Source organism: Drosophila grimshawi, unplaced genomic scaffold, assembly GCF_018153295.1.
Source record: "Drosophila grimshawi isolate 15287-2541.00 unplaced genomic scaffold, ASM1815329v1 contig_311, whole genome shotgun sequence".
Taxonomy (NCBI): domain Eukaryota; kingdom Metazoa; phylum Arthropoda; class Insecta; order Diptera; family Drosophilidae; genus Drosophila; species Drosophila grimshawi.
This window is the reverse complement of record NW_025063098.1, coordinates 30760635-31048992: the sequence shown is the minus strand read 5'-3', so window position 1 is coordinate 31048992 and position 288358 is coordinate 30760635. Positions and strand designations below refer to the sequence as shown.

The 288358-nt window shown below is 36.8% G+C and overlaps 17 protein-coding genes and 1 long non-coding RNA gene across 32 annotated transcripts; 11 read left to right on the top strand and 7 right to left on the bottom strand.

Moving 5' to 3' along the window:
* The first annotated feature begins 54719 nt into the window (after nt 1-54719).
* Nucleotides 54720-55348, top strand: LOC122322508. The gene is made up of 3 exons (XR_006246660.1): nt 54720-54905; nt 54978-55090; nt 55229-55348. It is a non-coding gene; the product is annotated as an uncharacterized LOC122322508 (long non-coding RNA).
* A 13442-nt stretch (nt 55349-68790) lies between these two features.
* On the bottom strand, nt 68791-69339 carry LOC122322482 (secreted RxLR effector protein 161-like). Its single transcript, XM_043214793.1, has one exon. It carries the CDS (start codon nt 69337-69339, stop codon nt 68791-68793), a length of 549 nt encoding a protein of 182 aa, XP_043070728.1.
* Nucleotides 69340-86243: 16904 nt separating this feature from the next.
* LOC6569785 (putative polypeptide N-acetylgalactosaminyltransferase 13) lies at nt 86244-89183 on the top strand. The gene is made up of 7 exons (XM_001995793.2): nt 86244-86372; nt 86428-86573; nt 86642-86817; nt 86906-87369; nt 87523-87692; nt 87868-88056; nt 88332-89183. Exons 1-7 carry the CDS (start codon nt 86244-86246, stop codon nt 88741-88743), a joined length of 1686 nt encoding a protein of 561 aa, XP_001995829.2. The 3' UTR covers nt 88744-89183.
* A 2461-nt stretch (nt 89184-91644) lies between these two features.
* On the top strand, nt 91645-99415 carry LOC6569726 (allatostatin-A receptor). The gene is given in 5 exon segments (XM_001995794.3): nt 91645-92676; nt 92679-93059; nt 95756-96034; nt 96095-96253; nt 98926-99415. Coding segments are annotated over 5 exon segments (1113 nt in total). The 5' UTR covers nt 91645-92478; the 3' UTR covers nt 99022-99415.
* Nucleotides 99416-101992: 2577 nt separating this feature from the next.
* LOC6569724 lies at nt 101993-148353 on the bottom strand. The gene is made up of 29 exons (XM_032741648.1): nt 148219-148353; nt 147561-147818; nt 147272-147488; nt 146500-146629; nt 142225-142881; nt 141259-141840; nt 137152-137487; nt 136161-137095; nt 134198-134932; nt 132590-133123; nt 132329-132512; nt 120371-120657; nt 119458-119988; nt 119133-119290; nt 118099-118717; nt 115589-116302; nt 115033-115200; nt 114658-114947; nt 114365-114446; nt 113401-114273; nt 113126-113313; nt 110635-110883; nt 109512-109875; nt 109250-109387; nt 108902-109164; nt 107926-108100; nt 106129-106384; nt 103408-103676; nt 101993-102597 (listed from the first exon to the last, which is right to left on the bottom strand). Exons 1-29 carry the CDS (start codon nt 148284-148286, stop codon nt 102217-102219), a joined length of 10641 nt encoding a protein of 3546 aa, XP_032597539.1. The 5' UTR covers nt 148287-148353; the 3' UTR covers nt 101993-102216.
* Nucleotides 148354-148742: 389 nt separating this feature from the next.
* LOC6569725 (ABC transporter G family member 23) lies at nt 148743-171435 on the bottom strand. 6 transcript variants are annotated; one of them, XM_043214828.1, is made up of 12 exons: nt 162408-163050; nt 157627-157766; nt 157521-157572; nt 154495-154701; nt 152013-152529; nt 151807-151955; nt 151461-151566; nt 151115-151396; nt 150420-150868; nt 150296-150356; nt 149721-150052; nt 148743-149657 (listed from the first exon to the last, which is right to left on the bottom strand). In XM_043214828.1, the coding sequence occupies exons 3-12, from the start codon at nt 157532-157534 to the stop codon at nt 149483-149485; spliced, it is 2292 nt and encodes a 763-aa protein (XP_043070763.1). In that variant the 5' UTR covers nt 157535-157572; nt 157627-157766; nt 162408-163050; the 3' UTR covers nt 148743-149482. The 6 variants fall into 6 exon arrangements, with proteins under 6 accessions (XP_043070763.1, XP_043070762.1, XP_032597383.1 ...); XM_043214827.1 differs by having other exon boundaries at nt 151461-151602; nt 157521-157766; nt 162408-163052; XM_032741492.2 differs by having other exon boundaries at nt 157521-157766.
* Nucleotides 171436-174392: 2957 nt separating this feature from the next.
* On the top strand, nt 174393-175686 carry LOC6569801 (transcription factor A, mitochondrial). 2 transcript variants are annotated; one of them, XM_001995797.2, is made up of 3 exons: nt 174393-174600; nt 174682-175260; nt 175358-175686. In XM_001995797.2, exons 1-3 carry the CDS (start codon nt 174536-174538, stop codon nt 175482-175484), a joined length of 771 nt encoding a protein of 256 aa, XP_001995833.2. In that variant the 5' UTR covers nt 174393-174535; the 3' UTR covers nt 175485-175686. The 2 variants fall into 2 exon arrangements, with proteins under 2 accessions (XP_001995833.2, XP_032597400.1); XM_032741509.1 differs by having other exon boundaries at nt 174413-175260.
* Nucleotides 175687-177845: 2159 nt separating this feature from the next.
* Nucleotides 177846-188347, bottom strand: LOC6569821 (fatty-acid amide hydrolase 2). 2 transcript variants are annotated; one of them, XM_001995798.2, is made up of 5 exons: nt 188258-188347; nt 188093-188150; nt 183008-183188; nt 179756-179803; nt 177846-179681 (listed from the first exon to the last, which is right to left on the bottom strand). In XM_001995798.2, coding segments are annotated over exons 1-5 (1662 nt in total). In that variant the 5' UTR covers nt 188259-188347; the 3' UTR covers nt 177846-178307. The 2 variants fall into 2 exon arrangements, with proteins under 2 accessions (XP_001995834.2, XP_032597362.1); XM_032741471.2 differs by lacking the exons at nt 183008-183188; nt 188258-188347 and having other exon boundaries at nt 177876-179681; nt 188093-188111.
* LOC6569822 (succinate--hydroxymethylglutarate CoA-transferase) lies at nt 185948-187675 on the top strand. Its single transcript, XM_001995799.2, has 2 exons — nt 185948-186013; nt 186071-187675. Exon 2 carries the CDS (start codon nt 186087-186089, stop codon nt 187419-187421), a length of 1335 nt encoding a protein of 444 aa, XP_001995835.1. The 5' UTR covers nt 185948-186013; nt 186071-186086; the 3' UTR covers nt 187422-187675.
* Nucleotides 188348-189451: 1104 nt separating the features above from the next.
* Nucleotides 189452-189858, top strand: LOC6569823. Its single transcript, XM_001995800.3, has 2 exons — nt 189452-189642; nt 189706-189858. Exons 1-2 carry the CDS (start codon nt 189487-189489, stop codon nt 189790-189792), a joined length of 243 nt encoding a protein of 80 aa, XP_001995836.1. The 5' UTR covers nt 189452-189486; the 3' UTR covers nt 189793-189858.
* A 42-nt stretch (nt 189859-189900) lies between these two features.
* On the bottom strand, nt 189901-191607 carry LOC6569824. The gene is made up of 2 exons (XM_001995801.3): nt 190717-191607; nt 189901-190359 (listed from the first exon to the last, which is right to left on the bottom strand). The coding sequence occupies exons 1-2, from the start codon at nt 191512-191514 to the stop codon at nt 190024-190026; spliced, it is 1134 nt and encodes a 377-aa protein (XP_001995837.1). The 5' UTR covers nt 191515-191607; the 3' UTR covers nt 189901-190023.
* A 119-nt stretch (nt 191608-191726) lies between these two features.
* LOC6569825 (mitochondrial coenzyme A transporter SLC25A42) lies at nt 191727-196181 on the top strand. 3 transcript variants are annotated; one of them, XM_043215172.1, is made up of 6 exons: nt 191727-191759; nt 193950-194166; nt 194699-195002; nt 195078-195343; nt 195396-195582; nt 195640-196181. In XM_043215172.1, the coding sequence occupies exons 2-6, from the start codon at nt 193956-193958 to the stop codon at nt 195791-195793; spliced, it is 1122 nt and encodes a 373-aa protein (XP_043071107.1). In that variant the 5' UTR covers nt 191727-191759; nt 193950-193955; the 3' UTR covers nt 195794-196181. The 3 variants fall into 3 exon arrangements, with proteins under 3 accessions (XP_043071107.1, XP_001995838.1, XP_032597363.1); XM_001995802.3 differs by lacking the exon at nt 191727-191759 and adding an exon at nt 191839-191969; XM_032741472.1 differs by lacking the exon at nt 191727-191759 and adding an exon at nt 193372-193457.
* Nucleotides 196182-197977: 1796 nt separating this feature from the next.
* Nucleotides 197978-219819, top strand: LOC6569826 (signal transducer and transcription activator). Of its 6 annotated transcripts, none has more exons than XM_032741477.2 (8): nt 198124-198237; nt 212397-213424; nt 214629-215114; nt 215176-215445; nt 215516-215716; nt 215917-216055; nt 216617-216922; nt 217920-217982. In XM_032741477.2, the coding sequence occupies exons 2-7, from the start codon at nt 212629-212631 to the stop codon at nt 216825-216827; spliced, it is 2103 nt and encodes a 700-aa protein (XP_032597368.1). In that variant the 5' UTR covers nt 198124-198237; nt 212397-212628; the 3' UTR covers nt 216828-216922; nt 217920-217982. The 6 variants fall into 6 exon arrangements, with proteins under 6 accessions (XP_032597370.1, XP_032597368.1, XP_032597369.1 ...); XM_032741478.2 differs by lacking the exon at nt 198124-198237 and adding an exon at nt 199170-199293; XM_032741474.2 differs by lacking the exon at nt 198124-198237 and adding an exon at nt 211816-212081.
* Nucleotides 219820-220230: 411 nt separating this feature from the next.
* Nucleotides 220231-220597, bottom strand: LOC6569827 (metallothionein-4). Its single transcript, XM_001995804.3, has 2 exons — nt 220498-220597; nt 220231-220436 (listed from the first exon to the last, which is right to left on the bottom strand). Exons 1-2 carry the CDS (start codon nt 220520-220522, stop codon nt 220327-220329), a joined length of 135 nt encoding a protein of 44 aa, XP_001995840.1. The 5' UTR covers nt 220523-220597; the 3' UTR covers nt 220231-220326.
* Nucleotides 220598-225541: 4944 nt separating this feature from the next.
* Nucleotides 225542-226675, bottom strand: LOC6569565. Its single transcript, XM_001995805.2, has 2 exons — nt 226509-226675; nt 225542-226449 (listed from the first exon to the last, which is right to left on the bottom strand). The coding sequence occupies exon 2, from the start codon at nt 226420-226422 to the stop codon at nt 225739-225741; it is 684 nt and encodes a 227-aa protein (XP_001995841.1). The 5' UTR covers nt 226423-226449; nt 226509-226675; the 3' UTR covers nt 225542-225738.
* A 21689-nt stretch (nt 226676-248364) lies between these two features.
* Nucleotides 248365-254225, top strand: LOC6569566 (sialin). The gene is made up of 6 exons (XM_001995806.2): nt 248365-248480; nt 250491-250603; nt 251369-251672; nt 252055-252598; nt 253336-253612; nt 253679-254225. The coding sequence occupies exons 2-6, from the start codon at nt 250542-250544 to the stop codon at nt 254007-254009; spliced, it is 1518 nt and encodes a 505-aa protein (XP_001995842.1). The 5' UTR covers nt 248365-248480; nt 250491-250541; the 3' UTR covers nt 254010-254225.
* Nucleotides 254226-257092: 2867 nt separating this feature from the next.
* Nucleotides 257093-257637, top strand: LOC116805982. Its single transcript, XM_032741480.1, has 3 exons — nt 257093-257192; nt 257243-257445; nt 257500-257637. The coding sequence occupies exons 1-3, from the start codon at nt 257123-257125 to the stop codon at nt 257536-257538; spliced, it is 312 nt and encodes a 103-aa protein (XP_032597371.1). The 5' UTR covers nt 257093-257122; the 3' UTR covers nt 257539-257637.
* A 225-nt stretch (nt 257638-257862) lies between these two features.
* LOC116806004 (mitochondrial dicarboxylate carrier) lies at nt 257863-258866 on the top strand. The gene is made up of 2 exons (XM_032741649.1): nt 257863-257916; nt 258037-258866. The coding sequence occupies exons 1-2, from the start codon at nt 257863-257865 to the stop codon at nt 258424-258426; spliced, it is 444 nt and encodes a 147-aa protein (XP_032597540.1). The 3' UTR covers nt 258427-258866.
* The last annotated feature ends 29492 nt before the right edge of the window (nt 258867-288358 follow it).

Sequence of the window (288358 nt, the reverse complement as noted above, 5' to 3'; positions counted from 1 at the left end):
GTCTTCTTCCTGAGGAAAAAAGACGCAAATGGCCAGCACTTTGTCAAAAGTGGCCCGATTTTGTTGAAATTTGTATTTTTAGTTAGGGTTTGACCTCTAGAATCAAACTGATATTAAATCTGAAACCGCAGACTTCCAAAAAGGAAAAAATACCGAAAAAAATTACCAAAAATTAAAAAAAAAAAGACGCAAATGGCCAGAACTTCGTCAAAAGTGGCCCGATTTTGTTGAAATTTGTATTTATAGTTGTGGTTTCACCTCTAGAATCAAACTGCACTTAAATTTGAAACCGCAGACTTCCAAAACGAAAAAAAAACCGAAAAGAAAAAAAAAAAAAGAAAAAAAAAAAGACGCAAATGGCCAGAACTTTGTCAAAAGTGGCCCGATTTTGTTGAAATTTGTATTTTTAGTTATGGTTTGACCTCTAGAATCAAACTGCATTTAAATCTGAAACTGTCATCTGGACCCCCTAACTAATGTTAAAATTTGTCTTCTTCCTGAGGAAAAAAGACGCAAATGGCCAGCACTTTGTCAAAAGTGGCCCGATTTTGTTGAAATTTGTATTTTTAGTTAGGGTTTGACCTCTAGAATCAAACTGATATTAAATCTGAAACCGCAGACTTCCAAAAAGGAAAAAATACCGAAAAAAAATACCAAAAATTAAAAAAAAAAGACGCAAATGGCCAGAACTTCGTCAAAAGTGGCCCGATTTTGTTGAAATTTGTATTTATAGTTGTGGTTTCACCTCTAGAATCAAACTGCACTTAAATTTGAAACCGCAGACTTCCAAAACGAAAAAAAAACCGAAAAGAAAAAAAAAAAGACGCAAATGGCCAGAACTTTGTCAAAAGTGGCCCGATTTTGTTGAAATTTGTATTTTTAGTTATGGTTTGACCTCTAGAATCAAACTGCATTTAAATCTGAAACTGTCATCTGGACCCCTAACTAATGTTAAAATTTTCTTCTTCCTGAGGAAAAAAGACGCAAATGGCCAGCACTTTGTCAAAAGTGGCCCGATTTTGTTGAAATTTGTATTTTTAGTTAGGGTTTGACCTCTAGAATCAAACTGATATTAAATCTGAAACCGCAGACTTCCAAAAAGGAAAAAATACCGAAAAAAATACCAAAAATTAAAAAAGAAAAAAAACGCAAATGGCCAGAACTTCGTCAAAAGTGGCCCGATTTTGTTGAAATTTGTATTTATAGTTGTGGTTTCACCTCTAGAATCAAACTGCACTTAAATTTGAAACCGCAGACTTCCAAAACGAAAAAAAAACCGAAAAGAAAAAAAAAAAGACGCAAATGGCCAGAACTTTGTCAAAAGTGGCCCGATTTTGTTGAAATTTGTATTTTTAGTTATGGTTTGACCTCTAGAATCAAACTGCATTTAAATCTGAAACTGTCATCTGGACCCCCTAACTAATGTTAAAATTTTCTTCTTCCTGAGGAAAAAAGACGCAAATGGCCAGCACTTTGTCAAAAGTGGCCCGATTTTGTTGAAATTTGTATTTTTAGTTAGGGTTTGACCTCTAGAATCAAACTGATATTAAATCTGAAACCGCAGACTTCCAAAAAGGAAAAAATACCGAAAAAAAATACCAAAAATTAAAAAAAAAAAGACGCAAATGGCCAGAACTTCGTCAAAAGTGGCCCGATTTTGTTGAAATTTGTATTTATAGTTGTGGTTTCACCTCTAGAATCAAACTGCACTTAAATTTGAAACCGCAGACTTCCAAAACGAAAAAAACCGAAAAAAAAAAAAAAAAAAAAAAAAAAGACGCAAATGGCCAGAACTTTGTCAAAAGTGGCCCGATTTTGTTGAAATTTGTATTTTTAGTTATGGTTTGACCTCTAGAATCAAACTGCATTTAAATCTGAAACTGTCATCTGGACCCCCTAACTAATGTTAAAATTTTCTTCTTCCTGAGGAAAAAAGACGCAAATGGCCAGCACTTTGTCAAAAGTGGCCCGATTTTGTTGAAATTTGTATTTTTAGTTAGGGTTTGACCTCTAGAATCAAACTGATATTAAATCTGAAACCGCAGACTTCCAAAAAGGAAAAAATACCGAAAAAAAATACCAAAAATTAAAAAAAAAAAGACGCAAATGGCCAGAACTTCGTCAAAAGTGGCCCGATTTTGTTGAAATTTGTATTTATAGTTGTGGTTTCACCTCTAGAATCAAACTGCACTTAAATTTGAAACCGCAGACTTCCAAAACGAAAAAAAACCGAAAAGAAAAAAAAAAAAAAAAAAAAAAAAGACGCAAATGGCCAGAACTTTGTCAAAAGTGGCCCGATTTTGTTGAAATTTGTATTTTTAGTTATGGTTTGACCTCTAGAATCAAACTGCATTTAAATCTGAAACTGTCATCTGGACCCCCTAACTAATGTTAAAATTTTCTTCTTCCTGAGGAAAAAAGACGCAAATGGCCAGCACTTTGTCAAAAGTGGCCCGATTTTGTTGAAATTTGTATTTTTAGTTAGGGTTTGACCTCTAGAATCAAACTGATATTAAATCTGAAACCGCAGACTTCCAAAAAGGAAAAAATACCGAAAAAAAATACCAAAAATTAAAAAAAAAAGACGCAAATGGCCAGAACTTCGTCAAAAGTGGCCCGATTTTGTTGAATTGTATTTATAGTTGTGGTTTCACCTCTAAATCCAACTGCACTTAATTTGAAACCCGCAGACTTCCCAAACGAAAAAAAACCGAAAAGAAAAAAAAAAAAAGAAAAAAAAAAAGACGCAAATGGCCAGAACTTTGTCAAAAGTGGCCCGATTTTGTTGAAATTTGTATTTTTAGTTATGGTTTGACCTCTAGAATCAAACTGCATTTAAATCTGAAACTGTCATCTGGACCCCCTAACTAATGTTAAAATTTTCTTCTTCCTGAGGAAAAAAGACGCAAATGGCCAGCACTTTGTCAAAAGTGGCCCGATTTTGTTGAAATTTGTATTTTTAGTTAGGGTTTGACCTCTAGAATCAAACTGATATTAAATCTGAAACCGCAGACTTCCAAAAAGGAAAAAATACCGAAAAAAAATACCAAAAATTAAAAAAAAAAAGACGCAAATGGCCAGAACTTCGTCAAAAGTGGCCCGATTTTGTTGAAATTTGTATTTATAGTTGTGGTTTCACCTCTAGAATCAAACTGCACTTAAATTTGAAACCGCAGACTTCCAAAACGAAAAAAAACCGAAAAGAAAAAAAAAAAAAAAAAAAAAAGACGCAAATGGCCAGAACTTTGTCAAAAGTGGCCCGATTTTGTTGAAATTTGTATTTTTAGTTATGGTTTGACCTCTAGAATCAAACTGCATTTAAATCTGAAACTGTCATCTGGACCCCCCAACTAATGTTAAAATTTTCTTCTTCCTGAGGGAAAAAAGACGCAAATGGCCAGCACTTTGTCAAAAGTGGCCCGATTTTGTTGAAATTTGTATTTTTAGTTAGGGTTTGACCTCTAGAATCAAACTGATATTAAATCTGAAACCGCAGACTTCCAAAAAGGAAAAAATACCGAAAAAAAATACCAAAAATTAAAAAAAAAAAGACGCAAATGGCCAGAACTTCGTCAAAAGTGGCCCGATTTTGTTGAAATTTGTATTTATAGTTGTGGTTTCACCTCTAGAATCAAACTGCACTTAAATTTGAAACCGCAGACTTCCAAAACGAAAAAAAATCCCGAAAAGAAAAAAAAAAAAAAAAAATAAAAAGACGCAAATGGCCAGAACTTTGTCAAAAGTGGCCCGATTTTGTTGAAATTTGTATTTTTAGTTATGGTTTGACCTCTAGAATCAAACTGCATTTAAATCTGAAACTGTCATCTGGACCCCCTAACTAATGTTAAAATTTTCTTTTTCCTGAGGAAAAAAAGACGCAAATGGCCAGCACTTTGTCAAAAGTAGCCCGATTTTGTTGAAATTTGTATTTTTAGTTAGGGTTTCACCTCTAGAATCAAACTGATATTAAATCTGAAACCGCAGACTTCCAAAAAGGAAAAAATACCGAAAAAAATACCAAAAATTAAAAAAAAAAGACGCAAATGGCCAGAACTTCGTCAAAAGTGGCCCGATTTTGTTGAAATTTGTATTTATAGTTGTGGTTTCACCTCTAGAATCAAACTGCACTTAAATTTGAAACCGCAGACTTCCAAAACGAAAAAAAAACCGAAAAGAAAAAAAAAAAAAGAAAAAAAAAAAGACGCAAATGGCCAGAACTTTGTCAAAAGTGGCCCGATTTTGTTGAAATTTGTATTTTTAGTTATGGTTTGACCTCTAGAATCAAACTGCATTTAAATCTGAAACTGTCATCTGGACCCCCTAACTAATGTTAAAATTTTCTTCTTCCTGAGGAAAGAAAGACGCAAATGGCCAGCACTTTGTCAAAAGTGGCCCGATTTTGTTGAAATTTGTATTTTTAGTTAGGGTTTGACCTCTAGAATCAAACTGATATTAAATCTGAAACCGCAGACTTCCAAAAAGGAAAAAATACCGAAAAAAATACCAAAAATTAAAAAAAAAAGACGCAAATGGCCAGAACTTCGTCAAAAGTGGCCCGATTTTGTTGAAATTTGTATTTATAGTTGTGGTTTCACCTCTAGAATCAAACTGCACTTAAATTTGAAACCGCAGACTTCCAAAACGAAAAAAAACCGAAAAGAAAAAAAAAAAAAAAAAAAAAAAAGACGCAAATGGCCAGAACTTTGTCAAAAGTGGCCCGATTTTGTTGAAATTTGTATTTTTAGTTATGGTTTGACCTCTAGAATCAAACTGCATTTAAATCTGAAACTGTCATCTGGACCCCCTAACTAATGTTAAAATTTGTCTTCTTCCTGAGGAAAAAAAGACGCAAATGGCCAGCACTTTGTCAAAAGTGGCCCGATTTTGTTGAAATTTGTATTTTTAGTTAGGGTTTGACCTCTAGAATCAAACTGATATTAAATCTGAAACCGCAGACTTCCAAAAAGGAAAAAATACCGAAAAAAAATACCAAAAATTAAAAAAAAAAGACGCAAATGGCCAGAACTTCGTCAAAAGTGGCCCGATTTTGTTGAAATTTGTATTTATAGTTGTGGTTTCACCTCTAGAATCAAACTGCACTTAAATTTGAAACCGCAGACTTCCAAAACGAAAAAAAAACCGAAAAGAAAAAAAAAAAAAGAAAAAAAAAAGACGCAAATGGCCAGAACTTTGTCAAAAGTGGCCCGATTTTGTTGAAATTTGTATTTTTAGTTATGGTTTGACCTCTAGAATCAAACTGCATTTAAATCTGAAACTGTCATCTGGACCCCCTAACTAATGTTAAAATTTGTCTTCTTCCTGAGGAAAAAAGACGCAAATGGCCAGCACTTTGTCAAAAGTGGCCCGATTTTGTTGAAATTTGTATTTTTAGTTAGGGTTTGACCTCTAGAATCAAACTGATATTAAATCTGAAACCGCAGACTTCCAAAAAGGAAAAAATACCGAAAAAAATACCAAAATTAAAAAAAAAAAGACGCAAATGGCCAGAACTTCGTCAAAAGTCGCCCGATTTTGTTGAAATTTGTATTTATAGTTGTGGTTTCACCTCTAGAATCAAACTGCACTTAAATTTGAAACCGCAGACTTCCAAAACGAAAAAAAACCGAAAAGAAAAAAAAAAAAAAAAAAAAAAAGACGCAAATGGCCAGAACTTTGTCAAAAGTGGCCCGATTTTGTTGAAATTTGTATTTTTAGTTATGGTTTGACCTCTAGAATCAAACTGCATTTAAATCTGAAACTGTCATCTGGACCCCTAACTAATGTTAAAATTTTCTTCTTCCTGAGGAAAAAAGACGCAAATGGCCAGCACTTTGTCAAAAGTGGCCCGATTTTGTTGAAATTTGTATTTTTAGTTAGGGTTTGACCTCTAGAATCAAACTGATATTAAATCTGAAACCGCAGACTTCCAAAAAGGAAAAAATACCGAAAAAAATACCAAAAATTAAAAAAAAAAAGACGCAAATGGCCAGAACTTCGTCAAAAGTGGCCCGATTTTGTTGAAATTTGTATTTATAGTTGTGGTTTCACCTCTAGAATCAAACTGCACTTAAATTTGAAACCGCAGACTTCCAAAACGAAAAAAAACCGAAAAGAAAAAAAAAAAAAAAAAAAAAAGACGCAAATGGCCAGAACTTTGTCAAAAGTGGCCCGATTTTGTTGAAATTTGTATTTTTAGTTATGGTTTGACCTCTAGAATCAAACTGCATTTAAATCTGAAACTGTCATCTGGACCCCCTAACTAATGTTAAAATTTTCTTCTTCCTGAGGAAAAAAGACGCAAATGGCCAGCACTTTGTCAAAAGTGGCCCGATTTTGTTGAAATTTGTATTTTTAGTTAGGGTTTGACCTCTAGAATCAAACTGATATTAAATCTGAAACCGCAGACTTCCAAAAAGGAAAAAATACCGAAAAAAAATACCAAAAATTAAAAAAAAAAAGACGCAAATGGCCAGAACTTCGTCAAAAGTGGCCCGATTTTGTTGAAATTTGTATTTATAGTTGTGGTTTCACCTCTAGAATCAAACTGCACTTAAATTTGAAACCGCAGACTTCCAAAACGAAAAAAAAACCGAAAAGAAAAAAAAAAAAAAAAAAAAAAAGACGCAAATGGCCAGAACTTTGTCAAAAGTGGCCCGATTTTGTTGAAATTTGTATTTTTAGTTATGGTTTGACCTCTAGAATCAAACTGCATTTAAATCTGAAACTGTCATCTGGACCCCCTAACTAATGTTAAAATTTGTCTTCTTCCTGAGGAAAAAAGACGCAAATGGCCAGCACTTTGTCAAAAGTGGCCCGATTTTGTTGAAATTTGTATTTTTAGTTAGGGTTTGACCTCTAGAATCAAACTGATATTAAATCTGAAACCGCAGACTTCCAAAAAGGAAAAAATACCGAAAAAAAATACCAAAAATTAAAAAAAAAAAGACGCAAATGGCCAGAACTTCGTCAAAAGTGGCCCGATTTTGTTGAAATTTGTATTTATAGTTGTGGTTTCACCTCTAGAATCAAACTGCACTTAAATTTGAAACCGCAGACTTCCAAAACGAAAAAAAACCGAAAAGAAAAAAAAAAAAAAAAAAAAAAAAGACGCAAATGGCCAGAACTTTGTCAAAAGTGGCCCGATTTTGTTGAAATTTGTATTTTTAGTTATGGTTTGACCTCTAGAATCAAACTGCATTTAAATCTGAAACTGTCATCTGGACCCCTAACTAATGTTAAAATTTGTCTTCTTCCTGAGGAAAAAAGACGCAAATGGCCAGCACTTTGTCAAAAGTGGCCCGATTTTGTTGAAATTTGTATTTTTAGTTAGGGTTTGACCTCTAGAATCAAACTGATATTAAATCTGAAACCGCAGACTTCCAAAAAGGAAAAAATACCGAAAAAAATACCAAAAATTAAAAAAAAAAAGACGCAAATGGCCAGAACTTCGTCAAAAGTGGCCCGATTTTGTTGAAATTTGTATTTATAGTTGTGGTTTCACCTCTAGAATCAAACTGCACTTAAATTTGAAACCGCAGACTTCCAAAACGAAAAAAAACCGAAAAGAAAAAAAAAAAAAAAAAAAAAAGACGCAAATGGCCAGAACTTTGTCAAAAGTGGCCCGATTTTGTTGAAATTTGTATTTTTAGTTATGGTTTGACCTCTAGAATCAAACTGCATTTAAATCTGAAACTGTCATCTGGACCCCTAACTAATGTTAAAATTTGTCTTCTTCCTGAGGAAAAAAGACGCAAATGGCCAGCACTTTGTCAAAAGTGGCCCGATTTTGTTGAAATTTGTATTTTTAGTTAGGGTTTGACCTCTAGAATCAAACTGATATTAAATCTGAAACCGCAGACTTCCAAAAAGGAAAAAATACCGAAAAAAAATACCAAAAATTAAAAAAAAAAAAGACGCAAATGGCCAGAACTTCGTCAAAAGTGGCCCGATTTTGTTGAAATTTGTATTTATAGTTGTGGTTTCACCTCTAGAATCAAACTGCACTTAAATTTGAAACCGCAGACTTCCAAAACGAAAAAAAACCGAAAAGAAAAAAAAAAAAAAAAAAAAAAAGACGCAAATGGCCAGAACTTTGTCAAAAGTGGCCCGATTTTGTTGAAATTTGTATTTTTAGTTATGGTTTGACCTCTAGAATCAAACTGCATTTAAATCTGAAACTGTCATCTGGACCCCTAACTAATGTTAAAATTTGTCTTCTTCCTGAGGAAAAAAAGACGCAAATGGCCAGCACTTTGTCAAAAGTGGCCCGATTTTGTTGAAATTTGTATTTTTAGTTAGGGTTTGACCTCTAGAATCAAACTGATATTAAATCTGAAACCGCAGACTTCCAAAAAGGAAAAAATACCGAAAAAAAATACCAAAAATTAAAAAAAAAAAGACGCAAATGGCCAGAACTTCGTCAAAAGTGGCCCGATTTTGTTGAAATTTGTATTTATAGTTGTGGTTTCACCTCTAGAATCAAACTGCACTTAAATTTGAAACCGCAGACTTCCAAAACGAAAAAAAACCGAAAAGAAAAAAAAAAAAAAAAAAGACGCAAATGGCCAGAACTTTGTCAAAAGTGGCCCGATTTTGTTGAAATTTGTATTTTTAGTTATGGTTTGACCTCTAGAATCAAACTGCATTTAAATCTGAAACTGTCATCTGGACCCCCTAACTAATGTTAAAATTTGTCTTCTTCCTGAGGAAAAAAGACGCAAATGGCCAGCACTTTGTCAAAAGTGGCCCGATTTTGTTGAAATTTGTATTTTTAGTTAGGGTTTGACCTCTAGAATCAAACTGATATTAAATCTGAAACCGCAGACTTCCAAAAAGGAAAAAATACCGAAAAAAAATACCAAAAATTAAAAAAAAAAAAGACGCAAATGGCCAGAACTTCGTCAAAAGTGGCCCGATTTTGTTGAAATTTGTATTTATAGTTGTGGTTTCACCTCTAGAATCAAACTGCACTTAAATTTGAAACCGCAGACTTCCAAAACGAAAAAAAAACCGAAAAGAAAAAAAAAAAAAAAAAAAAAAGACGCAAATGGCCAGAACTTTGTCAAAAGTGGCCCGATTTTGTTGAAATTTGTATTTTTAGTTATGGTTTGACCTCTAGAATCAAACTGCATTTAAATCTGAAACTGTCATCTGGACCCCCTAACTAATGTTAAAATTTGTCTTCTTCCTGAGGAAAAAAAGACGCAAATGGCCAGCACTTTGTCAAAAGTGGCCCGATTTTGTTGAAATTTGTATTTTTAGTTAGGGTTTGACCTCTAGAATCAAACTGATATTAAATCTGAAACCGCAGACTTCCAAAAAGGAAAAAATACCGAAAAAAAATACCAAAAATTAAAAAAAAAAAGACGCAAATGGCCAGAACTTCGTCAAAAGTGGCCCGATTTTGTTGAAATTTGTATTTATAGTTGTGGTTTCACCTCTAGAATCAAACTGCACTTAAATTTGAAACCGCAGACTTCCAAAACGAAAAAAAAAACCGAAAAGAAAAAAAAAAAAAAAAAAAAAAAGACGCAAATGGCCAGAACTTTGTCAAAAGTGGCCCGATTTTGTTGAAATTTGTATTTTTAGTTATGGTTTGACCTCTAGAATCAAACTGCATTTAAATCTGAAACTGTCATCTGGACCCCCTAACTAATGTTAAAATTTGTCTTCTTCCTGAGGAAAAAAGACGCAAATGGCCAGCACTTTGTCAAAAGTGGCCCGATTTTGTTGAAATTTGTATTTTTAGTTAGGGTTTGACCTCTAGAATCAAACTGATATTAAATCTGAAACCGCAGACTTCCAAAAAGGAAAAAATACCGAAAAAAAATACCAAAAATTAAAAAAAAAAGACGCAAATGGCCAGAACTTCGTCAAAAGTGGCCCGATTTTGTTGAAATTTGTATTTATAGTTGTGGTTTCACCTCTAGAATCAAACTGCACTTAAATTTGAAACCGCAGACTTCCAAAACGAAAAAAAAACCGAAAAGAAAAAAAAAAAAAGAAAAAAAAAAAGACGCAAATGGCCAGAACTTTGTCAAAAGTGGCCCGATTTTGTTGAAATTTGTATTTTTAGTTATGGTTTGACCTCTAGAATCAAACTGCATTTAAATCTGAAACTGTCATCTGGACCCCTAACTAATGTTAAAATTTGTCTTCTTCCTGAGGAAAAAAAGACGCAAATGGCCAGCACTTTGTCAAAAGTGGCCCGATTTTGTTGAAATTTGTATTTTTAGTTAGGGTTTGACCTCTAGAATCAAACTGATATTAAATCTGAAACCGCAGACTTCCAAAAAGGAAAAAATACCGAAAAAAAAATACCAAAAATTAAAAAAAAAAGACGCAAATGGCCAGAACTTCGTCAAAAGTGGCCCGATTTTGTTGAAATTTGTATTTATAGTTGTGGTTTCACCTCTAGAATCAAACTGCACTTAAATTTGAAACCGCAGACTTCCAAAACGAAAAAAACAAAAAGAAAAAAAAAAAAAAAAAAAAAAAAGACGCAAATGGCCAGAACTTTGTCAAAAGTGGCCCGATTTTGTTGAAATTTGTATTTTTAGTTATGGTTTGACCTCTAGAATCAAACTGCATTTAAATCTGAAACTGTCATCTGGACCCCCTAACTAATGTTAAAATTTGTCTTCTTCCTGAGGAAAAAAGACGCAAATGGCCAGCACTTTGTCAAAAGTGGCCCGATTTTGTTGAAATTTGTATTTTTAGTTAGGGTTTGACCTCTAGAATCAAACTGATATTAAATCTGAAACCGCAGACTTCCAAAAAGGAAAAAATACCGAAAAAAAATACCAAAAATTAAAAAAAAAAGACGCAAATGGCCAGAACTTCGTCAAAAGTGGCCCGATTTTGTTGAAATTTGTATTTATAGTTGTGGTTTCACCTCTAGAATCAAACTGCACTTAAATTTGAAACCGCAGACTTCCAAAACGAAAAAAAAACCGAAAAGAAAAAAAAAAAAAAAAAAAAAAGACGCAAATGGCCAGAACTTTGTCAAAAGTGGCCCGATTTTGTTGAAATTTGTATTTTTAGTTATGGTTTGACCTCTAGAATCAAACTGCATTTAAATCTGAAACTGTCATCTGGACCCCTAACTAATGTTAAAATTTGTCTTCTTCCTGAGGAAAAAAGACGCAAATGGCCAGCACTTTGTCAAAAGTGGCCCGATTTTGTTGAAATTTGTATTTTTAGTTAGGGTTTGACCTCTAGAATCAAACTGATATTAAATCTGAAACCGCAGACTTCCAAAAAGGAAAAAATACCGAAAAAAAATACCAAAAATTAAAAAAAAAGACGCAAATGGCCAGAACTTCGTCAAAAGTGGCCCGATTTTGTTGAAATTTGTATTTATAGTTGTGGTTTCACCTCTAGAATCAAACTGCACTTAAATTTGAAACCGCAGACTTCCAAAACGAAAAAAAAACCGAAAAGAAAAAAAAAAAGACGCAAATGGCCAGAACTTTGTCAAAAGTGGCCCGATTTTGTTGAAATTTGTATTTTTAGTTATGGTTTGACCTCTAGAATCAAACTGCATTTAAATCTGAAACTGTCATCTGGACCCCTAACTAATGTTAAAATTTGTCTTCTTCCTGAGGAAAAAAGACGCAAATGGCCAGCACTTTGTCAAAAGTGGCCCGATTTTGTTGAAATTTGTATTTTTAGTTAGGGTTTGACCTCTAGAATCAAACTGATATTAAATCTGAAACCGCAGACTTCCAAAAAGGAAAAAATACCGAAAAAAATACCAAAAATTAAAAAAAAAAAGACGCAAATGGCCAGAACTTCGTCAAAAGTGGCCCGATTTTGTTGAAATTTGTATTTATAGTTGTGGTTTCACCTCTAGAATCAAACTGCACTTAAATTTGAAACCGCAGACTTCCAAAACGAAAAAAAAACCGAAAAGAAAAAAAAAAAAAAAAAAAAAAAGACGCAAATGGCCAGAACTTTGTCAAAAGTGGCCCGATTTTGTTGAAATTTGTATTTTTAGTTATGGTTTGACCTCTAGAATCAAACTGCATTTAAATCTGAAACTGTCATCTGGACCCCTAACTAATGTTAAAATTTGTCTTCTTCCTGAGGAAAAAAGACGCAAATGGCCAGCACTTTGTCAAAAGTGGCCCGATTTTGTTGAAATTTGTATTTTTAGTTAGGGTTTGACCTCTAGAATCAAACTGATATTAAATCTGAAACCGCAGACTTCCAAAAAGGAAAAAATACCGAAAAAAAATACCAAAAATTAAAAAAAAAAAGACGCAAATGGCCAGAACTTCGTCAAAAGTGGCCCGATTTTGTTGAAATTTGTATTTATAGTTGTGGTTTCACCTCTAGAATCAAACTGCACTTAAATTTGAAACCGCAGACTTCCAAAACGAAAAAAAACCGAAAAGAAAAAAAAAAAAAAAAAAAAAAAGACGCAAATGGCCAGAACTTTGTCAAAAGTGGCCCGATTTTGTTGAAATTTGTATTTTTAGTTATGGTTTGACCTCTAGAATCAAACTGCATTTAAATCTGAAACTGTCATCTGGACCCCCTAACTAATGTTAAAATTTGTCTTCTTCCTGAGGAAAAAAGACGCAAATGGCCAGCACTTTGTCAAAAGTGGCCCGATTTTGTTGAAATTTGTATTTTTAGTTAGGGTTTGACCTCTAGAATCAAACTGATATTAAATCTGAAACCGCAGACTTCCAAAAAGGAAAAAATACCGAAAAAAATACCAAAAATTAAAAAAAAAAAGACGCAAATGGCCAGAACTTCGTCAAAAGTGGCCCGATTTTGTTGAAATTTGTATTTATAGTTGTGGTTTCACCTCTAGAATCAAACTGCACTTAAATTTGAAACCGCAGACTTCCAAAACGAAAAAAAACCGAAAAGAAAAAAAAAAAAAAAAAAAAAAAGACGCAAATGGCCAGAACTTTGTCAAAAGTGGCCCGATTTTGTTGAAATTTGTATTTTTAGTTATGGTTTGACCTCTAGAATCAAACTGCATTTAAATCTGAAACTGTCATCTGGACCCCCTAACTAATGTTAAAATTTGTCTTCTTCCTGAGGAAAAAAAGACGCAAATGGCCAGCACTTTGTCAAAAGTGGCCCGATTTTGTTGAAATTTGTATTTTTAGTTAGGGTTTGACCTCTAGAATCAAACTGATATTAAATCTGAAACCGCAGACTTCCAAAAAGGAAAAAATACCGAAAAAAAATACCAAAAATTAAAAAAAAAAAGACGCAAATGGCCAGAACTTCGTCAAAAGTGGCCCGATTTTGTTGAAATTTGTATTTATAGTTGTGGTTTCACCTCTAGAATCAAACTGCACTTAAATTTGAAACCGCAGACTTCCAAAACGAAAAAAAACCGAAAAGAAAAAAAAAAAAAAAAAAAAGACGCAAATGGCCAGAACTTTGTCAAAAGTGGCCCGATTTTGTTGAAATTTGTATTTTTAGTTATGGTTTGACCTCTAGAATCAAACTGCATTTAAATCTGAAACTGTCATCTGGACCCCTAACTAATGTTAAAATTTGTCTTCTTCCTGAGGAAAAAAGACGCAAATGGCCAGCACTTTGTCAAAAGTGGCCCGATTTTGTTGAAATTTGTATTTTTAGTTAGGGTTTGACCTCTAGAATCAAACTGATATTAAATCTGAAACCGCAGACTTCCAAAAAGGAAAAAATACCGAAAAAAAATACCAAAAATTAAAAAAAAAGACGCAAATGGCCAGAACTTCGTCAAAAGTGGCCCGATTTTGTTGAAATTTGTATTTATAGTTGTGGTTTCACCTCTAGAATCAAACTGCACTTAAATTTGAAACCGCAGACTTCCAAAACGAAAAAAAACCGAAAAGAAAAAAAAAAAAAAAAAAAAAGACGCAAATGGCCAGAACTTTGTCAAAAGTGGCCCGATTTTGTTGAAATTTGTATTTTTAGTTATGGTTTGACCTCTAGAATCAAACTGCATTTAAATCTGAAACTGTCATCTGGACCCCTAACTAATGTTAAAATTTGTCTTCTTCCTGAGGAAAAAAGACGCAAATGGCCAGCACTTTGTCAAAAGTGGCCCGATTTTGTTGAAATTTGTATTTTTAGTTAGGGTTTGACCTCTAGAATCAAACTGATATTAAATCTGAAACCGCAGACTTCCAAAAAGGAAAAAATACCGAAAAAAAATACCAAAAATTAAAAAAAAAAGACGCAAATGGCCAGAACTTCGTCAAAAGTGGCCCGATTTTGTTGAAATTTGTATTTATAGTTGTGGTTTCACCTCTAGAATCAAACTGCACTTAAATTTGAAACCGCAGACTTCCAAAACGAAAAAAAACCGAAAAGAAAAAAAAAAAAAAAAAAAAAAAGACGCAAATGGCCAGAACTTTGTCAAAAGTGGCCCGATTTTGTTGAAATTTGTATTTTTAGTTATGGTTTGACCTCTAGAATCAAACTGCATTTAAATCTGAAACTGTCATCTGGACCCCCTAACTAATGTTAAAATTTGTCTTCTTCCTGAGGAAAAAAGACGCAAATGGCCAGCACTTTGTCAAAAGTGGCCCGATTTTGTTGAAATTTGTATTTTTAGTTAGGGTTTGACCTCTAGAATCAAACTGATATTAAATCTGAAACCGCAGACTTCCAAAAAGGAAAAAATACCGAAAAAAAATACCAAAAATTAAAAAAAAAAAAGACGCAAATGGCCAGAACTTCGTCAAAAGTGGCCCGATTTTGTTGAAATTTGTATTTATAGTTGTGGTTTCACCTCTAGAATCAAACTGCACTTAAATTTGAAACCGCAGACTTCCAAAACGAAAAAAAACCGAAAAGAAAAAAAAAAAAAAAAAAAAAAAGACGCAAATGGCCAGAACTTTGTCAAAAGTGGCCCGATTTTGTTGAAATTTGTATTTTTAGTTATGGTTTGACCTCTAGAATCAAACTGCATTTAAATCTGAAACTGTCATCTGGACCCCCTAACTAATGTTAAAATTTGTCTTCTTCCTGAGGAAAAAAGACGCAAATGGCCAGCACTTTGTCAAAAGTGGCCCGATTTTGTTGAAATTTGTATTTTTAGTTAGGGTTTGACCTCTAGAATCAAACTGATATTAAATCTGAAACCGCAGACTTCCAAAAAGGAAAAAATACCGAAAAAAAATACCAAAAATTAAAAAAAAAAAAGACGCAAATGGCCAGAACTTCGTCAAAAGTGGCCCGATTTTGTTGAAATTTGTATTTATAGTTGTGGTTTCACCTCTAGAATCAAACTGCACTTAAATTTGAAACCGCAGACTTCCAAAACGAAAAAAAAACCGAAAAGAAAAAAAAAAAAAAAAAAAAAAAGACGCAAATGGCCAGAACTTTGTCAAAAGTGGCCCGATTTTGTTGAAATTTGTATTTTTAGTTATGGTTTGACCTCTAGAATCAAACTGCATTTAAATCTGAAACTGTCATCTGGACCCCCTAACTAATGTTAAAATTTGTCTTCTTCCTGAGGAAAAAAGACGCAAATGGCCAGCACTTTGTCAAAAGTGGCCCGATTTTGTTGAAATTTGTATTTTTAGTTAGGGTTTGACCTCTAGAATCAAACTGATATTAAATCTGAAACCGCAGACTTCCAAAAAGGAAAAAATACCGAAAAAAAATACCAAAAATTAAAAAAAAAAAGACGCAAATGGCCAGAACTTCGTCAAAAGTGGCCCGATTTTGTTGAAATTTGTATTTATAGTTGTGGTTTCACCTCTAGAATCAAACTGCACTTAAATTTGAAACCGCAGACTTCCAAAACGAAAAAAAAACCGAAAAGAAAAAAAAAAAAAAAAAAAAAAGACGCAAATGGCCAGAACTTTGTCAAAAGTGGCCCGATTTTGTTGAAATTTGTATTTTTAGTTATGGTTTGACCTCTAGAATCAAACTGCATTTAAATCTGAAACTGTCATCTGGACCCCTAACTAATGTTAAAATTTGTCTTCTTCCTGAGGAAAAAAGACGCAAATGGCCAGCACTTTGTCAAAAGTGGCCCGATTTTGTTGAAATTTGTATTTTTAGTTAGGGTTTGACCTCTAGAATCAAACTGATATTAAATCTGAAACCGCAGACTTCCAAAAAGGAAAAAATACCGAAAAAAATACCAAAAATTAAAAAAAAAAAGACGCAAATGGCCAGAACTTCGTCAAAAGTGGCCCGATTTTGTTGAAATTTGTATTTATAGTTGTGGTTTCACCTCTAGAATCAAACTGCACTTAAATTTGAAACCGCAGACTTCCAAAACGAAAAAAAAACCGAAAAGAAAAAAAAAAAAAAAAAAAAAAAGACGCAAATGGCCAGAACTTTGTCAAAAGTGGCCCGATTTTGTTGAAATTTGTATTTTTAGTTATGGTTTGACCTCTAGAATCAAACTGCATTTAAATCTGAAACTGTCATCTGGACCCCTAACTAATGTTAAAATTTGTCTTCTTCCTGAGGAAAAAAAGACGCAAATGGCCAGCACTTTGTCAAAAGTGGCCCGATTTTGTTGAAATTTGTATTTTTAGTTAGGGTTTGACCTCTAGAATCAAACTGATATTAAATCTGAAACCGCAGACTTCCAAAAAGGAAAAAATACCGAAAAAAAATACCAAAAATTAAAAAAAAAAGACGCAAATGGCCAGAACTTCGTCAAAAGTGGCCCGATTTTGTTGAAATTTGTATTTATAGTTGTGGTTTCACCTCTAGAATCAAACTGCACTTAAATTTGAAACCGCAGACTTCCAAAACGAAAAAAAAACCGAAAAGAAAAAAAAAAAAAAAAAAAAAAAAAAAAAAGACGCAAATGGCCAGAACTTTGTCAAAAGTGGCCCGATTTTGTTGAAATTTGTATTTTTAGTTATGGTTTGACCTCTAGAATCAAACTGCATTTAAATCTGAAACTGTCATCTGGACCCCTAACTAATGTTAAAATTTGTCTTCTTCCTGAGGAAAAAAGACGCAAATGGCCAGCACTTTGTCAAAAGTGGCCCGATTTTGTTGAAATTTGTATTTTTAGTTAGGGTTTGACCTCTAGAATCAAACTGATATTAAATCTGAAACCGCAGACTTCCAAAAAGGAAAAAATACCGAAAAAAATACCAAAAATTAAAAAAAAAGACGCAAATGGCCAGAACTTCGTCAAAAGTGGCCCGATTTTGTTGAAATTTGTATTTATAGTTGTGGTTTCACCTCTAGAATCAAACTGCACTTAAATTTGAAACCGCAGACTTCCAAAACGAAAAAAAAACCGAAAAGAAAAAAAAAAAAAAAAAAAAAAGACGCAAATGGCCAGAACTTTGTCAAAAGTGGCCCGATTTTGTTGAAATTTGTATTTTTAGTTATGGTTTGACCTCTAGAATCAAACTGCATTTAAATCTGAAACTGTCATCTGGACCCCTAACTAATGTTAAAATTTGTCTTCTTCCTGAGGAAAAAAGACGCAAATGGCCAGCACTTTGTCAAAAGTGGCCCGATTTTGTTGAAATTTGTATTTTTAGTTAGGGTTTGACCTCTAGAATCAAACTGATATTAAATCTGAAACCGCAGACTTCCAAAAAGGAAAAAATACCGAAAAAAAATACCAAAAATTAAAAAAAAAAAGACGCAAATGGCCAGAACTTCGTCAAAAGTGGCCCGATTTTGTTGAAATTTGTATTTATAGTTGTGGTTTCACCTCTAGAATCAAACTGCACTTAAATTTGAAACCGCAGACTTCCAAAACGAAAAAAAACCGAAAAGAAAAAAAAAAAAAAAAAAAAAAAGACGCAAATGGCCAGAACTTTGTCAAAAGTGGCCCGATTTTGTTGAAATTTGTATTTTTAGTTATGGTTTGACCTCTAGAATCAAACTGCATTTAAATCTGAAACTGTCATCTGGACCCCTAACTAATGTTAAAATTTGTCTTCTTCCTGAGGAAAAAAAGACGCAAATGGCCAGCACTTTGTCAAAAGTGGCCCGATTTTGTTGAAATTTGTATTTTTAGTTAGGGTTTGACCTCTAGAATCAAACTGATATTAAATCTGAAACCGCAGACTTCCAAAAAGGAAAAAAATACCGAAAAAAATACCAAAAATTAAAAAAAAAAGACGCAAATGGCCAGAACTTCGTCAAAAGTGGCCCGATTTTGTTGAAATTTGTATTTATAGTTGTGGTTTCACCTCTAGAATCAAACTGCACTTAAATTTGAAACCGCAGACTTCCAAAACGAAAAAAAACCGAAAAGAAAAAAAAAAAAAAAAAAAAAAGACGCAAATGGCCAGAACTTTGTCAAAAGTGGCCCGATTTTGTTGAAATTTGTATTTTTAGTTATGGTTTGACCTCTAGAATCAAACTGCATTTAAATCTGAAACTGTCATCTGGACCCCCTAACTAATGTTAAAATTTGTCTTCTTCCTGAGGAAAAAAGACGCAAATGGCCAGCACTTTGTCAAAAGTGGCCCGATTTTGTTGAAATTTGTATTTTTAGTTAGGGTTTGACCTCTAGAATCAAACTGATATTAAATCTGAAACCGCAGACTTCCAAAAAGGAAAAAATACCGAAAAAAATACCAAAAATTAAAAAAAAAAAAGACGCAAATGGCCAGAACTTCGTCAAAAGTGGCCCGATTTTGTTGAAATTTGTATTTATAGTTGTGGTTTCACCTCTAGAATCAAACTGCACTTAAATTTGAAACCGCAGACTTCCAAAACGAAAAAAACCGAAAAGAAAAAAAAAAAAAAAAAAAAAAGACGCAAATGGCCAGAACTTTGTCAAAAGTGGCCCGATTTTGTTGAAATTTGTATTTTTAGTTATGGTTTGACCTCTAGAATCAAACTGCATTTAAATCTGAAACTGTCATCTGGACCCCCTAACTAATGTTAAAATTTGTCTTCTTCCTGAGGAAAAAAGACGCAAATGGCCAGCACTTTGTCAAAAGTGGCCCGATTTTGTTGAAATTTGTATTTTTAGTTAGGGTTTGACCTCTAGAATCAAACTGATATTAAATCTGAAACCGCAGACTTCCAAAAAGGAAAAAATACCGAAAAAAAATACCAAAAATTAAAAAAAAAAAAAGACGCAAATGGCCAGAACTTCGTCAAAAGTGGCCCGATTTTGTTGAAATTTGTATTTATAGTTGTGGTTTCACCTCTAGAATCAAACTGCACTTAAATTTGAAACCGCAGACTTCCAAAACGAAAAAAAACCGAAAAGAAAAAAAAAAAAAAAAAAAAAAAGACGCAAATGGCCAGAACTTTGTCAAAAGTGGCCCGATTTTGTTGAAATTTGTATTTTTAGTTATGGTTTGACCTCTAGAATCAAACTGCATTTAAATCTGAAACTGTCATCTGGACCCCCTAACTAATGTTAAAATTTGTCTTCTTCCTGAGGAAAAAAGACGCAAATGGCCAGCACTTTGTCAAAAGTGGCCCGATTTTGTTGAAATTTGTATTTTTAGTTAGGGTTTGACCTCTAGAATCAAACTGATATTAAATCTGAAACCGCAGACTTCCAAAAAGGAAAAAATACCGAAAAAAATACCAAAAATTAAAAAAAAAAAAGACGCAAATGGCCAGAACTTCGTCAAAAGTGGCCCGATTTTGTTGAAATTTGTATTTATAGTTGTGGTTTCACCTCTAGAATCAAACTGCACTTAAATTTGAAACCGCAGACTTCCAAAACGAAAAAAAACCGAAAAGAAAAAAAAAAAAAAAAAAAAAAAGACGCAAATGGCCAGAACTTTGTCAAAAGTGGCCCGATTTTGTTGAAATTTGTATTTTTAGTTATGGTTTGACCTCTAGAATCAAACTGCATTTAAATCTGAAACTGTCATCTGGACCCCCTAACTAATGTTAAAATTTGTCTTCTTCCTGAGGAAAAAAGACGCAAATGGCCAGCACTTTGTCAAAAGTGGCCCGATTTTGTTGAAATTTGTATTTTTAGTTAGGGTTTGACCTCTAGAATCAAACTGATATTAAATCTGAAACCGCAGACTTCCAAAAAGGAAAAAATACCGAAAAAAATACCAAAAATTAAAAAAAAAAGACGCAAATGGCCAGAACTTCGTCAAAAGTGGCCCGATTTTGTTGAAATTTGTATTTATAGTTGTGGTTTCACCTCTAGAATCAAACTGCACTTAAATTTGAAACCGCAGACTTCCAAAACGAAAAAAAAACCGAAAAGAAAAAAAAAAAAAGACGCAAATGGCCAGAACTTTGTCAAAAGTGGCCCGATTTTGTTGAAATTTGTATTTTTAGTTATGGTTTGACCTCTAGAATCAAACTGCATTTAAATCTGAAACTGTCATCTGGACCCCCTAACTAATGTTAAAATTTGTCTTCTTCCTGAGGAAAAAAAGACGCAAATGGCCAGCACTTTGTCAAAAGTGGCCCGATTTTGTTGAAATTTGTATTTTTAGTTAGGGTTTGACCTCTAGAATCAAACTGATATTAAATCTGAAACCGCAGACTTCCAAAAAGGAAAAAATACCGAAAAAAATACCAAAAATTAAAAAAAAAAAGACGCAAATGGCCAGAACTTCGTCAAAAGTGGCCCGATTTTGTTGAAATTTGTATTTATAGTTGTGGTTTCACCTCTAGAATCAAACTGCACTTAAATTTGAAACCGCAGACTTCCAAAACGAAAAAAAAAACCGAAAAGAAAAAAAAAAAAAAAAAAAAAAAAGACGCAAATGGCCAGAACTTTGTCAAAAGTGGCCCGATTTTGTTGAAATTTGTATTTTTAGTTATGGTTTGACCTCTAGAATCAAACTGCATTTAAATCTGAAACTGTCATCTGGACCCCTAACTAATGTTAAAATTTGTCTTCTTCCTGAGGAAAAAAGACGCAAATGGCCAGCACTTTGTCAAAAGTGGCCCGATTTTGTTGAAATTTGTATTTTTAGTTAGGGTTTGACCTCTAGAATCAAACTGATATTAAATCTGAAACCGCAGACTTCCAAAAAGGAAAAAATACCGAAAAAAAATACCAAAAATTAAAAAAAAAAAGACGCAAATGGCCAGAACTTCGTCAAAAGTGGCCCGATTTTGTTGAAATTTGTATTTAAAGTTGGGGTTTCACCTCTAGAATCAAACTGCACTTAAATTTGAAACCGCAGACTTCCAAAACGAAAAAAAAACCGAAAAGAAAAAAAAAAAAGAAAAAAAAAAAAGACGCAAATGGCCAGAACTTTGTCAAAAGTGGCCCGATTTTGTTGAAATTTGTATTTTTAGTTATGGTTTGACCTCTAGAATCAAACTGGATTTAAATTTGAAACTGTCATCTGGACCCCCTAACTAATGTTAAAATTTGTTTTCTTCCTGAGGAAAAAAAGACGCAAATGGCCAGCACTTTGTCAAAAGTGGCCCGATTTTGTTGAAATTTGTATTTTTAGTTAGGGTTTGACCTCTAGAATCAAACTGATATTAAATTTGAAACCGTAGACTTCCAAAAAGGAAAAAATACCGAAAAAAAATACCAAAAATTACAAAAAAAAAAGACGCAAATGGCCAGAACTTCGTCAAAAGTGGCCCGATTTTGTTGAAATTTGTATTTATAGTTGTGGTTTCACCTCTAGAATCAAACTGCACTTAAATTTGAAACCGCAGACTTCCAAAACGAAAAAAAACCGAAAAGAAAAAAAAAAAAAAAAAAAAAAGACGCAAATGGCCAGAACTTTGTCAAAAGTGGCCCGATTTTGTTGAAATTTGTATTTTTAGTTATGGTTTGACCTCTAGAATCAAACTGCATTTAAATCTGAAACTGTCATCTGGACCCCCTAACTAATGTTAAAATTTGTCTTCTTCCTGAGGAAAAAAGACGCAAATGGCCAGCACTTTGTCAAAAGTGGCCCGATTTTGTTGAAATTTGTATTTTTAGTTAGGGTTTGACCTCTAGAATCAAACTGATATTAAATCTGAAACCGCAGACTTCCAAAAAGGAAAAAATACCGAAAAAAAATACCAAAAATTAAAAAAAAAAAGACGCAAATGGCCAGAACTTCGTCAAAAGTGGCCCGATTTTGTTGAAATTTGTATTTATAGTTGTGGTTTCACCTCTAGAATCAAACTGCACTTAAATTTGAAACCGCAGACTTCCAAAACGAAAAAAAAACCGAAAAGAAAAAAAAAAAAAAGAAAAAAAAAAGACGCAAATGGCCAGAACTTTGTCAAAAGTGGCCCGATTTTGTTGAAATTTGTATTTTTAGTTATGGTTTGACCTCTAGAATCAAACTGCATTTAAATCTGAAACTGTCATCTGGACCCCCTAACTAATGTTAAAATTTGTCTTCTTCCTGAGGAAAAAAGACGCAAATGGCCAGCACTTTGTCAAAAGTGGCCCGATTTTGTTGAAATTTGTATTTTTAGTTAGGGTTTGACCTCTAGAATCAAACTGATATTAAATCTGAAACCGCAGACTTCCAAAAAGGAAAAAATACCGAAAAAAAATACCAAAAATTAAAAAAAAAGACGCAAATGGCCAGAACTTCGTCAAAAGTGGCCCGATTTTGTTGAAATTTGTATTTATAGTTGTGGTTTCACCTCTAGAATCAAACTGCACTTAAATTTGAAACCGCAGACTTCCAAAACGAAAAAAAAACCGAAAAGAAAAAAAAAAAAAAAAAAAAAAAAGACGCAAATGGCCAGAACTTTGTCAAAAGTGGCCCGATTTTGTTGAAATTTGTATTTTTAGTTATGGTTTGACCTCTAGAATCAAACTGCATTTAAATCTGAAACTGTCATCTGGACCCCCTAACTAATGTTAAAATTTGTCTTCTTCCTGAGGAAAAAAGACGCAAATGGCCAGCACTTTGTCAAAAGTGGCCCGATTTTGTTGAAATTTGTATTTTTAGTTAGGGTTTGACCTCTAGAATCAAACTGATATTAAATCTGAAACCGCAGACTTCCAAAAAGGAAAAAATACCGAAAAAAATACCAAAAATTAAAAAAAAAAGACGCAAATGGCCAGAACTTCGTCAAAAGTGGCCCGATTTTGTTGAAATTTGTATTTATAGTTGTGGTTTCACCTCTAGAATCAAACTGCACTTAAATTTGAAACCGCAGACTTCCAAAACGAAAAAAAACCGAAAAGAAAAAAAAAAAAAAAAAAAAAAGACGCAAATGGCCAGAACTTTGTCAAAAGTGGCCCGATTTTGTTGAAATTTGTATTTTTAGTTATGGTTTGACCTCTAGAATCAAACTGCATTTAAATCTGAAACTGTCATCTGGACCCCCTAACTAATGTTAAAATTTGTCTTCTTCCTGAGGAAAAAAAGACGCAAATGGCCAGCACTTTGTCAAAAGTGGCCCGATTTTGTTGAAATTTGTATTTTTAGTTAGGGTTTGACCTCTAGAATCAAACTGATATTAAATCTGAAACCGCAGACTTCCAAAAAGGAAAAAATACCGAAAAAAAATACCAAAAATTAAAAAAAAAAAGACGCAAATGGCCAGAACTTCGTCAAAAGTGGCCCGATTTTGTTGAAATTTGTATTTATAGTTGTGGTTTCACCTCTAGAATCAAACTGCACTTAAATTTGAAACCGCAGACTTCCAAAACGAAAAAAAACCGAAAAGAAAAAAAAAAAAAAAAAAAAAGACGCAAATGGCCAGAACTTTGTCAAAAGTGGCCCGATTTTGTTGAAATTTGTATTTTTAGTTATGGTTTGACCTCTAGAATCAAACTGCATTTAAATCTGAAACTGTCATCTGGACCCCCTAACTAATGTTAAAATTTGTCTTCTTCCTGAGGAAAAAAGACGCAAATGGCCAGCACTTTGTCAAAAGTGGCCCGATTTTGTTGAAATTTGTATTTTTAGTTAGGGTTTGACCTCTAGAATCAAACTGATATTAAATCTGAAACCGCAGACTTCCAAAAAGGAAAAAATACCGAAAAAAAATACCAAAAATTAAAAAAAAAAAGACGCAAATGGCCAGAACTTCGTCAAAAGTGGCCCGATTTTGTTGAAATTTGTATTTATAGTTGTGGTTTCACCTCTAGAATCAAACTGCACTTAAATTTGAAACCGCAGACTTCCAAAACGAAAAAAAAACCGAAAAGAAAAAAAAAAAAAAAAAAAAAAAGACGCAAATGGCCAGAACTTTGTCAAAAGTGGCCCGATTTTGTTGAAATTTGTATTTTTAGTTATGGTTTGACCTCTAGAATCAAACTGCATTTAAATCTGAAACTGTCATCTGGACCCCCTAACTAATGTTAAAATTTGTCTTCTTCCTGAGGAAAAAAGACGCAAATGGCCAGCACTTTGTCAAAAGTGGCCCGATTTTGTTGAAATTTGTATTTTTAGTTAGGGTTTGACCTCTAGAATCAAACTGATATTAAATCTGAAACCGCAGACTTCCAAAAAGGAAAAAATACCGAAAAAAAATACCAAAAATTAAAAAAAAAAGACGCAAATGGCCAGAACTTCGTCAAAAGTGGCCCGATTTTGTTGAAATTTGTATTTATAGTTGTGGTTTCACCTCTAGAATCAAACTGCACTTAAATTTGAAACCGCAGACTTCCAAAACGAAAAAAAACCGAAAAGAAAAAAAAAAAAAAAAAAAAAAAGACGCAAATGGCCAGAACTTTGTCAAAAGTGGCCCGATTTTGTTGAAATTTGTATTTTTAGTTATGGTTTGACCTCTAGAATCAAACTGCATTTAAATCTGAAACTGTCATCTGGACCCCCTAACTAATGTTAAAATTTGTCTTCTTCCTGAGGAAAAAAGACGCAAATGGCCAGCACTTTGTCAAAAGTGGCCCGATTTTGTTGAAATTTGTATTTTTAGTTAGGGTTTGACCTCTAGAATCAAACTGATATTAAATCTGAAACCGCAGACTTCCAAAAAGGAAAAAAATACCGAAAAAAATACCAAAAATTAAAAAAAAAAAGACGCAAATGGCCAGAACTTCGTCAAAAGTGGCCCGATTTTGTTGAAATTTGTATTTATAGTTGTGGTTTCACCTCTAGAATCAAACTGCACTTAAATTTGAAACCGCAGACTTCCAAAACGAAAAAAAACCGAAAAGAAAAAAAAAAAAAAAAAAAAAAAGACGCAAATGGCCAGAACTTTGTCAAAAGTGGCCCGATTTTGTTGAAATTTGTATTTTTAGTTATGGTTTGACCTCTAGAATCAAACTGCATTTAAATCTGAAACTGTCATCTGGACCCCTAACTAATGTTAAAATTTGTCTTCTTCCTGAGGAAAAAAGACGCAAATGGCCAGCACTTTGTCAAAAGTGGCCCGATTTTGTTGAAATTTGTATTTTTAGTTAGGGTTTGACCTCTAGAATCAAACTGATATTAAATCTGAAACCGCAGACTTCCAAAAAGGAAAAAATACCGAAAAAAAATACCAAAAATTAAAAAAAAAAGACGCAAATGGCCAGAACTTCGTCAAAAGTGGCCCGATTTTGTTGAAATTTGTATTTATAGTTGTGGTTTCACCTCTAGAATCAAACTGCACTTAAATTTGAAACCGCAGACTTCCAAAACGAAAAAAAAACCGAAAAGAAAAAAAAAAAAAAAAAAAAAAGACGCAAATGGCCAGAACTTTGTCAAAAGTGGCCCGATTTTGTTGAAATTTGTATTTTTAGTTATGGTTTGACCTCTAGAATCAAACTGCATTTAAATCTGAAACTGTCATCTGGACCCCTAACTAATGTTAAAATTTGTCTTCTTCCTGAGGAAAAAAAGACGCAAATGGCCAGCACTTTGTCAAAAGTGGCCCGATTTTGTTGAAATTTGTATTTTTAGTTAGGGTTTGACCTCTAGAATCAAACTGATATTAAATCTGAAACCGCAGACTTCCAAAAAGGAAAAAATACCGAAAAAAATACCAAAAAATTAAAAAAAAAAGACGCAAATGGCCAGAACTTCGTCAAAAGTGGCCCGATTTTGTTGAAATTTGTATTTATAGTTGTGGTTTCACCTCTAGAATCAAACTGCACTTAAATTTGAAACCGCAGACTTCCAAAACGAAAAAAAACCGAAAAGAAAAAAAAAAAAAAAAAAAAAAAGACGCAAATGGCCAGAACTTTGTCAAAAGTGGCCCGATTTTGTTGAAATTTGTATTTTTAGTTATGGTTTGACCTCTAGAATCAAACTGCATTTAAATCTGAAACTGTCATCTGGACCCCCTAACTAATGTTAAAATTTGTCTTCTTCCTGAGGAAAAAAGACGCAAATGGCCAGCACTTTGTCAAAAGTGGCCCGATTTTGTTGAAATTTGTATTTTTAGTTAGGGTTTGACCTCTAGAATCAAACTGATATTAAATCTGAAACCGCAGACTTCCAAAAAGGAAAAAATACCGAAAAAAAATACCAAAAATTAAAAAAAAAAAGACGCAAATGGCCAGAACTTCGTCAAAAGTGGCCCGATTTTGTTGAAATTTGTATTTATAGTTGTGGTTTCACCTCTAGAATCAAACTGCACTTAAATTTGAAACCGCAGACTTCCAAAACGAAAAAAAACCGAAAAGAAAAAAAAAAAAAAAAAAAAAAGACGCAAATGGCCAGAACTTTGTCAAAAGTGGCCCGATTTTGTTGAAATTTGTATTTTTAGTTATGGTTTGACCTCTAGAATCAAACTGCATTTAAATCTGAAACTGTCATCTGGACCCCCTAACTAATGTTAAAATTTGTCTTCTTCCTGAGGAAAAAAGACGCAAATGGCCAGCACTTTGTCAAAAGTGGCCCGATTTTGTTGAAATTTGTATTTTTAGTTAGGGTTTGACCTCTAGAATCAAACTGATATTAAATCTGAAACCGCAGACTTCCAAAAAGGAAAAAATACCGAAAAAAAATACCAAAAATTAAAAAAAAAAAAAGACGCAAATGGCCAGAACTTCGTCAAAAGTGGCCCGATTTTGTTGAAATTTGTATTTATAGTTGTGGTTTCACCTCTAGAATCAAACTGCACTTAAATTTGAAACCGCAGACTTCCAAAACGAAAAAAAACCGAAAAGAAAAAAAAAAAAAAAAAAAAAAGACGCAAATGGCCAGAACTTTGTCAAAAGTGGCCCGATTTTGTTGAAATTTGTATTTTTAGTTATGGTTTGACCTCTAGAATCAAACTGCATTTAAATCTGAAACTGTCATCTGGACCCCCTAACTAATGTTAAAATTTGTCTTCTTCCTGAGGAAAAAAGACGCAAATGGCCAGCACTTTGTCAAAAGTGGCCCGATTTTGTTGAAATTTGTATTTTTAGTTAGGGTTTGACCTCTAGAATCAAACTGATATTAAATCTGAAACCGCAGACTTCCAAAAAGGAAAAAATACCGAAAAAAAATACCAAAAATTAAAAAAAAAAGACGCAAATGGCCAGAACTTCGTCAAAAGTGGCCCGATTTTGTTGAAATTTGTATTTATAGTTGTGGTTTCACCTCTAGAATCAAACTGCACTTAAATTTGAAACCGCAGACTTCCAAAACGAAAAAAAACCGAAAAGAAAAAAAAAAAAAAAAAAAAGACGCAAATGGCCAGAACTTTGTCAAAAGTGGCCCGATTTTGTTGAAATTTGTATTTTTAGTTATGGTTTGACCTCTAGAATCAAACTGCATTTAAATCTGAAACTGTCATCTGGACCCCCTAACTAATGTTAAAATTTGTCTTCTTCCTGAGGAAAAAAAGACGCAAATGGCCAGCACTTTGTCAAAAGTGGCCCGATTTTGTTGAAATTTGTATTTTTAGTTAGGGTTTGACCTCTAGAATCAAACTGATATTAAATCTGAAACCGCAGACTTCCAAAAAGGAAAAAATACCGAAAAAAAATACCAAAAATTAAAAAAAAAAAGACGCAAATGGCCAGAACTTCGTCAAAAGTGGCCCGATTTTGTTGAAATTTGTATTTATAGTTGTGGTTTCACCTCTAGAATCAAACTGCACTTAAATTTGAAACCGCAGACTTCCAAAACGAAAAAAAAACCGAAAAGAAAAAAAAAAAAAGACGCAAATGGCCAGAACTTCGTCAAAAGTGGCCCGATTTTGTTGAAATTTGTATTTATAGTTGTGGTTTCACCTCTAGAATCAAACTGCATTTAAATCTGAAACTGTCATCTGGACCCCCTAACTAATGTTAAAATTTGTCTTCTTCCTGAGGAAAAAAAGACGCAAATGGCCAGCACTTTGTCAAAAGTGGCCCGATTTTGTTGAAATTTGTATTTTTAGTTAGGGTTTGACCTCTAGAATCAAACTGATATTAAATCTGAAACCGCAGACTTCCAAAAAGGAAAAAATACCGAAAAAAAATACCAAAAATTAAAAAAAAAAAGACGCAAATGGCCAGAACTTCGTCAAAAGTGGCCCGATTTTGTTGAAATTTGTATTTATAGTTGTGGTTTCACCTCTAGAATCAAACTGCACTTAAATTTGAAACCGCAGACTTCCAAAAGAAAAAAAATCCCGAAAAGAAAAAAAAAAGAAAAAAAAAAAGACGCAAATGGCCAGAACTTTGTCAAAAGTGGCCCGATTTTGTTGAAATTTGTATTTTTAGTTATGGTTTGACCTCTAGAATCAAACTGCATTTAAATCTGAAACTGTCATCTGGACCCCCTAACTAATGTTAAAATTTGTCTTCTTCCTGAGGAAAAAAAGACGCAAATGGCCAGCACTTTGTCAAAAGTGGCCCGATTTTGTTGAAATTTGTATTTTTAGTTAGGGTTTGACCTCTAGAATCAAACTGATATTAAATCTGAAACCGCAGACTTCCAAAAAGGAAAAAATACCGAAAAAAAATACCAAAAATTAAAAAAAAAAGACGCAAATGGCCAGAACTTCGTCAAAAGTGGCCCGATTTTGTTGAAATTTGTATTTATAGTTGTGGTTTCACCTCTAGAATCAAACTGCACTTAAATTTGAAACCGCAGACTTCCAAAACGAAAAAAAAACCGAAAAGAAAAAAAAAAAAAAAAAAAAAAAGACGCAAATGGCCAGAACTTTGTCAAAAGTGGCCCGATTTTGTTGAAATTTGTATTTTTAGTTATGGTTTGACCTCTAGAATCAAACTGCATTTAAATCTGAAACTGTCATCTGGACCCCCTAACTAATGTTAAAATTTGTCTTCTTCCTGAGGAAAAAAGACGCAAATGGCCAGCACTTTGTCAAAAGTGGCCCGATTTTGTTGAAATTTGTATTTTTAGTTAGGGTTTGACCTCTAGAATCAAACTGATATTAAATCTGAAACCGCAGACTTCCAAAAAGGAAAAAATACCGAAAAAAAATACCAAAAATTAAAAAAAAAAAGACGCAAATGGCCAGAACTTCGTCAAAAGTGGCCCGATTTTGTTGAAATTTGTATTTATAGTTGTGGTTTCACCTCTAGAATCAAACTGCACTTAAATTTGAAACCGCAGACTTCCAAAACGAAAAAAAACCGAAAAGAAAAAAAAAAAAAAAAAAAAAGACGCAAATGGCCAGAACTTTGTCAAAAGTGGCCCGATTTTGTTGAAATTTGTATTTTTAGTTATGGTTTGACCTCTAGAATCAAACTGCATTTAAATCTGAACTGTCATCTGGACCCCCTAACTAATGTTAAAATTTGTCTTCTTCCTGAGGAAAAAAGACGCAAATGGCCAGCACTTTGTCAAAAGTGGCCCGATTTTGTTGAAATTTGTATTTTTAGTTAGGGTTTGACCTCTAGAATCAAACTGATATTAAATCTGAAACCGCAGACTTCCAAAAAGGAAAAAATACCGAAAAAAATACCAAAAATTAAAAAAAAAGACGCAAATGGCCAGAACTTCGTCAAAAGTGGCCCGATTTTGTTGAAATTTGTATTTATAGTTGTGGTTTCACCTCTAGAATCAAACTGCACTTAAATTTGAAACCGCAGACTTCCAAAACGAAAAAAAAACCGAAAAGAAAAATTTTGTTGAAATTTGTATTTTTAGTTATGGTTTGACCTCTAGAATCAAACTGCATTTAAATCTGAAACTGTCATCTGGACCCCTAACTAATGTTAAAATTTGTCTTCTTCCTGAGGAAAAAAGACGCAAATGGCCAGCACTTTGTCAAAAGTGGCCCGATTTTGTTGAAATTTGTATTTTTAGTTAGGGTTTGACCTCTAGAATCAAACTGATATTAAATCTGAAACCGCAGACTTCCAAAAAGGAAAAAATACCGAAAAAAAATACCAAAAATTAAAAAAAAAAAGACGCAAATGGCCAGAACTTCGTCAAAAGTGGCCCGATTTTGTTGAAATTTGTATTTATAGTTGTGGTTTCACCTCTAGAATCAAACTGCACTTAAATTTGAAACCGCAGACTTCCAAAACGAAAAAAAACCGAAAAGAAAAAAAAAAAAAAAAAAAAAAGACGCAAATGGCCAGAACTTTGTCAAAAGTGGCCCGATTTTGTTGAAATTTGTATTTTTAGTTATGGTTTGACCTCTAGAATCAAACTGCATTTAAATCTGAAACTGTCATCTGGACCCCCTAACTAATGTTAAAATTTGTCTTCTTCCTGAGGAAAAAAGACGCAAATGGCCAGCACTTTGTCAAAAGTGGCCCGATTTTGTTGAAATTTGTATTTTTAGTTAGGGTTTGACCTCTAGAATCAAACTGATATTAAATCTGAAACCGCAGACTTCCAAAAAGGAAAAAATACCGAAAAAAATACCAAAAATTAAAAAAAAAAAAGACGCAAATGGCCAGAACTTCGTCAAAAGTGGCCCGATTTTGTTGAAATTTGTATTTATAGTTGTGGTTTCACCTCTAGAATCAAACTGCACTTAAATTTGAAACCGCAGACTTCCAAAACGAAAAAAAAACCGAAAAGAAAAAAAAAAAAAAAAAAAAAGACGCAAATGGCCAGAACTTTGTCAAAAGTGGCCCGATTTTGTTGAAATTTGTATTTTTAGTTATGGTTTGACCTCTAGAATCAAACTGCATTTAAATCTGAAACTGTCATCTGGACCCCTAACTAATGTTAAAATTTGTCTTCTTCCTGAGGAAAAAAGACGCAAATGGCCAGCACTTTGTCAAAAGTGGCCCGATTTTGTTGAAATTTGTATTTTTAGTTAGGGTTTGACCTCTAGAATCAAACTGATATTAAATCTGAAACCGCAGACTTCCAAAAAGGAAAAAATACCGAAAAAAAATACCAAAAATTAAAAAAAAAGACGCAAATGGCCAGAACTTCGTCAAAAGTGGCCCGATTTTGTTGAAATTTGTATTTATAGTTGTGGTTTCACCTCTAGAATCAAACTGCACTTAAATTTGAAACCGCAGACTTCCAAAACGAAAAAAAAACCGAAAAGAAAAAAAAAAAAAGAAAAAAAAAAAGACGCAAATGGCCAGAACTTTGTCAAAAGTGGCCCGATTTTGTTGAAATTTGTATTTTTAGTTATGGTTTGACCTCTAGAATCAAACTGCATTTAAATCTGAAACTGTCATCTGGACCCCCTAACTAATGTTAAAATTTGTCTTCTTCCTGAGGAAAAAAAGACGCAAATGGCCAGCACTTTGTCAAAAGTGGCCCGATTTTGTTGAAATTTGTATTTTTAGTTAGGGTTTGACCTCTAGAATCAAACTGATATTAAATCTGAAACCGCAGACTTCCAAAAAGGAAAAAATACCGAAAAAAAATACCAAAAATTAAAAAAAAAAAGACGCAAATGGCCAGAACTTCGTCAAAAGTGGCCCGATTTTGTTGAAATTTGTATTTATAGTTGTGGTTTCACCTCTAGAATCAAACTGCACTTAAATTTGAAACCGCAGACTTCCAAAACGAAAAAAAAACCGAAAAGAAAAAAAAAAAGACGCAAATGGCCAGAACTTTGTCAAAAGTGGCCCGATTTTGTTGAAATTTGTATTTTTAGTTATGGTTTGACCTCTAGAATCAAACTGCATTTAAATCTGAAACTGTCATCTGGACCCCCTAACTAATGTTAAAATTTGTCTTCTTCCTGAGGAAAAGACGCAAATGGCCAGCACTTTGTCAAAGTGGCCCGATTTTGTTGAAATTTGTATTTTTAGTTAGGGTTTGACCTCTAGAATCAAACTGATATTAAATCTGAAACCGCAGACTTCCAAAAAGGAAAAAATACCGAAAAAAATACCAAAAATTAAAAAAAAAAAGACGCAAATGGCCAGAACTTCGTCAAAAGTGGCCCGATTTTGTTGAAATTTGTATTTATAGTTGTGGTTTCACCTCTAGAATCAAACTGCACTTAAATTTGAAACCGCAGACTTCCAAAACGAAAAAAAAACCGAAAAGAAAAAAAAAAGACGCAAATGGCCAGAACTTTGTCAAAAGTGGCCCGATTTTGTTGAAATTTGTATTTTTAGTTATGGTTTGACCTCTAGAATCAAACTGCATTTAAATCTGAAACTGTCATCTGGACCCCCTAACTAATGTTAAAATTTGTCTTCTTCCTGAGGAAAAAAAGACGCAAATGGCCAGCACTTTGTCAAAAGTGGCCCGATTTTGTTGAAATTTGTATTTTTAGTTAGGGTTTGACCTCTAGAATCAAACTGATATTAAATCTGAAACCGCAGACTTCCAAAAAGGAAAAAATACCGAAAAAAAATACCAAAAATTAAAAAAAAAAAGACGCAAATGGCCAGAACTTCGTCAAAAGTGGCCCGATTTTGTTGAAATTTGTATTTATAGTTGTGGTTTCACCTCTAGAATCAAACTGCACTTAAATTTGAAACCGCAGACTTCCAAAACGAAAAAAAACCGAAAAGAAAAAAAAAAAAAAAAAAAAAAGACGCAAATGGCCAGAACTTTGTCAAAAGTGGCCCGATTTTGTTGAAATTTGTATTTTTAGTTATGGTTTGACCTCTAGAATCAAACTGCATTTAAATCTGAAACTGTCATCTGGACCCCTAACTAATGTTAAAATTTGTCTTCTTCCTGAGGAAAAAAAGACGCAAATGGCCAGCACTTTGTCAAAAGTGGCCCGATTTTGTTGAAATTTGTATTTTTAGTTAGGGTTTGACCTCTAGAATCAAACTGATATTAAATCTGAAACCGCAGACTTCCAAAAAGGAAAAAATACCGAAAAAAAATACCAAAAATTAAAAAAAAAAGACGCAAATGGCCAGAACTTCGTCAAAAGTGGCCCGATTTTGTTGAAATTTGTATTTATAGTTGTGGTTTCACCTCTAGAATCAAACTGCACTTAAATTTGAAACCGCAGACTTCCAAAACGAAAAAAAACCGAAAAGAAAAAAAAAAAAAAAAAAAAAGACGCAAATGGCCAGAACTTTGTCAAAAGTGGCCCGATTTTGTTGAAATTTGTATTTTTAGTTATGGTTTGACCTCTAGAATCAAACTGCATTTAAATCTGAAACTGTCATCTGGACCCCCTAACTAATGTTAAAATTTGTCTTCTTCCTGAGGAAAAAAGACGCAAATGGCCAGCACTTTGTCAAAAGTGGCCCGATTTTGTTGAAATTTGTATTTTTAGTTAGGGTTTGACCTCTAGAATCAAACTGATATTAAATCTGAAACCGCAGACTTCCAAAAAGGAAAAAATACCGAAAAAAATACCAAAAATTAAAAAAAAAAACGCAAATGGCCAGAACTTCGTCAAAAGTGGCCCGATTTTGTTGAAATTTGTATTTATAGTTGTGGTTTCACCTCTAGAATCAAACTGCACTTAAATTTGAAACCGCAGACTTCCAAAACGAAAAAAAAACCGAAAAGAAAAAAAAAAAAAGAAAAAAAAAAAGACGCAAATGGCCAGAACTTTGTCAAAAGTGGCCCGATTTTGTTGAAATTTGTATTTTTAGTTATGGTTTGACCTCTAGAATCAAACTGCATTTAAATCTGAAACTGTCATCTGGACCCCCTAACTAATGTTAAAATTTGTCTTCTTCCTGAGGAAAAAAGACGCAAATGGCCAGCACTTTGTCAAAAGTGGCCCGATTTTGTTGAAATTTGTATTTTTAGTTAGGGTTTGACCTCTAGAATCAAACTGATATTAAATCTGAAACCGCAGACTTCCAAAAAGGAAAAAATACCGAAAAAAAATACCAAAAATTAAAAAAAAAAGACGCAAATGGCCAGAACTTCGTCAAAAGTGGCCCGATTTTGTTGAAATTTGTATTTATAGTTGTGGTTTCACCTCTAGAATCAAACTGCACTTAAATTTGAAACCGCAGACTTCCAAAACGAAAAAAAAACCGAAAAGAAAAAAAAAAAAAGAAAAAAAAAAAGACGCAAATGGCCAGAACTTTGTCAAAAGTGGCCCGATTTTGTTGAAATTTGTATTTTTAGTTATGGTTTGACCTCTAGAATCAAACTGCATTTAAATCTGAAACTGTCATCTGGACCCCCTAACTAATGTTAAAATTTGTCTTCTTCCTGAGGAAAAAAAGACGCAAATGGCCAGCACTTTGTCAAAAGTGGCCCGATTTTGTTGAAATTTGTATTTTTAGTTAGGGTTTGACCTCTAGAATCAAACTGATATTAAATCTGAAACCGCAGACTTCCAAAAAGGAAAAAAATACCGAAAAAAAATACCAAAAATTAAAAAAAAAGACGCAAATGGCCAGAACTTCGTCAAAAGTGGCCCGATTTTGTTGAAATTTGTATTTATAGTTGTGGTTTCACCTCTAGAATCAAACTGCACTTAAATTTGAAACCGCAGACTTCCAAAACGAAAAAAAAACCGAAAAGAAAAAAAAAAAAAAAAAAAGAAAAAAAAAAAGACGCAAATGGCCAGAACTTTGTCAAAAGTGGCCCGATTTTGTTGAAATTTGTATTTTTAGTTATGGTTTGACCTCTAGAATCAAACTGCATTTAAATCTGAAACTGTCATCTGGACCCCCTAACTAATGTTAAAATTTGTCTTCTTCCTGAGGAAAAAAAGACGCAAATGGCCAGCACTTTGTCAAAAGTGGCCCGATTTTGTTGAAATTTGTATTTTTAGTTAGGGTTTGACCTCTAGAATCAAACTGATATTAAATCTGAAACCGCAGACTTCCAAAAAGGAAAAAATACCGAAAAAAAATACCAAAAATTAAAAAAAAAAAGACGCAAATGGCCAGAACTTCGTCAAAAGTGGCCCGATTTTGTTGAAATTTGTATTTATAGTTGTGGTTTCACCTCTAGAATCAAACTGCACTTAAATTTGAAACCGCAGACTTCCAAAACGAAAAAAAAACCGAAAAGAAAAAAAAAAAAGAAAAAAAAAAAGACGCAAATGGCCAGAACTTTGTCAAAAGTGGCCCGATTTTGTTGAAATTTGTATTTTTAGTTATGGTTTGACCTCTAGAATCAAACTGCATTTAAATCTGAAACTGTCATCTGGACCCCCTAACTAATGTTAAAATTTTCTTCTTCCTGAGGAAAAAAAGACGCAAATGGCCAGCACTTTGTCAAAAGTGGCCCGATTTTGTTGAAATTTGTATTTTTAGTTAGGGTTTGACCTCTAGAATCAAACTGATATTAAATCTGAAACCGCAGACTTCCAAAAAGGAAAAAATACCGAAAAAAAATACCAAAAATTAAAAAAAAAAAGACGCAAATGGCCAGAACTTCGTCAAAAGTGGCCCGATTTTGTTGAAATTTGTATTTATAGTTGTGGTTTCACCTCTAGAATCAAACTGCACTTAAATTTGAAACCGCAGACTTCCAAAACGAAAAAAAAACCGAAAAGAAAAAAAAAAAGAAAAAAAAAAAAGACGCAAATGGCCAGAACTTTGTCAAAAGTGGCCCGATTTTGTTGAAATTTGTATTTTTAGTTATGGTTTGACCTCTAGAATCAAACTGCATTTAAATCTGAAACTGTCATCTGGACCCCCTAACTAATGTTAAAATTTTCTTCTTCCTGAGGAAAAAAAAGACGCAAATGGCCAGCACTTTGTCAAAAGTGGCCCGATTTTGTTGAAATTTGTATTTTTAGTTAGGGTTTGACCTCTAGAATCAAACTGCATATTAAATCTGAAACCGTCATCGACCTCCAAAAAGGAAAAATATCCGAAAAAATACCAAAAATTAAAAAAAAAAGACGCAAATGGCCAGAACTTCGTCAAAAGTGGCCCGATTTTGTTGAAATTTGTATTTATAGTTGTGGTTTCACCTCTAGAATCAAACTGCACTTAAATTTGAAACCGCAGACTTCCAAAACGAAAAAAAAAACCGAAAAGAAAAAAAAAAAAAAAAAAAAAGACGCAAATGGCCAGAACTTTGTCAAAAGTGGCCCGATTTTGTTGAAATTTGTATTTTTAGTTATGGTTTGACCTCTAGAATCAAACTGCATTTAAATCTGAAACTGTCATCTGGACCCCCTAACTAATGTTAAAATTTGTCTTCTTCCTGAGGAAAAAAGACGCAAATGGCCAGCACTTTGTCAAAAGTGGCCCGATTTTGTTGAAATTTGTATTTTTAGTTAGGGTTTGACCTCTAGAATCAAACTGATATTAAATCTGAAACCGCAGACATCCAAAAAGGAAAAAATACCGAAAAAAAATACCAAAAATTAAAAAAAAAAAAAGACGCAAATGGCCAGAACTTCGTCAAAAGTGGCCCGATTTGTTGAAATTTGTATTTATAGTTGTGGTTTCACCTCTAGAATCAAACTGCACTTAAATTTGAAACCGCAGACTTCCAAAACGAAAAAAAAACCGAAAAGAAAAAAAAAAAGAAAAAAAAAAAAAGACGCAAATGGCCAGAACTTTGTCAAAAGTGGCCCGATTTTGTTGAAATTTGTATTTTTAGTTATGGTTTGACCTCTAGAATCAAACTGCATTTAAATCTGAAACTGTCATCTGGACCCCCTAACTAATGTTAAAATTTGTCTTCTTCCTGAGGAAAAAAGACGCAAATGGCCAGCACTTTGTCAAAAGTGGCCCGATTTTGTTGAAATTTGTATTTTTAGTTAGGGTTTGACCTCTAGAATCAAACTGATATTAAATCTGAAACCGCAGACTTCCAAAAAGGAAAAAATACCGAAAAAAAATACCAAAAATTAAAAAAAAAAAGACGCAAATGGCCAGAACTTCGTCAAAAGTGGCCCGATTTTGTTGAAATTTGTATTTATAGTTGTGGTTTCACCTCTAGAATCAAACTGCACTTAAATTTGAAACCGCAGACTTCCAAAACGAAAAAAAAACCGAAAAGAAAAAAAAAAAAAAAAAAAAAAGACGCAAATGGCCAGAACTTTGTCAAAAGTGGCCCGATTTTGTTGAAATTTGTATTTTTAGTTATGGTTTGACCTCTAGAATCAAACTGCATTTAAATCTGAAACTGTCATCTGGACCCCCTAACTAATGTTAAAATTTGTCTTCTTCCTGAGGAAAAAAAAGACGCAAATGGCCAGACTTGTCAAAGCCGATTTTGTGAAATTTGTATTTTAGTTAGGTTTGCCTAGAATAACGATTAATCGAACCAACCAAAAGAAATAATTGACGCAAATGGCCAGAACTTCGTCAAAAGTGGCCCGATTTTGTTGAAATTTGTATTTATAGTTGTGGTTTCACCTCTAGAATCAAACTGCACTTAAATTTGAAACCGCAGACTTCCAAAACGAAAAAAAAACCGAAAAGAAAAAAAAAAAAAAAAAAAAAGACGCAAATGGCCAGAACTTTGTCAAAAGTGGCCCGATTTTGTTGAAATTTGTATTTTTAGTTATGGTTTGACCTCTAGAATCAAACTGCATTTAAATCTGAAACTGTCATCTGGACCCCCTAACTAATGTTAAAATTTGTCTTCTTCCTAAGGAAAAAAAGACGCAAATGGCCAGCACTTTGTCAAAAGTGGCCCGATTTTGTTGAAATTTGTATTTTTAGTTAGGGTTTGACCTCTAGAATCAAACTGATATTAAATCTGAAACCGCAGACTTCCAAAAAGGAAAAAATACCGAAAAAAAATACCAAAAATTAAAAAAAAAAGACGCAAATGGCCAGAACTTCGTCAAAAGTGGCCCGATTTTGTTGAAATTTGTATTTATAGTTGTGGTTTCACCTCTAGAATCAAACTGCACTTAAATTTGAAACCGCAGACTTCCAAAACGAAAAAAAACCGAAAAGAAAAAAAAAAAAGAAAAAAAAAAAGACGCAAATGGCCAGAACTTTGTCAAAAGTGGCCCGATTTTGTTGAAATTTGTATTTTTAGTTATGGTTTGACCTCTAGAATCAAACTGCATTTAAATCTGAAACTGTCATCTGGACCCCCTAACTAATTTTAAAATTTCTTCTTCCTGAGGAAAAAAAGACGCAAATGGCCAGCACTTTGTCAAAAGTGGCCCGATTTTGTTGAAATTTGTATTTTTAGTTAGGGTTTGACCTCTAGAATCAAACTGATATTAAATCTGAAACCGCAGACTTCCAAAAAGGAAAAAATACCGAAAAAAAATACCAAAAATTAAAAAAAAAAAGACGCAAATGGCCAGAACTTCGTCAAAAGTGGCCCGATTTTGTTGAAATTTGTATTTATAGTTGTGGTTTCACCTCTAGAATCAAACTGCACTTAAATTTGAAACCGCAGACTTCCAAAACGAAAAAAAAAAAAAAGAAAAAAAAAAAGACGCAAATGGCCAGAACTTTGTCAAAAGTGGCCCGATTTTGTTGAAATTTGTATTTTTAGTTATGGTTTGACCTCTAGAATCAAACTGCATTTAAATCTGAAACTGTCATCTGGACCCCCTAACTAATGTTAAAATTTGTCTTCTTCCTAAGGAAAAAAGACGCAAATGGCCAGCACTTTGTCAAAAGTGGCCCGATTTTGTTGAAATTTGTATTTTTAGTTAGGGTTTGACCTCTAGAATCAAACTGATATTAAATCTGAAACCGCAGACTTCCAAAAAGGAAAAAATACCGAAAAAAAATACCAAAAATTAAAAAAAAAAAGACGCAAATGGCCAGAACTTCGTCAAAAGTGGCCCGATTTTGTTGAAATTTGTATTTATAGTTGTGGTTTCACCTCTAGAATCAAACTGCACTTAAATTTGAAACCGCAGACTTCCAAAACGAAAAAAAAACCGAAAAGAAAAAAAAAAAAGGAAAAAAAAAAAGACGCAAATGGCCAGAACTTTGTCAAAAGTGGCCCGATTTTGTTGAAATTTGTATTTTTAGTTATGGTTTGACCTCTAGAATCAAACTGCATTTAAATCTGAAACTGTCATCTGGACCCCCTAACTAATGTTAAAATTTGTCTTCTTCCTGAGGAAAAAAGACGCAAATGGCCAGCACTTTGTCAAAAGTGGCCCGATTTTGTTGAAATTTGTATTTTTAGTTAGGGTTTGACCTCTAGAATCAAACTGATATTAAATCTGAAACCGCAGACATCCAAAAAGGAAAAAATACCGAAAAAAAATACCAAAAATTAAAAAAAAAAAGACGCAAATGGCCAGAACTTCGTCAAAAGTGGCCCGATTTTGTTGAAATTTGTATTTATAGTTGTGGTTTCACCTCTAGAATCAAACTGCACTTAAATTTGAAACCGCAGACTTCCAAAACGAAAAAAAAACCGAAAAGAAAAAAAAAAAAAAGAAAAAAAAAAGACGCAAATGGCCAGAACTTTGTCAAAAGTGGCCCGATTTTGTTGAAATTTGTATTTTTAGTTATGGTTTGACCTCTAGAATCAAACTGCATTTAAATCTGAAACTGTCATCTGGACCCCCTAACTAATGTTAAAATTTGTCTTCTTCCTGAGGAAAAAAAGACGCAAATGGCCAGCACTTTGTCAAAAGTGGCCCGATTTTGTTGAAATTTGTATTTTTAGTTAGGGTTTGACCTCTAGAATCAAACTGATATTAAATCTGAAACCGCAGACTTCCAAAAAGGAAAAAATACCGAAAAAAAATACCAAAAATTAAAAAAAAAAAGACGCAAATGGCCAGAACTTCGTCAAAAGTGGCCCGATTTTGTTGAAATTTGTATTTATAGTTGTGGTTTCACCTCTAGAATCAAACTGCACTTAAATTTGAAACCGCAGACTTCCAAAACGAAAAAAAAACCGAAAAGAAAAAAAAAAAAGAAAAAAAAAAAAAAAAAAAAGACGCAAATGGCCAGAACTTTGTCAAAAGTGGCCCGATTTTGTTGAATTTTGTATTTTTAGTTATGGTTTGACCTCTAGAATCAAACTGCATTTAAATCTGAAACTGTCATCTGGACCCCCTAACTAATGTTAAAATTTTCTTCTTCCTGAGGAAAAAAAGACGCAAATGGCCAGCACTTTGTCATAAGTGGACCGATTTTGTTGAAATTTGTATTTTTAGTTAGGGTTTGACATCTAGAATCAAACTGATATTAAATCTGAAACCGCAGACTTCCAAAAAGGAAAAAATACCGAAAAAAAATACCAAAAATTAAAAAAAAAAAGACGCAAATGGCCAGAACTTCGTCAAAAGTGGCCCGATTTTGTTGAAATTTGTATTTATAGTTGTGGTTTCACCTCTAGAATCAAACTGCACTTAAATTTGAAACCGCAGAATTCCAAAACGAAAAAAAAACCGAAAAGAAAAAAAAAAAAAGAAAAAAAAAAAGACGCAAATGGCCAGAACTTTGTCAAAAGTGGCCCGATTTTGTTGAAATTTGTATTTTTAGTTATGGTTTGACCTCTAGAATCAAACTGCATTTAAATCTGAAACTGTCATCTGGACCCCCTAACTAATGTTAAAATTTTCTTCTTCCTGAGGAAAAAAAGACGCAAATGGCCAGCACTTTGTCAAAAGTGTCCCGATTTTGTTGAAATTTGTATTTTTAGTTAGGGTTTGACCTCTAGAATCAAACTGATATTAAATCTGAAACCGCAGACTTCCAAAATGAAAAAAATACCGAAAAAAATTACCAAAAATTAAAAAAAAAAAGGCGCAAATGGCCAGAACTTCGTCAAAAGTGGCCCGATTTTGTTGAAATTTGTATTTTTAGTTGTGGTTTCACCTCTAGAATCAAACTGCACTTAAATTTGAAACCGCAGACTTCCAAAACGAAAAAAAAACCGAAAAGAAAAAAAAATAAGAAAAAGAAAAAAGACGCAAATGGCCAGCACTTTGTCAAAAGTGGCCCGATTTTGTTGAAATTTATATTTTTAGTTATGGTTTGACCTCTAGAATCAAACTGCATTTAAATCTGAAACTGTCATCTGGACCCCCTAACTAATGTTAAAATTTTCTTTTTCCTGAGGAAAAAAAGACGCAAATGGCCAGCACTTTGTCAAAAGTGGCCCGATTTTGTTGAAATTTGTATTTTTAGTTAGGGTTTGACCTCTAGAATCAAACTGCATTTAAATCTGAAACTGTCATCTGGACCCCCTAACTAATGTTAAAATTTGTCTTCTTCCTGAGGAAAAAAAGACGCAAATGGCCAGAACTTCGTCAAAAGTGGCCCGATTTTGTTGAAATTTGTATTTATAGTTGTGGTTTCACCTCTAGAATCAAACTGCACTTAAATTTGAAACCGCAGACTTCCAAAAAGGAAAAAATACCGAAAAGAAAAAAAAAAAAGAAAAAAAAAAAGACGCAAATGGCCAGAACTTTGTCAAAAGTGGCCCGATTTTGTTGAAATTTGTATTTTTAGTTATGGTTTGACCTCTAGAATCAAACTGCATTTAAATCTGAAACTGTCATCTGGACCCCCTAACTAATGTTAAAATTTGTCTTCTTCCTGAGGAAAAAAAGACGCAAATGGCCAGCACTTTGTCAAAAGTGGCCCGATTTTGTTGAAATTTGTATTTTTAGTTAGGGTTTGACCTCTAGAATCAAACTGATATTAAATCTGAAACCGCAGACATCCAAAAAGGAAAAAATACCGAAAAAAAATACCAAAAATTAAAAAAAAAAAGACGCAAATGGCCAGAACTTCGTCAAAAGTGGCCCGATTTTGTTGAAATTTGTATTTATAGTTGTGGTTTCACCTCTAGAATCAAACTGCACTTAAATTTGAAACCGCAGACTTCCAAAACGAAAAAAAACACCGAAAAGAAAAAAAAAAAAAAAAAAAAAAAAAGACGCAAATGGCCAGAACTTTGTCAAAAGTGGCCCGATTTTGTTGAAATTTGTATTTTTAGTTATGGTTTGACCTCTAGAATCAAACTGCATTTAAATCTGAAACTGTCATCTGGACCCCCTAACTAATGTTAAAATTTGTCTTCTTCCTGAGGAAAAAAAGACGCAAATGGCCAGCACTTTGTCAAAAGTGGCCCGATTTTGTTGAAATTTGTATTTTTAGTTAGGGTTTGACCTCTAGAATCAAACTGATATTAAATCTGAAACCGCAGACTTCCAAAAAGGAAAAAATACCGAAAAAAAATACCAAAAATTAAAAAAAAAAAGACGCAAATGGCCAGAACTTCGTCAAAAGTGGCCCGATTTTGTTGAAATTTGTATTTATAGTTGTGGTTTCACCTCTAGAATCAAACTGCACTTAAATTTGAAACCGCAGACTTCCAAAACGAAAAAAAAAACCGAAAAGAAAAAAAAAAAAAAAAAAAAAAAGACGCAAATGGCCAGAACTTTGTCAAAAGTGGCCCGATTTTGTTGAAATTTGTATTTTTAGTTATGGTTTGACCTCTAGAATCAAACTGCATTTAAATCTGAAACTGTCATCTGGACCCCCTAACTAATGTTAAAATTTGTCTTCTTCCTAAGGAAAAAAAGACGCAAATGGCCAGCACTTTGTCAAAAGTGGCCCGATTTTGTTGAAATTTGTATTTTTAGTTAGGGTTTGACCTCTAGAATCAAACTGATATTAAATCTGAAACCGCAGACTTCCAAAAAGGAAAAAATACCGAAAAAAAATACCAAAAATTAAAAAAAAAAGACGCAAATGGCCAGAACTTCGTCAAAAGTGGCCCGATTTTGTTGAAATTTGTATTTATAGTTGTGGTTTCACCTCTAGAATCAAACTGCACTTAAATTTGAAACCGCAGACTTCCAAAACGAAAAAAAAAACCGAAAAGAAAAAAAAAAAAAGAAAAAAAAAAGACGCAAATGGCCAGAACTTTGTCAAAAGTGGCCCGATTTTGTTGAAATTTGTATTTTTAGTTATGGTTTGACCTCTAGAATCAAACTGCATTTAAATCTGAAACTGTCATCTGGACCCCCTAACTAATGTTAAAATTTGTCTTCTTCCTGAGGAAAAGACGCAAATGGCCAGCACTTTGTCAAAGTGGCCCGATTTTGTTGAAATTTGTATTTTTAGTTAGGGTTTGACCTCTAGAATCAAACTGATATTAAATCTGAAACCGCAGACATCCAAAAAGGAAAAAATACCGAAAAAAAATACCAAAAATTAAAAAAAAAAAGACGCAAATGGCCAGAACTTCGTCAAAAGTGGCCCGATTTTGTTGAAATTTGTATTTATAGTTGTGGTTTCACCTCTAGAATCAAACTGCACTTAAATTTGAAACCGCAGACTTCCAAAACGAAAAAAAAACCGAAAAGAAAAAAAAAAAAAGAAAAAAAAAAAGACGCAAATGGCCAGAACTTTGTCAAAAGTGGCCCGATTTTGTTGAAATTTGTATTTTTAGTTATGGTTTGACCTCTAGAATCAAACTGCATTTAAATCTGAAACTGTCATCTGGACCCCCTAACTAATGTTAAAATTTGTCTTCTTCCTGAGGAAAAAAAGACGCAAATGGCCAGCACTTTGTCAAAAGTGGCCCGATTTTGTTGAAATTTGTATTTTTAGTTAGGGTTTGACCTCTAGAATCAAACTGATATTAAATCTGAAACCTCAGACTTCCAAAAAGGAAAAAATACCGAAAAAAAATACCAAAAATTAAAAAAAAAAGACGCAAATGGCCAGAACTTCGTCAAAAGTGGCCCGATTTTGTTGAAATTTGTATTTATAGTTGTGGTTTCACCTCTAGAATCAAACTGCACTTAAATTTGAAACCGCAGACTTCCAAAACGAAAAAAAACCGAAAAGAAAAAAAAAAAAGAGAAAAAAAAAAAAAAAAAAAAGACGCAAATGGCCAGAACTTTGTCAAAAGTGGCCCGATTTTGTTGAATTTTGTATTTTTAGTTATGGTTTGACCTCTAGAATCAAACTGCATTTAAATCTGAAACTGTCATCTGGACCCCCTAACTAATGTTAAAATTTTCTTCTTCCTGAGGAAAAAAAGACGCAAATGGCCAGCACTTTGTCATAAGTGGACCGATTTTGTTGAAATTTGTATTTTTAGTTAGGGTTTGACATCTAGAATCAAACTGATATTAAATCTGAAACCGCAGACTTCCAAAAAGGAAAAAATACCGAAAAAAAATACCAAAAATTAAAAAAAAAAAGACGCAAATGGCCAGAACTTCGTCAAAAGTGGCCCGATTTTGTTGAAATTTGTATTTATAGTTGTGGTTTCACCTCTAGAATCAAACTGCACTTAAATTTGAAACCGCAGAATTCCAAAACGAAAAAAAACCGAAAAGAAAAAAAAAAAAGAAAAAAAAAAAGACGCAAATGGCCAGAACTTTGTCAAAAGTGGCCCGATTTTGTTGAAATTTGTATTTTTAGTTATGGTTTGACCTCTAGAATCAAACTGCATTTAAATCTGAAACTGTCATCTGGACCCCCTAACTAATGTTAAAATTTTCTTCTTCCTGAGGAAAAAAAGACGCAAATGGCCAGCACTTTGTCAAAAGTGTCCCGATTTTGTTGAAATTTGTATTTTTAGTTAGGGTTTGACATCTAGAATCAAACTGATATTAAATCTGAAACCGCAGACTTCCAAAAAGGAAAAAATACCGAAAAAAAATACCAAAAATTAAAAAAAAAAAGGCGCAAATGGCCAGAACTTCGTCAAAAGTGGCCCGATTTTGTTGAAATTTGTATTTTTAGTTGTGGTTTCACCTCTAGAATCAAACTGCACTTAAATTTGAAACCGCAGACTTCCAAAACGAAAAAAAAACCGAAAAGAAAAAAAAAAAAGAAAAAAAAAAAAGACGCAAATGGCCAGAACTTTGTCAAAAGTGGCCCGATTTTGTTGAAATTTGTATTTTTAGTTATGGTTTGACCTCTAGAATCAAACTGCATTTAAATCTGAAACTGTCATCTGGACCCCCTAACTAATGTTAAAATTTTCTTCTTCCTGAGGAAAAAAAGACGCAAATGGCCAGCACTTTGTCAAAAGTGGCCCGATTTTGTTGAAATCTGTATTTTTAGTTAGGGTTTGACCTCTAGAATCAAACTGCACTTAAATTTGAAACCGCAGACTTCCAAAACGAAAAAAAAACCGAAAAGAAAAAAAAAAAAGGCGCAAATGGCCAGAACTTCGTCAAAAGTTGCCCGATTTTGTTGAAATTTGTATTTTTAGTTATGGTTCGACCTCTAGAATAAATCTGCATTTAAATCTGAAACTGTCATCTGGACCCCCTAACTAATGTTAACACTTTATCTATTTTTTGAGGGAAAAAAGACGCAAATGGCCATAACTTTGTCAAAAGTGGCCCGATTTTGTCGAAGTTTGTATTTTTAGTTATGGTATGACTGAGATGTGGCCACCGACTTAGAAAACAGAATGTGCGAGCAAACCAAAAAAAAAAAGGTCGTCAGTTTGAAGAATAGTATCGGAAGGGGGCCGGGGACTGACAAAATCGGGCCGCCGACTTCCAAAATGAAATAAAAACCCAAAAAAAAGGTCGTCGAAGACCATTTGGTACCTTAAGTGAGCCGGCAGCCAACTAAAATGAGTTTAGGCAAACAATGCTATTGTTTTTTGAAGGTGAAAAAACTGAAAATTCGAAAATTGTATTTTTAGTTATGGTTTCACCTCATGAAACCTGCCCATTAAACCTGAAAATATCAAATATCAAAGAAATATAGCAAAACCTGTGAAAGAAAGAATTTATTTACCGTGGAGGGAAACCTAGTAAAGAATATCATAGTCGTGTACCTTTTGGTGGATCAATAAGTGGATTTATCTACCGTGATGCGAAACCTAGATAATATTATCATAGTCACTCACCTTTCTAAAAGGTGGGAAATTGGGAAACAAATAGTGAACTTATCTACAGTGATGCGAAACCTAGATAATATTATCATAGTCACTCATCTTTCGAAAAGGTCGGAAACTAGGAAGCAAATAGTGAATTTATTTACCGGGGAGTGAGACCGGGATAATATTATCATAGTCACTCACCGTTGGAAAAGGGGTGAAACTGGCAAGCAAATAGTGTGCCTCCACCCATATAACATTTAATGGAAAGTCGAAAGACACACAGGCTGCGTGCGTCACTATTTTGTAAACATGTCAACAGTATTTTCAATTATCCCTTGCTACAATCCTCAGTTCCTGCCAATGTTCCATTTTCAACACTACTGAAATATTTTAGCCTGGGAAGAATACAGCTGACGTCGGCGCCTACCGACCCATCAGGCTCCTGTGCGGACTCTCAAAGATGTTTAAAAAACTTTTCCTGGCCCGGCTCTTTGAACTTGAGGAATTTGTCAAAGCCGTGCTTAATTAATAGTTTGGGTTCAGGCGTAAACATATCACAAAACAGCAACTTTCCCGAATATCACAATTCATTCTGAGAGGCTTCGAGAAGCGCCAGCACTGCTCAGCCGTCTTCATCGACATTGAAGCCTTTGACCGAGTTTGGCACAGTGGCAAATTACCACCGACGAATTTCTACAATATACCTCAGACTTACCTGCATGAGCGTAGCTTTGTAGTAAAGTGCAGCGACGGTATTCAATTACAGCTGGAGTATTCTAAGGCAGAAGACTGGGGCCAATCCTGTACAAAATCTTCTCATCCAACATGCCGCTGACCTCAATGAATACAGTCAGTTCAACGAAAACCACATGATGATCTCTACGTATGCTGATGATACGGTAATAATGTGTGGGAAATCCAGATATACATTAATCACTTCGAAAAATTAGTTAAAAAGAGACAATACCATGCAGCACATCCCAAACTTACCTGGGCATTAGCTTCAAAACAGAATGTGTGGTCGGTCATCAGTGAGAATTTGCTTGGGGAAGTGGGCCGCCGACTTCGAAACCAGAATGTGTAAGCAAAAAAAAAAAAAAAATGTCACCACTTTGAATTTGCGTGGGGAACTTGTGGTCATCACTTTGAATTTGTGTGGGGAAGTGGGCCGCTAGTCATATAAAATGGACCGACTGAGTTTGAGGACTAAAAAAAAAAAAAAAGTCGTCGAAGACCTTTTGGTACCTTAAGTGAGCCGGCAGCCAACTAAAATGAGTTTAGGCAAACAATGCTATTGTTTTTTTAAGGTAAAAAAACTGAAAATTCGAAAATTGTATTTTTAGTTTTGGTTTGACCTCATTAAACCTGAAAATATCAGATATCAAACAAATATATGCAAAACCTGTGAAAGAAAGAATTTATTTACCGTGGAGGGAAACCTAGTAAAGAATATCATAGTCGCGTACCTTTTGGTGGAGCAATTAGTGGATTTATCTACCGTGATGCGAAACAGTGGATTTATCTACCGTGATGCGAAACCTAGATAATATTATCATAGTCACTCACCTTTCGAACAGGTGGGAAACTGGAAAGCAAATAGTGAATTTATTTACCATTTATTTACCGTGATGCGAAACCTAGATAATATTTTCATAGTCACTCACTTTTCGAAAAGGTGGGAAACTGGGAAGCAAATAGTGAACTTATTTACCGTGGAGTGAAACCTGGTAAAGAATATCATAGTCGCGTACCTTTTGGTGGAGCAATTCCTGAATTTATCTACCGTGATGCGAAACCTGGATAATATTATCATAATCACTTACCTTTTTTTTGAAGGTGAAAAAACTGAAAATGCCATATCTTTGTCAAAAGTGGCCCGATTTTGTCCAAGTTTGTATTTTTAGTTATGGTATGACTGAGATGTGGCCGCCGACTTAGAAAACAGAATGTGCGAGCAAAACAAAAAAAAAAGATCGTCAGTGTGAAGAAGAGTATCGAAAGAGGGCCAGGGACTGACAAAATCGGGCCGCCGACTTCCAAAATGATATAAAAACCAAAAAAAAAATGTCGTCGAAGACCATTTGGTACCTTAAGTGAGCCGGCAGCCAACTACAATGAGTGTAGGCAAACAATGCTATTGTTTTTTGAAGGTGAAAAAACTGAAGATTCGAAATTTGTATATTTAGTTATGGTTTGACCTCATTAAACCTGCCCATTAAACCTGCCCATTAAACCTGAAAATATCAAATATCAAACAAATATATGCAAAACCTGTGAAAGAAAGAATTTATTTACCGTGGAGGGAACCCTAGTAAAGAATATCATAGTCGCGTACCTTTTGGTGGAGCAATTGGTGGATTTATCTACCGTGATGCGAAACCTGGATAATATTATCATAATCACTTACCTTTTTATTGCAGGTGAAAAAACTGAAAACGCCATTTCTTTGTCAAAAGTGGCCCGATTTTGTCGAAATTTGTGTTTTTAGTTATGGTTTGACCTCTAGAAGAAAACTGCATTTAAATCTGAACATGTTATCTGGACCCCCTAACTTATGCTAATTTATTTTTTTTTTTTGAAGGTGAGAAAACGAAAAATGCCATAACTTTGTCAAAAGTGGCCGCCGACTTAGTAAACAGAATGTGCGAGCAAAAAAAAAAAATAATATAATAAAGTAAATATGAGTAAAAGGTCATCAGTTTGGATTTGCGAAAAGAAGTGGGCGACGGACTGACAAACTAGAATGTGTGGTCGGTCATCAGTGAGAATTTGCTTGGGAAAGTGGGCCGCCGACTTCGAAACCAGAATGTGTAAGCAAAAAAAAAAAACAAAAAGGTCATCACTTTGGATTTGCGTGGGGAACTTGTGGTCATATCACTTTGAATTTGTGTGGGGAAGTGGGCCGCTAGTCATATAAAATGGACCGACTGAGTTTGAGGACTAAAAAAAAAAAAAAGGTCGTCGAAGACCATTTGGTACCTTAAGTGAGCCGGCAGCCAACTAAAATGAGTTTAAGCAAACAATGCTATTGTTTTTTGAAGGTGAAAAAACTGAAAATTCGAAATTTGTATTTTTAGTTATGGTTTCACCTCATTAAACCTGCCCATTAAACCTGAAAATATCAAATATCAAAGAAATATAGCAAAACCTGTGAAAGAAAGAATTTATTTACCGTGGAGGGAAACCTAGTAAAGAATATCATAGTCGCGTACCTTTTGGTGGAGCAATAAGTGGATTTATCTACCGTGATGCGAAACCTAGATAATATTATCATAGTCACTCACCTTTCTAAAAGGTGGGAAACTGGGAACCAAATAGTGAATTTATTTACCGTGATGCGAAACCTAGATAATATTATCATAGTCACTCACCTTTCGAAAAGGTCGGAAACTGGGAAGCAAATAGTGAATTTATTTACCGTGATGCGAAACCTAGATAATATTATCATAGTCACTCACTTTTTGAAAAGGTGGGAAACTCGGCAACAAATAGTGAATTTAATTACCGTGGAGTGAAACCGGGATATTATCATAGTCACTCATCTTTTGAAAAGGGATGAAACTTGGAAGCAAATAGTGAATTTATTTACCGTGGAGTGAAACCTGGTAAAGAATATCATAGTCGCGTACCTTTTGGTGGAGCAATTAGTGGATTTGTCTACCGTGATGCGAAACCTAGATAATATTATCATATTCACTCACCTTTCGAAAATGTGGGAAATTGGGAAGCAAATAGTGAATTTATTTACCGTGGAGTGAAACCGGGATATTATCACAGTCACTCATCTTTTGAAAAGGTGGGAAATTGGGAAACAAATAGTGAACTTATCTACAGTGATGCGAAACCTAGATAATATTATCATAGTCACTCACTTTTCGAAAAGGTGGGAAACTGGGAATCAAATGAATTTATTTACCGTGGAGTGAAATCTGGTAAAGAATATCATAGTCGCGTACCTTTTGGTGGAGCAATTAGTGGATTTGTCTACCGTGATGCGAAACCTGGATAATATTATCGCAGTCACTCATCTTTTGAAAAGGTGGGAAATTGGGAAACAAATAGTGAACTTATCTACAGTGATGCGAAACCTAGATAATATTATCATAGCCACTCACCTTTTGAAAAGGTGGGAAACTGGGAAGCAAATAGTGAATTTATTTACCGTGATGCGAAACCTAGATAATATTATCATAGCCACTCACCTTTTGAAAAGGTGGGAAACTGGGAAGCAAATAGTGAATTTATTTACCGTGATGCGAAACCTAGATAATATTATCATATTCACTCACTTTTCGAAAAGGTGGGAAACTGGGAAGCAAATAGTGAGTTTATTTACCGTGGAGTGAAACCGGGATATTATCATAGTCACTCACTTTTCGAAAAGGTGGGAAACTGGGAACCAAATAGTGAATTTATTTACCGTGATGCGAAACCTAGATAATATTATCATAGCCACTCACCTTTCGAAAAGGTGGGAAACTGGGAAGCAAATAGTGAATTTATTTACCGTGATGCGAAACCTAGATAATATTATCATAGCCACTCACCTTTTGAAAAGGTGGGAAACTGGGAAGCAAATAGTGAATTTATTTACCGTGGAGTGAAACCGGGATAATATTATCATAGTCACTCACCGTTGGAAAAGGGGTGAAACTGGCAAGGAAATAGTGAATTTATTTACCGTGGAGTGAAACCTGGTAAAGAATATCATAGTCGCGTACCTTTTGGTGGAGCAATTAGTGGATTTGTCTACCGTGATGCGAAGCCTGGATAATATTATCATATTCACTCATCTTTCGAAAATGTGGGAAATTGGGAAGCAAATAGTGAATTTATTTTCCGTGGAGTGAAACCGGGATATTATCACAGTCACTCATCTTTTGAAAAGGTGGGAAATTGGGAAACAAATAGTGAACTTATCTACAGTGATGCGAAACCTAGATAATATTATCATAGTCACTCACTTTTCGAAAAGGTGGGAAACTGGGAAGCAAATAGTGAATTTATCTACCGTGATGCGAAACCTAGATAATATTATCATAGCCACTCACCTTTTGAAAAGGTGGGAAACTGGGAAGCAAATAGTGAATTTATTTACCGTGGAGTGAAACCGGGATAATATTATCATAGTCACTCACCGTTGGAAAAGGGGTGAAACTGGCAAGGAAATAGTGAATTTATTTACCGTTGAGTGAAACCTGGTAAAGAATATCATAGTCGCGTACCTTTTTGTGGAGCAATTGGTGAATTTATCTACCGTGATGTGAAACCTGGATAATTTTATCATAATCACTTACCTTTTTTTTGAAGGTGAGAAAACTGAAAATGCCATATATTTGTCAAAAGTTGCCCGATTTTGTTGAAATTTGTATTTTTAGTTATGGTTTGACCTCTAGAATAAATCTGCATTTAAATCTGAAACTGTCATCTGGACCCCCTAACTAATGTTAAAACTTTATCTATTTTTTGAGGGAAAAAAGACGCAAATGGCCATAACTTTGTCAAAAGTGGCCCGATTTTGTCGAAGTTTGTATTTTTAGTTATGGTATGACTGAGATGTGGCCGCCGACTTAGAAAACAGAATGTGCGAGCAAAACAAAAAAAAAAGATCGTCAGTGTGAAAAAGAGTATCGAAAGGGGGCCGGGGACTGACAAAATCGGGCCGCCGACTTCCAAAATGATATAAAAACCAAAAAAAAAATGTCGTCGAAGACCATTTGGTACCTTAAGTGAGCCGGCAGCCAACTAAAATGAGTTTAGGCAAACAATGCTGTTGTTTTTTGAAGGTGAAAAAACTGAAAATTCGAAATTTGTATTTTTAGTTTTGGTTTCACCTCATTAAACCTGCCCATTAAACCTAAAAATATCAAATATCAAAGAAATATAGCAAAACCTGTGAAAGAAAGAATTTATTTACCGTGGAGGGAAACCTAGTAAAGAATATCATAGTCGCGTACCTTTTGGTGGATCAATAAGTGGATTTATCTACCGTGATGCGAAACCTAGATAATATTATCATAGTCACTCACCTTTCGAAAAGGTGGGAAACTGGGAAGCAAATAGTGAATTTATTTACCGTGGAGTGAAACCGGGATAATATTATCATAGTCACTCACCGTTGGAAAAGGGGTGAAACTGGCAAGGAAATAGTGAATTTATTTACCGTTGAGTGAAACCTGGTAAAGAATATCATAGTCGCGTACCTTTTTGTGGAGCAATTGGTGAATTTATCTACCGTGATGTGAAACCTGGATAATTTTATCATAATCACTTACCTTTTTTTTGAAGGTGAGAAAACTGAAAATGCCATATATTTGTCAAAAGTTGCCCGATTTTGTTGAAATTTGTATTTTTAGTTATGGTTTGACCTCTAGAATAAATCTGCATTTAAATCTGAAACTGTCATCTGGACCCCCTAACTAATGTTAAAACTTTATCTATTTTTTGAGGGAAAAAAGACGTAAATGGCCATAACTTTGTCAAAAGTGGCCCGATTTTGTCGAAGTTTGTATTTTTAGTTATGGTATGACTGAGATGTGGCCGCCGACTTAGAAAACAGAATGTGCGAGCAAAACAAAAAAAAAGATCGTCAGTGTGAAAAAGAGTATCGAAAGGGGGCCGGGGACTGACAAAATCGGGCCGCCGACTTCCAAAATGATATAAAAACCAAAAAAAAAATGTCGTCGAAGACCATTTGGTACCTTAAGTGAGCCGGCAGCCAACTAAAATGAGTTTAGGCAAACAATGCTGTTGTTTTTTGAAGGTGAAAAAACTGAAAATTCGAAATTTGTATTTTTAGTTTTGGTTTCACCTCATTAAACCTGCCCATTAAACCTAAAAATATCAAATATCAAAGAAATATAGCAAAACCTGTGAAAGAAAGAATTTATTTACCGTGGAGGGAAACCTAGTAAAGAATATCATAGTCGCGTACCTTTTGGTGGATCAATAAGTGGATTTATCTACCGTGATGCGAAACCTAGATAATATTATCATAGTCACTCACCTTTCGAAAAGGTGGGAAACTGGGAAGCAAATAGTGAATTTATTTACCGTGGAGTGAAACCGGGATAATATTATCATAGTCACTCACCGTTGGAAAAGGGGTGAAACTGGCAAGGAAATAGTGAATTTATTTACCGTTGAGTGAAACCTGGTAAAGAATATCATAGTCGCGTACCTTTTTGTGGAGCAATTGGTGAATTTATCTACCGTGATGTGAAACCTGGATAATTTTATCATAATCACTTACCTTTTTTTTGAAGGTGAGAAAACTGAAAATGCCATATATTTGTCAAAAGTTGCCCGATTTTGTTGAAATTTGTATTTTTAGTTATGGTTTGACCTCTAGAATAAATCTGCATTTAAATCTGAAACTGTCATCTGGACCCCCTAACTAATGTTAAAACTTTATCTATTTTTTGAGGGAAAAAAGACGCAAATGGCCATAACTTTGTCAAAAGTGGCCCGATTTTGTCGAAGTTTGTATTTTTAGTTATGGTATGACTGAGATGTGGCCGCCGACTTAGAAAACAGAATGTGCGAGCAAAACAAAAAAAAAAAAGATCGTCAGTGTGAAGAAGAGTATCGAAAGGGGGCCGGGGACTGACAAAATCGGGCCGCCTACTTCCAAAATGATATAAAAACCAAAAAAAAAATGTCGTCGAAGACCATTTGGTACCTTAAGTGAGCCGGCAGCCAACTACAATGAGTGTAGGCAAACAATGCTATTGTTTTTTGAAGGTGCAAAAACTGAAGATTCGAAATTTGTATTTTTAGTTATGGTTTGACCTCATTAAACCTGCCCATTAAACCTGAAAATATCAAATATCAAACAAATATATGCAAAACCTGTGAAAGAAAAAATTGATTTACCGTGGAGGGAACCCTAGTAAAGAATATCATAGTCGCGTACCTTTTGGTGGAGCAATTAGTGAATTTATTTACCGTGATGCGAAACCTAGATAATATTATCATAGTCACTCACCTTTCGAACAGGTGGGAAACTGGAAAGCAAATAGTGAATTTATTTACCATTTATTTACTGTGATGCGAAACCTAGATAATATTATCATAGTCACTCACTTTTCGAAAAGGTGGGAAACTGGGAAGCAAATGAATTTATTTACCGTGGAGTGAAACCGGGATTTTATCATAGTCACTCATCTTTTGAAAAGGGGTGAAACTGGGAAGCAAATAGTGAATTTATTTACCGTGGAGTGAAATCTGGTAAAGAATATCATAGTCGCGTACCTTTTGGTGGAGCAATAAGTGGATTTATCTACCGTGATGCGAAACCTAGATAATATTATCATAGTCACTCACCTTTCTAAAAGGTGGGAAACTGGGAACCAAATAGTGAATTTATTTACCGTGATGCGAAACCTAGATAATATTATCATAGTCACTCACCTTTCGAAAAGGTCGGAAACTGGGAAGCAAATAGTGAATTTATTTACCGTGATGCGAAACCTAGATAATATTATCATAGTCACTCACTTTTCGAAAAGGTGGGAAACTGGGAAGCAAATGAATTTATTTACCGTGGAGTGAAACCGGGATTTTATCATAGTCACTCATCTTTTGAAAAGGGGTGAAACTGGGAAGCAATTTTTTTTTTGTTATTGAACTTTTCATTTGTTGTTTTTTTTTTATTTTTTGATTTGATTTGATTCGATGGTTTTCAACTGGTCCTTTTTTCATTTGATTTTGGATTTAATGCTTTTGATGCTTTGCTTATTTGACAAACCTAACCTATTTGACAAATAGGTTAAAATACAATTTTTGTGAAAAGCGAAAAAAAAAAACAATATTTGCAATAGCGTGTACCACTGTACCAGTGTTTGATACCGGCTGCGCACAGCAAACAGGTGTTTGCAGACCAGTCTGGCAACGCTGTTGCAGCTGGCCGGTGTTTACAATAATGTTTTCATAAGAATGAGACATTTTTTCAATTCGGATGGATAAAAACTACAACTAAAACACCCTATCATCTATTGCAGATTCCATCGGACGACCGGGATAGCGTCGGAGCAGGACACCAAAGAAGATAGCCCTCGATGGCGCGCCAGACTCCGTACAGAGGCGCATCACATGTCAGCCATACATGTAGAGGTGAGTGCGTGATGCATATGATGGAAAGGAACAAAAGGCTAATAATAAGCATTTTGTTTCATACCTTTTTAGCGGGTGCACGCAGGCGCGCATAATGCAACGCAGAGGCAGAGCTCACAGGTCGTCTTCATAGCGGCAGTGTGACCTGTGAAATATAAGAACAAAGGATTATGTGTTCCAGTCAGGTAGCCGTGCCAGAGCCTTGGGATGAACGCCTTGGATAGTTTTGCCGTGTTGTACTGTTTGGCAGTCAGGGTTGAGCCGTGAAGCATGGCTTGTCTGTATACAGAATAATAACGTGTTCATTTATTTTATTTCAGCAGAAGGTAGCGCAGAGGCCATAACAAGTGACAGGGCAGACATCCCTATCAGCTTCTTCACGCGTGCGCTATGCTGACGTCGAGCAATAGAAAGCCAGAACCACTAGAATTTGTTTAAGTAGTTGGTACTGCCAAAGCTCAATAAAGTTGAAGTTGCAAAAGATCTGCTGCTTTGCAAATACAGGCCTTTGCCAGAGTTGAGTACGATGTCAAGTTTGTTTATCAGTTGTATCAGCAGCAGCAGCTACAAAAAGATGAATTACCGTCTCATCAATTGAACCAAAAAAGCGGGCATTATGGCAAAGCTGCTCAACAAATCGAAAACCCTGCTGAGACGCTTGCTGAGGTTCCGCGAAAATCTGCGTTCTGACCAACATTATCACAGTATTAATACTATAATCCCTCTCTGCTTCAGACGCTATAAAACTACACCAGTTTGCGTTTCTTTCATACGCTCAAGTATGATATCGATACAGCAATTACACGGCTGATGTGGATACTTATTGTCTACATTATCAAAATTTAATACAAAGATAGCGATCCTGACCGTTCACATACATCGCATCCGATACTACTGATAAACAAACTTGACATCGTACTCAACTCTGGCCAAGGCCTGTATTTGCAATCATAACGCAACAGATCTTTCGCAATTTCAACTTCATTGAGCTTTCGCAGTACCAACTACATTAATAAAATCTACATGTGGTTCTGGCTTTCTACCGCTCGACGTCAGCACAGCGCACGCCAGAAGAAGTTGATAGAGATGTCTGCCCTGTCACTTGTAATGGCCTCTGCGCTACCTCCGTCTGCTGAAATAAAATAAATGAACACGTCATGATGCTGTACACAGAAAAGCCACACTGCACGGCTCACCCCTGACTGCCAAACAGTACAACACGGCAAAACTATCCAAGGCGTTCATCCCAAGGCTCTGGCACGGCTACCTGACTGGAACACATAATCCTTTGTTCTTATATTTCACAGGTCACACTGCCGCTATGAAGACGACCTGTGAGCTCTGCCTCTGCGTTGCATTATGCGCGCCTGGGTGCACCCGCTAAAAAGGTATGAAACAAAATGCTTATTATTAGCCTTTTGTTCCTTTCCATCATATGGATCACACATGTATGGCTGACATGTGATGCGCCTCTGTACGGAGTCTGGCGCGCCATCGAGGGCTATCTTCTTTGGTGTCCTGCTCCGACGCTATCCCGGTCGTCCGATGGAATCTGCAATAGATGATAGGGTGTTTTATTTGTAGTTTTTATCCATCTAAATTGAAAAAAATGTCTCATTGTTATGAAAAAATTATTGTCAACACCGACCAGCTGCAACAGCGTTGCCAGACTGGTCTGCAAACAGTTGTTTGTTGTGCTCAGCCGGTGTTAAACACTGTTACAGTGGTACACGCTATTGCAAATATTGTTTTTTTTTCGCTTTTTTACAAAAATTGTATTTTAACCTATTTGTCAAATAAGCAAGTATATACAAATAAAGCAAGGCAAGTAAGGCAACTTCCAGTTTCTTGCTGGCCCCTAATATGCGAGCACTGCGAGCATCGAATCAAAAAACAAGGGCAGTCATGTTGCAAGTTACAAGGGCTGCCCTTCATATAAGTCAGCTCGGAGTAAGCTCTTAATTGCACGGGCTAATGCAGACAGTATGCAAGCTAAACCTCCGCAGCAGCAGGCGTCACTCTGTAACTTTGCAACAGCAGCATCAACACCAACGCAGCCAGCAGTTGACGCTGCCGGTGAAGCGACACCCAAGCCCATTAATGGACAAACATCTGAACATAGTACAGGAGAAGCAGCCACCCTCAACACAAAGACTACAGATGTCATACAGCCAGGTGGTACAGGGGAATAATACTACAACACGTACACACAACACGGCGGGGAGGCATCTGGAGAAGTTCCAGGAGAGGCTTCGAGTCGAGCAGAAGGAGAAACAGCTCCGCAGCCCTCAGCCGTAGATACAGGAGGAACAAAATACACCTTTGCCCTGGACCCCTGAGGCCACATCCATACTGGAAATTATTCAGCAACGCACAATTTTAGTCACAGATCTAGGCCGGAAGATGGACACTTTTTAACAATGATGATGTCACTTATGGAAACACTCACCAAAAGTCACGCCTTACCATTCAATACAATTTGTATTGGTTATAGTGCAATATTCCTGACTTAGCAATATGACCACTTCTCCTCTTTTCTTTTACGGAGTGACTTTCCTTTTTAGCACTACTGAATGCAATTTTGTCGCTGGTGTTATTGTAGCCTTTCTTGCTGCGATTTATTTACTGCTTCCTGATGTCGATGTTTTTGGCTTGGTTGCTCAAGTTGTTTGATCTCATGTTGGAGCTTCTGTTGCAAGCGTTGAGTACAGGTTACATACTCCAGGAGTGTCTTGTTTTTGCCGCAGTGGTCAATTAGAATTTAGGTGTAGGTCATTTTACTGGTGACGCTGCTGATTGTTTTAGTGGTGGCGGGGCAATTCTTGACGTTGTTTTGCCAATATTATTGCAACCCAGTACTTCTAGTACTGTAATATAGCACTAAGCAGACAATAGAAAAAAGAATTGTAGTAGATTTGAAATAGATTGAATTAGATTTCCTTTCCATAAGTTTAACTTTGGATCAGCATTCTGATTGTTTTGCGACTATTTTACTGTTTATTAACGCATATTTGAAGAAATAATGCGAAAGAATATACTTTCATAATTGTTAAGGCGAAATTGGCATTTGAAGATTGTAAAGGTCAAGTTCTTAAGGCTGACGAAATCACTTCTGCTTGGCTTCAGTCAAAAATGTCTTTTATTCCGAAAGCTGGCAAGCCATCACATACCAGAGCAAAGGACTTTAAACCGATCAGTCTATCCTCCTTCATGTTAAAAACTCACAAGTCCACACCCAAATAGTTGTATAGACCCAAACCGTATCTCTGTGTCCCAACATGCCTACAGGAAAAGAAAGGAAAGCAGATCTACTGATACTGCCCTCCATTCTGGACATCGAAACTGGAGCCCTGCTGAACCTGAAAGTTTACGTCGGTTTAGTGTGACTGATCAATCAATTGCTCACTTGCAGGATTGTGAAGTATGCCATTGGCCTGCCTGAAGGACTGAGTGTGCCAAGTCGAAAGACACCGAGGCAATGTGCGATAATTGTCAGGGTAAGCATGTTGCCACCTACAAAGAATGATGTGTCACATCAACAGCAGCAGTTGGCGCTGCCGATGAAGCGTCACCCAAGCCCTTCGAAGGAGCAGCAGCCCAACAAGATGCAAAAGTGGCAGCCAACTCCAACACAGAATGTATAAAAAAAAAGACATACAGACAGGTGGTGCAGGCAAAGAACACTACGGACACTATACGTACCAGCAACACAGCGGAAAGGCATCTGGAGAAGTTCCAGGAGAGGCTTCGCGTTGAGCAGAAGGAGAAACAGCTCCGCAGCCCTCAGCCGATGATACAGGAAGAAAATCAGAAGACACCTTTGCCCTGTACCGCTGAGGCCACAACTATGCTTGATATAGTACAACAACACACTGTATTGGTTACGGAGCTTGGCAGGAAGATGGACGCCTTCCTGTCAGTCATGATGACATTCATGGAAACACTTACAAGAAGTCACGCCTTACAAATGTCAACAATTTATTGAGTACAGCCAGTCCAAGATGTCCAAATTAACACGTGAAGTTCGCTCAGTCTGAAGAACACAGTCAAGAAGCAAACATATACCAGAAGTCACGCTACGCTGCCGTCACCACGCAGTCAAGTCCATTTAAGATGTCCAAGAAGCCCGTGCAATATGCCAAGATTCTACAAGAAACACACCAGACACACAATTCTGAATAATTTTTCAGAATTGTTTTTACACATTTTTTTTAAACTGTCAACACTATTTTCGAAAGTTGTTTTGATCGTAGTAATGTGAAAATAAACAAGGGCTAGCTGGCGATTGTTTTATGTAATCGTCAGTTACTCCCTATGTTTATTCGTGAATAGAACAGTAAAAAAGAACGAACAAGAAGTCCAGTCAGTCCGAGTTATACTGTCAAGTTTTTCCAAGAAGTCCAGTCAATCCCTAAAGTCCAGTCCGTCCTTGATGTCCAAGAAGTCAGTGGAAGTTACCTAAGAAGAAACACCAGACACACAATTCTGAATTTTTGTCAGAATTGTTTTTACATATTTTGTTAAACTGTCAACACTATTTTCAAATATTGCTAAGATCAAAAGTAATGGAAAAATATATAAAGGTAGCTGACGATTGTTTTTAATAATCGTCAGTTGACTCCAATGTTCCATTGTGAACACAACTGAAAAGAAAATACCTGAAAAACAAATATATTTGAGCACTTACCTAGGGACGGTGGGGAGGGGCAAACGGTCGTTCAGTAGTAACCGCCAAAATAGAAAATAACATTACTTACCATTTTATATATTTTCAGCGCAATCGCTTATGTTAGAAAGTGGAAGTTTTCTACTGCCGAAGAAAGAATGCAATGCGATAAGAACCAGGAAAATGCCTTTTAAATCTTTACAGCTCTTTTCAATCTATGCCTATAGTAAACGATGACTAAATATATTATTTGATTCTTATTAGTGTTAAGGTAAATACATCAATAAATTGCAAGCTAAAAAATTAAACATAATCGAAAGAAAATAATTTCACAATATCTTATCCTTATAAACTTATTTCGCTGTTAATGCTTTTCACTTTTCTGCTTTGCTTTGCTTAACTTGTGTAATATTTCACCGATGGTAACTGGCAGTTGTGCTGCTATTTACTATTGGGGCCTTGTGTCCTTGCAATTTCCCTCTAGCTCGACTTTTGTATCAGCCACGGAGCAAATGGAGCCGTGCAAATTGCGTATTATCGGCAGCAGCCGACGTCTCGCATGCCGCTGGACAAGTGGTAATTTCCGCTGCTCCTTGGCCATTATGGGCTCACTTTGTCGGCGCTAATTAAGCTCTGCGCTGCTCTTGATTTAAACTCAATTAACACACTGCAGTAGCATTTGCATATCATTAGCTGTGACTGATATAGTTGCTCGTATAGTTTAGCAGGTGCAAATACTTAAAGACTTCAGGTAAAAGCTAAAAAGATTGAAACTAAATTGTTTGCAATGACAATGTTATTAGCATTTACGGAATGACCACAGCCTAAACTTCAATTGAAACCATGTCAAACTTTTTAAACCATAAATGATTAGGGAGCGTGCTCCCTTTGTACACTTGACATTGAATCGTGCTAAACTTTAACGAAGCTTGAGCCTATAATGGTAATACCAAATGTCCACCAAAATGTATTTTGGGTTTCCATTTTGTTGTGAGTATCGAAGACAGGTGCGGTGTGCGAGGCATTCATAATTTTGGTGGAGCGCACCGATTTCAATGTGGGTTTGAATGCAGACATTCTTACCACTCCCCGTAAAAAAGCGTGTGGGCTTAAACATTTTATATGCCTTAAGTGGAGAACTTTTATTTAATACCCAGAGCAGTGACTACCGCCTCTTTTCAATTGTTTGTGTTGCTTATTTTCTGCTCCCGATCCGATTGCCTTCTGTCGGTTCGAAAGCATGTTGGCTGACACAGTGTAAACAAGTAACAATTGTAGTCGAGTAAGCTTGGGTGTTTCTTATCCAAACTTGATGAAATTTGTCAAGTTGATCAGTAATATCAGTAAGCAAACAATACTATAGAGGCGAGAAAATTATTGGCTTGCGACCAACGCATATATGCATGCAATTATATACATTCATACGTACAGGTAATCGTAGGTAACGAGGTTTATCATGTCATCCCTTTCTCACACATGTGCACATTTATGTATACAGAAAATGCTTGCGACTGCTGACAAAAATGAGATCAATATGATAACATATTTTCGACTATATCTTGGATGTTTCTTAACCGATCTTTATGAAATATATTCTGGTGATCAATAATATTCATATCCATATAATGTTTTAATTAGAAGCCCCTGCCTTTAATTAATTTATTTATTTATTTATTGCTATCGGAAATCTAAATATATTAATATTCTGGAGACACCTAGATTCCGAATTTGAAGTCTTTAGCTCTTATAGTCTCTGAGATCCGTGTGTTCATATAGACGGATGAACAGACGGGCATGACTAAATTATTGCTTCCTTCTTCATGTTACATAAATCTGCACAAAACTATTATACCATTTTACGTTTTCAATGGGTTCAGGGTAAGAAACTCAGTCTTCTCGGGCTTCTTCTGATTTGGCCCACCCTTGTGAATGGCTGCATTTAATTTGCGACGCAGTAACACATCTCGCAATGCAATGTATCATAACATATAACAAGAAGAATTTACTCCATACGTCATTCTTTGTGGCGTTTGGTTCAACTTTTTACTCCTTTAATTCAATTGGCTGCATGAACATTCAATGGTTCTCACTACACAGTTAAATGCCGAGACCGCTCAGATTTTGTTTTCCCAGCCATTGGTTATAATCACTTCAATAGAAAACAAGTCAGGACATTACAGCCGTACATTACCGACAGCGGAATACTAGTGGACGTGGCACCCCAGGTACCCCAGATACATACATTCGCAGTTTCAAGTCTACAGCTTTAGGGGTGTCAAAAAAAAGTTGCGTTCATGCAGACAGATAGACAGTGTGAAGGGCGTAGCTCAAAGCTAATATACTATTGGGTATTGGAGTATAGATTCCCATTGGTCGTTGCAGACTGCCCAATATTCTAATACTTTTTAATAATTATTGAGGTTATCAAGGTCAATATATAACTATACTATTCAACTAAAACAATACAAATTACTTTTACCAAGAGAATTTTTAAAGGAGATGGGCAGTATTCATGTAATTTCTTTCATATATCAGACACGTCACTTTTTCAATACAGTAGTAGAAAATCTATCAATCAAAAGTGTATATGTCATCAGATTAGCTCCGGACTACAAGGGTACGCAAACTTGGGCGGTGTATAAGATAATCAATAGGTTAAAATTCAAACAGTTTGAAACAATTTTTCAGCGCGGGAGCCGCAATTTCGCCGCTGTTTTTTAAATTGGCTTTTGATCCTGTATAAATTGCCAAAATAAATATCAATTTGATTCTCATACTATCACCGTTTGCAATCACTTTCTGTATACAATCACATACAGGTACGAGCATATGTGAAAAAGGATAGCATTAGCTGATAGCTGACTCGACTATAGCATGCGTTGCTATTTTTTTAACATTGGGTTTTAAATCTTTTGTTTCAGTAAACCATCATTCAAAGAACAACCAGCCAAGTAAATCTAATATTTGTAGTTCTCTAACAACCACTGGATGACAATGGCTGGTAACATGACTCAGGACTCGCATCTGCTAAAATGTACAGCCAGTAAGCGTACATAACAGAGCTGGCCTGTGCATAGCATGCTGTTAGCAAGGGTTTCAACAGAGGGAATTTTCGAAAAGGGGAAACTGAGGCGGGGTTTGATTTGATGACTAACAGTAACAGCCCAGTTAGTGTAATACGATCCCATGTTATGGTTACCTGCGACTGATAACATTGTGTACAGGCCGTAAGTGTAAACATAAAAGGTATTAAGGTGCCACAATACCACTGTATTTTAATTTAATATGTGTTATGAGTGAGTATTATTAATTTAGTAGTCGCTTATTTGACAACGTCGAAAGGACAAGTGAAAATTTATTCGGTCACTGATCGCTGGTGTGAGTTGTTCGTAAGTAAAGGTCATAAATTGAATTTACAAAGTAAATTACCCATAGAACCCGGGCCTACTACTGCAGCCACCCAATCCTTGGGGCAAGGAGTTACATGCACAACCGTGGCTGACCGTATTTGTGTCAAATTATAAATTATTTCGATATTTGCAATAAAAGAAACGATGCAGCCTCAGGTCAGGGTGTCGAGAGCAATAATTTAATAATTATAGAGGTTACCAAGGTCAATATATACATATGCTATTCAACTAAAACAATACAAATTATTTTTACCAAGAGAGAAACTTCGGCGTGTATTAGATACCCAATATGTTAAAATTCAAACTGTTTGAAGCAATTTTTCAGCGCGGGAGCCGCTTTTAAAACTAGACAATTTTGGCGCAGCTTTTCAAATCGGCTGTTGATCCTGTATAAATTGCCAAAATAAATATCAATTTGATTCTCATACTATCACCGTTTGCAATCACTTTCTGTATACAATCACATACAGGTACGAGCATATGTGAAAAAGGATAGCATTAGCTGATAGCTGACTCGACTATAGCATGCGTTGCTATTTTTTTAACATTGGGTTTTAAATCTTTTGTTTCAGTAAACCATCATTCAAAGAACAACCAGCCAAGTAAATCTAATATTTGTAGTTCTCTAACAACCACTGGATGACAATGGCTGGTAACATGACTCAGGACTCGCATCTGCTAAAATGTACAGCCAGTAAGCGAACATAACAGAGTTGGCGTGTGCATAGCATGCTGCAAGGTTTTCGACAAGGAGGGGAATTTTCGAAAAGGGGAAACTGAGGCGGGGTTTGATTTGATGACTAACAGTAACAGCCCACTTAGTGTAATATGATCTCATGTTATGGTTACCTGCGACTGATAACATTGTATACAGGTCGTAAGTGTAAACATAAAAGGTCTTAAGGTATCACAATATCACTGTATTTTAATTTCATGGGTATTATGTTGGAGTATTATCAATTTAGTAGTCGCTTATTTGACAATGTCGACAGGTCAAGTGAAAGTTTATTCGGTCACTGATCGCTGGTGTGAGTTGTTCGTAAGCAAAATTCATAAATTGGATTTACAAAGTAAATTACCCATAGAACCACGGCCTACTACTGCAGCCAACCAATCCTTGGGGCAAGGAGTTACATGCACAACCGTGGCTGAGCGGATTTGTGTCGAGGGCGGTGCTGGTTAAGCAGGTGCCCTGCCTGCAATTAATTTTGTGCAACGCCAATTGAATGCTGAGAGTGCACTCGAGCACCAACCCTACGGTCAAAGAGCATAATTTAAATTCCTAATTAACAGTCAAATAAATTGTGCCCGCTACCAGCGTCGTCTAAGCAATTTAACCGTTCTACCCGATTTTATATCCAAAATGTCCATTAATTTAATGACAATTGCTTGCCAGAGACATTAAGGTGTAGCAAAAGAGTGAAAGAGAAAGTGAGCTAAGTAGTATGTTGAACTCATATCAGTTAAAAAAAAAAAGTCATGGCGTTTACCTATTATATATTAAACAAATGTATATAAATGTTGTTCAATTTATGTTATTGCTTAAATCAGTATCACCCTTGCGGGACCACTACTCTAGTGCAGTAAGTTTTCTGATACTTAAGGTACGAGAACTTATAACGTCGCTTTATCATCGCCATTAGATAATTTAAATTTAATGAAATAAAATTAGCTAGATGTACTGTATAACATAAGTGCAGAGAAGCTATTCTGCAAACCACTAATGTGATTCTTTTGAAACTTTTGAATCATTTAAGTAGTAACACTAAGCATAAAATACATGTATTATCTATTTGTATTTATGTCAAACTAAATAATAATTCGAAATGTTTCGGACATAATGCGAAGCTGTAATCCGTATCCATAAATCGAATTGTTAAATTCTTATCACTTGACGCATTCGATTTTTCGCCGCTCACGGTTTCGGTTACTTCGCTGTCACGAGCAATGTGGTAACGCCATCTGCCGGCCTGGCAGCTGCTGTGCTGCTTGGACAAAAAAACATTCAATTAGTTTGATTTACACATCTGAAGTTATGCACTCTATCTTTTGTCTCTCTCTATCTTTGTCTGTTTCTCGCTCTCTTGCGTTCGTTCGCTTTGTCCCTTTGTGAAACTGTTGGCATTTCCGTTTCCTCTGTTTAACAAGGAACTTTTGGCATCAAGAGAAACAACAACAGCAACAGATGAAGCAGCCGTTGCCAGAAACTTGTTCGCCTCTGCGTGCCAAAAAATGCAGCGCTTGAAGCCGCTTAAGGCGATCAAAATAAGGCACAAGCGGTTGTGCCTCTACATTTGCCACCCCTGCTGCTGTTGCTGCTGCTGCGACTCGACTGATGCTGCTGATGGTGACGCCTGCCGGAAACAGTTTGCTGCACGCTGTCTCAATATTAGTTTGGGCGGTAGCAAAACGCTTCCGGCAGCGAAATGGCAACGTTGCCGGTTGTTGATTTCGTTTGCCGTTACTGTGATGCCGCTCCAGTCGTCTGATGATTTTTCAATTTGCATTTGACATAGAGGCAAAATGTCAAAAACTAAATTGAAATGGCAAGGCTGCGAAAGCGAAAGCCAGGCTAGCATTGAAACTTCGAATTGTATGCAGTGCACAGCCTTGGCAGACCAGAACGAAAACTGATATGATAGCATCTTAGACTAGATTTTCAATTAGGTAATTGACAGGCAAACGTTTGAGTCTAGCTTAAAGTCATGTTTCTTTGCATGTTGTGAGGTGGAACGTGGCTTAAATGTAATCGTCATGTGATATGTAACAGACTAATGATATAAAATATAAACGAAATAGCACAAAAACTGACATCAAGCAAATTGGCCCGGTACCCTTTTATCTTAAGTACTGTAAGCCTCACTGACACTTCCGAAACCCACGCGTACAAAAGTAATGCGAAAAACGAACCGATGAGGCAAACATACCACGCAAGCATATAAGTTTAATTTTATTATTTTTAAACAATCCAATAACTGATATCAACACTCCCTTCAACAAACCACAATAGTCCATATACCAACATATACATATGCGTTCACCGTTATATACATCTATAATTCTTGTACTTGCACCTATTTTTCCCACTGACCGGCTGAACCGATTTTTGTGAAATGAACCACGTACGTAATGAAATCTCGGGAAATTTTTGTTTGTTTCACTTATTTGACGGGATGAAACTATTAAGGTCTCAAACTCAATGCTAAATGCCATTTTACGTAGCAGTCAGATTTTGGCTACTTCAACGATTCATGTAAGTTCGGGGCCTCAAAATGGGAATTTTAAGCCAAATTCATTGAATGTTGTAAGTGAATGTAATTAATAGTTTTAGTAGTCATTGAATTGGCTACAAAAAATTAGTTCATTTTGTCGTTGCTTATTGCGTATAATGAGAATTTGTATACCCTGAACCCATTAAAAATGGGTATAATGGTTTTGTGCAAATGTATGTAACAGGCAGAAAGAAGCATCTCCGACCCCATAAAGTATATATATTCTTGATCAGGGTCAATAGTCGAGTCGATATAGCCATGTCCGTCTGTACGTCCGTCCGTCTGTATGAACACGCACATCTCAGAGACTAAAAGACCTAGAGATTTCAAATTGGGAATATTGATTCTCGTATACCAGGCGCAGATCAAGTTGCTTTATTTTATCGATAAGTGCCTCCGTTTCTCGATTATCGGCAGAGCGCGCTTGCAGACCTGCTCACATTTTGGTGCAAAACTTTTAAATGGAAATTTTGCAATAAAACTGAAAATATTCAACAACTGGGTTCAGGGTAAATCGTAGTTCAAAAGTTCACTTCCAAACGCCCAGAAAAAGGCAGCCGAATGCAATACACAGTGCAATATACAGTTACTGTATTCAGGCTCTTTCTACTTTATTCGGAAGGGACTCAAAATTCAAGCCGACCATCAACGACTGGTGCAATGTGAAGACCACTCTACTACAGACAAGCAGAATCAAAACTGAAACAACTGTGCTAACAGTGCTGTGATCTATCAGCCACTGTTTGTGCCCCTCTGTGATGCTGTTGACCCCCCATTTCGACTACCGCCGCACAGTGGCGCCTTCTGACATTCTTCTTTTTAAAAATCATATCTCCTGAAGTAATTAAGATATTTTCAAATGGATTTAACATAAAATCTCTTAAACTTCAAAAAGTTGTCAAACAGGTGCTTTACCATAGACCAAACTTAAATTTTGTAAATTGTACAAGAATGTCAGCATGTTATATAGATCCTCATTATAAATTCAAGCTGACAATCGGTTTGAAATATAGATAGCTTCTTGTGCTTCGATTGCCAATCGAAAAAAAAAATACCTTTTGATAGCGACTAAGAAGAAAAGCGATGAGTGCAATAGTTTACTTGAAAATCAACCTCTATTATGTTTTTGTTTCGAAAAATGTGTTCTTTTTTTGCAAAAGGTAAACTTTTTCTCATCTGTTGCACACAGATTGCCAATCCAATTCAAACTCAATTCTCTATTAAATTACACAACGTTCCCATACAAATGCAGATTTTTGAGAAGCTTCAGCATCAGGCGCCCTTGTGCGTCGAGTGCATTTCACCTAATTTTCATGCTCATGATTGGGTTGTCGTTTCTATTCGTCCTGGTCATCGTGGTTGTCGTTGTCTTCGTCGTGCTAAACGTCAACTCTTGACATTTTGTCTAAGCTGCAATATACAAATTTCATTTATGATGAAGTCACTTATCTTTTTTCCTTCGGTTTAGTGCTGGCCACGCAGATTTTATACAGTTACAATTATAATTAACAAGTAGATTTGCGAAAGTCGTATTTTATTTTGCGACACGTTGAAAAAAATCAAACCTAAATATTTTGCTTAGATGTACAATATCCAGTTATTTCATTTCTTTTGCTGGCAGCCCCTTATGTACATTCGGTTTTTATAAACTTATGGAGATTATTATAATTATTTACCATTTTAAAGAGAATTAAGTTTTCGTGATGTGTAACACATTGAAGGAAATGTCTCCGACCCCATGAAGGATATGTAGGCTCCATCACGGAGTCGATATAGCCATATCTGTCAGTCTGCCCATATCTTCCACAGCTTTTGAGTTATAGTCATCAAATTAGGAAAAAAAATTACAAGCAACCGCCTTCATTTATCGAAAAAAAATGTCTTGTTTTGTTTTTCAGCTAGGGTCACCAAATTTTGAATGTATATTACAAGGAACTCCCTTTAAATATCAATAAATAATCTTATGGACACGCCCGCTCTTGCCGCCAAAACCGATATACCTAAAGGTGCAAGCAAACATCTTACACAATTTTAATGCTAGTCATATTGCTGATAGCACCCTTCTAAATTATTGGCAACGCCCACCAAGCAGAAAAAATGTTCACGGCACACCCCTCCACTGACGCCCTTCCCCACCTCAATAAGAAGGTTCTTTATCACCCGTAATCAATTGATATATCGCTTGTATCTGTTGGATTTGTTAGATCCAAGCGCACAGTTTTACAGCGTATACAAACAAGATAACGATATGCAGGAATCACACTTTTATTAGTCTAATAACTATTGTGAAATTAATATTTGAGTACATGCGAACGAACGGACAATGCAAAACTTAGGATAAGCTAAACGAGGGTTGCCAGAATGTTACATTGAAAACATTTGAGTCACATTTGCAACACGCCCTCTCAAAGTAACAATTCTGTTAACCTTAAATACTAGTGACGCCCAATGAAGAGAGAGGCACTGCTTAGACCCTTCGTTAGGCCATCTGCTGGCATTTACTCCGTCTGCATGTAGCCAACCTGGATGTCGCCATTCTAGTGCTTCTGCTGGATGAAATGGTGGCGCACATCGATGTGTTTTGTGCGTGGATGAAAACCAAAGCCTTTAACCAATTTTTGAGCGCTTTGGTTGTCGTTTAGGAGCAGAACCGAATCACATCTTCTGCCAATCCTGTTGAGTATGACCTTCAAGTATAAGGCCTCCTTTGTTGCTTCGCTCATGGCCAAGTATTCGGACTCTGTGTTTGACAAAGCGACGGTGCGTTGTTTTCGTGCCTCCCAACTTATAGCAGCACCTGCTAATATAAACGCCTGTCCAGAATATGACCGTCTGTCGGTCAAATTTGCGCCCCAGTCAGCGTCTACGACTCCGTACAGATCTTCGCCTGTTCGCTTGAATAACAGGCCGAGTTGTTTGGTACCGCTTAGGTACCGAAGGATGCGCTTCGCCGTTTTCCAGTGTTCAGCCTTATAACATGACTGAAACTGACTCATGAAATTTACGGTGTACGCAATATCTGGACGGGTTGTAACTGAAAGAAACATAAGAGAGCCAATTAAGTTCTGATAGGGGTACTTCCTCATTTCGGCTTCATCGGCTGCTTCTGTTCGCTTCAAAGTACATTTCGCTTCTATGGGTGTTAATGCCGGCTTGCATTCAGTCACCCCGAATCTTTTCAATATAGCGTCGATGTACTTTTCCTGTGCAAGGAATATGCGATGCTCTTTGAGATCCTGCTTGACTTCTATGCATAGACAAGTTGTCACTGGGCCGAGATTTTTCATCTCAAATGCGTCTCCAAGGATTTCTTTGGTCTGATGCAAGCAATCCGAATGATGAAATCATTGAAGCTCTCTGGCACCTCCATATAAACGCTCTCTTCGAGCTCGCCGTTTAGGTAGCCTGTGACCATGTCCATTTGATGTATCTCCATATCAAGTTCCGCTGCCATGGTCACCAAAAGTCAGACTGATGTTAATCGAGCTACAAGTGAATACGTTTCATGAAAATCCTCTCCAGGCCTTTGTGCATATCCTTTAGCGACCAATCGAACTTTCTTTTTTCCTGAAACAGTACCAATGTCTTTTGTCCGAAACACCATTTTGCAACCTATAATCTTTCGATCCTTAGGGCGTTTCACTATCTCCCATGTTCCGTTGTGTACCTGTGCCAGAAACTCATCTTCAATTGCCCTTGTCCAACTGACGCTGTCCTTGTGGCTTTTCGCCTCTTTCAGTGTAGTTGGATCATCTGTCGCAGCCATGTATGCAATTTCGCATTCCTCGAATGTCTCGCTTGAACTGCTCTGCTTATCGTTGCTGATCACCTGAGATTGTGGTTGATATATTTTCCGTGGCCTACCACGCTGGCCTGTCTTCTCGATCTTGGGACGCCCTCTGCCACGGTGCTGCTCAACTAGCTTCTGCTTGGGTCGCTCAACTGAACTGTTATCGTCGCTGGTAGACCCATCACAAGGTTTACTCGTGATATTGATGTCGAAACCTACGTTTGAGTTTTGATCACGTTCGTAGAACTCAGCGTACTCACTTTTGAACCCTGGAACATTCAAGAACTTGACATCTTTGCTTACTATTACCTTACGCTTCTCAGGTAAAAATAATCGACATGCCTTCGACCACTATGTATTCTTCCGATCTTGATTCAAATTTACCCTTATTTGAACCCTTTATTAATGCATATACCTTCGTACCAAATAAACGTAAATGAGACACTGTAGGAATTGTCTTCGTCCAGTGTGGGGAATCTCGCCGGTTTTCTGCGGTAGCTTTATATACTTTAAAAGCTTCTAATAACTCTGATTTCGGTTTAAAAAAGTGAACTTCACAATAGCGCGAATAGTCTATAAAAGTAGCGAAGTATTTACATCCTCCCAGGAATAGCGTTCTCATTGGGCCGCATATATCGCTGTGAACTATTTCCAGTAGTGCTGTCGTACGTTTTTCGTTTCCACTTTTATAAATGCTTGCAGTTTGCTTTTCGCTTATGCAGATTTCGCATTTCGACAATTTTCCATTCTCGCACATTTTCATGCCGTAGGCTTTACCACTTTTAGCCATATTTTTCAAATCGCATTCATTCAAATGTCCCATTCTATAATGTCATAGATCAAGGTCGAATTGGCCAACATACATTACACTATTCACTTGATGCTCTTCGCCATTCAAGTATTACAAGTTACCGTATCTTTGCGCACGGAGCCAAACTTCGTTATTTTTCATAACAAGTGCTTCATTTTTCCGAAAATGAACTTCAAAACCATTGTCTGTGATTTTGGAAACCGACATCAAATTTTGGTGCAAATCCGATACGTAGAAACCATCTTTCAACGTTAAGTCAACTCGTTGCTGTTGTTCTTCACGATTCTCTTTATTTTCACGCGTTTCTGACTCTTCAAGAATTTTGATGCGAAGCACATCGGGATGGGGCAAGTCATCTCGTGCTTCCATCGCACATCTGAACATTTCATAACAACAACATACTAACAAATCATTTCCAATCGAGATACCTATTTCTTTCAATTTTTGTCACTGCGTCGATAAATTCATTTACATACGCGCGCGCACTAGCGCCCTCGATCATTCGAGACAATGCCACTCGTTTCAGCATTGCTTGCTTTTCGCACTGGCCCCTTTGATTGAAATGTCTCCTGCAATTTCAACCAGTATTCTTTTGCCGAATTACAATCTTCAATTATAGCCAATTCCGATGGGCTAATCGATAATAATATGTCCGCGCGCGCCTTCTCATCGTATGTTTTCCATACTGCTCGATCTGCCACATTTTCTGGGCAAATTTTCATTCCATCAACATATTGCCTAATATACACAACACTAATATAACATCTGCAGTTTCCACGTGTCATAGTTCTCCGCACACAGTGGCTCAATCTTAATTAATGTGCCAGCCATTTTTCACAGCTAAACTATTTATTGTCAACGTTATCTTATTTATTTATCACTGGGCCCATAACCTGTGGGATTTGTTAGATCCAAGCGCACAGTTTTACAGCGTATACGAGATAACGATATGCAGGAATCACACTTTTATTAGTCTAATGACGCAGTCAAAAACGGAATGGGTACAGAACTATTGTGAAATTAATATTTGAGTACATGCGAACGAACGGACAATGCAAAACTTAGGATAAGCTAGACGAGGGTCGCCAGATTGTTACATTGCAAAAATTTGAGTCACATTTGCAACGGTATCCGAGTATTCTGCAGTCGGTTACGCCCAACTACAATGTTCTTACTAGTTTTATGATGAAGTTTTTATTCGTACAGGTATTTCGGTTTATTTATACAGTCATGTATTCCATTGCACACATTTATGCCTGTTGACCATTTATTTCATTAATTTTATAATTTATTTTCCTCTCCTGACCAGACAGGTACACGAAGTACAAAATACAACGTTAATATTGAACCGTGTCCTAAAAGCCATTCACTGACTATATTTGGAGCTCCTATTGCACAATAAATTAATTTGTTTAGTTGAGCCGCGTTGGTTTTGAACGCCATTCATGACGGCCATATATCCAGATGAAGGTACTAGGCAACAACTGCGAAATCCATCGCAAATGTCGTATTCACATTTTAATTAATTTAACATTTTGTTGATATACCTAGGTGAATGTGGCACCAACTCTGCTTTCAATGATGACGTGCAGAGTAATGGCAAGAACTTCACGCTTACTTCAGCCCCGTACACAATATGATATTAAACCAGAGAGAACGTTGCAGTCAGGGTAACCGACTGTGAAATACTGTGATACTATACGCAATAAAAGCTGATAACAAGTAGCAAAGAATAGGGTGGGTGTAGCCAAGAAATATTTTCCAAGTTGCGGCTGAGTTTGGCGTGGCACATATCGATATTTGAAGAACATAGCTAACAGCCTACCCACCAAATTTTGTGACTTTTGCCTTAAAATTGGGAGAGATATGTAGCTTTATCGATTTTCTAGTCCCCTAGTGGACATAGCACTATGATATTAAACCAGAGAGAACGTTGCAGTCAGGGTAACCGACTGTGAAATACTGTGATACTATACGCAATAAAAGCTGATAACAAGTAGCAAAGAATAGGGTGGGTGTAGCCAAGAAATATTTTCCAAGTTGCGGCTGAGTTTGGCGTGGCACATGTCGATATTTGAAGAACATAGCTAACAGCCTACCCACCAAATTTTGTGACTTTTGCCTCAAAATTGGGAGAGATATGTAGCTTTATCGATTTGCAAATATCGATTTTATCGATTTCCTAGTCCCCTAGTGGACATAGCACTCCAATTTTTACACTTTATCTGACGCGGGCACACAGCAATTTATGTTCCAAGTGTCAAGGGTATCGACAATAGTTGCGTTCACACAGACGGACAGACAGCATGACGGACATTGCACAAAACCAATATACTATGATACCTTCGGTATCAAAGTATAAATATATATGTATGTTTCGGTGAGTCTTTTAGATGTGCAGCAGACCATAAAGCATACATACAAATGTATTTAAATCGGCCAAACAAAATTGAAAAGTTCTGAGCTACATACTGTTGGAATATAGTAATATTTATAGAGCACGTTTTTACTTAAAGCTACACGTATTGTTAATTATTGCATATTTAAGTTTATTCCGCAGTCGGATACGTCCGACTGCAACTTTCTCACTTGTAACATTTAAGTGTGCAAAACTGGTGTTTTAATTGATTAACTATATTGAACAGCCTTTTTCAGGGCCGTTCTCCTAGTCGAGACCTCTGGGCTAGAGCTTTCTTAGTTTGTATTTGTTGTATGTGTGCACTTGTTTAAAAGTATACAAGATATTTTATACTACTTATACATAAATCGATTAAGAATTTATCAAATTTGGGAAAATAAGATATAATTTATTTCTTGCCTTGCCGACGGCTTCTGACATTGAAAAATAATAGGAACAGCAGCACCAACAATAACTGCATTAGCTTGGCTCAGTTTGGTGGGAAATCCAATGTTTGTTTTTAGATTTTTTTACCACTTTCACTACACCGAAATCACCTGACCATGAGGCGAGACTTTGTAGTATGTGTATAAGCTTTGTCAGTTTTAGCAATTTGAAGTTTACAGGGTCACTGGGGAGCTCAGCAGCACATATGGCAAGAAAACTGCAAAAAAAAAAAACTTAAGGACAACTCTGAATACTACAAAAACCTAATCTGCTCAACAACTTACATTCGTTAGCACTGGGGACTTGGACCGTGGGCTTGGAGGAGGTGTGGTGGTGTATGTGCGTATGTTTGCTTGTTGAGTATTGTCCTGGGCAACGCTGACTAGCTTCGATTGGAAAACGACAGCCGACAAGTTTGCCAATAAAACCAATGCAGCCGACACACTTAAGTATGAACAAATAACAAACTAAATAAAACGGCAAAGATAGCAGCTTGGGGTGCAGTTCAGTGGGCGTAGCTCAGCACAACAGCATCAGCAACAACAACAACCACAACACCAATAACGATTAGAGTGGAATCTGGCTATATGAAAATCAACTTTTGCTTGGCAAGCCAAAATTTTTACTTAATTTTTGTTCCCTTCTTATTTTTTTAGCATACCGCATAAAAGTTTTTGCTACTTGAAAATGTGAAGGAGATAAAAATAATGGAAAAGTTTGGTTCTCTTTTTGTTTACATCCAATGAGGATTGCAGGCGGCCAGGGGGCCCCAAACAAATACGAATACGAAGACTAGTATTATGCTTTTGTTTGCTGTGGCCTTCGCTGCAAAATGTATCAGTTGCAGCAACTTAAGGTACTAACTGCTGAAAGTTTGGCAATTTTTTAAGCTTCTCCTGTTGTATATTTGTATGCAGAACATTGAGTACGGGGGGAGCTGCAACCAGACACGCCTTAATAACAAATCACAAATTCTTGATACTTAGTATTGTCTCTCAATTCCCAGCCTTCTATACTCTTACTTTTACAAGGTGTTCAACTTATTAACGATAACAATATATTATATTTAACCGTATATTGATTTTATAGACACGTGTTTGTTCCAAAAAAGTGCTTGTGATGCTTTAGTTATTTGTAAGCCTTAAAAACATGCCAACACTTTAGTGGGCAGAACCTTTTAAGGACAAATGTGGCAAAAAACCTACCAGTTTGCATATTCATCATGCTCACTGAAGGATTTTTAGTTGTTTTATGATTGTTATAACACATTTTTAGCGTATATAAGAATTCAGGATCATGTAAAGTAAATACAGAATTAGTCTGGAAGACTGCAGCTCGGATCAAGTAGTTAATCGGACTCTATACAATGCTGACTGACTGTATATTCCGACAAATTCATTTAACGTTAATTCCTTGGAGTTCGTGCATAAGAACAGACAACGCAGTGCAATTCAGTGCCATAAAAATCAGGCTTTTTGGCTGACAATTGAAATGCAATACTAGCAAAACTGTAAGTACAGATACTTGTGATATATTGTGTGTGTGAGTGCGCATCGAATAGCGTTTACAAATTCGCACACGAGTTGCTAATACTGCTGTGTTGACTACGGATACGTCTGCGGCACCGAGTTCGTTGTCTTCTTCTTTTGGGAGTTACACTAAAGCAGCACCCCTACGCCAATCTGCCCCGTCTAGTCGTTGTGTTAGTGGTGATTTATTTACCGTTGAAATTATCTTGTTTTGCGGTTTGATGCATCACATTGCCGAAGTAACTTTATTTTGCTCTCCAAACATTTTGCGCTCTGCACCGTTCAGCTATAAAAAAAAATTACGTTTCGCCAGGTCGTTTTTATGTTTTTTTTTTTTTAGTTTTTTTGGAATTGCTAACTTTTTAGCAGACGCCGACTTGAGTGAAATTTGCTCAACGTTGTGTGAGCTGTGATGTAGTTGGGCGGTTATAGGCGTGTGGTTGAGTTTTGAAGTAGGCGTTCTTTCCTTGCTGTGCGTCAACGTTTTTTTATACCCTGAACCTGAACCATTAAAAACGTGTAAAAAGGGTATAATGGTTTTATGTGAATGTCCACGCAGAAGGAAGCATTTCCGACCCCATAAAGTATATATATTCTTGATCAGGGTCAACAGTGCTTGTGATGCTTTAGTCGATATAGCCATGTCCGTCTGTCCGTCCGGCTGTCTGTATGAACACGCAGATCTCAGAGATTATAAGAGCTTAAGACTTTAAATTTGGAATATACGTTCTCGTATACGAAGTGCAGATCAAGTTTGCTTTATTTGATCGATAACTGCATCCGTTTATCGAATATCGATACATTTATATTTCCGATAGCAATAAATGCGACAATTTTAAATGTAGAATCTTCTAATTAATACATAATATATGTACATATTCATATTTCATCAAGATCGGATAAGAAAGACCCAAGTTATAGGCGAAATTATATCCTCATATTGATCTCATTTCCATCAGCAGCCGCAAGCATTTTCTGTATGCATAAATGTGCAAGCTTACGTATGAGAAAGGTATGGCATGATTTAAATTTGTAAATTTGTTTTTATGTGTATTCTGCAGAGCCCTGTTAACTACAATTGCGTATACGTATATATGTATGTATGTATGAATATGTACGGGTTTGTCGGCAGAGCGCACTTGCATACCTGCCTGGTGCAAAACTTTTTTTCCAAAAAAACTAGAATATATTTAACAACCGAGTTTAGGGCAAATCGTAGTCGAGCTCACTCGACTACAGCACTCTTACTTGTTTTGTTATACAATCAATATTTGCGCCTTTGTGGGCTGGAGAGTGGAGGCATCAGCAACTTAGCTAACTGTTTATCTATCTAGTTACAGTTTTGAAGTTTGTGTGCAGGCTTTGCAAGCTAAGGATCGAGCTTTAGATGAGCGCTAAGTACCACATTTTAGCTTAATTGGCAACCGCGCGAATTGTGTACATTTTTAAGTAAGAGTTAATATTGAGGAGTAGCAGCAACTGTTTCAACTTTTCTGGCTCAAGTTTTTAGCAATTTTTACACAAAGTTTTAAGTTTGCCTGTCAGCTGCCCAACAGTCTGATTTCAATCCACCTGAGTGCTAGATAAATAGATATGTGGCCACTAAAGCTTTTCGGCTTCTGTTTGTGTTGTACGTGGCGTGGCTGCAAGTTGGGCTACTGGGCAATGCCACATACATAGAAAACCAATCTCAAAGCCAACCACATGTCACAGTCAAAGCACTTTTATACATCAGCAAACATAATGAAACAGATACAACCGCCAATGCATTTATACTGTAAAGTGTTGGAGACCAATGCCAGCACTGTTTAATTTTATGATTTGACAGCTAATAAATAGTTCACAAACTATGTATGTGTGTGTGTGTGTGTGTGTATGGTTAAACGCTTAACATGTTTTCATACAAATCACAATTTTATTCAGGGAACACATTGTTTTGCCTGCCAAATGCCGACTTTAATAAAGCTAAAACTGAGTGTATGTTCATTGTTCAGTTTATTCGTTTGTGTTAGAGCGAAGTTTCCCCGCGTCAGCCCAATCGGCATCAGCAAAACCCTCCTTGATATATTGCGTATGGCCCAGAGTGATCTCTCCAAGTTCACCCTCACGTTGAATTTCCATGTTAAGAAACAGTTCTAATGGCCTCTTGTCAACGCATTCAAATGACTTCATAAAATCAGATTTAATTCTGACTAAGTGCGATTTTGATTGACAGGCTATAAAGAGATCATTAACGTTAACTAGGATTAATGCCAAATTATCTTCCTTTCGCTTATAAAGGCATGGCTCATTGTCGCATGCAATGAAGTCAATTTACCGCAAAACGCTGTCGAGCTTAGAGTTCCACTCCCTTCCAGATTGCTTCAATCCAAATATCGCCTTTTTTAGCAGCAACACTTTGTCCGTCTGATTTCCTTCAGCATATCCTTGTGGTTGCTTCATATAAACAATATCTCTTAAATCGCTGTTCAGGTACGCAGTACAAACGTCCAGTTAATGTAAGTACAACTACAACTCGGCCACTAACGCCAATATAAATCGCACGCTCTCCAGCCTGCAAACCGGTGAAAACGTTTCGGCGTAGTTAACACCATACTGCTGTGCGCATACTTTTGCTACCAGTCATGCCTTGAACCGTTGTGAGCCGTGAGCATCTCGCTTCAAACTGTAGACCCACTAGCAGCCAATTGCACGATGATCTTTCGGTAAATCTGCCAGCTGCCAGGTTTGATTCGTAATCAATGCCTCATACTCCCTTTGCCAAAACGAAACATGCGAACCGCACGTTGCGCCCTCGTAGGTTGTTGGAATGGGTACATCACTTGTAACCATTGCACTGAGTAATTAAATTGCTTCTGTGGACGACCAGGTCTGCCCGTCCTTAGCAATTTCGGTCTTCCAGGTCCAATTCCTGGGATCTGCTCTTCCTCCAGCTTTTTGTCATCCGCACTACTTTGATCAGTAACATCTGAGCGAGATGTGATGTCTTCCCCATCATCATCCTCTTCGTCAGCTTGCTCAACTCGTATACAACTCGATGTATATAAAAAAAATTCTGGGCTAGAGAAGGGGATAAGTGCAACTTTCACTGTCACCTAATTAAAGCGAATAAAGAACAGACACAAGCTGGCTTATTCGTTTGGAATAAATGTAATTTATAATGTATATATTTGATTGTGTCTCTGAACGAAGTCAGTTAATTTTAATTAAAATTACAGACCTTGCCAGTTATTGTTAGTATCCTTGGAACATTTTAAGACTCCTTAATATTAATTAAAACATAATACATTTATAAATATATAAATTTGATCCAACAACAAAAATTTAAAAACTATGTGGTTCAACAACTGATCCTGATCAAGAATGTATATATGATGCTTCCTTCTGCCTGTTACATATATTTGCCATAACTTTATACGCTTTTTACCGATTGCGGCGTCTTCTCACTAGGCGAGACGATTAAAACTCGAACAACGAATACAAGTCAAACAAAACCAAGCTACAGCACAATAGCGATGAGAATAACGGAAACAACGTTAACAATATGTCCAGAAATTCCATTAAAGCGACGTTTCATGGATAAAACATTTACATATTTTGATTGGACACGCCCAGTTCAGTTTAAGGCAAGTGGGCGAGCAAAGAATAAGGCATTTAATGCCGAAGCCAAAGCAGAAGCCGATGCCATATCTGGCACGATATCCGAACCAAAAGCCTGAAGTTAGTCACTCACCTTGTACACCGCAAACTGACCAGTTGACTGGCTGGACGGCGTGCCCATCACTACACTTTGCAAATTGTTGTGCTTCTGACAATTGTCGATGCCTTACACCTTACGAATATACCTAGTGTTTTGCGGAGTAGAACTACAAACTTGAAATCCCTTTAGCTTATATTAGTAAGAGCTGGTTGGTTGGTCATATATAAAAATGATTTATATCTAATGTAAAATCAAATAAATTTGTTAAATTGTTAAACATTTATTGTACATTATGTTCGAAGATGTGCGTTATTAAAAACCATACATTTTGAATTTAAATTTACCGCAAATAACACAAGAGAGAACGTTGCCAAATACTTTGATATCATACGTTATAAAAGCTGATAACAAGTAGCAAAGAACCGAGTGAGCTTAGTCAAGAAATACTGTCAAAGTTTGCGTTTCAAATTGCATTAGATATAAGCTAGTAACGTTTCTTCGAAGTTTAGTAACTGTAGCTCTTAAATTATGGGAGATATGAGATTTTAAACGTGTTGGGCAGTGAGTGGGCGTGGCTCAGAAAACTATAAGAGAAGGTTCCTAGTAATCCTCCTTCCAAGTTTGGTAACTGTAGCTGCTAAATTGCGGACGATATAGGCCTTTATCGTTTTTAGGGGCGGGAGTGAACGTGCTCCAAAAATGTGTCCCTCTCTTGGGGGAGTTACCAGTAACATACTTTTAAAACTTTGAGACTCTAGTTTATCGATTTAAACTTTCCGAAATATCGACTTTGGCGTGGCCATACAAATTTGCTATCGGGTTTTGAAGGCGGCTACCTGTAATATAAACTGCGGAAGATATAGTCATTTAAAATTTTAAGAGCAGTGGGTCTGGGTGCGGCGGAAGTGGCGTACCATATGCCGATCTTTGAAGGACTTCGCCAACAATCTACCAACCAAATTTGGTGATTTGAGCCTTAAAATTTTAGGAGATGTGTGGCTTTATCGATTTGCAAATATCGATTTTATCGATTTCCTAGCCCCCTAGTGGACGTAGCACTCCAACTCCGCGGGCACACACCAGTATATGTTCCAAATGTATATGTATATGTTCCAATGTCTCAAAAGTCCCAATCTTTGAGGCTGTCGAAAAAGTTGCGTTCATACCGACGGACGGCAGCATGACGGACATTGCACTAAACTAATATACTATGCCAATTTCGGTATCAAAGTATAAAAAGAAAAATTAAAAGTGGAGTGCTTGTGGTATTGGCTTTTTCAATCACTGGTTTAGGGTATAGCAAAAACACTTTAATTAAACTTCTATGCGACATTCCGAATATGAATTACCTGTTACTATAACATTTAAAGTTTATAGCATATCTCTAGCCAGGTGACTTTTAAATTGTTGAAATTGCACAACGAGTACTCACGACAGCGCACGAGCATAAATTGCATTGTGAGAAGTTTTCAATACATTCGCCAAAAAGCTTTTGCCAATTTTCGTATTGTGAGCAGTACGTTTATTAAATTAAAATACGTCATACCACTGCATGGCGATTCAAAAATTGCATATGTAGCTCAAACATGTCGCTCTATTTGATTGTGTATGCAACTGTGACGTGCATGACAAAATATTCCGTTTGCTTGCAACTAATTTAGTTAATTCATAAAGGAGATGTCACAGTTTACAAAGTTTTTAAAAATATTAACCAAAATTAGCGTGACTACCATTAACTTCCTTTCTATATTTCAAGATTTGAAGTGAAAAGAAATAATTATTAAAGCCAATCTAAATAAAAAATAAACAATGCAAAAATAGATTGAATCACTTTATAAATCAAATCAATAATTCAAACTATTTAAAACGGCATATATAAATTTTCATATTTATAGAGTCATTTACGGTGGAATATATCCTATATGCTATATGCACATCGTAGCTCACATACACGACGCATTCGTACTATTTCGTTAGCTGTCTTTTTTAACGGATGCTGATTATTAAATAATGTTATTTATAGTTGCATACATACCAAGCAATTATTTGATTTGACCTCATTTAGCTGTGAGAAGAGCAAATAGTTGTTGCAGGATCGTAAACACATGTAAATTATACTTTTAATTGGCCAATAAGTAAGTTGGCAATTATTCATATTTGGTTTGGTTTTTGTATCGAACTTCATATACAATATTTGTGTGTTTAATATTTATTGAAACGGCTAATCCGATCTCTCAGTAATAATATGTCACGGTAGACTTAACCTTTATAATTGGGCATTATTGTTAAGGAAAATTTATTTGTATACATTTTTGGGAAATGGGGGAGCTATAAATAAAATTAAATAAGCTATGGTATACGAGAACTTATACTCTGTAGGTTCTGAGACCGATGTGTTCATTTATATGGGCAAAGGTTCGACGGAAATGGCAATATCAATTTTAATGCTTATCACTAATATACATACTTTATGGCGTTGTATGTGTTTTATTCTGTCTGCGCTTCATTATACCCATTTTACCCATAATTAATTGGTTCAGCGTATAAAAAGACAATGCAGTAGAGTCAATATCAATTGTGCTTATGTACCCAAGCCTTTACTTATATGGCTGGAGAACAAAACCAACAAGAACAACAGCAACATCGTTAACAAACCATGTACGAAAAAAACAGCAGAAGTATTTATAAAAAGAATCGAATTCTTGAGAAATAAATAAAGTGAAGAGTTGCATGTGAGCTGCAGCGCAAGACAGACTGTTGAAGCAGAAAATCGAAAATATATACAAATAAAACATTGAGAGAATGAGACGGAGAAATGGAGAGAGATGGTGTACCGGCAGTTTTCTGCTAAGAGAATTCCAGTAACAGCGTAGGAAACGCGTTTACAAATTGTGCAGTAGTAACAAAAGGAGCAGCACGTTTCTTTTGGCAACATATAAGTGAGAGCGGGTGTCAAGGTTTACCATAGCGAAATTTGCATTTATTTTTTCAGGGCATGCTCAAATGTGCAACGAACTGTGTTTGCGACTAGAACAACGCTCAACGGGGCCAGTGACAGTGGCTGGGCAAGACGGCAGCGGGCCAGACTTAGTCGAGTGATGCAATCAAAGAAGATGGCAATTCCTGTAGCCGTTAGGGCTCATTGCCGTGCGTTTGCTCTCTCTGTGGGTTCATACTCAAATAGCTTAAGACAATAGCACAAGCATGTCGGTATGTTCTACGCCACACTTATACATACAAGACACAGTACCCACAGAAAACTGATCCGGAAGCAAAAGCTGTAATTGAATTGAGCATGCTGCATGATTTTACTATTGTTAACATTTTAAGCAATTTTTCTTTTTCTTCTTTCAAAAAACTTCCGCAATGTATGTGAAAATAAAAATGAACACAAATGCTCTCGAGCTACTAATGAGCTGTAAGGCTGCCAAAGCAGTCCTGCAGTACTGACATGTTTTTCCGTCGCTAGTACGGCGTATGAGTGACATTTAATTTGCTATCGTGTATAGTTTGTCAGTGCATATGTGTATGAACTTATGAAATACTATAACTTAAAATGAACATAGCACATTTCACAGAAGAATTAATTGCATTTGTGATTCATTTACAGCGCCAATTAATCGCATTTACATACAAATTTTATGTTCAATTTGAATTTTAATATTAACATTTTATAGATCTTTAAATCAGTATTTTTATGTAAATGACCTCAGCCTTGGGTACCAATTAAGTTTACACATCTTTCGGCAGAAAAAGAAGGAAAAATCTGCTAGTTTATTTAATTATGATAAGCAATATATTATATTGTTCTAGTAATAAGAGATTCGTGTAGTGTAAAACGCAGAGTTAGAAATATATGTTTTTTTTTATTTAAATTAGTTCTAATTAAAATTCGTAGTATTCTTAGCTGTGAAATTACAGTTGAGAAAGAAATAAGTAAGTATTTGATGGGCAGGGTGGTTTCATTTTATATCATGTGAATAGATTCATTGACTGTCTCTTGGTCAACAAAAAATTTTGCAATCGACGGCAGTGACGATGAAGATAAAGAAAAGCTTTTGTATTGTAGGGATAATGTCATCAACTAAAGTACTCCACCAGTAATATGATGCCGGCAAACAGAAATAGAATGGCACGTGAAAACCGTGTAAGCATATTAAAAACGGGTTTTCTTTATCCCAATTACAAATGAAAAATGATTAAAATTATAATTTTTCAAGTTTTATTTATTTTGTGTTTTCTCCAATTGCAAATGAAAAATCATTAAAATTATAATTTTTCCAGTTTCAAGTTGTTTTGTTTTTGTGTTTTCTTCGCGTGTTCTGGGTTATTTAAGTTATTTAAGTTACTAGCACACTGCCTGAGCTGTTGCATGCGAAATACTTTAATGAATGAATTAGACATGAGATTGCAGTTTATAATAAATAATGGGTACATCAGGTACATTTAAAACTGTTGTAAATGGCGTGGAAAAATGAAGGGTTAAACGCAGTTTCTGATTATGGATTATATTTATTATGCGCGAGTGCGTCTTTACTTGTTGAAGAATTGAGAGCAACTTCTTAACTGAGGAAAAATACAACGCCGAAAAAAGAAAGACAATTCATGTGTGACCATATATTCGATACTAATCGATATAGCGATACTTAAGTATTAATCGTTGTTGCGACATTCAAACATATTTCAACAAAAACAAAGCCCAAAGTTCACATTTGCGCTCACCAAATGTGACAAAAGCATCGCAATAAAATTATCAAAGGAAAATGCGGCAGGCCGAAAAGTTGCCATTGTGTCAAAAAAAAGCGTATTTGTATATGTGTGCACGATCTTTACATATATACATATATATGCGAGTGGGTGTGTGTATAAATTCTTACGATAATACAAATCAATTTCAAAATGAGCGTGTCCTACTGAGCCAGGACTTTCCGAATGTTGAGGCTTGAGTGCCAAGAAAGCAATTTCCCCAATATTCTTTACGGCCAAAGGAGAGAGTTTGAAAAAGGTAAACAAGAGTAAAATAAAAAGCAAGAGGAGGGACAACACTTTCTTTGCTGTGCAAAGTTCTATAAGTCTACTTCTAGCAAAAATAGGGAAGTTCGGCTATTAACATTATCATAACATTTAGAGAGGCATGCATGTGTAAGTAGCAAAAAAATAATAATCAAAGCAACAGACACACAAATGCTCACTTACTCATACATTTACAGACGCTCACATTTACATGACCATACGGGGCTACCGGCTGTTTCAAGCTTTGACTAGCTTAAGCTTAGGCATTGTGTATACGGAAGGTTATTCGTGGGTCTTATAATTCATTTATTGGTGTAATTTCGTTTTACTTTTATTCATGGAATTTCCAAATACCTTAGATGCGAATCTGGCTCGTCTTTGCAAAATTAAAAACATATTGAACATTGAATTCGCCTCCATTTACTAGTCTATTTAATATGTAGCTATGCACGCGACGGCGCATACAATTAGACGTTGATGCTGCTGCATTCTTTATTAAGCACTTTAATCAATGGAACATAAGCACAAGCATGGATCACGCATTTCGACTAATAAATTTAAATGTAGAGTGAACATGGAAAGACACAAAAGAATCAAAAATTGCAAAGGGAAATACATGAATTCGATTCTTTGGCGCTCGTGTTGGGCCATGTGGCTATGCTGCTTGGCTAACCTGTGGATAAGACGAAAAGTAAGACTGGACCGACTGGTCTAGGGAGCTATCTGGTATTGCTGTGCAATTGGTACGTGACTGGGGAAATGCATTTCCGCTGCACGTAAAGCCTGGACAACAAATTTACAACGACAAACTGAAAACTAAAACGAGGCACACTTAAGTCAATCTGCAATTGGACAGCGCCAAGAGCAACTACAAAAGCAGCAACGACACGAAGTAATACTCCAATTTAGCAGCTCGCAGAGTGTGTCTGAACATAGCATCTGATCTTGTTGGTAAGTGAATGAGTTACTTCCGGTTTGGTTAATAGTTTTAACTAATAATACATCAGTGAGCAGTGGCCAACCGGAAGATGCAGGGTTTCGTTTACCCTAAGATACTATATATTTGGAAATAGGGTTTCGCATACCATATGCAGATGAATTTTATTTAATTATTTCGATGACTGCCCCTGCTTCAGTCAGAAAAAAAGACACAAATGTAAAGATAATGTAAATGTAATAATGATACATTTTAGAAATTTGTTGTGAATTCACAAAAAAAAAAAAAGAAGAAGAGTTATTGCAGTTAAAATGTATTTTCATATAAGACTATCTAATATCAGCAAGTTTGTCGCAAACACTGGATTTTAGTTTCGGGCTTGTACATATAATTTTGCCATTCTATCTAAGAGTTATTGCAGTTAAAATGTATTTTCATATAAGACTATCTAATATCAGCAAGTTTGTCGCAAACACTGGATTTTAGTTTCGGGCTTGTACATATAATTTTGCCATTTTATCTAATTCTGCAAATATCGACGCAAATAGACCCATTACCGATGGCAATAAAATCCGAAGTTTTAAGAGTGAAGCCTTCCAATTTCATAATTCATAATGGACAACTGCAAAAATTTCATTTAGATTGGATAGGAAATACCTATGTTAGAGCACAAAACGCATTGACTTGCTTGCAGTACATCTATATAAATCTATACGTAAAACATCGACAGTTGAATTTTTGCGGTCAATATTGCATTTTAATCACTATTTTGATTTTTTTGTGATTATTCTGTAATTGGGTACAATACATAGAGGCGTCAAGTCGTCTAAAAAATCAACCTTATTAGCTATCATATATATTTGCAAATTAATTAGACAATGTAGACTAGAAAATAACTGCATAAGCTAATAGCTTCGGAGTCTTTCTATCCATACTTAACCAGATAAAAACAAATGTCAAGCCTTTTACATAATTTAAAAAAACAAACTGTGACTGCTCTTTGTGAATACGAATCAGACACATACATATCTGTTTTCACACTTATTAAGCTCTCTATATACCAACCCAAACAATAGGCAGACCATGAAAAGTAATATATAGATTTCGTGTGTTGCAATTAACACCTTGCGAGCTGCACACAAATATTTGCCAAACTTATCGATCGTTTATCGGCAACTAGTTTGACTGTAGATAATGAAGGAAAGAGAAGAGCAGAAAGAGGCGGCTTTCAATATGCATGACATAATCATAGGTGTCGGTTAAAAAAATGCGAACACAACGCATTATTTTTAGTTACGCTATGGACTTTTTTTTTTTGGTAACAGTTTTACAGAGACAACAGAAACATGCAGCTAGTACGTTGCGATGTTTGTCAGATTACACAGTCAACTCCGCTGTTGCCTAGTCGTTGTTTTAATCTTTTTGACCTTACAATTTGCAGTTATTATATTCCAGCAGCGTCATAGAGTCTTTAATGAATCCGCGGCCGCTGGAGTGAGTGAATAGAATTCCTATGATGATATGTATAATTTTACAGAGTGATTTGCAGTTGTTTTTTCATCAAGAGCAGTTGAACTTGTGCAATAAATTTATTGAGCGTACGCCCGATCGACCCGATTCATTCTTCCAATACAATCGTCAGCTGAGTGACAAAATTAATGCAGTGCGTGAGCTACCAATAACGCGTCATGAGAGGTCTGTGTAGTATCGTTGCATCGATGAGTTTAATTAATTGATTAGATTTGATTTTGCTTTCTGCACAGTTGTAACACTCGTAGATATTCACTGCCTCACTACTCGCGCGCCAAGTTGAGCGTTGTTATAAGTTTCTATAATGAGGCACGTTCGATGCTACTGCGCACGATCTTAACGCTGATCAACCGTACTTCAGAGGATTATCTACACGAGCTCATCATCATAGACGACTGCAGTGAAGATGGTAAGACATTCGAAAGGTTTGAAGCCTTTTAACTATCTAGAATATGAAGCCTTTTAACTTTCCAGAATATGGTGTTCATATTTTGCAGTTGGTCTGCTGGACAATCTAAAACAATTAATGCGAAATTTATTCACAACAAAAAGTCGACTCACTCTTATCCTCAAACGCAACCAACATCGCAAAGGTCTGATTTGGTCGCGAAATGAGGGCGTCCGTGTGGCCAGCGGCAATTATTTGTTATTTCTCGATAGTCACTGTGAGGTCAACAAAGGCTGGCTAGAACCCCTGCTGGAGAGGCTGGCACTGAATTCAAGCCTTGCGGTGAGCCCGCTGCTTGATCCCATTGAACCAGAGACCTTCAGCTATCGAACCGGTAATGTGCTGTTAAAAGGCGGTTTCGATTGGAGTCTGCATTTCCATTGGCTGCCCCGAGTTCTGGCTGAGCTGGAGTCACCGGAAATGCAGTATACCAGTCCTGCTTTTGCAGGTGGTATTTTGATGATCTCACGCGAGTGGTTTCTTAAGCTGCGCGGCTTCAATCCAGAACTGCAGGTAAACACTGATAATTAACTTGTGCATGTGACTGGTGCGCTAATTAATTATGTCAAGCAATGACACACAGCGCTGAGCCATTTGACGACAGGCAAATCTGTGGCAAAGAGAAAAGAAAACAGAAATATCTCATTCCGTTTTTCGCGTCTGTAGATTTGGGGCGGTGAGTCCATTGAGCTAGCTATTAAATTGTGGCTTTGCGGTGGACAAATTGAGATCGTGCCCTGCAGTCGAATTGGACATCTTTTCCGCCCGCGTCATGCCTTTGAGTTTCCTCCTCAATTTGACCAGAAGCTGGACAGTGCTCAGGCGACATACTTGCGGTAAGTTAAAGTGGCAGTATAACATTTTCTAGCTAAGGGGTGAGCGGTTACGAAATGCGCGCTGGCATTTGGTATTTTTCAATTTATTCCAGTTAGTCGATTGCGTTAGCACTCCACCTTTTAATATAAACGTTCCCCGCACACAATTCATGCAACCCTCTCTTCTATCCTACAGCAACTCAAAAATCATAGCCGAGTCCTGGCTGGACGAGTACAAATATTTGTTCTATGCTCTTAAGCCGGCAGCCAAGCAAATTCCTTTGAATATCCACGAAGCTCAGCTATACGACCCTATCCTGATAAAAGATGGACATCAGTGCCATCGATTTGATTGGTATTTGCGGCATGTGAGCCCGGAACTAAAGTAAGTGATTCAACGTATGTTGAATTATAATAAACAAATTTAAATACTGTGCTTGCACTATAAACACTTCCCTTTCATTTGCGAAAAATTATAGTACCTGAGATTAGTGATAATATGTACTATATTTCGAATTTAATGTTCAACAAAAATATGATTATTGCATCACAAATCAAATTTTTTTTTAATTTCTGATATAATTTATTTATATTATATAGTATATATATATATTGTGATCCATCCGATAGTCTGTTAAATATTTGGCACTTTGTTTTCAGATTGCAGCACTGGAGTTTCAGCGCATTGGGTACTTTACGCAATAAGGGTCGCTGTCTACATGTGGAAAGTACTTTTCCCAAACTGGAGCTGTTGCTAACAAGTTGCTTCCGCTTGAAAGTTTCGCAGTGGCATCTGCATCCCGAAACTGGACAGCTGAGCACAGAGTCGAAGCGGTGTCTGGGTGTTCGGAATATGAAGTCACCAGAGCGGCCGCAGCTAATGCTGGAACCTTGTGTGACTGGTCAGGTTCCCTCGCAGCGTTGGCAGCGACGTGACACACAGCTGCTACATGCTGAGACGCATCTTTGCCTAGATAATCCCCTCAAGAATCAGCTAGAGCTGAGCAGCTGCCGGCCGCATGCTGCTTCCCAATCATTTCAATTTGCATTGGAAGTGGGAGCACAAGCATAAGCATTTCAAGTCATAGTCTTAATTCAATTGTGCCTCTATGGGAAGTTTGGCCTGCTGGCAACAAATCAAAATTCTCACATTCTGTGCTAATCTCTCTGAAATGTTTCCGTTTCTGCAGTCGCCATGTTTATTAGTAAACGAAGTAGTAAATAATAACAATACACGGATAAGAACGGTATAGTGAATGCCCTGACTGTTATGGCCTCTATTTTTTTAGTCTCCACGCTTTATTGTCACGCGCGACAACATACAACGGAGCTGCAGTAAGTCCAAACTGCCAAACTGTAAATGCTATTTTTGATGGCAAATATACAAACAATTTATATAGTGCTAGATTTCTATTTGTCCTACAAATCGTAATCTGTTTATCTAAAAATCACCTTACTCATTCAAAGTAAAAAAATATAATAAGCAAGGCAGTTAATTACATAAATATTATTAAGCTGATTTTTTATTAATAATTTAAAGGCTGAGTAGAAACATTTTTATTAATAATTTTCAATCGTGTTTTAATAATTTTATTATTTACGCTTATTAATTGATATAAATATATATTTCAATAAGTAAATACAATGTATATAATTAATATATAAATAAAATTCAGAAATAAAATATACATACTTATTCTCTGAGTTTATAGTAATATTGCATACTTTCTACCGTGCTGAAGCACGTTTTATTTAAGTGAAGTTTTTTTTTTATATTAGTTTCTGTTGAGTTAGACAAGGCATTTTATTTACCTATTGTTACTTCTTTTGGATTATTAATAAAAACTCATGGTGGCAGTAATTAAATACATTGTAGCACTTGGGATAATGGTCTTGGTCAACTAATTGTTGTCAAGAATAAACCTTGCTTATGGTCAGACATCATAAGAATAAACTGTGGACAACACCAAAGGGGCGTCTATTCAAAACTTGATTAACATTGAAAGACTCATTCTATTATCTGTATAAATCTTTTGCAAAATCTACTGCCAACTTTCTGTTTACTTTACATAAAGCAATCCGGAAATAAGAAGCTAAAATCTATGACTCAGCGGCGGACCGCATTTAAAATATTTTGATAAGAAAAACTAAAGATAGGAGATGGAAAAACGCTGTGTAGAATGTTTAACGAAACTGTAACTCTGCGCAAAACAAAAGGTAAATTTGCAGAAAAAAGGAAAAGAAACCTAAAAGCTACTATCGGAAAACAAGGTCGCGCAAAGAGTATATTAAAAATAAACAACCAGTAGGTAAAAAAATGCAATTTAAATTATTAAATAGCAAAAGCGAGTTTAATTTTAATCCTTTTCTCATGAGTATTGTGGGTTAAATGTCTATATATTTAGTACCGTATTGCTTTATGAATTCTTTGGGCCATAAACTTTTCCAGCTGGTGACTTAAAATAAAATAAAATATTGCGCCACCTGCACGGAAAAGGAATATTCAATATTTTTTGGAATCAATGATCGAATGATAAGAAAAGTGGCCAACTTAACAATTTACAGTATCATTAAATTTGCAAACTTTTATTTCCGAACTAAAATCTTGCAACAACCACAGGCTTAACTTCACGCAAATTTCACTTTATCCTACACACTAAAACGTGACTGAATACGTCATAGTTTACATGCTACATCTATCAACTTAGAGTTGGGATAGTCACACAGGGAAGTTCACAGAACCCATGTTTTCTATGCTCCCAGCCTTTAAGTAGGATGCAATATAAATTTATTTAAATTCACAATTTGGCATCAGAAATTGTTGGCTGCTCAAAGTATGCATCACAACATTAAAAAAGTTATGTTATAAGATAGTCAAACGATTTATAGGCATTAGTGATTCAAGAGATTAAAATTGCTGCTTATTTAATATATATGATTATAGCATTTTTGAGCCTTTGCATTCCGCTTATATATTGTGTATATAGTACATAAATATTCTTCAGTGTGTTTTTATGCGGTTCTTAATTTGTGTAATCTCGTCAAATTATTTTTGGTGATACTGGCGTTGTCCGGGGCGCACTGAGGCGTGGCTGCTTTCATCGACAAGCGCTGTGGGACAATTGAGCCGTAGCTGCGACGCCGACGTCGGTGATGACGTTATGTGAACCGTCAACCACTAAGTGACAGGTGAATGCCCAAGCATTGCCAATGATAGACATGTAAATGGGTTATCACTGTTGGTAGGCTTAACCAAGACAACAGCTGTTCGACTCCAAACTGCGGTTGCGTAATGTTGTGACTGTGTGCCAAAAAGTGTGCGATAAGACCGTTGAGATAAGCGACTCTAAACAATAAATGTATGCATGCGTGTGGGGCTGAGTGTGGAAAAGCGGATGAAACGAGGAGTGGGGATCGAAACGCGTGCCACACTTCAAGTGAATTTGTGTTTGTTGCTTTGGCGTTTGCGGATTTTCACAAAAAGTTCATCGGAAAAATGAAGCACCAAAACAGCGCCAGGCAGCAACAGAATCCAACTGTGAAACACAGCACTATGGCCAGTACTGGCAGCGGGATCTGAATTTGTGCCCCTAGTTATCACACAACTATATAAAAACAAAAAAGTGGCAAAAGTTACCGTTCATTTGGCATGTTATTGTGGTTGTTGACATCTATTATTGCCAACTGCTAAAGCGGCAGAGCGCTGAAAAGGCATCGCCTGTCGTTGCTGATGGTGATGAGTGAGTGGCGGACGAAGGCGGAGGCGCTGGTGCTGGCAACCAACGCGCCTAATACACACACACATACACACACACATCCACAGCTGTTTCTGTTGCTTTTGTTGTTGTTATTGTTGCTGCCGCTGTCGACGTCGAATACAGCGAATCTTCTGGGGCACAGGCCAGACAGTCAGTTGCGCGCTGGTATCGAACGCGTACAGTTTGTATTTTGGATTTGTCAAAATAAAAAAGACAAGAAGTTATAAGCAAAATTATCTGATTCTAGTCAATGACGGAGTTAGCTAAAAGTGAAGGCAATAACCAAAATTTCCGAAATTTCTTTGCGATGCTTACGCCTGTGTTTGCGTCATATCCAAACCCTTGCTGGTGCAATGAACATATTTAATTCGTCGGTTTTGTCCGTATAATGGAACGAGCTGCACAAAAAAAAAAATATCATAAGTAATTCGAAGTGCGGGTGCAGTTGTCAGAAAGGGATACAAATAAGAATAGTGAATAGCCAGGACGTGACCCGGCTCACCTGCGTCAGCGTCACCGTTAGCGCCGTTGACGAAATACATAGCTTAACCCATTAGTGGGGGCAATGTAATACATTCTGAAACTGCACGCGGCAGTGTGTTCTTGTAAACGATTTTACTGTTTTACCCTGTTACTGTGCTGGTGTGCATGTGCGTGTGTGTGTGCATGCATGTGTATTTTTGCATTGGTGTAACCCCGAATTGTCATTTACGTATTAGAGCTCTGCATTGCGCTTGGTTTGATCTCATGTCTCGGACATTGAAGTTGATTTTACGCCCCTAGTTTATAACGCTTGATAATTGAAAAAAATCTCTCAGTTTCGCGAGGTTTTCTTTCGGGCTTTTTTGGGTCCTTGACGAAAATTGTTTAATTGAGAATATGTTAAAACAAATTATTCAACCATTTAAAATTGAATGAGAAGCCTTTCGCAACAGAGGCTCTGCAAAAATTGCAAAATTGTTCTGCCAAATATTGTGTGGCAATAAAAGAAAAATGTAATGAGCAAGGCTAGTACAAATTAATAGAGAGTGAATTCAAAAAGTCACAGCATGAACCAAAGCTACATCATGGAAAACAATACACCGTCTATGAGCAACAGCAGCTGGCTGGAATTGAAGCTGACCACAAACAACAGCACCGGCAACAGCAGCCTCAGTTTGGATGCTGAGGAGGAGGAGGCAATACGGCAGACGGTGCGCTGGTTGGTGCCTTTATTTTTCGGCATTATTGCCATCTCGGGATTCTTTGGTTTGGTAACCTGTTGGTCATACTGGTTGTGCTACTGAACAAAAACATGCACTCTACTACAAATCTGTTAATTGTCAATTTGGCGGCTGCCGACCTGCTGTTTGTCATCTTTTGTGTACCCTTCACAGCCGTTGACTATGTGGCGGATCATTGGCCCTTTGGCACAATCTGGTGCCGCATTGTGCAATATTTGATTGTTGTCACCGCCTACGCTTCAATCTACACACTCGTCCTTATGTCTATCGATCGCTTCTTAGCCGTTGTGCATCCCATACGCTCGCGCATGCTGCGCACCGAGCATATAACAAAAATTGCAATTTTTACACTGTGGACAGTCGTGCTAACCGTATCGATGCCGGTCACTTTTACGCATGATCTGGTGGTAAGTTTGTGTATGTGTTTGTGTATGTGTGTGTGTGTGTGTATGTGTGTGTGTGTGTATGTGTATGTGTGTGTGTGTGTGTGTGTACGTGTTCGTGCATGCGATTAATAGAGCCCAGCCTTATGGCTGGCTGATGGTAGCCTGCTGTGCGCGAATGTGCTTCGAATAACGCAGGGCAGCTAAATTTATTGCTACACATCACCGCCACCTCGTTAGAAGTCTCGAGCCGTTTCTCAACGTCAGTGGATCTGGCTTTGGCCATAGGTGCCCACGTTTTAATTTGTTTTGTTTTCTTTCGATTTTATTTAAGTTTATTCTTTTTTGCTTGTTTATGTTGAGAGGCACCGGTTTTGTTTTTGTTACTAATTTGCTATTTTAAATGCACAAATTTTAATTATAGAGCTGATATAGCGCACCCGTTCGAGTGGGGTCATATGGCCAATGCCAATTTCGTCAGCCTTTTCCGTCTCCAGCTTCCATGCATTTCATCCATTTACATTTTTCGAAATCTTACTACCAATTCAGTTGCTCCCAACACAAATAGATCCTTGATCAAAGGTAGGCAGGCAGGCAGTGAGATCAACATTTTCAATTTCGACATGGCCTTGAAATTAAGTACACAGCGTATTTACGTTTCACCTCACCATAACCACCGGTTTCATCCATTTGCCATTAAGGTGTTAATGTTTTTATGATCAATGCGCTGGGTGCGAAGGACAAGTTAATTGTTTAATAAACGCTGCTAAGCTTGTTGTGCAAAACAACAAATTATAATAAAAGTTGCAGCATCTCTCTGTGTGGGCTATTAAATTAAATAGAAAGTATGTGAACGCTATGAACTATTTGTTTAATCATTATTTATGAAAGATTATTTAATAATACAAAAACGGGGTGAAGCAAGATGAAAAAAGAAGGAACGGATATTTTTGTCACGCCGAAAATTACATATTATTGTAGACCGGAGTTAATTTTCTGATATCAAATTTTTTATCCGGAATATATTATCATTGTTTTTGTATACTTGCGAACTAAGTATTCCACATTTGTGTAGTTATATTATATCAGAAAGCGTGATATGTGCATCTATGGATATTTCGATGACACATTTAATATCGATTATTCCTACGCGATTGATATGCTGGTCCCATAATGATAACACAACATGAGTCGGTGATGTCTCCCCCAATAATGAAATTGGGTTTTCCGAATAAATTAGTCTGTCTCTTCAACTATACGAAGTATGTTTTAAATAACACATTTCTGATGTTTAATATTTTAGCCTTATGTCATTTGTTCGTACGCGACCTTTGAGCCAAAAAAAAAACTGGCTACACTCTTGTTCATACCTATATATTTATCGGCACTGCGAATAACCCATCAAATATCACATTCACTTAGGCATTGTCTAATATCGCTCTGATCTTTTGATAGCATAGCCTAATCCTTTTCCGAATTCCATTAACGATATCGAAAATAATTCCTTGACCAACTATCAATATACATGCATGCCATGTACCCAACTCAAGCTCATGTACCCAACTCAAGCTCAATACCCCAGCGAGAGTATAAATGACTGTGCGAGAGTAGAGGGGGTGTGTTAGTGTTTATCATACGCAAGGCTGTAGTTGACGCCTACTGATAATCGAATAGTGGCCCGTAATTAAATATATCTTATCGCCTTTGCCGACTTTATCAATGAAATGGACCGTTTGCGAGTAGTCATTGTTGTTGTTGTTCTTGCTGTTATTGTGTTGTTATTGTAACCTTATATTTTATTAAATGGTATTTCACAACAAGGCTTTAGCTGTGTTGCTTTGCTATGTGCTTGTTATTTTTCTTTGTTTTGCATTGCCTTAAAATTAAGCTATCAAAATAGAACCCAATTTGAATATTTATTTGTTTGCGCCTTATCGGCACTCTCGCTCACCTATACTCATAGGAATGCAAACAAGGCGTGCAAAGTAAAGCGTGCAATAAAAATGCATAATTAACTCATGTTTGATTAATATGTTCATTAACAATTGCGTATTAATTATATTCAGACTATATATAGTTATCAATTATCTACAAGAAAATAAACAAGTAAAAAATAGCAAATGCGAACAGCTTATCGTCTATTTAGTTGCCAGATTTCTTATTGGAATTATAATATATTCTTAATCATAGGCATGTCAATTACTTTTGCCTTATGCTATACCCTCTTAAATACAACTAATTAAATAATCAATTAACCCATATATATATACGGATTAACTATCTACTGCATTGGTTAAGCTCGAGGGCAATCTCAATTTGGTGTGCCTACAATATTTTGCGGCATTGTTTGTTCTGCTTGTATCAAAAACAAAAGAGGCCATAAATAAGCGCGTTCTTGGTATGCAGTTCTGTAGTTTTTAATAGTATTTTATATTAACAACATGCTGCGACTGAGTTTGTAAACAAAAGTGTAAACAAAAAAGCTGATGAATATTTTTACGATATACGAGCTAGTTTATGACCCGAGAGAATAAACAGCTTTGACAGGGTCAGGGGGCGCTGTTTGGTTGAGTGCGTCATGTGAAGAGGCAAACATGTTGCCTGCCTCTCAGAGACAGTTATGCTATTTAGTTTATTTATGAATATCAAAGCCATAAAACTGCCCGACAGAGTGACGTATGCGCTAACTAATTTGATTTTTATTGATTTTCTTTGCTTAGGTCCACCACAATTACAAGACGAACAGCACCTACGCTAAGTGCCACTTTATTGAAAACGATTTGCTCGATTGGCTCACCTTCCAGGTGAGCTTCTTCATTAGCTCCTATCTGCTGCCACTGATGGTCATCAGTGGATTGTACGTGCGCATGATCATGCGCCTCTGGCGGCAGGGAAGCGGCGTACGCATGTCTAAAGAATCACAACGGGGTCGCAAGCGAGTGACCCGCTTGGTCGTCGTAGTAGTTATAGCTTTTGCCTCACTCTGGCTGCCCGTGCAGGTGAGTAATCGATTGAAGTGCGTTGGGCTCCAATCGTCTCTAACCCTTGATGTTTTACAGCTAATATTACTCCTCAAGGCGCTGAATATATATGTAGCAAACAGCATGTTGAGTGTCATTTTGCAAATAGTGGCACAAACTATGGCATACACCAGCTCTAGCATCAACCCGCTTCTTTACGCCTTTCTCTCTGATAATTTCCGCAAGGCCTTTCACAAGGTGAGTAAGCTGCCCAGCTGAATACGGAAAGGATTTCCCAGGTCTAGTATTACTACTAAAAAGTAGAATTGAAACATCACCCACCCTTCCGTCCTCGACCCATCCGCCCAGCCTTTCAGCCCTTATGCTAACATACCTACATCTTTCAGAGTTTTCGAGCTAAGGTCATTAAATTTGAAAAATAAGGCCAGTGTCATATTTCGATTTATGTGTCAATAAAAAAATGTTATGCGATGCCCAATATATCTCAAAATGCAATTTCAAAGCTAGTGTCACCAAAGTTGGAACGCTGATTGCTGGTGGCGTCCTTAGAAGATCAACTTACAAATTTTCGGACGAAATTGTTGGACTTTTAGTTACCAAAGTTAAATGCAACAATAATGATTATTTAAATTAATCAATTATTCAAGATTCATGGGTTTTTTTGTGGTTAACACAGGTATAACAATTTGTTTGTCAATACATATTGATTTATGTTGCGTACTGAGTCCGCTTCGTGTGTGATTTTCCAAGTTGGTGTAATAGCCATATATATTCTTTTATTCTTTTAATTCTTTCATAGATAATTCAATTAAATTCTGAATGCTGACAGCAGGCAGAGAAATATTAAACAAATACATAAAATAATATTAGAAAAACGTGTGCAATGCCTAAACAATTGCTAGCAATTGACGGGCCATAATGATTTAGGTGCGAAAAACACACATACGTTGCGTGGGACGCTCACAACAACAAAAGTTTACAACATAAGTTTTAGAAAACCAGCACAGTCCCAGAGAACAGGCAATAAAATTAATTTAAATATGAGCAGATCAACCAAATGTGTTTATTTTGGGCAGGAGGATGTGTGATGTGAGAGAGCTTTTAGAGAGAGTTTTTTATAATATGTCCAATAATGTTAGGACAATTGCATTAGGGATAATTCTTGCTCAGATTTTTATCTAGTGTGTACTGAGCACTTGTTAAATTAATGTATTTCATACAGCTATTAAATCTTTTAATGCAAATTCAGTGGGTTTGCTTACATTTAAAAAATGACCATTTGGTTTGGCGGAGACTTAGTACGCGCCAATTCAATGTAGAAAATCAACTTAGTCCAAATTAACTCACTTGCTGCGCAGATTTATTCGTTTGCCAGTGGCCATTTGCATAAGTACACAAAGTAAAGAAAATTCAAAACAATACCAAAATCGTGGCGTCCTGTGCGCCCAGTTTGTGCATCTATTGCTATACTTACATTTAATTACTTTAGGGACAAAGAATGTGAGCTACAGACCCATTGACTGGAGTGGGCGTTTGCACTAAGTTATACAGTCTACAGTCCGCCTCGACGGTGCCATCGATGGCAAACTCGTCGTGATCTCTGCAACATTTCCTTTCAATCATTTTGTGGCCTAATTTTAATATTTTAATTTGTTTTGTCACTGCTGGTGGCGCACTTTCTCCATTTAGGCCCAAAGTCATAGGTACTTTGCATATAAATTGCGCGCCACACTGAACCTCGTCATTGCCGTTGCCTTTGCTATTTGCCTGGCGCTAATTGATGTGTTTGTCAAGTCATTATATTAGATTAATTACATTAATTAAATGGCTGCGTTGACGCTAACTTTGGTTTTTGTTAATTGTAGTAGGCGCATGCGCCAATATTTGTTGATGTGTTTATTTCTATAACCTGAACCTATTAAAAATGATATAATAAAGTTGATCAGAATTAACCGCATAGTCGATTTAGCTATGACCGTCTGTCTGTCTATCAGCGATTTCGGATACTATGAAAGCTAAGGACTTCAAACTTGGAATATACGTTCTCTGATATCTCGTGCAGATCAAGATTATTTTATAAAACTATACAAATCAATTTCCGATAGCCACATTTTTAAAGGTTACCTCTTGATATATAATATACCTTAATATATTTTTGATGAACTGTGAGAATTTCACCAAAATCGGTTAACTCCGGTCTACAAGGGTATTTATTCTTTTTTCGTGTTTTAAAATCACTCGATACATACAAATAAGTTTGGTGGGTTCGGCGCACGAATATTTAAAAAGTGTGTTCTAAATTGAACGATGTGTGTAAATTATCCATAAGGAAGAACCACAAAAAGTAACACAGGTACACAAACACAAACATATACATATTTATATATATAGGCATGCACGCACTTACAATGCAAATGGAGCAAAGTCGATGGGGCTCAAAAACCATAACTCATTTCCCTTGAGCGATTGCATGGGAATGCCAGACTATGCGATTGTTGTTGTTTCTATGACAGCGCAATAATCAAGAATTTTGGCCGGTTCAATCACAAATTCATAAATCATTTATAAATATATGCAAACGGTCAGCGGAATGAAATGGTTTGGTCAGATGAGGGCCACAGTTTATCTCTGGGCATTTCAACACCTCAAACCAGTTTAATAATTAAATATTGAATCAAATCTAATCATTCAAATGCGAAGCAACACCCTGCACAGCCTGATTTGGTTGAGTTTGATTGGGGAATTGCCAAAACATCAGCTGAATGTTTCATTGGAGCTCCCGTGTATCCAAACACATCATTAATCAACCATTTTGCGCTTTCCCTGTCCCAGTTTACTGTAGTTATATTATTTATTTTTAGCATTAACTTTTGCCCGCTATTTCTCTTTCGTCTTCCATCTCTCTGAAGGCCATTAACTGTTCGAATCGCTACCAGGATTACACATCTGATTTGCCTCCGCCGCGCAAGACGTCCTGCGGCCGTACCTCAACAACGGGCCTCTAAACGCCAGCTCGACGATATCAAAAAGAGGCGACGACAGCCGCAATAGAAACAGTCTCAAAAATATGTCTGTATCAAAAGCAAGCAAAAGTGATTGACGACGATGAAGAAAGTGATAGCAGATTGATTACCATGTGGATACTTAGGGTCCGTGGGACGTTGCCAACCGGCTAAAAGTGGACAATTATGGAGCTGAGCATGTTCCGACAATTAACGTCCACTGCGCAAATCGATTGATCAACAGACCAATGATATCAAAATAAAACAACAAAGTAAAACACTGATACCAATAAAAAAAAAAAGAAGGGAACAGCGTGCGCGTCTCAAATCGATGTCAATGATATTTCGGGAATTTTCTAGAGCTAGATATATTTGAGTATTTTTTGTAATTGTATATTTATGATAATGATAAATGATAAAAAAAAATTTTCTTAACTTCTTTTAAGTGAAAATCTGTAAATACCAATACCATTAAAAAAGTGTGTCGAAAATCTTGCCTGCTGTCAGTCAGGCTACAAAATAATCCACAGATACAAGAAGACAAAACTCAGTTCGAATCGATACAACCTGAAAGCTATGCATTTACTTCTGCAAATCAATAAATGGATTTTATCCAACTTTCACTCTGAGATATAGACAGCTGCAGCGGTTGCTTTAGGTTGCGCGTAGTCGACACTTGACTTGTCTATGTTTAAGCCTGCGTTTAGTGTAACTTCAAGTTTCAACCTGATTGTTGCTCAAATAGTGGTGGATTCGATTTGTGTTCCATGTATTGGTCTCGGACAAAGAGGACATCGAGCTGTTCACAGTTTTGCCTAATTTATTCAGATTTAATAAGTGTGCGCGGGTCCAGCGAACGGCAATTTGTGGCGATGATTTTTACACGTCGCAATTGTCTGGCGCTGACAGGCGTCACTTCATCGCCGTGGCAATGTAATTAAAATTTCAAATTAGTTACTCGAAGCTGTAGCAGTCGACGGAAAATGCAGGTGTTGTTCATTAGATAATATTATGGAACCTTTGACTGAGGGCACATAAGCCTGCCACCTATCAATGTGTGTGAGTGTGTGCTTGGGTGAGTTTACACGCGACTGTTAAATGTAGAAAAACTATTGGCGCCATAAAAGGGCACGCTTCAGTCGACAGACTGTTAGTGGGGCTGGAACTTGTTGGAAGTTATTGGAGCGCCCAAGCAAATAGCTAAACAACAGCGGCAACCAACACCAACAAACAGCAAACAACAAGAGCAAAAATGTTATCATCATAACAATAATAATAATTATAACTGAGAGTGTAACAGTAACAGTTGTTGCAGCTTGCGTGTGAGACGCTAAGCATTACGAAATTGTAGCATACATTTCTGCTACATGTCTGCTGAATACAAAGCATCTAAAACGACAAGGAATAAAATATTCGCACTACTGACCTAGTCATAACAGTAAGAGCACAAGCGAAATACAGAGAGAGCGAGAGTAGAGCAAAAAAGAGAGAATACATACGCGATTTAAGAGCGCCGCTTCTTAGAGAGTACAACTCCGAAAAGTGGTGAGTTTCCCTAGTTGAAGTTAACAGCGTTATAAAGAGCACTGCATCTGCGGAACACTAGTATTGGCATTTGGAACAGGACTAACAGCAAAACGCAGATGGCAAGTGCCAGTTGAGAGACACGCGCAGGTCATGGTGTCGGGCAGACCTGCCTCAGTGCAATGGGGCGTGTTGCTCGGTCAGTTGGCGAGACGCCAGCGACAATCTGTGTCCCGGGCTCGCTATGGTTATTTTGTCAAATGAAGCGTAACCAAATGCTCATATTGAAAATGTTTTAGTTTATGGTGACACACACACACACACATACAGCGAATGCAAACAGTTGACCTGTCAATATTAGGTAACAAATACACATAAGAGGCTGCTCCTTTTAACATATGAAGCACTTTTTGTGTGCTCTTCTATAAGTCACAAAATAATTGTAAGCCTTCTACTTAGCTTTAGTCATGCCATGTACCTATTTCTGGGCGTATCTGCTTCAAATATATGAGCAGAAATTAAACTAAATCAATTCGATACGTCATACTTTGCGTTTGGCATGAAGTGAGTAACGCATTACTAGACTAGACTAGCGTCCATATCAGTTTACCAATATTACTTGTCTCTATGTGAACTAGTCCCTCAGGAACCAGGAATATATTCGCTATTTCGCTGGAGGCTGTTCAGATTTGGAAGTCAGCCAGATTGGCCGAACGATGAGTTTCTGTATAAAAAACTTTCTCCTCGACCTTTGAAGTATAGATGCTGTTCTGCTGAGAGCTGTCGTAAAGCAGCCTACATACTTTTGAAAAGCATTTTGTCAATTTATAGGTAATTAGCTGCAACTCAAAATCGAGCAAATTTTTGTTAAATCAGAGAAGGATAAAGAATCATCAGCAGTCAAAGGTAAAAGTGCTGAAGCTACAAATAGATTGAATAATAGATTAAGTGATAAGAAAACAAGAGTCGTTCACCGGTGTCTGACAATTGCGACTGAAGAAAAAGTTTATCAGACCCCAAAAAAAAATTGTTTTAATTATAAAGGTTAGATTAGATAATTATGCATTTGTTGATGCACAGCTTACTAAAAACACATTTTAACTTTACTTTAAGCTTTTTTTTTTATTTAATATTACTGAAGCTTTTAAACAATAACATTTAATTACAATTGAAATTTAATATTGATTGCTAGATATACGATTGGGTACGTTTTAATTAAGGAGAATACAATTTTTAATTAAATTAACTAGTAATTGATTAAGCCGCATACATCCGCTTCTCGTTCAATTTTACAAGCCTCAAACTTACATTAATAAGGGTTAAACTTTACAAAAAAAAAAAACATAAAAACACAATTTTCTAAAAGGAGGTAAAAAGCGTTTCGTGAATTAATTGCGGGTCGTTGAAGTTTCCGGCAGAGATATTAAGGGAGAGTAAGTTGCGGCAACAATTTAAATTGCACTTACATATAATATAAACCATAAATTAATTTTGAATTCACAATCTTTCAAAGAAATTTTGTCGAGAACGAGAAGAACGCCATCCAGCGTCGGGGTCAGCGGTGCAGAACAGAGCAATTAGTTATTCACGCTTGCGCTTGTCCGAAGCGCAAGTTTTCTGGCCAAATCCGTTGCGACTGCCACATTCTTTCTTCCAATTCGGTCGTCTTATCTATCAGAGGCTCTGCAACATCGAGGCATACACTTGACTTTTGTCGTAGTTCCTGAAGGCCTCGCGAAAGCGCAGCATCTGGTCGGCACTCAATTTCGCATGGAAATCTTGTGCAGCTGTCACGAACAATGCAATTTCGTGTTGACCCAGTTTTCGCGATGCTGCTGAAGCTGGAGTCGAGACGCCTTCATTGGATGCCGCACCAATGCCGAGCACCAGCGGAAATAGTTTAATCAAATGCAAATTTATGGACGCGGATAAAAAGATGATGCTCAGACCCCAGACACTTTGCTGCTCAGGTTGGGCCAAAAACGTTGGCAGCGTGCAGATCAGCCAGTCCTGCAGCATTTGTAGGAACGATGAGTCAATAGCCGAGCGAAACACCTTGCGAAATCACGTAGACAAAAAGAAACAAAGAAGAAAAATAAGTACACCAGTTTTAGTGAAAACTGAAAATAAGCAAACACAATTTTTGATTACCCAGAAAAAATGGGTGTGCAGATTGTGCTGTGGCAAAGCTTGGGTAATGAAATTCCTCTTGGCCTTCAGGTTCGGTTCAGGTTAGTTAACTTTCCCAAATGACAGTGCAATTAGTGATTTAAGCTGATACCTTAGCCCATAATAAGGCAAGTTCCAGCCTTCTTTGTTATTCATTTCCATGCAGGTACACACGCACATAGTGGGGTAAGTACAACACTGACACACGTCCACTGAGCAACCTTGAACCTAATGAAAAAAATGGTATGGCACGACAGTGGATGACTCGAAGTGACCCACATAGTTGCGTACGATTTTGGCCGGTCAGAGGCCAAGCTGTAGCCAATTCCATTAATTTTCAAGCTGCCAACGAATTCCGCACACATACATGCACACTACAAGCTGACATCTGACAACTGGATGAAAGTAATTCACCCTTCTGGAAGCTGTTCCAGCCAGATATTAGCGGTGCATTTGGTTCTCACTAGTCTCACATGCCAGAGAAGCAAACGCCCATGAAACTACCAGGGCAACCAAAGGCGGACCTCAAGGTCATACAGCACCTCACACAGCATCACACACACAAAGATATGCACGCATGATTGGCTGGTAGAGGAAAAGAGGAGGTAAGATGCTGCGATGTCTTTGCTTTTGCTAGCTAAGCTGAGCAGAACGAGCAGCTGAGAAGTTTGCTGAGCAGATTTGGCTGTTACTCACCTGATACACAATCGTGGCAATAACATCGCAATGCGGCTGATTTATTGCCAAGAACTCCTTTATGACCTTCGTTAATATTTCATTCGGTGGCACTAAATCACGTATAATTTGGCACAGCACTTGTCCATAAGTCCAGGCGGCGTTTCGACTTGATGATTTTATACAATGCAGAAGTATATCGACTTTATCGCTTTGCAATGCGATTATCTCCGGATCATCCTGCACAATGCCATTCGACTGCTCTGTACTTTCCAGCTGAGCGGCGGAGCCTACAAAGCAGAAGGATACGATAACATAATAATATATAATAATTATAACAATAATAATAATATACATATGTATAAATGACATAAGAACAACAAAACGTATGACGCTAAGAACTGTACAATGAACAAGCTTTCGGGAAGCCAAATACTTTTGGCCATTATTCTAATGCTCGCGACGCTTCAACACACCAAACTGCAAACGCGAACATCAGCGTCGGCGTCAGCATCAGCGTCATTGCATAAACTTCCTTCAGAATATACAAAAATTATCAATTAAATTTAATGGAATTTTCATATGTTCCAGTTGTCTGCTCTTGAAAGCCCCTTCCTCTCCTGACTGGTCTGCCTCGCAATATATATTTTGCATATCTATGTATGTGTATCAAAGTGCGATTCAAATCTAATATGTAATCGCTACTGTTCAGCAAAGTTCAGTTGTTTGTTTGCGAGCTGGACAAGAAAAGAGTTAATCTCAATGTATGACAAATAATTAGTTTCACCATGTATACAGATTGTCTAGTTAAGAATGCTCCACTATAAACAATTAAGAGTTCCCTAGTTGAAAGAGTTTAACTCTTAGATAACTTGCACCCAAATCTCTTCAACTATCGTAAATCGGACAATTCGTAGATAGTCAAGCCCAAACGAGCACATATTGAATTATAGTGGTCCTCAAGCCACCTTCAAATTGCGCTGTATATATCATATTCTATGAATGTCACCCATATGTACAACAAAGTTTCAAAGACTCATTGATAGTTGATATATTTCTTTAAAATTGTCAATTCAAACACTTTTCAGTGAAGCTAAGGCAAATAGATTCAAAATATTTTGTCTGGTTCCCATTGAAAGCTTTTCATGTATTTCGCAACATTTGGCTGTAGCATTCGCGAATTATTTACAATGCGTGGTCTTTGGCAGCAATATAGCTGTTGCCAATTTAGGTACACAATTATGAACGCCACAATTGCCGCAAGCAAATGGGACAAGAACTGCAAAAATATTGCATAGTTTGAAGCGTTATCCTGTCCCCTTTAGCGGACAATATAGCAACAAATATTTATTATTGCAAACGGTTAGGAAAATGCCAACATTTTTTTTGCAGTTCTGTGAGCATTTTGTGACGTCTTGTGCCTGACACATTTGTTAATTTTTTTTTGCGCAGCCAGACACTTTATTAAACTAGACTAAACAAACGAGCAAAAAGTGCGCCACGCAATGGCCAACTTCCACTTAGCTACACTTCGCCCTGACTGGCTGCGAGAGCCTAAATATCACCCATGCTGCTGCCAAACTGCCACATAAGGGGGTGTGGTCAGCCGTCAGCGCAAACATTGACCATTTTCAAAGGGTTTGCATGCTGTGCGCATTTGCCAAGAGCTGGAGAGCGAATTGCACATCGTGCACGTACAACGTGCAAGAAAAATACATGTAGACGCGTAGTGGTTCGCGCCCTGACTATCGCGTTGTTTGCCACCCACATTTACACATATAGCTGCCATCGTTTTAGCCAAAAGCTGCACCAAGCTGCTGCACACATTTACTCACTTTGCCCAAAAATCTAAGCCACAAGTTTAAAATTGAATATTGTGCGAGAAAGCGAAAGACAGAAAATCAAAGTACTATGACAAAAAAATCAAAATACACGAAGTTAAACGGCTTACAGCTAAGCCAATTACCCAGAGAAATAGGCTTTCAAATAACAACTGCGAGATAATAAAGCCAAAATTACCAAAATGGCGAAATAGCCAAAATATTTTGTCTATGCAGATTGAGTAAAAAATTTTGCTGTTATAGAGTTAAGTGCTCACTTTTACGCTAAATGGGCAGCACACAATAAAAGAAAATAAAACTCTAGTTACAAAATATTTCAGTATTTAATAAAGAAAACATTTTGTCAGAAGAGTTAAACTGAGTATGCTGTGAGTGTGAAGTACTTTTGAGCGTAATAAGTGACACACAATTGCGTTAATAACTGAAAACAGAGGGAATAATTGTTGGCGTGTCAGCTAGCCAACTTGAAAAATTGATAGCAAATGAAAACATTCGGTATTTAGCAAAAATCAACAGTAATTACCAACGCATGTTCTTATACAGACAGTAAAACACAAACTCACAAATAAACGCAGTCATGCCCACAATGGGCAGAAAAAGGCAATTGTAAAAAATTTGCTAGTGGGAGCATTGACTTTTCTATTGTAGAACAATTAACCAGTTGGCATCAGTGAAAACTTAACATAAACTAATACTAGAGTGAATGCAAGAGATATTATCCAATTGACTGTTCTCTAGCTTCACACTCTGGCTTAAGGAGCCTTTATATAAGCCACAATTGGGTAAGATATTTTCTCTCTTCATCGATAAACATCTACAAAAATCTGTTTGTTATTTTGGTTGTCTGGATATTGTTGTTGTGTATATTTTACTTATTTCTTCTTTCCTTTATCTTACTTACCCACATACATGCAAGACAAAAGCAATTTCAATGCTGGAATTGAAAATTTCTCATTTTCCATCTTCAGCAGTTCGAGCGCAAGTTTTTCAATTTTATGTCGCAAGTGCGGTGTAACCACAGTTCCGCCCTCACTACCTCCACCAGCTGTGCCCAATGCCGTTCCTATTGCAGCACGTCCAGCAGTCCTTCCGATGGCTTCAGTTGAGGTAGGCGTTGCATTCGCACAGCTACTATTCACCACAGTACGCTCTAGACCCTGGGAAAGGCAGAATTTTATAACGAAGGGAAAAAATCAAAATTAATTGACAGTAGATAAGTAGAATACATAATATATATATAGAGAAGCATTTTGTGGCGATTCGATTTCTTAAGTCGATTTTATCTGTAGTATTGAGTGGTAAAATGTTATTGTTATTTACCGCTGTTGTCGCCGCACGCTGTTGCGCTGGCCCACTTTCACCCACTATCACCACTCGCTACCATTTCAATATGATAGCTCGAAAAGCAAAAAAAAATAAAAATTAAACAAAAAAAAAATTAAAAAACATTTGAAAAACCAAAAAGACTAATTGAATGTCCAATGTCATCTAAAACAATTAATGCTAAAAAAAAACCTTCGGCAAAAAATTATCTTACATGCAAACATCTGCAATTTTACGAGCTGGACTGGATAAAAATGATACGGCATCTAAAATGCTATTTGATTCATGGTTACAAATATGAAAGAATCGTGTTAAACTAATTTCTCATTCTATTGTTTTGGAAGAAAATGAGAAAAGTATTAACGAAGGCACACCACATAGCCAGATTAAATGAACAGATGGCCTGGAGCCAGGAGTGGCAAAATGTTGTATTTTCTGATGACATACATTTTTTATTTATGCATACATAAAATGCTGGCGGCTGCTGATAGAAATGAGATCAATATGAGAATATATTTTCGACTATAACTTGGGTGTATCTCATCCGACCTTGATGAAATCTGCAAATTATGTATTAATTAGATTCTGCTTTTAAAATTGTTGCATTTATTCCTATCGGAAATATAAATGTATAGATATTCGCAAAACGGAGGCAGTTATTGATAAAATAAAGCAAACTTGATCTGCAACAGGTATACGATATATCGATTCGGCCATTATACCTTTTTTACTAATTTTTAATGGGTTCAGGGTATATATATGTAACTAATACTCAGATGCACATATATTTGTCAAGAACTGTTGTCAGCGGTGCCCCCAATTAGGTTATCTAGTCGCATGCTGTAAAGGCTGTTAGAATCGCAATTTATCGATTATTAAATGGGAAAATTATGAGCACTGGCTAAAGAATTTATTATTGATGTTGCCATGCTGTCAAATAAACGATGTGTACACAATGTTTAAGCAACAATTTCATACATTGGACTTTGAGCTGTGAGCCATTACCAAAACGTCAACTCTTGTGCATACATACACACGGACAAATACAAAATAGTATGAGGCGACTTGTTTGTAATTTGTGCTTTTCTGACGCTCTGTTTTGGCCAATAATCATTTCCTGTTGGCTTCGCATTTTTTTCTGTGTCTGCCTGTTATGAGAACATAAAATTTGTTTGTACATGTCGTAGTTGGCTGGCTGGTGGGCCTCTTGCATATTGTCAATCAAAATACCAATTAAGCGCGACGTGGTGGCTGTCTGAGTTGAAGTCGGCCACCCGATTGTTTAGGGAAATAGCTGAGCGTTTAGGGCCATCAATGGAAACGTTTGTCAACTTGAAAGGCGCATCAATGTGTGTCTTTGACAAGGTATACTTACATGTAGCACGCACAGATAGAGCTCCTCGTTGTGGGTATTTTTCAGAATATTACTAGCAGCAATTATTGTGTTCGATAGCAAATGGCATTGCGGTACGAATTTCGATGTCCACTCGATCAGGCTAAAATTTAGCGTCCAAACTAATTTAGAATGAGTATCACTGAACTGCAGCGGACTGAAAATTAAGTAAAATGTCAAATTAAATTCAGTTACACATTTTTAAGCGATGTAAGCGACGCAGAAATCAATGCAAAAAACTTTGAAACGTTGAAACGCTATCCGTTGGTATTACGCGATATGCCGCAACATTTTCAGGGTTGTGAAATGTTCGAAAGCAAAGCAACTGAAGTGCTGAAATATGAACTTTCATCAATAGCCACAGCAAGCATTAAGCGAAAACTTACATGAAAGCAGTCTACCAGCCTCGGCTGCAATGTCAATAACTACAATTTGACTAGGAGCAGCAGCGGTAGCCGTAGTCCAGACAGTGCCATCGATCAGGCATTTCGCTTGAGTGGGTAAAATCTATCGACAGCCGCAACAACAACCATTATGGCCATGGAACCTACATCGAGTTATTATTTTGACTTTTGGTATCGCGAGAAAGTAAAGCGCAGCATGTGTCGCAGTCGCAGTCCTTAAAAAGCTTTTATAACGCCACAAAAGGCAGTTAGGTAGATCACAATGCACGTAATGCAAAACATGAACTTTCACCATTATTTGATCAGGCGACCAGGCGTTGATAACGGTCCACAAGCAATACACCCAGTACACAGAGTTTTGTTGTTTGTGGTGTTAGCCAAGATGTGGCAATGAGTTTTCATGATATAACTGATGCCTAATCACAGGTTGCCTAGCAGCATTAATTGCTGCCGAGAACTTGAGATTTACGCAATGTGCAAACAGACCCCAAAGTTTAACTACTAAAACTACACATATATGACTACATGGGTTTGTGTCTGTGTGTTTGAATTACCTCTCGTCAATGATACCATGCCGATTGATATAGCCAACAATTAAGTCACGCAGCAATGTGAGCTCATCGCTTAGCTTGCCTATTGCCGTATTAGTCCTGCTGCAGCATTCCAACAGACAGAGTAAGCCCTGAAGGGCCGCAATGCGTATGAAACAGTGTGAGCTCTTCAAATAGACGTTGCCAATCAGCGCCACCAAGTGCTGCAACTCGCTGTGGCTGGGTATCAGCAGTGCCTGTGTGCGGCACAGCAAGTAGATTATGTGCTGCAATAAAAAGAAATAAAAATAGAAGAATATGCAATGAAAGATGTAGCTAATGCTATTTTGAAGTGGGAAGTTTTTAACTTGCCTCATGCGATATGGTATCGTCCATGGGAATTAGCTCCTGAAGGCGAAGCGTGCGCTCTTTAATCCACTTGATTTGATCACGACTCTCGCAGATTTCACAGAACTTGACCAGATTTGGCAGCACCAATATGTGATTTTGCTAGAACAATTGAATTTCCAATTAGTCTGATTTGGCTTGTAATATCCGCCCACGGCTATGCTGCATTGACGGTGCATGTGACTGACCCTCATGCAGTTAATTCATCAGTCGCTTTCAAACTTACCTCTATCATCTGCTGCAGAACGTCAAACACAAGCTGCGTGCTACTACGAAAATCAATGCCCGTCAGCTGTGCAAAATGCCTATAGTTACGCCAGGCGGTGTCACTCATGCTGCCGGATTGACTCTGCCTGTCCAGTTCGCAGCCTGCGCCAAACGCCTCATCCAGGCCAGTTGTCCCGCCGTCGTAGGGTAACATGTGTGCATATGCTTCCATTAGAGCCCAGCTAAAATCGAGATCGCATTGATTGACCGTAAAGTTACATGTACCAATCACATTGTCCTCCCTCGGCTGGCGCTCCAGATTGGCCAGATAGAATACGTTGCATGTATCGACAAGCAGTTGTACTTTGTGCAGTTTTTTTAAGCTATAAATGGAAAATTCGAGAAATAAAACTTAACGAAAATGTATCTATAAAATTAAGTTAACTTTAGCTGTGCTTGATATATCGATAAAAGTACGTTAACTTTATCTGTGCGTAGTATACGGTAACTAATATTCTCAATTTAAGTTTAAAGCTTGCACACTACATCCATGTTTTTCATTGTTTCAAGTTGCTTTTGCATATTTAAATTCAAACAGTAAGCGTCCACCACACCACTTCAAATATAATGATATAAAAATATTAGATCGAAGTTGCAAACTATTAGACAATTATTAAAATTTATATAGCATGTCAAAAATATTGGAACTTCTTTCTCTATAATTAACAAGGAATTGCATGATTTTATTGCTCGACATAGTGATGATATATACTCATACATATACTTTTGTATCTGCTAGAGATGCATGTATACAAAAAGGCTGGTGCTCTGGGAAAGTATCTAAAAAGCTGTTGTACAAATTATTTTAGGCGTTTGATGTTACAAACTAGTTGTGCTTTTAAGTTATTGAGCTTTGTTAATTAAAAAAAAAAAAAAATAACAAGGGTTGCGGTGGTTTCCGAGACGAGTGAGGTATGATTCGGGAGCAGCACGTAGCATGTAAGCAAAAACTTTAGATCATTTCATCTACTTTATGCTTTTTTATTTACGCATTAAAAAGTATTGTGTCCACTTGCTAAATATTAATTTGAATTTTCATCATTTCTAATTTTTCATAATTCTCAATTTTTGCTGACACTCACCTAATGCTGTCACAATTGATGCGTTGCCAGCGAGTCGTATGATAAAACTGACTATTTCCATGGCCGAGGAAGGGAAAAGTTGTATACGTTGTTAGCAGCTCCATGATGGCCTGCAAGCAGAGCTGCTTGATCTGGAATTGCTCCTGCTGATCGACCATGTGCTCATCGTACAGCTTATTGATTAACAGCAGAAATGTCATAAAGTACTCCTCGAACTGCTGACGTGTTGTGTAACCAAAGATAGAGAGCCTGTGGCAAGGAGTAAGAATATGAATGTGTGTGTTTGTTGAATAATAAATAAATTGCAACAGCCATTTAAATTTTGCTCAGGCAAATTTAGTTAACAAAGACCGTATAAATTTAATTCAATTAGTTTAAGTTCTTTAAATATTTAAAAGCCAAAAATCTTAATTTGCCATTGATTAGTCTTATGACGCTCCAAGCAACTAAATTTCTACTTCGCAACTGTATGTATGCACTTAAATATTTGCATGTAATATCTCTGTTGTGTGGCACGGTCACCCAGCATTGTAATTGCCTTTTGACAAAAGTTATGTGAAATTGTTTTTGTCTGAGCTCAGCGGTTTGGGCGCAATTACCCCAAACCAGCGAACTGACACCCCATATCGCTGGGTGAGCTCTGATTGCCTACCCTCTCTCAGTCACTATCTGATACGCACACATGCATTTATCTCACTTTGCTGCCAATAATTTGTTTATATCCCTGCGTGGCTTCTCCTGCTGCTACTGTTATGGGTTTCACTTCAGGACATCAACTCGCTAGCCAGCGTCTAAAGTGCTAATTTATACTCCTATGCCAACCTCTGGCTGTCACAATGTCATCCTCATAGTCGTCGACGTCGGCACAGCTTCATCTAATAGAGCTGTTGATGTTCTGCTCAGTCAGCCCTTTGGGGGATTTTTTCGTTTCCGCGAGTTGGGTGCTGGTTGTCTGGCTACTGTCATAATCTGTGTGTGGTGTTGTTGCTGATGACACTGATGTGGTTTTGATGTTTGCGCTTTTGCAATGCTAAGAAAAATGGGTTACACGAGTGCCACTTTAAAGTCAAACATTGAATGTTCGGCTGGTCACAGAGTGACGTGCATAATAAACACACATACACTCAGTCATATTGTTATACACCAAATTCCATGCTGTTGATAACTAAAGAGTTGGCAGCGTAATGATGACGGCTGGTAATGAAACAATAACAAAAATATAGCTAGTGGTAGCAACTGCAAAAGCATCAGTAGCGCTGTGGAAACTGTCAAGCGAGAAGGACGAGCCAATCAACCGCTCTGTCATGGACCAAACGACACCGGACAACCGACAAAGGCACTGTGATGACAATGACAACTTACAAGTCAGCACACACAAACACATATGCAAAATACATATAACACTGTTGTTTTCATATACGGCTTAGCCAATATTGTTCTTAACCGTTTCTGACATGTCTGACGGAGAATTGTCAGCAACAATATTCTCATCTTGTAAATACAATAATGCCAATGATAGTGATGTGAAGTCAAGCTGATCACCTGAATGCAGCATCTAACAACAGCATCCGTAACTGGAAATGCTTTAGTCAAGTATTCCCGAATAAAAACGTAGCACCAAAGCTTGAACTCTTTGTTTGGTTTGGAAATAGATGAGTATATATAGTCTACATTTCATGTTTTTAGCTCAAAAGGGATCGAAGAAAATTGCGCGCACACAAGCGGAAAGACTGACATAAAGCATGAAGGACATTGCACAATCTCTATATACGCTCATACCGATACAACTAGGAGATTCCAAAACACAGCTGATATGCTATATTCTATTTTTATCCATATTCGCCAGACGGTATGAGGTATCAGTAAAATTATTTAATATAATATTATAATAATAAATAGACTTGAAGTGATATACGAAATCTTATATTCCAAATTTGGAGTCACTAGTTCTTACAGTCTCAGAAATTTGCGTTTCACACAGGCGGCCATGGCTAGATAGACCATTTGTTAATCCTGATCAAGAATATATAAACTAACAGAGGCTTCCTTTTGGTTCTTACGTACATTAGCACTTTTTACTCATTTCTAATGGGTTCAGGAAAGTGTTGGAAATAACTGTATTTGCCTATGTACACCGCAGATTGTCTTGCATTCCCGTTTTATAGTCTTAATCTGTTGTTGCCTGCGAGCAACGGTAATTGTAAGTTCCTTATGATGAAGACCTTCTTCAATGCTATGTTTAAGCTATTTTCATGAAGTAAGAGTCAGTCGCTTTTGGTCGCTTGAATCGCGTAGTATAAGTCGCATGAAGCGGACATATATTCTGTATTAAATACTAAGCTCTGAATAAATATAAACCCCAAGTTATAATAGAAAGAAATGGCAATTGCTAAAAAAATATAAATTAATTTTTTTCGATATTCGAAAATCAAATCTACGAAAACTAATATATTTTCAGAGTTGATTGACAGTATCATCTACAATTACTCACCTCTTGACAAACTGACGTAGCACATCCACATCACTCAGGCTATCCACAGGTATGGGGGGCAGCTTGCCATCGCCGGTGGCAGTGGTTGCCTGTTGCTGCTGCTGTTGAATTAGCTCATAGGGTGTCACTGCGTAAGCATACAACTGATGTGTGCGCAGTAGCGAGGTGCCAATGGATGCAATAAGAGTCTTGAAGAATTGAGATAGACAAATGGATAGACAAAAAGTTAGAAGTATTTGCAGGTTGATAATTGTCCAATTTTGAATGTCTCTCACCAGGGGCACTTGAACCGGCGCCAACTCATGACCGGCAAACTGCAAGCGACTAAATTCGTTGACTGTCAGCACTTTGCCGTTATGCAAGGACTCGATATCAATTTGCGTTTCAATCAATTTGGCAAGGAAAATAGCCTGGGATGCCGGCTCTGTACTTTGCAGACGATGTCGATGGTAGAAAATTGTATCCTGCAGCATGTGGCGTGCAGCAAGCACCGGCACTTCGAGCAACTCTACACGCAAGGCATCTGTACTGGAATTGATTGCCCCCCAGATACGTGGCTGCTGCAACATTGCATCCAAACAGCCCAGCAGCACACCCAGCCCATCCTGGCCAACATCTGCACTGAATCCAGCTTTTAAGAGTTGCACTGCAGCGCTGGTCAACCAGCGCATATATGAGAGTAGTGTGGGCAGCTGCTCCGGGCGCAGCAAATGCTCAGCCACAAACTTCTCGATGTGTTTCGCGTCGATGTAAATGAGCGCCGTTTGCTCGAGGCGCCCTATGGACACAAGCAACGTAGTAAGCGCACGTGCCACATCCAACTTCTCAAAATCGCCGCCCACCTTCTTCTCCATATCCTGATTTTTAGCCAACCGCGACATGAGCGACGTACAGGCCACACGCGCCAGCGGCGGCAACTGCATGTAGTTAATGTGGGGCGCATGTTGGATGCACTTCTGCCTAAAGGCAGCCACCATAGATGTAAGCGAGCCGTCGAGTGCGTGACGCAGCAGACGCGCCTCTTGCACTGGACCCAAGCTGCGAAACAGATGCTGAAGCTTGGCCTCCGATGGTATTTCCAGCAGCAGCCACATCAATTGCTGTTGCTGCTGCGACGCGTCCGCATGCTGTGTGGCAAATTTAATAACCTGTGGCAAACGAATTAAAAAACAAATAAGCAAAAGCAAAGCAAGGCGCAAAAGCGTGTCATCGCTAAGTTGAGTGGGCCAACTCATTTACCTGCGTAAACAACCAGTCCTCATCAATAATACGCGGAGGCGCAGCAGTGCCATTGTCATTTGGCCATTCGAGGTCCTTTAGCCTTCAATGAAATATAAATACAAACTAATGTTAATTGGAAAATTTTGTTGAGTAAATCGCTTAAAGTGAATTAGTTATTGCCTAAATTGCAAGCAATCAAAAAAGCTGTCAGAGAGAGGCATATGCGACTGCGGTGATCACTTCTGGAAAAATTGATTTAAATATTTGCCAAGAGTGACAGATTTCAGAGCATAATTGTGCACATTACTTACAGCATGGTGCGCAATTCGTCTTGGTCCTCATCGCCGGCCAGTTCGCCATGCATCAATCTATCGTAGATGTCGCTCCTAGTGGTCGGAGTACTTTGGGCGAACAGTCGTCGTGCGAGCCGCTCCATAGGTAGCTGCATTGCCCGTTGCCCGTCATGCAGCTGATGAAGTCGACTAAGCAGCTGTAGCGATTGCAAAGTACAAGTTGCATAGTTGTTAGAGTCACCAGCTGAGTGCTCAACCTGGGTCTCACAGATGCGGTAAAGCAGTCGTAAGACTCTGCGAATCGAGTGCTGCAAAGAAAATAATGGATGTGAACAAAGCACCGCATTGGCGCAGGACGTTTCATTATAATGCAAAATACCGATTCCAACTTACTTTTTTCAAGTAAGGAGCGTTTCTCAGCAGCGCCGCCTGCAGTAATGAGCCGCATTCGGGACGTACTTGACAGAGCTCGCAAAGGAATTCCAAGTGGTCGGCAATTAGGAAATTCAAATATTTGCGGGCGCACAGGCGGCGCACTTGTTGCGGACTCAAATCCACTACCTGAAATTAGTTGGTTATGAATCGGATTCAGAAGATGGTGTAGCCCAGCCTCCCACTGCCGCTGGGCTAAGCTATTGGCCGACAAGTGCCGCATATTCAAGTGGCAATCAATTAAAATTATGCGTAGCTTTAAATCAGACAATGTCCCAGTCAAAAACAGTTTAAATAACCATGCTCAGAGCCAAAGAGCAGACGAGTGACGAAGAACCTAAAACCGGAAACCAAAATCCAAACCTGATGCGGTGAACCACAAAATTACGAGCACGAAAACTGTCTGGTGGCCAGTCTCTTACTGTTAGTGTTGTGGAGCAGTCAGTTGCCAAATCAGCTTCCAAATTCAAATTAAACTAATGTGTATCCCCTACCCATTCCTGCCCTTTATACTTACCGCATTTCCATGGCAAACTTCGTGCAGCATTGCACGGTGCAGGCCCAATTTCAGCGGCAGCTCCGACGCCTGCGCCAACAGCACCGTTGGATCCATCAAACGCATGGACAGCAGGAGCTGCAGGCAGGCAAGCAGCACAGGTTCCAGGGTTTCGCTGCCGGCAACGCCCTCAACATCGGCAGTCATCAAGAGTAAATTGTAATATTTACAGAGAAATTCAGATTCAGCCAAAACCAAACGAAAAACTGATTGCAGCGAATCCTTGTGCCGTGAGCGACAGCAAACATTGTGCAGTGCGTTAACGAAGCGCCTGGCCAGTTGGCAGTAGGCGTGACTGGCCGTGGATGAGCCCAAATTGCAGCCAGCACCTAGTGCGAGTAGCGCATCGAGACAGTCAAGAAGCTTCTCGCTTAAAACTTTAGCAAAGTAGTTAATTTCGCTTATGATGAGCGGCGAGGCGTTTTTTTTGAAGGCGGACGCTCTGGCGGCAGCAGCTGCCGAAGACGTTGAAGGTGCTTCATCTTGCAATTGCAAAGTGGTTGTTGCTTTTGTTGCTGCTTCGGCTGTGGCGGTGGCCCGAAGACGCCGCTCGGCCGTTGGATTATTTTTCAAATAGAGTTTTATGTGATTCACCAGATAAATTTCTTCGGTCTTAAGAATTACGTTTTCCAGAGTAATCATTGCCAGTGCTAAATCACTGAAGTTGCCAACGTCCTGCAAGAAATAGAAAGTGCATGAGCGTTAGATTTGACGATGACTCGCATTTTAAGTCGACAGTGCGGCAAAGTGTAAAACTTTTTCGAATCAACATCAACATATTTTCCGGCAGTAATTAGAAAGTATATCCCAAACACTCACACTCACACACACACATATTCATTCTGTGCATTCATGCAATTAAATTTGTCACACGCTGGCAGCGTTTAATTTACATATAAGAATTTTTCTGGATCTCTTGCAGCATTTTTAATTTTTACCCGCAAAATGTTATTTAAGTTGTGGTGCATTTTCAATTTCAATTAAAATGTTGATAGCATAAGTTAAGCCAACCTCCTAAACACACTCAGAGATGCATTATGTACATCCTTTGGTTAACGATAAGAGGATTTAAGGTGAAAGGATGTGATGGTAAGGCTGTTTGCAAGCCGTGTGTTGACTTATGCGCTCATTGCTCGACATAATTAATGAGGCTCACCTGAACGGCAAAAAATGCGCTATGATCAACACGACAAGCACAGAAGGTTTTAAAGAATTGTTCGCTGTAATGAGCAGCATCTTATATTTACTTTTCATACCTAAATTTCGTTTTCCATTATAAATTTGAATATTAATTAAATTTTACTTGATAAAATTGTAAGCTGTGTTTTGTGATCACAAGTTAAATAACACCAAACACCCATCACAAAATATAAACGAAAATATTTTTAAGTAGCCTTGCGACTTCCGAAGCAACGATAACTTAAATTACCAGTTTTTGCTTAGACAAGTGATGCATCCGATCGTATCAAAGGATATGATGCTGGGTGAGCTCAGTTAAGCGCTGCATATGCGGCACATATGTAAGTAGATATAACACTTGTTGACTAATTAAGTTGGTTTTCGAATAGCACTACGGTCTGGGTGGCAGTCACGTTGCTTTGGCTGCAACTCTGTGATGGCCATGGTGTGGCTGGTCTAATAGCTCGGTAGGTCGACAGTTAATGCATGTGTAGCTTAAATGCGCATTAATAGTTGAAAATGTGCGACATTGAAGCGTATGTATTAAAAATGTCACGTATGCGACATGTGCCACATTAACTACGGTGCCACAAAAAACAACAACAAGAACACGTGCAAAAAAAACAACTCTCTCTTTATATATATAAATATATATATATATATATGTATATGTGTGTGGCTTGCAACAGAAGAAATGTGCACCTGCATGTACATGTGGACAAGCGAAAAGGGAGAAATGACCAATCATTACCCCTCATAAGAGCCACTGATGCATGAGTGTTAAATGAACCATTTGCCAACTTTACAAGCGACACTGCGTGACAAATAAGTACAAACAAATTTAAGAAAAAGAGAAACATAAGAGAAATATGTTCTATCATTATACAGATATTTTTATGAATCTCCTGTTCGTATTTATTAAAATGGTATATGGAATATTCGAATATTTTACAACAAAATGATCCTTTTCGTTATGTTATCTTCGAACTAAATTTTATAAAATATAAAAGATGATAATATTTATTTGATACCTTATGAAGTTGTATAAGTGAAAATGTGTTTGTATGTCATTATTATGTATTTCATTAAATCAGTACACTGGATTGAATATTACAAAAGCATTTGAGTGCATTGAAAAGTTGCAACTTATTAAAAGGAACTTCATTAAAGAATATATATGGTGCTGAGGCTGAGGAATTAAATTAGTTAAGGAGAGGTTAGACAATTCTTGCATTGCTCAATGTTCGGTGGCTGTGTAAGTTACCGCGTGAACTTTGGTAGCTTTAACTTACCTGCTCAATAAAGAGTTGCAGCAATTGCAGAAATCCTTTAATGTCGGCCAACACATAGTTGCCATTGTTACGAAAGCAGCTTTCCAGCAGCCGCAGATCACCGAATGTGTGCACTCGCAGCTGTCCAGTGGCGAGCGAGCGACAAACTAGGTCATATATGACATTCGCATCCTGGGAGCTGAGGTATGTGGGCGCATCAAGTTGCTGCAGGCTTCGCTCGTAGAGCAGCACCAGTGCCAACAACTGCTGAACGGTGCGTGCGCCAATGAACTTTTCTAGCATGCCCAGTACAACTTCCTTTTGTGTGTCCAGTTCGCGCCGCTGCGCCAGTAGCACTTGCTTTGTCTCCTGCGTCGGCACAGCAGTCAACGGACTCTGGCAGCTGGCACGCTGTTGTGCGGCATTCAAATTGAGTGCCTCGTCGATCGGGTTGTGCATGAAAAACAACTCATAGCTAAGCGTCTTAAGCGCCAGAAGCGCCCCATTCCGAACAGCACCATTTGCCAACAAATTGTTGGTTATGCTTATAATCTTCGGTATGGTAATGAGCTGACGATCGCTTTTGTGTGTCAACTGCATGAGAAACTTGACCATTGCTGGCACTATTATGGGTGCATTTCTGGGACGGAAAATTCAGATTAAAAAATAAGAAATATTTAAAATTCAATACCTTTAGAGAAAAATATTATAATCTCTTATAAGTTGTTGGATTTTTAAAAAAATATCAATTCCTCTATAAAAAGCTGCGAGCCTCTCATAACGTTAAAAAAAAATTAAAAGATTTTAATCTCGAGCCCATTTTGGTCATGGCTTTACATGAAGGTCAAATACTTAAAATATATATATATATAGAAACGGAAACAGTTATTCTGCTATGAAGTAGTTTTAAGTTGACATTACGATTGGTATATTATTTTTGAGCTTTAGGCATATATGTATAATAATATAATATTTTGTACATAATGTGAATTTAGAATTTTAAAACAGACTATACTTGCTAATGCGGTCATTTATTGACCCCAAAATGTATTTACCTATCTATTCCACTTTCAATTAGATCCAAATTGTTGAGTATTTGCTCGAATATAACGCTTTTGGAGTCCAGTATGCTGTAAGTAACGTTCAGATCCAGCAGCTGCGATAATAACATCAATATGGGCGCCTGTATTAGCGCATTGGACTTCATAAAGAGCTGAGAGTGGTGCAACATGAATGGAAATGTATAAATACAAGTAGCAGGCAAATGTTTATCATAAATTGAATATGAAGAGTGCACATTGCTGCACGTGTGGCATGAGCTTTGTGTCTGCGCAGTTGTAATTGGTAACTAGTGAAATTAATTAGCAATTGGCGACTCACCGTCAAACAGTAGATGACAAGCGGCTCGAATAATTTTATAAGCCGAACGCAGTCACTTGCCGGTGGCACTTCCGCCTGCATTCCCTGCACAAAAAGCGATCCCAGAGTGGGAGGCTCTTCAATTGTTGTTGTTGTTGGTGTTGCCGTTGTAGTTGTCGTTGTCACACCCAAGCTCACGGAAGCTGCTGGCAACAATGTAGAGGCGCCTCCAGCACGCTTTGCCTCAAAATACTGGCGCACAAATGAGTCATGGTTAACAGCGACTTCTCTTTGCACTTGGCCGGCAAAATTTTGGCCAAATAAATATTTTAACAGTTGCCGCAGACATGCAACGCACTCGCCGGGAGCATAATTTATTAGTTTGGTCAAATACTGTAGTATTTCTTCAATTAATTTCAGAGCTGGTGCATTTGAAGCTCCAAGCACTCCGGTCACTGGAGGTGCTGATGCCTCCAGACACAGACTCAACGCATTGAGGCAGCTCTTCAGCAGGGAAATTAATAAGCCGCCTGAATCGTGATTTATGGTTATCTGCAAGCAGAGACAAAAGACAAGAGCGATAAAAAAATCGCAGATACGCTAGTCATGCACAACGGGATGCAGCGTACACATTAAGTCACAACGCGCAGCCAAACCAAAAAGTTGCAAGCATTTCGTCGCTTAGTGCATTTTTACAACTAATTGCAAGGAGGCGTTGTCCAAAAGTATATTGCATATAAAAAGGCGGATTGCATCGTACGTGCGCTGCAATTCAAGCTGTGATTGCAAACTGGATAGGATTGGAAAATCTCAGGCCACGTACCCGAAGAACTTTTACCATTTGCTAGCGCCAACGCCAGCGACAGCTTCAGTTCCGACTTGATGGCGGTTTTCCCCGACTTCACTGCCGTGTATACCTGAGGCTTTGACTTACCTTGTAGCTGTCATTAGCACCTCTTAAAATGTTGTAAAGTTTCATGTAAACGTAATCGCTGGCAAAGTAACCCATCGCCGTCAATACCGTATGCTCCCCGCTCCCGCTGCTGTTCAGCGTGAAAAGCTCACTTTTCCCCGCCTTGTACGTTTTACTAGTGCTGCTTGACTGCACAGGACGCTGATTGCCCACCAGATGATAGTAAATGTTAAGCAACTTGACGCAGTGACGCAGCAGAAAGTCCAGCTGGGCAGTAGCCAGCACATCGCCAGAGCTGAGCTTGCTACCTGCAGGGAGATAGAGAAAAGAGGCAAATGTAGAATATGGAAAGTATTCTCAGCATTTTAATGACAAAGGTAGCAATGTACGCTACACAAGCAATTGTGTTAAAATGACAACACGCGCTTCAAATTGTATAACCCCGAGTAATTGCAGATCGGAAAATTAATAATTAATTTAAAATATTTGCAATGGTAAAATATAAACTATCCCACTATAGAAACATCAAAAGAAAACAATTAATGAGAAATTAAAGCAAAATTTGCATTGGTATCCAGCGGAAAACGCCACAAAGTATGCCATGATGTACACAAATCCACTTTTTTAAATGTGTGCTTGGATCTGCTCGCGTGTATTCAGGCATGCAGCATTTCAATTTATATGTCAACAATGCAATGCAATAGTAAATAAATGTATATTTGTGCTCGTAAATAAAATGCCAGCACGAAAAATGATTATGAAAATTAATATTTTTCCGCAAACAAATTATATTGTAGATGTATAAATATTTATAAAAAAAAAAATTAAGTGTTCGGGGAGTCATTATAACAACCCTCAGAGCCGCAAACTGAGCGACGTCAGGTAAGGGTGCTGGGGATCTGAAGTTTGCATAACATTAACTAATTAATTGAAAATTGCATATAATGGACCGATGCTTCACCTCCGCTGCGAGTTTATATTTATGTAGTCGCATTTTCATAACATTCGAAGCGAGCAGCATGCAACAAAGTAAAATTATATTGGAAAACAATCGCGACTTTAAAATACTTAAAAATCAAGAATTTTTTTTTATTTTTTGCCCGTCACGAATACTCAAATTTACTGAAAAAATGTGTGTAAGAGTTTGCACAATAATCGATATAGAATAATCGATCATAGCATAAATCACCTACCCTTCAGGAATCAAAATATATAAATAGTTTGAAACGCGATTCTAGCTCGAAGTTCATGCTCAAATAACACCCTCGAAAATGGCCTGTAGAGACGGATCAAAAATTCCCAGAGCAATAACCTTGTCCAAACTGAACTAAAAATCCAGGGCTTTTTAATCATGGTATTACTTCGAGATAAATACTGCGTTTATAGTTGAAAACGTAGTTCTGGCTCAATATTGACTTTAAAAATCATGCTCCTAAAATCCTGATCCACAACTTCGCCAAAAGTCAACCGAATTTTTAAAATTAAAGTATTAAATTGTGGTCGACCATAATTGCTGAAAGTAATATTTTAGCGAAACAAAATTTTATTGACTATTTGACTATGAAATATATATATATATATATATTTTTTTTTTTGTAGCATTTATATTTTAAACATTAATCAACCTATTCAAAGGCTATAAAACATTGATTTGCAACAGAATGAATAATAACAGTGAATTACAATCTATAACATAAACATGAGACAGGTTTTAGCAGTTAATAAATAACATCAAAAATTACATTTGTGGCACATTTATTTAACGCCCTACAGTCCAGAGGTCGCTGGTGTGGAGGCGCTTCAACCTCCTGCGTGTTGTATTCGACCAAGATTTTGCAGCTGTGCTCCAGAATGGTATTCCATATGTCCATGTAGGCAAGATGATGCTCCTGTACACCAGCAGCTTGTTGCTCAAGCTGAGTTTGCTTGATGGATTCAGCAACCAGTTGAGTTTGGTTTTTTTGGATCTACTGCAGTGATATGGATGTGTTTGCGCCAGGTAAGTTTCCTGTCAAAGAACATACCCAGGTAGCGAACATGGTTTTCCTGAGGTATGACCGTGTTATTGAGTCGGACAGTTGGACAATTACCATTCCTGAGCGCGAGCGTGCAGTGCTGAGACTTGCTCCCGTTGACGCAGATGTTCCACCGGTTGGCCCAACTACTAAAACCATCCAAGAACCTCTGCGTAACCGCAGCTGCTCTCCAAGTAGTGGTGGAGTTAGCAAGGAACACTGTATCATCCTCGTATGTGGCAAGCAGCGTGTTTCTGGCTACTGGTATCGGCAAGTCCGCGGTGTACAAAGTGTACAAGGCAGGTCCAAGGACACTACCCTGCGGTACACCAGCTCCAATGGGTCGGATGTTTGATCGCTCGCCCCTAACTTCTACTATAAAAGAACGGCCAAGCAAGTAAGACCTGAGCAGTAAATACTGCGCTGATGGTAGCAGGGACTTAAGCTTAAAAAGCAGGCCATCATGCCATACGCGATCAAATGCTTGCTGGATATCCAGGAAGACGGCAGAGCTGTACTGCTTATTTTCCAAGGCCTCGAGGACGTGCTGTACTACTCGATGAACTTGCTCTGGTGTACCATGGTGGTGCCTGAAGCCAAACTGATGATCAGGAATGGCCCTCTGGAAGCCACTTACTGCCGACAATCTTCCAAGAAATATTTTTTCCAATATTTTGGAGAAAGTGGACAGCAAGCTTATCGGTCGATATGACGAGACAAGATTATCCGGCTTGCCAGGTTTCGGAATCATCGCAATCACAGCACACTTCCACGGAGTGGGGAAGTGGTGGATGCGAACCATGGAGTTAAAAAGTAGCACCAAGAACATCACTCCCTTCTCTGGGAGGGCCTTAGCAACTCTGCCGTTAAGCCTGCGAATCTGTAAGCGGACCTCAGTAGGGGCGATAGTTGTGATCGGTTGTACAGGATCTAGATCTGCATTTAAAAATGCTTCAGTGTCCTGTACCTGGCTGGGCGATGCAAGTGCAAAGGGCGTGAAACGACTTTGCAGCTCGTCCGCAAACGCCGATGCAATATCTGCATCCGATGGACACCAAGTGTTATCAGGTCGCATAATGGGGATCCGCCTGAGTGGCTGCCGCTTGACACAACGCGTTGCCTTCCACAAATTGAATCCATGATTCTTATTGGGATTGGCATTGCGGAGCATATCTTGGAAATATTTGCTCTTAGTGACAAACAGCAGCTTTCGCAGCTCGTACGCAGCCCGCCTGAAGTCCCTTAGATCCAAACGATTGCGTGAGCGCATATATTGACGACGCAGTGCTCTCTTGTGTCTTACCAGATCCAAAATCTCTGGTTTTAAAAGAGGCTGGGCTGGACTGGGAGGCGAACAAGGTAGTTGGCCAACATGGAGTATTCCGCTGCCACGTTAATATTACGCAGGAATAACTCCGCTGCGTCGTCAATATTAGCCGGGGAACTCAGCTCCATGTTCAAATTTACGAGCTGCTCCAACCTCTGCCGGAATCGGGTGATGTTTGCCTTGCGTGGCAGAAGGCGAGTCTTGGGAGCATTCAGAGCTGCAGCCACTCTGTACTCAACGATCAAGGGGATGTGATCGGAGTTTAGCTCAATTCGCTCGGATATACCAAGACAGTCAGACCGGATCCCAGCGTACACAGCAAAGTCAACTGCTGTTGGCCTATGATTGCCGTACGAATAGTGCGTTGCACCTCCGGTGGCAAGTACTTGGAGGTTGGAGTCTCTCACGCAATCCGCAAGCGCGATCCCACGGCGAGTGTCCAACGCTGCACCCCAGAGATGGTGTTGAGCATTCCAGTCTCCAGCAATCAGGAACTTTGGGCCAAGCTCTTCGAAGAGACATTTATAGTCTTCTATTTCCCACACAAAACGTGGTGGACAATAGACAGCCGCTAGGACTACTTCGCCTTGATCACTAGAGACTTTAACGACAGCACATTGCACGCATAGCCAACTTAATGATGATCAACTATGATCACTGCTGCTCCGCCACGCATGCGATCAGAAGGATGATTGGCAAGGTGTATATCGTAGCCTGGAAGCCAGCAGTGCGATCTGGAGCAGTAGTGAGTCTCGCAGACCAACATTACATCTATTTGATGGCGTTGAACAAATAACTCCAGCTCATTGGCGTTATTCGCAAGGCCATTGGCGTTCCACACGCCAATGCGCAACCCTATTTGACTTATCTATTTGCAAGTGCATCGTGCAACAGGCTCATCATGGCCGTAAGTGTCTCACTCAGCTTGTCGAATTTCGACATCAGACTGTCAAAAAGGAGCTGGGAGTGCTCATGGTACAGATAAGGCTGCTGCACTAGCTGAAATTGTTGCTGCGGGGGCTGCTGATGATGCTGGCGCTGTGGCTGCTGGTGTTGGTTATGCTGACGTGGTTGTTGCCGTTCTTGTTGTGTGATCTGTTGCTGATGGCGTTGCTGCTGCTGGTGAAGCTGCTGCTGGTGTTGCTGTTGAGGTTGTTGTTCAGGATGTACCTGCTGCTAACGGTGACGCTGTTGCTGTTGCTGCAGAGTCTGAGGAGCCATTTGAAGTCTGGCAGCATCAGCATAAGAAAAATGTTCCCTGCGAATGGGTGCCGGGCTTCTTGGGCGCGACTTTTGCGGATCTTGAACCGGCCTTCGTGACTGAGCCACAAGCTTCCGTTCTTTGGCAAGGCGCTGATAAGCAAGGCATATTTTCCAGTTTGCTGGATGGTTACCACCGCAGTTGGCACATTTCGGGTCAGCGTCTAAAGGTTTTTCGCATACCCGACTTGCATGAGCTGAACCACACTTCACACAGCGATGCTGCTTTTGGCAGTATTTCATTGTGTGGCCGAACTCTTGGCAACGGTGACACTGGGGAATGTCCGTGTGGCGCACTTGAGAGATGGAGCGTAGGTTGAATATTTCTTTGTTATTTGTAGCCGGCTTCAACTCCAAATAACAAAGATTCAGCTCCTTCTTGGTAGCACGACTAAAGATGGTTTGGACACCACGCACTGCGTGCCCAAGTCTGCCCAGCTCATCTCTGATGAGATCCATTTTCTGCAGGGATGGATGCAGTCCCCTGATCACGAATGGAACGGGATTCGCTTGTCTGTGAACAACCTCTGTATTGCTCTGTAGGCATCAATACCATTTGGCATTACCGTTACAGTGCCACCACCATTGCATTTGAGCATGAAACTGTCGGGCGGTGTGACATCATTTAGTGCTTGCAGGAGCCCAGCAACGTTGATAATACCCTCAGCAATAAGTGGGGGAGGTTTAGAATGTCTTGTTGGCCGATCTTCAATAGTGTCAGAAATTGGTGCGTTGAATTGCGAGCAATCGCGTATCTCGGCAGCAGCACTTAAGTGAAGCTCCTCATCGGACGCAACTTCATTGCGAGTGGACGCGTCGGGTATATAGGTGAAACAGGCACTATTATCTCTTCCATGTCGACCAAATCAACATCGGCGTCCGAATCTGACAGCAGATCCTCGAGGGCTTGTGGTGCTGCACGAACTCCAGCAGAAGTTGACGGTACTGCATCCAAATCAATTGATTCTTCAATTGTCGCAATTTTCCTCTTTTTATTGGGATTGTTGTAATTTAAATTATTATTGGTGTTGGCGTTGTTGTTGTTGCTGTTGGCATTGTTTACGTTAGTATTGGAGTTGTTGTTAGAGCCGGTGTTGTTGTTGTTGGCATTGTTGTTGCATAAAATGCTTTTGTGAGCATTGCTTTTGTTGTTGACACTGTTCTTGTTGATGTTGTTGTTGTGGCTGTTAGCACTGTTGACATTTGCCAATTTTGTTGCATTGTTGTTGTTGCTGCTTATCAGGCGAGTGCGCAGATTGTAACGGTGTTCACTGGTCAGCCTGGCAAGTGAAGGGGTTCACCAAGAAACGGTAGCTGCGGTGTCAGGCGCATCGCCGGCAGTAGAGGTAGGAGGGGTATTGCTCATGATTGTGCAATTGGCGCGCACCAAGCGCACTCACTCTAGAAGAGTGGTCGCGGCGCACGCAATAATTGCACTAGTTAAACGACTCTCACAAAAATCGTAAATGAGCTGCAGTATTGTTCGCGAGCGTCGATAATTTGAGAGAGCGGGAGATAAATAGCACGCACGCTCACACGTACAAGTGCCGAAACAAAGGAACTAGCAGACCAGCTGCGCGCGATGTTCGTATTATCACTAGAGAATGATGAGCGGGCCACAGACGGAAAAGTGCATGGGACACGACGAGATAATCAAGCTTAAGCTCGACGTGAACTCTCAGCTGCACAAAAACAGGCAGAGCAAAATTAGAAAAGAGCAACGCACTGAGCAAGAGCGCATGCAGTTTGCTTTTGTTATTTGTAATTGTTTTGATTGCGCGAATTTACACATATTTCTTATTTTAAACACAGGAATACTGTTAATATTTTTTTTTTACGACATTAATATTATCGTTAATGTTGGCACTAATTTTAGTGATTGTCCAATGAATAATGCTTTTTTGAGCACAAATTATCGCAGCCACCAAAATACTCATTCGCGCCCGACGAAGCTAAGATGATGACTGACAATTAAATTTAGCAGTTATTTTAGAAATTTTTTTTTAATGTTTGGAACACTTTGTCGTATACTTATTTATAGATTTGAAAGTTGTCAAGTTTATTTATATTGTTGCAAATAAGACTTAAATGATTGCAATGTAATTGGAAATGATTTGTTAGTAATCTTATTGTTATATAGTTTGCCTGACTCTTATTAAATGTTCAGATGTGCGATGGAAGCACGAGATGACTTGCCCCATCCCGATGTGCTTCGCATCAAAATACTTGAAGAGTCAGAAGCGCGTGAAAATAAAGAGAATCGCGAAGAACAAAACGCAATGTTCGCTAATCGTTGATGTAGACAGAAATAGAAAAGAAAGAAAAAGCGATAAAGTGCAGCGTGAAGACAGAAAATGTTTCAGCTGCGGCAAGTTTGGACATTGCGCACGAAATTGGCGAAGCAACCCACAGAAGAATATGAAACGCAATACGAATGAACAGAACAGAGCGGGTACAGCAGAAAACGGGAACTTTCGCTTAACGCGTTCGAAATTACCTTTTCTGCCGATGAGAAAAATGGCTTGTGGTGCCTCGATAGTGGTTGCACGGCACACATGAGTTCAAATAAGAGCATGTTCACCGATATTGCAAAAGTCGAAAAGACTTTACATTTGGCCAACAATAAGACCACACGGATTAGTGGCATTGGTAATGCTAAAATCGCAGTTAAGAAACAACAACAGCGAGTTGACTTAACGTTGAAAGATGTTTTCTACGTATCGGATTAGCGTCAAAATTTGATGTCGGTTTCCAAAATCACAGACAATGGTTTTGAAGTTCATTTTCGGAAAAATGAAGCACTTGTTATGAAAAATAACGAAGTTTGGCTCCGTGCGCAAAGATACGGGAATGGGACTTCTGAATGAATGCGATTTGAAAAATATGGCTAAAAGTGGTAAAGCCTACGGCATGAAAATGTGCGAGAATGGAAAATTGTCGAAATGCGAAATCTGCATAAGCGAAAAGCAAACTGCAAGCATTTATAAAAGTGGTAAAGAAAAACGTACGACAGAACTACTGGAAATAGTTCACAGCGATGTATGCGGCCCAATGAGAACGCAATCCCTGGGAGGATGTAAATACTTCGCTACTTTTATAGATGACAATTCGCGCTATTGTGAAATTCACTTTCTTAAACAGAAATCAGAGTTATTAGAAGTTTTTAAAGTATATAAAGCTACCGCAGAAAACCGGTGAGATTCCCCACACTGGACGAAGACAATTCCTACAGTGTCTCATTTACATATATTTGGTACGAAGGTATATGCATTAATAAAGGGTTCAAATAAGGGTAAATTTGAATCAAGATCGGAAGAATACATAGTGGTCGAAGGCATGTCGATTATTTTTACCTGAGAAGCGTAAGGTAATAGTAAACAAAGATGTCAAGTTCTTGAATGTTCCAGGGTTCAAAAGTGAGTACGCTGAGTTCTACGAACATGATCAAAACTCAAACGGAGGTTTCGACATCAATATCACGAGTAAACCTTGTGATGGGTCTACCAGCGACGATAACAGTTCAGTTGAGCGACCCAAGCAGAAGCTAGTTGAGCAGCACCGTGGCAGAGGGCGTCCCAAGATCGAGAAGACAGGCCAGCGTGGTAGGCCACGGAAAATATATCAACCACAATCTCAGGTGATCAGCAACGACAAGCAGAGCAGTTCAAGCGAGACATTCGAGGAATGCGAAATTGCATACATGGCTGCGACAGATGATCCAACTACACTGAAGAGGCGAAAAGCCACAAGGACAGCGTCAGTTGGACAAGGGCAATTGAAGATGAGTTTCTGGCACAGGTACACAACGGAACATGGGAGATTGTGGAACGCCCTAAGGATCGAAAGATTATAGGTTGCAAAATGGTGTTTCGGACAAAAGACAATGGTACTGTTTCAGGAAAAAAGAAAGTTCGATTGGTCGCTAAAGGATATGCACAAAGGCCTGGAGAGGATTTTCATGAAACATATTCACCTGTAGCACGATTCACATCAGTCCGACTTTTGGTGGCCATGGCAGCGGAACTTGATATGGAGATACATCAAATGGACGTGGTCACAGCCTACTTAAACGGCGAGCTCGAAGAGAGCGTTTATATAGAGGTCCTAGAGAGCTTCAATGATTTCATGGAAAAGTTGGAATCGGGCAAATCAATTGGAACGAAGCATGTTTCACTTCGAACAGAGCACATGAAGACAACAGCGGAATGGCGTGCGTCGCTGTCATCAATGAGAAGCCCTGTGTGTTTGTTGAAGAAGGCGTTATACGGATTACGCCAGTCTGGTTTGCGTTGGTATTGTAGACTCACGACGAAGCTACAAGAAGTTGGATTAGAGCTCACGAAGCAGGATCCATGTTTGTTCGTCAAACGACAGGGGAAGAAGATTCTCCTAGTATCCATTTACGTAGATGATTTGCTGTTGGCGTCAAATCACCCGGATTGGTTGCATCAGACCAAAAAAATCCTCGGAGACGCATTTGAGATGAAAAATCTCGGCCCAGTGACAACCTGTCTGGGCATAGAATTCAAGCAGGATCTGAAAGAGCATTGCATATTCCTTGCACAGGAAAAGTACATCGACGCTATATTGAAAAGATTCGGAATAACACCCATAGAAGCGAAATGTACTTTGAAGCGAACAGAAGCAGTAGATGAAGCCGAAATGAGGAAGTACCCCTATCAGAACTTAATTGGCTCTCTTATGTTTCTTTCAGTTACAACCCGTCCAGATATTCCGTACGCCGTAAATTTCATGAGTCAGTTTAACTCATGTTATAGCGCTGAACACTGGAAGACGGCGAAGCGCATCCTTCGGTACCTAAGCGGTACCAAAAAACTCGGCCTGTTATTCAAGCGAACAGGCGAAGATCTGTACGGAGTCGTCGATGCTGACTGGGGCGCAAAATTGACCGACAGACGGTCATATTCTGGACAGGCGTTTATATTAGCAGGTGCTGCTATAAGTTGGGAGGCACGAAAACAACGCACCGTCGCTTTGTCAAGCACAGAGTCCGAATACTTGGCAATGAGCGAAGCAACAAAGGAGGCCTTATACTTGAAGGCCATACTCAACGGGATTGGCAGAAGATGTGATTCGGTTCTGCTCCTTAACGACAACCAAAGCGCTCAAAAATTGGTTAAAGGCTTTGGTTTTTATCCACGCACAAAACACATCGATGTGCGCCACCATTTCATCCATCAGAAGCACCAGAGTGGCGACATCCAGGTTGGCTACATGCAGATGGAGCAAATGCCAGCAGATGTACTAACGAAGGGTCTAAGCAGTGCCAAAGCATCATGGTTGCATCTCTTTGTTGGGCGTCACTAGTATTTAAGGTTAACAGAATTGTTACTTCGAGAGGGCGTGTTGCAAATAAGACTGAAATGAGTGCAATGTAACAATCTGGCAACCCTCGTTTAGCTTATCCTAAGTTTTGCATTGTCCGTTCTTTCGCATATACTAAAAATTAATCTCTCAATACTTCTGTACACACTCCGTTTTTGACTGCCGAATGCGTCGCGTCATTAGATCAATAAAGTCTGGTTCCTGCTAATCGTCGGACCAACATATATGCTTGCTGAATATCTACACTGACATACAAAAATGTGATCTACATACTGTCAAAACTTATCACAAAATATTAATCCGTAAAGTTTTCGCCGTTTTTGTTTTGAAATTGATGCTCACAAATACTATACACTGACACACATAGTCATGTATACATATGTATAAATATTTATTCATTATGTGTGGACAGTATGGTTAGAGGTGCGAAAGAGCGCACGGCTTAAAAATTAAATTATTTTCTCATACAAAAATACTCAAATGCAAATTGCAACGGGGTTTTGGGTTGTGAGTGGCACATTTACATTTAATGGCTTATAAATAATTTAATTACTTTTTGATTATGGTGGATTACATTAGCGAACGGCAAATGTGCGGCTTCCTACCAGCCCAAAAAATATTTGCATTTGTATAACTCTAACTGTGTAGTTGACAGCATAAGAAACAATAACAAAATGAACAACAGTTTGACAGTGGGTATGGCTGGATGTTGTGTAAATGCTAATAATGAAATTAAGTTGAAGCTTGGTTTTTTGTTTAATGCAATTTGATAAATTAAATAAAAATGTTTATTACTGGACAGTTTGTACGCCTGTTTATTCATCCTTTGTTTTGTTTTTTCTGTTACTTTTAGGTGCAGTTTGTTAATGAGTTTATTGAACTCTTTTTAATTACAGAAAACAGAATTATATTAAATTGTTTAATGTTTTGAGATTGTCGCATCGAATGTTTAATTAGTTTACGTGTAACACTGAGAAGTTAGATGTTTTAAATTGCAAATTTATAAACGATGTCAATTATCAAAAATATTTTTGCAGGACTATTTGGATATTCTGTAAAACCTTACACAATCATTACGGCTTTTTAGCATTTCAACCAAATTATCAAACGTTCAAAAAAAAAAGTGCATGTACGTAAATCAAATTAATATGCTGAGTGAAAAATATGTATGCTAATTTGAACACTTGCTAGATTAAAATTATAATTAAAGCATCGCAAAAAAAAGAAAGAACTTGTATCTGAGGCATGTCGAAGATTGAATACCCTTGTAGACCGGACTTAATCTGCTTTAATCCGGAACTCGAAATATTATTATGTTTTTGTACGTTTTAAGCTAATTTTCTTTTAAGTTTTTCAATTTCACGGCTCTGATCAGAATATTCCACATTTGTGTGGTTGACGTCATGACTGATCGACGCAAAAAGACTGATATATACCAAGTTTCATTAATGTTGCTTCATAAATAAAAAAAAATTATAGACACACAGTCGGACATGGCTCTATCTACTCGGGTAGTGATCAAGCCTATATATACTTTATGGGATCGGAGATGACTTCATCAATGCGTTACACATTTCACGACAAAATTTAATATCCAATACTTAAAAAAGTAAGGGAATTTGACGCGCCCACACCACAGGCAGCATACAGTATTTATGCAAATTAATTAAATGACAAACAATTAATTAAAATGATTTGTATATTAGTTTCGATAGCATTAGTACAATGCAAATTTTCCCAATGAAATGTTCCTTAATTTAAATTAGCTCTGTCATGTTGCATTCCAGACACAGAGGTTCAAAGATGCACTAAACCATTGGATTCGTTCCCAATTTAATGAATACCATTGCATTCAGTCATGCAAAGACAATCAACGAACAAATAAAATCATTGGAATGGGAATAACCTAAGATAATAAATACGCACATACTATAAATATATATATTTATTATTTTATGTGTTCATACTTATGGAAATGCCATTGTGCATTGCACATGAGTTAGCTTAAGGGTTTGTTTTGGAGGCGCTCACCTGCTATTAATTTGGCTATTACGTCAATTAAGTCATGCTGACAATTTAAGTCACCAGCTGTTGCACTGTTGTAATAGGCGTAGCTCATGCAAATTTCGATGAAATTGAATTCCATCCAGGCCTGTCGATAGTCAACAAAATTGAAGTGTTTCAGCAATAAGCGCAACGCGGATATTATGCCATACTGTCGAATGATAGAATGTGGTTGTTGTTGCTACAGTTATTTACTCTCATGGGAATCGAGCGAACTCAAATATTTACCTGAACATTTTTATCATCGAGCGTCATCAACTTATTTGTCATGCGATACAAAACTTTTGCCAAAACTTTTTCTTCTTGTGCAACTTGACGTTGAAATCCAGAAGCAAAAACATGCCCGTCAGCGATGCCTAAGCCGTAACTGCCATCAAAGTATGCCGACGCCGCAGCGGCTGCACCTTCTATGGTAACACCACCAATCGTGCCAGCTTCTGTGGTGCCGGCATACGGTCCGTGACCGTACTCTCCACCATCCAATGCTGTCATCGGCGGCGCAATCGTAGAGCTCGGCCGAAATAAATTACGGAACGTCAAGGACATGCTGCCAAATATGCGATAGTCGAAAAAATCCCAAAGCAAATTGAAATTAGTTTGTTGAGTTGTCGTTGCTGTTGCAGCTGCTGCTGCTGTTGTGCTTAGTTGTTCCATTTGGCGCCCTGTTTGCATTATGAAGCGGCACAGACAAAAGGCAGCATGCTCCCGTACACGCGCATCATCGTCGCCCAATAACTGCAGAAGTTCATCCATCAGTTCAGCCTGCGGTTATCGAAAAGCGTTTCGGGTCAGTTGGATGTAGATTGAAAATCAAAATCCCCGCGCCCCATTCTAAATGTGAATTTGCTTTATGATGCGCGTTTCACAAAACTAATTTTTTTTTAAAGTTAGCCACATTTCTTAGCATTATGTTCAGCATTTCCGATGAATCACAGAATATGGCTTAGTTTCGATTCCAAATAGTACAAATATGCTTATGCAATACAAATAAGGAAGCTGGAAAACAAGTGAAATCGTTGTCGTCTGATGTGAGGTTCCTATCCAAATTACCTTATAAGTTTGCAATCTTTTTGAATGGTCGGGAAATTGCCCGCTCTTTGGTGGCTTCTCTCAAGGAGGTCACTGGCACACTATCTTCCAGTTTTAATGAGACTATATTTAAGATGGTGAAATATGTATGATTTTATCGATTTGCATATTTCGGTATTGTCGAATTCACCATTTCAGACCACCACTTCTATTATATTTTGTTGCTCAACATCTTAGCACTATTAAAAAAATTGTAGTTTAACTTACTGCTGATATTTTGTCACTTCTAATTTGATTACATTTTTTGTAAAACATTTTGCTTAACCAAAAGATATTCAATCAAAGGCTTTATATTCTAATAATAAGTACCATTTCTACTATCACAGTATGGCTCGCTTGCAACTCACAATTGTCAGCCAACTCTTTAGTCTGTATACACGTAAGTCGAACTTTCCTTTTACCATTTAGCAAATTGTTTGGCTTTGTCAAAATAATAAATCAACAAATGCGGAGTATATGTATACAAAAAAACATAGCAGCCAAACCAAACTGTCAATCGGATTGTCTTTTACTGGGGACAGCCTCCAATTGCAGCACAAAGAGGCACACTTCAGTGCACAAAAGTTCAATAAGAGGATGTTGGCCGAGACATGCTACAGGGAAGGGCCCACCACAACTGATTTTGAAGCAGCTGCCAGTAAAGAGAGGAACGAAAGACAAAAATAATCTGCACAATAAACAAGTCAAGTCGCTGGACCCGAACAACATTTCCTTAAGGTTTTGTAATAAGGCAATTCATCTGCTTACCTCATAAGTGTGGGCAATGTCATTGTTGTAAGTGCCTGGTATCCAGTTGCAGGCGTTTGGTGCTCCCTGACATTGATCCTTTGGCTTCTTCACATCATCGTTGTGTTTATTGTTGTTATTATTGTCAGATGCACAATCGAAATTTGCGTAGTAGGCACGCAGCAGTACGTAATTTAAATTGGAAATAACTTCAGCATATTTATTTTGGACCAACCAATATTTATTCTGACGACAAATTCGAAGTTTGCTCAAGAGCAATTTTGGGGAAATGGCAAACACACAGCACGGACCAGGCTCATTATATTGAACGCTTTTGTTGCTTTGATGCTGCTGCTGTGTATGCTGCTGTATGCGATTCGATTGCAATTCAAAATCATTCAAAAGAGCAGCCAGCATCTCATCATTATCAGTGGTTGACGACCTGACACATATCTTGGTCTCGTCTGTCGACGAATTGTCGTCGTTAGAGTGCCATTGTTGCTGCTCCTGCTGCTGCTCATGCTGCTGACTGCTTAAGGCATTATCCAGATTCTTTGCAAAAGTTTGCGGCCCAAATGTTTTGCAATGGCCTGGGCTCCATTGTTGTCCACTTGGCTGCTGCAACTGCTGTCGCTTCTGATGAGCATGATAATGACATGGCGGCGCTGTCAAATATTTGGACACCACATGTGGAAATATCTTATCGAATGCATTCAACGCTTGTATGACCACTGTATGTATCTCGTCCTCAAAGCCCTGCAAATGTGCAAAAGCAGAAAAACTTTTTGGTTAAATTTCAGCTTTGCGCTGTTAAGCGAATTTGTGTTGCATTGTTTGCCCAAGCAAAAAGTTTTGCACAAGCAGATGTGTTTTTTTGAATATGTGGCAGGGAGTGTGTGCATTTTTAACGAATCCTAACAAGCTCTTCCTTGGCCTTGCATAAAGGGCTATTGTTATCAAGTTGCCCTGCTCCAAGGCAGACGATCTCACTCTGCATACTATAATATATAGCATGTACCCATATGTACAGCAATACATTCACTGTGGCTGGTAGGAAGTGCCATTGAGACGGATTTGAAGGCATTATAAGGGGCTAGCATCTTATATGATTTGCAATTCGCACGTTTGAGCTGCGCCTCTTGTAGCTCGTTACATAACAACATTGCATAATCAAATTGCGCTTTTGGGCGGACCAAGCGCAATTTAAATTTTGGCTGGACACTAAATTATTGAATTCAATAAGAAACACCCCAATCTGAAAGCCCGGCCGCATTACACCATAAGTATGTATGTATACATATATGTATGTATGAATGTGTGTGCCTAACGATTCTCAAGAGAGAAATCAATGTGCAAGTTATGCGCACATTCTCCATTTGTCTGCGATTGTGTGAGTGTCTGTGTGTGGGTGAGTTTGAAGTTGGGACTGGCAACGGATGCGCTGTTCCCCTTTGGGGCATTTGCACTTGCATATTGTGAAACCGATAAGAATTTTCTTTTTTTATTTTCAAATGAAAAACATCCCGACACAAAATGCTACTGGCTAAGCTGCAGCTGCAACGGCAACGGCAAACTGAGTGCTGGAAAAATATTCAAAAGCTTGCAGCAAGCAGCAGTCATTGATATGGACACGTGTCTGTGAAGGTTTGAATGTGTTAAAATATGTTAGCTTGTTGGTTTAACATAGAAAAAAGGCGTACAGCGAAAGGATGGAGGCGCATATAAGCCACTACCCTGAAAGTGAACACAAACATCGCGGCGTATGCGTTATGCAGAAGGGTAGATTCAAGGGCGAGGGAATGTGTGAAATGCCAAAGATATGTGTGTATATATAAATAGATAAATGCATGTGGAGCGTCGTTTGCCACATTAAGTAGTGCCAGATAAGCCGACATCGGGTTCTCAAAAGACGGACGGCGGGCACCTGTGGCTATGCAACAGCACTATTTTTGCCAGTGGGCGGTGCGCTGTAAAGGATGCATACCTTAAGCAAAATAGCCAGTAAATGCGACAGGTCGAGTCCTCGCTGCAGCTGCAGACAGCTACCGGCTCGGCTTGACTGCACAAAGTTGCCCACAATTTGCTGAACTCCACCGCGCAAAATGGGATCACAGTGTGAGTAGAAGAGCAACACATCCGACAAAGCTTGACCGCCGGTGGCACTTGTCAACTTATCCGTGGGCATGCTGATGCTCGTACTTGTACGACATCGCATCGATTTAGTTCGCTTTGGCGGTAACGGCGGCAGCGCAAGTGGTGGTGCATCCTCCGCCGCAATCGTAATGCGATATGAGCCACCAATGATCTCAGATCTGGAGAGTTGACCATCGACAGCACTCGGGGGCTGTTGATTTTGGTTATGTGTGACCTCCAGTTGACGCTGCAGCAGCGCGGCATCTGCGCTACGACTAAGTTGACTGGGCTGCTGCAGATAGGCAGGACAGGTGCTGGGTCCAAAGTGATCGTCCTTGATGTCCAGCATCAGTTCATTATCGCCGTCACCAATTTCGGCTTCTAACAGCGATCCAGTCGTAGATTGCAACAGTTCTGTGTTCTGTTTTGAATTGTTGCTGCTCTGCGGACTGGAAGCTTGCGTACTTTCAGCACTCGGAGCACAGCTAACCTCAGCCAGCAGCTCCAGCTCTTGGTCACTGATTTCCAGGGGCAACTGCAGGACACGCGGCGACAGGCGCACACACTGGGCAATACCTGCCAGTGAAAGGCTCTTAATCGACACGCGACTAACACTGTCTGGCTGCAGGGTTGATGCCTGGCCTCTTAGTAGGAAACGTGCGGCCAGTAAACGTGAGGTGTAGTAGAGAAGCGGTTGCTCGAGGATACTGCCAATTTTAACGCTAATTACCGCACGACCCGATACTGTTTGCTTCAGCGGTGAACTCTCCGCCAGAAAGGGATTAGCTGCGCGAGGATAAAGGATCTAATTAGTTGCTGTGCAATGACAGCTGGTAGCTTACCGTTGGGCATGCGGCGCATCTGTGGCTCCATTTCTTCGTCTGCTTTCATAGGGGTAGCTGCATCGGCTGGCGTATCCATCAACAGCGCCGTGGACGGCGTATACGAGGCACTGGCCGATGCTGAACCAGACATCTGCTCCACTGGTGTGGGTGTCTCTGTTATGGAAATCTGACGCTCTGATATACCAGCCACATTGCTGCTGGCCAATGAGCTCAAAGAGAGCGTTAGCGAAGCCGTCGATGCAGCATCCGATTTATCAGTGGCTGGCGCCGACTTGATTGGCGTAGACTTGGGGCCGCTAGATTGACGAAAGAGCTTACTGACCGACTCGGAGGCTGCAAAAAAAAACCAACGCAACTTTTCCAGACAACTTCTCCAGACACACTAACGCCCTGCACAAGCTTGGTTCAGGATAATTATGGAATGTGTGTCAGCCTGTTTATCCCAAATTATCTTTAAGCCCCCCAAAGTTTTAACCACTATCAACGGCTCATAAGAGCTGTCTATCTAAATCAACATATTAGACTATTTTATCCAACTTATCAAATTGTATTCCCAGTTTTAGTAACTTGATTCTGCTATGACACAACAATGGATATATGATAATGTATGTATGCTTTATGATTCAGTCGAATGATTGTAGCTTATAGATTATTTGCCAATCGTGTTGTCTAATTAAAATATTAACTAACTTTATTATTTTTTGTTATGCAGTTAACTTAACTAACGCTGCACATTCTTAATCCTGCTCCAGCCACTGTTGGAAATTAATTAAAAACCCTAATTTTATAGTACGTATAAGATCATTGAGAGGAGGCAGGGAGGCATTGCAGGAAACGAGGATGTAACCTATTCATCGTAACCGCGCTTAAGTTGGCTTAAAAAATTGTTTTTATTTTGCTGCTGTATCTGTCAGTTACAATTCCTGTTACAGTTGTTGGGGTTTTCTTTATTTTCTAATGGATGCTCCAACCGCATGTTAGAGCTGTAAAACTTAAAGGAGCACTGAAAAAGAGAAAATCAGAAACCAAACTTCCGTTGGAGATCTACTGTAAGTGGATAGGAATTTACACCAAACACTTAGTGCATAATATTTAGGCAGCTAGTGGCCTTATTCAAACTTGAGACTGCTTAAAAGAATGTAACCAATTGAAGAATAATTTAAAAAGCAAAAGTTAAAATTTTTAAGACACCGATAGCTGGGGCCACGAATTGGTAGCTAAAATCCCGAGTCAAAACCGGAAAAATCTATACTACACTACAAAGCATAGGATTGCGAAAAATTCGTGTGAAACATAGCAGTCACGAACAGAGAGCGCGCAAGCATAAGAAGTGGAACTCTTTAAGGGAATGACAAAGGGTGACACATAACCAGGTCAAAGCCTCACATACTGCATATGCAAAGTAACCAAAACCAAAATATGTTATGAAAACGTGGAAAGATGGTTAATATCGAGAAAATTTGATACTCTTCAGTTAAAAAACAAATGACAAGAAAGAACGGTTATCTTAGATACGCCGAAGAATACCTACTCTTGTAAGCCGGAGTTAATCTGCTGACATACAAATTTTTGTTCAGAGTAATGCTGCTCAACAATTGTGATGTCGGAGACATCTCCAGCTATGTGTTGTAAACTTTAAAAATAAAATATCCTCTACAAGGACATCAAAAACCATTTGTAAAATCAACATTGAAATAATTTGACACCGTATCATTGATAATTTTGCCGAATATAATATAATATGGTTTATTAGTGCGATGAACTAATATTTAAAAATTGCAATGTTATGATGCAAGCATACATCATGATAACATATGCAGCAGTAAGGGCATATAAATTACTTTGTTTTAGTAACCATTGTAAATACAAATATTCTACAACAATAACTAGAAAGGGAGATGTATGCGCGCAGAATAAAATGGCTGATAGCCCATAAGTGCACAGAAAAAAAACCAGCAGCGAGAGAAAACCCAACAACGTCAGCAGTGGTTGCGAGAGCAGCGAAATGAACGCCAAATCCCCTGGCCTATCTTACTATTCAGCCTAGCTTGGCTGGCTGCTTGGCAATGCTAAATAAACTAAAACAGCTACACATAAACATGAGCTCACACACACACAAAGATGTAAACTTGCATACATGCAATTTGAGTAACCGCATTTTATCACGTAACCCATTTGTCTTAACCACTTTGTTGCCAAGTTGCAGTGTGATGCTTTGGCTAAGCAGTAGCAGCAGATGGGGAAGAGGAAGGCGATGCAGCCAGGGGCCTGGGATTGTTCGCGGCAAATGCCTTCCCATGTTTCAAGCTTAATACGCAGCCCACATACGGACAGACAGACAGACATACAGAAACAGACATTTACGTCAAGTAGCTGTTTAAACGGTCTTAAAATTTATTTTTATTTTTGGTGTCCCAAATATGAACACAACACTTTCTTTCCCTCATGTCACTAATTGTAACACAACTCATTCGCTTAATTTGTGCTCACGACTCTATGGCTTTATGCAACGTTTGCCATGATGTCTGTTCGTGCTACATCAATTAATAAAAATTGATATGGCCATATATCCTCCACAATTTCAGAGCTAAAGTTAGTAAACTTGGAAGATAGATTACTAGGAACCTCCCATTAGTAAGAATATATATTTACCTCGCTTTCCCCCGATCCAAAAACTCAACTTCGCCTATATCTCTCACAATTTTAAAGCTAGTTACCAAATTAATATGATAGAATCTCCACCAATTGCAATTTTGGAGCAAGAGTAATCAAATTTAAAGCTTAAATTAGTGATTGCAACGTTCTCGGTGTATATTTCTTAACCTTTTCTTGGTTGGTTATTTTTTGGAGTCTATTTCAAATAACTTTGCAGTTTCAGGTACAATATGTAGAGAGAAGTGCGTAGCGAATAAATAAGCACATTTAAATATGTATGCAGCAACTGTAGTTTTTTTAATCAAAATCAATTTTATTTTCTCTCTCTATCTCTGTCTCTGTCTCTGTCTCTGACTCTCACTCTCATTCTCACTCTCACTCTCACTCTCTCTCTCTCTCTCTCTCTATCTCTTTCTGTTTTTGTGTTTGTTTGCATCTATGCGGAGGCAGTTACTTGTGCGAGCATTGCCTAATTTAATTAAGCTGTTTGTTGGTGTTGTTCATGTTGACTCCATAGAGACTCGGCAACATGGCGAACAACAACAATTACGCTTCATTAAATTGCAAGAGCAATTGGCAAAAGGCAACATGCAAATTTAGTTTCCAACGTGTTGTCTGCCTCTACATGGTTTCCCTCTTTCCGTCCCTGTCCTCTTTGCCTGTCAACTACAATTATGCAAATAATTTGATTAGTACGCCCAAGTATTGAAAATAAATTTGGTGAAATGGAAAACAAAAACGGCAGACCGCGAAATCTAATAAAATCGTAAATCATAAAATTGTTTTCCAATTGCTCGCCTAGTTGCATTTATAAAATATTTGTCTAGGCACCATACTAAAGTTATGCTCAAATATGATAAACCACGTTTTTCAAAATAAGGCAATAAATATTTTTTAATATTTAATTTTTTATTTAAAAAAAACAGGTAAGAGTGCTGTAGTCGAGTGAGCTCGACTACGATATACCCTGAATCCAGCTGTTAAATATAATAGCTGTTTAATGTAATAATATTATTGTTTTATTGACAAATTTTTCTTTAAGATGTTTGGCACTCAAATGTGAGCAGGTCTGCAACTGCACTCATTTCTTTTAGCAAACACAGGTACTGAAGAGAACAAAATAACGAAAGCAGCGCTTATTTACAACCCGATCTGAAACAAACTGGCTGCAGGGCTCTGCAGAAGACAAACAAAAACATATTGACGCTCGCGTCAATTATTGAGCCGTCTCCTACTCACACATGCGGCGGTTGCTCCTGATCAATAATATATATATACTTTATGGGGTCGAAGATGCTTCCTTCTGCCAGTTACATACATTTGCACAAAACCATTATAACCTTTCTACCCAACATTTACAGTGTAGACATTAAATACCCCACACAATCACCTCATTCTAGAGATATTACAAAAAAAATAATAATTTATATATTGATTTGAATAGCTTACCTGAATGTGAATGTGACAACAAATTATTGAAGAATGTACCGATTGTTGTTACATCTGGCATTGACCCGGTTGACTCTGGTGCTGAATGTGTTGCTGCTGGTGTCTGTTCCTCCCTTACACCAGCAATTGTTATTTCCGCATCAAAATCAATGCTATTGAAGGATTCATTGTCGATGTCACTCAAATGCTGGGATCTGTCATCACTAGCAAGCAGATTCTGCAACGACGACTGATGCTGAACGGCCGAAGGTTTACGCGATTGTTCACCAGAATACTCGCTGCCAGTTTGTGCAACAATCGTTGCTGCTATTACGCCAGTTGTATTTGAATCTTTCAGTGCCGCTGGCATAGTCTGTTGTGCTTCATTCAGTTGCGACAACGTTGTAAAGCCTTCATACTCATCATCCGCAATGGCGGTTAGCAGCTCCATATCATCTTCACCATCATCATCATCATCATCATCCTCAACATCAACGGTCTGCTCATGCTGCAGGAGCTCCTCGTCATCTGATGCGCTGCTACCAACACATTCGCTAATGCTGCGTGCTGCATTTCTAATGTGATGTCGCGCAGTTTTTTTGACTGCTGGCCGAGGGGGGTGGTTTTGAATTGTGGGAAAAGGAGAGAATACCCATTGGGTTGGCTTTACAATTTGTGTAAATGGTCGTGGAGCTATATGCAATGCAAATTTCATTTTGACCCCATTTTACATGCTCCACCGCCTAAAAGCATGCACTAATAATTTTCATATGCGCATTGTGTGGCGGGCAAAAGGGAAGATATTATGTGTGCGACAGTGGCATTGCTCAATTTTCTTGATTTCAGTGCGGTCTATCTGTTAGTTTGTCTGTCTGTGTGTGTGTCTACTCGTCAGTCTATCAGCTTTTCCCGTTTGAACATGATTGGACAGGCAAACACACACTCACCCACAGAGAGAGTAGTTACGCTTAGCATTATTTACTTTACCTTCATCAGGAGCGGAATTCGCAGCAGCAACAGCATCTTTCTCAGTGTCAGCATCATCAAGCACGGCATTAATTCCCACGACATGCAGCGGGCTGATGCCAATCTGCAGTTGTTGTTGTTTTTGTTGGCACTTTTTCTGGTGCAGTTTGCTTTTTAAATTCTTTTCCATTTGCATTTGTCGTAGTGGCATTCCCTGCTTTTCACTTGTCCCCACCACTTCGTAATTTCTCAATTGGAATATTTGATTTTTTAATGATTTCCTTCGCCACAAATACTCATTGTGCTCCAGTTGTTGATTGCATAGAAGTTTGCGCAAACTTTCTGCAAGTCCACTTTTTCCGCCTTCTACCAGTTGCATCGCCGCTCCACAGCTATCCTGCAGTGCCTGAAGTATGGCATTGATGACCTCTAATGCGCCATTTATAATTGCGTGATTCGCTGTATGCTGCGTGCTCAGCAGGTGCAAGCAATAATCATAAATTTCAATAATTTGTCGACAGTCGGACGTAGCTGCCACCGGTTGTCCAGCATCCGTCAAAGAATCGCCATCATCCTGGTAATCAGCAGCGTAGCCGCGTATGAGCTGCGGTAACAGTAGACGCAGGACACCCAAGGATCCCAGCACGCAGCTAGTTTGCTGATCCATCAGCAGCGTTTCTACAGTAAAAGCATATGAGCACAGATAATCAGCTTCTTCTTATTTATTTTCTATATCCCTTATATATGTGTTTATATAATACAATGAGGCCTTTAAATTTAAATTTAGTCAACTTAATATGCGCCTGCGTTTATATGCTTTGAATAATAATAATGCTGAGTGTAATAGATGCTAAATTATCTTAAAAACCCACATTTTGCTCGGGCTGCTCAGCTTATGAATTCTGTTCTCTCAAATTAAAAATAGAAACTGTAAACTTTGCAGCATTGTGCGTTTACCTCACACATTCAAACACACCCTAAAATATCTTTGGCCAATTGCAGTTTATATTTGTTGGAAACTTTTTCGCTCGATCTCGTATGCCTGGCAACAAAGTGCCACCAATTAAATTTATCTCATTGAAAAGTTTTCATCTTATATTTATAGACTTTGTGTCGACACACACGCAGAAATACACACGGGCGGGACATAGGCTGCGTTGAATGTTTGTTTGTTTGGTTATTTCACTCATTTTATTACATATACGCTACCAATCACAAAATGCCATGTTGCAACTTTGTTACCCAATTAGTTTGCTTTCTCCTTTGGGTGGCGTATAATTGAAAACACATTCTGCCCTTCAGACCAAGCGCAGGAGCAACTTTTATATGACCCTCCAATTGACTTTGGCTAACAGAAAAACTTGTTGCCTATCAATTAATAGCGACATAAGCCGCAAGAACTTTGGTCATGGCGTAAATGGACTCAACCTCAAAGCATGTTAAAGCCACTCACTCAATGGCTAATAAAGAGCTAGGTGTTTAATATCTCAAATTAATATTAAATGCAGCCAATAAGCGCTGAATTTCCTATCTTCTGCTGAAACGTTTTTTATGCAACACTTATCAGTTCACTCTTGAAATATTCAACTTGATTGCATAGCAGTGCTCAAAAGGCTGACTGCCTGCCAGTCGCATGCTTAAGCAAAAATTAAACGTTTCTAACTGATTCAACGATTTTAACATGGCCTTGCTTAAAATATGTATAAAACGGCACTATAGCTTAAAATAAGCACTACATCTTATTATTTGGAGTGATATTGAGTTTCAAATACAAAATATATGTAACTGAGACAAATAATTGTATGTCCAACCTATCAACCTCTTACACCAATGACCTTGGAATAATTTTTTAATTGCATTCTCTTGTCATTTGTAGTAAAGTTCCTTTAAAATCTTTAGATGTATGTTGTTCAAATAAAGGCATTTGTTGGTTTATTTTGAGCACCAGGGTAAGTTAAATTATTAGTATTAATTGTAACAAAAATTATTGTAGCCTTACTTTTCTATTTTTGGCTGCACAATATGGTTCGAGGGATCACTATATCTCAGCTTGAAACTAACATCGAGCAATGCACGAGAATTTGTGAATATTAATGTCACATGTCTGCTACATGTGAAAATTATTGACGAAAATTCCGACAATAAAAAAAATCGCCGGAATGGAATTTGGCCTTAAGTACCAAATTTGGATAACGGCCGAATGTCATCTTTAGTGATGAAAAAATTGAATTTAGATAGAAACAAAAACTATTAGCGGACTATGAAACAACAACTATTAAGGACTACATATGCATATGTGTGAATCAACATAAATAAAGTAATACAAATAATTGCATATTTTGATAGTAATAGAACAGACAAATATGGCTAGATTTACTCGGCTGTTACTCCTTATCAAGAGTAATTATACTTTGTTGGGCGGGAGATGCTTGCTTATGCCTCTTAAATATTTTTGCACAACTTAACGACAAAAATTTAAAAGGAAATCAGTAACACATATGTTTCTGTAAATAAACAATAGTAAATGGATACGAGTACAACTCTAATGCTTATATTATAGATTGCCAAGAAATCAATTGGTCTTAATATTAGTAAAACTGTTAACTCATTCATTCATTCATTTTCGCGTAGGCCCATTTATCAAATTGTTAAACTTTACTAGTGCAGACGGTATTCAATTATGAGCTATCACAGAAGCGATTTCTGGTAATTTAGTAGCTTTTTAGCTTGGTCACTTGGCTATTTGTGTACAAGTTAAACTTTTTGTGTTTGCAACGAATAGACGTGACAATTGCTGTCTGCATAAATTTAGTGCAGCTGTTGTTTGGCTTGTTGTTTATAAAGTTGATTATCCTTTTAAAGCTGCACAGGAATGAATATCTGATTCAATTTCGCATGAATTATTACTGGGAAGTGTCCAAGTGCATAAATTTCATTTTGCCAGCCTTACAACCTCAAATAAGCAGACAAACAGCAGAAGAAAGAGAAGCAAGAGCAATAGCGTTAAGGACCTTACTCTGTGAGTGTTTGCTGGGACATGCCAAGGCGCAACGCACAAGACACAAGGTACCTACAAGTGGGTGGAGAGGGAGCAAGTGTGGCAAGTACTATACTGATGGTTGCCATAAAAAGAGGCGGCAGACTGTGCGCTGAGTAGATATTTTTGTTGTGGATGCCAGCCATTGTGGTATTCACTTGCCGAGTGGCTTAAAGTTGACACAGCCACAGCAACACAGAGGAGGAGGACAAGAGTTGAAGGAGTTGATTCGAAGGTAAACAAGTAAGAGCCGAAAAGCGCAATGTTCTACCGGAAGGATGCAAATAACGTTGGTATTATATACACAAAACTGACTTTGACCAGCCAAGAAATTATCTTAGTTTAAACTGAATATAAATAATATTTCACAATAAAAAATACAATCCGTGTGTCAAGATTTGAATATGGTTTTAAGGTAACTGAAAAAGTCGACTTGCGCTCGTGCACTAGAAAACGACTCGTAAAATTGTAATGTACATATTCAAATTTTTGTAGATTCATGTACGTTAACGGAATGTTTACCAATAAAAAAGGTTACATGAAAATTCAATAAAAAAATTATTTACGTTTCAGAAATCTTGTTGACTAATTTTTTAACATATTATGAGTTTAGGTATTTTACAATGCATACTTGCACTGCTCATTTTGTTTTTTGTCTTATTATTATCGATAAATAAAAACTGCATAGAAAATCTAAACAAAAAAAAAAAATAAATTTTTAATTAATTTGGGTGTCGAACATTAAACACCGTTTGCCACATTGCACGATATAATATTTTAATATTTATTAAATGCTTGTAGCAAAATAAAGATCGTGATTGATGAGTTTGCTTAAGATATTCTAGAACACTAAACCGATGTTCACAAAAGTCCATACTTATCGACCGATAGTTTTCAAACCAAATATATGCTTTATGTAGTGATCTAATCTAGCCCACTTAGGATTAAATACCGTCTGCAGTGAAGAGAAAAAATACAAATAATAAAATATACAATTCAAGAGAGTGTTTCTACTAGAAAATAAATAAAATACTTTGTATACAAATAAACCACATTTATGTGCTTGTGTCGCATAAATGCAACAACAAAAGCAAGCTGCAACAACATTTGGCACACGATAAAGCTCAAGAAATAAAAAGCAAGCAATGAGAACAGAAATAATCCTAAATATTCATGCGATTAGGAATCTATACACTTGCAATTTGTATTCCTATTGGCTATGCACGTGCACATCTCGCATCCGGCAATTGTTGGCTTACCAATCACTTTGTTCAGTCCATGTCTGGCCATAAGGCTTCTATTGCGCGCATGCTCAATCAAAGTCATGCAATTTTGGGCCGAACAGCGACGCTTAACTGCACAATCAGCGCTGATGTTGTCGAGAAACGTCTGCAATGAAAGAAATTGAGAAATGAGTCAACAACCAACTAAATCTACTAATGCGAGCCACGCTCTGCTAGTTGAGAGATGGGTTGAGGCAACTTGTCAGCTTGCCAACTTGTCTAATTAAAATACTTTTTAAGTTTGATGTTGAAAACTAAGGAATTCAATGAACTTAACTTACAATTTAGTGTCTGTTTCAAAAATCTACTTGCCGTAACTAAGTCAAAACTTGCCTCTAGATTTGAACTACGCTGACCGCTGAATTGAACTGAATTTCAAAAGCAATACCATCCTTAAATTATATATAATAACGCATTTTTGAATCGAGCAATACGAGGTGGATGGTAAAAATACAGCATCATTGTAGCAATATGCAACCACACCCTTTCCTGATCCTGTTTTCAAGTATTATATTAAAACTGATTAACAAACTTATTATTTACATATGTGTAAATATTTTTGAATCGAAAACATCTAATTAAAATTACAATGTTAATTTCTCTGTTCAATATGAGTCTATAAGCAATACAAATGGAAAATATATATTACATATTCCATATACTATATTCTATAATTATATGAAACAACTTAGCATAATTTAAGGAGCTTTATCTATGTGAAGATATATATATTTTGTAGCTGATTTACCTCAAAAAGTTTACACGTTTCACTATCGTTGAGACCCTGCTGCACGTGACGACCAAAATGCTTTACGAAATCGCAGAGTGTCTCTTGCAACTGCGTCTCCTTCCGCTGCGACATAATGGAGATGCATTGTAGCAGGCGCACAGCATACCATTTGATGTGTTTTTCTTTGATTTGAGGTGCATAGTAGGAGAACAAATTCAGGCATATGCGAAGAGAGCTGGCACCACGACAGAAATCAAAGTTATTTTTGGGTATATTAATATACTCGTATGTAAGAGGTTACACATACCGCTGATTACCGTTTCGCTTGATCTCCCCGTACAAATCCATCAAGATGCGACTGACCCGCGTTTTTTCCAAGGCACGGAAGATTTTATTAAGGTTTTCCTCGGCACTCATTCGCACCACTGAGTCAAAATCCTCACAGAATAACAACAGCACATTTGTGGCTGTGCCACAGTGCGCCGCATAATTGATGTGAGCGGCCAGCGCCGGTGACATGATGCACTCGGCAATTTGCTGGAAGCAGGCAATCTTTTGCTTTTGGCTGTGAGATGAGACAAAATTGTAAGGTTACTGAAGCGAATACTTCAAAATGGTGCATCCAAATTGGGTAGGCTTTAATAGGATTTGGCTTTGGATCCATTTTCTTCTTCTTTTTTTACAAGTATGGGCTAGTTTTCTTGGTTATTTGCGGAACTAATTATCGGACTCTGATTTTAGTTTGGACAATTAGTCACCTGCGATGACGTCATACCCGATGTCCAATGCATTTCCGTTTTGAAGCTTTTGCAGCACCTCGATGCAATGTTATTTGCTCAATAATTATATTAGAGTACTTTATGTGCAGGACCTTTGCCCAATTTCCTTTTGCGCAATGGCAAACTGTTGCCGGTCTGTTGTAACCTCAGTGGAAATAATTAAGGCGAATGCAAACCAACGCTCACCTGCATTCTGTGTTACGCAGCTGGTCCACATAGCCTGTGAATTTCTCGTAAGCATTAGACTTGTCCATTTTGTAGAGTTTGCTTTGACTTAACAATTGTGTGGCTATCACATTTTGTTTATTTGCAATCGTTGAGTATTTTCGCCGTACGAATTTTCTTTGTTATTATGCTTCCTCTTGCAAATGAGAGCGCACAGCAAACATCTGCTTTGTGCAAGCGCTGGGCAGCACTGAAATTGCGGTGCTGCCAACTCAACTAACTAATGTTAGTGCTGTATAATTTGTCCAACCATTTAAGCGCCAATTTAAATTGAAAATGCGAGCATGCCTCAATGCTTAAATTAAGATATTACATTTTTGATTGGTATTTTATTTATTTCGATTGTTATTTATACATAATTACATAAGTTTTTTTTTGCTTAAATATGAAAAATGTAGTTATATTCGTTTTTTTTTTTGTTCGTCGAGAACTCTGCATTCCGCTTTCATAGAACTCTAATATTTAACATTATTATGTAAGTAGTGTAGTTGACATAAGTGTATTTAATTACGTTTTAACTCAAAAAACTTAAACCCATACAAAAATGCCTTAAGCTACTTAATCTTAATAACAAACCCACCATTGTTTTTTGTTTTTTATTTGCATGTTTCTTTTTACGTCTATTCCTCCAAACTTGAATTTGAGTGCAATATCAAAACAAAAAAAAAGTACAATCACAGTCCATTGAAAATATATTAAATTAGTTGTGTGCTTTTAGCCCGTTTGATTTTTTTTCATTTTTTTTTTTTGTTTTTTTCTGTTTTGATTGATTGTTAAAGAAAAACGATTCTGAAACAGAATTGTGTAAATATCATAAAATTGCTTTGCGTCGTTGGTTATTTGACTTCCTTCGTATGATTTCTGATAAAGTTGCATTTCTAAATATTTACAACATTTTATTTATATACCTAAACCTTACATTTTACGCTACGAAAATGTGCAAAACTTAAATTAAGGAAAAGTTTGCAGAATCGAGTGTATACAAGAAAAAGAAATTGCGTGTGTGCTTAAATATTTTATGACATTTTGGGCTTATTAGTAGAAGTAAAAGAAAAAGAAGATAGTATAGACCGGGATAATCATAGCATACTTATTTAAAGAGGGGAAAGGATGTAAAACGGAAGGTTAGGATGTGGGAATGACTACTAAAGGCGACCAAGTCTAGGCGCAAACTAAAATAGTTTGACGTATTTAAAGTTAGTTGATCTATAACTTAAACTCCGCTTCAGCCGCGCTTGGAGCGCAGCACCAAAAGCGTCAGCACCAGAAAGCCTAATATCCAGGACAGCGTGCTCACATAACCAATATACACATCCGTCTCGAATATCGCCCAACCACGCGTCAGAATAGAACGCAGCGAGGATGTGGCCAGTGTCAGCGGCAGGCACAGTGAAATGTATCTGTAAAATAAGTGGAAAGCTTGAGGTAATCTCTTGAGAGCGTTAGACATTTATTGAGCTCACCTCAGCACAACAGGCATTCCCTCAATAGGCCAAATAACGCCTGATAACAGCAATGTGGGATAAAAAGAGCCCAGAGCCAACTGTATGGCATTACGTTCCAGTTCACAGATGGAAGATATGAGGAAACCGAAACACATGCCGCACATGCCCTGCAGCAGCGTAAGCACAATCACCCAGAATAGATCACCATTATTGGTCACACCAAAGACAACCAACATGAAGATAAGCACCAACGTCGTCTGGCCACACATGACCACAAACTGGGTGATCACATGCGAGAAAAGAATTTCACCTGGCGAGACGCCAGCAACCCATGACCGATCCAGCAAGCCCTAAGAAATGAGTAAGATTCATTAATTTATATTATTTATTGTACATGATATTCAAATGAATGCATTTCAATGACGTTTGATTCTTCAAAAGTGAATTTCAATGTTTAATCTCAAAGAAATTCATATTTTTTTAAAGTAAATTCTGAATAAATACGAACAAATGAGTTATTCATTTACAGTAACACACTCTCAAATATACAATACGTGTGCAGTGCTATACTATTATTTTTATTCTTTACCCACCTCAGTGCGTTCGATAATCAGCGCCGATGACGTCAATGCCACAGCCAAGAAAAAGACAATGCTAAAAAATGCACAGCAAATATATAAATTGTTATAATGGAAATGCATATATATTAACACTTACGTCAAAATCACGCCAGGTGCGACAAAATCGGTAAAGGATGGATTCATGGTGCCATAGATGGGCTCCCTAAACTGTATAGGCACATCGCCCAGCTTAGGATTGTTGCCGCACTGGCCGAGCAGACCCATGGCAAAGTCACGATAGGCCAACTGAATGTCGCGATTGAGCATGACGCCGATCTGTTGATTAGACATGTCTAACCACACCTTAACCTCGGACTGCTCAATCGTCTCATCATCCGAATCGCGACCCAAAGCAGCGCGTGCCGTGAACGCGTCCGTAAAGTTCTCTGTTATATAGACAGCGCCCCAAGCATCACCGCGTCGCACTGCCGCCTTTGCATCCTCAATGTCCGTGTAATATGTCTTAACCACACTGGTGTTCAGATGATTTAAATAGCGACAACCTAGGTTAGCAAAGTGACAACCATCCTCCCAATAGCAGGTATCCTACCAAGGGAACAAAATATTTATTTTAAATTAAATATCCAATATATAAATGGCTGATAATATCTTTGAATATTAAATATAAATATCACAAAAGAAATAACCGTTTCTAATATCATAATAATAATATTTTAACCGGAAGGAGAATGGCCTCAAAATTGAGATACGCAACGTTTGTAAAATTTAACATATAACGACAAAATAAATAAAGATTGTATTGATGGTTAGACAAGAAATAAAGGCACTAACCGTGTTGTTCATTTCGTTGTTGACAATGGCTAAATTGAGGCCCTGCGGATCCCGGCCAATGGCTAAACAGAAGAGTATAACCTGCATCACTGGCAGCGCAAAAATGAAGAGCATAACGCCAACGTTTCGCCACATGCGGAGCATATTCTTGGTTAGCAGGGCGCGTATTTTGCCCTTTGAGGTGACCTTGCATAGATCCGCAAAGCAATCCTGACAGCTCTCCTCATCGTTGGGATTGTTATGTCGCTTCGATGGTGGCGGACTGTACGTCTCCTGGTTCAACTGTAAAAACATTTTTAACATTTGTTAGAAGTCTGAATAGCGGCGCTGTTATGGGTAAACGAACCGTGTATATGGAGCCATTGCTATCATTGATGAGCACCTCCTTGCTCTGGTGGAAATTGAGACCCACAACGCCGCCCTCCTGACTAGAGCTGGGCTTGTCCATCTTGCTGCCAAAGGCCATGGCATGCAATGAGATGTTGTTACTGTCACCGAAATCAATAACGAGCACACGAACACGAATAAAGGGACACACAGATGGATTTTTACACAGATTGCAAGCATGCGAGTGCCGGGTCAAATGATAATCGAGAGAGACAAAGATTAGATGAGTGACGGAATTATGTTTTTGGGTTTCAGTTACTGTTAATTGCTACGTGCAGCATGCAGAGCAAAGAGTTGAGACTCACCTAAAGTTCACATAAGTGACGTCGCCCTTTTCGCTCTGAATGCGCGAGAGCTTCAGGAAGACATCCTCCAGGCTGATGCACTTATACATGGAGAGCAGCATACTGGGCGATTCCTCGGCCAGTAAATGGCCAGAGCGCATCAGGCCAATCTGAAAAATAAACACCAAATCAAGATCCACAAGTTGATAGCTAATCAGGTTACTTACCGTGTGCGCCTGTCGCGCCTCTTCAATGTAATGAGTGGTTATGATTACTGTCTTCTGACCGGCCTTGGTAATGTGCACCAAATGATTCCAAATGCTCTGACGCAAAAGCGGATCCACGCCCACCGTTGGCTCATCCAGAATCAGCAGCTCCGGATCGTGCATTAGTGCAACAGCGAAACTAACACGTCGCTGCTGCCCACCGCTGAGATTTTTGACCAGACGCTTCTCCGATGGCAGATCGAGAAAGTTGAGTAAAAACTGCAAGCGCTCTAGTATTTCCTTGGTCTCCATGCCAAAGATCCAGCCAAAGTACATCATCGTCTCCTGAATGGAGAACTCACCATAAAGCGCGATTTCCTGCGGCATATATCCCACTCGTTTACCGGGCACACCCGATCCACGTGTGCCCGGTTTGCCGCCCAGCACGAATATATCTCCGGAGTCCAAACGACGACGACCCACAATGCACGAGAGCAGTGTGGTTTTACCGCAACCGGAGGCACCCAACAGGCCATAGCTGAGAGAGTTTCCAATTGAAATACAAATTAAATAACATAAATAATATATAAAAATACATAAATAATTCATAAATAGTGCGGAATAAATTCTACGAACAGAATACAGATGCAATGATGAGACGAAACTTATTTTCCCGAATATCCAAAAAATTAAATATTCTGAATATTTGATTTATTAAACTGATGCAATTCTCCTAAAAAGCTAAAATCCAACAAATGTTTCAAACCGAAATTTTTAAAGAGAGCTAATTTCTATCCAACGATGGGATGAAATCTGTTCCTACCTATAAGTTGTTGGTGTAGTGTAAAAATACTAGCTTTACTGATAAATCGTTCTGATTTGACTTTTAGTTTTTCCCATTGAGTCGTTAACAAAATGCGTTTCTGCTAGTTCAGCACATAAATGAGATAAATTAAAAAATAAGTGCTGGCGAGTACATGTGTACTTATACTTATACCACTTATAAGTTAGTGGAGGCATGTAATATCATTTGTGCCGTCTTAACGGCAGTGTCAATGCTATTTTCAGCGGTTCAAGTTGAATTATTTCGAAAGGTTCACCTTGCAAACGGAGACATGTTTTCGCAGTCGTTTAACACAACTCCACCTTCTTAGCTAGACCCTAGCAATCATCATGAAAATCAGACGAAACTGACAAAACAACAACAAAGCGATTATTCATATTATTATTAATAATAATATTGTTGTTGTTGTTGCTGTTGTTATCGCTTCGCTTTAGAGCCATTTAATTTTTGTCTTTCAGTTTTCGGCCTTTAAAATATTTAGCAGCACGTAGGTCGCACGTCTCGGCTTGTTATTGGATTTATTATTATAATTAACACGTTGCAGCATTTTTCGAATCGAATTTTTGCTCATGAAAATCTGACTGTCCAACATTTAACTATCGCAGCGACTTTGACACAACCAAACGACCTAAAAATAAAATTACCTGTGTTGAACTATGAGCTCTACGAACAGTTCATTGACTGTCAACTGACCTAGGTCAAGACAAAACTGATCGTGTTGAACTGATGTTTTAGCCGGCTACTATCTTACCTAAGCAACAGTCGAGGATTTGAATACTGGGTCAAGATTGCGGTATTTATATGTACTCAACACACAGAATTCAAAATAATTAAGCAATTTTTAATTTTATGACTTGCTTGCTATATAAATTTGGCTATAAGAATGCTCTGTCAACAGTCATGCCAATGCCGAACCCAAAAATCATAATCATATATACTGTAATACTTTTATGGCGATATATCAATAATGTGCAAAAGAAAGACCAAGAAAAATTAAAGAAATTTATATCGAAGATACGATTACTGTGAAGGCTTGGGCCCAACATTAAAATGCAAGTATATTATAATATTTTAATGATAAAGAAGTCGGTATTGGCATTGGCACCGTTAAGTCTTCCTTAGGCTAAATATGAATAAACATTTCTAAATCGCTCAACCCAAATATAATATTATCAACAACTCTGGCAACCCTGCAATATATCTATAACAAGTATTGCAAAACCTTAAGTTTAACTCGTTTAATTTGCCGCAGCATCTAATTATAATGCAAAAATGTTGTTTCACTTATGATACGTTGAAAACTTGTTACCCAGTATTGAGATCGTTAATTACGGCGATTAAAGTTGCAAGCAATCAAATAACCTTTGGTACATCTATACGGAAAATGCTCTCCAGTTGTGCAATCGAATAGCAATTACAAGGAACTTTTTGTAACATTGAATGTTATTCTCTATATATTATTGTTTAAATGTGCCATAAAATTCAATATGACGTTAAATGTGTGAAATGTATGAATGAATGTATGTGTGAATTACTTTCGCCGTTTCTAATTTTGTAGTGGCCTGTTAATGGAATATGTCAACATTTCACTTTGGTTGAAATCTTGATTAGTATTCGATATGTCGAGATATTCGACTATATACTTATTTATGTACTTACATTGTGCCTTTTGGCACTGTCATATTCAAATTGTTCAACACCTTATTGGCGTTTTTCTTCTTTCCATATACTTTAAAAGCGTGTTGCACTGATACGGCCGCCTGTGTGCTGCGTGCAATCGTCGGGGGTGCATTCCAAACGGCAACCGGACTCTGTTGTGTGCCACCATCGTTGTTTGTGGCCGTCATAACGGAGTCTGTGGAGACACTGCAATTGATAAAATATAGATTAGATTCAAATACGTCAATAAAAGCGCTAGACTTAGAATAGCTTAAAAAATTACTACAAAAATACCTAATAGTTTTTAACAAATTCATAAAATTTAATCATCAATTCTAAAGTTGAAATAAAATTTACTCAACACTTTATTTTATTTATTTATTTTTATTGCTACACACACACACTTCGGCATGCTAGCAGATGCCCCCGAGTAGCCAGACCTGGCCAGGTATTGTCTAGACTGCTTGATTTCTCAACTGCATCGACAAGTTGGTCAGCCTTTAAGTGAATACTAGTATAAATTGCATTCGCCATTGCATTTGCATTATTATGTGACGTGCTTATTGCGGAATTCCAATCCAAATAAGCTGGTAACTACTCAAACGAAGGCGCTTAGCCGTCAGCACATGCCCCAAACTGCAATAATGACCACAAAAGCAAACATTGGGAAAATTTGCATCTCATTTGGGTCAAGGTTAGCTATACCGATCACCTTGCCATGGGCTAAATGATTTCCTTCCGTTGGCAAAGAAAGCTACTAATTGGCTTACTTTTAATCGTTATCAGACACACATATATTAAATTTACACCTTTTCTTTTAATTTTGGAAAACAATTTTTAAGTCATTAACAAAACGGTAATCATACCAACATCAAATTGATGGAAATAAGTTCAAGGTCATTGATCGAACGCCAGCGTTCACTTCACTGCTATCAAAAAACGGATATCGATTCACTATTTGCTTTTTGTAAATCCATTGCTCTGGCAGCTCATTGAATAAATTTAATCAGATAGCACATTATTGCATATTGTATAAGCTTAGATCGCAGACAGCATGAAAGCCCATTAGATCGACACATTACACAATTGGTGATGATGACGCAGAGTGCGAAGAAAACATACTCAATAGCACAGTCTAACAGAAAATATTTGTCTACTGCGGCGACATTTTAGCTTTGTCCAAATGAATTCTGTAAGTGATACGCATTTCGGAAACTTCATGCTGCAATAACAGCAATCACAACAACTATGAAGCAGCAAGTCGTTGACGAAATGTATTTCAAGTTCGTTGATTGAGTCTTTCGATTTGCGTATTATGTTGATTATCGAGTTAGTCAGAGCCAACATTTATTGTTTGTGTATGCGTAAATTGCGTAAATTTGTGTGTGCCGTGTGCGCGCACATTCAACAATGGACAAGGTCAGTCAAAGTAGTTTTTATAATGACAACAGGCCAACATTTTTCGATATATTATTTTTTTTTTTTTTGCGTGCGCTCGGCATTTATGGCTGAAAGCTGAGCCTATTGTTTGTATGTTGTATGTTGTTTGATGTTTGTGTCTGCTTATTGATCATTTAATCAACTATTAGAGCTCTATTTAGTGGTCCACACATATATTTAGTATATGTTGTTGGGTGACAAAATAAAATTACAAAATATGCCGTGAGAAATGGTTGACACATAAACTAAAAATTTGTGGATATGTATTTTTTTTTTTTTTTGGGTTTGTGACTACAGAAAAGTTAATTAAAGATTCCTCTCACCGTATTGTCATATTTAAATAAATTTTTTGTAAAGCGAAAACTATAATTATTCAAGGTATTCGCTTAGGGGTATACTCTAGGCTCCACATTAACACGACGTAAAGTGCAAAATACACAGTTAAACACCCATGACAGTTAATAATTATATTATTATCAGAGGTCCGCACACCCACAAATCGATCTTCTTAGTCCACTGGTTGGCTTGATGATCTATTGTAAATCTGTACGTCAGTCGCTGCTGAGTCAGCGAGCAGGAAACGAGTGAATAACTTTTATATTCAGCAATAATGTACTTGCATAAGCTGAGCTGCAATTGCACGTGTGTGACAACAAAAACCAATCGCTGCTGGAAAATGATTTATGATTGAGCTATCTAATCGCATGTAATCAAGTGAATACAAAGCACGCAACGTGAACAGGTAAACATGCAAACGCATTTAACATGCCTCTCAGTCGCATCTCTCTCTCTACCTCGCGGGCGGCAAGTTCGAGCTCGCCACACTTGAATGATTGGAATTTCAATAAATACGCGCGATCTGTAAGGAATATGCAATGCCAACAAGTGTACTTTGCCTGCTCACGTCGGCGAGGAGAGAGAGAAAATTTCTTACAGAATTTTCATTCAATACATAAATTTCTTAACTTCTTAGTTCGTTCCAAAATTATTCGGAACCTTACATTATGCAATTGGCTATTTGAGTCCGAGTGTTTGACACAATTGCAAACTTGTTCGCCCTGCTCAGAAATGCGGTCGGACTTTTCGGAAATATATGCAAAACAGAGATACAGAGATGCTCACACACACAAACACAGACACTATACAGACACTCACGCACACACATACACTAACAGAAAATGTGGCAAAAAGCAAAAGCTGCAAAGCGTAGGAAAAGTCAAATCGCAGGCAACAAGCGTCTCACTCGCTCTCAGCGAGTGAGCAGAGCCGAGAGCTGCACAGATTATGCAATATTGAGCGAGACACGCTGCAAAAGCAATGAGCAACAGCAGCAGGAAGACTAGCTAACCGACTGACTGACTGACTAAGTGATGTGAACTTATTGACTTATTGGCAGATTGACGTAGCCAAAATCGAGTTTTATATAAAAATTCCATCTTCAACTGGGTCAACATTAGTGGGTCAAATATAGAGTTTGTGTTACTTTTATCGTATTTTTTTTTCTTTTGTACTTTGGGCATTACATTTTGATTGCAATTAACACAATTGATGTTGTCGTTGTTGTTTTGATGTCTACTTTTACTTACGTTGATATCAGCATTTTGATGTGTGGTTTTTTTTTCAGTTTTGTTGCGCCGCCTGCGGTGGGTGTTTATTTTGATTATCTTAAGCTTTATTTTTGACTTTGTTTACCTATTTAAATATTAGTTACTCTGCCTTTACTTTTACCAATAACAAAAAATGAAAATTCGAATCGTAACCCGTAGCTGTGCGTTGCGGCCACCAATCTTTTGCAATATTCAAGTAGCGTTTTGCGTTTTATGCCCACATTTCTGAAATGTACATATATAAATATAATAAAAAAAATAAACAATAATAAGGTTTGGAGCGGTAATTGTGATTTTTTTTATACATGCGCTGACTTGAAGTTTGACGAGCTCAAAGTGTATTTTCTTGTTTGAGTACGCATGAGCTGTTTGTTGACTCGTTTTAAATAATGTAAAGACAGACATTGATCGCTTTTCAGATATTTATTTACGACCTTTCTAATTTTCTAACTTCTCTCACTCATACAATCAACAACTTGTGGTTAGGTTTCTGCTAGTATTTACTATACTGATAATGCCAACAGTTGTTGCCACTTCCACTCTTTCAACATTTTATCATACATGTAAAGCCAGAGTCTAAAAGTAGCTACTACAACAATAATCACATTTTCAATCGTATTATTACACAACATATTATCGTACAGTTCAAAAGCATATCAAACCAGAATCTAAAAGTCGTTATCCACAACAACAATAATAATACTTTTTAATAGTATTATTCATTGATTTGAAATCATTTTTGTACGTCTTTGACTTTGGCACCATTTTGGGCGGCATGGCTTAAGTGCTCTCCGCTATCACTGTAGATGATATTATAACTTTTAAGGGTAAATACCTCCTAATAGTAACAATAGTAGCACGAGACATGCAATTGATTTCCGGGCAACATAGAATGCATTATTAAATACACTAAAATATTTTATAAATATAGAATTTCATCATATTCAATAACGGTCGTCTCGCTGCACTTTGATATATATTATAAGTGAGCAATAACTTCGTCAAGTGGATTCAGTAGGTTGAATGGATCTGTGGCACAGGCAAGCAACAATATAAAATCTCAGAATACAAATTGAGTGGCCAAGCCCACAAATAGATAAATAATTTACTCAACTGGTTTTAACAAACAAAGAAAAGTTCAGCAAGTCGAAACTTTAATACTCCTCAATGCACATGTTCACGACTTGTCTTATTATGCATCATCATATCCGTTTGGATGGTATATTAAGGTTAAATTATATAAAGTATTCATTTTCATATATAACTACATATATGTAGAATATTTATTTCTCAGTAACTCGTAAAACAGACAACGTATCAATAAAATGCGTTTGAGGCGTATCTCTGGATACAAATTTTGATGTCTGCAAATTGAGTCCGATGCTTATTTGCAAAAGATTCATAGATATTGTGACTTCTCCACAAAGTAAAAATACACTCGGTAAGAGTACAAAAAGTGATTGCTAATTATTGAGCAATATCGGCCAGGCAACTGACTTTTTAAGTGGCCAGTACACATAAAATAAATACAATGATATACACATATCTATATAATTTCAATTTGCTTTTTTATTTTAATGAGGTAATCGGTAAACTTGCGGCAAACTCCGAGACAAATTTTGCACAACTATACTTAGCCAGATCTGTTTGCGTACCGGAAAATCCAAAATGGATTTTATGAATAGCTGAATATACAAGTGCTTACTACTTAATAATTTATATGCTGATGACTTGCGTGCGTGGCATTTCAAAGTAAATAGCACTTGCCCGTGGCATGTGACAGTCATTAAAGTGGATTTAAGGACAGGCCAAGCCCTAGAGGGCTGATATGTCTAAATGGGCTTAGAACTGCTTTGGCTTATGGCCAAGTTGAGAAATCGTTGGCAATATCTTGGCAATACTTTCGCTCTCTGTTGAATTTCTGTTAACTCTTTCTATTTCCATGGCGTTTTCATTTTAATTTTGCTTGATTTTCCGATGACATAATTTCTTGCAGTATGTGTGTGTATGTGTGTGCGGGCAGCATATGACGTGTGTGCAGTTGCAGTTGTGTACGACACAGTTTTGTGTCTGCAATTGTTGCTACTTCTTCGGCTTTTGCTTCGGCAACGGTAGCGGCATTTGACTATTGCAAAAACTTGCAAACCAGTTGAGTTTAATTTACTCATTGCTAAGTTTAGTTGAATTTAATTATTTTTGCTATTGTGGCAGCTTGCAACTGGTTGAGCGGCTAACTCACCCGCACCAGCAAACAACAGCACGGCTATATTGTCATCCTTAGATAATCAGCATTTTATTGCAGAGAATTTGGCAATCAAGCGATCCAACGATTTTGCCACTTGCTTGCAGATGTTTAAAATTAAATCTTAACTGATTTTTACTTTGACCAAAGCACACTTGCAGCACGCACACACGACAAGCAATGCACGAATAAACCAGTCTCTGGCTCATAGCTTGATTTAATAACACAACTGCTGCCACGAAAGAGAATGTACAATTGCCACAATTAATAAATAATTTTCTGAATTACCTTTGACGTTACATAAACGAACACAGCACAATAAAGAAACGTTCGGAAACTTTGTGAAATGAAAAGCCACGAGAACTTTAACAACTGTTTACCAGTTGTGAACACACTTGTGAAAGATATAATTACATTCTTAATTTACTCAAACGTTGAAAAAAGTAATTTCTTTAGCGTTTTATTATCAATATTGATTTAAATGTCAGTGTGTGTACCTATTATGATGACATTTCAATGAGATTATCGCAATAAATACATTGTTAACTTGAAGCTGACAGGTGTCATGTCATCAAGCTCATTAGGGCTAAGAGTTCAAGCAGGGGCTAAGACTAACAAACTTTCAAATTAAAAGCGATCTGCTGCCTTAATGTTCGTAGCAAAGCGTTTTTAATTGATCCATTAGACTCTATCATTAAATGGCCACGCTACCAGTTTTTAAAAGTGCTTAGCTCATCGTAAATGCAGCTATCCTTATGTATTTGTAAAATCTCTGAGTATAAAAAAAAATGTATAAAATCAACTGCAAACTATTTTTAATTAGTTTAATAACTACTTAATCGAAATAAACTAGAATTATATATTTGACATAATATAAAGTTAATAGCGCATTTACCTTGATTTTAATTAAATGTCGCTTATGAAAAAATGCAACTAGAAACAGCCAAGAGCTAAATTTAATTTGCATTATACACTATGAATACACCTTGAACTCTGCTCAAAACCGTTGCTGCGAGTGACAAAAACACAGAGATCTCAGGAGAAAAAAAAAAAAACAAAAATAAAAGAAGCAAAACCCGAAACAAAAAATCTATAAAAAATAACAAAAAAGCGAAACGAAACGAAACAAAAGTGAAAAAACCCCCGAGCCGAAAATACAAGTTCACGTTGAAGCTTGAAGCGTTGCACACTTCGGAAATGCACGCAACGAGAGTGGAAAGAAAACCAACCTTGACAATAAATGTTCAGGGCCCCCGACGAAGGTCGTTGGGTGCACAACATGCGACAATGAATGCAGTTTAACATATATTCAAATACAATATTATTAAAGTCGTTGTTTACTGCTTATATCTCTGTATCTGTGTATATCTCTATAAGTACTTTCATCTGTGTATTTGTGTCTGTGCAATGAAAATGCAAAAAAGTCACAACAGCTATTTACGCTGAACTTTGCTCGAAATCGTTAGCAACAGCGCAAGCACGTAAACTGAGAGATACAACTGCCTTATAGTGTATCTTTAAGCCGCAATGCCGGCCATGCTAGTAAGCTGCAGTTGACCTCTTGCCCAGTGCAGTCATCGTCGCCATACTTGTTAATTATAGCCAATTAGAATCGACCTGGAAACTGAGCTCAATCGAGTTGTCTTGCAAGTGTTTAATATTGTACTGAGATTCGATAATAAATACTGCATAGATCATTTGAACAACATATCATTAGTAAAGTAAATTGTTGTTGAGTGTTTACTTAGGCGGCAGTTTTAAATATCTAATATAGACTAGATTGCAAATATATATACTTAACGGGACTTACTAATCAGGAACAATAATAAGCACGGACATCAACTCAGACACTGATTTTTCATGCACAAATATTAAAAGCCTAATGATACTCAATGATGTGACACCGAATTTCAAATAAATAATCTAAGAACAGAACACTAAAGTGTCTTATAAAAATGTACACTCTACAAGCTAGTTAACAAATATTCCGAACTACGAGCTCAACTTTAAAATGATTAACTTATATAATCAAATCAAAAAATCCCTACAGCGAGCAAATGTGAATCCTTATTTGAATCGCTTATTCGGCAACATTTGAAAATATTCTATAAGCGTTTTAGGTGAGACAGCAAGCAAAATCTGTCAATTTGTATGCGTAGCGATTGAGCTGGTAAGTATTTGCACATTTTGAATAAACAGTAGCCATGGCTGGAGCTGGGCAAGGGGGTTTGCCTGGGGTACAGTCACGCTGAGCAAACGTACAGTTCGTTTTAATTTTATTTTTAAATTTTTAAGTGTTTTCTTTTATTTTTATTTTTTGTTGGTCATGTTGACAATGTTGGACGGCCTGACAAAGCTGTAGCGCGCACAAAGTGATTGAAAAGAGAATGGAACAATATAGCTGCGGCCATTTGTTGTTTAAAAAGAATATTTATTGTTTTACTAATATTCTTATTATAACTCGAATACTTTAGGCAGTTGTTACTGTTCAATATGTGGACTGCGATAATGATTTTTACGAAATAATTTTCTGCAATAATGTAGCACTTGAAGTGCCAGTTCGTCAAACTCCAAATCTTAAAAATCCAAATTTTGTTTTGTTTACTCAACAAATTTACACTTACAGTGCGCGTTCTGAATAAGTTTCCTGTCCAACTGTCACTGGGTGTGTGTGTGTGTGTAAGTGTGTTAATGTGTGTATGGATTTGTTGGAAAGAGTCGTTAAATGTCGTCAACTGTGCGTATGTTTGCACAACTTGTTGCTAGGCTGTTGTGTGTGCTGATCCTCTTTGTTGTAATCCACTGGCAAATGATTACTCTTGCACAACAGAAGACTTAAGGCACAAACTCGTATCGTATCGAGCAATATTCACACACGCGTCGTATAATATCAATGACAAATGTAAAAGACTTTTGTTGTTGTTGTTGTTGTTACTGTATTTATTAATATCGGCACATTTTATATCGCAGTATCGCTCTTGATCTTGTCACTAAATATCACGGACCTGAGCGAATTCATAAACGCGTGCGGTTAGCTTCAGGCTGCAACTAAGACTGACTTCAAGGCGCTGGCCAAACTGAGACCTGAGCTGCGCTGAGCTGCGTTCAACGGCGACGACGACGTTGACGTCGACGATGCTGCCAGCTTTGCACTTTACACTTTGTCAATGAAAGAGCGAGCGCTCTGTCTATCTCACTCTCTCTCTCTCTCTCACTCTCTCTCCCTCTCTCTCTCTGTTGTTGTTGTTGAGTGCTTTTCGAAGCTGCTGCACTTTTACACGTGCGTAAAGCGCGTGTTAACAGTTCGTACGTGCTGTCTTGCTGCTGTTTAAAACACAACTGAACTGAGTTAGGCGGCAGTTAAAGTCGCTCGCTGTGCGAGCGAAAGCACTCAAGAAACGCTCAAACTCAAGTAAAACTGGCTTTGCTTTGCCTTTGGTCTGTGCTTTCGGGTCTTTGGAAAGAGCGCGTCGCGTCTGGTACTCTTTATACCCTGAACCCATTGAAAATGGGAAAAGAGGGTTTAATGATTTTGTTGAAATATATGTAACAGATAGAAGGAAGTATCTCCGATCCTATAGAGTATATATATTCTTGATCAGGCTCAACCGTCGGGTCGATATATTCATGTCCGTCTCTAAAAATAAACATGATATGAGTGCACTTACAGAAGATTAAACTATTATATATGTAACAGCTGAGTTCAGGGTATATCGTAGTCGAGCTCACTCGACTACAGCCTGCTTACTTGCTTGACCATATTTTTGCATGTATACGACATAAAGTTTGATGTCTCTTGTTGTTCCTTTGCATGGAGGCAGCAGCAGCAGCAGCTCGTTCACCTTCAAAGCATTCAGCATGTGTGCGCTTTAAGGGCACATGGCAATAAAGGTCTTCTCAGCTGCGGCAGATTTGGGTTTTTTGACGTCGTTGTTGTGACGTTGCCGCTGCTCTGCTCTTATGTAAGTCGGCCTTGAGGCAGTCGACTTATGCGCTGTGCATCAAACTAAGCGCTGCACTCGCTTCTTCTTTTTCTGCTTTTTCTTCTTCTTGTGAACAACGAGAATTACAACAGACAAACTTAACCACTCACCATTCACTGCCACTCTGCGGCATTGCATCATTGATTCATCACAGTAAGAGTCAGGTTCTGTCCGGAAAAGCCGACGCAACTGTTGCGTTGCGTTAATAAGCGCATTTAAATTCTAACCTGATAGATGCAAACTACTCTGCTTTTTGGCTGGAGGAAACATTAAGAATCATACCGAAATGGCAATTAAGTGCTATAATTTGTTTAATTTGTTTAAATTGTTTTTAATGTCAAATATGCGTGAGCATTAAGAAGACACGATCGTCACAATCGCAGTCAAAGACACGTCAATGAGTTTTTTTTGTTGTTATTTTTGTGTTGCTGTCTTGAAGTTTGAAGTTTTGGGTGTGGTCAAGGCGAGATTTAATGCTTAGCTTGTATTAAATCAATGTGGCAAAGAGTAAGTCGACAATTGAGGGATGGAAAAATGTATGGCTGCAAAATCAATAGAAATTCGACGACATCAATGACAAAGCACTAATAACATAAATTTGAAACTGTGTATTGCACAATTTCAATGTCATCTATATGTTAACAGTTTGAGGGCCTCTCTCAGGGCATTTCACCTGTGATACACGTTAAAAGAGCAGAGAAAAAAATCATCATGTTGTATATGCCGTGGCAAAAATACACTAAACATGCTCATATAATATATCTTATCAATTTAAAAATATTTTTTTCTTTTTATTAGAAATATTTTCATTAAGAGAAACATTTATAAAAACTAAAAATCAACATCCAAATTTTTAAAAAAATTCTTTCTGAAATGTCGATTTGGTGCATAAGTGTAAGACTATACAGAGGCCATAATGTATGTATACATGTATGTACTAAGCTTATTGATAGCTGTGAGTAACAGCTCCATCGATATTTGAATGCGTCACCAATGAGGTGACTAAATGAACATGCCCTCTTCTGGTGCATATAAATACATAAACCAGCTGGGCGACATTTGCGCAACGCTGACATTGAAAATGCCCAACGGCCCATCATTGTGGGTGTTTATTGGCCAATGTGCCATCAAATTGAATGATGTAACAAAGCACGCATGAAATTTAAATTTAAATTTGTACTCAAGCGCAAATTGGTTGATTTTTGGTGGTGCAAAAATGCTTATGTTATATGATAACTGGCAAATTTGAACCGATATTTTGTTGTATTTTATATTTAAAGTAATTTATTTTTTAAACTGCAAGGTTGTCCGTTTATAAACGAACTAAAGGCTGCCCTTTATAAAAAGTGCCCGTCATGGCCCGCACGGCCATTAAACTGAGTCTTGTATGTTCTGAGTAAATTCGTATTTGAGCTACATTTTGTGATCAATTTTGAGATTAACTTCCTGAACATTTTATGTATACACGGAGTGCAACACCTGTCTAGTAATTGCTGTCAAATAAATGTAATTCACAAAACATATCCCTACACATAAATAAATAAGTAAGCTGAGTAGTCATTTGCAACGGACTTGACATCGTTTTGAAACTGTCAGTGTGCTAATGAGCCCTGCAAAGTGAGTTCCAAGCTAACCTGACAGCACTCCATCAACGCCGAAATATATGTTTATATATATACACCCATGTAAATATATGTATCTATATTTTGTAATGAAAGATGCATGATTCACCACAGCGGCCTACTTTGCTTTCAATACAAGCTTGATGTGCATTAAGTTAGTTAAGTCAGTCTGAAGCTAGTTTGTGTTGGCCCACAACAAAATGTATGATTTGATAATAAATCTGCTTACGTCAATAATTAAATATATATACAAGTAGATAAGCTTGGTAACGTTAATTTAATAAACTTTACAGACTACAACAAAGAAAAAACAGTAGCAATTTCAAGCACTAACACATCGACTCGGTTTCAGTTTAAACTGCAGTCTGAGTTTCTTTTTCTGTTTCTGTTTGTCTGTCTCTGCTTGTCTGTCTTAAGCTTTTCTGGCAAGTCATGTAGCGATTGTTGCTGCTCTGCCTTGAACAAGTTTGTTGACTTCGCTGCTTGGTCAGTGCATCAAAAGGCCGCAGTTACAAATGAAAAGAAGTAAAACAGAAACGTATCAACAACAGCAGCTACAGCAATAACAGCCAACGCAAATGGTAAATGCCAGTTGAAGAAATTGGTTGACAATATTATTTGGCTTTTGCCCATGGCATAAATTTAACAACAACTTGTCGCAGGCAGGCGATGCTAGTAACTGTTTCAGCATTTGGCTTTACGATGTGACAACATTTCAAATCTTCATTTTGTGTGTGGTTTGTTTCATAGCATTTTAACGTCAGAAAGACGAAACGGCCAAGTCTATGCCCATTCATTTATTCATATAAACAATTTAATTTCAGTTTCTTTGCGAGTGCTCTCAAATCGAGCACAAGGTCGCAGCCGCAACACGGCGTTGATAGAGGAAGCCGCTGGGAAGCAGCTGATGCGGCACTGTTGCCTCAATCTGTATGTGCAACTTGAGAGTAGCGAACTATGCAACGGCAGTGCCAGCATTAATTGTATTTTAACGTAATTTCAATCTAAAGTCGACTCATAAAAATGCCTTACTTTGCGCTTGTCGCTTAACGTAATTTCATTTGCGATAAATTTTCCCTTTCGCTTCAAACTTGTTTGCTCTTGCTGTGTCCTAATCACATATTTCTCTTATATATATATATATTCGCAATTTTATTGCAGTTGCCACCTGGTCGTAAAGCTTTTAGCGACTGCTGTAAAGCTTTCCATCGTGCCAGAGCACAGAGCTGAACACGTGATGAATTCGTTGAACAATTAAAATCGAAACAAGTAAAAGCTGCAAAAACAATTGGTCCACAGCTAACAAGTAATGAATTGGATAAGTTAAGTTAAGATACCCGGTAAACTTTACCCTCTCTTCCTAATTTTTATTATTGCATTTAACATTTAGTGGGAAGAGAGTCAAATTCTTCAAAGAGCTTAACCATTTCTTGAAGTTCACTCAATTATTAATAATAATTTACTAAGTTTAAAAAAAAATTAAAATAAATATGTTTAAGCTAAAACTTATCCACGATTGGCGTTGAAAACGCTCATCACTAACATGAAAGCGAGCTCAATGGTTTGTCCGGTTGTACTACTTGTTGATGATTTTGTTTTTGCTGTTGTTGCTGTGTTGTTGTTGCTGTATACGCAGATACAACAGCGTTGTGGCAGCTGTTGTTGCTTGCTTGCTGGTTTGCCAAATATTATGCAATTCTTGAAACAGAGCTTAAGTCGCTGCTGCAGCGCTTAAATCGCCAGGCCAATGCAGAAGAGCAACACAAACGCAAGCAGCCTAATTTATTACAATGTGAGTCTGTCTGTCTCATAAAAGTCACACGCACTGAGGAAATTGCAATAGCTAGCTGGATATTGTTTGTTGCCATGCTTTTTTTTTTTTTATCTGTGGCTCCATTTGAAATCTAAATTTAACGTGGCTATGCTTATTTTTTATTTATTTTATTATATCTTTTGTGTGTCTTTTGCTCATCGCTTGCACAAAAATGGTCGAGACTGGGGCAAAGGTTCGGATACAAATATACACGCCCCAAATGTGTCAAGGTCTTTTGTAAAATTCGACTGGCAAATGAGCGAAAGATACTTTTGAGTGAAGCAGCGACTTGAGCCCAAAAAGCTAGTGGAGCGTAGTCACAATCCGCTCGAGATTCAGACATTGTTTCCGTAATTATGCGAGGGAAATCTATGGCGCACAATGCGCGCCATTTGACTCAGAAAAAACACAAATTTGATTGAGCGCATTGTGCAACGCCTTTTTCAAAAGCCAACACACATCGAACACTCTTAAGCCAATTAGCGTACCAGCTAAATAGCCGTTAATGCCAAAAGCAAAGAAACGCAGATAGTCGAAAAAATGCTGTAGTAGTGGCAAATTCAGTATAATACAATGCACAGTCTTCTTGCACTAAGTGAAAGTGCTTAACAATATTGGAAAAATTACGTATTGTGAATGAGAGAAGCGCAGCAAACAAAAGAAAAAAAACAATGATGTCATTGAGGTATGAGGTATTATCAAAAACAAAAACATGAATCCAAACTAGATCAAACTATCTCTATCTCTATTTCCAAATTAATTTGTTAATTTTCTACCATCTAAAATCTAAACTCTATTTCCATATTAATTTATTAATTTTCTACCATCTAAAATATACCATCGTATATAATATGTACCGATCAATAAGTGTAAAATGAATAATAATAATAAAAAATATCAGCTCTTGGAACCCTCGAAAATACCCATTTATATGAACATAAATGACTTATAATTTATGTAACTTGTTTTGTAAAGAATGATAAGCGAAATTCTGCACATACACACGTGCTTGGGTTCATTTACTGTTCAATTACGAGTTAGCTCAAGCTCATTCTCGTTTTGGCCAGAAGTTGTTCGAAAACGTTCTGGGACAAGCGAAAATAAATGAAATATTGCTGGGACTTACGACAGGTGCGTGCTTTGACGTTTAGATGACCCGGCCAATGAACGTTGACGGTTAAGCTGCTCATTTCCTAATAATTTCAATGGCCTCTAAGGCAATAAAGGCTTCAAAAAGCCAAGTCAATGGTCAATGGGTTGAGCAAGTTAAAATGTAGTTTCCACAATTGCCAGCCAAACATGTTCAAAGCTTCGCACAAGCAACAAATCGTTGGAAAGGCGCAATGAACGTGTTCAGTGTTATTCTTAATGCTAATGTAATTGTTGTTGCTCGAAGATTAATGTAATTTGCTTTAATATCACTGGGCGACTCTGATCTTTGGAGTCCATTAGAGCGGAGTAGCGTTATCACGTGTGTGTGTGTGTGTGATAAATTAAAGTCGAACTTTGCTTTAGTGAAGCTGAGAGCAAAGCTTTTTCAAGCTTTCATTTTGGTCAGCACCGTAGTGCCCCATCTGGAGCTTTGAACTCATAAGCTTACTTAAAGCTTACCAGAAGAAACGCTTCAAAGCTCGCTGCTATGCGACGCTCTTCGAGCTACAAGCTGCCAGCCAGCTTAATTTGTTAGCACACAAATTTGAAAAAAAAACAAACTAATATTATTGGCAAATATATTGCTGAGACGCATTTGATTATATCATATAAAACTTATTATTGGTATTTAATTGCATGTCAATTAGAATTGAAGCAACGACATCAACAACAGCAATAATTAAGAGCACGCCATCTGTCGCTGCCAAGTCGAACTTACCGGACAATCCACAATGATTTTCACATGCAATTCGGATTAACTGGCTTATGCGGAAATGAGGTTGTCAATTGTTTACAATCGTTTAATTAGTGCCGCCAAAAAAGCACCGTTATCCCGCCAATCCACATTTAATATTAAGTATCTTATAAGCAAGTTAGACTATTTGAGAAATTTGCCCAAAAAAAAAAATTATAGCACCGCACTATAATTGAATGGCAGATTTACAAAAGCAAGTGTTTGCATAAAAATACGAAATTTGCATATATGTAGATCAGCGTGTCCGAGACCTGCTTGGCAAGTCGCCGCAATTGAACATTATTTTGTTGAAGTGATTTTCACACATTTGCCCCAGGGACTATTAATAATATGTTATAATACGTCGTTCGCTTCATAATAATAATGGCTATTTAGTGTGTTTAGTTGTGCAGCTAGGGAAATTACTGAAACTTGCAATTAGTCATACTAAAAGCAAACTAACGCTTAAATTCAAGCAGCGATTGCTAAGCCCAAAGGTGAAACGGCCCTGGATTCTATTTTGAGGTTCCTCAACTTAAATACAGCTCCAGCTCGCACATGAGTTATTTTTCTAAGTATTCATGAATGTACTAACAAATGCCTATATGCATATGTATATGCAAACATATGATTATGTACATAGGTAAGTCTACAAATGCTCGTAGAGTTGTAATATGTATTTATATAATTGCAAATTTCACTTCAAGTCACTTTTAGGCGGCTAGCTTAAGTGCAATTAAAACATGAAGCTTAATAAGCATGACATGTAAAAAATATCTGCAAGGTATTGAAAAGAAACGAATTGCGAATGACAAATTAGAGGTATGAAAGTTATGTAAGTCCCCATTTCAAAATAGAACAAAATCGAGTGCTAATTGTCGGAATAAACCATCTCAGTCATTTACTGTATTCAAAAAGTGCTAGCGAAACAAATAAGTGATCTCACCGGTCGAAAATCATATACTAATGAGCTTTATTTTTTTTTCGCAATGCATTTCAGACTACCTAAGTCATGCCTCAGATAAGCTCAGTAAGTAATACAAGCTTTTGTTTTGAGGATCAAACTGGACATACAAACTAAGTAAGCCTCATATTTTTATTCCGTTCCTCGATTTATACATTTCACGAATCTGTTGAAATAGTTGTTTTTATAATAAGTTTATTTAGTATCTTAATTAAAAAAACACTCTGTTTTCTATATATAAATAAGTACTGCGCACACCGATGAATTAGTCAACAGCTCCTCAATTACAACGTATAACAACGGAGATCGATAAGCGAAGAATTTTAAACAAATTCAAAGTCAACCACTTTTGTTTTGGTTGCTTTGTTATAGATACCAAAGAAGAAAAAAAACTCAAGACAAGCCCATTTAAGTGCAGAGATCGCATCTGCTTTGTTTGTTTTCGAGTATTTTTTCGTTTCTCTTTATCGTTGAGTTTATGGTGTTTCACATAGTAATTAAATATGGTTTGCACCGAGTTCCATTTTTGGGGTTTTTCCTTTTGACGTAGATTTCGGGGTTAAGTCGCACGTAAGATCAAAATTTGTTGGGCCTATTAAACTTGTGACTCACATGGCACTCGTATCCGACCAGCTGAAATGACGTTTTATCCTTTCGAAGTCCATGACCGGCTGTTGATGCTGCTGATGATGATGATTTTGCTGTTGTTGGCTCAAGGTTGTCTCTTTCTTGGGCGCCATTTTGAGTGCTTCCTCCGACTCGAGGGTTAAGGAGCCGGCGCTGTAAACGCTCTAGTCAATGGTTACTAGAAATAGTTGCACAACTGGTTTCGCCTTTTTTTTTGGATTCGGCTAGTAAACAATCGTGTTTATTTCAATCTTTAGCTCACACTTTGTTTCGTTTATTATGCGGAGATTCGCGCGCGTTCGCACAGTGCAGAAAGACAGCAAAACAAAAGACTTAAGCAACGAACCTCATGTTCGTATCAAATTTGCTACTCAAAAAAATGATTTTGCTTTTTATTTTATTATTATTTAATATTGTTTTTGCTGTTGTTTTTTTATTGTTGTTAGCCAATTACTCGCTTGCCTTAGCCTGCTTGCTTTTTCTAACAGCTGGCACGAGGCGCTCACACTTGCGTAGACGTGGACAAAGACAAATACAGCCGACAACGATAACGACACTGCTCAATAGCGTGAAGGCAACGACAACAATAAACGCTCATAGGCAAATTACGTAATTGGGCTTAAAATCAAATTTAAAGTGCGCACATAATCGACGATTTTTTTAACTTAAAATTCTTTATGGTTTATTTGTTGGCGCTGCTGCTGCTGCTGCCTGTTGCTTGTTGCGCTGCCTAACGCGCCGAAGTTGAAAACGAAACTGAAAGCATGCGGAGCCCCCACTATACTCAAGAGCTGCCAAATGTACATATAACATATAGAGAAATATACATTTAGAGGCAGCGAGAGAGAGAGAGAGAGAGAGATACAACCAGTATGAGAGAGCATGCCAGCTGTTATAATATGTAATGCGGTTTTGGTTTTCTCATCAGTAGTTAAAGTCAATGATCAAAACTTGGGTTGCAGTTGTATGCAAAGGCACCGAACTTATTGCGCGTAGACGAAAAAAACGATGAAAATAATTGAATTTAAATTGACTAATTTTCTTAACTTAACTCATAGAAAATCTAAAGCAGTTATAATTTAAATTGTTGTAGATTCAAATGACTTAGGGAACGAACTCAATATGTGATTTGCTGCCATCTACATGGCATTTAACGAATATATCGAATTGATGATATTTTGCCTTAACTTTATTGATTTTAAATTCCGGTAGCTGTTGACGCTATACATACTCCCACTGTGCCATCATTTGACAGTAAGCATTTAAACTACTTCATTAAGACTTTGATTCAATACCGCTATATAGCTGTGGGCAATCAACTTAGGGTCTTAGGGGATCTAACATAGTGCCAAATTAGTAACAAACAGCAAAAGACCTGTTAATGATTAACAACCATGAACTTCGATGAACTTTCTTGAGCCGCTTATCAAACGTTGTCCTAAGGATGATAATTTTATTTTATTTTTACTTCATTTATTAAGCGGTGAAATTGAATCGCAAAGAACTGTGTATGCTGTAAGTTGTGAGGCGGTGAAAATATGATGTTGTGAGGCGGTGAAAATATGCTTTCCATACGCTTAATTCACACATTTCCGTTAACGGGTGCCGGGTGACACAGTTAATTCAGGCGAAATTCGAAAATCGCATGCTGCGACGATTCAATGATATTTATTACCACTCTGTGGAGATGGCGTGTCAAATCTGAGCTTATATAAGTCCCACTGGGTAGCGCAGCAGTTTTTTTTTTTTTTTGGGCTGCATTTATAATGCATTTATGCTAATTATCGAGAAGTCGAGCGACGTTGAGAGACAAGCAGTGAAAGCGTTTGCATGCCACAGTCTTACGCAAATTGCAGCAGACAAATCGCTTTGTTTGAATATTGATTTCATTTGCAATGGGTTTTAATTGCAAATGGTCAAACAAAGTTCCGAGCAAAACAAAACAACAAACCACAAATGCAAATCAATGACGTAGAGGAAAAATTAAGCTCTCTCTTTTCTTCACTCTCTTTTATTTTCTTGGGCCTGGCTAGAAGACAGGCACATTTTCGATTACCTCATCAACGTCGACGTCGTCGTCGGCATCGTTAAATTGCAACAATTATGGTCAAAAGGCAGTGATGCTGACGGTGACGTCGACGACGCTGGCAACAGCAGTGTAAATGAAAAATCAATGAAGCAGCTAACAAACGTTGCCCAGAGACGACGAATGTTTCGGACAAAGCAAAGGCAGCTAAAAGAGCCGCATAAAAAGAAAGTTTGAAGCACAACTTTTTTGTTTTTGTTTTATTTGCTCAATTTTATCGCTTGCCTTTACATGTTCGTAGTTTGATTTCTGTATTTCCAAACCATTTGATATGAGTTCACAAATGTTGTCGGGCTGAACAAACGCTGACATTTCGGCTTGTCATTTGCCAGATCCAGACCCAAGGCACGTCCACATTCACTAAGGAAACGGTAGCAGAAACACAAAAAAAAAATCATGAGCAAAATTTAAATGGCAGCCAGCGCATTTGATAATTGCCTCAACAAATGCACACAAAACTAGTTATTTGTGATTTTCGTTGTGTTGGTTTTCGCACGAAACAAACAAACAACCAAAAAAAAATTGCAACATTTGCCGACGGCGCCAAAGAATTTGTGTCAGGCGCTTGCACAATGACCACACCAGTCACCATTGCATTGCAGTCTACGCCTTGTACATGGGGCGTATGAGCAACACCAGCCAGCCAGCAAAAATCGGTGACCAGAAGACGTTAAACAGCAATTCGCAAGAGCATTACATAATCTGGCTGGGCCAACTGGTAAAGCTTCGTAAATGCGCACTTGACGGAAGTTAGGAAAAATACGAAAAATACAGTGCATACATATGTACATTCCTATATAAATAAAAAACTGGTCGGTTGGGAAAATTATCGCCAAAATAGATTTGTTGCATACATTTGTTGTGTGGTGCGACAACGTCGGTGCTATGTGGAGTAAGCCAATAAGTAAATTGGCCAAAAGCTACGGACGAATAATAACATTGCCAGTAAGCAACAATTTCCAGCGACAAATTGTCAACAGACCCAACAACAACGAAAGCATCAACAAGATCGCAAAAGAGTTTCATATCCGGTTTTAAGCAACAACAACATTATTGATGGAGGATACCAAAATGAGCATTTTCAAATGAAGATAATTTTACTTATTAGAGGTAGATAAGATTGATTTTTCAATAATAACAGCCAATACAATTCAGTTTCCACTGAACGATAAAATTAACTTTAATATCATAATCTGTAATAATTCAAAAATTCGCGCCCATCTATAGTCTACCAAACATCTCTATCGCATACATCAGTGTTGCTTCGCAAGCAGCGTCATCTATGCAACTCGCGCATAGGGTTGTATTTACAACCATCTAGCGGGAAAATTTGTAAATAATCAGGGTGGCAAATCAAAAAAAAATTGCAATACGATTTATATTCTGGCAAGCAATGGGTAAATATTCCAGTTGTTTCCAAAACCATGTCGATTTGACACCCTGCAATTATTAGAACCAACTCTAAAAAGTGATAGGTTTTATGAAGCCAAAAAAAAAGTGATCTAGTGAAAATCTCTCGTGCTCTCTCGCTCTCTCACACACTCTCCTCCTAATAAAGAACAACAAATGTCAACGATATATATCGATGGCGTCAGTTTTGTTCGTACATTTGAAAAGATAGTTTGTCAGCTGAGAAAGCGAGGCAACTCTAGCAAAAGCCGCATTTTTTACGTAAACTAATACAGTTTGTCAAATCAACAAGTTTTTATATGTGAAAACTGTGAAAGGAGGTAGAATTGAAGGCTTTTAACAAACTTGCAAACAAACGGAATATGTTTTACACAATGACGCTGCTCACTCGGGGCTCCATCATCGGTTCGCTAATTAGCAAAGTCAGGCAAGTTGTAGCCAAAAATAAAGACACTTCTTCCGCACCGACAAATCAAATTAAATCAAACAATTTTACACCTACGCCCAGACCATTGGGTGCTGCTGGCATTAGCAACAGTTCGGTGCTGCAGGCGCGGACGCCAGAGGAACAGATTGGGCTACCGCCACGACCAAAGAAGCCGCTGACGCCATATTTTCGCTTCATGCGCGAAATGCGCCCGAAGTTGATTGCCAAAGACCCAAAGATAAGCACCATTGAGGTTGTGCGGCAATTGTCGAAGAACTGGGTGAGTGTGGATCCCAAGATGAAGGAGCGCCTGCAGTCCGAGTACAAAATAGATCAGGAGATTTACCTGGATCAGCGCACCAAATACGATGCAAAGCTGACCGACGAGCAGCGCGCCGAGATCAAACAGATGAAACAGGACATTAGCGATGCCAAAGAACGCAAACAGCTCCGCAAACGTGTGAAGGAGCTGGGACGCCCTAAGAAGCCGGCATCCGCCTTTCTGCGATTTGTGGCCAGCGAGCGAACAAATACGCCGCAAACACCACAACAAACATATCGCGAATGGCATCAGAAAGCCACGGCCAAATGGACGCGCCTCTCCGACGATGAGAAGGCCGTCTACTTGCGGGAATCTCGCAAGGAACTCGATCATTACAAGTGCGTAGATCCTCGATAACTCTATAAATAAGCCGAGTTGTATATATATTTATAATTTTATTTATATGTATGTATTTTTATTTATTTGCCTTTGCAGAGCCGCAATTTCTATTTGGGAGGAAAAAATGATACGACTGGGCCACATCGATGTGGTGCGCCATGGCAACCTCATCGATCCGCCAGAGCCTAAGGCACGGAAGTCTCAAGTTCCAAAAGCCAAATAATCTGAAGAACAACACGTCATCTATCATCATATGATTTTTTCATAAAAACAATACTGTTTTTAAATTTGAAATTGTTAAATTCTTAATTCGTCCTCATCAGTATGAAATAAGTTGGTCCTTTCAGTTCTTATTATTATTTTTGAATAATGTAAATAGCTTCAGCATCATGTATTAAATAATTAAAATGTTAATTAAGAAAAAAGTTGGTTCCTTCAAACCTTATGGTTCTCTTTCAATAATGAAAAACAGCTTCAGCATCATATATTATATAATTAGAAAATTTTCATTTTTTCATAGATCAACTCTGGATTTTCGTTGATGAGATACTCTGTTTTATCTACGAAAGAATATTAAGTAAATAATCGTCCCGCAACTAAGTTGAGCTAATTTATAAAATAACAATATATGTGAACTAAATAAAAGACCTTTGGCCGACACGTGGTTCAGGCCAGATTCTAATGCGTTTGCCAAATGGCAAACACGTGTCTGAGTCTTACGGGGTTAAGATCACACTGGATTTTTAGTTGATTTAACACGGTAATCGACACAGGTTTTATTTATCTGCGTAGATCACGGTAAACAAATATGCAGTAAATTTGTCACCTCAAATGCACAGAATAAAAAGATACTTTTCAATTTGCATTAGTACAGTCTAATGTATATATATATATATATATATGTGTGTATACATAAAATTAAATGAGTGCGCATGAGACACAACCGCTCGCTGCTCAAGTCAGTTTCGAAATGAAAGAGGTGCTCAGCGCCGAGAATTGGGATAGGCTTGGCTGGAGAATGAAGACAAGTTGGAATGCTGTTGACTGGGTTGCCATTTCCAATGGTCAGCATTAAACACGCACGCAACGCTCTCATTCTCTTTCACCTTTAACAGATATACATGCACAGAGGCATTGATAACATATACCATATTACGGATGCTCGCTTAAAGAGCATGAAAATTGTTATGCTCAGCATTTTGTTACTGTTGCTGTTTTTTTAAATTTTGTTACACATTCAGTTACTCTCTGGTTGCTCATTCCAGTGAGAGTTGCTGCTTTGAATCATGTCTCTCGTTATTTTTGTTTTTGGGCAGGTAGTAGTAACAGGTAGTTGAAATTCATGGCTTAACATTTTCATTTTAAAGCTACCTGCGCTTGCAGCAGAACAAATGGCTAACAAACGAACGCTATGCTAATTAAAAAACAGTCTAAAATAATATTGTGTGTTAATTGTGGAGTTCACGGCATGTGAGCTTCTTGCTTACCGCATGGTCACAACTAAATGCTTGCATTGGCCGCCACATTCTCAAGCAAGAATTTGTACTTACCTCTGATTTTTGGCCAAATAACACGTTCTGGCACAACCAAACTATATGCCATGCCGCCTTGCAATTGCGAAAGCCATATTGGCAAAACCTTGAGCTACTCTACAGCCAAAAAAGCTAACTGTGTACCCCGGCCAAGCCAGGCCAATAAAATGTATGTAAGCTTTTGGCAGAAAATGGCAACTTGAAAATACACAAACAAATCGCTAAAAAGTACACTCATAAAAAATCGTCATAATTTTGGTCAACCTATTATTCAGAAAGTAAGGTTCTAAAATATATAGTTCAGGCTTTGTAAAAACCAGTGTTTTCATTTCTAAGTTTTAGGGTGGCTTTTTTCTGAAATATTGAAATAAAATTTATAATAAAACGAAAATAACTTTTGTTCTGAAATTCAGTTTACTTAATATGAAAAACTATTAAAAATAAAAATCACAAAATTTTTGAAAATGGTTTCTAAATTTTAGAAATGGGTTTCCTAACATCTAGAAATAATTTTCAAAGTCAAGAAATTTTTTTTATTTGTTAGAGAGATTGACTAAAATATATAATGATATTTTATTGAGTGTAGCCAACAGCTAGTGGCACACGACACGAATTTCCGACTACTATGCTGCAATAGAGATCCAGCGTTGCCTTGAGGTCCCAGGGGCATGTGCTGCATGCACTTAATCATCATTAATATATGTATGTGACAGTAAAAATAAAACATATAAATATATATGTATGCATATATGTGATCCATGGAAGCAAATAAAAGTCTTAATGTTCTGTGGTGGGGCAGCCAAGTGGAACCATTGTGTATTGTGACTCTGGCGGTAGCTACTTATTAGCCAGTTTTGCGTTGTCCGTTGTCTGTAGTCTATTATATTTGTTATTAGCCCATAACATTACCGAGTTGAACTGCGGCTTCTCTTAACTCCCTTGGCTCCCCTCGCCAAGTTTTGACGATTTTAGTATGAACTGGAGGCCAACATGTTAGATTCGGCGGGTCTCGTGCAAATTCAGTTCTTTAAAATAAAAAAAAAATAAAAATGTTGGCTTGATATTACAATTTTTTATTCAACAGTTTGACTCGATGCAAAAATGTATATTTATAATTTATGTTTACGTTTATTCAAATTGCATGTATAAATTACAAGCAAAATTCCCCAAATCAAATAATTCTATAATAACCGAAGGCTTTTATATGTCCGGGTTTCGTGTTCTCTTGCTCGATGTAGCCACTACAAAGAAATATACACATAATTATAAGCTATCCTAAGTACCTAGAAGAATATTTACATACAACAAATTTTGGGAAAATATAAAGACAATAATTTAATACTCTGTGAAAACTTCAACTAAAAAGTGATGTGGTGTTGTTGCTGATGCTGATGTAAACAATTCAAATATGATTTTATGAATCAACTCCAAAAACTGATGGAGTCAACAATATGTATGTATGCGGATGCCAAAATGAAACAATTCACTAAATTAATCAAACAAAAGTCTGGGAGTTAACCTCGCTTCCCATTGGCCTGAGCATACGTGTGGCTATCCTCCGAGGGTGGACGAACCCAGCCGCCATAACGTCGCTCCATTTCGCGGGCAACGGCAAGACAGAGATGGTCTTGGCCCGGATTGGCCACAACTTGTATGCCCATGGGTAGATTACGGCGATCCAGGCCAATCATACAATTGGTCACTGGCAGACCCAACGTATTGAAGATGGCCATATACATCGGTTCCAGTAGCTTGTGATAGATCTGATAATGCTGATGGGCGGTATTGGGGAATGTTGGATAGAGAAAGACGCCATCTGTGCCGAGCAGCTCCTTGAATTCAGTCTTGAGCGCCTCAATGATGCTGGCCAAATGCTTGTGCCGAGAATTCGGTATTATTTTCATAAAATTCTGCAAATGACCGAATATCACCGAGGGTAAAATGCTGTCCGAGCAGCCAAAGAAATATTTGACCGTCTCCTTGCAGACGGTCTTGGGCTGTTCACCCTCCTCCGTCTTGTGGTAAATCGTCTCAATGTTTTTCATCGTTAGCATAGCCGATAGCGATATATCGAGAGACCATTTCATTTTGCGTATATTCACACGTTTCGCATTGAAATCGCTGGCAACCCGATTGATGGCCGCATGCAGATCCCGGCTAAGGGGACGCATCATGCCCGACGGTCCATCGTTGTCCATGAAAAAGAAGCGTATGCCATGCACACTGATCGCCTTGTCCAGCGTCAGTCGCGGCCCAGTCGGATCGCTCATGCACTTGAGGAGCAACGGCAAATCCTTGGCATAGCGTGTCATCGGTGCAATAGTGAAAAAATCACCCCATTTCGGAAAATCGCTGGTCGGATGATGGCCACGAAAGGAGACCGCATATGGAGTCGGTTTGTGACCCCAAATACCGCTGAACATGGCGGGCAGACGCGAGGAGCCGCCAATGTCGGAGGTGAGGCCCAACAGGGAGGCGCCACTGGCCAGCAATGCGGCCTCCCCGCCAGAAGAGCCGCCTGGCGTGCGCTTTAGATCATAGGGATTCTTTGTTTGGCCCGTCACATTGTTGTACGTCTCCCAAAGCAGACACAGCTCTGGTGTATTGGATACTAGCAAAATGATGCCGCCACAGCGCTTAATCTGCTCGACGACGGGTGCATCCGATTTGGCAATTTGCGGTGTCTTAAAGACACGACCAGCCTGATTAGTCAGGCCCTTGACGGCGATGCTCTCCTTCACCGTCACCGGTATGCCCAGCAGAGGAGTGTGCTCCTCCATGGATTCAATGCTATTGATGCCCATCGCAATTACATTGTCGATTTCACGCGCCTCTTCCAGCGCCTCCTCGAACCGATCCTGCACAATGGCATTGATAAGCGGATTTACCTGTGAAATAATTTACAATGTTTACGATATATAATGTTATAATATTATAAATAATAATCTATAATATTGTTTACCTGTCGACAGCGTTCTATGTAGGCTTCAACGACTTCTTCGCTTTTGATCTGCAATTAAAATGAGAACACAAAAAAAATTCTTTTCATCATTTCCGCACTGGGTATTATTGATATTATTTCAAGATTTTATTGTTTCTCTTTGTTTGTCTCGTCGCTTAATTGTTTGTGAGAACTAACCAAATAACAAACACACAAAAGCAATTTATGTTAAATTAAAATCAATAAAAAAATTCACATTCAAGCACCATGGGCAATTTTATTCTGTCTGCTGTGCGCCGACCAAAAAATGTGATCGCTCCAGGAAGCGTCATGGTGTATGAGTAATCTGCATTTTCAATTGTCCATTGCGTTGGCAAAGAAACTCTTTTTTCTAGAGAAACTATAAGAACTAAAGACTGGACTATAAGTTTACTAGGCTATCGTTTAGCATTCGAAGCTCAGATTCCTTTTATTTGATCGACAAGTTCTCCATTGCGATACAAATAGTTAGGTATATAAGGTATAAAATATTTCTTGATTAACTGCACAAATTTCCAACCAGAAACACTTACTTTAGGAGACAAAAATGTTTTCATGTGTGAGCTCATTTTAAAAACGGAAGTTTGTTAATAAATGTAGAACCTTTGTTTGAGTGACAAGGGAGCAAGTTGCGTGGGATATTTTACAAAACTTGCGTTGTGCATATGTCAGAAATTGACTGATACTGAGACACACCAACTAAATACACAGCAGAGAAGGCAAGCTAAAAACAATGGAAAATCCGTAGCCGCAAAGCAATCGAATTCATCGAACACTATTTAATGGAATATAATGTGTATATAATGTAATGTGTGCAATAATATGTGTAACTATAAAGCCTGTATTAAAAAAATAATCAAATTATAGTAACTCACACAAAATCCTAATTTCTATAAAGCAATTATTATTTTGTTTGCCCAACTGGACAATACTCAAAAAATATTTTCTTATTCTTATTATAAATTTGTGCTAATATTTTTAACATATAAATAATAATACTCTGAGATTGTTTTATTTAGCACAAGATAATATTCCTTTTAGTTTGGTATTATTTTAAAGCTGGATAGTTTAAATTAAAATGATCGCGTGTAATTATTTCCTTATACCGAAAACTACATTCAAACTCGAAAAGCCAAAAGACATTGTGTATTCAACTTAAGTATGCCGTCTGGCGAGTCTCTTTATCTTGAAATATCATATCTACTTGCATATATATATTAAACACAGATCATGTCGCCACTTATTGTTTAAATAAATCTCAATTTAGGTAGTAATTAAACTGAATGTTGTCGCTGTTGTCTCTCACGCTGACCCGGTCAGCTGACTGGTGGGGGAGTTAAAGAGTGAAAAAATTTGAATAAACAATAACAAAAATATTTTTCAACAATTTGCGTAAGCAAAATGAGGCAATAGCTGAAGCACTGACAATGAAACTGCGAATATAAAATTAAAATAATAAAAATCATAATTAAAATAACGCTCGCATAAACCTGAAAATAGTGCAAAAAGAAATCTTAAATGTTATGTGAGAGACGAAAGTGCAAAAAATTATAAACAAACAAGGCGGCTTATAAACAATTGTGATAAAACAAGCCAGACACAAAAACAGACAAAATGCAATACATTTTATAATTTTTTTTTTCGTTTTTGGGGTGTGTGTGTGTGTGCTGGCTGGATAAGGTCAGTCGTGTCATGACCTTAAGTAGTGTATATGAGCGTCTGTGTGTGTGTGTATGTGGACCAATGAACGCAACGAATCTTACGAAGCACAACAAACCACGCTAAAGAAACACAACAGAAACAACAACAGCAAACCAAACAAATTTTATTTATTTCTGAGTATATTTCGCAGTTACTCTTAAGTATTTGTACGTCATGCTCACGCGTTTATTTCACTGGCTATGTGCAATTTGAGCAGCAACCAGATGTTATTGATATGGCCACGATAAAGCACAGACAACCAGCCAGACAGGCAGACAGCAAGTCAGCCGGGCGGACAGATCTCTAGGCCGCGGCGGTTAGCTAACCCAATTTGCGAATTGCGGCTCTGTTGGGGATTTCTACAACTCTACAACTCACAGAGCAGGTTACACATTGAAGAAACTGCAAAGTCGAATATGAATAGGTAACTGCTTTGTTTAAACTGGTACTCAAATGGGTTAAAAGTCTGGCTTATTTTGCAAAAGAATAATTTTTTTTCATTCAAATAAATTCAATCCTTTATGATGTGCATAGCTATGTATATCTATTGTATAGTATATCCTTTTGCAAAAAAATTTATTTGACTTAATGATTATTTTTCAAATTGTTAAAAGCTGGATTTTGCACAAATATTATAATTAAAAAGTTTGTAAGTAAAAAAGCATCATTATATCATTATTATACTTGTTGCTTAATGGATTTTTTGGGGAATCCGACTAGTCTTAAACTTTATTTTCTGGCTATTTAAAACAATGTCTTTATAGTAAGGTGAGCAAAGTCGAAACCCACTCGACATAACCCGCTAATGGACCTGTCAAAATTCAGTGGCCATCAACGGCAGCAGCGTATCTAAGTATCAAAGTGCCTCATGGATGGGGCAATCACAGTAGTGTGGTCTTTTTTGTTGCACTGTAAGTCGTGGCCTGTAGATGGTAGACTATTCATATTTTACCAATACTTATTTTGCGGTTCGCTTGAGTGGAGTACACTCTTAAAAAAATCGCCATAAATTTTAGTAAGTCACCATATTGTTAAAAAAATTTTTTTAAATGTATGGATTTGGATTCCCAAAAACTAGGGTTTTCACTTTTATACTTGAGGGTGAATTTTTATAAAAGAATATTTCTAATTTCGAGGGTGTTTTACAAAGTTTATAAATTAATTCAAATTAACTTAGCCCCGATGACAGCAAAACTCTAATTTAAAAGCCGAGCCAGTAAATTACATGTTTCCGCATTTTAGAAAGGATTTTTTCTACTTTTTGGAATTGCATTTCGTAATAATAGAAAATATTTCCAAAAAAAAAATTGTCGATTTAGAGCAAGACTTTCTAATGATGAGACTTTTTCTTATAAGTCTATCTATCTAAATATCTAAATAAATTAATTTGAAAGAAACTGAACCAGATACGCTCGAATGTACATTTCATTACTTGTTTTTTTTTACTATCGGAGTTTGTTAGAAATGCATGTATTTTTTTTCGCTGAATTGAAAACAGGCGAGTAATATAAGTAAGTCAGGCATTGGACTCACCTTTCTGGTGCGAATCAGTTTGGCCAGATCGACGGCGGGTATCTCCAGCAGATGGCTACGGATGGGTGGCAATTTGCGCCGAATCACCTTGATGTTGGTGTAGCGGCTGTAGGGCACCACAAACCAGCTGAAGACAATCATGGCCGAGCGCAGGAAGCGCCTCATGATGTACCCCAGGATCCTGGAACACAGTAACACAGCAATTTTGACGCCTTTTGTGAAATTGGACGAAAAAAAATAGCCAAAACTAATATTGTATCCAAAAAAAAAAGATACAACAATGCGAGCTACAAAGCTGCTGTGGCAGTGACAGCGGCAGCGGCAGTGGAAGCGAACAGGTTGGCCAACAAGCGTCAGGATTGCGCAATATGCAGCTGGCCTGAGCACGGACACACTGCAATTGCGCAGCGCCAACAGCGACGTCGACGTCGACGTCAACAGCGACAGCGTCTGCTGCGATTTGCACTTGCACAACTTGCACTCGACACGAACTCGAAATACGAAAACGATGTTAACGATGGCTTAATATATTTTTTGGGTTTACTTTTTTTTGTTTTATTTTTTGGTCAGTTGGCTAATAACTAGTGTGGTGATAGTTTGTTAAGAGCGACTGCATCTTGTACTATGCTAGGCAAAATCGAAACACTTGTTTTGGCAAAAAAATATGCGTAACTAGTTTATTGGTTTTTGTTGTGGACGAATTTGAATGCGCTGCAAGCGCATGCGTAACGTTTCACTGGCTTTCATGTTGCAACACTATTTTTGCATATGTATGTGTGTGTGTCTTATCACAATTGTTGCACTTTGCAGATGAAACGGGTCGCAACCAGCCGAGTTTCAATGGACAGCAACCGACTCATACAACGCGCGCTAAGCAAATAAATGAGCATCGAGAGCTGTGCATAACATTTAAAGCTCTGCTCGTCCCAGCTCTCTCACAGCTGAGCCGAAAGCTCCAACCGGTTCAGCTTAAAGTTGCACTGCTCTCTCTCTCTCTCTCTCTCTCTCTCTCTCTCTCTCTCTCTCTCTCCTCTCTCTCCTTTCTTTCTCTCTTTGAGAGCTCTTCTGAGCTCTTCTGAGACTTAGAATCGGTCAGACTTGAAAGTCCACTTGTAAATCACCAATTGTTCTGGAGGAAATGGCTGGCAATAAAATTAAATAATAAACTGTGCCTTGACGTTGTAAGCCAATATCTGCGGATATGTGTATCTTAAGTATCGTTATCTTTATATGCATTAATTCCGGCTAATCTGCAATTACGCACAACCTTACGAACTTGGCTTTGTTACTCGTGTTGTTAATTATACAATTTGCAATGGATATGTTATGGACATAGATCCGAACCAGATAATTAAAATGAGATCGAAACTTAGATCATCGATATTTGAATTTTGATATTTGAAGAATGCAACGTCATCAAAACATTTACTAAATACGAGATATATTAAAGAAATATTCATCTGCAATTATTAATAAATATATATACGATTCTATGGTCAGTTTTAAGATATCATGATATAATTGTCCCGAGTCATAATTTTGTATAATAAAAATATAATAGTAATAATAACAAAAGTAAAAATAAATAATAAGATAAATATATAATGATTGTACATTAAGATAAGAAAAGAGCTCTGATGCCTGACGCCTATTTAAATTGCAATTCGGCATTTATACTGATTTCGTTTTGTAAATACTTAAATGCTTGTCTTTTTTTTTTTTTTGCTGTCCATGGGATTTGAATTGTTTTTTAATTGCGCAACTATTAGTGGCTAATGACAACACACAGATGCACATTTAAGACAGCTAATTTACCTGGATATACAAACATATATATTAGTATAAGCTAAAAGTACTTTGGAATTCGCTACAATCTTAGGTAACGGCTCAAATTACAGTTCGAAGTATTAACGTAATATCACGCAATTTACTCAACAAGCACTATATTAAAAGTAAACAACAAATATTTACTTTTTGTTAGATGTGAATATATTTTGCGTATTGCAAAATGCTTTCTGTCTGTAATATTCTGGAGAAAAACACAAAGCCGGGTTTTTGCCAGGTTAAATGCTAAAAGATCAAAGAAAGGCGACTTAAAATGAATGCAAACGATCTGTTTGGTTACGGTTTTGCCCATGGTTTAATACTGTATTAAAATTTTAAGATAGTAAAATAATGTTATTATTTTATATAAATTTGGCAAATAATGTTTATGACCCATAGTTGTTTTCAAACTGATCATCAATATTGAAAATATGTTGCTCAGTATTCTTAAAACGGATAACGTTAAAATAAAAATGATGTTAAGACGACATGACATTATTGTTTACTTAAATAAAATTACAAAATTAATTAATGTTAAAATGAGATAAATATTTAATTTAAGTATAGCAAAAATGATTTATGACTTTTATGTGTTTTTCAGTTCAAAAACCAATGTTAAAAATTCATTGCAAATATGTTGCCTCGGGCAGTTCCTTCTATTTAAAAGTAATCCAGAGATTGTGAGAAAAAATTCTTTAAAAAATATAGCTTTAGATAACGTTAAGCATGACATCATCGATTACTCAAATAAAATTTCAGAAAATTAATGTAAGAAAATTATGAATATTGTATTTAAATGTAGCAAAAATGTAATTTTACTCTTATGTTTTTATGAATGTAAAATAAACGCCCTCAAGCTCATATTCAAATATGAATTAAAAGTAAGTCAGAAATTGAAAAAAAAAACAGTATTCCTTAACAGATAACGCTTTAGATAACGATAAACATAATAACTTGATAAACTATGCAATAACTTATTTACGTAAAAGAGAGAGAAAGAGTCCAGCACTAAGAGAAAATAATAAACGCTCAACTGCTGTTATAAGAAAAGAAAAAGCACGCAAATAGTCGTGTGCATAATTTAGAATTTAGATCGAGTTAGTTGGCTGTAGAACTTTCCATTGTAAACAACACACAGTGCTGACTCCGACCGTAAAAATAAGAGCATCAGGAAATACCAAAGTGAAAATAAATAATAACAAAAAACAAAATTGAAATTAATTGAAACTTTTAAGCTAGCCTATAACAGCTATCGATGTGGTTACAACGCTGGCGTCATTGCCGCGTAACAGCAGCGGCTCGTCAAAGCTTGAGAAGCTTTGCTGCTGTTGGCAGCGAGAGCGAGATCGATAACAACAATAACAACGCTGGCAACTCGCAATCAACTTTAATTGACGATCGTCATCCGTTGAAGGGTGTGCGGATATTGGACCTCACTCGCATCGTAGCCGGTCCCTATTGCACCATGGTGCTAGGCGATTTGGGTGCGGAAGTGATCAAAGTAGAGCGTCCACATTTCGGGGATGAGTCACGCAAATGGGGTCCACCCTTCCTGGAGCACAGTGGCGATGCTGCATATTTTCTGGCACCGAATCGCAATAAGCAGAGCATCTGCATTGATATGAAACGTGGCCGAAAGCTGATGCAGGAGCTAGTGAAAATCTCAGATGTGCTCGTCGAGAACTATGTGCCGGGCACACTGGAACGCTACGGTTTGGGTTATGAGCAGTTGCGTCAAGTAAATCCCCGACTCGTCTATTGCACAATTAGCGGTTACGGCTCGGTAGGACCGTATGCCAAGCGTCCGGGCTACGATGTGATAGCTTCCTCGATGGGCGGCCTGTTGCATATAACGGGCGAACGAGATGGGCCGCCCAGCAAGGTGGGCGTGGCTGTAACAGATGTGGCCACTGGCTTGTATGCCCATGGCGCCGTTTTGGCCGCTTTGCTGCAACGCCAACGCACCCAACGTGGCCAAAAGATCGATGTGGATCTGCTGTCCACATGCTGTTCCCTGCTCATCAATGTAGCCAGCAACTATTTGAACGCGGGCACAGAGGCCAAGCGTTGGGGCACAGCCCATTCCAGCATTGTACCGTATCAGAGCTTCAAGACTTCGGATGGTTATCTGACAATTGGCGCTGGCAGCGATTCACAATTCGTGGAGCTATGCCGCCGCCTAGAAATTGAGCAGGTGTCCCTCGAGGATAGGTTCAAAACGAATAGGGATCGTGTCGAGCATCGCGAGGAGCTGGTCAATCTGCTGGGGCAAATCCTAGCGAGAGATACATCCAAGAATTGGATGCAATTATTTGATGGCGCCTCCTTCGTCGTCGGGCCTGTCAACAGTATTCGCGAAGTGTTCGAAGATGAGCACATTAGAGCTATTGGCCTGGTCAAAACACTGCCACATCCGCGTGACGTCAGCGTCAAGGTGGTCGGTCCGCCGGTCGTCTACAGCGAAGCACGCAACGATGCCCGCACCGCGCCACCAATGCTGGGCGAGCACACGGACGAGGTGCTCACTAATCTACTGGGTTATGGAGCCGATCAAATTGCCACTCTTCGCGACCAGCGTATTATTCAATGATTCTGACAATATTCTAGACATTTCATCTTAATTTAAATGGAACTGATTTAAAGTGCATTTTAAAAAACAAAAACAAATTTATATTCATTAAAGATGTGTTCTTGTAAGTTAAAAATTATAACTAACTTTAATAATCATTTTATAAAAAAAAAATTTTTTTTTCTGCAAAACTATTATCCAGAAAATATATTTAAAAAATATTTAATCGCCCTGTGCACTAAAAATAAAAAGTATAAATTGAAAATAAAAGGCAAAAAAAAGGAACTGAAATTCTAATCAATTTTGAAACTGAACAGTTTCAAATTTATTTTTACATCATACTTTCTAAATGGGCGACATTTTCTTCACAAAACTTGTAGCTGCCGTTGACCGACTTGAAATGCCGGTAAGTTCTAATCGTAATGATACCCTCTCAGTCAGAGAACAGAAGCCAATTCTCTTTTTGAATCCCAGTTTCAACGAGATCATGTGCCATGGGTGGAGCGATCGCGACGCGAAAAAATCATTATAATTATGTTCTATGCAATTATGCTGACGCTGGTTATCAACATTGTTGTGTGGTTAGCTTTTGCGTGTGTCTTCCTAAATCACAGCAAATTTGTGGAGCACATAAGGAAGCAGCCGTCAGCTACTTTCAGCCACATCGATAACAAGAACAAGTAAAAACTTACTCGCTGATGAGATTCCAGGAGTCTAGGCGACAGATTATCGATTTTGGCCGAAGCGTCACTGGTTTCAGAAATCGCAAATGCAAAAAGTAAATGCGAATGGAAATAAAAAAGGATACACGTGAAAACGAAGAATGTGTAAACGTGAAAATAATGCTCGCAGCTCACTTTTAAATATTTTTAACTAATAAATAAACTCATAAACCGCGTCTCGCGCGTTCCTTCCTCGGTATTGTTGATGGGCTGAGAGTGCGAACGAAACTAACACTGAGCCGAGTCAGTGCAAGTGACCACCTGCATGGATGATGAGCCGTTTATTTACTCTCTCTCTCTGTTTTGCTATTGCTTTCGCCATTTGTTTGTGTGCAAAGTTCACATGCTGCCACTGAGAGTCACTATACATACATACATACACAGTCGGCACAGAACTCGTTATGTACTTTACCCTTTGTGTTGTATGATCTACGCAAGTGACAACCGAGAAGACAGAGGTAGAAAAAAGTGCTCGGAACAATGAGATGTCCATCGACTAATAAATTACAGAAATTATTGTTCCAGCAACTGATTACAGAGTTAACGCAAAGCTAGCTTTGTACGCAGGTAAACAAATAATCGGCAAGCCATTATCACGGATCAGTTTTATTTATTGATTTTATAATAATAATAATTAAAAAGTGAAGAAATATTTAAAAGATTTTAATTGGATAGATATAATATTATTTGTGAGAACATATTGGGACTGTAAGTTCCGAAATTCATATTATATTAGTCTTTCTTTATTTATTTTGTGACATAAAATACGCTAAGTAAATAAAAATAAAAATTAAAAATACAATTTAATATTAAATTTAAATTCAGAAGTGAGAAATGGTTAATAATTGACAAGATTTAAATACAGAATGGTTCAGCATTTCTTGCTTGGATTAGGTAAAAAAAATTCGGAAGCAACCCAATCAGATAAAAAAAAACTTTTTAAATTAGTTAAGATACCCAACCAAAAATGCAGTTGAAAATATTATTTACGGAAAATGACGTTTAAAATGAATCATATAAAAAGAGGAATCTGAATACAATTCATGATTAAGTCAATTTTACTTATTATATTACTCATTACTCGAAATTCCATAATAATTATACAGATCTCAGTTTTTGGTAATTCACATATAAAAATATTCCTTATAGTTGTTGACTCTTCTTCTAAGCGCAGGCAAATTCAAATGTCAGCGCCAATGCAAATGTGAATTTGGCAGCACTGCAAACTCGAATGTGACAAGTTTTGACGTTTCACTTATCGCAAAACGGAACTTATCGAAAACCTATCGAAGTGTATAATGCTAAATGATGTTAAATAATAATAGTAACAAATATTGTGATCTTGTTAAAACTCGTCAATAATAATGCCTGCGCCACAAAAATCAACATTCTTTTCACGTAATCTGGTTGCCATAGTTATGGTGCCCAGCTTAATTGGCATACACTTTGGCTGGAAAATGTTACAAGAGAATCGCACTTTGGTTGCCGCCGACGAACAAATTGACTTGCCACCAATTACGGTGAGTGTTAAATTTATTAATAAATGTGTATTATTTCATATATTTTGATATTTTCCCTTACAGTTGGCAAAATTCGCGTGGAAGCGACTAACGAATAACCTCAATAATCAGACTCAGGTTGTGGAAAAGGAAAACGGCAGCCCAAAATGATAGAAATCTAAAAATGTTACTAGTTAAAAACTATTTATTGCATTAAAGTCTAATGCAGTGATTAAACCTAAAAAAAACTTTTAACTTAAATCTACAGACTAACACATAAACGGACGACACACATACATATACAGATACAGATACATATATAGACCTAATGTAAACAGACACATGAAGCGAAACAAATTCGAGTTTTTCGCAGCTTAGAAACTAATTTTTGTACACAGAAAATTATTGCGTCAACGAGGAGTTGACGGTGAGATTATCGAGCTGGGCATTGAAGAGCACGTCGCTGATGAGCTTCTCGGCAATGATGCGCTGCGTGTGATTGATGGAGCGCAGTTTGCTTGCCACATTCAGCCCAATCGCATCGTACTCATCCTCGGGGCGATGCGTTGACGCCGGCGCCGATGTTGTAGTGTAGGCTGTGGTGCCACCATTCCCGAACAGCGGCTGGTAGTGATCCCGCCCAATTTGGATGGTCGGCACTGGCACCGGTCCATGGCCATTGGCCTGATGATGCAGGTGTTGCAGCTGCTGCTGATGATGCTCCAATGAATTAACCGCCTGGAAGACATTAATTGAATTTGAGTTTGAGTCAAGTTGGACATGTTTTAAATTCGGCTGAGATCGATAAGTCAATATAATGCATTTTTTGAGTATTTAGAAAGTTATCTATAAAATTATATAGCTTAACTTTGTTCCATGAGTAAACTTGGCCCTGTTTGTAGTTCGGTCTCGAATCTCTGCTTTTGAAATTGCATAATGGGATTGAATAAGTATTTAAATTTAAAGAAAACATTGCCTATGTTTGTATAGCGCAAAAACAACAAGAATTTTAGGCTCGAAAGTAGTAGACACAATTGTTTAACATTTAATATTGGATTGATCCGAAAGCACATTTTGGGTATTTGGTCCACTCACCTGTTGTATTTCGCGCTGTGAATTGGAGTCCAGCGATGTAATCTCCAGCACTTTGACCGCATGCCCGCCAGCCGCTGCCGCAGCCAGAGATGCTTGTGCGGATGTGGCCTGGGCAACGAGACGTTGATGCGCCTCCGCTACCTCATTGTGTGCCACCTGGTGAGCCTCGTCCTTGACGAGAGTCACACAATCGGCGGGCGTCACCGAAATTGTACTTAATGTGGCACCCTGACTGCTGACGACAACATTATTATTATTATTATTGTTGTTATTATTGGAAGCGACTTCGGCGTCAACTTCATCGACCACATTGGGCACAATTGTCTCGATGTGTGTCTGTGACTGTGAATGGGACTGTGAGTGGGGATTCGTGTGATGCGATTCGTCCTCGTAATCCATTGAATCCTCATCGTCGAAATTGATGTGCAGCTCGCGCTTTGGTTTGCCACCCAATTCATTGGAGTGTCGCTTCGGTTTGTGATCGGCGATGAAGAGTAATTTATCATAATACCAGAGCCTCGTCTCGTAATCACTTTTGCTGCTCGACTTGCGGAATTCGCGGCGAAATGCGGAGCGGAGTGAGTTAATCTTTCGTACGACCATAGCCCGATCCGGATTCGGTTCGACTTCTTTCAGTTTTTCAACCAGTTTGTCGTAGGCTTTGTTTCTGGCGGCATGATTGCTGTAGTCGTGATGCTTGGGCTGCCACAGGCATTCCTCCTCCTGGTATTGCTCGATGAATTCGGTAAGCCAGTGGCGGGAATAGGAGCGCAGGTCGTTTAGATTCGACACATTCATTGTAATTGGTATTTTCTTTAAATCTATATATTTATATATTCTTTTGATGCTGTTTTGCTGTATTGCTGTTTTGCTCGCAGTGCGTTTCACTTGAAGTTGGCTGCAGCAGCAGCACGAAATGCAAAATGCAACTCTATTTTGTGTGATGTGGCAACGCCAACAAGTGCGTAGACAGTTAACGCTGCAGCCCTGATTCGCATACCCCTCAGATTTTCCCCGATGCTTACAGAATAACCGAGAAGAAGGCAAAGTTGCGCATGTTATTGCATGTTGTTGTCATTATTATTATGTATTAAAAGAATATATTAATAATAGCGCGTGCTGTGCGAAATAAATAATCAGAATTAAATGAGCCTAAGCTAGTGAGTGCAAGTTCGTGCGCTGCTAAACACCTGCATTGTTGTTGCACACATAAAATAGAAAATACCCAAAAAGTCTGTGTTAAACAAAACAAGGTGCGTTTTTGTTGGTTGCCCTTCCAACATAATCGAATCTTTCATTTTGGCTGCTTATATAATGACTGTGTGTGTTTAGATTAAAAAATAAAATAAAATAAAAAGATGAGCAAGAGTAAAAGTAAAACAAAAGTAATATATATATATATATATATATATATATATATATGTATGTATGTACATACATTTTGGTCCCTTAACAAAGCAAACGATTGAACGGCAGTGAAATGCATTTGAGCAACAGCTGTTTGCTGCACTGTTAACGCTGCTAACAGCTCCAATCAGAATTTTCGACACAAAAACGCGCTAACAAACAACGTAAACAACACGATATACAGATACATATATACGTCTGGATTACGTATTTGCTCATCAGGTTTACTTATTCGACTCGCAGAGCCAAAGTCCATTCCAATCAGAATTAATGCTGTTATTGGCTAATCTAAATATGAGTGAGTCTATTAATAAACACACTCAAACGCGAGCATGTATATATATATATATATTCGACGTGTGTGTGTGTATACACTTGTGGATAAACAACAACCTTGATTGACTGCAACAACAAAGAAGGCTTAACGAACTTGTTTACATTCGTATTGCCGGCTGCAATGAACCCCTCTGTGCAGTTCAAAGCACATCTGTTTCGTATAAGAGAGAAAGAGAGAGAGCGAGTATAAGAGTGTGCTTAAAGCTGCTCGATTATTCCTTGTAATTCATCTAATGTTTGTCAGAAAACAAATATATTTTATTTAAAGGCAACAAATGTTGTAACATTTTGCATTTAAATACCCCAATAAATCTTTGACAAGGAAGGTTTTATTTCTATAAAAAGAACACATGCTAATCCATAATGGTGAATTAAATTTTTTTTAGTATGATTTCTTATATGGTTTACGCATGCTTCAGCTTAAGCCTGTCAAAATGGATTCAGATCTAATATTTGACTAAGACTAATGACTATTGAAAACTGTTCGCAGAGAATCCACAAAATTTCTAATAACAGAGTTTTTAATCATTTGTGAGCTTATTAGCCATTAAAATTTGTTGAGGGTGATTCTTTTTATAAAGAATTACTGAACAGTTAAATTTATCTCAGAGAGCTTGCCACACAGTTACCTTATCACTTGAGATAGTTTTTATCATGGCTTAAGAGGCTCCATCGTTTCTATCTATATTAAAACCATTTCAAGGTGAAACTATTACTTGTAGAATTTAATAGAAAACCGCTCAGAAGACAAAAAACGATAATGAGGAAATCTTATCAAGCTGTCTTAATCAGTCTACGACTTTTAAAGGGGAGCAGTCCAAGCAAAGTACAAAAACTTACAATATCTCATTAGCCACTTTAGCTAATAGTTCTTTTTAACACTCATTTCGATTCATTGGCACCCAAACTGGAAGCGTTAATTGATTTGTTTCCTATACCCTGCAGTCAATAAAAATTGCAAAAAGGTTATGATGAGTTTGTGCAAATGTGTGTATCAGGTAAAAGAGATCAAGTCCAACCAACTATAAAGTCTATATATATTTCTGATCAGGATCAGCACACCAAATTCCAGAGACTCTAAGAGCTGGAGACTTTAAATTTTATTGATAAAAAGATACAATTGTAAATTGATATACTTTTACTTTTAAAATGCTTACTAAATACTTCATTTATAGTTAAATTTAGCTGAAGGTTATTTTAATCCGGGCCACAAGGGTATTTTATTTTCGCCGTTTTTTCTTGTTCTTTCTGGATTTTTTCCAAAAATGTGCCAAAAAAAAAGAAAGAATTATGAAACAAATGCGAAAAGTTCGCCCTCTCAAATTGAACCTTAAGAAATGTTCCCTTAGTTGGCGTTATCAATATTTGTCGTGTTTGTGAGCCAATCAGTAGCCATAAAAATACAAAATGAATTCCTTTGGCTGCTTTTGTTAATTAATTGTTATTTGAATTAAAATGTATCTGTTCCTATCTGAATTGTCTGCCGGCAGTCTGCGATGAGCCTTCTCGAGAAACCGAACATTGCCGTGTCCATGACATCAACAGGTAGTCAATTAACCACATCAGTTGCAACCGTCTCAGCCAGCAATGGGACGACAATAGAGGGCGCTGCAGCGGAGGACGAGGACGACTTTAGCGCGGGAAGAAAAGGTACAACTTCCGCCCCAGCGAATGGCAGTTACAATCAGAGCGCAAAGGCCCCAGATGGTAAGCTTATAATTAATATTAAGTAATATTATATATTAATTTGTTATATTTTATATTATTATATGTATAATTATATTTTTTATTATTATTAAATACAGGCAAATTGCCTTTATAAAATGCATAATCTAGTTTAAAGGGGGCTAGTGTGACCTTCCGCTTATTGGAAATATTATTAAATAATTACTACGAATTATTTATAATTATTATATTTATATTATATATTATTTATAAACAAAATTGTTATAAACTGAAAAATCTAGCTTATATTATAATTATTTTCATAATTGGTTTTTATTTTATTTATTATTTATTTAACGATATTTTATTATTTATTATTCATAACATGAGCAAAATGTTCAAAGTGAAGAAGTTATATATAAAAAGTATCATATAATCACGTCATCTTTGGCAGACCTAAGATACTTATATATTGATTTGCTATAACTGCAACAGAAGTTTTATCAAACAAGAAGATAGATTTTCCAATTACCAACCGCAACTAATGCTCCCCCAATTTGTTTTGCCTTCACAGTGCGTAACAATCTGGATGGGGTGCTCATCAGTCTGATAGCGGGAGCAGCTGCTGGTGCGCTCGCGAAGACAACAATCGCACCGCTGGATCGCACCAAAATCAATTTTCAGATACGCAAAGATGTGCCATTCTCGTTTCAAGCCTCGCTCAACTTCCTGCAGCAGACCTACGCCAAAGAGGGAGTCCTCGCCCTGTGGAGGGGCAATTCGGCGACAATGGCACGCATCGTACCCTACGCGGCCATTCAGTTCACATCCCACGAACAGTGGCGCCGCATTCTGCAGGTGGACCAGAACGGCACCAAGTGAGCTTTCCTCTTTTATCTATCCATGTACTTTCCAATATTTACCAAGCACTATTTACTACTTACTATTGACAGCACCAAGGGTCGTCGCTTTGTAGCTGGCTCGTTGGCGGGCATTACATCCCAGTCGCTGACGTATCCGTTGGATTTGGCCCGTGCCCGAATGGCCGTCACGGACAGATACACAGGCTATCGAACACTGCGTCAGGTCTTTGCCAAGATTTGGGTCGAGGAGGGTCCGAGAACACTCTTCCGCGGCTTTTGGGCAACGGTCCTGGGTGTTATACCCTATGCGGGTACTTCATTCTTCACCTATGAAACGCTCAAGCGAGAGTATCATGGTAAAAAGTAAATAATCAATCCAGCTTTTAGATCTAATCATAATTTTTGTAGAAATCGTTGGCAATACAAAACCGAATGCTTTAATTTCGCTGGCATTTGGCGCTGCAGCGGGGGCGGCGGGTCAAACGGCGAGTTATCCTTTGGATATTGTGCGTCGACGCATGCAGACGATGCGTGTTAATGTTGCGAGTCTGGAGCGTTGTCCCACAATTCTAGAGACCCTCATAAATATCTATCGGTAAAAAAATCACTCCCTTTAAATAATAAAATATGCTTATCTATCTGCTTTCCACAGTGAGGAGGGCATTAAGAACGGCTTCTACAAGGGCCTGAGTATGAACTGGATTAAGGGACCCATTGCCGTGGGCATCAGCTTCTCCACGTATGATCTGATCAAGGCTTGGCTTAGGGAGTTGTCTCACTTGAAACGTGGTCGGATCGATCAGTAACCGCTGGCCGCGCTCCAAACAAAAAAGGAACACAGAAAAAAAACCAAAAAAAAAGAAAGCCAGAATAAAACCCACTGCTTTTGTTCTTAAGTGAAATGTTCGAAGAGCAGAATTTGGTATTGCATTATTTGAATGCGGCACCAGAATTGTTACATTGATATTTTTAGTTATTAATTTTTCGGGAAAATGAAATGATGAATATACAAACGCTTACTTTGGTTATTCAATTAAATTGATTAAGTTCGTTAAGCAGAAAGTGAACGCAAACAATGAAAAATAAACTGCATCAAGTTGCAAATACAAAGCTCCTACTGCTGTCCACTTGAGACGCCGCTTAGTTTGTACTTTTGGCCACTACCTGGACAATAAATATTGCATGTATACATAATCTATAGCTACTAAAATATTGCGTAATTGACCCATTTTACTCTGTCAAATGTCGATTATATGTAAATACATATATAAATTGTCTATATGCATTGGCAGCAGCTTTGAACGCATTGCACACAATTGGCATACAGTTATTCATGTACTGCATAAAATGTATATTACTGTGTTTTTTATTAGTAAAAATAAATTTACAATGTTTTCAGTATAAGTTGATTTCAAATTTTTTTAATTGGGCGTTAATTTCACATCTTTCATTGTCGCATGTGTTGTTTAGGTGGCAACGCCTTCGATAGGTGGCATATCGATAGCGGACTTTCTTTCAATTGCGTTGCACTTTTCAGAATAATATATATATACATATATATATATATATATATATATATATATATATATATATATATATATATATATATATATATATATATATATATATATATATATATATATATATATATATATATATATATAGAATAATATATATATATATATGTATATATATATATGAATGTGATGTTTTTTATATGGAACAAGTAACCATATATACACTAAGAATACGGAAATGTGTGTAACAATATTTCTGACGGTCTGGCTACTTATCTAGCGTTAACAGTGGCATTTAGAGTAACACTAATATGTCTTAATTTGAACAGATGGATTTAAAATTGCTGCACGTGTGCTAAAGCGCTATAAAAAAGCTGAAGTATTACAAATTATTAAAAACATCAAATTTTTTTTTGTCGAGACCCGCGACTCCATTTGAAAAGTTAATTCCAGCTGTCACTAAGTATAAATATGTATGTTTGATGATTTTATTATTTACCAATCTCATTTAAACTCTTGATAGGCAGGATTATCCTTGCCCATGTGCTTGAATCTGGTGAGGTGACTTGCAAGTGATCTGAACTTGCGTTACTTGCATCCGAACAATATTAATGGGCAACCGCTGGATTGCCATTTTGCCTTAGTCAAATTTGATTTGATTTTGTTTGATTAATTGATACACAACATTTGTATGCTCAAATGCTAATAAGAATTTTCAGAGAAATCAACTTCTCAGCATTACCGTATTATTATTTTCGCAACTAGACAAGCGTCCAGCTGTTAACCAGTGATTTTACGAAAACAGACTCTGTGAGTGGAACAACTCATAATAATCTTATGCAGTCCCGAACGACTGAACGACTCTTTTCAATTCGTTGCTAACTTTGAGAACTTAGACCTAACAAAAAAAAAAAAAGAAAAAAAAATTACATATTGCTTGGAGATTGTCAGTTTATAGTTTAAACTGTATTGCAATTTAATTTTTTTTATTTATTTGGCAATACGATTATTATAACCCTTAATACCATAACAAAATTTAATTATTTGCTATCTGTTTCAAATGCCACAACTTAAGACTTATTTTTCGACCGACTTTTCCTATTGCAGCTTTATGATATATATATATAATGGATCGTTAAGGTCGGCCTCAAACAATTTACTGCCCTCATAAAAAAGACGATAACTGCAAAGCTTCAAAAAGATTTTCATCTTTTTAAACGGAGGAGAGACGGACATATATTTATTGAATCGATTAATGCTGATCAAGAATAGGTTTTCCTTATATGGTCGGAGAGACATTAGATAAAATTGGCATGCATTTAATTTGTGCTTATTTTAGTAAATATTGTAAATAGTATATACTTTTTGAAAATATTCACAGTAGGCGCCATTTTTATGTCTGCTCGGTTGCATATGTTTTATAGGTGTGGCAGCGCCTACGATAGGTAGGATATCGATAATGGACTCCTGCACTACTTTATTACATCTGCCATCTCTAGTCGCGTTGAGCTGTGCAAAATTAGTGCGCAAAAACCAGTTGCTTATTATTATTAATTTGTATTATTTCGGCTTCATCCAAGTCAGTAATTCTTGTGCTATATGTGAAGTATTTGTTCTCAAGTACCGGCCTTGTTTATCTTTGTTGTTCCAACCGAGTCAAGTCGCAAAGCCTCCAAACACATTCATAAACAAATACCTGAAAATCGAGCCATAGGCCTTCTTATAAAGGACAGGTGAGTGGTGGCCAATGACTAAAAAGCAAATGTAAATAAAATGATATAGATCAAGAAAGTAATCAATTGCTGTAGTCAGCGCCGCTCCCTTGTGGGCGGCTGCTGGCGTACAACAGGTGAACGGCGTTGCCACACTGTTAATAAAACCCTTTCGGCGACTTTGATGTGTGAAAAATCAATTTTGTGAGCTAATTACTCTCCCCTTAACTAAATAAATTCGTAATTAATAAAGGACATTCGCAGGCCATATAATAATATCATATACTATTTAATACCACTATTGGTAATGAAAACCCGCTTAATTATTTCGAAAACCAACTGATTAAGCAAAAGACATAAACATTGATTTATTCATGAGTATCATAAAGTTTTGTTAAAATATGCAAGCCATTAATTTTTTAAATTATATTTATTATTTGTCAAGAATAAGTACTGGATTAGCCTCGTCCTTAAACAATCAAAAAAAAAAATAAATTTATGTAAATTAACTTCTGACTGTCTGGCCACGCGGCTGTTTTTAGGTTAACAGTGCCATTTGGAGTAAACCAGATGCGTATTCAAAGTTAACAGTTGACTTTTACATTTATGTCCGTGCGTTCAATCGCGTTGGTGGTGCTTTTGCGGCAAAGTTGCGAAACTAAATACTTAGTTAAAATATATATATTCTTTAATCAAATTTATATATTAAAATACGCTCAACTCATTTATTATTGAGACAACAGACCAGCTACCCCGTTCGAAAAAAATACCATTATTTCAATGAAGTTCTAGTGAGAGTGTGTGAGTGTGTCTGTATGCATATAGTTGTGCAGCGCGTGTGCCTGTGTGTGTGTGCGTGTACGATTTAAAAATAAAACGGCAAATACATATCAAAATATTAAAAGCAAAAGAAACAGCCGAGTGCGTGTGCTTGTGTGTGTATGTACGTGCCTGCTCTGTGCACTTGTATGCGTGTGTGTTTATATGTGCGCTGTTGGAGCCACCGAATCCAATATATTTATGCATATGCATATGTATATGTTTACACCTTTTCCTGAGCTGTTTGTCTATTAAAAGGTAAATAGAATATATATTAATATATATAGAGAAAAGAGCAAAACACGGCCGGGGGTTTATTTGCGTGGGTGGGCCATTTAAGCAAATATGCCGACGGCGACGTCGTTGCTGCACTTTTTTCCCCTCTAATAATTTATTTTTCTGTTTTGCGATTTGTTTTGGGAAATTCTAAGAACTAAATTAATTGAACCTTTTGCAACTTTTTAATAGTCACACTTTGAAGCACACTTCCATGTATATATATATATATATATATATATATATGTGTAATTATGTACACACGTGTGTGCAAAATCATGTGTTGAATATTGTGCTGTTGTTTTTGTTGTTGGCTCCTGTTTCTTATTGTTATTTCTTGCTGGCTGCGCATGTCGCAGTCGTAGTTGCATATACAATCAGCAGTCATCAGCCGCCAGTGTTTCGTTGTTGTTAATTCTTGGAAAAATCATAAAAACAAAAGGCAAAAGAATTTTCGAGTGCAATAGCAAAAGAAACACAAAAAGAAACAACACAGCAGGCCACAAAATATATATTAGCTGCCTTTTCCCACTCACTCTCCTTCACTCCCTCTTTCTCTCTCTCTTCGGTTCATTCTTTCTCACTTACAGTCACATTTGCTACTTTTGCTTTCTTGACATCGTCGCGCGTCTGGCGTTTTGCCCGCTCAACACTTTATCTTCTACTGTTCTACTCTTCTGTTCTGGTCTTGGTTCGTTTCTTCGTTCAATGTGTTTGTTGTTGTTGCTTTTGTTGCGCACACGTTCGCTTTTTCTTTCCATGGTTGCCTTTTTACCATTTTGGACAAATTACTCTTCTCCTCAGTCGCCGTGTCGAGTCGTGTCAATGACGTCGTCAGAGTTGTAGTGTTAACCCTTTTGTGGCCAATGAATTTTATGTTATTGTTATGACCTATTACAATCAAGAACGTGCAAAAGTATGTATAGTATGTATTGAACGGTATATATCTATGTAACACTATGTATAATGTATGATCAGTATTAACAGCCGAGTCAGCTTAGTTCTCCTATAACGTATACAATTTTGTAGCATTTTATCGATAACTTTGGCCAAATCGATTATGTTAAGGGTATCTGCTAGCTAGCTTATATTTATTCATTTTCTTCGGTCGCTTTTTAATCGCGTCGTCTATCGATGCAAAGATAGATAAGTTATCTACAGCCAGTTGCTTCCTGTTTGACTATTACACCGATATATAGCTAAACTGCAACGCAATTTACACACACACACTCTTTCTCTCTCTCCAAAGAAGTAAGACAGAGCTTCTGAAGTCTGTGTGTGTGTACGCATATACATACATATAGACAAGGTATAAGCTCTGTAAAAGTTTGCAGAATATAAAACACTTATTAAAACAATGGCCAGATGTTCAACCGCGTGCTTGTGTGGGTTGCTGGACAGATAAAACTCAGGAGTCAAAAATGTATAATATGATGTATGTATGTATGTGCTTGCTTGCGTATAAGAGTATTCTTACATTCGCTGTCTAGTTATCTAACAACTAATTTATATGATGCAAACTAACAGTGGATAAAATAAGAGGAGAAACACACACACAAAGATGATTACTTAGCATAAAAAATATGGTGATAGGGATGGGGAATTGCAAGTGAAGGAGAAGTTGGTGTGGGTTCAACATTATATGTTGGGAGACTTCAATGCAGCGAATAGCAGCAAATAACACAAGTGAAAGACCGACCAATACACACAAAAACACACACAGACCCATATTCACACAAACACACACGCAGACACAGTCAGCGTTTATTAATCTTTTATGAGCGCAGTAACAAATAGCACAAAAGCGGCAAAGAAACGAATAAACATTTGTGTGTGTGCGTGTGGCTGCCTGTATATGTATGTGTGTGTATATGGATTGCTTACAAAGAATTAAAAAGTAAGAAAAACTTTTCTTGACTTTTGACGAACTTTTCGTACCCTTTACTTTTACCAAAACGTGATAGAGATAACTAAAAAAAAGGAAAATTCTTAAAACGTGTAGTTAAATAATGAAATACCAAATATATTTTATTTTTATAAAATATATATATAATTTAAAAATAATTAATAATATTAACTAAAGTGCATTCAAATATGTTTGCACTTATTTTGAACAGTGTTGTGAAGTGCACAACAAATTTGCTATCAAAAACGATTTGAAATCAGACAGAAAAGCAAAACCAATGTCGCCGCGACAGCAAAAAAACCCACACAGGAGGGACGAGCAACAACAATAAGTACCGAAACTTGGTGTATATACTGTGTATATGTACAGATATTTTTATATATACACGTCGTGTGTGATTTGCTGACTAGCATACAACTGTACATACTATATTTACATGTATACATGTATATATTTTTTGTATATTAGTAAATTGTACGTACAAATCTAACATTATAACAGCTGACAATAAGCCGGAGCATTTAAGTGTATAATGCTGGTCTGAACTGGCATAAATGAATTTAAATTGTTAGTAAGCTATTATTCATATTTATGTTTAAGACAAAATAAAATAAAAATACAATTTCTTATCTACATATATTTATATATTGCACGACGCTTGATTGCAACGTAAGCAGACCCTCAATTCTATATACAAACAAAAAAGTAAATAAAAATACAAATACAAATAAACATACACATGTATTTCTTGTTATATGTGCAAAATTGGTTTCTTTGTCTTATGGCGTCGACGCCGATATATCGCCATATCGCCCCTGTTGCTATATTTGTTTATTAAGAGAATCTGTTTGCTGAGCTAACCACATCTATACATTTCGAAAACGATTTGAATGGACGGACGGACGTTGTGTGTATTGATAATTGTTCTCCCCTTACGGCAATTTGTTTATCTAGAATTTGCGGTGCTTGTATAACAATATTTATGCAAATTAAAAAGAGAGAGAGGGAGAAATATACTTAAAGAGAAAGCCAGAGAGAGAGAGAGAGAGAGAGAAAGAGATATTGAGAGATGTGTGAAGAGAGACTGAGAGAGATGTGAAGAGAGATTGAGAGATAGCAAGAGACAAAAGAGTTTATTTCCGAGAAGAGAGAGTAAGACAGTAAAAGAGATGTTTCCAAACACTTACCCAAAATTTTAATATGCTCTAATTTTCTCTCATTGCATTGCCTGAGGGAGCATGTGGGTTTTGCCCATTTTTAAAATAAAACTCTTATCAGCTGCCTGTAGTGCGCAGCTTTTTACCTCTCAGATGCTTTCGCTTGCATAGCATTATTCATAGGCAAAAAATTCAATTGAGAAGCATTCGCATATTTCACTTGCGGGTCACGTTGTGTTTGCCCTCAGTTTGTGTGGCGTGTTTTGGTTGTCTACAAACAGATACAGATTGAGATATGCATATGAACACAGATTTTGATACAAGATGTGTGAACATTAGTTGCTTGTCTACAATGTGTGGTTAACACTATTAATTGATTGCTATTCAAATTGCTCTGTGGGGTTTTCATCGATCGCAAGTAAAAACAAAAAGTCGTCCAACCAGTTTCAGCGTTTTCACAACTATAACTACTACCCACAACAACTTTCTTAGTTCATGCTTCACTTCTAGGTTGAAATTCGCTCTAGTTTTCCCAATCAGCAAATTTAACTTTTCAAGGTCAATTAGCACATGGTGATTGAGTAATAAAGCGGTAAAAATAGCGAGAGCACTCTTTGAGCAGAATAAATTAGTCCGAAAAAATAAAAATATAATAATATATTTTATTTGAGCCTTTAAAATGTTTATATTTAATATTTATATTTTAATTTTTATTTATTATTTCTTAGAAGTTCCCAGTTATAAGTCAGCGCCTCGTGTAAATTTCTTTTATTATCAATTTCGTGGAATAAAGAAACGAAAGTTCATTAAAAAAGTAACGGTGATCTAGTCGAGAATATTAAACAGTATGAAACTCTGTTTTTAAATGCCACAACTTTAGAGAATTGGCGGCTAATTAATGTTAAATTTGTGTACATCATTTCACATCAAGACTGAAAATACTCAGGCCTATATATATATATATATAAATAAATAAAAATAAAAATATAAAACTTGCTGGTGCATTGTTCGAACATTTGAAATAATTTACATAAATAAGAGGAAATGTAATTCCTCGAAATTGATTCGAAATACATACGTCAATGCTCTGAGTTTGTTGTCGTATTGAAAGATTCAAGTTTCTCTGTTCGATAAATTGATTAAAATGTATAATTTTTTTCTTCTTTTTTTTGGTTTGCATGAAAAACAGACCCGTTTTTAACCCATTGATGTCAAACATTTCGTAGGCGTATTTTATTTGATTGGCGGGTTGAGTTAACATAAATTTCTAATTTCAAGTAGATTTTTGAACTAAAAAAGCGAACATGGAAAACCAATGTCCGTTTTAGGCTAACCATTAAGTCAAATGCTTTTCAGCTGCTTTATAAGATTTGCAAGCAGAAGGAATATTTAACATTCGATGTCTATCAGTTGTTTTGATGTGTTTTGCCTCACTGTAACCACACCACTCTCGATGATTTGCTGCAAAACTTTTTTACTCTCATCTTTTTGACTCAGAAGTCTATTTTATTTATAGGTCGCTTTATCAAGGATAGCAAACCATTATGACGTATACATCTAATATTAATATGCATATTTAATTATAATGCGTACTTGTGCTAATTATAAGCTCAACACAATAGCCTGTGGCCTTGGTTTTCATTCAACTGGTTGTACCCAATATTAATTTACATAAATCTCACATTACGCATTTTCAGAGAAAAACAATGCCGAAATATTGGCGGCGATTTAAAGAGAATTTCGCAAATTACTAAAAACCAATTTGCTTGACTTATATTCAGTAAATGGATCCACTCAATTTTATTGATAAGGCTTAGCTTTAGTCAGTTTATCATCCATCTTAATCTTTCATAGCAATCGATCAATCATCAAAACTAGATTATTTGCCCCTAATTAGAAGTGGACAAGCAGCTAGTTAATTGTTTGGCGCAATTCCTAATAATTTGCAATTCACAGTCAAATTTAGACTTTAATTGCTTTTTTACCAAAATAATCATAACTTTTAATAAAATTTAATTTGAATTCCTATGAAAAGTCTGGCGTATGGACTAAATTATTGTTTTTTTTTTAATGCGTTTATTTCCGAGAAGAGAGAGTAAGACAGTAAAAGAGATGTTTCCAAACACTTACCCAAAATTTTAATATGCTCTAATTTTCTCTCATTGCATTGCCTGAGGGAGCATGTGGGTTTTGCCCATTTTTAAAATAAAACTCTTATCAGCTGCCTGTAGTGCGCAGCTTTTTACCTCTCAGATGCTTTCGCTTGCATAGCATTATTCATAGGCAAAAAATTCAATTGAGAAGCATTCGCATATTTCACTTGCGGGTCACGTTGTGTTTGCCCTCAGTTTGTGTGGCGTGTTTTGGTTGTCTACAAACAGATACAGATTGAGATATGCATATGAACACAGATTTTGATACAAGATGTGTGAACATTAGTTGCTTGTCTACAATGTGTGGTTAACACTATTAATTGATTGCTATTCAAATTGCTCTGTGGGGTTTTCATCGATCGCAAGTAAAAACAAAAAGTCGTCCAACCAGTTTCAGCGTTTTCACAACTATAACTACTACCCACAACAACTTTCTTAGTTCATGCTTCACTTCTAGGTTGAAATTCGCTCTAGTTTTCCCAATCAGCAAATTTAACTTTTCAAGGTCAATTAACACATGGTGATTGAGTAATAAAGCGGTAAAAATAGCGAGAGCACTCTTTGAGCAGAATAAATTAGTCCGAAAAAATAAAAATATAATAATATATTTTATTTGAGCCTTTAAAATGTTTATATTTAATATTTATATTTTAATTTTTATTTATTATTTCTTAGAAGTTCCCAGTTATAAGTCAGCGCCTCGTGTAAATTTCTTTTATTATCAATTTCGTGGAATAAAGAAACGAAAGTTCATTAAAAAAGTAACGGTGATCTAGTCGAGAATATTAAACAGTATGAAACTCTGTTTTTAAATGCCACAACTTTAGAGAATTGGCGGCTAATTAATGTTAAATTTGTGTACATCATTTCACATCAAGACTGAAAATACTCAGGCCTATATATATATATATATAAATAAATAAAAATAAAAATATAAAACTTGCTGGTGCATTGTTCGAACATTTGAAATAATTTACATAAATAAGAGTAAATGTAATTCCTCGAAATTGATTCGAAATACATACGTCAATGCTCTGAGTTTGTTGTCGTATTGAAAGATTCAAGTTTCTCTGTTCGATAAATTGATTAAAATGTATAATTTTTTTCTTCTTTTTTTTGGTTTGCATGAAAAACAGACCCGTTTTTAACCCATTGATGTCAAACATTTCGTAGGCGTATTTTATTTGATTGGCGGGTTGAGTTAAGTTAAATTTCTAATTTCAAGTAGATTTTTGAACTAAAAAAGCGAACATGGAAAACCAATGTCCGTTTTAGGCTAACCATTAAGTCAAATGCTTTTCAGCTGCTTTATAAGATTTGCAAGCAGAAGGAATATTTAACATTCGATGTCTATCAGTTGTTTTGATGTGTTTTGCCTCACTGTAACCACACCACTCTCGATGATTTGCTGCAAAACTTTTTTACTCTCATCTTTTTGACTCAGAAGTCTATTTTATTTATAGGTCGCTTTATCAAGGATAGCAAACCATTATGACGTATACATCTAATATTAATATGCATATTTAATTATAATGCGTACTTGTGCTAATTATAAGCTCAACACAATAGCCTGTGGCCTTGGTTTTCATTCAACTGGTTGTACCCAATATTAATTTACATAAATCTCACATTACGCATTTTCAGAGAAAACCAATGCCGAAATATTGGCTGCGATTTAAAGAGAATTTCGCAAATTACTAAAAACCAATTTTCTTGACTTATATTCAGTAAATGGATCCACTCAATTTTATTGATAAGGCTTAGCTTTAGTCAGTTTATCATCCATCTTAATCTTTCATAGCAATCGATCAATCATCAAAACTAGATTATTTGCCCCTAATTAGAAGTGGACAAGCAGCTAGTTAATTGTTTGGCGCAATTCCTAATAATTTGCAATTCACAGTCAAATTTAGACTTTAATTGCTTTTTTACCAAAATAATCATAACTTTTAATAAAATTTAATTTGAATTCCTATGAAAAGTCTGGCGTATGGACTAAATTATTGTTTTTTTTTTTAATGCGTTTATTTCCGAGAAGAGAGAGTAAGACAGTAAAAGAGATGTTTCCAAACACTCCTACCCAAAATTTTAATATGCTCTAATTTTCTCTCATTGCATTGCCTGAGGGAGCATGTGGGTTTTGCCCATTTTTAAAATAAAACTCTTATCAGCTGCCTGTAGTGCGCAGCTTTTTACCTCTCAGATGCTTTCGCTTGCATAGCATTATTCATAGGCAAAAAATTCAATTGAGAAGCATTCGCATATTTCACTTGCGGGTCACGTTGTGTTTGCCCTCAGTTTGTGTGGCGTGTTTTGGTTGTCTACAAACAGATACAGATTGAGATATGCATATGAACACAGATTTTGATACAAGATGTGTGAACATTAGTTGCTTGTCTACAATGTGTGGTTAACACTATTAATTGATTGCTATTCAAATTGCTCTGTGGGGTTTTCATCGATCGCAAGTAAAAACAAAAAGTCGTCCAACCAGTTTCAGCGTTTTCACAACTATAACTACTACCCACAACAACTTTCTTAGTTCATGCTTCACTTCTAGGTTGAAATTCGCTCTAGTTTTCCCAATCAGCAAATTTAACTTTTCAAGGTCAATTAGCACATGGTGATTGAGTAATAAAGCGGTAAAAATAGCGAGAGCACTCTTTGAGCAGAATAAATTAGTCCGAAAAAATAAAAATATAATAATATATTTTATTTGAGCCTTTAAAATGTTTATATTTAATATTTATATTTTAATTTTTATTTATTATTTCTTAGAAGTTCCCAGTTATAAGTCAGCGCCTCGTGTAAATTTCTTTTATTATCAATTTCGTGGAATAAAGAAACGAAAGTTCATTAAAAAAGTAACGGTGATCTAGTCGAGAATATTAAACAGTATGAAACTCTGTTTTTAAATGCCACAACTTTAGAGAATTGGCGGCTAATTAATGTTAAATTTGTGTACATCATTTCACATCAAGACTGAAAATACTCAGGCCTATATATATATATATATAAATAAATAAAAATAAAAATATAAAACTTGCTGGTGCATTGTTCGAACATTTGAAATAATTTACATAAATAAGAGTAAATGTAATTCCTCGAAATTGATTCGAAATACATACGTCAATGCTCTGAGTTTGTTGTCGTATTGAAAGATTCAAGTTTCTCTGTTCGATAAATTGATTAAAATGTATAATTTTTTTCTTCTTTTTTTTGGTTTGCATGAAAAACAGACCCGTTTTTAACCCATTGATGTCAAACATTTCGTAGGCGTATTTTATTTGATTGGCGGGTTGAGTTAAGTTAAATTTCTAATTTCAAGTAGATTTTTGAACTAAAAAAGCGAACATGGAAAACCAATGTCCGTTTTAGGCTAACCATTAAGTCAAATGCTTTTCAGCTGCTTTATAAGATTTGCAAGCAGAAGGAATATTTAACATTCGATGTCTATCAGTTGTTTTGATGTGTTTTGCCTCACTGTAACCACACCACTCTCGATGATTTGCTGCAAAACTTTTTTACTCTCATCTTTTTGACTCAGAAGTCTATTTTATTTATAGGTCGCTTTATCAAGGATAGCAAACCATTATGACGTATACATCTAATATTAATATGCATATTTAATTATAATGCGTACTTGTGCTAATTATAAGCTCAACACAATAGCCTGTGGCCTTGGTTTTCATTCAACTGGTTGTACCCAATATTAATTTACATAAATCTCACATTACGCATTTTCAGAGAAAAACAATGCCGAAATATTGGCGGCGATTTAAAGAGAATTTCGCAAATTACTAAAAACCAATTTGCTTGACTTATATTCAGTAAATGGATCCACTCAATTTTATTGATAAGGCTTAGCTTTAGTCAGTTTATCATCCATCTTAATCTTTCATAGCAATCGATCAATCATCAAAACTAGATTATTTGCCCCTAATTAGAAGTGGACAAGCAGCTAGTTAATTGTTTGGCGCAATTCCTAATAATTTGCAATTCACAGTCAAATTTAGACTTTAATTGCTTTTTTACCAAAATAATCATAATTTTTAATCAAATTTAATTTGAATTCCTATGAAAAGTCTGGCGTATGGGCTAAATTATTGTTTTTTTTTTAATGCGTTTGGCGTTTGTTTCATATGTTATTTGCATCAAAGCACAGTGGTCAACAAAATATTCAAAAATAAATAAAATGATTATTCTCAATATACTCAGAGCTACTTTCATAAATTGTTTGAGTCCTTCGATCATTTTACTCTTCGATATATCTGCTCGTACCCATTTTTGGTGTTTTGATTTTTTATTGTACCTATTCTTTTATATATCGGTTTTTTTTTTTGATTATTTTAGGAGTGTTGTCAATAAATTTGTAACTAAACGACTGAACTAAGTAACTAAATGAGTTTATTAAGACTTTGCGGAGTAAAATAATACAATATTAACTAATTTACTTAGATGTATCATTGTATGGTTAATCAAGAACCCTTAAAAATCTTCAATATAGGGAAAAATTAAATTCAGCAAAACAATAAATTGTTGGTTTCTCATTGCGGAATGATTTGACATACTATTACACTTAAAACTTGCACGGAAAATCATCACCAACACAAAAGTACGTGTTCACCTTGTCTTTAGCGAACTATTCTTAAATAAAAATATTATAAAAACATTTACAATTTAACATCGAGTGCTGAAGCTGGTGGCACACGTGCCAGAACATAATCCATACTACCCAGAAAACATAATGCAAAAGGAAAAAATTAAGGACGAGTCCGAAACTGATTTATATTACTACTTTTTATTCGGCTGGTACATTTGTAATAAATTTAAAGACTTTAATTGGTTTTTGCTAATAATTGTACATTTATCCTAGTTTTTAATGTATATGTATGTATATACTTTGCAAAGCGGTGCTTCCAATGTTATTGCTTTCTACTGAGTTGGCGATATTATTTAGCTCAGCAGCAGCAGGCGCCTTGAACTACATTTTTTTAGGTGGTAAAACGAAATTGAAATTTTTTGAATAGTAGAAAAACCTGCACAAACTTTGTTTGTCTACCTAAGCGTTCTAGTGGCGTCGCTAGTGAGCCGCACATCCGATCGGGTTTGGAGTGCTGGCTGTGGCAGACAACAAGCAACAGCAGCAGGTAACAACACAGGCCAAGGGTTTGACCTGTTTTGGATGTTGTCCTTTTCGCTGGGCTGATTGCCCGAATAGAGATGGGAGCCGCGGTTCTTGATGTGAAAATATGCTTTAGAGCGAATTGGTTATAACATAATAAAGTGATAAGTCTACTAGCACAGGGGCTTATCTAATATGAAAGAGCATATTACAACTATAAGCAAGATACTAAAAGTCTTCAAAAAAGTTAAATTCTTTTAAGTTTAGTATTTAAGTTTTTGGACAGATCTAATTTTTTATTGACACATGGAACATGACTCGCTCACATCTCTATTGCCTGTTTTGGGAAAAGAGAAGAGAGCATATCACATTAGTCGCCTACGCAAGATACAAAAAATCTTTAAAATGTTACGTGCATATTTTGATTGTTTGAGTCGCGGCATACGACACGCTCACATCTCTATTGTCTGTTGTGCATCTAATAATTACTTTGTGTCATGAGTGTTTTATTCGATTTTTATCTAATTTTCGTTACTGGCTCTAACTGTCTGCTCTCTTTTTGAGTCTGGTCTGACTGGTTCGGTTTGCTCAGCCATTTCTCGTCTCGGCTGCTCGTCTCAGCTCATCGCGGGTCATTCATATTTCCTTCGTGCGCTACGTTCTCGTTCTTCTTTATTTTTCCAGAGAACTACGAAAATTAGCGTATCGACCACAAAAGCAAACACAAATGAGCACTGGTTGCTCTACGGGTTTTATGGAGTTTGCCGGGCTTATTGTTTGCGTTGTGTTCTGTTTGGAATGTGTTATGTGTTTCTTTTATGTTTTGTTGATGTCGTCCCCGACACGACGACAAGGGACAGAAACAGAACAAAAACATAAATTGACAATTGCAAAGATCTTTTAATGTGCGAGTCCAGCTCGATGTGCAATTAATTCATACACCTGTCCCCAGCCAGCCAGCCAGCCAGCCAGCCATCCAACTGATCCCAACTATCCACTCGAGGGAGCGTCTCGAATTTACATGTCGTTCTGTTTACTTTCTCATTGTAATGCAAGTGGTTTTGGTTGGGTTCTGACTTTGTTTGCCGTTCACCATTCGCCATTGTTTTTATTATGGTAATTAAGGTTTTGTTTTGTTAGCACATGGCTCACACCTTGCCACTATCCCCAAAGTTCAAGGAAAACAACCAGGCCTAAACACAAGAGTTTTGTTATTGCAATGCACAAAATGCGTTATGCACTTTTTGCCTACATTTGTTTATCTATTGGGGTGGCCTGCGGCCTCCCATTGGTAAATACATCAAATGCATTGCATATTTAATAAATGGCATTAAATAATTTAAATTACGCAATTTCTCTTGGTCAGGAAGCCGAATTTTATTTGTAATTCATGTATTAAAAATCGATTTCTGTTAACAAAATTGTAAAACTATAACTTACTATTTGACATTAAGCTATTTCTTAATTGTGTAATGCATTTGTTAATAAAAGCATAACACGTAATAAAGAAGAGGAAAAGACTGATTGATATTTGGCGAGATTTTGAAGAGGATGGCAAATTATGTAGGCTTATACTTAATTGTGTAGTATATTTCTTAATAAAATCATAACACATAATAAAAGAAGAGTAATAAGAATATTTTAGACTTCAAATTGGCAAATTTTATCACACAATTTTTTTGATTTGGCGAGCTTTTAAAAAAGGACAGCTTATGTAATTCAAAGTAGCTTGCAATATAAAATCATTTATTATTTGTATACCACATACACACACACACACAACACAACACACATACACACATATAAATATAATTCCCTCTCATGTAATCCTTGCCACTTATATGCTTATGTATATGTATATACATATATATTTTATTTATAGTTGTCTATACATAACATTCCGTTTGTGCTTGTGCATTTTATGGACGAATCCAACCAACTTCCCATTCGCTTGTGGAAATCAGCAGCTGGACCTTGGCCAGGTCATCGCCGCCGTCACCACCAAGCCCCACCAGAGAACCTCACTAAAATGCATTAAACAAAAAAAAAAATAAACTGCATGGCAAAATAAACAAAAGTTATAAAAAATAATATATATATACACTGAAATAGTAAAAAAGAAAATTCAGCACAGCGCACATTGTCTGTTCAGTCAGCAGTATATCCCTGTCATTGCAACCTGCTGCTGCAGCATATGCAACAACAGCAACAGCAGCAGCAGCAGCAAAATCGCTCTCGCTAACCCACATCCACCACATCCACCACACTCATCTGAAACAAAAATACTACTACCACATGAGCAGCATGAGTCTGTGGAAGCGCATCTCGAGCCATGCCGACTGCGAGCAGCGCATGACGGCTTACTACAATAAGAAGGGTCTGTTCGACCTGCGTCTCTGCTTGGCGCCCTGGATCGAAGAAAGAATAATGTGAGTAGTCTCGTTCTCAAACAGTGCAGTGTGGCCATTTTGTTGGGGTGTAAGTTCTAAGGTATTGTTTAGACTAAGAGACATTGCTGAAAAAATACTGCAAAAATACTATTCAAGAATGGATTGATATTTTATATAAAAACTTGTATGTAACCTGAACAGAGATGAGAATATTTTTATGTTATCTTTGGGCATTGAATGGAGTGGGAATATTTGGCTAAGGGCGTGCGATCTGTAAAATATTGATTTTTTGGTATCGATTGATCGATTTTGTTTTAATTTGAGACCATCTTTCTCTTTCTCTCTAAAACAAAGGTCCGAGCAGATAACACCAAATTCAGCAAGTCAATTGGAACGAGTGGCATTCAAGTTCATCGAGGATCTAAAGCAGAAACTGTTATCGACACGTGCCAGCGATCAGATCCTCAAGTATCGCCTGGTTGAGCTTTGTGCGTTGATTCAACGGACTCCAGCACTCGAACTTTATACGCATCTGCGGAGCGGTCTGCAAAGGGAGTTGCAGCTAGCCACCGCAGTGGTCCCATCGATGCCTCTGAATACCTATAATATGAACAATGCGGCTGATGCTGCTGCCGCCGTTGGCATGAATGGTATCTGTGTGGACGCCAGTGAGTTATTAGGCGTTGCCGGTCCCGGTTCATCTCCAGTAGCAGCAGCCGGCATGTCGGTTGGCATTATGCACAACATGGCGGGAAATGCAACGCCAGCTGTAATGGTCACCCCCAAGGTCGAACTGTACGATGTTCATCATCAAATTGTTCAGAGGTACAACGAGTTGTCCACATGCTCGGAGAGTCTGAAGTCATTGGGTCAGACTTATCACTATATGCTCAGCGCACAAAATCCAGCGGATGCGGAGCAACTTTTCAAGCGTTTAGTTGAGGATAGGACCTCTTTGGTGGCCAGACTTCGTCGCAGCTTCATGTGCTACGAACCACTGCATGAGTTGGTCATAACGGAACTTAAGAATTGGAGACGCCAACAGGCGCTCGCTGGCAATGGGGCACAGTTCAGCGAGAATATGTTGGATGATATACAGCGTTGCTTTGAAATGCTAGAAACTTTTGTCACCCATCTTTTGTCGGTTTTGAAGGAGACACTGGTGGTGCCCTTAATGAACGACGATCTCGATTTTAATTATTTTCTCGATCAGGTGCAGGTGGCACAGAAAAATCTTGTGTGCTCCGCGTTTATTGTGGACAAACAGCCGCCGCAAGTTATGAAGACAAATACACGCTTTGCGGCCTCAGTCCGTTGGCTGCTGGGCTCCCAGCTGGGCATACACCTGAATCCGCCCACTGTCGATTGCATCATTATGTCAGGTACGATTATACAGACACTAAAAAATATTTTCTTTTTAATATGAGAACAAAAACAAACACGGACATATACAGCTGCGGTCAAAATAGTAGGGCCCACAAATGTTTTGGAAAATGTTTTAAAATTGGCATAGATACATTTATTTACAAAAAGAAAATTAGATTCCTTAAATTTAAAAATTTTCATAATTTTTATTAAATTATTTAATTATAAGTTTAGTATATGCAAAGAACAGTACTTTAAAATATTCTTAGATGAGAAACCTTATATTTTTTGTTTTGCAGAATTGAATTTTTCTTCGAATTGATGATTTTGAAGACGTATCAATTCAATCATTTTGTACCAAGTTGTATAAAAATATCAAGATAGATAAAAAAAAAAAAATAGCAGAACACAACTCCCAGTCGCATTGACCTCCAAACTTGGCCAAAAATATATACAAAACAGAGATAGCTGTGTAACCTCAGTTGTACTATGACGCTGATAACACAAATTCTTTATTTCTCTCGTAGGCCAAAAAATTAATAAATTCGAAAATCGTGTACCAGCTTCCACACAAAAAGACAAGGTTAGAGTGCTGCTGCGATCTTCACACGTTCAAGATGCGATTAGCTTGAGCACCGGTGCTACTATTTTCACACACATTTATAACCCTTTACGACCTAGATAGATAGATAGATAGATAAAGTTGGCACCATACACCCATACCCATAGAGCGCTATTCTACATGTCGTAACGAAGGCAAGCCAAATAATCATCTACGTGGGCAGCTCGACACGCTATGAATAAAACATTTTCGACTCTGCCTTCGGCTCGCCGGTCTCATGACCTGAAACCCAGCTGAGCCCAGCTATACGAACTGTTCCAGAGTAATCGGCACCCTAGTCGGCACTCATGCCAATATACTCCAAGGCCTATTATGATTTCTGCGGAAGCTGCAAAGCAGTAGAATAAGAGAAATCTGAATACTTCTTTTGCTCCTGCCAAGCATTTGACATTACGTACCCTGGGAAACCACTTACTAACCGATCTGGGCTAATTTTTGATTCAGTCTCCCACTAGCGTCGAGAAGTTCTGCGCATATAAAACAAAGTATGCTGATTAACAATAAATATGCTTTATTGATGGGGATACAAAATTATAATATCCTCTGCAAGGGTGTAAAATAGTTACTGGAAGTTAAACTTTTCCTCAACATTTTTTCAGAGTTGCAGGCGCAGCGCTTTGTAGCACGCGGCACACACATGGATGTGACCAATAGTAGCCTGCCTGGACAGTCGTCAGGCGAAATACAGAACTGTTCCAGCAATATGGAATATCAGCAGAATAACCGTGTATTCTCCGCAAGCTTTCGGAACATGCAGTTAAAAAAGATCAAGCGTGCCGAGAAGAAGGGCACTGAGAGCGTTATGGATGAGAAATTTGCACTGTTGTTTTATGCCACGACGACAGTGAATGACTATCAAATACGCGTTTGGACACTCTCGCTGCCCGTGGTGGTAATTGTGCATGGGAATCAGGAGCCGCAGTCTTGGGCCACCATCACCTGGGATAATGCATTCGCAGAGATTGTGCGTGATCCGTTTGTGGTCACCGATCGCGTCACCTGGGGTCAGATATCTGTGGCACTCAACACCAAATTTGGCTCCGCCACCCAGCGCGCTCTCACCGCCGAAAATTTGGAGTTTCTTTGTGAGTAAAGTATAAAAAAGCATTACATTTATAAGTTGATTATTATTACTTTTTTAAATAGTTGAGAAACTACAACGAGATAACATCGCCGGCGAGCGCAACGAATACATTACATGGAATCAATTCTGTAAGGAGCAGTTGCCGGAACGCATGTTCACCTTTTGGGAATGGTTCTTTGCCATTATGAAACTGACCAAAGACCATTTGCCAGCCATGTGGAAGGCGGGACGCATTACTGGCTTCATTAACAAGGCCAAAGCACAAGATGATCTATTGCGCGCCAATACAGGAATTGGTACATTTTTGTTGCGCTTCTCAGACAGCGAATTGGGTGAGTAACTGGAAGCTAGAATCTGTCGTCCCAGAACACGACATGCTCATTGTTTATCCAACTGTTTTAGGTGGCATTACCATTGCCTATGTGAATGAATATGGTTCGGTGACAATGCTCTCGCCGTGGACTGCGCGTGATTTTCAAATACGCACTTTGCCTGATCGCATACGCGACTTGGACATGCTGCGTTGCCTGCATCCGACCGATATTAATGTGCAGCCAATGGATCGCCATCTCGCCTTTGGCGAATTTTATACCCAACCTCCTGGTACGTCTGTTGCGACAAAATTACTTTCTGTGTTATGATAAATGTCTATATTTTTGATAATTCTCATTAATATAACAAAGTATCACAGAAAAGTTCTTACTCTTAAATTGTAATTATATTAAAATAAGGTGAATTGTCAGAAAAATCAACTTGTCACGGTGTACACCCCACACATTAACGCTTGATTATTTATATAACAGAGAAAACGTCCCGCGGGGATGGATATGTGCCGAGTACGATACGCGTGCAGGTGCCCACCAGTGGGGATACTGGCTCCATGAGTGGAACGCCTCATCATCCAATGCAGTCACCGCCGCAGGATGGCTTGTCAATGGGAAAGTAAGTTTTGCATGGTTGGCATCAACATCAAAAGTCTCTGAACGACTCTTTATAATGTTTGTTGTTATTTCGTTGTTGCTCATGTGTTTAATCAGGGTGAGATTAACTTTGAGAACTTAAATCCTAAAAAAAAAAATCCAAAGTCGCATTTTGCTTGGAGGTTTTCAGTTTCTTCACAGATTGAACTGTACTTTTTAATTTATTTGGCTTTATTTGGTTTATAACCATTTTTAAGAGTTTAATTAGGTTGCAATACTTTGAAATGGAAAGGTTTATTAAAAACCAAACAAAGCTATATAGAAAACGATTCTTGAATTCGTGTAATCTAAAAGCAGATTGTGGTTTGCGTTTATCATGTTGTTGTGTTTTGTTTAAATTATTGGTTTTGCCTTTAGTTATTTAGCAATAATATTAATTAATTAATAACCAAAGAAAAAAAAACAATTGTGCTAGAAGTAGTGGTAAAAACTTTTTTACTTACTGTACTCTTTGTTAATTTTCACTTTCCACTTTTATACGTTTTTAATTTATTGTAAAAATTCTTGTTGCGGTGCCATCTAGTTATTCTCCATATAGTGGCATCATGTCTGATAATCCATCGAGCGTCGCAGCCACATCCTATAACAGGGATGATTCAGATTCAGATGATAGCTTTGTGGCTCGTGAGCTCGAGGACTTAGTGAACAATACAGCGCCCGACGATCCCATACTCGATCAAATCAGTTACACCATACGCAATGTGCAAGAAGCTCAGTGGATGATGCCCACTTAACCAGCAATAACCGTGCCATCGCCTTGTAATCAAATGGTCCAATGTAAAACACAGAGTGGTTGTGTTAGTCTTTGGGTTGTGCCTCTTACCGAAAGGTATTGATTGATATACATATATCAAAATATTTATATGTACAATTATCGCAATCGCAATCGCATAAAGATCACCTAGTATATCAAACAAACCAAACACAATCCAATATTAAAAATCTTAATCACCAAAATCGAAATCGCGGCCATTTTGTCTGCTCAAAATACATTGCACACCTACGCCCTCCCGCTCTGGGCTTATGCATAACATCAACACTCGCCTTTCGTCACTTGCAACACACTCGTCAGTCACACACTCATTTGATATCCGCTCTCGCTGTAATCTTTACTAACCACTGTAGCTAACTAGGTCGCTCGCTGGGTTACAATAAAATTCAAAGTTCTACTAGCATTAAATATTTTGTTTTGTTCTTCAAAGTATTGCCATCTTTTTAAGCTTTCTGGCAGCCTCAAATATGTTATGTTATTTATTTATATTTTTATATGCATATTTCAAAATGAAATTGATATCTAATGAAATTCTATATATTTTTTTTAACTTTTCATATAATCGTGGCAGCTTGCAGAATAACACCATCATGCATTTGTAAATGCCAAAGAACAAAACAGAAGAGCAAGCAAATTTTGGGGATTCATTTAAATTAAACATATTCAAAATAGACAAATTTATTGCATGCGCTTGTTCATATATTCCTCTTGATGTGTGTTCGTAATTGTAATTACGTTACGTACGTATTTAATGCTTATTGTTGTTACTATTGCATAGAAACGCACCAAAACACTATAAGGTCAATCAGAATAGGGATGTTTTCTGTAATACATTTTTTACCTGAATATTTAATTATGTATTCCGTAATATTTATGTTCACAGGTAAAAAATTAGTTGGTTAATTTCATGAATTCATTTAATGAAGCGCATTTTTCATTTGATTCTCTACTAACATCATTAGACACATCAAATCTTTTTATATATTCCATACAATCTATTTCGTTTTTATTTTTATTAATTTGTTTTTCTTTTCTATTTTTGTTCCAATTTTAGTGGTAGTGATTTTCAAATGGCGGACTTTGATACGATGCCGAACTTTGATGAATATAAGCTATAAGCATAACAGAAAATATACAGATCTATATGTTGCAATTATATATAGAAATGTGTAATCAAATTACGTCAAATGTTAATATATATATAACAAAATATATAACACAAATAATCCTATAAATATTTGCAACATTTTGCCGCTATTATCGACGTCCATTAGATGTATCCATCCTCCAACATAAAACAATCGGACACTTCGACTTTAAACTTATCTAACGTTTTACCTAAATAATAATAATTGGAATGCATCGTTGTGGCATGTCTTTTAATTTTGGTATGTATTGAGTTATCTCTGATTTAACTTTAATCAAGTTGCAAATTTGTTCATTAAAGTAATCATTTCTGGTTGTGATCTTCAATTTGTAGCTAAATAGGTCATTATCCTTGTTAGCTTATAATATAAATGTATATATTTACACACACACTTACGTAACACTATAATTGTTATAGTTAGTAGCAACTACAGAATTTAAGAAAACTAAAGTGTTTACACATTTTATAAAAAAAAAAAATTTAACGAATTTGTATGTAATCGAATTTATTGTTATATGAAATTTTTAAAGTTAGATATCACCTTGGGCATTGTATGTGCTTTAAAGCATACTCACATACATGGATATATATTGTATTGAATGTCGACGAATGCGTTTGGAGTGAACGAGTCTGGTTTCAATATGGAGAATAAGTGGTGCGGAAGGTGGTGGCTATGTATCCGTCAGCCTTCGAAAGAACTGAGAAACGGGAAAGTATACAAATTTACACATACGAAGAGTCAGGTATATTTATATGTATGTTTATCTAGTTGTAAAAAATATAAGGAAGCAAATAAATATGTTAGATTTTTGAAATGAAATTTCTTGAATAAATTAAAATTGTAAGTAGCAAGGGCGTACCCAGCTTTCCGTTAAGGGAGGGGCCGAATTGTAAGATTTCATAAGTCAATAATCTATCGATGATTGTAGATAGAGATGTATCATTCCCCCTGTGTACCTCTTAAACATTAAGTGAGTGTTTGACGTGGTTAACTGTTTAAGCTTCTATTTTCTTGTGCTCATCATTACTAAAAATGTATTTTACTTATTCTTGCAGCATTTGTGAAAACGCCAAAAGCCAACCTTCTAAAACAACAAGAGCAATGCATGCAAATTGTGGCACTTCAACACAAAACACCTCCAGAAAACAGACATTAGTAAAATCCTTTTTGGTTTTTGCCTGAACAATTTTCAGTACGTTTTTTTTTTTTTTCTATATATATAAATAATTTGTCATGCATCGGCAGGTGTAATGCTTTCTAAGATACGACTTTGATATTGTCAATGTCTGTTACATAATTATTAATTTTAAATGGATTTCAAAGCAGGAGAATGTGGATTTAGCTTTTACGTTCATTTGTTTAATCTAAATGTGTGAGTTTGATTATAATTTTAAACGTTTATTTTAGGCATAAGCTATTTAGATTGGTCACAAATGAATTTCAATTGTGCTTATTTTAGTTGTATTTTACATATGTACGTATATTATATGTATATTGATTGCTTTATGTAAAAAACCCTTTTTCATTGGCTTCCATGCTGCAATGCAAACAAATTTCATGAATGTACTATATTTTATTTGAGTTTGAGTTAGGACAAAATGTGCATTGCATTACAAATGCGTTATTAGTGTTGCTTCTGCCCACCTACCAAGGATACAAAAGCACTCTAAGGAAATATATTACGATGGGAAACTAAAAACTAAACGATAACTATTTTTGTGTAAACGCCTAAGCTTTCAACGTGAACTGTAAGAATTTTATTATACTTTTAAGTAACACAACTTATTCAATAAATAAATATATGATATATATATATATATTATATATAAAAAGATACAAAGAAAATACAACAAAAACAAATGTTCATTACACATTTTTAATGCAGCTGTTAGAAAGCAGTTTTCATTTGAGCAACGACAAACTCTGTGTGTTCGTTTACAAATTTTAAATATTTTAATATAAAACTCATGCACACATTCCCACCACAAACAACAAACACAACCAAGTAGGCAGAACATAATTGCATGCTCTACGAAAAAAAAACAAACACACATTGATATTGGGAAGTTTTAAGATGTGCAAATTATTTGATATGAATGGAGTTTTTTTTAATTAAGCAATATACGAATCGAAAGAACTAAAAACTATTCTTGTCAAAATGGCCAATAAAGATTTGATTTTGAATATTATTTACTAGACTTTCACTCGCGTGGCATATATGGTATATTTAAGATGGTAAGTTTTTATTTAACTTGCAATTTCATTTATATTCAAATGTTCATTTATTAATACCAATAGATTTTATAATTTAGGTCAATTTTTGTTGGCACAGCATTTGTCCTTAGGGCCATTCTTGCATGCGCACTGGCATTGCTGACTGCAGGCGCAGTTGTCGCCGCATTTGGTAGCCGAACACTGGCAATCTATTCGGGGAATACGAGTTTAAAATGCGTTATAAAAGCAGGTAGCTTCTGCTATACTCACTGGTTCCACAAGCCTTGCAAACCATTATGTGTTTATGTTGGATTATTGATTAAAATGATGTATTAAACAAGTGTGTTCAACTTGATGCTTTGCTTTTGACTTTGTGTTCAGCTCAGTAGCTCTGGCATTTTATAGATCGTGAGTGAGTGCAATTTTGCACACCATGTGGTGGTAGCTCGCTCAACTAACTTGACTCATCAATTTTACAATATTTATTGTGTCTTATCAGGGCGTGCGCAAAATTGCGTAGCCGGCTCGTTATCAGCGATTTATTTTGCGCACGGTGTCTGACCGCAGCTGCGCACGACTTTCATATCTTATCAGTTATTTCAAGGAGCCTGCTACATTCAAGATGATTTGCACAGGATGTGGAAATAGGGAGTTAAGTAATTTTCCACATTGACATTTTTCTTATGTTAAATTTAATATTCAATTTGTTTTTTAATTCAGCTCAGTATCTTTTCTACTTTTTGTATTATTTTTGTGTCGACTGACTTTATTTGACATTAAAAAATATTGTGCTTCCATGATTTTTTATTAACAGAATTGAATGTTTGCCAGTTTATGCAAGTATATTATCTTTGCAGTATGGGCGTTTTTGTAAAAATAAAGGATAATGGTTTTCAAAAAAATCTAGGTCATTTAATTTACATGAATACATTTTTGAGCAAATATTAAGTCAAGCGTATGAAATATTCGGTTCGTGGAAAATAACTGCTGCTTGCTTGTTTGTTGCTTAGAAATTTAAGTTGAGCTTGATTTGATATGCAGCGAAGCAAAAACACTTACAATGGTGGTACCATATGTGAGTACCTTATAAACTGAAGTGTCATCATTCAGGCAAAGTACACTTGAAGCACCGCAGTCTTTAAATTGCAACGCTGAGTGAATGCCACGAGTGGGGGCAAATGTCTGAGTGGCCAAGCAAGTCGTCAGTGTGTGTGTGTAAGTGTAAGTAGAGTAAATATAAATGTGCTGTAAATTTGTACAAACTGCACTTTGAGAGAGCAGACTGACTGAAAGATAGACAGATAGTTTCAGACATTTTGAAGGACAAACATAAAATGACTCTGAATTGGCAGCCAAAAAGTGTATCACACCAACTAATTGCGATTGACAATGTCATTATGAGCAAAACGTGAAGTCCGGGAGTGCTTGATCCAAAAACTGGGCGCATTTCGCAAATTTTCAATTTCAGATTTTTAAATGGCGCTTAAGCGGCGGAAATGGAATCGCGTCTGTAACTGCATTTTGTGCAGAGTCATCACAGTTAATTTGTGTAAGGGGAAATTCGAATTCAAACGTTCTTACAGCTATTTCCTGAACACTGGCAGTCAAAATGCCGTGAAAAAAAAATTTGCTTACTTGGCGGAAATGTGATCCACAGTTGGCAAATAACTAAAACATGCAGCTAAAATAGTGATAGTTGACTTGGTAAACATTATTTGTGTGTGCATAATATATACGTTAATATTTAGGGCAACTGAACACAGAGAAAACAGACTCGAATCTCAAACTAAGTCATGAACATAGATCGTAATATGTATAAGAAACTATATGAAAATAAATTTAATAATTTTGAATATATAAATATGTTTAACTTAAAATATCAGCAACCTTACTACACTCAGAAACAATTTTGCTCAATTTTAATTTGCAAATATTGGTAAAATATTACAGAGTGCGTGTATGTTGGAGGGACTAAAACAACTTTTCATATTAATCATACCTATTATCAGCTATGTATTTAAAAGCAGGCTGCAGGATATCTGCTATTCGAGCTGTCTCGATTCGAACATTCTAACTTGTTTTACTTTGGTTTTGGCTTGCACTTAAATAAAGATGTAAAGGGTATGCCTTGCAAGGCTGGTGTCAGATGCTGTGGCAAGTGGGTCACGCGAGCTGGCGAGAAGTTGGGGCTTAAGCCAAAGCCGCTGCGTATACGCGATATGCGTGCCATTTAATTTGGTGTCGCCGCGGCCTGTAAGCGCAAACGCAAACGCAAACAGTTAATTGCGGCATTAAGTTTTCATGGCGCAGTCAAGGAACGGCAAGTGAAACAACTGCAATGCGGGTACTTCGTGAGTGGGCTTTGTCCGCCCATCTGAAGTCACAGATTGGAATGGAAAAGAATGTCGTGCCGCATCACTTATGCATAAGAACATTTTAACTTTTCGTTAGCCTTAAACTTGGGCACGTCTCGGAGAGAAGGGATGAATGCTTGAATGGATGTCAAGCATGTTTATCTTTTGCGTGTGGCTTTCGGCTTTTGGTTGACTCAAGTTGCTGGCTCAATTGTGGCTGATGCTGAAGTGCTGAAATCAAAGCTGAGCAAACCACCTCAAACTCAGGTTGAAGGTGACAATCACAAACACAATAATTGTATATAACCATAGTTGCTCGTGCTCGGCGGTCTGAAAATAGTCTTAATAATTTATTGCATTTTGTTCTGCTAAGCGCTTGAAAACTTGCTAAACTTTTCAACATAAATTAACAGATTAGTCCTTCCCTGCCAAACGGCAACAAAAGTGTTTTCAACTTTTAGCAGGTGCCCTCATGGAAAATCTCATAGTTGCTTTAGTGTCTGCAACAACAGAAGCAAATGTGGCAAAATAGCGCTAAAATGTGGCCGAAAACTTTTCGAATCGGCACGCACTGCAAAAACGCTGTGGGCCATCGCTCTTAGCCACTATAAATCTTAGCTATTTAGCCAATTTGTAAATCTCTTTGGTATCTCCTTCAAGCTGGCAGCATGGGATATGGATAGCCGACCGATGAGTCTGACCGACTTGTTAAAGTTGCAAACACTTTGTATTAAATATTTATTTTTAATTTGCAATTCCTTTTATTCCAGATACCAGCAGTAAGCAGAAAGAGTCTTCAAGTATTCCACTTTTGAGTTTGTAGTGCGAACTATTATTGAGATATGTTTCTGAGATTTGTGATTTTCGATGTTAACGCTCCCCAATGAGTAATCAGACTAACGCGTGCACTCGTCGTCGCTTAGCATTTAACGAAAACTCATTTCGTTTTCGATTTGTCGTTGATTTCCCAAAACACTTTTAAGCCATGACACAAAGCCTCACACACACACTCACATATGTTGCCTTTGTGATGTCTTTGGCCTTAGCAAACACATTAAGCGGCACATCCTGGGCGTGTCTTCGTCAGTGGCCCGGATGTCCTGCCTAGCCCAGTATTGACTGGTCCCAGACTGAATAACTCTATTGACAGCAATTTGGGATGCACGACTGCATCAGTTATCAGGGTCATCCGAGTCCAATCCAAGGCATGACCAGTCCATCAAGCCCTAATTATAATAGCTTAATAGTTAAGCAAGCAGAGCCATATGTCAATAAATACAACGGTTGGGAGGATAAGCTATGCAGCCATGAAGTTGGTTAATATCCTTTCAAAAGTTTTGAGCTTTAAGTTGCTTTAAATGTTCGGCATTAAACCTTTTTGACTATGATTTCCAGGGCAGTGGCAAGTAACAATGAGTACGATCTTCCGTACACTCAGAGTTTTCTTTCTCGCTCTCGCCATCTTTGTGGCGCCTCATAAAGTAAGTTGATTTATAGAAACCATATTTGCAATTGTTAAGTTAATATTGATTGACTTTTGTTTTCTTATATTTAAGAATTATTTATAGGACAAAGAATAATTTTTTAATTTTTTGGGGCGGCATTTTGATAAATTTTATTTCCAATTAAATGTACTAGTTGAGAGTTATCGAATATTTTAAAGTATTTCTGAGATGCTTGGGTGTAGAAAGAATGTTTTTTAAACTGCAATTAACTTAAATACTGTTGTTTTTAAATCATTAGTCATATGTCAATGTGTTAAACACTTCCCGGATAATAAAGTGCTTTGTTATGTTCTTTGTAGTCAAACGAAGGTGGCCAACCTTCGTCTTTTTTCATGCACTTATGTGTGTTAATGTGTTAATGTTAATGCCATAATGTTGTTAATTAAGCAAAGTTGGCGCAAACAGCTGTGGCCGTTGTCCTGTCTGTTAGTTAGCTTGTGCGCCAGCTCAGCTGTCACCTGTACCGAATGTCAGCGACAATTGTGCAGCGTCTCCCGTCGCACTCTGTGCCCAACGTATGTACGTGTGTGTGATTTGCAGTGTTCCCTGGAGCAATGGCCAGCTCGGCTCATTAGCTAACAGTACACGTGCACAAATCAATTTTGCCACGTCGCACGCTTCACTTGAGTGCTTCAGTTACCGCCCTAGTCCCTAAAGCCAGCAAGTGCAGCAAAAAACAATCATACGACGCTTTGTCCAAAAGCAATCAAAGTGAATGGCTTCAGTGGAAAAATCACATACTTTCATATATATATACCTACTCCCCATTACAAAGTATATGAGCTGCAACTGGGTGTTTTTAACAAGCCATCGCGCTCAAGGAAGATGAAGCCATAAGTATGCCAAAATTGAATGCTGCTGCACTTGCTCCACTTGCGAACCGCAAGTTGCAAGCAACCATAATGCTGTTCCTCTTGCCTGCTGATGTTTATCCAGTGCAATGGCTGGCTTGCCAAGTGTGTGCGGCATCGCACTGATAAGTGCATTAACATCAACATCAACATCATGCTCAAATTATATGGTCTCACTTGCCAGCACACCGAACGAGCCCCATCAGCATTACACAAATACATATGTAAGTATAACCCATGCACAGGAGCGGATCAGAATCATGTCTTTATATTATTAATATTGCCTCTTTTGTAATTGTAGTATATGCATTTTAAGTATTACCAACTTTATATGGTACGTTGGTAACTTAAAAATAAACATTTCAACTGGTTAATCTAATTACTGAGTCTAATTAATTTATTATAAGAGTGGGCGGACTCTTCAGGAACTCAGGAACTATAACGTATACACAAAAGCGGATCAGAGTTATTGCATCATGATGTATTATGGGACTTGAAATTTTTAATAATGTATCTACTCATTTGAGATACAAAAGAGATACTCATCTGCAACTCATGGATATCAAACAACTCAGAGGGTAAGTAAATATATACATATCTGGTTTATTTTCATTTATTCTATAAGGTTGCTAACCATATTCGGAAATGATTTCTGTATATATGAAGCTGCTGGTTTATTTTCTACTATTATATGATGATTCTGATTTATGCATAGATGAAGTTACTGGGATGCTTATCTCAATGCCACATCTCTCACATCGTTTGCATTAAAAGTAGCGATTTGTGTTTTTAGTTTTTTTTCTAGTCGGTGGCATAGTGAAACGATATCAAATCTCGTCTATCTCTGACATCTGCATAGGCGATGGCCGTCAAACTGATTTTAGCATCGATGGGTAGTTTGTCGTAGAGGCCTGGTCTCCTTTTGTGCGCCACAAAATTTGTGTAACTATGCCTCACAAAGTTGAAGCTCTCGCCCATGCTAGACATGAGTCTTTTGTAATTAATATTCGGACTCAGCCTGCTAGCTGGAGCAGATTCAGGCGGCTTCTGCTCCTCACGCAGATGATGCAACAGGACCATCGATGCTTCTGGCAACAAGGAGAAACGCTTGGCCCGGGGCTCATTTCTTTGGTCGACTCTAAAGTTTTCTGGCATTGCTATGACTGACGAATGGTATACATATTGATGGAGACTAATGCCATTGGTGAGCCTATTCGGGCAACAATTCGTGGGCCATTTTCGACTCGTGCCTGCCTTGTGGCAAAAATAGTGTTTGCCACGCAAATTGTGTGGATTGGCGCTGAGTGCCAACTCAATGGATGTATCCGATGTATAGAGTATTGTGGCATATTTGTAGTGTTCGGTGCGCTGACGCACTGTGACACGTTTCAGATGGCCAAAGATGCAGAAATGCTCGAAGATCTCATGATGACCAATCTCCAGACTCAAATCTTTCACATACAAAAGCCGTTGTAGAGTGTCCATTTCCGAGGGCAGTTTGCGATTTTTGCCCTGATAATTGAAAACCCGCAATTAACTGCATCTTTTTGCTCATTGATACAAATACCTACCAATAGTTGAAATGTGCTGTAATACAATATTGGAGTACTCTATGGATTTGCGCCTTCTCTTGGGCTCTTACATCATTTGAATTTTTTTCTCGGCTGCCTTTTTAGTTTGTTTAGTTCACTGGGAGCTTTAAAATTGCGTTTTCGATAACTGAACGCCGGAGCAGATGGTGATTTGCTGTTAATTTTTGTATCTTTGTTAAATGTGACAAGCATACAACAAACGAAATAAAATTCATGGATTGCTCTTTTGATTTCGATAGTAGCAAAAAATCAATATGAATTTATTATTGCTTAATTAATTAAGTGCAATATTGATATCCACATCTTTATTCTGGGTATTTCGAATTTATATTTGTAATTCATATTTATTTAATACAATAAGTGCAATCCTTAAATCGATATCTTTATTCTGTCAGTTTATTATTTACAATTTATATTTATTTAATACAATAAGTGCAATATCTGTATGTTTATAATATTAATAATATTAATACTAACATATAATATGAAATATAATTGTCGAATTAAGTATTTTGATTTCGCTACTGTGCTCACACACACACACATACCCAAACTCAATTGGAGGCAACCGCATCGCACATTGTTGCACGGACTATTAAACCAGCTGACGAAGAAGAAGATGAAAATGATTTTTTAATGCAGCGCAAGTGGAGCAACTGTTTGTGCATCGCATATGGATGGACTCACTGAGATATTTACACTTAACTAACACTGAACACATACCAAAATTTTATTCAAATTGCTTTTCCAAAAAAAGTTAACGATTTTTGCACTTTTAACCAATGTAAATGAAAATGAAATAAAGGCAATTTTAATTCTCGACTGCAGCTTAATTACTTAACTGCCAGCTCTTGTACAATACATTTTTTTAGTTCATCATATACTTTCCACAAAGTTGATGGCATTTTTCAACTTGCTCATTATTGAAATATTATTGATGACAGTCACAAACTTTTCAGGGACAAAATTGAATCAGTGGCAAGAATGTCCCCTAAAGTGGCTAGAAACAATAACGTGACTTCACTGCACAAGTTATGCAAATAATGTGGAAAGTTAACATCGATCGGCTTTTGATTGCTGCTCAAATAGCGGCAGAGGCAGGCAACCTTGATTATAGTGCAATGCTCTAAGCAAACATTATTTTAATTAATGTACGGACAAATAAGTGCACAGCTTAGAAAACAAATTTTAAGTGCACTAAAATTAGGAATGCAAATTTAAAATCTTGGGGATGACCGTAGAAAACTGATGAAAGGAAAAATGTGACAGAGAGAGAGAGAGAGAGAGAGAGAGACTGAGAGACAATGACAGCGAGAGCGAGAGAGAGAGAGAGAGGGAGAGAGAGAGAGAGAGAGAGAGAGAGAGAGAGACAGAGAGAGAATGGAAAAGAGATAGAGAGTGAGGTAAAGATATAGAGAGAGAAAGTAAATTTTCCCATACCCCCATAAAAGTAATTGTGATAATATATATTCATATATATATTCACTATATTCATTGTGTGCCTTAAAGTTATTCTGATTGGGAGAGATATAGAAATATGCTTTCAATATATTCGCCTCTGTTTATAAAGTTTTTTTGACATTATGTATTTTCAATAAATTAATTTCTTTTCCAGAATACTTTCATGGAAAAAAATATGTTCGCAATTCACCTCTCCTTAGAAAGGTGTTACGATATATTTTTTCAGGATACTTTCAGTGTATTGTCGGATGTTTTTTTAATTATTCTATCATCGCTATGGAAAATATATTATGTGTTCCTCAAGTAGCACAATAGTAGCGGAGCCCATCGTCTCACGTTTAATCGGACACATTGGACATACATGCCACGTATTTGGATGCAGTGCAGTGAAACAAATTGGCATCCTTGCAATTTGTCGTCGAAAAAAGAAAGCAAATACTCGTAGAAGGCAGCAAAACGCAAATCAGCGAAAAGAAAAAAAAAGAGAGCAATCGCAACGAGCAGGAATCAAACCCAAACCTAGCCGATGCATATCTGCGGTGTTGCCGAAAAGACAAACGCGGCCACAATGTGAAATAAGATACTACACTCAGAATAAAAAAGGATTTACATTTCCAAATTTTGGGGTCAATTTTTCTAAAAAGTTTGTTTAATTTCCTGGTCGTTATTCTATGAGTGTAGTAAGTATGCTACTATTAGTTTATCTTTTTTATTTCTTATAAATAAACATTTGTATGTTAAGATCTAACATAAACGAAAATTTTAAATCAAATAATTTAATTTGACATTCTTAAAACAGACGACAGCTAAACTCCACTATCAGAGCCAAGCCAGAATTTTAGAATTTCATTACTTTTTTTTGCATTTCTACTTTTTGAAATGTTTATCTTACAAATAGAAACTATCTAACAAGGTTTTAGGCCGACTTTCATTTTAGGGCTATTTAATAAAATGGAGGTTGATTTTTCTGAATATAGCTATTGCAGCTGGGAATTGAAGGAAATGCAATGGAAACCAAAAGCGTGTGTTTTACAAAAATAAACATATACAATGTCAATGTGCAAAGGTATTTGCTCTTGGAGTGCACGCTTGCAGTGCCAGCATATAAAATCAATAACAACATACTTAGCCTTTAGCCAGACACTTTATATTAAAGTAAACTCTTTAAAATATTAATATTAGTTTTGTGTAGCTGTAGAGGCACATAGAGTATAATAACACTACATCATATTTTGTTTGTCATTTTGCCCTTTGCCTAAAATATCCCCGATGATATATTAAGTGCAATATTTCGGTGACGTAAATATCAACATTAGCAACAACCCTTTTCGGCGACCTCTCAGGGGCGTCATAAGGCCAACTCAAAAAGCTGGCTCGTCTGATAAGTGGCACGACTTGCACAATTTTATTGCAAGGCCGCCATGTGGGCATACAAAAATAAAACCAAAAACCGTTCTACTCTTACATGCATATGCATGTTGCTTAAATATTCAGCAGCTGAAAATAGCGTTTATTCAACTCGAAGAGAACAAAGAAAATAAGTTGCTCAAACTTTATGTGCAGCAGCTATCGCAGATAGATTTTCATACGTATATTCATAGGGAAAATGTTAGCTGTTCTGAAATACAATCATAGTCCGTCGGAAATTACCGGAAATGACCTTAATTACAACTGTGCCAGCATTCGACCAATTAAAGGACAAATTTTTGTATCTTATTAGCTGAAAGGCGACTTCAATTCGAATTTACAGTTTTTGCGACTTCAGTCGCAGGGGCCGGCCAGCAACCTTGCCACACACACACACACACACACAGACACACAGAGACACATGAGCCCAGAAAATGTGGATACGTGTCGGTTTCAATGAAATGAAAATATAAAATATGCATTTACTGCAGCACGCCTCCAGTTACTGATAGTTGCCGTTTGCTGACTGCTGTTGCTGCTGCTATTTCTGCTACTTCTGCTGCTGATGCCCGGATAAGTATGCTATGGGCAACGTGCTCCGCTCCGGGGAATTGTGTCGAATGTCAAATGTGCGCACCTACGCCCGCCCCCCGCCCCGCATTCAAGTTGCGGCAAGCAGCAAGTCTGCTCAGGTTCTGAGCCAAAAAACTGTGAGAGACATAAATTAACCAGCCCAGACAGCTAACGGCTGAGTGTTGCATTGTTCGGCAGTAGAGTAAAGCTGAGCAGAGCGGAGCACTCAATAATAAATGTAACGAACGTATTTCAAACACTTATGTGCAGCAAGTTTCAAGTGCCGCCATTACTTGTATAAGCATCTGAGCATAGCTACTTGTCGCTACACACTTACACAAACATAAGTTGAGCATGGCATCATACAGCTGTCCAATGAATATATGTAGATATTATTTATTTTATTATTATGAGGCTTGGCGCAGCGATATAAATTGACGTGTTTGAAATATTTCACTTTCTGCTTATGCACTGTACAGTTTCTCTTAAGCGTTGTCTTGTCTCGTCAATAACATTTTCGTATGCATTTGTGTCATCGTAACTAATTTATACTAGCCATTTTTTTTGTGGTCTGATGGGGTTCTTCTGGTGCTTTAACAATTACTTGCAATATATATTGGATCATTTTGCATTTAAATATTCCCAAAAATCTTATAAGCATTTTTTTTTTATCTATGTTAAAATATTTACTTATATTTTTAATTTAATTTAATTTATTTTTTCTCTTCTTTTTTTGGTCAACTGATATTAGTGGACATTGAATAAACAAAATAAAAATGAATAAATAGTTATAAATAAATTGCACGTAGAGATGTGAAAGCTAAAATGAATTTAAAATACAATGCTGTTTGGAAACTAGTGCTATTATGATCCTAAAATTATGGAAATAAATTATAGAAATCAGAGCTCTAAAGCTTAACGCTTTCATAGAACGGTCGGTATTTTTCAATTTGTAATTAAGCAAATACTACCTTCGCTTAGATTCTTTTCAAGACACTCTTTATTTTGTACTCAACAAAAAAGTTAGCTAGTTTTACTTGAAAACTAGGCACCTGCCAGTCGAGTATGTTTGACTACTACAATTTATGACTTGTTTAAGTTTCTTTGTGTTTGAGTTGAGCACTTTTGCCAACTGCCACATAGTCGTACATAATTGCAGAATCAGACAAAATAAAATGGACATCAAGCAGCAAGCAACTAAATCAAATGTGAGTCAAGTGAAAACTTCTTCGAACTTCTATGCAGCTATTGTGTGCGTGTGTGGGAGAGAAGTGTGGGTGAAGGTGGGCCTAATGGAAAGGGAGGGAGGCGGTGGTCTGATGGCAGTGACGCTTGCACTTGAAGTGCTAAAACTTTGCTGCGCTCCGTTAGTAAAACTTTTGTCAGCTAGTTCTAGCATGAAAAGCAAAAGTTTGCCGTCAAAGCGAAAGTTAAGTCAGAGGTAGCAACAATAATAAGAATTCAAATAAAAAACTGACATATTAAACAAAAAATACATTTTTAGAATCTCTAGCTCGACAAGGAGATAGTCTGAACTATTAAATAATATATTAATTCTTTTAAACAAATTTTCACCAGCCCGAAACTAAAATCACTTGCTTGGAAATCACCAAAGCCTACAACATAGTCAGAAATTTATAAATTTAGTAAGTCGTACCAAAAAGGAAAACGATTTTCTAGTTTTAGAAATAACTTCTAAATATAAGGAAAAAATACTCTACAATTTATAAAGGCTAGCACTAAATTGACAATCTCAAAAATATGGCAAGAGTGGAAATGCAAACCGTAATTTTCAGAAAAAATCATTTTTAAAATGTAGAATCCAGTAAGGAAATTGACTGGCTCAATTTTTATATTAGAGTTTAGTCATAGTATCCTATATAATAGTGTTGTCTGCTCATAATCTTAGAGGCCTTAGATGCTAATATAAGAATTCTTCTATGGAAAATAACAGCCTGGAATTTAGACCTTTTTATTAAATTTTAGCAAAAATTCACCTTATAAAATAGAAATACTAGCCCTTCTTTTCAGAAAGCCACAGCCTTCTACACTTTTACAAATTTACTTTCTGAATTAGGAAGACAAACCCTTGACGCCGATAGCATGGTGATTTACTAATACTTAGTAGATTTGTTTAATGTGTAGGTCCACAAAATCAATGTTTTTTTATTTTAATTGGAATGATATATCCTTACAATAGTGTCTTCTATTAGTGTGAAAAATCGAATAGTAAATATACTTCATTCTACATTTCTCCCATTTATAATCGGTGCGGGTATAAATAGTGAATTTCATATATTTGTCAGAATTAAAGTTGAAGTTTGAGAAGCAGACTTTAGCGCTATACTTCAACTGTAATTTGTTAGCTACCATTTACCAGTTACCTGCTTTCTGCTCTGGTAGCAATTAAAATGATTTTTGTATAATTTGTTTTTATTTTAATGTCGGTATGGGCAACGTTGACTGATGTCCTGTCAGCCGAAATACAAATGGACTGGGCATCAGCATTGGGGAGCATTGGGGAGTAGGGAGCGGGAAGCACACATCCAAAATGGCAGAAAACTTTCTGGTATTCTCGCATTCTCGTATTCCCCAAGCAAGTTGCACGTACAATTTTTGCACAATTGGCAATCGAAAATTGGAAAACTTTTTCCTATATTTGTTTTGGCTTCATTGAGTTGACTGTGCCAAATCACACGCAAACACACATACACACACACACACATCCAATGCTTAGACTTACACCTACAGACACACACACACACACATATACACACTCAGACTTGTTACGGTTGCTGCTATTAGCAAAGTTTTGTATACTCTGCTTTAGTAGCAACTTTCCAAGTTAACCAGTGAAAGCAAAAACTTTAACGCAGCAGCAACAACAACAACAGCAGCAACTACAACAACAAGATCAACAATTATATACCTAGGGGCACATCTATTGGCAAATGGCAGCATTGATAATTGCAATTGGCAACTGGCAACTTCCAACTGGCAACTGCCAATTGGTAACGGGCAATTTTCAATTTGTTTGCATTGCATTGGCATCTTTATGATCGAACTGCACCACTGAACCACTGACCAACCTCGGACTATTCTATTGCTCAACTCTAGCAGAAGCAATTTGACTCGCTTTATTTAATGGCTTGGAGTTTTTCTTTTCAGACTTCATGAGTATTTACCCATATGCAGTAAAACAGTAAAGTAAAAAGGATAGTTTTGTAATTTGGTGTGATTCTGAGGAATATCAAAAATATTCTTTATAGATATTTAGAAGGTATTCAGAGTATATTGGTTTTGTGAAATTTCTGTCGTGCTGTCTGTCCGTCTGTTTGTTTGTATGAGCGCAACTTTTTCTGACACCGTTAGAGATAGAGACTTGAAACTTGGAACATATACTGGTCTGTGCCCGCGTCGGAAAGGTATACAATTTTGAGTGCTACGTGCTGGACGTAGGTCCACTAGGAGGCTAAAAAATCGATAATCGCAAATCGATAAGGCCACCTATCTACCACAATTTGAAGGCTACAGTCACCAAATGTGGTTGGTAGGTTCTTGGCGATGTCCTTCAAAGATCAGTATATGCAGTTCCAAAAACTGCATCAACTGCATCCTAACACAAATTTTGTGTCCTTCAGCTTGCATTATTATATAATCATTACATGAGTATTTGTCCATGTGCAGTTAACAGGATGGTTTCTTAATTAAATGAGACTCTTAGAAAGGTGAAAAATTGTCTATCTGTTATTAGTTAACAATTTTTGTACTCAGATTGCATCAAAAAGCTGTGAAAAATATCTGTGTGCATCGAATTAGAAGTTTTTATTAAACACCCACATCATATTTAAATTGCTTGTCTTGAGTAAATATTAAAGTTGTTTCTTTATTAAATAATTATATTTTAGTTTTCTAAATTTTAGATTATGTAAAGCACAAGTTCTTAAGCTTGAAATTAAAATAGTCTGATTTCGGTTTCTTCTTCCTGTTACATACGTACCTTTGCACAACTTCATTATTCCCATTTCCCATTCTTAAATAGTTAAGGGTGTACAACAAAGTTTAATTACATCATTTTTATTTTATCATATTGTTGCAAATAAATCAATTTGATTTCACAGCGATTAGAGTGATGTCAAAATATTAGATATATAGTTATAGCTCTTATAATAATTGTTTTGCGATTGGCTTGTGCACCAGTTTTTCGAAAAATTGCATATAATACATTTTAGTAAATCAGTAAGAATATATCTTAAACTTTGTTTTTAAAATTAGGGCTGGCATTTCTAAATTTCAGAGTTACATTTTCTAAAATTTAGTAAAACAATGACTAACTTTCTGGGAGTTTCCTAAGTGTGTATCATATGAATAAAAATTCTTATATTAGCTTTATTGTTACCTACATAATTATTAAACATAAGCAGACAGCTAACCTCTAATATAAAGGTCGCGTCAGTAAATTTAATTACATGTGTCTGAATTTTTGAAATATTTTTTCTCAAAGTTTACATTTATATAATTCAATGTTTCTTAATAATAGAAAATATTTAAAACAAAAAAATAAAAAAAAAACACCACATTTTTGGGATTGACGATTTAATTGATTTTCATTTTGTCTAATTTTATTTATTATTTCGAATTTATTTCAAAGACTACAAAAACTTTCAAGGGCGATCTTAATTTTATTTCGAATCACTAAAATTAATTGAATTTTTTTTTCTGAGTGTAGAGGTAGTCGATTGTGTGGCTGTTTTATATTTGTGGCTGTCGCTGTCGCTGATTTCCCCAAGCATCGAGAGTGTCAATTTGTTTGGCTTATTGGACGTCGGGTTATGATTTAGGTAAGTGCCAAGGGAGGGTTAGCATTCATATCGATGTCGATGTCGATACTGAAAAAAAATTGAAGTCCACACAGTGCATGTAGTGATTTTAATATTTATGGATTTTTGTGTAACCATTGCGATTGTGATTGCGCTTGGCCTAAACGCAACAAGATTTATCATAAGAAATATTCTTTTCCTGCGCATTTGAAAAATATTTTATTTTCGGACTGCTGTCAAAAGTGCTTGCATTTGCATTATAATCGCCATACACAAAATAAATCTAAAACGTATGCATATGTTATGAACGTACACCGTTAGCTGCTTGATTTATATGTAAGAGGGTTAAAACGTACATTTTGTACTTTTCATATGAAAGAAATATATAACTGAAATCTATAAATAAAAAAAAATACAATTTTTGTTTCTTTAATTCTTTAAGTTGTCAAGACAAAAAATTCGCTTCAATAATTAGTTACCAACTCCGTAAGTCAAATAATTATAGGTGCTTATCAATATTTTGAAAATTCCATGCAAATTTGCTGGCTTAACTAATGGACTGTCCCTCTTTGCAGCATATTGTGGCTTTAGCGGATCAAATGTTAAGTGATAAACTCGAATGTTCCTACAGTTCCAAGCTGCATACTTCTATGCCACATATGTGAGTGGTTGTGCTTATGTGCCATAAATTCAAATAGAATTTGTTTGCATTTTCAACAATGTTTAAAAATCACTTGAACGTTGAGAACACACAATGTGAGCCGTATTATCTAAAATAAGCGATAATTGTGTAGTTAATGAATTGCATTGAATTAGAGACCACAAGTAAATATGTAAGTGTGAAATACCACTAATTATAATTGCGGTCAACTAATTGTGTTAAAGCTAAACCGAAAATGCCAATTAATTAGACGTGATTGGCATGCAACCGCAACACGTAAGAGAGATAATTTGGGGGATGCTCTCATTTTTGCTTATGAATATTGAATATATTGTGGAACAACAATTAGGTGTTCCTTGGTTATCGTTGATGGCGTATATCTAAAAAGAACTGGCAATATATTTAATCTTTGGCTTTTTTGTGGTTGATGTACAGCAACTCTATTTTATTATAATTCCATTTGAGGGACTTTTTAATTTCATTAGCGTTTCACGTCCGCGCTCCAAGCTTATAATTAAAATGCCACAAAGCACCGCCAGACGACGCACTCAGCCATCCCCCCAATATCACCAATCCCCGGATATTTCCCCCTCCATATCCCGGGGGAGACTGTGAGTGGATTGTGGACGCGCCCACGCATTTGCCAATTAAAAATTTCAATTGCGGCATAAAAACGCGCGTGTAGAAAATAAACTTGCCTGAAATGGAATAATTAAGCAGCATCGTTCATTAAATTTGCACAGCCCAAGTTAAATATATATAAATATGTATATATATTCAAAGTCCCAGGCCTTTGTAGCACCGAGCATAAGTCCGCCTCAAAATTTACGAGTGCTACCCTGTGGCGTCGATTGTATTAAAACTTTAATAAAAATTAATAGAGTTGTGCCTGACCATCACCTGCGACCAGAAATTGTGACAATAGCCAAATTATATGAAACGCAAATATGCGTTAGTTTTTTTTAAGTACAATTGCCAGCAGGTACGAAATATATATGAATGTGTATGTGCAGTATACACTCATAAAAATTACTATAAATCATAATAAATCGCCAAACTTGTTGCTTCTGGTTGTAACTTTCTTAAAACAAGATTTACATTTTTAAATATGTCCAAATTCAATGCTCTTGTTGTTGTGTGTGTGCCATAGAATTACTCTTATATTAAGTTTTTTGCTACTTATATCTTGAAAATTAACAATCACTTGTATATAAATGTTTCACATATACAAATAAACTTACCAAACTCTAATATAAAGTCGAGTCAGTGAAGTTAGATTCTTCTTTTTCCATTTTAGAAATGATTTTTTCTAAAAATGTAGACTTGCATATCAACTTTTTAGCATTGTTTTTCTTAATAATAACACATATTTCTTTCTATATTTTAGACATTTTTTCAAATTTTTAGAAATTCTTTTCAAAATCGAGAAAACTTAGAGCGATTTACTAAAATTAGATCGTTTTTTCTGTTTACGTTGATAGCAAGTTGTGCTTGCTGATTATTTCTGTCGTATGCCAGACATACAAATAAAAAAAATAAGAATTACGGGATTCTACCTGTGGTAACTACTGCAATTTAAGCGGCATCTGCTCCACTTGAGAGATAGATAGGAGCAGTGCCCCAAAATGCACGTAAACTTGTGATACTTTTTCGCCCGCTAAATTCACAAACATTTTCAGCCAGCGAGTAAATTTTTATGGTTGTTTGTAGAGCTGCTAGCAGTAAAAGCCCTGTATATAATTAAACTTTGTGGTCTCGGTGGTCTCGAAATGAAACAACAAAATACTTGGAAACGTTAAGAGAAAATCCGTAAACTTGCTGTTTGTTTTGTTAATCATAATCCGCTTGGCCAGCTTGATCAATTGGCAAGAAGAAGTAATTAGCAGTAATCAAAGACGCATTTAGAAATTCCACAACTCTTTTGCATTTTGCCTGCAACTGGCACATTATACACTCAAGTTAGTGAGGCAGTCAGCGTCGTGTCCTTTTTACATGCAGTGTGTCATTTGTCCGCCAACAGTTGGCACACAGCTCAAGCACCCACTCAACATAAATGTACAAATGCAAAAATTCACAAAAGTCATAGTCGTCATGCTGCCAACAACGGCAGAGCAGCAGAGGAGCAGCAGCAATGCAGAGCAGCAGCAGAGAAACAGCAGCGCAAACAGCAGAGCAGCCGCAACAACAACAGGCAGCTACAGCAGAGCAGCAGCAAGAGTAGCAGCAAAACACCAAACAGTAGCAGAGCAGAGCTGCAGCAGAGCAGCAATAACAGTCACAGGACCAGCAGGTAAGACGAGCGCACTTCAAGCGTCACCAAAAGCAACCAAAATAACAGCAAGAAAGCGTACGACAAAAATTACTTCAGCAGTCACAGTTCTACCAGCTGTAAGAAGTGCAGCTGACACGCACACGCACACACACACATGCACGATTGGTGCAGTGTTACGCACTGAACTGGGTTACGCGGAGGCTGCTTGGACTAGGAAAAAAACACGAAAAACAACAACGACGAAGGTAAACAAAAACACGTGTGTGTCTGCAGTTATCCGCAGCCGCTTCAATGGCTCTTCATGCTGCGCAGTTGCGGATAAAATGTTTGGTGCTAAGAGCACGGATAGTTAGCACGAGAGCTGCATACGTGATTTGTTGGCGCTCTTAACTGCAATTGACTGGCAGCCCTTAAGTATGCCAATGCGAAGAGCTCGCCTTCGTTTGTCCAAATGCATGTCGGAAATCGGCAATCGCTTGCCAAAATATATTAATATATTAATGCTCTCTCTTGATTAACTTACTTATTGCTTAATTGTTTATTTTAGCTAAAAGCAAACTGTTGAAATCTTACTTGTCTATACTTGCATCATAGTTATGTGTTTGAACCTATTCCATATATTTATTTGTATAGATTTAAATACATATGTAGAAAATATATATTTAAAAGCTTTTTTTTTTTAAATTGTTAATTTTCTGTTAAAAAGAAATTAATGAAACCTAGTCTTTAGTTGCTTCTTTTTTTACAACTACTTAAGCATTTACTGTAAATTAAGTGATTTTTCTATTGCAAAGGCTAACAAACAGTATAAGATTAAGAGAGTATTTTTATGAATCTTCCTTCTAGGCACGTATACTGAAATAAAAACTACCTATAAATGTGTGTATGCTTACGCTGTACACTTAATTTTTATGTGTGGTATGCGCATATTTACCAAACACAAAATGTATTTTATGCCTTTAACCAACTGACATCAATAAATCATTGCGTGTTAAAGATAAATTGATGTCATTGAAACCATACGCACACAAGCCACATCCACACACACACAGACACGAGCCACATAAAAACTCATACAAGAAATATTGATTCACATAGGTGTAAACGGTATAAAAATAGTTTCAAAGTGTTCATTGAAAACTTATTGAAGTGTAACGGTAGACGAACGAGATACTCGAATTAATTTTAAACACCCCCGCGCCACACTCTCTACTGTTCAAGTGTTGATATGTGTGTGTGTGTTGTGTTTGCATACACAAATACATACAAACTCACACTGCTACCCATTTATATCTCAAGTGAGAGGCAGCAGCGCAGCAGCAGCAGAAGCAGCAGAAGCAGCAGCAGCAGCAGCAGCAGCAGCAGCAGCAGCAGAAGCAGCAGCAGCCGGCATCCAGCTGAAAGGGTATTCTAAGCCTGAGCAGGTTTAATATACGACGCTAAAAATAAGCAAGTGTAATGATTGGATTGGCCAAATATATATATACAGTTGCGAAACAGATTATAGCATCATTGCGTCCTTTTTTGAAATCTTTTCAAACGCTGATTTTAAATATATTGTTTAGTACAAATCCTTAAATTAAAGTCAGCACAGCGGATTTCATTCTTTTTAATATATATCCTTTTTTATTTTGAATATATTGTTTAGTATTCCCCCTATAAATTCAACTTAGCAGCACTAACTGGAATTCTTTTCAATTACATTTTTTATTTCATTTGCAAGGAAAATGCCAATAAGTAGCGAAAAATAATAACACCACTTAATATGAAGGAGTTTATTGAAATCGATTATTTATTTCTATCTTTTATATTTTCAAGTGAACATTTAAAAATTGAGCTCTTCATTTCTTCTTGTTTAGCTTTTAATGCGTGAATGGGTTTTGCATTTTAGTCGCACAAATGAAATTTAATTAGGCATTGATTGCAATTCCCTTTAGAGGGCATTAGGCGTAACGCATTAATGGATTACAAGCACTATTAAATTGCCATCATTTTGTTACGTTTGATGACACAACGTCAATAAGCTGACATTTGATATATTTATTTGGCTAGCATCCCTTATGAAGTGCTCGCTCGTAAATGCCCTTTCATTTCAGCACATATATTCATGTATGTGCCCAGATTTGTTGTTGTTGCTGTTTTTGTTGCTGTTTCTAATGTTGTTTTCATTTGCGCTGACAGTCTATTAAATTTTTGATAGCACATCGCATGTGCGAGCTTTTATACGCATACCCGGCGTACACACATATATTCTTGTGTACACTAAAATATATATAAGTGTATGTCTTTACAGAACTACATGCGAATATTTGGTACGCTCAGTTTTATATTTTTGGGCAATTTAATTAGCATTAAATTCAAGCACGCTTTATGTCACTGTAAGGTTATTATTTTAAATATAACTGTTTTTTCTGGGCGTTCCCAAATGCAGGCAACAAATTTAACATCTAAATACGCACAGAAAACAGATAAATATTTCTTGTTTTATAAATTTTAATTTAATATTAAACTTTATATTTAATTTAGTTTTATCAATTTTTATTTTTTTTGGTTTTCGACTATGGTAGACATTAAATAATAAATAATGATTACAATATCAACTAGTTATTTAGATAATATTTGATTTGTACTCAAATTTGACAACTATTATATAATTTATTACTAAAGTCTATTTTCCTTATACAATTTAGCTTGCCTCTACAGGGAATTGCATAGTTCAGCACGTGTCAATGTCTTGCAAATTTAATATTCGGGCTCAGCCATTCAACATTTACGAGGTGGTTTAATTTTATAATATTAATAACGTCAGTACGTTGAAGTAGCTGCCAAAGCTTTTGCCTTATGTTAATATTAATTTACCCTATGCCAGCGTCTACTATGCGTATGATTGATACTTGATTATGTGGCATGCCACATGACTTATATTGCATTGCTGCCAATTTATCTGCACAACCTCTCTATAAGAAAGAAAAACGCAATTTCCTGTTCATTTCATTAGTTTCGTTGGAAGTCCCCAAACTGCCTAAAGCTTTGCCAGAGACTTTCAAATATGCAATGAATGGCGTCTCCTTTAGTTGCAACTGGCAACTGGCAATTGCATCGGGCAACTGGAAACTGGCAACTGGCAACCAAAACATTGGACCATTTGCAATGGTCGACAGTTTGTTGACCCATAAAAAGAGGGATACAGGGACCAAACAGGGATACACACATGGCAATTGAGAACGCCTTCTACTACACTCTGAAAATCAAATCCACCTAAATTTAAGTAAATATTCAGGAAGTAAATTTCTGTATTAAAAGAAAAATTTTGTTTTGAGATTTCACACATTCCAAAATTGTACATATTCTTAGATTTATATAATATAATTTGAGATCTTTAGGGTAGACGACATGTAAGCTCTAATAGAAAATTCGAGCCAGTAACTTTCAATGCTTGTTTCTGAATTCTATAAACAATTTTTTCTGCATTTTACGGTTAATATAGTGTATCTCGACTTATTAGAAATGTTTTTCTTAATAATAGAAAATATTTCTGAAAAAGAAAAAAAATCACCTTATTTTTGGGATTGTCGACTTTGGCCAACCCTTTATAGCTCTTATAAATTTTGTTTTTGTAATATTGCTAAATACAAGAAAACTTTATAAATTTTAGGACGACTTGGAATTTAGGGCGACTTACTAAAATTTAAGGGGATTTTTTTCTGAGTGTACGAACTGTTCTTCTCTTTCAATAGCCATTTCGCTCTCAGTCTGTGTATCTATATGTATGACTGTCTCTTTGCTGGGGCACGTTGCATTGTGTGGCCCATTTTGACGCCAGAGACAACTCGTTGAATGTTTAATGAATTGGTTCTGAGCAACTTTTAGCTTGGCAACTGCTCCCATGGCCACTCTTGACCGCTTCTCCATTGCTGCATGTGCTCTAGTAAATGTACTTTTAAAGCGTCCTACCCTTAAGCAGCTTGCATTTCCCTTACCATCCCAATCTCCTTGAATTACCGTAGTCTGCTGGCAAAATGCATTATTTCATTTTAGCCGAACATTATTAAAACTTTACCACAAAGCTGCAGAAAAGTTCCTCTTTGGGGCGCACCTTTGCTTTTGTGGTCGAGGTTTGGTTTTTGTGGGTGTTGGGCCCAAATAAAAGTTGTACTCTAATTAAGCGCTAATAACATTTTAGCACAGTTTGCAAGGCAACGAAAACTTATGATGGTATTGCGATTATGCATTGGGGCAGCAGTAATGCAAATATGATAAAACTCAAAAATAGCCGATAAAAATATAAACCAATTTACAATTTCTCGTACAAAAAGGTTGATAAAATGCAAGCCACTTGGATATACCCTGTACTTGAAAATATATATTTTATATATATATATATATATATAAAATATAGAGAGCTACAAATTTATATTCATACATATTTATTATTATTATATTAAAACATATAATTTATGTGACGTTTTTTTAATACAACATTTTCGAGCTTTTGCGGAACATTCCAACAGTTTGAACACATTTTAATAATTGGAAGGCTACAAATCTATTTGCATAAATATATATTTATTATTTCATTTCCATTATTAAGAAATACATTTTAGTTTCATTTAACAACAATTTAGTGAATATTGTTAAATTTCTTGTATATGTACGTACATATATTAAATTATAATTTTTATGATAGTTGTTTAATTACTAATCCAACAGCTTGAAGACATTAATTATCTTAGAGGGCTACAAATTGTTATTCATATATATTTATTATTAATTAATTTTCATTATTAAGAAATACATTTTAATGTTATTCAACAAGAACGACAGGCTGGCCAAATAGTAGGGATTGCGATGTAATTCCCATGGTTCGGCATATTCTGTGCAAATTTTAAGGCAGCTGCCAGCTGTCAGAATGGACAGCAGAGCAAAACAAACACAAGCACGGGGCATGCCACAGCAGGCAGGCTGTGCCCCCTGGCAGCTGGAATGCGAGATACGAGACGTGAGACATCTCCAATTGTATTCCTTCCACGCTAGTCAATAGAGTTCTGTAGCTGAGCTCAAGCTGACAGTTGTCATTGCTACAGCTTTTGCTATATTGTTTGTTGCTCTTGGCTTCAGGCGATTTCACTGTACTTTACATGTTGGCAAATAGCTGTCCCCAGCGGTGTCTTTTGAGTTTGTTTGCCTGGGCCTCAGGCCCGCAGTAGCAGGATATTGCTTAACACATGCTGTGCAACGATTTCAATGGCTTGGCACTTGAGTAATGTGCACTCGCATGTTGCAAGTGATTTATCTAAGTGCAACAGCAGACGATCAGTAGCTCAATCAAGCATCGAGAATAGCCACAGCAAATACAAATGATTTATGGCAATTTTGTTGCATGTGCACCCAAGAGCTCAACTCCTGGCCCAAAATTAATGTGAGACTAAATTGAATTTTGATCTTAGCCATGCAGGAAAAAGCAACCAAGCAATTAAGTCAACTGACGTTGCAGAGTTGAAATACCTTGACATAAAATGAGGTCGGATATCCTATGTATCTCTTTCTCTCTCGCTCGCTCTCTCTCCCTCTCTCTCTCTCTCTCTCTCTCTGTCTCTTTCTCATCACTCTGTATATCTTTGGCAGAGTCTTTGTTTGTTTAAGGCAAATAAACGCTTATTTGCACACTAATTGCACCTGCGACGTGCTTTGTTATTATAAAATTTTATATTTACACTGCGAGTGGCTCGTTCCTTCTTTGTCTTTCTACGTCTACTTCAATGTAGATGTGTGTGTGTGTACACTCACAAAAATATTCGCTTCTAAGTTGAAAGTCTCCCCAAAAAATAGAAAGACTTCATAACTTATTGAAATATTTTCTATATCCAGAAAAAAGTATCATACGGATTGCCCATAGTCGACAATCCCAAAGATATTTTGATTTTGTCTAATTTTTAGAAATATTTTATATTTTTAAGTAGAAATGATAGCCCTTATTTTTAGAAAAAAAAATCAAAATAAAAACCAAAAAGATGGCGATTTTCTAAAACGTGGGTCAATTTTTTTATGAGTGTGTGTGTGTGTGTATATGTGTTTGTGTGTGCAACGCTTTTGTCACAATATTTTCAATGGAGTGCCTTATGTCTTATAGCCGCTTGTTAGTGCTGCATGGATACTATGTTGAATTCTTTATGGTCTGCCAACATGGCGTATGATTAACCATGCAGATGTTGTTTTCGTACTGCGGTCGCTGCATGTTTGGGACTTAATGAATATGCAAAGCTTTTGGCTTATGCTCAACACTCATTCAACTGATTTGCAGGACGAAGCGCATCCTTGACACCATGCTATTTTGCATGTGTATGTAAATTGAACATCAGAAGGCTTTTATCGCTAATTGCATACAGTTCTCGCTTTTGAGTTCATCGCTTTTACTGTTGTACACACTTTCACTTGCCACCAATTCCCCGGGGTGTGACTAAAGCCGCGTGCGGCGTGTGACGTTTTTAATAGCATTAATTAGTTAATTAAAGTGCGTCCCCCTCAATTGGCCAGCTCCCTCTGTTTGACGGTTTTTCGATGTTAATTTAGCCTTCAATTTTCGGAGCTCTAACTACACTCAGCAAAAAAATCGGCCTTATTAAGTAGCCATACTTTTGCCTCCAATGGTTGCTCACCAAATTATGCAGAACTTAAGCTTTTTAAATTTATGACTGTGGCTTTCTAAGAACTAGGGTTACAAAATTTCAGAATGAATTTTTCTTAAATTTAAAAAAATATGTTTCATTTTCAGGGTGATTCTTTATATGTGTGTATAGTAATCACTGCAGAAGAAAATTCTTGTATTAGCTTTATTTGTATTTTATGATTTCACATATACAAACATTTTACACAGCTTATATATTAATATTAATTAATTGGAAAGAATCTTCCTCTGTAGTGTACCAAAGATAAGCTCAAATATGAAAGCAAGCCAGTAAACTTCATTACTTATTTCTGTATTTTAGAAAAAAAGTTTTTTAAAATTGAGGATTTGCCTTTCTATTTTTTAGAAATCAACAAAATAATTCGAAAAAATTAAAAAATCAACATATTTTTGGGATTATTGATTTAGGGCAAGCCTATTACAAAAATACCTTTATTTTGGGCGAATTACTAAAATTTTTGCTGAGTGTATACCATTGCATACTTATGGGCGTAGCGATTAGGCAAACTTTTGTCATTTTGTGCATTTGATCAGCTTAAATATTTGAGTAGCGACGAGTTGAATTTTTGTGCTACGTTTGTGGCATCTTTCCTCTCTTCCTTCCTTCTTCCCACTCTAGGGACTTACGTGTGTCCAAATGCAATGCAAATGTCCAGCTGCTGGCGGAGTCAGGTCGCAGCTGAATCTCAAGTAGTTCGCCAACTACTGGATCGAGTAAACAGCGATGCGGCAAGGCAAGCAAACCAAGAGCAAAATGAGGAAGATGCTGCTCGAGAAAACTTTTCACTAGAATCTCCGAGTCTGAGACTCCGTCCGTGCTGAGGCTTTTGTTGTATGCGCTCAACTTAAAACAAGTTTTTTCAAGTCCCGAAATCAAAGGAGCTGCATTCAAGCTTCGAGTTCACCGCATAAAATGCCATTAAAGGCTTACGTTGACGAAATCAAACGATGAATTTTACACAACTCACTTTCAATCGTAATTGAAAACAATATACCAAAAAGAAAAGAAAGAATTAAAAACGTCGTCTAGTCAAATAACTATACGGTTTAAAGTTTATTTTGCTAAAAATGTTTTGGGCATTATTTGTTGTGCATTCAGGTGCAATTATTTGCACTCAGTTGCGTTTTCCTTTGAACTGCGTCAACGGTGCGCAATTAAAAAACAATTTGTAGAGCATAAAGCGAAGGACCTCATCGCCCAAGCTACAAAAGAGAGCTGTGGAGAGCGGCAGCCCTTTTGTAACTGAGGCAAATGAAATCCACAAACAAAGCGCACAATGACACAAAATGCGGAGGAGCCAGAAGTGGGAGCACACAAAAAGCCGGTGTGCCAGTGTGGCATGCAACAAAAAAAAATATATATATATCAAGAATGCTACAGTCGGGCTTGCTCGACTGGGGGATACCCTGAAACCAAATCTTCAAGCCGTTTAATTACTTGAATACCTGATTTTGACTAAGGCGTTTTCTCTGGCTGATTAGAAAGTTATATCATTAAATTTGTGGTTTTCGGTAATCAATGTTTATCAATGTGCACAAGATGGAAGAAGATATCGGTAAAGTAAAATAAACTTGATCTGAGCTTGGTATACGTAAACTTACGTAGATAAAATGGATAAAAATATATATATCTTGTTTATTTGTACACCGAATCGGCGGTTTATGCTGATCAAGAATAAAAATACCATATGAAATTGGAGGTGTTTGCTGCAAATTGAGCAATAAAAAAATGTATCTAGCCTTGAAGATTACATTGATTCGGTCGATTATACTTAATTTTAAAATGTTTGTGATTAAATCAATTTCTATGCTTTATTTTGGATTTCTCAATTACTAAGATAAATATGATAATTATTAAAGAGACCATTTGCTTTATCGACCAATTTTACTTTCTTCAGATTATAGATATTATAATAATAGTAATTTAAAGATAAACTCTACTTTTTGAATGGACATTTATTTACTTTATTTTGCATATCTGTATTACTAAGATAATCAAGATAATCGTTAAAGAGACCATCTGCTTTGTTATTAATGGCCTATTTTGTTTTCTTCATATTATAGATATAATAATAATAATAATTTAAAGAGAAATTCTACTGGTCTTAGGGTTTAGATATCTTTTTTATTTACATAAACTTACAAATAATAGCTAGGTAGATAAATATATCAGAATCAAATGAGCTTTGGGGAAGTTCAATAATATTAGGTCACAAGTGTGACATGATTCCCACAAAGTGTAGGTTTTGGTTATTCGATTGAATTTGGCTGGGGCCAAAACAATTAACTGGTGCAGCAGACAAATTTTACCATTGGCCTGGAGGCTCGTTTGCAATTTGTAAACAGTTTGATGACAAGGGTGTTTTTATCAATCAATTTCTTTTCACACATGCGATTGTTATTGTTTATTGTTTTTTCCGGCTTTCGGGCTGAGTTTGTGCGTCCAGCATTTTCGGTACTTTGTTAACATTTGCGTTGTGCTGTTTTCTCACGTGCTACCTACGCTGCCAATGCAAATTCAGTTGGTCTGTGCAAGCACATTGTTTATTTATTTGGTTGCACGTGCGAAGCTCTCTCTCTCAATTGCTTGCGTTATGAAGCAAAACATTTTATTGCCACCATAGGGACACATGTATCCATTTCAGTGCAAACATACGTACATTATTTGTATATATTAATTACAATTGTTGTTTTTATTGGCAAGCACAATTTGCACCTATTTCATTTTTATAAAGCTGGCATGTCGTATACGTTATTTAACAGTTGTCCTGTTAACGTGAGCTGCGATTGGCGATGGCAAAGCTACGACTCCGCTGTTAACAGTTATCAGATAAGATCACTTTGCATCTCATTAGAATTTAATGAAGAGTTCGTGTTATAGTATTAGCTATAACAAAAAATCACAACAAAGTCGCACATTTTTTTCCGGTTTCAACTGGTGTCTTATGTGAGTGTTTATTTACACTTGAAATTTTGTCAAGCGCTATTTAATTTACACTTGCCAATGCAAATTGGGCTGACATGTTGCGGTTTTCAAAAATGTATCTTCTGAAAATAAGAAATGCGTGTTCTGTGTGCCACGTGGCATCAGTGTGGATTCAAGTCTATTGGCTATTTTTGTAAAAAATGTATTAATACTACATATTATCAGCTGTATGTATGTGAAAAATTTTTTAGAGGGGTGATATACAAGTAAACTCAAGCAAAAAAAAGACCTGTTTTGTATATGCCAATCAGTTACGCATATTAAAAATGTGCATTTAAAAGACATTCCTGTTGTTTTTTAATGAAGCCAGATATATTGATTTATATAACAATAAATTATTCAAATATTATCACTTTCGTTTCCAAAATGTAAATAGCACTCGCATTTATCAACGAAAAGTTTTTCGCTTTTATCTCACAGGTGATGAATTTCTATATATAACTTTAAGTTTTTATTTATATGTGTGTTTGCAAAGATTATTGCTTTTAATCAGTATCTAAAGCAATTTTTTTTGTCATTTAAAAATTTAAAAATTGCCTGAAAGAATTTCACATAAAACAAAACCGAAATCTTGGCAAATTGAAAAAGCTGCTAAAAATTCCGATTTAGTATCTTTATTGTGTGCACCTCATGTGCCTAATCAGGCGATAAGCTTTATGTCGATTACCATCACAATTACTCCTCAAAGAGCAAATTGCCCAGCGCACACACACATATAATATATGTGATTAGTTTTTTTCACTCAAGGTTTGAATCCCAGTTGCCTTCTGCGCTGCCTCTGTCGCTGTCTCTGCCTCTGTCTCTGCCTCTCCTCTGCAGCTGTATCTGCGCCTCCTCTGCCACTGGGTTGCCTTAATTGAAGTTAACTGAACGCACGATCAACGGCGCCGAGCTCAGCGTGTTAATCGAGAGCGCAGCTCAGCCGATCGCGTTTTGCTCGACGTCGGCAGCAAAGTTGCAATATTAGTGCGCTGCGAGCAACCGGCGGCTAAGCACCTGGCCACGCATCTAACAGTCGCATCCAATAACAGTCGAGATACAAAGATACAAGAGGGAGAGTTTGAAGACCCTTAACAAAGTTTCTTGGTGTGTTCAAATTTTGTGGTTTACTTAAAAAATATGCTCGTTTGTGTCGTGTGTGTTTGGTGTGTTTGTAAATGTAACTGTGTGCAATATTTAAAAAGTTGAGCGAATTAGTTAAGCTGCTGTACTTCGAGAGTTACTTTACTATTTGCACAACTGTAGCTTTGATGTTTTGTCGTTTAAATAAACAGTCTGTTATTTTTATTGAGAAATATGAAATTCTTTAGACTAAGTGCAAATTCATTCAGCTGTTGCAAATGTCTTATTTTGTAATTGCTATGGTGAATTATTTGTTGTCACACATGCAACTGTTTTCGTTCTCGATAAATTCCCGTTGACCGTTAAAAAATGCTGTTAAAAAACGCTCACATTAATTTAGAAATATATTGCTGCTTCATAAATGTCAAAAGTTTTGCTCAAGTACATTTTAAGGGACAATATTTAAGTTTTTCAATATAGTTCACATTTGCTTTGATATGAACTTACATACTTTGCTCATTGATTTAATGTAGATTAAAAAAAATCAATAGATTCAATAAAAAATGTTAAGAACAACAGATTATAATTACAGAAGGAAATGGCTATTTTGAGAAGCAATACAGAAATGTTATGCTTATAAAATTGCCTGACTAACTCCATTTCATACTGCTATGGCCTTTCCTATTTTTTTTTTAAAGTTGACGTTAATCTGCCAAAACACAAATTACATTTAATTGCTTTGAATTCAGATAAGTATGAGCTAATATTAATTTAATCGCTATCTAGCCACGTTTGCGATAACCCATTAACCACTTTCGTTAAATGTAAACAATGTTGTTACCATTCATTATTAATATTGTCGCATAAGCTGAAATTTGATTATTTGATGTTGTACCGATAAGCAGTGCTTCTTATCAGTAGCTCATTGCAATTATTTGAATTTGTTTTGAATTGCTGAGAACAACTGCGATTTTTGTTAGTTATATGTGAGATAAATTTCGACCTGGCAATTTTCTTAGAATAGATAAATTTGATGTTTGCTTTGCAAATATTTTTGTATATCTTAATAAATTTAATATTTGAAAAGTGTCATAAAATTTCAGCAATTAGGCACATTGTAAGCTCAACAACAAGCAGTAAAAAACAATGACCCCTCGACGTACATTTGAGTGTGTTTGTCTGATTTTTATTATTTGAGACTATAACAAACCTGAAATCTGGCATCATCATATCTTAACATATCTTTATTAGCAAAAAGCAATTCTAAAAATAAAATTTACTCTTTACGCTCTGACACACACGTGCACATAAGTGAACAATTTTAAATCACGTATCTGGAGACTGTGTACTGGCTATTTGGTAGAAATTCATGCATAACGACAAACGAATTAAGTGAAAGTCCCCCCCAAACCGGTATTGGGTTCACTTACAGACGCATTTAAGTATTTATCGTTGTGTGTTCTATTATATGCTACAATGTGCATTTCGCGTGCCACAAGTGGCACAATTTGCAAAAGTATTTGCTTAATAAGTTAAATGAATAATTGAGTTACGTGGCGTTGTGTCGTCCAATTGTCTGGCAGCGTTGTCGATAAGGCGAGACAATTGTTTAAAGCAAAGCAAGTTTTTGGAGATTTCCGTGTATATCCGGATTAAGATGCCCGGAGCAAATCAAATGAATGCTGCCCCATGGCTAGAGAGTTGTATGTCAATGCCAATGGCCGTGGCAATTGTGCCCAGCACGCAACAATAAATTGCTGTAGATTTGTTGATTTTTTTTATTAATAGCTGGGCGCGAACAAAGAAATAGAAAATTGCACATTTATGACACGCGTCCGTGTTTTGTGTGCAATTTTTCTATTGAACTTGCTCTCCAGATGAGTTCGTCTCCTCTCCTCTCCACTTTAATTTAATTTGATTTTAATCCAATGCCAGCACGCACAGTGCCACAGTGATTGCTGCTTATTTAGTATTTGTATTTAAATTGCTTACTTGCCTTCGTTTTTATTTTGTGTTTATCCAATTTATTTGCAGGCATTAATGACTAAATAGATTCATCATACACCTCATAAACAAATACGCAAAATGACGGACCTGGAGTCAACGAAAATCGACAAACACAATGGCCATCAGCCGCACCACAACAAGTAAGTGAGAATTAGTTGTGTGACTACCTCAACTTGATGCAAAAACTAGCCACACACGTGTAGAAAAATACAAATCATAAATTGGTTCCGTATTTTTCAAAGCTTAAGCAATGAATCACAGCAATGTAAACCACTAATATTATTTTTCGCTGTATCGTTGCAAAGGCATATTAAAGTATTTCTGAGTGGGATATATATGTACACCCAGGAAAAAAAACTCGCCCTGAATTTGTGGTTGTGGCTTTCTAAAAGCCTGAGTTTGCATTTCATATTTAAAGCTTCGATTTTTCTTAAATTTAAAAAAATAAATCCATTATGCATGTATACAAACCGTTCTTATTTCAATCAATTTTTATTTATTTTTTTTTTTTTTAAATTATTTCCAAAAATAAGAATAACTTTATAGTTTTCACGGCGATTTTCGACATTTCGTGGCGATTTTTTTCTCAGTGCAATCAGCAGACAAATATGTAAAATAAACGCTAGCTGCAACTCCAGCGGCCAAATGACCCGCACCAAAGAAACCAGTTGCTAGCAGTTGAAAACCGGTTCCTGATTATTGGCAACTGCAGACAGAAAAAAAAAAAATAATAAATAAAAATAATAATAAATGTTGTATAAAAAAATAAACAGCCACAGCAATTAATTTGTGGCCAGAGAAAGAGCTGTTGCCACTGACTAATTTTGCATCGTTATCGGCCCTGATTAACTGTGTAACAACCATATAACGATATGTATTCTTTTCTTCTTTTGTTTTGGCCACAGCAATGAGATTGTTGAGAGCGAACCACTCACATGGAGATTCTGGCGCAAACAGCGCTATATTGTGGTGCTGTTGGCATTCTTTGGATTCTTCAATGTTTACTCGCTACGTGTGAATCTGTCTGTGGCCATTGTGGCGATGACTGAGAATCGCACGGTTGTCGATGGCGATGGCAACGTGTCCTACGACCAAGACTTTCCCTGGGACTCCAAGCAGAAGGGCTTGATCCTGAGCTCATTTTTCTATGGCTACATTTTCACACAGTTCCTCGGCGGTTACATTGGCACCAAAGTTGGCGGCAATCTCGTAAGTTGCAATTAACATTATTATACCATACCATGAACCCATTAATAATTGGTGAATATAATTGCGTGCAAAAGTGACGTAACAGGCAGAATACAGCATCTCCGACCCCATAAGGTCTATATATTCTTGATTTGTCCGTCTGTATGAGCACGCAGATTTCATAAACTATAACAGCTAGAGGCTTCAAATTTTGAATATAAGTTCTTGTATAAGTTCTTGTAAAGATGTATAAAGTGAAATTTAGTAAAACAACTAGAATATTCTAAATAAATAAATATATATTTAGCAGCTGTATACAGGTTACTATGTTTGTCATTTTAAAGCAATTTAATTTAATTTTTTTAGCGAACAATTTTTTTAAATATTAAATTTTAACTTGCAGGTTTTTGGCCTAGGCATTGGTACGACTGCTATCCTAACACTTTTGACGCCCTTGGCTGCCAAACATAGTTTGGAAATGTTCCTTGCAGTGCGTATTATTGAGGGCGTATTTGAGGGCGTCACATTTCCGGGCATTCATGCCGTGTGGGCGAGGTGGTCGCCGCCCTTAGAGCGGTCTCGCATGGCATCGATTGCCTTTGCCGGGAATTATGCTGGCACGGTGGTAGCGATGCCATCGTCTGGCTTGCTCGCAGCCCGCTACGGATGGGAGAGCGTATTCTATGTGTTCGGCACGATTGGTGTGATCTGGCTGATAATCTGGCTGCTGTTTGTCCGCGCCGGGCCGGAATTGGATCGCTTCTGCTCGAAGGAGGAGTGCGAGTACATACATAAAACGATTGGCTATACGGGTTCAAACACCAATATCAAGCACCCGTGGAAGGCCATATTCACCTCAATGGCCTTTTATGCAATTATTGCATCGCATTTCTCGGAGAACTGGGGCTTCTATACGCTGCTTACACAGCTACCCAGTTTTCTTAAGGGTAAGTTCTTAACTACACTCAGAAAAGAAATTGTCTTAACGCTTAATAAATCGCCATACTTTTGATGCCAATGGTTAGTCACCCTGTTATTCAGAAATTGAATTTGAATAAACTTTGGTTGGCATTTCTAAATTTCAGAATTGATTTTTATACAGTTTAGAATTTTTTTTTTAAATTTGTAACGTCAATGTATGCACAACATTGATTATAAGTTTTTGTTTTGCTTATATTATTATTAAAGATTAATACTTTTAGACCTTATATATACACAAGCATATGACATATGCCGAACTTTGAACGACTTTGCCAAAAACCTACCAACCAAATTGGGTGAATTTAGCCTTAAAATTGTGGGAGATATGTGGCTTTATCGATTTGCAAATATCGATTTTATCGATTGCGTAGCCCCTAGACCAATATGCTATGACACCTTCGGTATCAAAGTATATAAGAAATCAACCTCTATCAAAAATGATATATAAATTTTGATACAATATTTATTTTTGAATATTAGAATGGATTTTTTCTAGGGTTTACATTTTTGCGTTTTAGAAAGGTTTTTGCTAATAATATATACTATTTCTAAGAAGTAGAAAAAGATGATTTGGGGCTAGCCTTCTAAATTTTAGAATGAAAAAATACGTAATTTTTTTGATTGATTTATTAAATGTAGTGCGATCTTTTTCTGAGAGTATTAGCCAATAAAGGAATTACTACTAATTATTTTCTCACTACAGATACGCTTAACTTTGATCTGGGAAAAACTGGTTTCCTGTCAGCTGTGCCGTACATGGCGATGGGTATATTGTTGGCCGTATCCGGTTACCTGGCCGATTGGATGCAAGTGAAGGGCATTTGGACAACGACACAAGTGCGTCGTAATTTCAACTGTGGCGCTTTTCTGGCTCAAACTGTGTTCATGATGCTCACCGCTTACATTATGGATCCCACTTGGTCCGTCGTATTCATAACAATTGCTGTGGGCCTGGGAGCATTTGCGTGGTCAGGATTCGCGTAAGTTGCAACATATTGCATCCCTTACAGATGGCAGAGGTCTGAATTCTTGTAACACACTTGCAGAGTCAATCATCTGGATATTGCACCGCAGCATGCAAGTGTCCTGATGGGTATTGGCAACACTTTTGCCACAATTCCCGGCATTGTCAGTCCGCTGCTGACTGGTTATATTGTGGGCGATAGCGGGGATCGACATGAATGGCGTTTGGTCTTCTTTATATCGGCTGGCATTTATCTCATTGGCTGCGTCGTCTATTGGTTCTATGCCTCCGGCGAGCTTCAGGAGTGGGCCAAGTCGCCAGAGCAAAAAGCAGCGGAGGCCGAGGAGAAACTCCAATTGCAACTGACACAGCGAGCCGGATTTGTGAATACGGCGGCCGACCTAAAGGATTAAAAGGGACTAAATGGCACCATGAGCAAATTTCTGTTCAAACTGTTCAACGACCGAAACAACAGCAACCAAATACCAGAGACACATTTTAGTTTAGCTTATACTCGTATTCCATTCACAGTACCTTATTGTACCTTAGCCCATTGACTATTTGTGCTGTTTTTTTGCACTCTCAGCGAGTGCAGTTCAGAATAAACAAAGTTTCTTTTATTCAATTTACGATGTTGATTTTGATTTTGATTTCTTTTTGTGTCGTGGAGGATACAAGTTAAATTCTGTGCTAATTGTTTTCCTTACGAAAGAAGTTTTGAGTTTTATTAAAATTGGGTTTGTCTGTTTGATCCATAAATTATTTCTCTTTTTGGTATTTCTACATATTTTCCTAACCTAAATTGAGTATAATTTATGTTTTATTGAAGAGTGTGTCTGCTTAAACTATATCTAATAACATAGGTTTATTTCTTCCGTTAATATTGATTTTTTTGTGTTGTGGGTATACAAATTCGAATTTCGTCTTCTTATATTCATTACGGAAGCAGTTCCTAGTTTATTTTTTAAAAAATAGTATGTTTCTATTTGAAATATAGAAGATTCCAAACATATTATCTATTTCTATAGTTAACCCTAATAGTATGTCATAGAATTAGTCTAAGTGCTTTCGCTGAGCATTCAAATGACAGGCATAAAGTCTGCAACAATATATTAGCAAAGCGTTGAAATGCTCGATTCAATATCTTTTGAATTATTTTGTACATTAAATACAATATTTGTTTAGTTGGCATTAGCATTTTAAAAAGTGCTTTGAGCATTTTACACTTGACTGCAACTTTCTGCACACGCACGCTGTTTAATTGATTGAAGTTTTATTTGTTTGGCGATTTCACGCGATTCGAACGGAGTCGTTGAGTAACTCAATGACAGTTTTCCAGTTTTCCCTTAAATGGCAAAGTTCATAGTGTACTTACATATATTCGAACATATAAATATTTAATTACGAATGTCCTTGCATCAATCTGTTTTATGCCAACACCCTCGCCTATTATTTGAATTGTGAGTGCACACTCGGAATAAAATGTTATTGACTTTGTGAAAATAGGAATCATATACATATATTATAATAAAGTAATAAAATAAAAACTGGAAAGCTCTTTTTAGAAATAATTTCTAATTAGAAGAAAATAAATTTCAAAAAATTACAAAGGCTTGCCTTAAATCGTCTCTCTAAAATGTGGTTATATTTCTTTATATAGAAATAAAAAAATGTGTGTATATGTGAGTTCTTAACATACAAATTATTATTATTAATATGGGCAACAAAAACGCTCATGTTAGAGTGTGCTGGAACACTTATGAAAAAGCACCCTGAAAAATTCGATTAAAATTTAGAAATCAAATTGAGAGAAAACAATCCCTTGTTTTAAAAAATGTATTTTCTTTAATAATAATGTTACCTTTGACGATAAACAATTTCTAAAAAGCAAGTCAATTTTTTTCTTGACGATAAATAATTTCTAAAAAGCAAGCACTTTTTTTCTGAGTGCAACATATAAGAGATAAGCTGATAAGAGCGCCGTGTGCAGCACGGCCAATCAAATTGGATTCGAATGCTCGCAAAAATTTGTTTGTAAAATGCTAACAATTGATAGGCGCATTTTGCGCACGAACTGCTGATAAGCTTGATAAGGCCCTTAGCTGCGTTCTTTGTTCAGTTGTTTTGCACTCATCTTTACATTTGGAATTACTATAAATATATTATTTGTGTGCTCTCATGGCATCAACAGTTATGTGCAGCAAGTAAAAGGCTTTGCAACAATTAAACAATTTCAGTTTGGCTCGCAAATAGACAAAGAACCTATATATATATCCTAGCATAATGGGCTGCAAACGTTGTGAAAAAAGTGAGTGTTATTTCGAAATTGAATTGCTAACAATTATAAATTTAAAATAATGTATGTGTGCAAGATTGCCAGTGCTCGGGGCAAAAATGCGGCAACAATTGTGGCTGCCACAAGGATTGCAACTGTGTCTGCAAGAATGGACCCAAGGAGCAGTGTTGCAGCACAAAATAATTAAAATGAAGCAAATATTGTTAACTTGAATTCGTTTGTTGTTGTCAATTTGATTATGCAATATGCAAGCAATTAAAATTTGATATATATCAAAATACGTATCAGGTTGTATTTTTTTCTACACAATTAGTGGCTGTTTTGGGAGTTGTAAGTTGAATCAAAAAGTAAGGGCAAATAATAAATAAGAAAAGGAAAGAACGACTACCTTAGCTGGAGCGAAAATTACATGCCCTTGTATACCAGACTTAATCTATTGACATATAAGTTCATTTAAATTTTATAGATTAGTTGGCATATTGGAATTTCTCAATATTTGTAATTGGCAAGTCAGTACGAATGCCAAAATGTACAAAAATATATTTATAAATAGGTAGAAATAATACGTGAAAGTTAAGATTGTCATCTTTTCAGGATATGCATTTCAGACGATATAAAATGATTGCTCTTTACTGTAAATCGCAGCATAGAAAAGCAATTCTGTTAAGTGCCGCAGATTTTATATTTTGATTATATTTTGCCATAAACATTTGCATTTATTTTGTAGTCGAACAATTTCGAAAATTTATGTGCCTAACATAAGAAGGTCCCAGAATTGGTAATAAAATGAGGGGACACTTGTACAAGCTTTGACACCTGAAGGACATGCCATACTTCTGCATCCGTTTCCGCTCTCCAAGATGTCAAAATATTTATGAGCTAGCCTGGTCAGCAATAACAACAAAAATAAGAACAATGAGTAAATCATTAGCATAATCAAAATGTGCGTGTTTTGCGTTTGGAGTTGCGTCAGTTGCGTGTCGCAATCGTTTTGCTAGCATTTTTTTTCCGACCTACCCGGGAAGGTTTTTATTGGAGCTTCTGCTGCTGCTGCTGTGTTTTTGGTAAATCAGGTGTAAATGATTAGGTATTCAGGTATTTTGAACTGAGCACAAGCTAATCGAATTATGGCGTGCGTTGAATTCTCACTCAAAAAAAAAAAAAATAAAAATACATTATCGAAAATATGAAACTTAGTATTAATATTAGAACTGATTATTGATAAAAAAAATGAATAAATTACCGGCATATCCGATTAGTGCCTGCGAACGGGGGATTGACGATAATAGTTTGCCTCCAGGTGAGTCTCCCTAATCGCATCGCACCCAACTTAAGTCAATTTATTTTCAGAAAACCTGGCACATTCTGTCTCCACACTCTACGTCATAAAAGCTGCAATCTGTATTGTTATGTTTAACGTGTGCTTATCGTCTTTTGGCTATATCTGTTATAAATTTGTCAACGATTTACAAGATGAGCAACGTATTCAGGTAACCGATGGCCTTTGTTGTCTCGCTGGCATGACGGTTATTGTATGGCTAATTCGCTGTGGAGTATGTAATAATAATTTAGACGACTTGCAGTAGTATATATTATATTTCCAACAGGACTTGTCCAAGAATAATTCAAACCTCTACTACATTTGACTTATTAGTCGGATTCTAATTATTTGCTTGTAAAGTATGAGTAAATGAATTATATTAAATTCTCAGCTTGGCAGCTCATTTAACCAGTTAACATTTAAACCATGAGTATTATTATTATTTTTTTTTTTTACATTTATATTGTGAAGTTTAAGTACATTGAGGTGCTTATAATTTAACAAGTTTATTTTCATAGCGTGTTCTAGATTTTTAGTGCATTTTTGCAAAAGGTTACTAGCAGTTTTCAAAATAATTTTTCTTATACGAATATACGACATTTTTGAAAACAGGTCGAACTTTCTGGGTTTCGCTATGCTAACCAGTTAGATGGGGCCCAGTCAAGTGGCCAAGAGTCACGCAAGGATTAATTCCTGGTGGAATGTGCTAGTTTTCAATAGGTCGATGACGTCAAGTTGCTTTTCGTATTCAATTTTTCTTTTTTTTTTTTTTAGTGACAGTTTATTTTGCAGTAGATTCTCATTTTGTTTATAATATAGGTAGTCCAAAATTCGAAATGTCTCGTTGCCCGATGATATTTTGGAGGCGTGGTCAGTTCAATGGCAGCTTGATTTGATTAAAGTGCTGATCCAGACGCAAAAGGAGAAAATATCCCTCGCCGAGGCAACACGCAAAATAATACGAGAACAGGTCATATTGGCGCTGTACGATGGCATCTCTGCATCACTATTACGTCAGTACACTTATACGTTAAACCGTTTTGGATTTTATACGGCTGGTGTTAAAATCGTGGACACGACCACGATGACCAACAAGATGTTACTCGTCGCATTTGGGGGCGGAATAGGAGGTCTTGTGGGTGCACCGGCTGATTTGCTCAATGTGCGGCTGCAGAATGATGTGAAATTTCCGCCCAAAAAGCGAAGAAAGTAGATATTAGCTTTTAGAATAGTTTAGGTTTGGGATCACTACATATATATATACGTACATTTTTGTATCGGTTATATCGGCGATTACGGCAACGGCACTTACCCTGCCCATCGATGTGGCCAAAACGTGTCGCATGAACGCATGTCCCGGTGAATACTCCTGCATGGTAGATGTATTCTTCAAGACTGCACTGGAGGGACCAATGGCATTTTTTACTTTGCTTCATTATTGTGTTGCGGTGTTTAGTTGCCATATGCGGTATGTGCCTTATTTTCCTTTCTGTTTGGGGGTTTGGGGCATCGTCGTGGCGTGAAACTTGTGTCGTGACGCCATTGTCTCCTTAAACGTGAGGACAACTGTCAGCTGATTATTTGTATTTGATTTGTCTGTTGCACAAATAAACAGAACACTTTTACGCGACTCAGTTAAGAGAATCCAATCTGAACGTGAATTTGAAATAATTAGAGTGTTTATTTTGCTTATTTTGCCTTATTTTTAAAAACATCTTTTGAGATGCACAATATTCATGGATATTTCCCAAGGGCAATATATATATAATTATATATATATATATATTTATTTATATATTTATGTATATTTATCTATTATTTGTAGCACTGTGTATTTTTTGGCCATTAATATGTGAAATCGAAGGATTTCTGTGGCATTGCTAAAGTGTATACGCGTTGCAAGGGCAATAACAATGACAAAAGAAGCAGGACGATGCACTGACCACATAATTATTTAAAACAACGGTCAAGGACATACAAACAGACGGATAGATGGCCAAGCGATGCGGGTGTACAATTACTTAAATATTTTTGACAAAATTTAGCTCTTGTCTTGAGACACTATAAATTGAGTAAATGTAGCCGTATATAGTTCCAAGGTTGGCAAAATAAATGCAGGCTAATAAACTGAAGCACATTTTTAGCCGGCGCTTTTATGTCCTGTTGCCGCTAATTTTCGGAGCCAATACTATCCGCTTTATGCACGGAAGTCCATTCGCAGTTGGAGAGACAATTAAGTGCCAGACTGAAGAAGTGAACACCATAGACTGAAGAAGCCCCAGTTGCAGTGAGGCGGAACTGACACTGCGTTTAAATACCTTCGTGTCCGGCGCCATTTCCCTGGCCAATTCGAGCATGGGAAATGCAATAAACTTCTAAATCAGTCGATTAAGCGAGCTGCGAGTTGCGAACAATGCGAATTGCCACTAAAAGCATGCCCAGACTATTTCTACACACGCACACCCGCACACACACCAGCACACACACCAGCACACACACCCGCACATGCAGTCAAAAAAAGGAGTTGTGATAAATGTTTAGCAATTAAAATAAGTAGCAAGCGTACCACGTGGGAGTGGGTCGAGTCAGGGCATTTTCTTATCTTCGTGTGGATATTACTGTCAGCCCAAAGTACACGGACTCTAGGCTCTTTAATGAAAATAAAGACCGCCAATTGCGAACAAAAAATATGCCGCTTAACAAATGCCTTCTCTCTTTGCGTAATGATAGTGGCTGAAAATGTAAAATAGGCGAAAGGCTTAGATTAAGCATCTGGTTTGTTATATTTTATTCAGATTAAGCAGCTTATCTATTTATTTTATTTAATTTTATTTTTCTTTTGCCATAAACCAATTTCTGAACCCATAAAAATGGGAAAAGAATTCAATGATACATTTCAAGAAAAAAAACATTAACATTTATATATAATAAATTTTTCTGATACATTTCGACAAAATTGAGTCATACGCTTTTTTAAAAATTGTTGACTTTCCAATTGCAATATCTTTGGCCAAAATTATCCGATCTCCGGATTAAAAATGCTTTACAGGAGCACATTAAAGTTTAAAATACATATTTCTGGAGACTTTCGAAAAAGTATTTAACAGCCAAAAGGAAGTATGCCTGAGGCTATATGTTATATATAGATTACTAAGCGCAGATCAAGCTACTTTATTTTTATCGATAAATGCCTCCGATTTGCGAATATCGAATTGAATCAATCAATATCCGAACGCAATAAGTGAAACAATTTCAATTAACATATATTATTAATGAATTGTAAAAGTGTTAATAGGATTGGAAAATAAACACTGATTTTATTAACCAAAATCGTATTTTCATATTATGTGAACCAATGTTCAAAACAGCTTTGTGCAGAGTATCTCCTAGTTTCTCGACTAGCTTGGCCCTTTACGATTATTTCCGCACGCGGCATCTACTAAATAAAAATGAAATTGTTGCCAGGGGTGAGTTAATTAAGCAAGTGGTTTAATAATAATAACAACGGACTAACAAAGCAATAAAAAATATAGTATATTCCAATGGAGGAGATCAGAATTAGAATACTCAGCGGTCTCTATACACGACAATCTAAACTAAAATGGTACATAAGTAAATTAGGTTTATTCTGCAGCGAATTTTGTGAATTATGTAAATAATTATATTATTATTTAATAAATATATTCTTCAAGCTATATTTTTTATTGGTATTTCAAACTAGTGTCATTGATACAATATTTGAAGTCGGCTTAAGTACCTTGCACTCGTTTTCCAGATTAAATTTCGTTATATATTTGAATGAAGTTGGCCTTTATTTAGTGAAAGCACTTTTCATTGCCTTCCTTGGCAATACATTTTCGCGAATTGCGAAAATGGCATTTAAATGCCACACACACACTGATGACTATAACAGTTTATCTTTGTAATTAGATCTTGGCAACTGTATCTTTGAGCCGACATTCTGTTGATAGCTACGTTGCCAAGTGCTGCCAGAGTAGTTTACAATGTCAACTTTCAGTCATCGCCATCGGCAAAACAGCTTACTAAAATGGCAACACGTACTCTAGAAGCTAAAAACCAGAGGGAAACCAGACAAATACCGCATCCAAAACCGAAACCGAACTTTGGCCAAGACTAGCAAAACTTGGCTCATTAAAGATTAAGGCACATTAACGCCAAATGGTGTGGGGGACAGCAAATTTCAGCACCATCAGCATAAATATTTATGTAAATTGGGATTACAAGTATTTTGCATGTATTTTTGAGTAGAAACTTTAGCAGTGAACTCTTACTGTTCACCATCTTCTTAAATTGCCATTTAATTACTTTGAAGCTTGAAATGCAACTGCCCCAGAAGCGGGTTCTGTTGTCGGTCTCCTCAGAATAACCTTGTCATGGACCGAAATTTAAATGCTGTGAAGCGTGCGGTTAGCTGCATATTTTAACTTGCTTTTATTTTTATTTTTATTTTTTAGTTATCTCTGCAGCAGCTTTGTTTTTACATCTGCTGCATATAAGGCTGGTCAAAAGTATAGCTAAAATAAATACTTGTTACTGTGAGAGGCAAATATTATTTTGTTTGCTATATATAAAAAAAAATTCTATGAAAGTTGGCTAAACAAATGCCAAGTTCAGGTATGCAAAATGGGCAAGGCCAGCAGATATACACCATTTAAAAGGATGTTATACGAAGAGACTTGCTAACAATTTAACGAAATTTCAATTCAAATATTCGCGGCTAAAGATAACTCATTAATATGCATTGAATTTCCAAAAGTTTGAATGGGACTTTGATGCTTCGTAATATTTATTGGCCACATTGTTTCTTAATGAAATTAGACGCATTTCTGTGAAATTTCCAGCAAAAGATATATATAAATATATATGTCTATATACACGAACTTGGATGCTGTTGAAATTTCATTATTTTGTGTAAACAAAGGCACGTGTCAATTCTCGCCATTTAGTATGTCTAAGAGTACCCGACTATTTTGTTTGGCATTGGAGCATGCGCGGATAATATCTAAAGAGCGCGTCAACAATTCTTTATCCCTTTGGTGCAATTTCAAAATATGGGCGATTGCCGTAAATCGTTTTCATGCTCGTGTGTTTTATTCAATTATCAAAAATAATTTAAAATAATTTTACCACACAACCAAGCTATACACTTTTATTTGAGTGTATAAATATTTTGCCGGTTCGTGTTGCGTTGGTCACGTTGTAATCAGCAAAAGGTTTCGCCTAGTTGCGGTTATAAAGCCGCGCACGTGATCCGCATCCCGTATGCGAAAACGTTCGTCTAAATACAAATTTCTAATTTATGTAGTTTACGTTCGGATTTATAGGTATTTGTATATGATTTTTGCTGTAAATGTGCATACTTTCGTACACTTAGCAAAATATGCAACATTACTTTTAGAAAGATGCCCAACCACAAATTCAGGCAAATATATTATTCACGAGACAAGACGTTCAAAATTCATCTGTTGTAATAATTAAAGAGGATTCGAGACGGTTCATGCAAAAAATAATTAGTGGTACAATGCTTGAGAAGAAAAAGTAACGCAACGGTCCAGGCGGAACAGTGTAATTTGGCAAAGCAAGGGAACGCATACAAGAAATCATTTTTCCTAATATTAGAAACACTTAACTCGACAATGTCAAAAACATGGTGTTTTATATTTATTTTTTGTTGTTGAAATATTTTGTAATATTAAGCAATGCCAGACTAAAATGATTATTTTTAAATATCTTTTCTGATTCTGAATCTATCTTATCTAAAATGATTGTAAATTTGAAATCTTAAATTACTAATTTTGAATAATAATATATATGTAACAAAATATAAAATAATAAATAATATAAAAATTCTTCTAAGTACATACACAAAACAAACACCCTGCAAACACAAACACCTTGGCGCCAGATGTACGGCGAATCATTGCGATTTTTCCTGAGTGTATATTTATATACATATATATGGACCACAAACATATATATTTATATATTGATGGCTTTTTTAAGCCTTTGGGGCTTTGAGTAGAAGTGGCCGTGTGCTCATGCTGCTTATGCATTCAAGTGGGCAACGCTGCGTATGAGTAATATGCTCTTAATGCGTGCGCTAATTTAGCACCTCGAAAGTGGTCTTCAAACGAGTGCAGCTTACGACAATCCCGGCACTCATGTGTTGCGAAAGTGTATGCATTTTACATTCGAATTATTCATTTGTGTGCCATTTGTTGGGAGAGTGTTCTGTGTGAGCTCTTAATTAATCTATTAAACATATTAGGCTTGTAAGCTGCCGCTGCTGATGCTGCTGGGCCCCAGAGGCAAATCGCTGAAGTTGCGACTTTTTGTATTTAGCACAAAGTACGCCCAGTGGGCGTATCATCCTATTGCCTATTGTGACAAAGGCCAATCTCATAATCAGCATAATTTTCAAAGGCAAAACATACAACAGCAAATCTGAGATTTTCGTGCCGAGGTCGAGACATAAAGACAAAAGCCAGCAGTATTGTCCAGGCAAAGATCTGGCCCTGACTGCCACTTTGGCTTGGCTTGGGTTGCTTTTGCTCTTGCTTCTTCTAGCTTGCCAAAAAAACATCAGATCGAGATTATGCGCCAAGATAATTATTTGGCCTGGCGTGTCGTGGCGTGGTCTACTCCGAAGTGGTCGTTGCTTGCCAGTTCCATTTACATATCCACATTCACGTTCACATTCATATCAACATCTACTTTTACTTTCATGTGGCAGCGCTTTATGCTCCTTGCGCCTGTTGGCAAGTTGTGCCCCAGAGACTTGTTGTGCGAGTGTAATTTCTGTATGTGTGTGTGTGTGTATGCTGGTGTATATATGTTATTATCTTTGCTGCTGGGCGTTACGTGCAAGTGTCATAAATAAAATGGCAACACTATGTGAGAGGGGGTCTCCACTTCTTCTCCTTCTTCTTTGCCTTCTGACGGCCTAAACATCATTATTATATATCAGGGACTGCCTGCTGGTCAGGCCTCCTTCAACTTTGACTCAAGTTAACCTAACTCTGTCGAGTGAATTACACAAGGTTGCAGCTGGTTGGGGAGAGCTGCTTAAATTTGATTTCGTTTGCACTAATTGTTGGCAGTGTTAAAAATATGGCCAGCCATTAATCACAGACACTCGGACACGTTCACAAACGAGGACTGTTTGCCATGTGGGTGGATTTCTGTTGTATGGATTTATTGCTGATGTTCGTGTAAACCATAACGATAACACTTATAAACATTTGTACAATTACCGAACCCCAAAAAAATCAATTTACAATTTCGTATTTGCAGCTGTCATTAATAAGTTCTTATAATTTCAATTTCTTCGCAACGAATATCAATATTACTAAAGGTAAATATTGTCCTTGTTGGCTGCCTGTTTTTTTGTGTTTCCACCGTGACTGTCAAAATCATAGAACTCGACTTACACGGTCTTCTACACAAAGAGGAGGAAGTTAATAGGATGTTATATTTAGTAACAACGAGCCGACACTGGAGTACCCTTGAGCTCATTTATAAAATACTTAAAACTTACTTAAGAAATACTTCAAGTAAACTCTTAATGTAATTTTATTCTCGGATAATATTTCATGGCTATTTGATTATAAATATTTTATATATAAGTAATAGGAAATTAATTATTATTTTGTATTTTTTGTACAGTGGCGAAAAACGACTAGTACCACTACGACTTTTTACTATCAATTGGAATTCATTTTAATCTTTTTTTTCGCAACTATTGTGTTTTGATAACTTACTGTGCTTTAATTGATAATATTTATCTTTGTTGTGTTGTTACGTGGCATAATTTGAGTTTCTCAAATATCCTTAAAGTGTAAGTAAAATTATATATTTAGATGAATGCTTGCATTACTGAGTACTACTCATAAATTGAGCATAAGTCATTGAGCAGCTCACTATATATATATGAATATAGTATACGCATATATCGGGTGATATTGTACATATGGTAGTCCAAGTCATGCGATGAAAATGTTTTTAATACCGAGTCTGAAATGACAGGACTGTGTGCTTAGAATTGTTTGTCATGCCAAAGTCAATTTAGTCCATTCAATGGTATTTTATTGGCAATTTGACAAATGCTAATGCTTGCACCCACACACACACACGTACACACACACACACTGACACATTGGAAAAGTTTGCATGTCATTCGAGCTGCTTCATTTTAACGCAACCTTTATTTTTTTGGCCTGGGCCACAAGGTGCGAAACAATGTGATGGACGCAGGAGCTGTGTGTGTAAGTGTGTGTGCGGGGGGTGTAGCATTTTTCGAACAGAAAAAATTATACACACGCGTTGCAACGTGTTGGGTAAATTTAATGCACATCTGTGGCATACTTGTTTTTTGCTCATTTTGCCTTGATTTATTTTGTTTATCAAAAATTTAATGTTATTTACAAGTTGCTGAAAGTTGAAAATTCAGCTGAAACTGCTGCTACAACTCCTCTTGTTTTGCAGCCAGTGTGGGAATACTCAAGTCAGCTACATATTCATATGTTCAATTATTTAATACACTAGACGAGTAAGCCAACTTCAGCTATCTGTTTTGTCGGAGTGGCTGGCTTCAATGCCTTTAATAGCTTTAATGGCTTTAAGCCAGTGCCAGACAAAAGCAAATGCAGCAATTAAAAAGCTGGCATTGGCAAAGCCTTTGAACCGCTCGTTGTCTGACAGACACATGCTTTTGGACTGCACTCTGTTTTTTATAATAGTGTACTTAATGTTCTGAGACATCTTTTCTTCTATGTATACATGTACCCCATCTCTAGGGCCTCACTCAGAAAAAAATCGAAATTATTCAGCAAGTACATTTCTAAAATTTATGGTGGCTTTCTAAAACCAAGGTTTGCATTTCTAAATTTCAGGGTGAAATTTTCTAATATCATCTCATTCTCTGAGAAAATAGATAAAATCGTAATATTTTTGGGATTGTCGATTTGGCACAAGCCTCTCTGATGAAAAAAAAAATGTTTTCTAATAAATAAAAAATGATGATGAATGAAAAAATAGAAAGACTTTCTTTTAGTTCCACTTACTAAAAAATATGGTGAATTTTTTCTGAGTGTACTCTACTGCCGCTGCTGCGTGGCATTGTTGTGGCAGTCACAAAGACAGCAGGTCTGCAGCTTAGGGCCCAGAAGGTGCCTCGGCTCATTGCCCCATACTTTCCTTTATATAAATGACCTGCACAGACTTAGTTATTGCTGTTGTTGTTGTTTTGGTTGTTGTTGTTGTCATTAAAGTCACTTTAAGCGCCTCAGTCTCTCCCATTGTGTGTGTGAATTATTGATTTTCATTAGTGTCTCCGATTACAGGTTCAGACCCGCTTTGTTTACTTGTCTTGTAATATTGATGTAAAAAAATGATTTAGTTTCCAATCGAGAAGCTTTAAGATGGGTGCCTATTGCTGACTGTGGCATTTTTAATTTAATTAAAAAGTCGGCACGGCCATCTCCATGGTCACAATGCAATTGTAAGGTTTCCATTTTAATTAAAGTTTTTACGCCCATTCACTTCTCGCCAGTGCGAAGCAAAATCGCAGCACAAACACAGTCAGCGGCAGAAGCATTCAAATTTTCATATTTCGTTCGAGTCGCTGGGAAACCGCTTGGGGGTAGAGTTGTGGGTGGGTGCGACTATTTAAATTGCGAAAAGCAAAACACAGAAATGTGAAGCAGAAACAGATAGGTAGAGGATGTGAATGCCCTGATTTTGTTGCCCACTCAAAATGCAGCCGAAGCGCGAGCCAATTTGGTTTTGTTTTTTTTTTAATTTTTTAATTTTTTGGTTTTTTTTTTTTGGTTCCCCTGGCACGGAGCCAATCGGCGAGCCTTGAGCATTAAACTTTCAGCTGGTAATTAAACGATTATTTCTGAGCTTGGGCGCAGGTGTTTAACTTGTTATTGATGTGTTTACTTTAAAGCTGGCGCGTCATAGAAAATAAAGACTGCCCTAAAATGGCATTAGACTGTACAATTTGTTATGTACACATTTCAGAATCCTCTATTTCTATCAATTTTAAACTCCTTGCCTCGTAATTTTTTCTAATGCTTCGAATGTATCGTCTGACTTTAATTAATATTAGATAAATAGTTAAAATAAGCAAAGTAAAGCTTTAATATTTTGTTTGACAGCCTCAGCTTTGCCATCTGCATTATTTTGCTTCTTTGGACTCCCTATCAAGGTCTTGTAGCACCTACTTCAATCTGTTCTACGTTGTCTTGCATAAGCCACACAACAACAGCAACGAAAACAATGCAGCTGCCTAATTAATGCAACACAAGGCACCACACAAGCCTTTGGCCCCTGTGTTGGAAATTTAATTGTGCAAATTGGTTAGGCAAATATTATATTTGACGTCTAGCCACTCGCACGGCCAAGGACTGTTGGCTGTATGACCTGATTGTGCAATAAGTACTTCAGTCGATGACCCCCGCATTAATGTTGCACTTTGCAATTCCGATTTGTGCAAGTTAAGTAACTTGCATTAATACAATTCAAGCATTGCCTTGCAGCATTGCAGCTCTAGGGCAATTCCTAATTAAAATGTCAGTTTAGACATCCTCCAGCGCATACTCAGAAAACAAATCGGCCTGAAAACTATGAGAAATAATTTGACCACACTTTGAAAAAAAAAACTTAATAAATTAGATATATATATTTTTTTAAATTTTAGAAATAAAGAAAACAATAACACTCGTTTTAGAACGACGGAACGTTTCCTTTTAGAAATATTCTTTTTAAATAAGAAGATGAGTTAACCTTGGCATCAATATCGTACCTTTTTTATTCTTGAGTGCAGCCACCCAGCTTGTAAGAAAAATAGGGAACAAAACACCGACGACTGCTGTCTGGGGTCAAAAATTACAGTTTCACATCGCTCAATGAGCTTACTTTGGGGACCCATGACTGACGCTTAACAGCAGTTCCACTCCTATTTTCAACTGCTGGATTAGTGTGTATTAATTTCGGTGCCTCCTCTAAGTATATTGTCAGCTGATCAGCCAATAAACTAACAACAGAATGCATACATGTCTCTCTCTCTCTCTCTCTCTCTTGTGTCATAGGAAGTATAGCAGAACTTTTGTCTTTTGTAAACAATGAGCAAACACGTGGAGACTTTTGCCTCTCCTATGTACAAGTATACCCTGTAATTTCCAATTGTGTATGCACAATCATGACTTGTGTCCATCAACCGCCAAGGCTCTAAGGTGCATAATGAGGCGGCTATTAAGTGTGGAATACTTTAAGTTAAACCTTTGTCAACATGTAAAAAAAAATATATACAAATTAGCTTTTAGCTGAAAATTACTACGAACAGTTGTTGGTTCACTGAATCGACTTAATTCGATTCAAGTGGGTAATGATCTAAAAATAGGAATGGACCCCATCGATGTGAGGCCATGCCAGGCATGGGTGAGCACAATTTTCAGTTTGGTGGTAAATTGAAAGGTTAAATCAAACATAGGTCAGTGCTTAACTGCATTGTTTGGCCACTCAGACATTCTGTTAAGGTGACAGCAAATAAAAAATAAAACATGTTACATCAAATTTGTCCACACATGTAACTTTGTTTTCTACTTTTTCGTGACTGACTGGCTGTACAATTAAATTAGAAACCTGAGCCTTTTGCTCAGTTCAAAACTTTGCCGAAACGTGGAGAAACGAGCTACGAGACAGAATTTTATGTCAACTGACGAGGAGCAAGAGCACGGCCAATGTTTTGTTGCAAGCACACATGTCTAGGTTATTGAACTCTCTTTAGTTCATTCAACTTAGAATCCGATTTATAGTTTATCACTGTGAACTTAAAAAAATACTTGAAAATATTGGTTGTATACGTAACGCGAATGCTATAGTCAAATTCATATAGTATTCGCCTGATAGTTCAAGCTCTCTACTTGTTCAGAAATGAGTAATATATATAATATAATTACATATATGATATTTAAAATATAAGACTAAATATAATTATAAGTTAAAAATAAATACACTTTATATATATTTTTTTATCGAGATTACTTGAATAGCTATATTTCATTATCATTTAACTATAATAAATTTGATTGGGGAAAATAATTAAATACATTTATATATTATATTTTTATATTTTTATAATATATTCGAGTATTTTCGTGGTATAAGTAATGCGAAGAATTCACAAAATTAATTAAGTATAAGTCGGATAGTTAAAGCTTTTTGCTCGTTTAGAAATTAATAAAATATACAATATAATTAAATATATTAGGCTTTGAGGTATTATTTACAATATTTTATATATTTATAGAGGTTATTTGAATCGCCATATTTCATAGCATAATGGATTTTTTAAATAAGTTTAGTGCTTTATTAAAGATGTTAAATAATAATAAATATGTGTAAGTATAGTAATGCTTAGTAAATACTCTTCTAAAATTAATTAAGTACACGCCTGAAAGCTGTTTAAAATTAATAATTAAAATTTAAATTATTCAATTTTACTTGTTGACTAATGGATAAGAATATTATATATATTTATAGAGTTTACTTCAATAGCTATATATTTTGTAGCCAATTGGATTATTAGCATAGATAGATAAATTTCTCTTGCTGTTAAGGGAAATATATTTACCAGTATTTAAAAAAATATATGTCATTTCGTGGTATATATATGTATGTAATGTTTTTTCAATTCCATTTCTTTTCTATTTTTTTGCTCAGCAACAAATTATTTATTTATATGGCGAATGGTTGTTTTTCGACTCGGTTCTTTTACGTATATTTGAGGCTGACTTGGTCGTCGTTGCTGCCTTTGAGCATATTAAAGATTAAGTGCATTGTCTGGCCGAACCAAGAGCTGGCTACAAAGGCGTCATTTGAGTTAGATAGATAGTTGCGAAAAAAAAGGTTCATGCACCAGGGGCAGCAGTCAAACAGGCGCTGCAATGTGAATCCAAAACATGAGGCAAAAGCGCATCGGCGAAAGCAAATTATATGAGCCTAATGGCCAGTACTTGGGTTTGCTATATGTATGTGTATCTTTATGTGGGTGCGTGTGTGTGTGGTTGTGTGCTACAAAAACAAAACTCGCTGCCTGCTAAAATATTTAATAGTTCTCGTTTCAGTTGCTCTCTCAATCGCAGCGGATTAAGCAAATCAGAAAGTCAGTGGCCCCAGGGGCTGAAACTTTTACAACCGTCCCTCTGACTGTTTGACGTTTTGATGGTTTGACTGTCAGTAATCATCGCTGGACGCTGCTGCTGTTGCTAAAGCTGTAGCTGTAGCGTTGTCTGAATGCAATTAAAATGTCAGCGCTCTTTGGGGCAAAGGACGTGACTCTTCAAATGGCCAAAGCATATGAGACGGACAGGCTCTGTTTACTAGAATGCGGGCACACATACACACACACATGCTCACACTCTCATTTCACATGTCACAAGGATGGATAGAATACTCTTCGTACACTCAGAAAAAATCGACGTAAATTTGTGTAAATTACCATTGGGGGTTTACATTTCTATATTTCAAAATTAGAAAAATATGTGTAATATCCAGGGTGATATTTTTAGTGTGTGTTACGCAAATTTAGCGCTATTTTTTTCTGAGTGTAGCTGAAAACATATGACAGAGTTAGATTTGTAAACTCTTTGCGAGTGAATGACTACACCAACCACGCCCCCAAAATGTCCACACTGGGCCATTAAGCGCACTTGTGACGCACGTAAATTAATTTACTGTTAGCCATTTATGCCTCCTCTCTGCTCGCCTCCATGCCACCGAACAAACTCCCAACAACAGCATCCATAGCCACAACAGCAATGAAAGTGAAAGAGAGACTTGGTTTATTGACAGCCCAAAAATGTGGCAAGTAGCACGAAACAAAAAGAAAAAAAGAAAAAAATATATGGCTGCTAAAAGTTAAATAATAAATAACATTTAGCACAACCCATAGCAGTAGAGACGCATCCTAATCGCTCATTTCCCTCCTATCTATCTTAAAGCCGAAATTATAGTGGAAGGAAAATACTTAATATATATTTGAAAATCATTAAGCTTTTTATTTGTGATTAAATACTTGAAAAGAGGAAATATAATAGAAGGAATGTATACATTTTATATTATATTTTATATTATGTTATATTTTATTTAATATTTAAGTACTTAAGAAATGCAAATTGAATTGAATTAAAAAATGGGTAAAAATGGTTTTGAGAAAATGTATAAAAAAGGTAGAAGAAAGCATCTCCGACCCCATAAAGTATATATATTCAAGATCAACAGCCGAGGTGATATAGCCACGTCTGTCTGTATGTCCGCGGATCTCAGAGACTATAAGAGCTAGAGACTTCAAATCTGGAATATAGGTTATCGTATACCCGTCGCAGATATATATGTATACATACATATGTGTGTATGTGGACGTGCCTACAAGCCAGTTCGGGCTATAAAAATATAAAAATAAAAATATGCGCTGCCTTACTTTTTTTTACTCGTTAGTCTCTGTGCCTGCCATAAGAAAAGAGTGCACTTGCAGACCTGCTCACATTTGGGTGCAAAACATCTTAAAATGACATTTGCCAATAAGACAAGAATATATTTAAAAACTGAGCTCACTCGCGTGCCGCATTCTTGTTAATATAGGATCTATTGAAATGCATAAAATTACCCTAATATGTGTTTTATACTTTTTTTTTTACATTTTAAAAACTAATTTGGAAAAAAATTTACAAATAGTTTTCACACTTTGTTGAAATGACCATTAACCATGCAAATATTTAAATACTTGAGATATGCACGCTGTATTTTCTTATATTATATATTTGAAAATAGGATCTGTCGAGATACATACATAAAGAAAACAAATCTATTTAATTTGTAAAAATATATTAATTAAAAAATGTTACAATTAGTTTCACAATATATAGGTTAATTTTCTAAAATTAGCTTAATATAGTTTAGTGTGTTTATAATACTTTCATTAATGTTCTAAAAAATATTTAGAAATAAATAGTTTCCTCAATAAGTTTCTACTCATTCAAAATGACTACTAGAGTAATGCATTTATCTAAAGATTTGAGGCAAATTATATGTTGTTGTTGTGACAAGCACGTTTGCCCCAAAAACAGTGTTGCATCCATTTATAATAGATGCCTTTGGCTTGCACTAAAATGGGGGATATTATCACAGACTGGTGTCATTCATTGGCAGGCATTCGTCGGGCTAAAAACAGATACTTAAGTGCCACAGAACTGTTTGTGTGCGGCTTATAAACGGAAGCACGCAACTCTGACGGAAATTGCCACTGGCACATGCAACACACGCAACATTGCGTACAGCCAAACAACAACAGTTGTGGAATAAGGGACTTCAACAAATTTAAAAAAGTTAAAGTTTTTATGCATAGCAAAAGCTTTAGGTGTGGACAACCCTGACCAAATGACCCAATTAAAGGACTTGCAGTGAGCACCAGGTAATTGTACAATTACATACCTACAGCAAGAGAGAGAGAGAGAGAGAGAGACATAAAGAGAGGCGATAAATTGAATCTTAAGTTGCATTGTAGATCAAAATCAGGGCCTCATCAATGTCGCAGCTGCAGTCTAGCTTAAATCTTTACGACCAGTGTTAAATGCAAGCAAAGAGCAAATAATAATGCTCTTCAGCGCTCCCTCGTTTGCAGGTCCTGCTCTTTGAGTGGGCAGCTGTTAATTATACAGTTGCGGTCAAAATAATAGTTGTGCTGCTTCTTAAAGCATTTGATTGAAATACGACTCACTCTATGGTGATAAGATCGAGACCTCTTCAAAATCCTCAATATGATGGACAAATTTCATTCTACAAAATTAAAAATTGTTGGTTTCTCATCTGGGAATGTTTTAAAATACCATTATTTTCCATATACTATTATTATTTTGACCGCAGCTGTACATAAAGAGAGGCGATAAATTGAATCTTAAGTTGCATTGTAGATCAAAATCAGGGCCTCATCAAATGTCACAGGCTTACAATACCTTATCCAAGCATACCAGCATTAAATGCAAGCAAAGAGCGAAATAATACTCTTCATCTCGCTCTCTTAAGCGAAAGCGCTCTCGTCTCAGTTTTATCCGGTCTGCGTGTACTGTTAGCTACGGGAAAAGCTGGCATGTTTAGTATGCCGCAGTCCGGGCAGTGAACGCGCATCACGCGGATATTTAAGGATAGCATTTGCCGTTTTCCAATACTCTATGAGCAGTTCAAAAAATAAAATCTACTCTACACAACACAACGTAGTTTTCGTTGAGCTACCACAAAAAATAAAAAATAAGGTTAAACAAAAAAGTGATTTTGTGGCATATTCAAGGACACACAACTTCACACCTGGTGTGTGTTTGCATGTGTGTGTGCATTAGTGTCTTATGTGTGTGTGTTTTTCGTGCTTTTTGCCCCTGACCAAAAAATGACCCACACAATTTTGGCCGCTGAGAGGCGCAACATTTGCCACAGCTTCAGTTTCAGTTGGTTTTCAAAATTCTGAAATTCACAACGTGCCACTTGCAACGTGCCGCTGCAGCCGCAAATAATCAACCCCCTCGTCTCCTCGCGTCGCGTCTCGTTTGGCGGCCCAAAAATGTCGGTTTAGTTGTGCCATTATCTCCAACCTATATACATATCTATATGCAACGCGACTCCCTCTCCTTCCCTCCACTTGTCGGTACGTGTCGCCATCTGCAAATGCAGCCAACACATTTCCACACATTTCTAGTCGGGTAAGTGATATCCCAGAACACTTATATGCACTCGGAAAAAAAATTTAAAGTTTTTCTAGAAACATTTTTAAATATAAGATGTATATATATGTATAAACAAAGGCTATGTATTTTTAAATATAAGATGTATATATATGTATAAACAAAGGCTATGTATTTACAAAGGCTTGCCTTTAAGCGACAATCCTAAAATTACGGTAATTTTTTCGATTTTTTTCTCTAAATATTTTCCATCATTCAGAATTACATTTATAAAAAGGAGAAATACACTTCCAAACCCTGCTGTTTAGAGATGAAACAACTATACATTTTAGTAATTTACTATCTGAATAATATGGTGACCAACCATTTGGCGCTAAAAGTATGGCGAATTACTTAATTTTAGTTGGTTTTTTTGTGTGAGTGTGGTTTTGTTTTTTAGTTTTGGTCTTTACAATGTGTGGCACTGACGTTGCCTGCCACGGCCAATGCACTGTGGGCCACAATATAAATTACCTGGATAGCTGTCCAGCCGGCAGGTCCATTCATGGCCATGCAGCATGTCGAGGCTGAGTTGAGAACTGCGCTGAGCTGACCAGCCGTAATTAAATTTCAGATATTATATCAAAATTTACGGTAGCCTTCTGTGACGCTTTTTACTGCAACGAATCGCTGCAATTTCTGCTGCTGTAGCTGTAGCTTGTGCCACATTTCACATTGGATTTCTATCATCCATCCAGTTGAATTCTCTCTGTTCGATAAAAATAACAAAGCTATTTCAACAGAAGCCGCGGGTCTTTTTTCCTCGTTGAAAAATTGGCAACAACTAAAGCCAAAAAAAAACTCTATTAGAACATATAATGGACGAGTTGATTTATGTATTTATGGGATATGTATTCTGTATATATATATATATATATATATATATATATAATATATATATATATCCCAGTTCAAGGCAAGCATTTCTCAATAATTTTTGTGCCTGTACCGTTGCTCAGTGAACAATATAGCAGAATATATTTATGATTGAAATTATAAATGTTTTGATTACATTTCAAATATAAATAGTATATCAAAATCTTTTTTTTTTTTTAAATTTAATGGGTTATATTTATTATTTATAAAGTTATAGCTCTCAGGAAGTTTGTAGCTCTGGCTGGTAATGCCTCTAGCGAATGAGTTGTTGGGGTGAGTTAAACTCTAATAGATAAAAACGTAGTTAAGGTGATTATGAATGCTCACACAATAAATACTAATATAAAATAATAGCTATAAATAGTAAAGGGTATCCGTACAGATAATAACTATTATCAAAATATTAATAGCTTTATCGACGTTAACAGCAAAAGTAACAGCAACAGTAACGATAAAATTATCACTAATAGTAAGAGGATTAATTCATTTTGCGTTGCCTACTTATAGGTTGACTAGAAACAAGTACTTATAATTGAAATTCTACATGAGTGGATTGCAAACTAAGATAAACAGCAGATCGAAATTATTTTTTAAGTGAAATAGGTTGTAGCAGTACAAATAATAATTATTTTAAAAATATAAAAGGTTAATGTCACTACGCCGTAAAAGAAGAAATGTTAACAGTATAAGTAATAGCTTTAGCGTGAAAGGATATTTCTATACTGATCTCACCATACCTCCAAACACATGACTTAACTTACTAGAACTGTAATGTTAACATTTACAATAAGAGTTCGAGTATGAATTCACTTTTCGATGCATACTTCTAGGTTCAATAAACAAGTCCACGAGTATCAATGATTGAAATTAAACAATATTTGATTGCAAGTTAAGGTAAACAACAAATCGAAATACTTTTATTTTAAAAGTTACATAGCTTGTAGCAGTTCGAATATTACTTAATAAAAAATACATAAGTTAATGTCACTATGACGTAAAAGAGAAAACAATAGCTCTATTGACGTTAACAGTCGCGGCAACAGTTCAAGGATCATTGCATACTTCCAGGTGCAATAAACATTAAACAAATATTTATGACTGCAAATATACAAACACACTTTTTTTTATTTATCTTGCATCAGTAACAACAAATATTTATTATAAAAATATGAAAAGTTAATCTCACTACGCCGTAAAATAAATAACAATAGCAGTATATGTAATAGCTTTATCGACGTCAACAGTCACGGCCACAGAAACAGTAACGTTAACTTTGACAACAACAGTTCAAGGATTAATTTACTTTTCGTAGCACACTTCCAGGTGCAACAAATAAGAGACATCCATTTTGTATTGGCTTTACGCAGCTCTCAAAATAAATCAATGTTTCACTTGCCGCTGCTCAAATTAGCAAAAAGGAAAATTACATGTCTTTGCTAATCATTTTACCAGAATACGCAAGAAAAGAAATAAATAAACAAACGGCCATAAATGTACGACTCACACATACCCATAAATGCCATAATAAAACATGCAGCATGGCAAAAAGAAGTGGGTTTTTTTTTGGTGTGGAGAATTGTTTATTGTTCGATGTGTCTGTGCCTGAGGGGCACCCGAGTAAAGGGAATTGGAATGGAAAAGGGAAAGGGAATGGGAATGGGAATGGGGAGGGGAAGTATCGAATACCCGGCGTTTTATCAATTGCCACATCGCGTGCTCAGCCGCGCCAAATATTACAAAAAACATCAACAACAACAGAAATTGTGGCAAGCAATAATATATTGTTGTCGTTGTTTCATATTTTGCGTGGGGCTAAAGGTGCGGAGGGGGAGGGGCTTGGCACACACACAGAAAATGTGTAAATTGTTGCTAACAAGAAACTTGATAGGTTTTTGTGTACGATACTCAACAAAGAGGTTAGTTTCCAATTGTTTATTCTCGTTTTGCCATATTTGATAGCCGACATTAGGCATGTGAATTGTGTGTACTTTCGGCTAATCGAACTTTGCTGTCTCTATATATATAACTGCATATATATACGCATTTTATGTGGTACGTCCCTGACGACCATGCCACCCCAATTCTAGTTTGATATAAATGAACTGTTTATGCTAATATATGAGCTCATTCTCAAGAAGATGGATGAAGGGGGAGTAATATTTAGAAGAGGGGAGGGGGAATGGTCTCATTACTAAATTAAGCATGCTGGCAGCACCTGCTGTGTGTGTGTCAATGTCAGTTGAGGAACAACCCCCCGCCCGCATCTACAAGTTGCAGGCAGGCAGGCAAATTACGGCTAATTAACATTTTTTTCAATTTATTCTACACAATTTGCCGTTGCGGCGAAGGAGAAGACCAACACTGCAAAAAATATATTTGTTATTATTAGATATGTGAAAGCTAAATGTTGACCGTCAATGACTTGGATTATCTAATAAAAGCAAATATTTTGTGGAATATACATTATACATAAATATATTGTTAAGCCTTCAAATTATTTGCACTTGTTGGAATTCTCTTAAAAAATATCTTTTTCAAAAATAACATTGCAAATAATATATTTGTTTTTATTAGATTATTGAATTGAATTATGGTAAAACAACACTCGCCCTAAAATGACAATAGCCCTAAAAAAATAATTTTTTTCTATTTCTTAGAGATAATTTCTAAAAATAAGGACAATAAATTTCTACAAATTTAGAAAGGCTTGCCCAAAGTCAACAATCCAACAAATACGGAATTTTTATTTTTTTGCTAGAAATATTTCCTATTAGTACGAAATGCAGTTCTAAAATGAGTTTAAATGACGAATTATTAAGGCTATGAAATATTTGCACTTGTTGAAAGCGTCTTAGAAATGTACTTTTCAGTTGAGTGCGCTTGACAAAAATAGATCCTGAGTTGGATTGAGTTTGGCATTCTTCGAGTGTAGTCGAGTGAAACTGCGTCCTGAAGGCTTTTGCCGCGCTGCTGAGTGTTTAATAGCCGGAAATCTGTCTATTTCCGCCTGCCTTGGCGTTGATTATAGTTAATAGATGACCGACAGAAGCGTTCCATCCGTTCCCCTCCCCACTCCACCTTCTGGCAGCTAATTCTTTTTCTGCTACTCGAGTATTAGTCGAGCCGTAATTATGCTCTAATTATATGACCTCTGTGTGTGTGTGATTCTCAGTCGAATGGCAATAAAAATCCCGGCGTTGATGTAATTACAACTCAACGTGGCAAAGGCTTGAGTGGCCGGTGGGTAGGTGGGCCAAGGCTTTAATTCTAGTTGTAAGCCCAAGTGGAAGGTAAAAACTTTGCAGACGCAGCCAGATAATATAGCAGCTCTAAAATGGCGACACAAATGGAGGCAAAATGACAATTAGATGAAGCCACAAAATAATTGAATATTTAACGCATACACATACAGTTGGGAATGAGATAATAGCATCACTACGAATAAAAGCCGAATCATTAATTTTCCAATTATTCGAATGTCGATTTTTAATATATTGTTTAATATATTAAAGGCAGTACTTCTCTTGTAATTCTTTTCAATATAATTCAATAATTCTTATGTCTTATAATTATTTTATTAATCATAAGTTCCTTAAGCTTTCCAATTTAAAAACGGACACATTTGAAAACATTTTTTGTGAGAGAGTTGCTATGATTTTGTTCGCAACTGTAAATGAATATAACTTATCATTTTTATATGCCTTGTATGCTAATCAATGTATGAATTTTCTTTTGTATATTTGCAGAATGCGAATTATATTCTCGGAAATTTTGAATTGAAGCGTAATGTGATGCAAAACAGTAGCAGCAAAAAATAAAACTCGCAATTAAAACATAATTTAATAATATTAAATTTGTAAACGAAACATATCAATTTTAGTCTGATTTTGATTTACAAAAAAAATCTATCGCAAACTTAACCTAATCTAAGCCAATATTATCGATAATCATATCAGTAAAAACAAAATAATATTGTGAGTGTTGGTTGAATCCATAATATTAAAATATATGCCACATTTTTAACTATCTGTTAATAAACTAAAAAAAAATCAAATAAAGCCATTCTAATATCGAATGGTTATTCAAATAAATAAAAAATATATAATAATAAATAATAATATCGAAGGGCTGTTCAAGTTAATTAAATCCAAAACGCGCTTCGAAATTAGTCGTTAAAAACGAAACACGCGAAATTTTCTACAACGTGAAAGTGAATTTTACTTCTCGAAGTGTGTGTGTGTACATGTGTATGTATGTATTTGTATTTGTGTGTAAATCGCTTTGTCATGTAATATGTTTATGTCGCAGAACGGATCAAGTGCTTAAGTGCAAAGTAAAAGCCTACTATGGAATTATATGCATAAGGCAAAACACAGGCACACACACACGCGGATAAGTTGAACCGAGGCGAACAAGAAGAAGCAGAAGAAGCCGCAGAAGTTTAGCCGCGTATACGCAAACGGATTAGCCGCCACACATAAAAAAAATAAATAAAACCAAGCAAGAAATAATAACACACACTCACACAACCTCACACTAAACATTTCAAGAAGAAGCAGCGGACGAGAGCACAGAAGAGAAAACGGCAGCTTCCCGTTTTGGAATTCTGCTTTGCCCACCTGTCGTGACGTCAGTGCGCTGTGCAAATGGCCAAACAATTAAGCTGTTAACGATGACGCGTACTTAAGAGCCGCTCACAAATACACACACAGACACACACACACTTATACACAGTTAGAAATACTGACACAAGTACAGTTACAGCTACAGCTACAGCTATAGCTACAGCCACGCTAAGGCTACCTCTGAGAAACCCATGCAGCCAATGTTGCTGATTAATTTCAAGTAAGTTTTTTTACCTTTCTCTTTTATGTTTACCGTTTGTTTTTTTTTTATCCCTTAAGTACACATTGCTCTCAGTTGATTGAGCACCTTAACGGTGCCACTTATTATCACAATTTAAATCATTCTTACTTGAACTGTCGGGGAGGGTATAAATCGGTGTACGATATGTAACAGCTTGAACAACTTTAAATTCACCAAAAAAAGAAATCGAAGAAAATAGATCGAAAGGAATTTGAATGCAAATTTTGTATACAACACATAATAAAGTCATATGAAAAACTGTTGCAGCTGAATTGCAGCTAATTTTGCTGATTTGTTTCAAGTAATTTTGTTTACCTTTTTCTTTTATCATTACATTTTTGTTTGTATTCTTTAAGTATACATTGCGCTCAGCTGATTGAGTATCTTAAGTGTGCACCTTATTATCAGAATTAAACCATTTTTACTTAAATAAAATGTTGGGGTAAGTATAAATAAGGTTTTGAAAAGTTTAAGTACACATTAACGTTACTAAAAAATAAATAAAGTAATTATAAATTAATCTAATAATATAATAATTAATAAATAACTGCGCAACTTATTATCAGAGCTGAAATGTACAAAAGTGAACGAAGGGAACTTGAAGTCAGGTTATGTAGATTTTTTATAAATTAATCTAGCATTATAACAAATTAAATAAATAAAACATATTGTTAGTTATATAATACGAGGATTTTAAGAAAGAAAACAATTTGCATTTAAATACTCCCAGGTTTTTTTTTTTATTAATATTGCTTTGTTTTAATTTTCAGTTTTCTACTTTTTATATTTTCATTTGCTGCAGCACAGGCTCTGAAAGTTTATTTTTTTTTAAATAGGTCATGCAATTTTTGTTAGTTTTAATTAAAATGCGAAGCTTTTGCCTTTGCTGATTAATAATTCCGGTAATAAATTTTCTGGAAAAGTATGTATGCTTATACATGGTATTTAATCACTTTATTTAATATAGGATTGAGACCATTTCCTGAGGCACTTTTCGCTTAAAAGCGAAACGCGCAATTTTCTGTTGCTGATTGTCAAAATTCTTATGTTGTGAACAGGCAAGTATAGACAATCAGTGGAATCAAGACCTGCGGCTTATGCAATTTTCTTTGCTACGCAGCTGAGGCCTGTGACGGAAATTGGACAGCCCAAAACAAAAACAAGTTGAATGCTGAAATCTGGGCAAAAAGCAGCATGTGAAATACATATTCAATTCTCTACCAATTCACACGCTTTTTCTCCTAAAATCAAAATCTACACACACGCTTTTAAAAAATGCTGTGAAATAGATGTATAAAACAGGCCCACGAAAAGAGACGAGGCTTAAAAAAGAAGTAATTCATAGGTGGGAATAGGCATTGGCATGGGTTGATTCAATGGTGATGCCAACCATTGAGCGGCTTAAATACACACACACACTAACAAGCGAATATGTGGCATAAATCAAGCACACACACAGCTGGCACAAGCCAATGCCGCTTAAAGGCATTTCGCAAAGTTTTTGACTTGAGCATTTCAATCGTGTGTTTTATTGCGCACATATTTTATGCCGTTTATGCTCAAAATTCAGCTCAACATGCGCTGCTTTCTGCCACGCGTCCTCCTCCTTCATACACTCTGAAAAAAATGTACCTGAATGGTAGAATTCCGCCAAGGGTAACTTTGCTTATTATTCAGGAAGATAATTTCTAAAATTGAAGGTTTTCTTTTTTTTCTTACATTTAACACAACTTGTTAGAAATAAAATCGATGAAAATTCAATTAGTAGGGAAATGTGTATTTATGAAAGAATAAATACTGATCATAGATAAATGAAATAACAGTTTGGGCATTAATATATTCGGGCGTCGAATCTTTTAATTTTTTAAGTTCAATTTCATGACTTTAATATAAAAGCTGACCAGAAATACTTGTTTCTGAATTTTATAAACGAGTTTGTCGAAAAATTAATAGGTTTTCATCACTACTTTTTAAATATGTTTTTCTTAATAATATATCATTATTCTCAAAATGGAAAAACCTCAATATTTTTGTCGACAAGCCTTTCTAGTTTTTAGAAATTATTTCGATTATTTTCTGAGTGTATTTATGGGTGACTAGCTCACAAACTTGAAATTTCACTTGAGCCAAATGTCTTTGAGTCTATGAGTGTGTTTGAGTGTGTGTGTGTGTGTCCTGTGGCGTAGCGTCGTCTTTAGCGCGAGTTCGGGAAAAACCGCAATGCGGCACATTATGCGCGCTGAAAATCCCGGGTTTGAAGCCACACAGCAAAAGGCAGTCTGAGAATCGCAGTCACAAAAGAAATGCGCAATGTTTGCACTCTACTGAGATATCAGGGCTTGGCGAGGGAGCGGGTGGGAACGGGGGTTACACACTGGGCAGAGGCACTTGACTATCTTTTAGTTAGCATTGTGGTGCAGTTAATAAACTCGTGAATACTCGAATGCGTAGCACAGTTCGTCTACCATCCAAACACTGTGCAACATAATTAATTAATGTTTTTCATACAGCGGAATGCAACTATTTGCCGACGCTGCGACAAATGTAAATATTGACTTTGTTTGTGTTGTGTAATATGATATTGGGCATACGTACACTCAAAAACAAATCGTCCATACAAAATATAAAGATTTTCGTGTTTTTGGAAATAATTTCAAAATATTATGAAAAAATTTATAAATCTATGAAATGCTTCCCCAACCAACCATTGGCGCCAAAAGTATGGCGATTTATTAAAATGAATGGAGGCTTTTTTATGAGTGTAGTGTAGCCAAGCAGCAAATTAAATTTGAAAAACCAACAGTCACATTGTGTTAAGGTCCTTCGCTTTTAATATTGATATAAATTCATTTTTGCCCAGAGCGTCAGTCGCAAGCAGAAATCATAAAGTCATGAAACATAACAAAAAATTTCAGCAGATGTCAACTGCGCCATGACTTTAGTTCAACCTAATAATCTGACGCATACAAAAAACAATCCGCAAGACGACCAAGTCAGCCAAAGGCAATAACCATAATGATGGTTTACTTTTATAAATATACAAACTATATATTGCTTTGAATGTAAAAGCTGGGGATGAAGAAATACCAGCAAAATAAAAACTGAATTTGTTAGAGAATTTATATTTTTTTCAATGCAGAACATTCCATGACGATAGCCAACTAAAGGATTTTTTGCTGGTATTATTGTACTGTCGGAATACTCTCAATAAAAATATACAATTTTCTGCCTAAGACAACATCACAATTTCGAATATTTAAACTTAAATATGTTGATTGAATACTGATTTTACCCACTGTACTGGCCCCACTCGATAAAAAGAAATTTAAATCCATAGCTTAATGCTAAAACCTCTACATTTTATCGTTTTACAAGCGATTTGTTGATTCTTTTTTTTTTTTCATTCGGTGGTCGCTTTACGTAAAATGCATGATCCTTTTTCAAAAACACATAAAACATTGAAGCAAAGCTCAGAGGCTTTTAAGCTTTGAATTAATAATAAAGTTATTTTTGGTTATTTTTGGCGGCTCTGTGTGCACAAATATACGAGAATATTTCAACCTTTAAGCTTTAGTAAAGAAATTGATTGGAATCTATAGATATTTGTTGATACAACTAGAGCATTGAATTATAAAATTGTCTTTTTTTAATGTTTATTTAGAACATAATACAATTTCGGCATACTCTGTCAGGGACGTTGGATTAAGAGTTTTCTCCATTGTGTGCTGGCGTCTTTCGCTTTTCTCGCTGCTTCGCTTATTGATTTTTATTTACTAATGAAAAGTGAACATAAGGAAGAGTGAAGGAGACTGCCACTTAACCCTTTTACATGCTATCTGCCGATGACGTCAGATAGTCGGCGGCAGTCGACTAAACAACTGCCAGCGTCTACACTCATAAAAATGTCTGTGTGTTTTCTATGTGTATAGCACAGATTAATTCATATATTGGTTATTTTGTTACTGAAAATCTAATTTCAATGCCGAGCCAGAAAATTTCACTACTCTCTTTAGGAATTTTTGAAAGGACTTTTTGTAAAAACGAGGGTATGTATTTCTGCATTTCAGAAATGAATTTCTCAATAATAAAACAAGTTTTTGAAAAAATCATCATATTTTTGTGATTGTAGATTTACAGTCGATTTGAATTTAAGAAATTGTTTTTTTAATAAGAAATTATTTCAAAATTCAAGAAAATCGTTCTATTTCTTAGTGCGACTTATTTCCGAGTGTACGTGAGAGCTAGGAAGCCAGGAAATGGAATTACACTTTAAAAAGAAAACACTGTCCCTGTGTCCCAGGTCATAATACGCTTGTATGTAGCTAGTTTGTCTTATATGTGTGTGTTTGTTTTGTGGGTGTCTTGTGTTTGTTTGTTTTTGTTGTTGTAGAGCACACATCACATCACACATATCACACGCCTCTGCCATTGGGGAAGCATTTATTGTAGTCCACATAATTATCAGTATGCGAGCGCACCCAGAAAATAATGTGTAAAGTCGAAGCTGTAAATTATTGTTAAATATTTATGAAATGTGCTTCGGCTGCTGTTGTGTAATCATAAATGATAATTGCATTTACAGTTGCAAACAAAATATTAGCACCACTCTCAAGAGAAATTATTTCAAAAGTCGTCTTTCTTAAATTTGTAAATGTAAGGTAATAGTCAATACGTTTTTAGAAAGAAAAACCAAAGGAAATTTATTAAAAATACAAAAAATGAATGAAAAAATGAAAAGCATCACTTTTCAAACTCGCACTTATAAATATGAAAATTGTAAATAAACAAACGATTTCTATAGCGAATGCGTAAGTGATGCGATTATTATTCTTTTCGCTACTTTTGGCATATATATATATATATAAACAAATTGAAAAGAGTAACAGGAGCAGAATTAACTTTCATTCGCAGGGGGAATACTAAGTAATTTATTAAAAATCAACATTTGCAAATCTAATGGCTTGTTTTTTGATTCGTATGAAAAATTGTCGTTGTGGTGCTATGATTTTGTTCGCAAGTGTGCATTACATTTTCGCACACACTTACAGTGGGTTGGGGTGAAAACTATTCAGGCATAATTGCCGCGTTATGGGCCAGCGGATGTGAATTCTTTTTAGTTATTCGTATTCGTATTCACAAACACATTCGCAATTGAATGAGCAGGCAACTTGGAGCGTGACATGTGCCACTTCCGCCTGATAGCGTCATCGCCATGAATCCGTATCCGTATCCGGATCAAGTGGGTATCGTTGCGGATATAAGTATGTGTGTATCTCTCTTTCCCTCCCTCTCTCCCCCACACATTTTCTCTCTCTTTCTCTCTGCGGTTTGAAATAAAACAAAGTTCGCGTGCTATTAGAGCGTTTGTTCTGAAATGCGCTGCTTGAAGAGACGACCAAAAATGAAACATATTATTAAGACTTGTTTTTATTTTAATATCTTTCATTCGCTTCTTTGTTTTTAGCGCTTGATTAGTTGTTTGGCTGCTTTTTTTTTTTTTCAGAACACGCTATGTTTGTATAAAGAATGAACAGCAATTTGGTAAATTTGTCAAAATTTTCAACATGTACTTTATTCAGCTGTCAGCAAATAAAATAAAGCTGCAACTAAAGTTACAACACTTTTTTTCATTTTATGCTGAGCTTTTAAAGTAACATTTTCTTTACTGTTCTTTACATAATTCTGTTGCGGTCCCCACTTTGTACGCTCATCGACGGGGCCTTAACGCGTTTTGTCTTAAAGCGCAGAAGTGCATTTTCAATGCACACAGAATGGGAAAATGGGAACAAAACTGCCGTTATTTATGCAAACGTAACTTCTGCTCTTTAGAAATTATTATTCTGCCTTTTTGCATCCGCCTATTCCACAATCCAAGGCACTGCTTCTTTTTATACCCTCAGCCCATTAAAAATGGCTAAAAAGGGTATAATGGTTTTGAGGAAATGTAGGAATCACGCAGAGGACGCATTTTTAATCGTCGGATCTCAGAGACTTATAATTTAGAATAGCGCACAACAAATTTATATTATTTTGTCGATTACTGCCTCCGTTTCTTGAGCGGTGGCTTTTGATTGATGAAAAATATATTTTTTTGATAAAGTGGAAAAATCTCATTAAGATCGGATAAGAAAATAGTGTGCATGTATGTATGTATGTATGATTCTATTATTGCGTGATAAAATAGAGAGTCATAAAGAGAAACTTATTACTACTGCAGTATGTAGTTAGTCGCAAATTAATGATTTCTAGCTTAATTAATACTAACAAAAAATATATTTAAAAAATTGTTCAAAATGGCATAGTTTTCTTTAATTCTTAGAGTGAATTAGAGTGAAATTAGGCAATAAAGCTGGGATTTATTCAACAGCTGATTAGCGGGTGCTGGGTATATCGTAGTCCGGCACACTCGACTTCATTCCGACTTGTTGTTTTTTGTTTTTGTTGTTGTGCAACTGCTGCGGCCATTTGTCTTAATGTTTTAAGTTGTTCTTGTTGCAACTGCAAATGCAACTGCTGTTTGCTGGCTACTCTTGCAGTAGTTGTAGTTGGCAGTTGGTGCGTTTTGCATTTCCGTCATTATGTTTGGCCATATAAGCGGTCCTAGCATTTGGCCAGCATCCTTCCGCTTTGTGTTGTTGTTATTCTTGTTGTCGTTGGGGAATTTAGCATTTGCCCGCTGCATGCATTGTTTTAAATAGCTGAGCTGAACTGGAATGCGTGTGTCAATATCAGTTAAAGCACACATTACTCATTAGGCAGATCAAAACCAGACTATAATGGCCATACCAACGGCTAATTAAAGCCAAATGTTTTCTAACGTGTGTGGAGTTAATAAAACAGTCCAAACGAGGGACACTAGACAAATGGTCACATGACAGGTATCCGTTGAGGCATTACAGAGTTTGTCAATTTGTCGTCGAGCTAGGCCAGATTCTGGGATACACTCAGCAAAAAAAAAAAAAATCACAACCCAGAAAATTGGAGTATCGCCCTAAAAATTTTAGAGTTTTTATTGTTTTTAGAAATATTTTGTAAATATAAGAAATCATTTTTGTTAAGCTTCGAAAATATAGTATTTTTTTCGGGATTATAGTATATAGTTAATAATGTAAAACGTTAAACTAATTTTGTTTAATGATAATATAAGTAAAAAAGCGAATAAAAGAATTATTTAATGTATACACAGCAGAAAATAATACAGAAGAAATTAGGCATATTTTTTCTACATTTTAGAAAAATCCACCCATATATTAAGAAATGTAAACCCTCGTTTTTGGAAATGCCCTCTCTGAATAATGAGGTTATGTATCCTCAGACTGAGTGTAATTTTTTCCAAGTGTAGCTATGCCAATTTGGGGTTGAGGCCTTGTTGCTCCTGATTTTCTAATTACATGTTGCGGTATCATCAACGAGCCGCCATCTTAACAATCGCTTCCAAATATGTCAACATAATTAATTTTCAATTATCCGTGTGACATTTGGCCCACATTTGACACACACTATAGAGGAACAATGGAGTGTCTACCATTATTATTAATTGTAGTCCTGTTTTGGCCATCAACGTCATCATTGTCGCACTGGCGTCACTTAAGTATAATTAAGTGCCATTTCAAAGAAAATACATAGTTCACAAAAAAGAGACAAGAAAAAGCGGCATTTCTGTTGAATGTAATGATTCTGACAAATGAATCAAACAAATATTCATCATGGCATTACTATTTTTCTTGCCTTGCTTCAGACACGCCCATTACCCTCCCCTTACACTGGCCTATAGAATTGCGGACTAGATTTATTGATAGGGGAATTGTAAAGTTGGTTCTTCTACTAAACTATTTATAATAAATTCATATATAATAGTTCTTTTTTAGATAAATAGCCTTTTAATTGTATATAATATATATAATTGTATTGCCTCAAAAGCAGACTATTTATAGCACAATTGTTAAATTTGTTCTTTTACTTGTGAATTGTTAATAAATTCATATTCAATAGTTGCTTGAGATAAGTAGCGTATTGTTTGTGAATCTGGTCTGTGAAATGAAAGTATCCTCTGCAGGTGGTTGTCAAGTGTTGCCTATGGCACATATATCAACATTTAACAACACTTACATATAATACACACATTTGCCATCAATGTTTGCTGTTGTTGACTGCCCAAGAGAGTGGTTAATAGAGCATTGGTCACGCTATTTTATTGTCTTTTTTTTATGTGTGGTGTGATTTAATGGTTGGTCATTAATTCGAAGATACGAGGTGTCGCATGCACGTCATCAATAGGAGTGAGACAACGATTTCAAATTAGTCTACTCAGAGAAGTCCAGATATAGCTTTTATTAGCATCCATTCAACTGCATTAAAAAATGGCGGAAATTATGAAAAATTTATGTATTCCGCTTTTCGTCGGGTTAGTTGGCTCAATCAGAGCAGGTGGAGCAGAGGATGTCTCTGCGCATCTTTGATTGCACTTGTGTCAATGCGGCGTAGTCAGATACAGTTGTGAAACAAATAATAGCATCACATTTCGTACCATTAGTTTTGCAATTTTTCAAGTGTTGATTTTTAATATATTGTATAGTATTCCCCCCAAATAAAGTTAGTACTGCCCCT

Bases quoted from the DNA above. Each gene is read 5' to 3' on its own strand.
- LOC122322482 (XM_043214793.1), bottom strand. From the start codon at position 69,339: ATGAGGAAGTACCCCTATCAGAACTTAATTGGCTCTCTTATGTTTCTT.
- LOC6569785 (XM_001995793.2), top strand. From the start codon at position 86,244: ATGTTTGTCAGATTACACAGTCAACTCCGCTGTTGCCTAGTCGTTGTT. The intron at 86,373-86,427 runs GTGAGTGAATAG...AGTGATTTGCAG, and splicing joins ATGAATCCGCGGCCGCTGGA to TTGTTTTTTCATCAAGAGCA. The intron at 86,574-86,641 runs GTCTGTGTAGTA...CTTTCTGCACAG, and splicing joins CCAATAACGCGTCATGAGAG to TTGTAACACTCGTAGATATT.
- LOC6569724 (XM_032741648.1), bottom strand. From the start codon at position 148,286: ATGGACAAGTCTAATGCTTACGAGAAATTCACAGGCTATGTGGACCAG. The intron at 114,274-114,364 runs GTAAATGAGTTG...CGTTTGCCACAG, and splicing joins AGGACTGGTTGTTTACGCAG to GTTATTAAATTTGCCACACA. The intron at 102,598-103,407 runs GTGAGTAACAGC...TGATTTCGCAAG, and splicing joins TTGCCACGATTGTGTATCAG to GTGTTTCGCTCGGCTATTGA.
- LOC6569725 (XM_001995796.3), bottom strand. From the start codon at position 170,790: ATGGCGCCCAAGAAAGAGACAACCTTGAGCCAACAACAGCAAAATCAT. The intron at 154,702-170,662 runs GTGAGTCACAAG...TATCAATTGCAG, and splicing joins TGGTCGGATACGAGTGCCAT to TGTCTCCACAGACTCCGTTA. The intron at 151,397-151,460 runs GTTCGTTTACCC...ATGTTTTTACAG, and splicing joins GCAATGGCTCCATATACACG to TTGAACCAGGAGACGTACAG.
- LOC6569801 (XM_032741509.1), top strand. From the start codon at position 174,536: ATGTTTTACACAATGACGCTGCTCACTCGGGGCTCCATCATCGGTTCG. The intron at 175,261-175,357 runs GTGCGTAGATCC...TTGCCTTTGCAG, and splicing joins AAGGAACTCGATCATTACAA to AGCCGCAATTTCTATTTGGG.
- LOC6569822 (XM_001995799.2), top strand. From the start codon at position 186,087: ATGTGGTTACAACGCTGGCGTCATTGCCGCGTAACAGCAGCGGCTCGT.
- LOC6569821 (XM_001995798.2), bottom strand. The intron at 183,189-188,092 runs GTAAGTTTTTAC...ACTGTGTTCCAG, and splicing joins TCCTGGAATCTCATCAGCGA to GATCCTGGGGTACATCATGA. The intron at 179,804-183,007 runs GTGAGTCCAATG...TTTTAATTGCAG, and splicing joins AACTGATTCGCACCAGAAAG to ATCAAAAGCGAAGAAGTCGT.
- LOC6569823 (XM_001995800.3), top strand. From the start codon at position 189,487: ATGCCTGCGCCACAAAAATCAACATTCTTTTCACGTAATCTGGTTGCC. The intron at 189,643-189,705 runs GTGAGTGTTAAA...TTTCCCTTACAG, and splicing joins TTGACTTGCCACCAATTACG to TTGGCAAAATTCGCGTGGAA.
- LOC6569824 (XM_001995801.3), bottom strand. From the start codon at position 191,514: ATGAATGTGTCGAATCTAAACGACCTGCGCTCCTATTCCCGCCACTGG. The intron at 190,360-190,716 runs GTGAGTGGACCA...AATGTCTTCCAG, and splicing joins CACAGCGCGAAATACAACAG to GCGGTTAATTCATTGGAGCA.
- LOC6569825 (XM_032741472.1), top strand. From the start codon at position 193,428: ATGATGAGTTTGTGCAAATGTGTGTATCAG. The intron at 193,458-193,949 runs GTAAAAGAGATC...GTCTGCCGGCAG, and splicing joins TGTGCAAATGTGTGTATCAG to TCTGCGATGAGCCTTCTCGA. The intron at 195,583-195,639 runs GTAAAAAAATCA...TGCTTTCCACAG, and splicing joins ACCCTCATAAATATCTATCG to TGAGGAGGGCATTAAGAACG.
- LOC6569826 (XM_032741474.2), top strand. From the start codon at position 211,948: ATGAGCAGCATGAGTCTGTGGAAGCGCATCTCGAGCCATGCCGACTGC. The intron at 212,082-212,396 runs GTGAGTAGTCTC...TCTAAAACAAAG, and splicing joins TGGATCGAAGAAAGAATAAT to GTCCGAGCAGATAACACCAA. The intron at 215,446-215,515 runs GTGAGTAACTGG...CAACTGTTTTAG, and splicing joins CTTCTCAGACAGCGAATTGG to GTGGCATTACCATTGCCTAT.
- LOC6569827 (XM_001995804.3), bottom strand. From the start codon at position 220,522: ATGGTTTGCAAGGCTTGTGGAACCA. The intron at 220,437-220,497 runs GTGAGTATAGCA...TTCCCCGAATAG, and splicing joins TTGCAAGGCTTGTGGAACCA to ATTGCCAGTGTTCGGCTACC.
- LOC6569565 (XM_001995805.2), bottom strand. From the start codon at position 226,422: ATGGACACTCTACAACGGCTTTTGTATGTGAAAGATTTGAGTCTGGAG.
- LOC6569566 (XM_001995806.2), top strand. From the start codon at position 250,542: ATGACGGACCTGGAGTCAACGAAAATCGACAAACACAATGGCCATCAG. The intron at 252,599-253,335 runs GTAAGTTCTTAA...TTCTCACTACAG, and splicing joins GCTACCCAGTTTTCTTAAGG to ATACGCTTAACTTTGATCTG. The intron at 253,613-253,678 runs GTAAGTTGCAAC...ACACACTTGCAG, and splicing joins TTTGCGTGGTCAGGATTCGC to AGTCAATCATCTGGATATTG.
- LOC116805982 (XM_032741480.1), top strand. From the start codon at position 257,123: ATGAATAAATTACCGGCATATCCGATTAGTGCCTGCGAACGGGGGATT. The intron at 257,193-257,242 runs GTGAGTCTCCCT...ATTTATTTTCAG, and splicing joins CGATAATAGTTTGCCTCCAG to AAAACCTGGCACATTCTGTC. The intron at 257,446-257,499 runs GTATGTAATAAT...TATTTCCAACAG, and splicing joins TATGGCTAATTCGCTGTGGA to GACTTGTCCAAGAATAATTC.
- LOC116806004 (XM_032741649.1), top strand. From the start codon at position 257,863: ATGGGGCCCAGTCAAGTGGCCAAGAGTCACGCAAGGATTAATTCCTGG. The intron at 257,917-258,036 runs GTGCTAGTTTTC...TAATATAGGTAG, and splicing joins GGATTAATTCCTGGTGGAAT to TCCAAAATTCGAAATGTCTC.